The sequence below is a fragment of the Pseudonaja textilis genome, chromosome 1 (genome assembly GCF_049901715.1).
Source record: "Pseudonaja textilis isolate UNSWEBS1 chromosome 1, rPseTex1.2, whole genome shotgun sequence".
NCBI classification, from domain to species: domain Eukaryota; kingdom Metazoa; phylum Chordata; class Lepidosauria; order Squamata; family Elapidae; genus Pseudonaja; species Pseudonaja textilis.
This window is the reverse complement of record NC_141990.1, coordinates 192,026,887-192,229,386: the sequence shown is the minus strand read 5'-3', so window position 1 is coordinate 192,229,386 and position 202,500 is coordinate 192,026,887. Positions and strand designations below refer to the sequence as shown.

The following is a 202,500-nucleotide window of genomic DNA, read 5'->3' as shown; positions in this document are numbered from 1 at the left end:
GCCCAAAAGAGGTCGCCCACTGCGCATGTGCTCACCCCTCCGCCTTCCAGCTGATTGTCAGGTATCTGCCGTGCATGTGTGGGCGGGAGACACGTGGGCGGGAGACACACACAGATACACAGGGGGCAGGGCATGCAGTGGGGTCATGCGCTCATGTGCAGAGGTGTGAGGTATGTGGGGGGAGTTGCGTGTGTATGTGCAGAGGGGCAGGGCAGTCATGTGTGCATGCACAGAGGCACGTGCTACGCACACAGGTGTGTGCATGTGCAGGGGTGGGGGAGTCACGCATGCGTTGCATCATGGGTGCAGGTACATGTGCACATTTTCGGCACGCGATGTGGAAAAGGTTAGCCATCACTGTTATAGGGCCTCCCCAACCTTTCTGGCACCAGGGACCGATAACATACAGAGAGGTTTTTCCATGGAGCACAGGGGGCATGGTTTTGTGTGTTGCCTATAATCCACAGATGAGATTTTGCTTGTTTGGGTGGACCGGTTTCTGGCACAGCATGGCCTTGTGTTGGTCCATGGACAGGGGGTTGGGGACCCTTTTTATATTAATTCTGATTCATTATTTCAAACTTGCCTTTCTGACAATGGCAAGGGCTGAAACTCAGGCAGAAAGGGTGATTCAGAAGTTGTGATCAGGGGTGGGATTCTACAGGTTCGCACCTATACGCTAGAACTGGTTGTTAACATTCTAAGCAGTTCGGAGAACCGGTTGTTAGAAGAAATTACTGGCCTAATCCTGTAAGGAAGGCAGGAAGGAAACATTTTGGTGTTGCTTACAGAAACTGCCTCTCTGTTAACCCTTATTATATTCTTGGCAGGACGAGACTTCCTGTCTCAGGAACATCTCTGGAGTTTTTCCCCCCTCCTTTGCTGGTATTTTGCTTGTGTGGAGTGACCATTCAAAGTTACAATAGCACTGGAAAAAGTGACTTATGACCATTTTTCACACTTAACAACTGTTGCAGCATCCCCACAGTCACGAGGCCAGGAGAGGAGATGCATGCCTCGATGTGAGTGATATTGCGTTGGCCACACCCAGCCAATAACATGACCACCAAGCCATGTCCACCCAGTCACATGACCACCAAGCAACATCCACCACCTAAGCCACGCCCACAGAACCGGTTGGTAAAAATTTGAATGCCACCCCTGGTTGTGATCCTTTCAATCTGTGAATGATGGACCCCATACACACACATATACACACCCATCATGTTGCCCTCTTAGGGATTTCTCTTCAGACTTCAGCTACCACTCTTTCTATTTCTCTGGCCTGAGGTTTCCTGTTGTTATGATCTGAGTCCATAATTTCTATTCTAGATTGGCATCTTTCTGCTGTCTTTGGAATCCTTCTCAATTCTCCACCTGTGGGGAATGTGATAGTCCTCAACTTACAATAATTCATTTAGTGTCCATTTTTTTCACACTTAGGACCATTGCAGCATCCCCCATGGTCACATGATCGAAATTCAGATGCTTGGCAACTGACTCGTATTTAGATTAGATTAGATTAGATTAGATTAGATTAGATTCAACTTTATTGTCATTGCCACAGGCAACGAAATGCAGTTAGCATCTAACCAGAAGTGTAAAACAACAATGAAGTATAAATATATATAAGCAGATATACAAAAAAAATGTAACTATATATGGATATACAGAATATCCATGAATATACAGAATATATGTCTATGGAAGGAATATATATGACTGTACGGAGTGTTTATAAACATACTGAATATAAGTATAATGCACAGAAAGTTTATACAAGATGTGTTATATATTATCAGGGAAAGTATCAATGTTTGTAGGGGGATAGACAAGTTGAGGAGTTCAATAAGGAGACCGCTGTATGGTAGAAGCTGTTCCTTAGCCTGCTGGTCTTAGATGCAGGCACCTGAACTTCTTTCCAGATGGAAGAAGGGTAAACAGTTTATGGGCTGGATGGGAGAAGTCCTTAACGATTTAAAATGGTGGCAGTCCCCTGGGGTCATGCGATCAGCTTCTGCGGCCTTCGGACAAGCAACCTCAACAGGGGAATCCAGATTCACTTAACAACTGCAGTGATTCGCTTAACAACAGTGGCAAGAAGGGTTGCAAAATGAGGCAAAATTCACTTCACAAACGTTCCACTTAGCAACAGAAATGTTGGTCTCAATTGTGGTCGCAAGTCGAGGACTACCTGTATGTTTTTCTGTTCCCAGCAGAGCAGAGAGCAGGAGCGGATGAGGAGGGGTTGTAGTCTGAAGCTGGCAGAGAGCAGTGCGCCAAGGAAGCGGGGTGCCCTTATCTGACCTCCTCCTTAGCCTATAGCATGGACAATCAAACAGCAGAACAGGACCTAGGGCATCCATTTATCTTCTACAGACCGCTTACAGATTGCGAGATTTAAAGGAGATTGCTGACATGCATGGGAAGAATAACGGGTCTGGGATTGTATCACCATTGCATTGTATTACCACAACTGTCCACATTTTCATGAAATTTAATTGCTTGCCACTGGCCTCTCGCCAGTACAGATATTCAGAGATACAGGAGTTGATCCAACATAAATATGGCTCCAAGACATCATAACATTATAGCTGTGTTTACATATGCATAAAAAGAATCTAAAGAAACACAGCATCGATGCTAGCTTTTCCATTAAGGAACATTTCGCAATCTACTGTCCAAATATTTCATAAGTGCTACCGCTTCCAATGACAGATAAACAGTGGATTGTGAAAATTCATAGATTTATAAAAAGATTTCAGGTAAATGGATCCCACTTCAAAATCAGAAACCTAGGTATTTATTTTTAAAAAACCATTTTTCCGAATAAATATTATAGTAATTGCCTTACTTGCACACGTCAACAGCCTCCTGCAACTCTCTGTCAGCGAAACCCGAGCTCCATTTTCGCTGGCAGAGACACCCTTGGACCAGGCCCTGGTTGTTTCCAGGGTGGCCCCGCGGGCCAGATCTAAGCACCCCATGGGCCAGATCTGGCCTGCAGGCCCTGAGTGTGACACCCCGGTGATAGAGCATGGCTGATGGAAGATGAAAACAAACTGGGAGAATGCGCTCGTCACCTTCCTGAATTTGTCCTGTGCCAATTCTATTAACAGCAGCATCCAGGTGCCAGCCTCAGCATTCAGGGTAGAGACATTTATTTTGGCATCCTTTTCTGATGACTCAAGGATTGATGGAATGCATATTGATATAACTGTGAGGACAAGTATATGAATAATTTAAAGGGTACAAAAGCAAATTTCTTCTGACTTTTAAAAATGACAAATGGTATCGGGCACACTTTACTCAGATCTGGTATATCCTCTTTTATCAAATATTTGCATTTTTAATGAAATACACCGTTTTATTCCTTATTTCATAGTTCTTAATATCACATGGAATTTCTAATATTCATGTTGGTCGCTCCGATCCCCCAGGGTAACCCCCACTTTGCTGTCAAATTCAGTATAATTTGTAAATATTGTAAGTAATATTTACACCCCCATTTATATCGCACTTACCCATGAGCTCTAAGGGGGACACTATGCCCCTCCTATTTTCTCTAGAATTTTTCTTGTATAATAGCTTGCCTTCTTTTATAGTTTACTACTGCTTGTATGTACACTAAGAATATCACAGTACATCTTTCACAGCAGTGGACGTAACAGTGTATTACAGATCAGAGCCGTGGTAAGGTGAGGTGGCAAAATAAATCCCTGAGGAATTGTCACCTGTGACTTGTTGTCTCTCTAAAATTGGAGGAGTCAGTTCTAAAGTAGACAAGTGTATCCTGTGATAGAGATTCATCTCTTTATTAAGTGAGGCCAAGGATGTGAGATTTTCCAGACATCTCCAGTCTGAGATTTTGAATCTGCATAGACAATGCTTCTTTGACTGTGGTGAACCATCTAGCCTGCCACCTTCGAATCCAGACAGTGCCCCAATTGCACTTACCAGCGTATTATATCAAGCAGAAATTTAATCAGTGCTCCATCCCTGGGCTTGCCTTTCACATTCTCCTGCCTTGCAATCTTGTCCAGTTTTCACTGATGGTAACTGCAAATGGTTTCATTACTGGAGATGAAAAAATAACGGCAGAACTATAGAATCGAGTACAAACTCTCCTAGCTAGTTCTATAGAAGAAGAAGAAAAACACCAAGAGAAACAAGTGAGAATAATGAAGCAGTGCCAACCTCATTGGAAAACAATAGGAATGAATTTGCATGTTTTATGAAGACAAATATTAATTTTGATTGCCTCATTCTTCTCTGATCTAAATTAGGCTTCAGAATGCCAGGCAGTATATAGCTGTTTCCCCACCACCCCTCTTATATTGGTCTTTGATTGTCATAAAGGTTTGATTTGAAATAACCACCATGCTTGTCATAGTTCCTTTCTGTCCTCTATTGATGATGGGTCCACATCTGTGGCAAAGACGTGACATGATGTGGTTGCTGAATAAAGTTGCTGCGTTGAAGCAACCCTCAATGGAATTCGAGCTGCAATGGGATTTTCATCTCTTCTTGTGCATCCTCATGGGTCCCTCATATCTACCCTGACAGAGGTTGTGGGGCTGAGGAAGAAAAACACATTCTACCAGCAAATAACACTTTTAACAGGAGACTGATACACATGTGCACAATCTTCTGTCTGGATCACCTAATTTCATCAGGTAAATGAAATAATTACATATAAAATTGGTGTGATGGTATGTCCCGCATATAGTTCCTTCACTAAAATTGGCAAAATGGCTGTTTTAAAAGCTTAAAGGGTCAAATATTTTATTTCGGAGAGGGAGGCAGATTTTGTATTTTGCTTTGTTTTTGTATTTCCCTTACTACCTTTGTTTTTATAATTATTGCATATAGGATTAAAGGGAAAAAATACCAAAAAAACTAATACAGGTTTAAAAGAATATAAAAGTTAATACCTTTTTTTAAAAAAAAGCCCACCCAAATTCAGTAAAATATGGGCAGATAAATTTAAAATATCATGACTAAAATTTTCCAGCATGTCATTAAGAATTTGCAATAAGACACTGTATACCCTTTTTTTAAAAATAAAACATCAAAGGTATATGATGAAATTATTAAAGAAAAAAAGAAGAGACAATATTGATGATAAACTCTTATTACTGTTGACTTACCTGCCACTTTTTAACATATTTCACCAACATACCACGCAAATATATTATGCAAAGTTTTCTATTATCCATAGAGCACATTCTAATCTCCTCTAAGCATTCTTAGCGCATTCACCTCAAAGGTTGAGATGGTGTACACATCAAAATTAGATCATATAGAGAAATAGTAATCTAGTTCTAATGTTAAAATGACTATGGGGATTCTCAGCCATCAGTGAAGAAGGAATTCACATTAGTTGAATTTCTAATGTTACTTCCATGGCAGTTGGAAATATAGGATGCTGAATGTACTCCCTATGACAGTTCTCAGAAAAGTTGATGATTGTATAAGCATCTTCCATGTAATCTTTCAGCCTGACTGAAGAACAGAGGAAGAAATATATTAACACTTTTAAATATAATATGGAAGAAGCTCTACGTTAGATGATCCATAAACAGAAACAGAGATGTGCCAAGGGCAGAGTGCTTTCAGCCATGCCCCCTTACTTCTCCCCTGTCTTTTGGACAAAGCTGGCAGACTTTTAACTCTCTGAACAAGTACCAGAAAGCTGTATTGATTTATCTTATTTATCTTGTCCGCTGAACTCAAGGTGGAAAATATACTCACAGGATTCCAACCAGTCTCCTATCCATGCATTGATCAAACTGAAAGTGACTTAGCTTCATCAAAGTTGCTATTGTGCCTTCAAACAATTGCTAAACAACATAGTTTCTCAGTAAGGATGGCAGTTTCTTCTTACCTGTCTTGTTTTTAAATTATTGCTTCTGGCAGATGCAAGGAAAAATAAAGTTGCAGCTATTTTGCACCTTTTTCCCCAGGGTGTGAATGACCCCTAATGAATAAAGAGTTTATTGGTTGCCATTCTTCTCATTACAATTAATTACAGAGCAATTGTAGAGGGTAATATTTCAGCCAAATTTCTCCTTCCAGAAATTTTACAATTCACAGCAAAAGTATAGTAGTCTTCCATCTGTCCAATTCACATAAAGAAACAATAGATTGGCCTCCTTCCCTTGAAAACTATATTTATGGAATCTCAAAATAACTTTAACAAAAAGATCTTGATAAATAGTTGTTCTATCAGAGAAAAAGAAGAAATACTGGCAATAATGTTTAATAGTTTCTCTGAAAGCATAGTAGAGAATACAGAAAAATTTACAGGATATAAGAAAGCCAGTTCTTAAACGTATATAGGACAGTTCTTATGAATGATACTTCACATACCTTTACACAAATATATTCAATAATATGAACCAAGATGGCAAGCATAGGCAATACATAAAAATACATTTTTCCTTTTTTAAATGTATACTATTGTCATTTGTACTATGGACAATATAAAGAAAAATGCTTTATATAATAACACAAACGAGTCACTCCTTGAAGCAGTATTTCTAGATACCATCCTTCTCTTTCGTTCCAAAACCTAAATGGAGAAGGAATTCACATTATTTGTATTGACTCATTCTAGCTAAGTATAACATTGTTGAGGATATATGGATGACAACTCTTGACTCTAAGTAGGAAAGTTATCACTTGTAATAGGATCAATGGTCACCACTGGGCTACTGTCCGTACTGCACCCAGTGTGGTGGTATATAATGAAGTGATGGTGGTAATAATGCAGAAAGTACCTTGTTATTCATACCGCAGGCCTTAATTTACATTGTCTTTATGCACCATTCTGTAGTTTAGGAATAGTGTAATTAACAGGGCAGTAAGTAACTAAGTTCCAGAAGCTGGGGGCAACGGCATCAGTTATAGCTTTGGAACTGACCTAGAATGGTCCCATTCTGCTTAGAATAACCTAGGGTTAATTTCCCTTGAAGAAACAAACCAATATAGTTCCTTATTACCTGAATAGAAAACAACCTTTCCTTCCATCCTGTTGGAACCAGAGGTGGTACTCAGCAGGTTCTGACCAGTGATGGAATTCAAATTTTTTTACTACTGGTTCTGTAAGCGTGGCTTGGTGGGCGTGGCAGGGGAAGGATATTGTAAAATCTCCAGTCAGACATGATATTTGCCTGTTTTCCCAACTACTCAAAATTTCCACTACCGGTTCTCCAGAACTGGTCAGAACCAGAGGTGGTATTCAGCAGGTTCTGACCAGTTTGGAGAACTGGTAGCGGAAATTTTGAGTATTTCAGTATATTCAGGCAAACACCACCTCTGATTGTGATTTTACAGTATCCTTCCCCTGACACGCCCACCAAGCCACGCTCACAGAACCGGTAGTAAAAAAATTTTTTGAATCCCACCACTAGTTGGAACAGCAAGTTGAACATGAGATTCAAAGTCCTTGGAATTTCTTCTTGAATGTCAGTTATCTCCTCTAGAACCAATAAAGATTTCTGGGATATCTCCTTATAAGCCCTTGCCCATTAATGACAAAGTAAAATGGCTTTTTGGAAGCAAAATCTGGGCACCTTTAAAATAACAATTGAACGAATAAAATTTCACTCACACACTCATTCAACATTGCAGATAGGCTCTGCCTCAGGATGAAATTGTCTTGGAAAATGGTAATTGCCACATTTAAACTTTTAGATGGCATCATATTTGACACCAGGTTTTTTTCAAAAAGGAAGACTAAAACTGATATGGCTGTCACAGAAGAAACTGGTAATCTGGGGCCAAACTGTTAAGTCCTGGGCTAAAGGGAAAGTTGGCAAGGAATTCTGAACATTCTTTTAACAGTAAACTTGATATTGGGGAGTGCTGCATTACTTTAAATAGCTGCATATTCCGCAGGACTGTAAATACCTCAAGTTTAAAACTATAACACAAACAAAACTATTTTGAAAGCATTTTAATTTTGTTTTCAAATTTGGTTTAAATTTACTTCCTGAGATATTGAAAGAAGAAATAGATTCTCCTTTGAGAGTTAAAATTGCAAACAATTTGGCACTAGCAAATTGGATCAGCAATTCTGAGTTAAACTAGCCAGAATTTTCCAGAATAAGGCCAGAAATGATTCAGCAGTCTTGAGATTTGCTTCCTGACGAATTTGCTACTCTGCCCTTCTCAGAAATCAATCCATGGGTTTTCATTTATCTTCTAAAGTTCGACACCAAGACGTACTGAGATAGGAATTATTTGGATTTGCCTTAGATTTGGTTCCTTTTGATTAACTTTACAAGAAATACCATGTATTTTGAACCCCAATCCAGTTTCTCAGCAAGATTTTTTAGCACTAGTGGTTACAAGTGGAAGGAACTTCAAAATGTATTTCAGAATATGAGTTGGAGGGTGGCTTTTGATTTTGTTGAAAGATATGCAACCCACTGACTGCAGTTTTCAAATGCTCACCCACAAATACCAAAGCTAAGACAACGTATTAAGAAACAGCCAATGCTCCAAGTTCTTTCCTATGTAAACATTTCAGAGCAATATTTCTTTGCCACTAATTTTAAGTGCCTGCCTGCCTGCCCCAGAACATATACAAAAGGCTCTTGCTTCTTCAATGCAGGTGCATTCTTCAGCACAAACAAGCAAAACACCTGGTCTGTGGGTTCTACAAATTCTAAGCAGAGGCAATTTCTGGGAGCTAAATTCATTCCTGGATACAAAAGAAAGAACAGAGAGTTTCAGTAATAGAACTTGTTTCTTTTTTTTCCTCTTGTGGCAAAAGCGTAAGGTCTTTGCGTTGTCCTATTTTTATTGGGCTTACAAGAATAAGATTCTGCCTTCCAATATAATGGCAAATTAAGCTTTAGTTATTAGTAATTTATGTACTTGCACTAATGTATTTGCTGCCTTGTATCTGTGTTTACAAACTCTCCAACAAGAGAGCAACCCTCTCTCACCAGAGATGGGGGGGAGGTCCTTCCCAATCACAAAATACGGATTTCTAGTGGGTAGTGGTAGAGAAAACTTGCTCACTGATAGGTGCTACACTCTGCAAAGTTCTCGTGTCGGCACGGTAACTGTGACTCTTACTGTCAGACAAGTGAAAAGAAAACCGCAGTCAGCAGCTATTCAGCAGCAAATCATTAATTAATTACATTTTAATGAACCTTAAGCCGCAACTGCAGGAGCCTTCAAAAGTTTATCAAAAATGAAGAATTGCCTTGTGTAAATCTGAAGTTGACTGAAAAAAAACCAAAACCCCACACCTAAAGGTATGGACCAATCTAGTGTAATTTCTAGGCATCCCCTACAACCTGGAATTTCAGCAATGCTGTTATTTGTTTTTGCTGCAAAACCTATGAAGATGGGAGCTTTTAACATCTGTTTGATTTTTTTTTTTCCTTGGGAAAGCCAATATTTTTCCTCTGCTAATCTGCTAAGTATGTAGATGAAAAGCACGTGGAGGTGTGAGGAAAGACTCCAGATGTTAAATGGTCTCTAAGCAGTGTAATTATTTACACAATAAAAACCTCATCCGAGAAGTTAGTGTAGAGTTTTTCCCTATAAAAACATGTTTTCCCTCTGTGTGTGTATATATATATATGTGTGTGTGTGTGTGTGTGTGTGTGTACATGTGTATGTGAGAGAGAGAGACAGAAAGAGAGAGAGACAAAGACAGAGGGACAGGGAAAGACAGAGGAAAAAGACCCAAATAGATCCAACTCACAACTGGTTTGAATCCAGTGAATATAATCAGGCAATATATGGAGTATTTTTTTCCTTGAACCCTCCTAATGTAGAATTGGGAGTCTCTTTAGTTTCCCATATACTCAGCACATCTTGTGTTGAATTACACAAGCTCTACATGACAGCAGTTGTACAATCTGAACTGAAAAAAAGCTTTCCTGAATCCTCTGAAGATTCCTTTGTGTGTCTTTGCAGAGAGAGAGATCATAAGTTTAACCCTAAGGAATAAGGATCAGGATGTTTATTATCTTTTCTGTGCCATTCACAATATTTGGGTTTGCAAAACACTTAACAATACTGGGGGGTGGGGGGAATCTTTTGAATAGTTGCACTGAGGTGGATTTAAAATGTAGGCTGATTCAAAAGATAGCTTGGAAAATAAAAGATAAGGAAGTTAAGTAAATACAAAAAAAAACCCTTAACTCTGCATGTTTTTTTTAACTCAGAATTCTTTTATTTGAGGTATGCTTGTTCTTTTTCGTATTCCATGATAGTAGCATAGCCATATACAACAAATTTTACAATAGAGAAAACTTTTCATAAAAAATATCTGCCTTGAACCACAACTTTTATTTTAATTCTTCAATGATTACTACTGAAACTAGTTATTCTATATGAAAACTTAATTTCCCTGTGGTAGCAAGTATTTATGAAAAGGAATATTCAGTAGGGACAGTTAGTTACAATACTGAGCACTGATTTTTTTTTTTAATATTACAGTGCTAACACCCAAGAAAATGAGATGCATGGATTACAATTGAAACTGTAACAATGAGGACAAAAAAGCATTTTCAGATCTCCAGGTTAATTGTACAGCAGCTTCCTACACACATATGATCAACCATATAATGATCCCATCAAAATAATAAAAAAAATTCCAAGCAGAAATGTCTCATTTACATTAATAATGTTCACAAATTATATGAATTCAGTTTGCAAGTGATGGATAATTTAAGCTTTCATCATCTAAAGCTTGTCATTTTCTCCCCAAGAGAAATGGATCATTTCACTTTTTTTTTTTTAATGAGTGCAGTAATATCACATTTAGTTTCAAAAGATGCAAAATAATGCACAACAAAAACGATTTCCAATTTGATGAATAGAGAAACAAAAACAGTACAAGAAGAATTCAAAGAAACATATACTATAGAAGTCTTTCGTTGTGAGAGGTCAAAATCTGGTCAAACCCAACACATTGTTTCAATTTAAGCAAATAAAATCAATATGGCCAGAAAAGCAAAGTGCACCAAAATTTTAATTTAGTTGGGCTTTAACCGAAAGGGGAGGGGGACTGTCCCAGACAAGGAGTATTATTTGATGAGAAATATGGCATCCCACGCAGAAAACCAACAGAAATAATTCCCCCTACCTCTTAATCATTCCACCAGGCAATGGTATTTCTTCAAGGAACTGCAAAATAAAAGATCTGAGGCTACTTTATTAATGGAACTTAAAGAACAGATTGTCAGGCATACCAAAAAATAATAATAATAAAATGCATTTCTGCATTAACATCTGTGAATGTTGTGGATTGTCATAGTTCATTTTCTTTTTGTAAAAAAATCCACAATTTGCTGACAAGCAACTAAAAAAGTCCATGCATTGATTTGGGATATTTTATCCATTCAGTACTTTCTTACAAAAGGAAAAGCAAAACAAAAATGATAGAGAGAGAGAGAGAGAGAGAGAGACAGAGAGAGAAATGTATTCTTCTCCTACAGTATTGTAATGCAAAGTTAGTGGAGACAAAGGGGAGGGGGAAAATGATGCAAAAATAAATAATAAAATATAAAATACTTCATACAAAGTACTTCAAATGTGCCATCTGTGTACAATTACTTCCAAAAAACAAACATGTTTATAAAGCAGAATCAACAATAAAACTATTTGATTACAGAACACATGAGCACCTTCACTCTATGGATCCAGTCCTGTGCACATGGTTGCGCATGTCAGTAAATGGTAATGATCTTCAGACATGCCCAATTGTGTGCAGGATTGAAGCCCATATTTAAAAGTCCTTTGGGAAGTGCCTCTTTTTTTCATTTTTGGTTTATGTTTAAACCTTGCACAGACTCTTACAAAATGCATTGTGTTTCATTTTAGTACACAGGAAGTGAGAAACTTACAGTCTTAACAGCGTGTGACACATTTCTTTTTACATCGCCGAAGATAAAAAATAATCCTTAAGTACTATCATTTGTTTTGAGTTTTAAGAGCCAAGTTGGACCGCATGTCAATTAACAGTAATAGATTGTAGCCGGATTGCCAATGCAAATAATAATAATAATTCTTGAGTCTAACTATGTTTTCTTTCTCCCGAGTTAGGATACATCCTACTAAAGAGGGATATTCCTAGAGCAAGCCCCCAAATGGGACACTGATCAAGATTTGCACAGTGCATGATTTCCTTTAAGTTCCCTTAAGCAATCTTGTGTTACAAGAGTACAATTAAAAGTCCATCAGTATGCCAAGTCCCCATGTATTATCTGCCCTGCCACACTCTGCTAATGCATCTTATCGTCCTGGTGAGTTAATACTATTCAGTGTAGTGACAGTCTTTCTGAGGTAGACTGTTCAAGTTCAAGGACACGTCTTTCTTACAAAATGCATGACATTCAAAAAAAGACAACAAATAAATACTACATGTACAATATGTAGTAATGAGGTAGAAATGGTTTCAAAGAACAATGTCTGAACACACACACACACCCAAATGTGGTGGTGGGAATCTATGAAGACAAAACTACTTGGGACTGCATGTAAACCACAAGAACCATTTGGGGTGAGGAAAGATGTATGCAAGCAAAGTTTTGGTTGGGAAATAATATCTCCTCCTCTTTGTGTATCGTGAGACAATAAGGAATGACTACATTCCTAACCTTAGTGGAGAACAGAACCATTTTATAAATATTTAACATTCTATAGGACTGATTCATATACTCTCACAAAATTCAGCTGCAAGGCTGACCCACACTGCCGACATTTTATGTATCATTGAGACAGGGAGGTGAAATTTTTCTGCTTTCAGTCTAATTGTCTTTGACAATGGCGGTGCCTGGTGCTACACTTCTTGTGTTGCCTTTAAAAATAGGGGGAAGAATAGAAGCTTGTTCATTAAAGATGCAGTATCCCTGGTTCACAAAAAAAACGTATCTGGCAAGTTCAAAATCGAATGTCAACCAAAGATCTTTGCAAAGGGGAAGGGTCAGTTCGTGGACTGACTAGTCCCCAGGGCAGCAGCTTCTTTGGGTCTAGGAATATTACTAGCTCTCCATGTTTACCAATGTGCTTCGAGTATAAATCTGCAAATGATTTAAGGAAAAGAAAGCTCTCATCTTTTCCTTGAAAGAGAGAACGAAAATGGCTTCATATTATGTGTGCGTGTCCACATAAAGATTATACAAACACATGCATCACAAGATGAAAGGGTGTTGTTGATCTTTATGGCCATCTATCCCCAATTATATCCTTGGAATTTTGGGTGAAATGAATGGGAGATGCACAAGAGACTCTTAGTCTCAGAGGTGCTTTTTCAAAGGGCAACTGGACTTCGTTTTTCCTGGAAGACGTTTCGCTTCTCATCCAAGAAGCTTCCTCAGTTCTGGCAGGATGGTGACAGGAGAGGAATGGAGGGATCCTTCCATCCCCCTCACTATCCTGCCAGAACTGAGGAAGCTTCTTGGATGAGAAGCGAAACGCCTTCAAGGAAAAACAAAGACAGTCCAGTTGCCTTTTGAAAAATGAACCTTTGAGATAACCATGATCTGGTTGACTGAGAATCTCCATAGATAAGGGACTCTTAGGCAATCATATCAATGGAACTTGTGCGCATGATCTGCCTAAGGAAGAAAGCTTAAACCTTTAAGAGGTTAGGTAGACAGGGATAGTTCCACCGAAACAAAATAGCCTTGCACAGATCCGTTTCTGCAAAATTTGCTCAATTCTTGCATGTATTTCTGAGGTTTCACTTTCTAAATGATGATTTATATTTTTAAATTAGAATGAAACATATTATGGAACTTATAACTGTTCCTCTACTCAAAGTTGCACACATTTTCAGGCAGTAGAAACCTTTATTTGCAGCTTTTGACATGTAAACACATTACCATCTACCAACATCTGTTGGAATTAATTGGGGTTTTTACACTAGATTATCTCCTTTTGAAAATTGCCTAGCAAAGTATTATGCTAACCCATATAAAATGACCTTGTACTATTTTGCAGAGCATAGCCCCTGGACAGATGAGCTAGCTTTCCCAGATGGTGCTTTGCCTATGTGTTTTACTGGGAGGTTTTATTTCCTCCTTGATGGGTTTGAAATGCACAAGGAAAACCATTTTGCCCATCTATCTACATTTGAATAGAATACAAATTGACTAATACAGAAATATTTTGTAAAAAAAAAAAAAAAAGTAAATAGCCCCAAACTGCCTTCACATTCCATTGATTAGCTCAGTCAGCAAACTTTTCACTACTATCCTTAATGGCCTAAATATTTTGGAGAGAAGCATGCTAGAAGTGAGGATTTCTTTATAAATATATAGAAAAAGTTATCGTGCCATTATTTCAGTTGGCAGTGATATAATTTGGTTGACAGAAACTAATCCCCTGCTTTTTCTTCTGTTATTACAATTGTTCTTGTCACCAGAGAAGAAAACTGGGAGAAGTGGGGAGGAGAGAGACAGAGAGACAATGAAGTCTCACCTAATGAAAAATTTTCTCAAGTAGAAAAGGAAGCATCTGATATACATTTATCTTCAATTATTCCTAGAATTTTCCAACAAATGATGAAGCCAAGTTGTATGCCTTGAATGATTACGTTTTGCAGCGAAAGGAGAATTGAGCTGATGGAATTTTAGCTATCATAAAGATGAGGCACAACAATTAATGGTCTCCCTTTTATTAAAGATGTAGGAGATCTGCCTCGTGTGGAACCTGGCCATGCAACCTCATTGTCTTATGCTCTGCTCAGGCAGAATCCTAAGTCCCAATCAAATGAAAACACGGCAGAACCGTTTTACATCTTCAGAATGCTAGTATATTTTGGCCATATCAAACTCCCTATCAAAAGCTAGTCTTCTCATGTATGGAACACCCAAATAAAAGAAAGGAAATTCTTAGAAGGTGTTTTGATTGCAATGAAATGTGAATGGTTTCAATTCCATACAGGTCTAAATGTAGCAGCAGAAGAAGCAAATGGCCTTATTTGCCTAAAAAGTGCAAAAAAAATGGCTAAAAAAAAGGATAGTATTTGTAACTATGGGTTGAAGTAATGGGTTCTGAATAAACCAGACAAAGTCTGACTGTTCTATTTAACAGGGAATCTCCATTGGCAGAGAGCCGAGAGTGAGATATAGCTTGCCTCGATTTTTTATAAGGGCAGTACAGTAAACCAAACTATTATTTTCATGTCAGGTAAAACATTACACCTCACTAGTTGTAGCTAATTACCATTTGGGAGAAAATGGCCTGATATTTTCAGCAGTGAATCCACAATATAAGATTCAAAGGATTTGGAAGAGGATGAACTCTTTGAAGTTTCTTAACCTCACAGTTAAGTCTTTTATTTATGAAGCTCATTGGAAGAATAATTTGCTTTTTCCTCACATACACAGTGTAAAATGTGAGAAACTGAGCACCTCCCGATCCCAAAGCCAACTTAAACTGAAGTGCTACTGGGATTATTCTGTTGCTATATACCTGAACTGAATCTATTTGGTGTCACCTTAAAATTAGATCACGTTAGTGTTAAAGGATGTATATGACAGAGGTGATGCAATTGTAAATTTAGTTTTTCAAAGCATGTTTGAATATTTCAAATGGATGGCAACACAACAGCGTAATGTGATATCTAAAAGTCAGAAGATTGGTCAGCAATATGTATCAGAAAGCCATCTGCAAGATCAATATGAATCTGGGGAAGGAGATTGTGGTTCTTCCCAAATGGAAAAGATACAGCGGAAGAAATAGATGGGAGAGGAAAAAAACAGAAAAAGAAAGACCTTTGCTAATTGAAAATGCAAAGCATTTATTAAGACTTATTTTACTATATCCTTAGTGAAAGGCACTGTTTTAACTTTTTAATGAACTCCTCTGCCTTTTAGAAGCAACCCATAAGTTTAGAATGAACAAAAGGACTTCTAGAATGTGCATTTTGGTTTATTTGCTCAGTTTTTAGCAATGAAAATTAACATTTTAGCTGAAGAAACACCAAGTGTAATAATTGGGCAGTAGCTTTAAAGACAAAATAAGTAGGTGACTAATTGGTCTTTTTCTCATTAGAGCTCTTCAGTGCATTTATTTCATGGATTTGAAGGTACATTATTTAAAAGTAACATTAAATGCCAATAACTTCTAATTGTTCTGCTGCCGTTTCTTTAAAGTAAACAAAAGATTACATGGGGGAAAAAACAGAGAGAGGGAAAGAGAAAGGGAGGGAGAGGGGAGAGAGAGAGGGAGAGAGGTCGCTCTCTGCTTGCGTGGCTGCGAAGGTTTGAATTGCTCTACTGTTCGGCGACATTACAGCATCAGTCAGCTGTCATGAAAAGAATTGCTCATAAAAGCATTAAAGAATAAAAAAAGGGAGACAATGTGGAGCAGGGGCACAAATAGAATAAAATGCCACACATCCTATCTACCTTCTCTTTCCTGAAGGAAAACAGTCACCATTTGCCCTGGTTGGGTAAAGGGAGAAGAGGCAGAAGGATTCCCTTCCCAATCCTCTTTTCTTTTTGAAAGAAAGAAAAACTGCAATTCCACACACACACTTACTTGGGAGAAAACCTCTCACCATACACAAAACTAGTTCTTTCCAAAGAAGCCTGTTTAGGATTATGTGTTAATAGGACCTTCAACAGCTCTGCACGGTAGTGATAATCTGGCCTGTCCTGTTTCTTATGTGCCTCTCTAAGAGAAATAAAACAAAATCTGAGGTAGAAATAAAATGTGTGGCCATTTTCCAGCCGGGCAAATTTCTAATGACCATGGAATGATCACATTAAAAACAAAACAAACAAATGCATCAAGAAAACAGAAAGAGGCAACAACAGCACACATAAAACAAAGGGATAACTTTTCATTTGGTGGTGAAAATGCAAAGCAAAGAGGAAGAGAGATGCCATTTGAGGGTTCAATTTTGTCTTGTTTCTGTTTTGTTTTGTTTGGTCGCTCTCTGCTGCATTGCTGTAAACAGCTCTGCAGCCCCTAAGCTCTCTGTGACCTACAAGGGTTCTGTGCTAGTGATGCACTTGGACAATCAAGATGCCTATAACCCTAACTAAGATATAAAAGTTGTATCTTGTGGTGTAAGGTAATTTGCCTCTCAGAATCCTAACCAGTTTTCGTCTCTGACTGTCCTAGATGATTCAAAAGGTGTGTGTGTGGGGGGGGGGGTCTTTTATTGTCTGTGCGCTCTCTACTGACTTGTCACAAAATTGTCAAGGACTAAGGACTTCCACACATGACTGCCATGAAAATCACCTTGCTCCAATTTGATCCCCAATATTGGTTAAAAAGAAAGAAAGAAATGTTTCTTAAACACTGGGATACTCCTGTTGTATTTTCAAAATTTTAAAGATTATCGTTTTAGCATGCTTCAGCTTGCTCCTTAATACATTCAAAATATTTCTCCTTGTTTTTTTTTTCCCGACCGTTGAGGTAAACATACATATTTAAGATAAAGTAACATTGAAGCCTAGCCTATTAAATCTCAGCAGTACATAGTGCTTTCAACACATTCCTTTGAGGTACTGTACAAATCACAATCACTTTCCTGAGTTTTTTTTCGTTTTTTTTTCTTTTTTTGCAGACAGAACAATAAACAAAACAAACCGTGGAAATTAAAGTCCAGATTACCATTACCCTGTTTTACCTGTTCTTAGTTTAATACCGCAGAACAGACAGGATTGAGGAATACTGTTGCTTTTAGACTAGCTAGAATAGCGGGGAAGCAAAACTAAACCAATGTCACACCTGGTTCTCTGTCACAACACAACTGTTCATGTCTTTAGTCCCATAACATTTTGAAGTTAAAGCTCTTTATATTAGCACATGCCACCAATGTAATTGTGAGGCAAACAAAAAGAAAGGAAAAAAAAGGAAAAAACATAAAGCACCACTTTAGGCACTTGAAAGCAACTAAATCTCAAAAACAGCAGAATGATTCAACACACAGGGTTCATGTCCTTCTAAAAAAAAAAAAAAAAAAAAATCAACCCCTCCATGATGAGAGCGTGTTGTCTAGTCTGAACGGAATGGAAGGGAACATCAACATCGTATCATCATCATCTGTGGCTTTGCAGATCGACAGCTCTCCTCGGATGCACTATTTCTTCAAGCCTAAACCTGGCTATTTTAGATGCAACGGGATCCTTTCCCCACCCCCCAACCCCTGTACCCTTCCACAATTTCAACACGACTGAAAAAGGGGTTGCGTGCCCTAGGTAACAGGTTTGTGTGTACATATGTGTGTGCGCGCACCAACATTCATTACATTTTTTTTGTTTTTTTTTGTTTTGTTTCACTATTATTATTATTATTATTATTTTAAAAAAGAGAGAGACGGCTTGTCACTGACTGCAACCAAACATTTTGTTCCATTCGACGTATGTATCGAGCTCCTTTGGAGAGATGCTAGGCTGTATTTTGCAAAAAGCCTTGTCGAAGTCTTGGTACGTAACAGGCCTCAGCTGACTGGGCATAAGGGCCGAAAGGTCTGTGGCTGGCATGGCATGGAGAGGGCCCACAACAGCTTCCTGACACAAATGACCCACGTCGAGTCCAGAATAGCCTTCTGTACGCTGGACTAGCAGTGCAACCTCCTTATCGCTGAGGCAGTAATTGTGCTGTGAAAGCAGCTGTACTATTATCTGGTGCCTGGCTGTGCTGTCAGGAAGTGGGATTAAAAGTCGTTTCATGAAGTACCTTCGAAGAGATTCGTCTATTTCTTCCGGTTTACTGGTGGCGCAGATGACTACTATTTGGTCCTCAGCGGAAGTGAGCACGGTGTCCAGCTGCATAAGGAACTCGGTTCTCATCCGACAAACTGGACTGTGCTCTTCACTCACTTGGGATGAAAGGAGCATATCAATGTCACTAACAAAAATCACCGAGGGCTGTCGGCACCTTGCCACCAGGAAGGAAGCGTGCACAATTTTTTCTCCTTCTCCCAACCACTTCGTGGCAAGAACAGAACCTGTGAGTTTGAAAAATGTGGCACCTAGTTGGGTAGCTATACATCTCCCCAGTAATGTTTTGCCTGTGCCCCGAGGTCCAAATAAGAGGATGCTCCGAGGTAGAGCAGTCAGCCCGTTAAATGCATCTGACCTCAATACTGGCCATAAAACCTCCTCTTTAATGACAGCCTTCACCAAATCTAGTCCAGCAATGTCATTCCAGTCCACTGGTGGTCCTTGGCTGATAATCTCATTGGTCACAAGGTCCATGAGGTGTGCATCAGTGTTCTTAAGTTGCTCGTCCACAGAGTGATTGGATGAGGTAGCTGCACGAAGTCCCGGGCCTTGCATTGGATGGGGAAGAAGCTGCCTATGTTCTTCGCCGTGTTCGTTCATGACAGGAGAGCTATACTTCCCAAAGGGCTCGCTTGCTCTGGAGCCAAGGGAATTTTTAGCAGAACTATAGGAAGGGGGCGTCAAAGCCCGACCGGACTGGTTAAATTTCCTTTGCTGCTCGGAAGCCATGATTTGTTTGGTTGACTTAAAGGCCAAGGAGGAGGATTCAACGCTTCGGTCAAAGCCATTCCCTCTGCTGGCATTGGAAATGCTGTTGTCGGGCATCCTGTACATGGGGCTTTGTGTAGATCTCTGTTGGCCATAGTTGTAATTTCCATAGCTGGAGTCCATTTCTCCTTGCCCTGCCATATAGAAAGCTTTCCTCTTGAGAGAAGTTGCTGAGCTATTGGTCAGGGCTGACGGCGCGATGGGCGTTAAGCCATGACTCTGGTAGGTGTAACCAGGTACTGTGGTAGGGGGCAGAGGAGTTGGGGCAGGGATACCTGAAGGCAGATAGGCTGAAGGAGGCGGTGCTCCACCAGGGCTGTAGCCAGCCCCAACAGCACTTTGAGGGGGATAACTTGCTGGCGGGTAGCTATAACTGGAAAGGTTAGATGTCCCATTGTAGCCTGGCACTAGGGCTGGTGGCGGCGGTGGTGGAGGGGGTGGCTGTAAAAGCCCAGAGCTATGCAAAGGAGAGGGATGAGGTGAAGGAAGTGCAGGTGCTGGCTGGCCACTGTAACTTGTATGCAGGTACGATCCGTTATATCCTGTGGCATATTCCTGAGATGGGAGCCCTGAATGCAGACTAGGGACTGTATGACTTCCGCATGTACTACTTGAATAACTAGGTTCTGTCAGGTTGCTAGCCACCCCAGGGGAGCTCCCTATACTGGCAGAGACATCTGCCGGAGGGAGAGCAGTACTTACTCCAGCTTTGCTGGCGGTAATAACATCTGGGACACAGTTCATAGAATAAACACTCTCAGAGTTCAAAGAAGGCTGCCATGGCTCACTTTCACTTTTGCGACCATTCACCAGCCCTGATGGAGGCTCCACATAGTTACCCAGGATGGGACGTTCGGCTGGCCCTTCCAAAATGCCGGAATACTTTTCTGCATATTTCTTTAGCAGATTTGAGGCTGTGAGAGCAGAGATGTCATCGTTTGCCCAGGCATATTGATAGGTGCGCTGAAGATGGCCACGGTAAGCTTCTACCTTGTGGGCAGGAGAGCGGGTGGTCGAAGTGATGTCAAAGTGCTGCTCTGGCCACTGGGCATGTTCTGGCGTCCACTGCATCTTCAAGCCTGAGGGTTTAGGAGGGAGGAAAAGGCAAAATTAGCAATTAGATGGGGAAAAAAAAGACAAGTGCAACTATATCTGTGTATCAACTCTCGATTTCTTCATTTATATCCAGAATTGCCAGGTTGAAATCAACAGATTACATGCAAATCATCTGTAAAAGAAGAAAAAAAAGCGTTTCCAGTGATTCATTTTCTAGAAGAAGAAGAAAGAAGAAAGAAGGAGAAGATGAAGGAGGAGGAGGAGGAAGGATACACCCACCCTTCTAATGTGTTGTGCTAACTTGGAAGGGGGAGAGAGAGAGAGAGTCAAAGAAATGATTTCATCCAGCTGGATTTGTTTTAAAGGATTACTCATGGACCTTATTCCAATCTCAAGCACCTGCTATTAGATAATCTGTTCTTCAATATCTAAAGCGTACCATCTTCCCTTATTGCACTTTTAAATTTTAATGGAGGAGGGGGAAAAAAAAAAACCAACCTTCCATAAGCTACAGCTGACAAATCACATCTAGGATACCTTTCTTATTTGGTACTGAATACCTAGTTAGCACAGTATAATGCTCTCTGTGCAGAACAATATGACACAGACATAGCAGGTCACTCCATAATCCAACTCTCATCTAAAGTGGTCCACGACAGTTTCAAATCTGCTTCGTGGAGTGCAGCAAAGCAATCTCCCAGGCAGCGCTCCATTGCTTTCATCACACAAAGCCTACAACTCGGTATGAATTACAACGGGCTGCTCTCTGCGTCAGAATCCTGTTGTTGAGGCTCTGAAAGGAAGCAGGCTGGGTGGGGTGGGGTGGGGGTGGAAAGAGCAAAGCACACAACACTTGTCTATCTTCTTTCTCCTCCCATTCTTTTCCAATTCCCCCCCCCCCCCAGCAATAGGGAATGCGGGGGGTGGGGGGGCAGGAGGAAAGAGATGTAAGTGTAAGCCAGTTACTAAAAGTTTGGAGGGGGCGGCGGCAATGGGACAAAGTTTGGTCCTGTTCCAGACAAGGGAGGCAGGGAAAAAAATCCTTTCAAATCCTTTATATCCCGTATGGGCGTATATATTCTTTTAAAAGCAGGCTTCAGAATTTCATTTTTTAATGTGTGTCATTTCACTGAAAAAAGTGGCAATAAAGTTTATCTTATCATCTTATCTTACCATCTATAAACTTGTTCAGCCTAATAGGCAGCACTAAAACAGCCTTCCTTCTTTCTTTCTTTCTTTCTTTCTTTCTTTCTTTCTTTCTTTCTTTCTTTCTTTCTTTCTTTCTTTCTTTCTTTCCTTTCTTTCTTTCTCTCACTCCTTCCTTCCTTCCCCTATCTCATATTATTTAGAGCAGATGCTCAGATTAAAAAAAGGTTTGCTATACATCGAACATGGATGGTAGAGTTTCTCTGATAACTTACTACTATCTTGCATTTAACAGCCTGTACTCTTCTTTCTATTTTGGGCCTCTTCTTCTTTTTCTTCCTTTAGCTCTTCTTTGCTTGACTCCAGCATCTTGGCATGACTATCTTAGCCCTGCTGAGTTAGACCGAACACAACATACAGTTTGGCAACAGAGTGGCATGTTTATTCCCTGCTGAATCCCTATTCCTTGTTTGCACATCCGCTGTACCAGACACAGGAAGTTAATTAGCAGCATGATGCTGTGCTAATTGTGTTAATTTACAAGGTTTTAGTCAAAAAGAATCATGCCAGGGCTGGCACTGCTGTCAGGCTTCCGGCTTAATGATTAAGAAATACTGAAAACAAGGTGGGAAGAATTGCAGTAATTACACTAATAATTAATAGAGCAACGGGATTAATTTGTAAATATATTTTATTGCAATAGCGCTGATATGAATTTGGATTATTTAAACTGGAGGCTGTTGACAAGCTTCAGGTATGCTTTCTCACTTAGTCCCAAGGATTTAATAACATAACTTAAGCCCAATACTAAAAGTTTCATATGAGATTATGAAGTTTGAATCCTCAGCTTAGTTAAAAAAAGATGGGACTCAAGCAATCTGTTCATCGGGTTCGTGAAAGCTATATTTTCACAATTTCAATTAAATGTAATTTATAGAAGCACCTAATTTCATTAAGAAATTATCAGCAGTTTCTTCACAATATTTCACATTATGTTGGAAACAGCAAGAAAAAAAATCACAAGCAGGGTATTTATTAAATAGTGGGAAAAATTAAAGAGACTCTAATGCATTAACCTCATAGTTCTTTTTAACAAAAAATCTTTCCTTTATGCTTACATCTTTGGAGTTTTAAGTTTTCAGAAATTATAAAACACAAAAAGCAGGAAATTCAAGCTTCTAGAATAGATTAAAGCTTCTCTTCTTTGATAAAAATAAGCATCATATACAAAATTTGGAAAGGGATTTATTTAACTGCAACCTTGCTGGCAAACCACTGGCATATATATTTTCCCTGAGAAAGTATTTTTAATTTTCATACGGGTGCTACTATTTTATAAAAGGAATCTGTTCTGACCTAGGCTTCACAAAATCCCAAAACAGACTCCTTGTCTGACAAAACCCCTTTTTATTTGGCTAATAATTTCTATCATTCGTATCCAAAGTCCCGGTAAACAGACTTTCAAGGGTGATTTGCAGAGACAGACTTTAGCAGCTTGGAGAGTTGCCAGGCACAACACTTGTACAAGGAAATACTTGGCAAGGTGTTTTGGGGAGTCACTAACTTAGATAAGCAGATATTCACACTAATTAAACGAACTAATTGTCTCCTGCAAACACCACTCCACTTTTGCTCCTATTTATTCCCAATGGGAGGAGCCATTCACCTGTGCCTTTACTCCCAGAGTCAACCCTTGTTCCTTAATTCAACTCTTGTTCCACCCTTCTCCTGATAGCTCTGTACATGCATACATCGGAAACAGTCTCTAGCTGTTCTTCTGCCCCACTGATCTCCAACTCCAAAGGCAGCTGATAACTGATGGATGGCCCTGGCCCCATCTCTGCCTCCAACGCCGAGCACTCATCAGAGCCTTCCCCAGACTGACTGGCCCATATTCCTCCCCAACCTCCTCACTGTTTGAGTCTGCTGCCAGCTCTGCTGGCCACAGGCAGGCCACAACATAATCTAAGTGATCAAAGTTTGGTACTTTTTCCATTTATTTCAGAAACAAAGTGATGTGCCAGTTTGAAAAGGTAGTTATTCCCGACTTGCCCCCAACAATCTGGGTTCTCATTTTACAGACCTCGTAAGGATGGAAGGCTGAGTCAACCTTGAACTGGTTAGACTCAAACTGCCAAACTGCTGGCAGCCAGCAGAATTAGCCTGGAATACTGCCTTCAAACCACCATGACACCACAGTAGTTGTGGTGACACATGGTTTGATACCTTCCTATAGAACTTCCTGACAGAAAATAGATTTCATGGTTGTATCAGCAGAGTGTGCCCAAACCATGGAACTGCTTGAAAGCTGGCATGAAATTTTGACTGTCTGCTTTCTATGAAACACAATGATACCTATCCACCCCACAAAGTTCCACTCTCGTTTCATCAGTTTATATATGTTGCTCTGAAAGACATCCAGGAGCTTTGGGGCAAACCTGAGATGAACAATATTTTAATGAACAATGGTTTCTGTGGGAGCTAACTGGGCTGAGCCTGAGGGAAGGGTCATAAGCATCTTAAATCAGGAATCCCTTCACACCTGCAAGAGTTCTAAGTCCAGCCCACCTGGAATTCCTTTCTATTCTTAACTCCCATGCATTTCCCTTAATGGTCACTTGGCCAGATTCTTGTACACAACTTAAGCTTGCAATAAATCTTTATACTCATTTGAACTGCCTGAATCTCCTGATTTCCTGAGCGCTTGACCTTAATTTAAAGAATTCAAGGTGGACTGGACTTGGATTTCTTGTGGGCACGAAGGGACTCCTGACTTATGATACGTTTAACCCCTCTCCCTCGGGTTCAATCTGGTCATCTCCTACCATATTGTGCCTTTTAAACTTTCCTTGAATCCCATTTTTACCCAACATTTTTTGGTGGTTGAGTCTTGAACACAGACTTAAGCTAAAGCAAAAGTGATGCAGAATACTATTATGCTGGGGCCTCTTATATTTTCTAGATTATTTTAATCCCATGCAATTGTAATGATTTTGACAGAACAACAACTTTTGGGAAAGTTCTTTGCTATCTTCTCCATCTTTCTCCCCCCCCCCCTCCTGACAATCAGCTGTAGATACGATCAGCTGTGCCGGGATTCCCCTTGCTAAGGCCCAGGAAGGCAAAAAATGGAGGGAGGAGCTCAGCCTCCCCCTCCATTTTTTGCCTTCCAGAGCCCCAGAGGAGCCTTAGGGGAGCAAAAATGCCCCCCCCGAGAGGCTCCTCTGAGGCTAGGAAGCTTCCAAAATGGAGCTTGGAGGGTGCTGCGCGCCCCTCCCATGCTCTGTTCCTTTTCTTCCTGAGCCTTAGAGGAGCCTTAGGGGAGCAAAAATGCCCCCCGAGAGGCTCCTTTGAGGCTAGAAAGGTCCCCAAAAATGGGTGGGAGCTGCAAAAAAAGCCACGTCCACCCAGTCACATGGCCACACCCACCAAGCCACGCCCACAGAACCGGTAGTAAAAGTTTTTGAATCCCACCACTGATTTGAACGCAGAGGAAAATTATGGATAAAGGCTTAAAAATATAAATGTATATTATCAATTATTTAGCACTTTGCCATTTTTAAACTGTTCCACATTCAACACCTTGAAGTAATGTATAACACAGTTACTCCTATATACTGTATTTTAAGTAAAATCTGAATTCACAGCTCAGTCCCTAGATAACAAGTGTGGGTTAATGTAGTGTCTGTAAGGAGTGCCCCTGTGTTTGTGGACATTCATTCTGGTGCTTATCTGCCACCTGTTCCCCACTTGATCTTTTCTTTTTTACATTAAAGCCTTATTTAAAAATAGTTTATTTCGAAGAATGCCTCTTAGGATGCACCTTATAAATCTGATGGGTTGCTGAAGTTGTGCTAGGTGACTGCCTACTCAAGACCACGTTAAGAAGTTGGCCAACACTCCGACATCCCAATGTTTTGTCAGTAGCCAAATTCCCCCTAATGCCTGTTCTGTGCAAGGCCCATAGCAGCCATTTGTAGTTGCACTTGTAATATACTTTAAAATTTTCAAGGGTGCGCACCAGGGCAAAAAACTTGGGGAATTTATGAAATGTCTTCTAACAGAAAAACTATGAGCATACACAAGCTGGGTGTTTGTAAGTGTGTGCAGACGTATGCTGTATCCATGTCTATAGCTATCTTGTATTCTTGCACAACTGACAAGACCCAGCTTGTTGTGCTGTTTGCGCACAATATAAATGGTAACTATTGACTTCAGTCTACAGTCTCTCTGATCACTCTGTTTCCTGTTATATAGGGCAGAAGATACTCTCCCTTCTTCTGTCTTAGGCTGTGTGAACGACATGCTAAACTCCTCGTCTTCTACCGCTGTATTCCCTGCATAAAGAGTAGGGTAATTCAATAGGCTTTTTTGAATATTTTAATAGGGTAAGAATTAGAAGCACTTACTGGCACACACTCCAAAGCAGTCTGTGGCAACAATTTTAGTCATGTTAATGGAGCTTGATTGTATTTGATATTCTTTTACACACAGGAAAATACAAACTGAATGAAGATTAGAGGGTATACATGAGTGAGGGAAAAGTGGCATGCAAATATTAATGTAATGGCTAACTTGGTGTAAAACAGTCTATCTTTCTCTCTCTCTCTCTCATATACACATACACATACATAAATACACAATTTAAAATATGTATCTATTTTTTTAAAAATTGAGCCTTGAAAAACAAGTCGGGTTTTCATTGTATTCATCCTCTGGCATAAATGTTCACATGCATCAAAACTATTTATTTGGCATAATTACTAGATAGCCCATTGGTTTCAGATTGCTATCCGAGCTGTTGGATTTACTCTCTGCACAATAATTGAAAGTTTATTTATTGACGCACGCTAAGTACCAGTGCATTTAACAAAGGTTGTAAAAGGCAGCATTTCAGAAGTTATAATATGAATTTAAGGGGAAGGGCCTGTTTTCCTAAAGTGTAAACTTTTCCTCTATTAGTTGTATCACTTAGCGGCATTTGAAAGTTAATGTTTAATTACAAAATCATTATCTGTTTAAAGTGGTTTTATTCCGGCATCCACAGCTGCACCAAGACTGGCAGATCAAAGATTAAAAAGAAGGAATATTGTGGGATAAAGCTGTTAGGGTCTGAAAAAAGTTGGCAAGCTGCATAATTATTATAAAATAAGTGGTAATAGTAACTGTACTCTGCTCTCAAGCAATTTGTATTGAAATAGAGATCAGTGAGGCTAAATTTATATCAGTATATTAATATTTGACCTCTGACATGGGTAATTTTATTAGTATATCTCTATTTGTAATAAAAGATAAAAACAAAAAAAAATGATACTAAAGACATAAATACTAAAGACAGGAAATATCCTCTCTAAGAATGAAGATATGAAAGAGTTGTAAATGGTTCTAGAAAAATCTTTCTTGTACAAATGAGGGTCCATTTTTATATTTTTCTGTGGTGCAAATTAAAATAATCAGAACTGTTTCAAATCAAAGCAGTTCTGCTTTGATTTCTTTCCTTCCAGGTGTTTTCACCATTTCATTATCTATAATTTAAAAGGAAAAAAAAATGTCATTTCAGAATATTTTATGGAATTTGCACAAAGTACCATATGTAGAGATATGCCAGCAACTTCATAAATGTGCCCTGTTCCCTGCTTTAAATTACCTCTAAACTTGTCAAGACTAAAGAAGATACATTTTAGAATTAATTTAGAATTTAGAAGTGCTCCATTCGGCAAATGCAGATGGACAGTATCTAACACGAAATAATGCAAACTGTTCAAAATTTAATGAATGTCTAAAGAGAAAAGTAATCCAGAACCCAGTCCTCTTATTGAGAGAGAGAGAGAGAGAGAGAGAGAGAGAGAGAGAGAGAGAACCAGATACTTTTTGTTTTCTTGTGTTTTAAATGATTTAGTAGAAATTATCGTTGAGTTCCTTCTATAACCACCTTTGCTATTACTTGGTGCTTTTATTCCAACTTGTGTGATCAAAGGGATTAACTGCTTTTCAGATTAACCATTAAGCCAAATATATTAAGATTGGCCATTCCAGTAGCAAAAGAAAACAAAACAAAAAGACTTGCTTTTCCTGTAGAAAGAAGAAAATGGAGGAAGCATCCAAAAGCCCAGAAAAGAGTTGAAAAATCTTGAACCCTTTCATGCTGAAGGCGTACTGCTTTCTTCCCCTTCTTCTCACGAACATTAGTTCAGTATGAATCAAGGCAAAAAGAAACAATTGTCTCTCCATCTGTGTTAATTTTATGTCCTTGCCATTGTACCATCAAAGAATTCAGCATAACGTTCTGTTCATTTTAGGCTGTAAATAAGTGCTGTGCTAAATAGGGCTGGTCTACCGAATTAAAGGGCAAAGAGCTAAAGCTGTAAGTGAGACATGCATCCGATTATCCATTAAAAGCAGACTGATGGCAGCTTTGCCTGTGCATATTCCTTGCCAAAGCCACTGGCCTTGTCCCTTGCTCCCCACCATATGTACAAGTGCTCATTTCCAGTAATGCCCTTAAACAAAAATCAGTAATTGGAAATTTCACAACTAGTCACTTATCTGTTGTATGCAAAACCAACATCTTTTGTAGGTGTTTTCTCCTTCCTTTTGGACATGTAAAAATTAACTTTTTTTTCTTTTTCTTTTTGCAAAAGTTACCTCCGTACTTTATTTACTTGTTTTTTTCCCCCCATTTTTAAAATAGAAAAGAAGCAGAGAAATAGAAGCAGTCACTCAGCAAGGACATACTGGCCCAAAGACACTTGATGCAATAGGGATCTTCACTCCCACAAATGACCACTTTACTGTGTATCTTCCTTCCATAAAATCTACCAAGCCACTAGATATAGAGAGGTAAAAGACAGCAGAGCAAACCATTAGATTTAAGTAATATAAAAGACAGGGGAAAAATCAACTGCATATATAATTGGAATTAGTTAATTTGCATTCATTTTAATTTGTATTAAATCCACATGAAATATGGGAATGGGGACTTTTTTATTTGTCCCTCCCTGCTACCATACATTAAAAGGAAAAAGAAATGTGATAAGTAAAAAAAACATAAGGTCTATTTGCGGCTGAAACAACCAACTCTGAATCCTGAGCCTTTCAGAATATCTTAAGTCAACCTCAGCCTCAACCTCAAATTCATATTTACTAAAAACAGAGTAGTATACATTGATTATTGCAACAGCATAGCCTTTGTTCTATTAGGCAGTTCTATTCTCCCCGTTTTTCAAGTGCTAGGAGCCATCCAGGACTAAACATTTAGAACATGGACTATAATAATTAGTTTGAAGTGATTGAATACAGACACCTGATACCACATCAGAGGTGAAACATCCATCAACTCGGATGAGATCCCAGTGCTCAAAGATGTCAAGTGCTCTCAAGTGTTTGGCTTCATTGAACTGAAGATACTCAATATCTTTAAGAATCAGATCCTTAATAGAGACCATTTTGATTTGTAGTTCTGCAATTTTAAAAAGACAGACTTACACAAGCCATCTCTGCACAAATATATTCATGTAGGAATACACATATATTTTATATAGCTATATAGATGTATATGAGAAACCGAAAATACACGTTCCTGTAATTTGCAAGCTTCATTTTAAGGATAAGGATGGATTAGATTTTATTATTTCAGAAGGCTAGAGTTAACACTCAAACTGCCTGTTAGAATAGCACAGCAGATAACAAAGGACTTTTGAGCATTACTGGGACCCATAAATGCCTCTTTTGGCACCTGTCAGACTGCCTTCTACTCCTGATTTTTAAAATAATTCAAGTGCTCTTAAGTGTATGGCTTCTTTGAGCTGAAGATGCTCAAGGGCCAATCTAGCATTATTTTTATGTACATGAATACATCTCAAATAATTCTAATGTAAGAACTGTTTTAACTGGATGCAGAATAGTACTTTATTTAGCACTCTTCCTACAAATTCAGGAAAAGGTAGTTGGAAAGACAGAAAGCATTCCCAGGCAATAAGGATAAGGATGGGCTTAAGAGAAGTAAGAGTGAGCATTCTAATAAGGTGGAGCTTCATGGATGGCCATGAGTATTACAATGGCTTGTAAGTACATGAACAAATGGTACCTTAAAGGCCATTTTCTTCTTTCAAATATCCTTGTGGTCATTGGCCTGAAAGAAACAAGAAGTCGCCTATGCTTTTAGGTTGGCCTTTGGCCAGCACCTATATGTGATCAATAATAACAGCTTAAAATGAACGTGAAATGTCAGCATATAGGGAGAAAAATATATTATATTTAAATGGTTAATAACAACAAGACCAATCATGATGGCGAAGATGATGATGCAACTATTCTGTTAATGCAATTGTTCTGGTCATAGAAAAAATGAAAGGAGGATGCAAAAGTAGACAAAGTGGTTGTTTAAAAGCCCAAACTACTGCTCAAGCTACTGGATCGTCCTTGACAGATTTGTCTTTCCATTTTCTTACAGGTCCTTGATTACAGAAGAATTTGCATCATGGATATTGAGGAAATTAAAGCCTTACGTTCTCCATTATTAAATAGTTTAACTTCTATAACAATACAATGAACCTTTGGCAACTTATTAGAAGATCATGTCTAAACCTATAGATTCCTAACTTTAATATGGTTACACTATGCAATTATTCTTTTTAAATCACACCTCGTGACTCTCAATTACAGTCCCAGCAAATTACTCTTACTTCCATTCCCTCACCAGCAATATTCTCCTCATTTGGATGCTTTAGCTTCTAACATTTATGAAAGCATTTTGGCCTTAACTTATTTAGCAAGAACTGCTGAACTCTCATACTAGCAAAAATTGATATTGAAGTGAATGTTTAACATATCAACTAGGGAACAAGGCAACTAATTAGAAAACACATAAATTGTGCTACTGTTTTTGTTTATTATAAGGACAAAATCATTTAATAAAATCAACTTTTTTGATTGAAATTGATTACAAAAGGACAACTCAATTAGAATTCTCCATAGTGGTACCTCAAGTTCTCAACATCATGTTCCCATCCAGATGTTTTCACCTCTGATTTATACAGTGGTTTGTTATCAGTGTTTACTGCATATAACATTGGGACTATTTCTTACTCCATTTACTAATAGGTTTAATTTCTTGTAAAAAAAATCAAATAATATAATCCAGCCATATTTAAGCACTATTGTTCCTGCTGATTTGGGGGGGAATATTAAAAATATACTTAGCAATGTCACACTGAAGTCAACAGGACTCAGAAGAGCTTAATTTTGATCAAACATATTCAAAACTCAGATCAACATTAAGGAGCAAAGGATTTTAAAGATTAATATCAATTGAAGCCAGAATTTTTCACTATTACTGTGGCAAAATTATCATATGCGTAAAGATGGAATGATTCGACACTACCTACCATGGAGGAATGGTTGATAAAATTGATAGAGCTCACTGAGATGACAAACTGGTTTAAAGAAAGGACAACGTTTACATTTACTTAAGGACTTTGTGCATAAAAATAATTTATGTTTTTGATGATTAGACAGGATAGACTGTAGAAAGAAGAGAATCATGATGTAAATTAGGAGAGGTTAAAATATACTTAAACTTAAAACTGTCGTGATGGAGTATTAGAACCTACTTCTTCATATCTTTCTCTTTTTTCTTTTGTGTTTTCTCTGTTCTAATTAATTTGTATTAGTTCTTATTATTGCTTTTAATATTATGTATATGAAAAAATCAACAGTTAGTGGAAATAGTTTTTTTTTTAAAAAAAATCCTCTTCTCCATAATTTAAATGAGGCCAAAGACAATTAAAATATGTAACATATGCATTACAGACAAACTATTTTTTCAATATTCATTAAATAAAGCCCACAGTATATAAGAAACAATATGAAAAATGATTTATGGTATTCCATAGATAGTTCTGTTACATGCCTGTGTTTTCAGCCAAAATGGAAATTAGATTGAAATTCAATCATTTCCAGAAACTATTTCATTAATCTTGAGTTTTACTACTAATTCTTATTAATGACATTTGACTTCTGCCATGGTAAAGGTCAGTGTTTACTAGTCAATTATGTAAATAGGGATGAAATTTGGTAATGTGCCAGAGACACTTATAGTGCAATTTTGTATATGTCTGCTCAGATATAAGTCCTCAATGAATTCCAAAGCTTTCCCACTGATATGTGACTATGTCACTTATTTAGTTGCTTCTGCAGAATTATGTTTACAGAAAAAAATGCTTGAGCATTTTCACTTGTCTAGGAGAAAAAAATAATATTCAAGCAAAAGAAGTATGTTATATTGGTCCATAAGGAAAATATATATATCTCAATCTAATTTCTAGTTTTATTTAACAAACTCTGAATACTGAACAGAACCACAGAGTAGTTATAGAATGGCGATCATTCTGTGGTTTTTCATTAACTTAAAAAAGAACTTTGCATAACTCTGTGTTTACAGATTTGTAGAAAATCCTTCAGCTTTCCAAAAGTATTTGTCCTACCCATACAAAGATTAAAGTGGTAGTCTCTGCCCTTCGTTCTGCTTTTTGTCTATTTGTTGATAAGGATCAACAATCTGTTCAGCTTCTAGTAATGTCAGTTTTAGTACCTGCTAGGGACCAATGCACATGTGAAAGCCCTTCATGAAGTTTCTATATGGTGATCTCATTACTATCCCCTAGTCATCTATTTCTTAGGAGGCCAAGTTACTCTCTTTTATTACCATTCCACCAAAGCCTTCTATTTAATGAGAGAGAAAAAAAACCCCGAAGTTTCTTGGGCTTTTACTGGCAAGCAGATCTGCTGGTAGCAGATTGCTGAATAAGGCAGTGGGTTTTTTTTTTTTCATTTTCTTAAGTCCTAGGAACTATTAACACTAGGTTAATCAGCAACATTTTCATTTTTTCTACACTGTGCTGCTTCAAGAATGCCCCCCCCTCCTTTTTTTTCCAAAAAATTTAAAACACTGCAACAAGCAGATGAATACCAACTGCCTACTTTTAATCCTGAAGATTCAACATGCGGGAACACACACACAAAATGTACATTTGATAAGTTCAGGAGGGTTAATTCTAGAGGCTTCTCTATACTGGTGTGTTCTCTTGAAGTACATGAAGGTAAAGAACAATCTGGAAAGTTTAAAATAAATGGTAGTCAATCACTGAGTAACTGAGTTAGTATCACTGCGCAGATTTAGAGGCTAATATGCCACACACATCTGTAATAAAACGTATATGTTTTCCTTTCACTTTTCCACTTCTAGTGTTTCTACCTAGCCCATCAGGATATGCAGCTACTTCAGTTGGATTATTATCAAAAGGAGAATTACATACAGTTTATAATCTAATACTTTTGGGGAGAAAATCTTTTTCCTACAAATTGGAAAAGGTTTTGCAGAATGTTTGGGTTATTTACACATTTTGATATAATTTGGTAATTCATATATTAATTTTTAATGCAATTGTACAAAGCTGTTGCATTTCAGGCTTGGAGAGAAATATTCTATAGCCATGTCTGGGTGACATGGTGCATTAATTCAATGTCTTTCACTCCTAGGACCTGCGTATAATTTAGTTCAGCCTGAAGAAAATAACTTTGATCCAAGAGAGCTGTGGGGGAAAGAAAACTACATATGAAATGAGGTTTTCTGGGTTTAGGGTGGTTTCTTATATACAAGGTGATGTATGAAGATAAACTGCTTTGGCATGCTACTGATGTAGTATAGGATTAAGAGCATAATGGTTTTAGTAGACTAAATACACATATACATAGTTTATTCCCTTTCCCATCATCCTACATATTGTACAAAACACACCTCTTCGTAGGTCACACACACACACACACTTCGTGAATAGAAATATATTTTTGAAGTATTGTATAAAAATGCATGAATTATGAAATATAATTGTCAGAGTAATAAGTACAGTTAATCACACAGCACTCCCAAAGACAATGTTGCCTAAATTAATCTGATACAGCACTAATTTTTGTTAAATTAAAAGGGCAAGGGGAATCTTGATTTAGTTGTTTACAGATCCAGCCTTCTTTTCTTCCTACAATATATTGTCTCCTCTTTTGACAAGAGATGAGTAAACAAATTGACACACTAGAACTTCGGGGTAAAATTAGCATTCCCTTTGCTGAAATCTTTCAACTATGCAGTCCATCAACATGTTTCCTTGCCTATTCTTCCAATGAAAGATTTTGAAATAAAATAGTTTGAGGAAGGAATTTGAAACTGCTATCACAGTTCATGTACATTTTTTTTCGACCCATAAAATACACAAGACAAACAATTATAAGCCAGTAAACTGTTAAAAGAAACGGAAAAGGCCTGGAGGAAGATAGCCATTGTTGAAACTTTCTGAAATTTCTAAGGGTATATGCAAATGAATGCATTCCATACATTCAGACATCACATATCATTGCCTTCATAATTTATTATTTACCATGAAACCCAAATTCATCCATTATATTGGCATATTAAAATATGTATATACTTGAGCACAAATATTTAAACTAGTACTACTTCCCTATCATCACTATTTCCATATTGCCCCAGTTCACAGAAACAACATGCATTTTACAATGAAACTGGAGGTTTAATTCAAGGAAGGAACAGCGTGGGTGATGTGGTATTAACATGTAAGATTTTTTTAAGGGGTACAGAGCTAAGATACGGAGCACCCAAGCAGTCTACCTGCTCTATCATTCCCAAAACTTTGTATTTATTTTTCCTTTCACCCGTTCTGCTTTCAAATCAACTAATTAAGATAATATCCACAATTATATATGCTTACCATAAAGTTGGACTTCTGCCAAAGCAAACAGTAAAATGATTCAATTTAAACAGCACCCTTCAGTGAGTTCGGGAATCTCTTGAATTTAGTAGATAAAAAAAAAAAATAGCAGCTGAATATTAATTTACCATGCAATAAATTGCCAAGTATTCTTTGGTGATATTGTACTCCATACTCCATATTTTCATGGTTGAGATTTCCCTCTCACTAAATGTAAACAGTATTTTAACTAGCCAATCCCAATTGTTTTGAGCCCTCATCAAAAAGGATGTTATGATGTTTGCTTGTTTTAAGCTACATGGCCTTTCATACAGCCTGGAATACATTTGATGAACCAATAACTGGTCTTTCATGTGCCTTCCTGACCTGTATCACAGCAAATTCTAGAACATTAAATTCTCATTGTTTTTTCCCACGTCATTATAGTTGTGCTTTTAAAGTTGTAGCAACGTTTCAGCAGAATCTCATCTGCCATCATCAGGCTTCTGTGGCAGATGAGATTCTGCCGAAATGTTGCTACAACTTTAAAAGCACAACTATACTGACATGGGAAAATACCCAAACAAAGCTGAATACCATACATGTAAGTACCGGCGAAAACTTAAGAGTATGTATGTATGTATATATGTATGTATGTATGTATGTATAATCCAGAGATCTCAGACAGCCTTAAAACAAGACCTTCTATTACTTCACACATATTCTTTAAATCTTGCCAGTGCAACAACTAAACGGCAACAGTGACAGCTAAACACTTAAGGACTTAACCACATTTCCCACCCTTATTTTCCGTAATAATGTTCAAGGCATGATTTAATAGAGAGACAGTCATTAAATATAGTTAACACATTTTTACGCCCAAGCTAAACTTAGAAATGAATGAATATTTCCTTAAGCATCCTAACACAATCAGCTCGGGTAGTTTAAAACAATTTTGCAAGGGGCCTGATTTTAAAAGTTGAATGGTTCTATTTACCTTGACAAATCAGAAAAACTTAATAGCTAGGATAAAAAAAAAAGTCTGAGATGCAAAGTGTGCTAATTAACAAATGTATACATTTTAAATGCCACTTTGCAAAGAAAGCTCCTTTCAATTATTGCTATCTCTTAAAATAAAAAGCAGACAGTACATCAACATACATGTGTGTATATCTAGTAATGTATAATCATATCATGTCTCAGAAAGCTTTAGCAGGTTTAAAGCCCAAAGAATTATGCCTCTGTCCCTTTTGTTTTCTATGTCAATCGGGCAGCTTCTTTCTATTCATTACTGAACTGTGGAAAGGAAACACAGAGGTAGTGTTTTCCTTTTAAACCATGTAATGTCTTATACCCAGATTAAAAAAAAAAGGGACCGGTTGCTTTTTTTTTTTTTTTGCCTGGTAGACAAGCTGTCGTAATTGAAACGAAGTCTAATCAGTCTCATTACTGTTTTCAGCAATTTGCACCACCAAAGATGCTTATTAGGTAACAGTGTTTAATAAACCGCTCTTTAGAAAACTACCAATAATGAGCTCTTAACAGCCAATCTTTAGCAGGAATGTAATGTGAAAAGTGTTCCTAGCACTGAATAGATTTTCACATTTAGTAGTGTCATAATTAAGCTGGAGGAATTGGTGACTGCAGTGTTAGATTTATTGCAATCTAATCTACAGTCCTTCAGCCTCCAAGACTACATTTGAGAATGAGATCCTTATATTTAACCAAAATTACAGTTAATATTTCCACAGCAGATTTTAAAAAGCATCTCAACCTTTCCTAATGCTCACTCAAAACATGATTTAGGAAAGAGGTTGAAATTATAGATGAGTTTCAAAAGGCAGGTTGTATATGTTAGGCATGGAATTTAAAAAGTTATTATTTTAACATTTAGTCAACTCTGTTTAGCCTGAATTCCAAAGAAAATATGTATAATATAAAAATAATTTATCATAGACTGTTACATATGTTTTTGCAAACTTTTGTGAGCAATTCCTTACATGTTATTAATTTTAATAGAAATTAATTCTAATAATAAGCACCATCCTATAGCCACCTTGGTAATACTTAAGTAACATGACTAGGTATATTAACTCATAAAAACCCAATAATTAGTGACATAGATTTTTAAATATCAAAAGCACCACAAAGATTCAGCAAGTACTGCATAGAAATAGTTATAAATCAACTTTTTTTTTAAAAAAAAGGATCAACATGTAAACTGATAATTTTTAAAAAGTGAAAGCATTCAAGACAACAACCCATGCTTTCATTCTCACACTGTGAGAACATATATTTGTTCTAACATACCAGGTCCTCCTAAACTATAACCCAGAAACAGATTGATGACCGAATGTATTCTCAATCTGAAAAGCAATTTTTAAAAGATATTAATATTATTTAGTTTATCTTAAAATTATTTCAAACTGACAAAAATACTTAAAAAATAGATAAAGCTAAACTCAAGTTTTTATTAATGATATATGCCATCTCCCACAAACAACTTACATGTGAACTGTAGAAACTGATCTTTCAGCAAGGGGAAGACATCCATAACTGTTATCAAAAACAATGAGAACAAAGCAAAGAGTGTGCTGTTCCTTTGTTATCTCAAGCAATATAAATTATTGCAAGATAGATTTTTATTAGCCATAGTGGGAAGTTGACAGGATAGTTAAAATATAGTTAATGACCTTTGGGGCAGTTTTGGTATGGGCCACAAAGGCAACCAAATTCTAAAACATCCCATTCTATCAATTTAAATAAAGTGTTCTTAAAGGTGTTGTCTGGGAATAACACAACAGAGTTAAACAAATAAATATTTTTCAAAGTCTCAGCTTTAATTTTTAATACAGTAAATATCAATAGATATAATTTGCATAACCAAAACTGTTGGGGTCCTCAGTCTCTTTTAAGAATGGAAAGGGGTCCCGAGACTAAAATGTTTGAGGACCAATGATTTAAAGGAAAGAAGAGAACTTGAGAAGAGATAGTTTCCTATTCTACCCATCCTCTAAGCAGGTGTTAGGTTCCTCTATGAGATGGCTCCATAGTGGTCCAATGAGGCCACTAGGAATTTGTTTGTTTGTTTGTTTGTTTGTTTGTTTACATTGGCCAAGTTTTGCTACATGTTGCAATCAGCTGTAATTAATAATTGTATGTCCTAAGCAGCGAATAAAACTTAATATTGATAATTTATGTAACCACTGCAGGATATACATTAAATATTGGGAGGAGAAATGGATGACAGCGCTTCAGACCATGGCGTAGCCTTAATTATAAACATATTCCAGAAAATAGGGTGAATTGAACATGTATACATATGTCAATTAGCCTTTGTCCTGATATTGCTGGAAGAATTAAATAATGTGCTACTGGTCAGGATATCTAAAGTATTATCAATGAAATAATTACAATAGTAAAGTAAGCCTGCATCTTTGATAGTTGTATGTGTAACTATAAACATGTGGCACACTTAATACCTATTATTAAGAAATATTAACAAATAAAATGAATATCAGATTTTCAATAAATTTTAACAAACAAATAACCATAAAAGGCCATCCTTTAGGAAATTACAAGGCAATGTTTATCACAGTGGGTGAAATATTTTTTAAAAAAATTATACATTAGCTTATTTTTTTTTATTAATTGACATTAAAACCACTGAAGGAATTGAAGTTGGCTATAGGATTGCCTTAAACACCATCACATAATCTAGTTGATGGAACTTGCCTCTATATCTGTATTACAAGATCTTTCCCCCTTTCTTTCTATTTTATCACCTTGACTGCCCTCTATTACAAACTTGCAGCAAAGCAAAGAAATGAGATGAGAGAGAAAGAGAGAGAAGGGAGGGAGGGAAGGAGGGAGGGAGAGGGAGAGAGAGAGAGAAGGGAGGGAGGGAAGGAGAGGAAGAGGGAGGGAGGGAGGGAGAGAGAGAGAGAGAAGAAATGGCTACAAAATTGAGAAAAAACACTGAAGAATAGTTGTGTACTTTACATACATAATATAAAAATCACACAAGGATTACAAGATCTGATTTATAAAAATATTCATATACATCACGTGTGCATTCTGAGTCTGATTGTATTATACTTTATAGTGCTGTATGAAAATTGTAGAAGTTAACTGGGAAGAGATTTGGAGAAGTAGCAAGATATGGGAAAATGAAGACCAAGGTAGGCTTATATTTAATGTAGTACACCACTTTATCTCAAAAGCGGTAATTCCCAGTTACATAATTAATATTCAAAAATGCTAATCAGCTTCAGAAATATATTGAAGACTATCATTACTACAAGTGTGATTAAATGTTTAATGCTTAATTGGCAAATTGGCCATATTGTTCAGATATCAGATTTTATGACATTACTGATATTTAATGTTATTACATTTTTATTATGCTGTTTTGCATCATTCGCTTTTATCTCCCTGAGAATGTCCCCAATAACATAGCATGCATCAAAGTGTCATCACACTACATACCGGCTTCACACTAATTTCAAATCTGCCTCATTTTGCAATTATATAATTCATGTCACCTACATATTGTCCTCATAATGCATGCAATGTCATTTATATTCTTGATGATGGTCATATATGAGAAGAACCATCCTCAGAACATAACAGAAGATTTCAGCTAATAAATATTACAAGTCACAAGAGTGAATACACTCTTGTCCATAGAAATTTATGGGAAGGAAAAATATCCAGCACATCTCAACTTGACAAACTGAATCAATGATCAACTTTGGCAAATCTAGATGGCTGCTCTTAGATAACTCTGAAACAAGGGTGAGAAATCCATGATCCGCAGAATACTATTGAACTGTAATTCTAAATAGCTCAATAGGATTGGGCTACTGGACCAATGGTACTTTAATTAGTATTAACAAAATGTTTGTTAGGGTGTTGTTGTTTTTTTGTTCCATCCCAATTTCACTGAATATATATGAATTTATTTTATAATATTTTATTTCAATTAAAGAGATCGCTGCCAGTTATCTGCTTTGGTTATATTCAGATGATTCATTATAGCATAAATTGGAAATAATTTGGATAATTGATTTAAAAAAAAATAAAGCACGTAAGATATCTCTATTTGTTGCCAGTCTAACATTTTTATGATGTACGTCCTAGGAATTTATCATAAACAAAGACTTTGCTGTTTAACAAACATTTATACATGTTTAAGGTTACTATTTGTACAGATAAAAACATCCCTACAAAAATGACTGAAATAGGTAGCATCTCTTGACTGGACTGAAGAGAGATGTGTGTGATATTACAAATAGTTGGAGGGCATGGGCTGATATTTAAAGATATAAGGTTGCAGCTAGGTAGCTTTGATGAGCTACTTTATGTTGATGATAACTAGTTATGACATTTCTTTAAAAAGGTCTGAACTGCTGAGAAGCGCCCTAAACGCATGGTTAAAAACTGCTACTTTGCACGACTGCCTTAAGAAAGACACTTTTAAGAGTCTTTTAAGTATCTTTTAATTTAATGTTTTTCAGTCATGCTAGAATGCTTAAAAATATTTAAACAAGTAGCGTGCATGTTTTAGATCAACCACAAAGCATCCTGTTAAAAAACCCTAAGGTATAACTTGTTATTTTGGCCGTGATATAATAACTAACAAGGTTGCACTGCCTTACAAACTAAGCATTCTAGCTGAACAGAATTGACTTACAAATTACAACTATAAATTTCATTACAAGTTGGCCTTTATTTGGTACTCTATTCAACAGATCAGGAGAGGAACATATGCTGTCCAAAACTCTCACATGAAATAGGGAGATAAACATGTATAAGCTCTTTCAAAAGATGCCTTCCCAAATGGTAGAAAGCCGGGTTGTCTTGAAGGGTCAATTTTGTGTTTGTCCATAATCAGAGGGCCTGTGGAGGCCCTTGAGTGTTCAAAAGGACCCAGTGCTTCAAGGCTTTGAGTAAGCTTGGTCAGGTGCTCCATTCAATCCTCCCTTCCTAGCAGCGTTGCACAGCCCTTGCGCATTGATATACAATCTGCAAATGCCAAACTCCTGTTGAAACCAACGTGAGTCTTTTCCATGGAGCTTTGGTTGTCCTGCTTCATCCCCACCCAAATCAAAACATTTATTGCCCTCACAGCATTTCAGACTAGGGCAGTTGACGCTGTTTATTTTGAAACAGAACTCCATTAAAATCTGTGGAATGGCTCTTTTCAAGTGAGTATTTTTGTCAGGGACTACTTCTTAAGCTGTTTGGGCTAAAACAATTGGACTGAGTCAGGTAACCTCCTTTGTGCCCAGAAATGCATGCTTTCTTTATAAACGTATGTTCTTCTTTATAAAAAGACCCTGTGTCAATTTTAAAACTTCTCACAACAAATCTGCCTAGATACTTATCTGTAACAAAGGGAATGGAAATGAAATAAAGAATAATTTTCTGTGTTGACTCCATGCATTTAAGATTTAATGGCAGCCTACGCCTTCTCAGTGATTCTCCTGGAGAAGAGATAATGTACGCGAAGAGGCACAAAGCTGTAGGTTTAGTCATGTCAAAACTTGATATGTGCCAAAATAGAGATCTGAGGTGTCAGCAACTGCAAAATAAGTGACAAGTGTTAAACTACTCAACAGAAGTAAATTTTGTAATTATTTACCTTTCTGTAGCTGTATCAGTGTGTGCTAATTTGTTGCATACACCCATAGTTAAAAGCATGCCAGACACTAAAATCAAATTTCTTTGCTCTCTGTAATTCAGGCACATGCTAATAGTGTCTTGTCATTCACTGAGAGAGTATGTTTGGCTGGGTGGTTGTATGTGGGGGATGAATAATAAAACTGAAGTGCCACAAAGTGCTATGCAAGTAAACAAAGCCCTGGCAGTGAGGGCACCAGCTTAATATGTTGGGAGCTCCAATGCCTAGCTGCTGCAAATGGACAACATTAATTCGAATCCTGGCACCGCTGGCCATGCTGAGATTTCTCTCTTCTCAATAGGGGTTTGCTCTTTAAAGTATTGCTCCCTGAAGGGAGTGCAAAACCAGAGAAAAGATTTCCAACAGCCCAGCACAGATGAATGGCTGTGTCAATGGTGAATATTGGTTAAGCTTTGAAATAGGGAATCCTGCAGTGGTCTCTCAGCTTCATTCCCCCACCGTGGACTTCAAATGTTGCAGCAGCCTTTAGGGGACAGGCCATAAATGAAAAAACATCAATAAACGGGTTTCATTAAAAAAAAGAAGAAGAAATAATAATACGGGCATTTTTCTGACTCTGTACTTGGGAGTATTTCCCTGGATAATTTGATAAGGGATGTTCATCTTAAGGGATGCCTAGGCATTCCTACATTTTACATGAGACTCAGTGGTTCTTACCTAGTCTCTGTACTAATTAGTAATGAAACAATTTAATGTGCACCCCTCCTCTCTGGGGTGGTAACCACACAATCATTTTAGGCACATGGCTGTTTTTGCTACAATATCTCCTGTGACTTATTCATTTATTTTATTAGCTTGTCTGATATATATTATATAAAATAAAACAAGCAGGCAAGCAATGGCAATTTTCTTTTACAGTAGGTTGTTTAATCCAATGGCAAGATGATGTGAATAAAATGTGCTTCCTTTTTGGCATATTTCATGGTTAGACTTCTTCCAGTTTTCAATCAATCATTTGGTGGCATGATATAATTTCCTAATCATACTAATATTCATGCTTTTATCACTGTTTAACCTAAAAGTGGACACAATTCACTAAAACAGAAGTCTAATTATTTAAATATGATGCAGTGCAGCATTCTGAGAGGCAGTCTATTTTATGAGCTTTTCTCTGTTTTGAAACATTGATTTTACAAAAGTAAAAATAAATATACCATCATTCTCATACACCTCCAAGTAAATAGAACTCGCTCTTTCCATTTTCAATAATGATAACATTTTGCCTGCTTTCAAATCGAATTGGGAATTCTTCCAATTTGCATTCAGGTAATTAGGTAGATACTCAGAACAGGCATTTTAAAGATAAATGAAATAGAATCTGCTGAATCTCTAATGTGATGGACAACTAAGAGCTGATTAACTGGTTAGAAGGAGGAGGAGAGCTCACTTTCAAAGCTCATATAGTTAACTATATTTCAATATATTTTATTCCACTCGGTAATACTAAAATATGTAGAAGCTGTCTACATTCTGTTGATGGGGAAAAAAATTCTCTTTCCCAGTTTCTACCACTTATTAATGTATACTGTGGGAACTTACACTGCACCCATTCCTAATAGAATCTATGCATGCTAGAGACTATGCTAACCTTCTGCAGCAAAACAATGACTCTTTATTCTTTATATACTATATATATTCTGATACAATTTATCATCACGTTTGCATCTGCAAATCAGAGTTAAATCTGTAGATTGAGTTTTTCTTCCCCCTCGGTGTGAAATACTAAGACTTTTCAACTTCTCTATAAAGCAAGGTTTTTTAATGAGCTAACGAACAAATAATAGCAATAGCACTTAGACTTACATACTGTTTCACAATGCTTTGCGGCCCTCTCTAAGTGGTTTACAGAGTCAGCACATTGCTCCCAACCACCTGGGCCCTCATTTGACTGACCTTGGAAGAATGGAAAGCTGAGACAACCTTGAGCCTGGTGAGAATCAAACTACTGGCTGTGAGCAGAGTTAGCCTGCAATACTGCATTCTAACAACTGAGCCACCATAGCTCTCTATTCAATAATTTTACAGGAAAATTTTAAGAATTGTTGTGCATCTCGTTGTAAAAGATATAAATGGGTAACATTCCTTTGGCTAGAAATACTTTATTTTGGGGAAACACCAAGGATTATTGGCCATTATAAAATAACACAATGATACAACAAATGGAAACTGGTTAAAAATCTGTGCACCTCTTTTGGGTAGCGGTAATGGTGGGTTTTAGAAAGTGTACTTAAAATAGACCCTTTTCATATACATATGCAAAGCATTCTGAACGGTAGGTTCAGCTCATCCATGCACACATCAAAATATAGGTGTTCTCTTCAGTCAGAGTTAGGGTTGGAAATTGTAGGCAAAAGCAAAGTCAATGGCATCTTAGGAAAGGTTAAAAAAAAATTCTGGGAAAATCAGGCATGAATGGGCTGGCTGGGTATACCATCCCTGCATTCAAGCATGTACTGGTAGGTCTTGGAATCCTAGACAATCACTTTAAAATGAGCTACCAATTTGATGCAGCCATCAAAAAAGCCAATGCAGTCTTAGGCTGCATTAATCGGGAGATAGCATGAAGATTATGTGAAGTGTTAATATTACTTTATTGTGCCTTGGTAAGATTACACAAGGAACATTGCATCCAGTTTTGCTCGCCACAATAAAATGAAGATGTTGAGACACTAGAAAGAATGCAGAAAAGAGCAACAAGGTGATTAGGGGATTGGAGCAGGGGTGGGATGCAAATATTTTTACTACTGGTTCTGTGGGCATGGCTAGGTGAGAGTGGCTAGGTGGCCATGTGACTGGGTGGACATGACTTCTTTTTTGTGCAGCACCCACCCTGAGCTCCATTTGTTGGCTCCTAGGCAAAGCAGTTAGGATAGCGAGGGGGATCCCAGCACAGCTGATCGTCAGAACAGGTGACTGTTGGGAGGAAAAAACGAAAAAAGAAATACCAGTGTTGGGAGGAAAAAACAAAAAAGAAATACTGGTTCAGTTGAACCAGTAGATTTTTTTTACTACCGGTTTGGCCAAACTGTAGCATTTTTTACTATTGGTTCACCCAAACTGGGCTGAACCGGTAGAATAACACCACTGGATTGGACGCTAAAACATATGAAGAACAGTTGGAGGAATTGGATATGTGTAGTTTAATGAAAAGAAGGAGTAACATGGTAGCAGTGTTCCAATATCTTAGCAGTTGCTACAAAGAAGAGGAGGTCAATCTATTCTCCAAATTAGCTGAAGGTAGGAGAAGAAGCAATGGATGGAAACTAATCAAGAAGAGAACCAACTATTGTTGAGGTAATTCCCCGTTAGGAGAATGAGCGCATACAGGGAGACGTAGTGGGAGTAGTGAAGAATAATACACAAACAGTACACAGATATACTGTACAGTAAATGTAGGTTTTTACTTCCAATAAACGTTTAAGCATAGTCCAAGATAAGCAGTCCAAGTCATTCACAGATAAGGCAGTCACTGTTCAGTTCAGGGGTAATCCAAATATCAAAGTCCAGTATCAAAAAACAGTTCAGTAACAGACTTACATCAATGATCAGTAACAGTCATTAGAAGGAACGGCAATACTCTCCAAGAGAAGGAAACAGAGACTCACTCACACTCTCTTCTAAGATTAACACAACCCAGGTTTCTGGCTCCATCTTATGGCCATTTGCGGAACCACACCCAATTACAGTTTAGCATTCTCTTAAAGGCATAGTATTAAAATGTCTATCCTAGTTTATATATTTCCAACCCAAATAACTGTTAGGTGACTTACATTCCTAACAACTATAAACTAAGGAGAAATTTCCTAACAAAACAATTAATCAGTAGAACGACTTGCCTCCAGTAGTTGTAGGTGCTCCATCACTGGAAGTTTTTAAGAAGAGATTGGACAACCATTTGTCTGAAATGTTATGGAGTTTCCTGCCTGAGCAGGGAGCTGGACTACATGACTTCCAAGCTTGCTTCCAACTCTGTTATTCTGGAGAAGATTGGTGGATGGGACGGCACACTGGCCATGTGGATGATGACCGAAAAGGGTAAAGAGGCACTGATCTTGTTCTCTTTGTCTAGAAAAGCCCTGCTGGGAAGTGGCTGAAACTGAGAACCAAGATGCTCTAGCTTTCCCCCTGGCTGAACCTGCCTAGAAAAGTGAAACAAGGAAGCTACAGTAGAGATTTCGTACATAGTGCAGATTAGTGTTTCTCAACCTGACACTGCTGCAGAACCAAACACATTTTCTCTTTTAAGCACACTTCTACTGTAACCAAATTTATTTGTAGGGGAGAAAAATCTATTTAAATGGCCATTTGGGATTTCTGGGCTGCCAAATATGGGTCTGTAGTTTTCATGGGATCTAAAAGTTGTCCACGTTGATTTAAATAGTTTAATGCCACCTTCCCAAATTTCCTTTTGCCACTCTAGTTAGAAATTACTATATGAGGTTTATTGTATAATATATCTACAGACGATTTAGTTGGGAAGAGCCGAGTTTGGAGAGGGTTATAACTTCATTTTATTGGCAAATGTTGTCTCAATGTGATTTTATACCAAAAATCCAAGGAGAATAAGGGACAGAATATTACAGAACAGCATATCTGAAGTAATATCTTGATACAATTTATGTAATTTTGAGATTAATTTGAACATCTGCATGGTTTTTTTCCTCAGAAACTACCCTGGAAAGTAAGCATGATAGATTAAATGCTTACCAAAAAGTGAAGTTTGTTTTTACTGTATTTGCAAAAATACGTGATTATCATCTTCATTATAGCAGGTATTTCATATCAGTAAGAGGTGCTTCATACAGACTCACAGCCCAGTTCTATCCTGTGAAAAGATTAAACTTAACTTAAAAGGATTTTGCTGTACTAACTTTAATCTTTCAGTACTTTGTTGCCTAATGTTGGGCCATACTAAATTCTGACAGAAAAAAAATCCCTTAATACTAAAATGTTGTATTCTTAATTCATATGTATGTCCAACTGGGAAGAATAGCCCTCTTCTTCTAGCTGATTCCAAGGGGTGTCAAACTCAATTTCATTGAGGAGCGTGTCAGAATTGTGCTTAAACTCAATCTTAAACTCAAGCTCCATTTTTGCTGGTAGAGGCACTGCAGGCCGGTTCTCCGCTATTTCCAGGGCTGGCCCATAGGCCAGATCTAAGCACCCCTATAGGCCACATCCAGCACGCGGGCCTTGAGTTTGATAACCCTGATCTAATAGAACCAGGTTCAAACAGCTTAGCCTGGCATTAGTGACTGAACTTCATAACTTCTCCCATTAAAAAGATAGCCATTACAAGTTTATAAAATAGAATGCAAACCACTGTGGTTGCAGATAGTTTCCTAATCTAGGTTTAGTTATCTGAAGGATAAGTAAAAGAGGCAATTTATAGCATCAATCTTAAGAGAGGGCACAGAGAAACACTGAGGGACATCAAAAAATGTGTTCCAAAAACACATGTAGTTCAGGACCATATTTTTTGACTGCCTTTCATCAACTAACCTGGTCCTTTCCAAATATGTTGCAATTACAGTTTCATGCTTGTCAATTCAGCCCATCAGGAGATGCCAGACTGAAGGGAGGGGAGGATTCAAGGCCAGACCAAGAATGATTCTTGGAAGATCTCTCCTTCTCTTCCCCTCACGGTGGATAGAAATAACAATGAAAGGCATCCTGCATTTATTTGAATGCAGAAGGATCCCCCTGACTCTTAAAACACATGTTTTAAAACTAGATTAGGAAGATTCCGGCTGCAGCCACAATATTTTGGAGTTTGTTTTCCACATCTCTGGAAACCGTCCAGGTTAGGAAAGAGTGGCACGAAATGTTCTCCTCTCCTTGCTTAGAGCACAGTTTGGGACAATTCAAATGAGTTGCTTACATGTGTTTCCTACTTCCTCTTCAAATAGCTTGACAGCCTCTGCTTAAGTGTCAAAAAACCTCAGTCATTAGCTGTAGCGGTGCACAGATGGAACAGTATTTGCTCTGCCATTGGCATTCAATTAGGATGATGCCAGCTCTAAACATTAAGCCAGTTAAACTATGCTTTAGGCAAAGCAAAGCCCATAATTAGAGCTTGTAAATTATCACTTGGAATCCTAATTTATCTGGGTGTAGTATAAGGTACATATTAGGCATCTGTATGCGAATCTGTGCGTCCATACATGCACTTAAAATACACACATTCATATAGACAAGGAGCAGCAGTCGAGACATATTTCATGATAAGTGGCACAAAGGAATCCGAAATGGATATGCAAATTCAAACCCGGGCTTCTTGATTAGGGTTCAGGCTTAGAATTCAAAGACTTAAAAAAAAAACCCCAACAGGCTAGAAATTCTGTACAAACAAGCTGCTTTTATAGTAGTAAAGTGAATATTGTACAGCAAATGAGTGTTGTGGGGGGCAGTTAAGCGCTGTAGCTTATTTCTCAAGCAGAAACATTGGAGATATTTAAAAAGCAGCAAATATTATCAGCAATAATGTTTATGTGGAAGACCAAATTCTATTTTGGGGGCCAAATAGCCCTGTCTAGCATACATTCCACAGAACTCAGGATCTAAGTTACTATAAATGAGTTACTGCAACAGTGTTTGATTAAAGAAAGGGACACAAAAAGGCCAAACAAACAGATTCAGTCCTGAGAAGGTAGAGATCAATCTCTTACACATGCAGCAGTCAGTCTATTCTCGACAGGGCTATATTCCCTCTTGAAGAGTGAATTTGCAATCTAGGGATGCTGACTGATCTATTACTCGATCAGAACCTGGAGCGACTTCAGTGGCTGACAGCATATCTCATAAAAATTGTATTTATATATCTTTGTTAAATATTTGACATATTTAAATAGCCACCCATCTAACTAAAGATTCTGGGTGGATAAAAGCAACAATCATAATTTATAGTATTAAAAATGGCATTAAAAGGAAAAAGCAAAAGTAGTCAAGGCTCCTGAAAATAATAATAATAAACCCTCACAAGAGCAATAATAGATCGTTCTGCATCCACATCAGAGCTCCATTTGCACTCTGGCCCCAGTATCTAGAGCCGGGATGGCGAACCTATGGCTTGTGTGCCACAGGTGGCACGCAGAGCCATTTGTGGTAGCACGCAAGCTACAGGCAAAATTACCTCACTGCGCATGTGCGCACCTCACACCTGATTTTTGGGCGGTTTGAGGCTTTTTCGACCTCCCAAAGGCTTGAGGAAGGCTTCTTCAGGCTTCTAACAAGCTTTGTAGGCCGAAATCTAGCCCCATTTCATCACTTCCTGTTTTTCTGAAAAAAATGAAAGTGACGAAACGGGGCTAGATTTTGGCCTACAAAGCTTGTAGAAGCCTGAGGAAGCCTTCCACAAGTCTTTGGGAGGCCAAAAAAGGCCTCAAACCGGCCGAAAATCAGTTGTGAGGCACAGTGCAGGTAAGGGGGAAGCGGGGGGGTGGGGTGGGATTGCATGTGTAGGGGGTGAGGGGAGGCACGCATTACCTTCTGGGTGCTGACACACGAGCACAAGCGTACAAGCACATGCACAATTTTTGGCACAGGAGCCCAAAAAGGTTAGCTACCACTGATCTAGAGAGATGGACAGGTGTTTACAGCTGGAGGCTAGCAGGACTGGGGCTGTCTGTACCTCAGAGGGGAGGCTGTTCTACAAAACAGGCATCCTGATAAGAAGACCTGCTTCTAAGGGACCCATTGAATGACACTGCTCCATTGATGAGACTCAGTGGTGGAATGAGCAATCATCAGGGAGAGACAGTCCCATAAGTAATGTGATCATATGCTGTGTAAAACATTAGAGGTGTTGAGGTACTACCTGCACTTTTCATGCTGCTTCATTCTGGAATAGTTGAAGCTTCAAAATACTCTTCAAGGGTAGCCCCACGTACAGCGTATTGCAACAATGCGGGTGAAAAGTGGTTTAAGGCAGGAGTGCCTGTGAGCCAATGATCTAGGTATGTGTGCAACTGACACGCTGTGTGAAGGTTTTCCTAGCCTCAGCTGCCACTTGATCTTTGAAGAGACTACCTGAGTGCGCACCAACTCTGCCTGGAGGAGTGTTACCCTATTCACAGTTAATGATGGAAAATAACTAGGTATGGAGAAGGGGCATTGGTACTTACCTGACACGCCCTTTCTTTGTGAGCTGTGAAGAGCATCCATTGTTTGGGATGATGCTTCTGTTGCTTGTTTGATAGGCTGGGCTTTAATCGAAAGGACACTCCTCCTCCTCCATGGGAGTCCTCCCTAGCGTCCCCAGTTTTGGCGAAGTCAAAGTGATGAAATATTTCTTCTCCTTCACACTTTCTAATACTTGGCCGGAATAGCATCCCACCAGACGAATAAGAGTGGGGATGGATGCTCTTCACAGCCTACAGAGAAAGGGCGTGTCAGGTAAGTACCAACACCCCATCTCCAGATGAGCTGTTCAGAGCATCCATTGTTTGGGACAAACTTGGCGTGTCCTACGGGAGGGGCTTCCGTCTGGTTTGGATTCCCCTTTTTCTTGGTCCCTATGGACCCTTTGTAACACGCTCCTGTCAAAGGCAGCCTCCGTAGAGGTGAAGACTTCATTCTAATAGTTTCTAAATAAAAGGCGATGGTGAGGCCCATGTTGTCGCCTTGTAAATTTTCTCTATTGGCGCTTGTGGCCCATGTTGTCAACATTGCAGTGCTCCAGGTCGAATGAGCAGTGATGCCCCTGGGTACAGGAAGAGATTGTGTCTCATAGGACTTGGGAATTGTACTCTCAGCCACTTACTGGTCATTGAGGAAGAGGTCTTGCATCCAATGGTGGGTGGTTGAAAAGAAACAAAGAGAAATATATGCAGAAAGCTCACCTTACATCTAGATTGTGGCATTGTCGTGCCAGATTTTATGTTGGTTTCAGACAAATGTACAGGAGTATCAGTTCCTATGGTCTGTGGAAACCCAAATTTATCTATGGGTGAAAGATGGATCTAGACTAAGGACCACTTTGTCTGTGTGAAAAATACAGAGCTCCTGTCTAACTGACAAGGCTACTAGATCCAAGATGTAACTGGCCGATGTAATGGCAACCAAGAGAACCACCTTGTACGTTAGGAATGGAGACGCATGGTCTTCATGGGCTCAAAGGGAGTTTTCTTGAGTGCGGTAAGGACCTTGTTGAGGTCTCATGTGTGATATCAATGCACTACAGGAGGCTGTAAGATTGTAGCCCAGTGCAAGAAACTTGCATATGCGTGGGTGATGAGAGATGGACTGCAAGTCTCTCCTAGTGATGACCGATGCTAAGGCCTCCCCCTTGCCTGTTTATATGAACAAGATAATAATGAAATGTCATATAAATAACACTGCCGTCTAACAGGTGTTCCCCTGAGATGGACAGCCAGAGCCATCAGAACCTTCGTAAGATCCTTGGGCAGATGACAACCCAAAGGACAGTGCAATGTATTCAAAACATTGAGTATTATAACAAAAACTAAGAGGTTTGCTATGTGAAGATCTAATTGGAATGTGGGGATGGGCCTCCATTAAGTCAATGGAGGGTAGAAAATCACCTCTGCTGAAGCTCAGAAGTATGGAGTTCAGAATACTCATCTTAAGCCTCCTATGAACTATGGACCGATTAAGTCATTTTAAAACTAAAATTGCCCCTGCTCATCCGGTGCCACAGGTTGGTTGCCTGGATCTCCAATAAATGAACAATAGCTGTCTCCATCAGTGCTCCCTTTAACAGGATCCCCAGAGATGGCAAGTAATGCAAAGGTTCCGGGGAGAGGATGGAAATTCTATAGCCAGGCCCAACCTTCAGATACCTCTAACCCAGGAAACAGAGGTAGAGGCATCCCATCTGTCCATGAAAGGCTTGAGCCTTCCACCAATAGGGGCACAATCGTGAGGCCTATGTTGTGCCTTGGAGACCTCTATTTCATGTTCCTCAAGAGATTCTTTTGGTCTGCCCTTCCCTTCAGTATCTATCTCCAGATCGGAAACTATCTAACTGTTGGTGATTCATGCGTCCAGATAGTCCCTAGAGTCTGGAGAGAAAAAGTCCCTGGTAGAGGGAACGAAGGAACCCTCCAAAAAGGTAGAAAGGACTATTTTGGGGTCTATGAAAAGAGAGGAACTTATTTTCTGCTTCTAGTCTCTATCAGAGATAGGTCAGGGGCACCATCAACCTAATTATCTCCATATACTGGGGAGGAAGCAAGCTTCCATTAGTTGTGTGATATCTGCTTGCCAATGTCTGAGCCATAGCAGTAGGCAAGGAGTAACCTGGCTCGAGCCAGATGCCCTGGCTCGAGCAGATAATTTAATAGAGTTTTGCAGCGTCCTTGTGTGCCCTGATATTGGAGTTCGAGATAATCTCCCTCAGATGGTGGAGCTACCTGAGAGACGATCTAGTAAAAAAAGGGGATGCGGCCGACTCCGCTCTTATGGCCCCCACATCAGATCGACATGCCCTACATGGAGACAACTCAACCCTGTATATCCTTTAACTTGAGAGCCTCTTCTGCTTCCGTTGGAATTGCAGAGGAGGATAATTGCCATTACTGTTTTATCTACTATCGTGGTGATGAGAAATTTAGCAGAATCAGAAAACCAAAGTAAAAATTTTCTATCATATCCTGTAAGAGGGGTATACGCCACTGAAGAGACCCCCTGTTTCTGGACGAGGTCCAAGAACCTCTATGGGACAGTTATGATTTCCTCTTACATTATTGGTTGGGACAAGATTAAATCGTCTGACCCCCCCTTACAGTAACAATTGTTGGGCCGAGGGGAATGGAATATCAAGGCAGGCGGTAGGGGTTGGGTTTTTTTTTGAAACAACAAAGACTTGAAAAAAGTCTGAGGGCAAAACAGACCTGAAGGTCAGTGGTCTGGCTTAATGCCTTCAATGTCTGACATGCCCCCCTTTTTTAGGGGATCCGCCTCTGACAGATTTTGGTCACTGTCGTGAGTAGACCCTTCCTCAACCTGTTCCATCTGGTCTCTAGTTCTCCCTCATCCTGTGCATCATGTGAATGTGTAACTGGATTATATAATACTCCCCTGAAGGAGGTACCTGCTGGTAATGAAGGTCCGTTCTGCCTAGTAACTAAATCGAGTGAGAATCGAGGTCAGATTGTGGAGGCTGCCTAGCCATCAACTTCTACTGTACCCCGGCTGTGATGCCTCTTCAAGTTGCCATGTCCCTCCAGGCCTTCAATTTGTCAGGGATATCCTCTGGGAGGAGGAATTCTGACATGGTCCCACAACTGTCTGTCAGGCAAGTAGTGCTGCTGAAGGCCTGGGTTGAACCGGTCCCTCTGAGGCTCTCCTGGATGGCGTTGAGAGATCCAGGGATGGAGGCAAGATGAAATATGGAACACTTCACAAATTTGCGTGTCAATCCTGTGCAGGGGCCATGCTAATCTTCTCTGTATCATTCCAATTTTAGTATATGTGCTGCTGAAGCGAGCACTCTGGAACTGGGACCAGCCTGGCTGGGGAAGAGGACTGAGACTTCTGTTCAACCTCCCTCATGCATTTTTTTTGTTTGTTTTTTAAGATATGCTCATCTAACGCATTTTGGCATCTCTTGGCATCCTTTGTTGTCTTAGAGGTCTCTCTAGGACATTTTGACCTACTTTGAGTTGGTTTATTGTCCTCTGGGGGTATTTTTGGTTGCCCTTGAAGATTTTGACCTAAAGCCCACGAGGTGAGATATCTATATCTATATATCTATATGTGCATGAGATATTAATGGACTGTTCAGAGGACTGATGTAAACAGAGGCAGGGAATCCTCTTGATATTTGCTCCCCCCCCCTTTTTGGGTAATTTCAATTTGTTATTATGTTATTATTCATAATAATATTGATATCATTAATATTATGTTATTATTGATAATATTTTTGTTATATCTGTGCATAGCTACTAACATAAATTGTTGTGCTGTTACCAAACTCATAATTAGATGACTGAATATGGAATCAAATTGTGAAGCCAAATAGAGAACATCTTTCAGGACCTGTATTGCAATTGGGTGATCCTGCAGTCACTGGCCCTCAACAGCTTCCTGCCCAGGCAGACATGGGCCTTGGCGCTCGCTGTTACTGTGCTGCTAGAATTCTGTGAGGGCTGCCAACTTAAAAAGGAAGCCCGATAGTCAACCTCAGAAAGAGGTCCGTAATCGGCGTAAATGTCCCCTGGACCCTCAAGGAGATCCTTGTGAGGGGAAGTGGCCTCTCAACAGATAATGCCATGGAATTCTCATAAACAAAATTATGCCGGCATTGTTTTAGTCGTCAAGATGTAGCATCAACCATCACCTCTTATTGTGAGCTGATGCAAATCTAACTAGAATTTGAGAATTTGAGCAGGAGAACTCTGAGTCCTCTGGCTCCACCCAATCAATAGCCCTTGCTTCTTCTCTATACCTTGTGGGAGTATATCTGAAACTACAGAAACTCCTGTGGAGAGATACCTGAGGATAAGGATGCTCTGTCCCGCTTAGTGACCGGAGTTATAGGGAATTCCAATCAGAAGGACAGCTCTGTTGTTGGCCAAAGCAGTGTGCTGCACCCCTGCAGAGATACATTGGCGTATTGCTAATTCCATCCACAGTCTCATCTTTGCGGGGATCTTTTCCGGTAAGTCATCATCTTGACAGAATCTGGCCGCTGTTGGAGCAATGTGGCCACAGAGGCACTTCGAGTCACTTGTACTGAACTAGATGGGCTACCTGATCTTGTGCAGCTGCACTGCGTCTGGATTACACAGACAGATCCAGGGGTGGTTGCTGAGGGGGATTGGAGCCGAAGTAGGCCTGGAGGAGATGAGGTTTGAGAATTTTCTTCATCCTCCCACATGAACTTTTTCATGTGTTTTTCTAGTACCTTATGGCGCTTGTTAGTGTCTTTTTCTGCTGCTTGGGAGGTACACTTAGAATGCTTCAATTTGTTTTGAGAATTTGACATGGTTCTTGAGCTACTGCCACTTGCCATTGCGACCGCTTATTAAATTTTACTGTTAATGAGGCTGAAATGTTGGGCAGTTGGCATGCCCAGGGGCCTGAACCAGCAATGGTCAATGCTCCCCAGTTTTGTATAATCTTATATAAGAATACTGAATTCTTATTCTTGTTCCTATTATTATTCTTGTTATTATTATTTTGTTATTAATATTATTATTTCCAAATTAGCCAAATTTGGAACACCTCATAGACCTAGAAAGGAGGAATTGTTGAAATAAGCTGTAGGCCTGTGACAGCTTTCTGCACAGGCAGACACAGGCGGACACAGGCCTTGGTGCTCGCTGTGGTGCTGCTGTTTAATTCTGTGAGGGCATAAGCCAACTGTTTCCTTCTTAATGAATAAGGGTCCAAAATAGAATAATTATATCTGAATATCTATATCTATAACCTCTATCTGTCTGTCTGTCTGTCTGTCTGTCTGTCTATCTATCTATCTATCTATCTATCTATCTACACACACACATATGTATTAGGGTGATTTCCCTCGGGTTCCAGGAAGGAGACCCCTGCTTGGGGAAAGAAAAGCCTCTCACAGGTCCAGAAATAAAATGCAGATCACTACCGCATGGTTAGTGAGTCTGCAATGGCACCTGCCGTTATCTCTTTAGGCGCGTAATGAGTTAAATTGGCTCAGTAGCACTTCAACAACTTGTGGGGAGTCAATATTGCAGTTTCCCCTTGAATAAAAAGGCGCGGTGGGGCAGATGGGCGCTGATGTCCCCACCCCAGATGGTGTTCCCGGGGGAGAGAAAAAAGCCTTGGACCCTTTTAAAATGGAGCCTCTCCTGACGGGCGCGGGCAGCGGTGATCGTAGCAGCCCAGCTTGAAAAGATTGTAATGTGAGTTGTTAGCCATGCGGCTGAGGCGTTATCACCTCCGATTGTCCTGGGGGCGAGAGATCATTATCTGAAGGTATGGTGAGCTCCCTTGGCTCGAGTTATATACTGTAAGGAGCTGCTTGACTCATTGAAACTAAACGCCTTAAAGGAGTTGTTTAGAGTTTAAAAGCAAACCTTTTTGTTGTCTCTTTTTGAAGCCTTTGCTGTTCTGGCCAAGGGAAAGGAAATTAAGCTGCCTATATCCACGAAGGTTGAGCAAAAACTGGGGACGCTAGGGAGGAGTCCCGTGGAGGAGGAGGAGCGTCCTCTCAATTAAAGCCCAGCCTATCAAACGAGCAACAGAAGCACCATCCCAAACAATGGATGCTCTGAACAGTTCATCTGGAGAATGCTATAAGCCACACAGCCTCTCAGTCTTGTCTGGGTTGAGCTGAAAGGCAGTTCCTCCCCATACAGACCTGCACAGCCTCCAGGCAGTGGGAATTCCTCAGTGACATTCCTTGGATGGCCTGGGGCAGAGATATACAACTGTGTGTCATCAGCATACAGATGGCACTTATCTCTGGGTCAAAGGAAGACTTGGTCCAACAGTTTCATGTAGATATTAAATAACAAGGGAGAAAGAGTTGAGCCCAGGACATCCTGCAAAGAGGCAAGGACTGGAACTCTTTCCTCTATTAACAGCAACTGGAGTCAACCTTGGAGGAAGGAACAGAACCACTGAAGAAATGTACCTCCTTACTTCCCCCTCAACCCAGAAGGATGCTGTTATCAGTGGCATCAAAACCTTGTTCAGAGATAATGGAGAGCCCAAGCTGCATATGCCCATTCCCATATTCAGCCCACTAGAGATAATCCAAAAAGATAATCAATGCCACTTGGATATAGGTAGTTCTTGACATACAACAGTTCATTTAGGACAGTGGTGGCTAACCTTTTTGGGCTCCTATGCCGAAAAATGGGCCCGTTTCATCACTTCCGGTATTTGATGAAACGGGCCTGTTTTTCGGCCTCCAAAGGCTGCAGAGGCTTTCCTTGAGAAAAGGAAAGGGAGGCCGAAAAAGGCCTTAAAAGGGCCAAAAATCAGCTGGGAGGTGCGTGCATGCGCAGTGCAAGTAAGTTTGGCCAGGTCTCACGTGCCCACACAAATGACTCTGCGTACCACCTGTGGAACGCAGGCCATAGGTTCGCCATCACAGACTTAGGACCTTTTGAACTTACAACAGACATTAGAAAAGGGACTTATAACAGTTTTTCATGCTTACGAGCATCCTCATGGTTATGTGACCAAAATTGAGATGCACTGGGCCATTGACTCATATTTATGACAATTGTAGTATCTTGGGGTCATGTGGTCAACTTTTGTGACCTTTTGACAAGCAACGTCAATGGGGAAGCCAGATTCACTTAATAAACATGTCACTAACTTAACAAACTGCAGTGGAAAGAAAGGTCATAAAATAGGGCAAAATTCATTTTGATTATTTGATCGTTTTACATCTGTTTTTTTCAGGTTAAGAATCTTCCAATTTGTTTCCAGATTTCATTTAGATTGTTATTTTTATTTAAGATAGTTCTAAATGGTTTGGGATTGTCTTTTCATTTAAAGACTGAAATCCGAAAGATTGTGTAATCTGTCTAAGCCTTGATATCCTCTTAAATGAAACGAGAAAGCCAAATTTCCATTTAGTCCTCAGTTTTGGAACAGTCTTACCAAAGAAGTTTGTCTGATTCCAATCTTGTAGTTTTCAACACTGCAGAAAACCTTTCTTGTCCATCCAAACCCTTTTAAAAACCTTGAATTTTTAATGTCAATTTCTTATTTGGGGTGTTCACTTATACAGAGAGTCCCCGCTTACTGACCTCTTATGGAGCAAAATTTAAGACTGGTCTTCAAAGTTCTGGCCATCACAGTGTTCCCATGGTCATGTGATTGCAATCGGGGGGGCTCAGTGACCGGCTCAAAATTATGACAACGGTCATGTGACCACCATTTGGAAGTTTCACTGATGACTTCTGACAAGTGAAATAAATGGGGGAAGCCAGTAGGAGGTCACAAATGGTCACTGTGTGACACCATGCTTAACAATAGCAGAAGATTCGTTTAACATTGGCAACTGGAAGTGCTGGAACTGCCATCACTAAATGGCCTAGTCATCTACCTTTCTGACTGGCTATAATGCTTAATAATGGAAATTCGTTACCTGAGGACTACCTGTATTGTCACATTTTATATTACTTTGAACTTACTTGCTTTGTGTTCTATTTTGTATGTACTTATGTATCTCTTCCTCTCTCCCTGTCTCTCTCTCTCTCTCTGTATGTACACACACACACACACACACACACACACACACACACACGGGTTTATGTATGTTTGCTTATTAATGTGGAGCAGCATGCAAATGTCACAATCGGGCAAAGAAAACACTGCTTAATTTGTTTTCACCCATATTTAAACACATCATTAGTATATGTATTAATGTCACTATTCTGCAAAAAATATTTTTCATGCTTGAAAATCATTCAGTAAACCATTCAAACTGCTGACTGACCAAAACAATAAGAGCCCTTCTTTATGACATCTAGCCAGTCGATGTAGGAGTACAATGAGACTGATTTTATTCAAAAAATTCAGTTTGAACAAGATCCTGTTCCCTAAAGCAATCCCCAATACTCCTTAAGAAGCTATAGGGGGAAAAAAAATCAGATTACACTTAATCAAGTTGTGTTGATATTATGAGACTGTAACTTCTAAAAATAACTTGGTAAGTCAATTCAAGTAAACTTCAAATCAAGATCTCACCTTTGATATAGTCCAGTACTTGTGTGTTATGTAATTCAGCTTTCAAGTGATCAAACTGACATCGTTATATAAAAAAAGGGCTTACACACAAAAAAACTTATGTACTTTCCATGGATTTCTGCCTCACAAGTTTATCCCATTCTATTATGTCTGGCATTTGTTAGAGCTATTACATTATGCTGCATTTTAGAATGCCTCAGGCTGGATAAAATGATAATAAATCATATGAATAAATATGCTCGCCAGCTACATTAATAAGAGTCGCAATGGGAAGGTAGATTTTGATATTATTCTTCCACTCCTAATGCAACATTCAAGAAGCATACGTACAGTACCTAGTTAGATATCCTTGCAAATTTGAAAGGACAAAAGAAAAAAGCACATTATAATTTCTAGAATATTTCCGCCTCTTGAGTTGTTTTTAAAAACAGCCACGTCCTGCCACAATGAAACATTTATTGTAACAAAATTGAGAGTTAGTTTGGAGTGATAGCTAATAATTTGCCTGAGGCTGGCCAGCAAGCATGCTCATGGATGTATAGGAATTGGAACCAATATCCAATATTCTTTTCTACTACCATCAAACTAAGTCCTTGCTAACATGTAACTACTGAAAACCAGACATAATGACCAATATAACACCTAAACAATGCCTCAGGGAAAGCCCTTATTAAATAGCAATTGTGACACATAATCAGTAGGGTTCCAGGTAAAGCAGTATTCACAAAAACCTCAATTATTTAAAATAATATATACTTTGCACACATGCGCATAACATTCCAGCTAAGTAACTTTTAAAAATTATCACAGATATCCATGCCTGTGGAGCAACAAGAGGATCCTTATGCATGGACATAAGAAACTGAGTTTCTATGTTATTACTTCAAACACTGATAGCAGCTATATACATAATCACAAATATACATTGAACACATTTCATCCATATTGATTGTCCCTGCAGAATTGTTTCTATAACATTATGATTTACTGATCTGTATAGACAGTTCATGTTTCAGTTCAGAATTCTTTTCTGCTGAAATATCATTGGTAATAAAATCTAAAAAAACATGGGGCCGAATTGAATCCCACAGCTTTGATGGAGATGAAATCTTGAAGAACCTTCCAGTACTGAAAAATTTAAGATGTTAAATTAGTTAAAGGAAACTGTAGTTGCAGAAAAGTCTTTAAGCCACGCCAAGAGTAAAAGAAAAATCCACATATTGAGAAGAAAGGACCTTTTCTGATCATTAATATTCAGGTGTCTAGAATTTTTTTAAGTTTCTCACCTGAGTTTCTCTCACCTGCATATCTTGCAGTTGAGTCTCTCTTTTTTGAAAACAAACAAACAAAACATATTGCTGCCTAAAACTGGGTTACTGTTACCATGGAGCACCTGACAATGCAGGTAATAGAATTTGCAATCTTTTGTTTGTGACCCTCATTTTGATCTAGATCCACATAGGAGACACTGAAAGTTTTCTACTGTCTATCCCAAATCTAGAAACTGAGAGAAGTTCTAACAGCTGGTAAGGAAGAAGGATAAACAAGATTGCTATAGTCACTTTCCCAGATCAGATTTGATTTTAGAAGGGTGGTTACTAATAATGCTTGGAATTCAATTATAACACAGAAAGAGAGTCTTAGGAAATGGCTACCTTATTTCTTCTGTATTTTTATCTTACGCTGAACTCCACCACTGTCTTTGAGATGCCACTGCTGAAAACTACTTCCAATGCTATACGGGCATTCCTTGACTTATGACCACAATTGAGCCCAACATTTCTGTTGCTAAGTGACAGTTCTTAAGTGAGTTTTGCCCCATTATATCACCCTTCTTGCCACAGTTCTTAAGTCAATCACTGCAGTTGTTAAGCTAATTAACATTAAGTGAATCTGGCTTCTCCCTTGAGTTTGCTGGTCAGAAGGTCACAAAAAGGTGATTACATGACCCTGGGTGACTGCGACTGTCATAAATGTGAACCAGTTGCCAAGCAAACGAATTTTGATCACATGACCACAGAGATGACACTACAACGGTCTTAAGTGTGAAAAACAGTAATACATCACTTTTTTTCACCCCTGTCGTAACTTTGAATGATAACTAAACAAACTGTTGTAAGTCGAGGACTACCTGTAGCACAAAGCTTCTAAGATGCCACGTTTTTTTCAAAATCAAAGATAAGCTGTTAATGTTATTACGTTGCAGGTGATCCAAATTTGGGGTGTGAACCTGGCATCAGAAGGAAGAAATAACGGAGATGGCGCAGAAGGTACAAGGGAAATGAATGGCAGAGCACGCATAACTAGACTGGAGAGAGCTGAGATAGCAATCCATGTAGACTTCGACTATCAGGACTGGCACAGCCACCTCCTTCTGCTTTTCAGCAGAAGTCCTCAGGCCAAAGAAATAAGACATGCTTCACCTCCCTAAATCCATCTCAGAAACACAACCTCATGATGCAGTAGGTAATTTCTGAAACCGCTTCATACTCTTGAGTTTGCTGAGAGGTGCTTATTTTTTGTTTTTCCCTCCAGGCTGAGTGGCAAGGTAGCAGCTGAAGCTAACGGGGGATTATGTTATTATGCAGAAAACCATATTCATAAAAAGTGAGTTTGGGGGAATGGCTTGGGGAAAGCGAAGTTTGAATGAGAAATAAAGGGTGTGTGTGTGTGTGTGTGTTGAGAAATGTGACTTTCACTACTATCTGCAGGTGCTGAAATGGTGCCAAGATGACCTGGGATCAGGCTTACTTTGCATTTCTAGGTGGCCAGGGGGTGCCACATTTGATTTCAGAGAGTTGACTTCTAGGCAGAAATTGACATCTGGGAACTCCTGATGGGTTTTCAGCTCAGATGGTATCCTGGATTCTGGTCCCAATTATTATATTAACTGCAATAAATGGGCTGTGCAAGAATATATTGACTGGACGGGATACAAGATATTCTTGAATGTGGGCGTTGTAGACTTAAGCCACATGATGAGGGGTTTTGTTCATGCTGTGTAAGTGCTCCTCATGTGCAACCAAGCTGACACTATATTCTCATCCTCAAGGAAATGAAAGTCTAGCTTAAAGCACCAACAGCCTCTCTCTACAGGCCAAGAAGAAAGCTAGGGCAACCTACTTCCAAAAATCTTTCTAAGACAACTGCAAGGACTAAGTCCACTCAGTCACCAGTTAATCAAGAGTGATTTAAAAGCTAATAACAACATAGGTCCTTAATAACCATGGATATGGCTTATGTTTTTACATACAAAAAGGAATTGTGATGATGGGATTATAGAAAAAAATAGTTTCATCAGTGCAAAGCATGGCAACACCATACTGTAAGCAACTGATAAATTGCAGGGACATTCCTATTCTATGTGTATGATAAACACTGGCTGAAGGCTAAGCTCAATCAGTTTTCCAACAGTCATGTTCTGAAACTATGTTTAAATACTAGGTCATTCATAAAGGTATGGTATCCTTTTGTCAACATAGGTTGGAATAAGGGCTTCCTTATTTTGTTTGTTTATTACAATTACAGAAGCTAGTTTCTTTATTACAATTAATAACTTGCATACAGATGAAACTCGAAAAATTAGAATATCGTGCAAAAGTTCATTTATTTCAGTAATGCAACTTAAAAGGTGAACCTAATATATGAGATAGACTCATTACATGCAAAGCAAGATAGTTCAAGCCATGATTTGTCATAATTGTGATGATTATGGCTTACAACTCATGAAAACCCCAAATCCACAATCTCAGAAAATCAGAATATTGTGAAAAGGTTCAATATTCTAGGCTCAAAGTGTCCCACTCTAATTAGCTAATGAAGCCATAACACCTGCAAAGGGTTCCTGAGCCTTTAAATGGTCTCTCAGTCTGGTTCAGTAGGAATCACAATCATGGGAAAGACTGCTGACCTGACGGTTGTGCACAAAACCATCATTGACACCCTCCATAAGGAGGGAACTGCAAAAGAATTTGGATGTTCCCAAGGTGCTGTATCAAAGCACATTAATAGAAAGTTATGTGGAAGGGGAAAGTGTGGAAGAAAAAGGTGCACAAGCAGCAGGGATGATCGTGGCCTGGAGAGGATTGTCAGGAAAAGGCCATTCAAAAGTGTTGGAGACTTTCACAAGGAGTGGACTGAGGCTGGAGTCAGTGCATCAAGAACCACCACACTGGACATGGGCTTCAAATGTCATATTCTTCTTGTCAAGCCACTCCTGAACAACAAACAACGTCAGAAGCGTCTTACCTGGGCTAAAGAAAAAGAGAACTGGCCTGTTGCTCAGTGGTCCAAAGTCCTTTTCTGATGAGAGTAACTTTTGCATCTCATTTGGAAACCAAGGACCCAGAGTCTGGTGGAAGAATGGAGAGGCACACACTGCAAGATGCTTGAAGTCCAGTGTGAAGTTTCCACAATCTGTGTTGATTTGGAGAGCCATATCATCTGCTGGTGTTGGTCCACTGTGCTTCATTAAGTCCAGGGTCAACACAGCCGTCTACCAGGAGATTTTGGAGCACTTCATGCTTCCTTCCACAGACGAGTTTTATGGGGATGCTGACTTCATTTTCCAGCAGGACTTGGCACCTGCCCACACTGCCAAAAGCACCAAAGCCTGGTTCAATGACCGTGGGGTTACTGTGCTTGATTGGCCAGCAAACTCACCTGACCTGAATCCCATAGAGAAACTATGGGGCATTGCCAAGAGAAAGATGAGAGACATGAGACCGAACAATGCAGAAGAGCTGAAGGCCGCTATTGAAGCATCCTGGTCTTCCATAACACCTCAGCAGTGCCACAGGCTGATAGCTTCCATGCCACGCTGCACTGAGGCAGTAATTTCTGCAAAAGGGGCCCAAACCAAGTACTGAGTACATATGCATGCTTATACTTTTCAGAGGTCCGATACTGTTCTATGTACAATCCTTGTTTTATTGATTGCATGTAATATTCTAATTTTTTGAGATTGTGGATTTGGGGTTTTCATGAGCTGTAAGCCATAATAATCACAATTATGACAAATCTCGGCTTGAACTATCTTGCTTTGCATGTAATGTGTCTATCTCATATATTAGCTTCACCTTTTAAGTTGCATTGCTAAAATAAGTGAACTTTTGCACGATATTCTAATTTTTTGAGTTTCACCTGTATATCCACAAAACCTCACAAACATACTATATTCTTTGATTAAAAAGCAATCTATAAACACTAGCAAAATATTTCACCAGCAAAATAGTCTACAAAAAAACAACAAAAAGGAAAAACTTAAGGAGTGCCAGCAATACCACAGATATAAATAAATAAAGATACAAACTCAAGCCAGCCACATAACTAGTAAAAAGGTAAAACTCTGCATGAAACTTAAAAGGCACCAAAACAAACGAAATGTTTTAAAGGCTTCATTGAAAGGTCACTGAATATAACTGAATATAACATGAGGAAGAAATTCCACAAATTTGGGAAGCTCCTATTTAGCACACAGCTCTATCCAGCTGTATTGTCATTTCTATTAAAGACAGTTCTGGCTATTGAAGCCCTAATAAATAATAATGCTCTGCTTTTCAAATGGAAAATAACATTTGCTAGAATGAGCGATCCTTCAGCTGTGCCAGGAAAAAGTGACAGACTATACTTCTTGCTCCACCTCCAAACTTCCACTAGATATTTATTCAGAGAACCACGTTTTCCTCTGATGAATTTGGGGAAAGATGCTGAACACTGAATATTGTAAAGGACATTTTTGACCAGAGGTAATATTCTGAAAAAAAATGTGAAGTAGCATTTGAAAAGACGCTTGCACACATGCATACCTGAAAGAAGGCAGTATCAGTATTGCAATTTACTAATGTGAGTGAGGGATGGAGTGTATTAATGTTCTGGTGATACTTTAGCCCAAATCTCTGAATTGCTTCTCCCAGACTTTATTGTAGATGTTAGTATGGGGTACAAATTTTGACACGGAGTACTAACAAAGTAGAACCTATGGTGAAACTAAAATGGGAGTTACTCCTGAGCAATTTCCTTTATTATTGTTCACATAGAGAAATCTTGCCAAATTAAAGCAACTATTCACCTTACTATAAATATATTCTGGGAATCACTGAGGAGGAGCCATTTTACCTCTCTTCCTTCTAACCAATCATTCCATACTTTGCTCTCTGAAATGCAACCCCTCCCTCCTGGGAATCCAGACTACATTCCATGAGAAATATCTACCTTCCTTCCAAGATTTTGCTGGCAAATTTCTTGGCCAAGAAGGGTGGGCGGCATTGCAAAAAGTTGTTAGCAGTCCTTAATTTCTCAAAGAACTTGTTACAATTCCCAGGTTTTCCTAAGTTAAAAAAATATCCAAGATGAATGACAAGCCCTAATTTTGGCCTTATCCATCTTAGCTTCCAACAAAATTGCTGTATCTAAGATGAAATTAATATAAGTTATATTTATCTAGAAAATGTAGTGCAAATTGGTCAAAGTGACTTTTCTAGGTGCATTAATTGATTCCGTAAATCAATATGTAAAAGATTCTTTACATGAAAAAAATCAACTGGTGGCACTCCTCTGACATAATAGTGATAGATATGAGTCTTGCACCATTAGTGTCACTACTGCTATGTCATAAAGTTGTGGATTTTTATACCTAGGATGGATAAACACTCATCATGAACCTTCTACCAGCAGAACACTAGATTTTGATTGCTCCATTTCACTTGGTGCAATCCCTGGAAAACCAGACATGTAGTCTCTTGAAGAGTTAATGGGCTTTGTATAATATAATAGAACAACTCCTTTAAGTTACAGGGAAAAAAAATCACATGATGTAAGAAACCACAAACTACTTCTGTTAAGAACTTTTTGCTTTTAGCTAAAAGAATGTCTTGTGGCCTCTTTTGAACCGGCAATATAAACATCAACTAGATGACTTCAAACTAGTCCTTCTCTCTCAACCCAACTCACCTCACAGGATTGTTGTGGTGAGGAAAAATAGATGGGGGAAGAATATTAATTATGTTTGCTTCCTTGAGCTATTTATAAAAATAATAAAGGTGGGATAAGAAATGAACAAACAAAAATAATAAGAGCAGAGTAGACAATAGGCTTAGAGTGAATGATTCTTCTCAAGAATGTGAAATATAGAGTAGCTGTATACAAATCCACCCTAACCAAACGTTTTAGCAATAAACAGGAAACAATCTAATATTGGTAATATATAGAATTCCCATCTGATTGACTGATGGCTAAATTCATACTTAAGTGTTTCATAAGTGAAAGACATTTCTAAATTTTGAATCCCAATGTTGAAAATAATCATCATTTTGCTTCTATGCAGAGAAAGCAGCTCTTCTCTGTATGAACTTTAAAACTGTGATAATGATCCAAATGGTTGCCTCTGTCCTTTAAGGACACTGGCAATTATTGTCATCATTCTTCGTGCTGGCAGCTCAAGTTGCTTAAAACTTTGATAATGATTACTTGACTGCATTTAAATGAAGGTCATTTATCCTTCCATTTCCTACTCATATAGTGTCTTTCCATTCAATGTGCCTCAAGGCCCCTTTCAAAATACACTAATCAGTATACAAAATTATATTGAAGCAAATAACCTTGTCACAAATGCCATTATGCAGGAAAAACTAAATAAAAAATAATAGCTTTCATCTCTGTATTTAAAATATATATATCTCCATTTAACGTCAAGCATTTCAAGAATGAAGGAATGAAGCTAATGAATGGACATTTCACAGTCTATTTTAGGAGAAAAATATTACCAGATCAGAATGTTTGTTTGGCCAAAAAAATATTGGAGGCATTTGAGAAAGTACATCTGGTGGTGATATAATGCCAAAAATATAGCAATTGCAAGTGGCTTCTAACATCATATCAAACTGAACAGCCAACTAGACTGATCAAGGAATCTCAAATAAAAATTCAGTTGAATATTTTAAAATTAGATTGTGACAGTGATGGAATCAGAATGAGAGTACAGCTTACTGCAAACGGTCATTATTTCATTCAGTTGGCTTATCCAAAAAAATATGGCGTTTCTTACCACAATTAAGAGCAGGTCACATATTTGACCAAATTCAATGCTGGCTCGGACAAATGCATTTACTTCTACTTCCACATTATGAAGATTTCATAAAAGATATATCCGGGCCCTCTGGTTCTGGGGATTTCCCAACTTTTGTCTTGGATGGGGTTGCATTTCTTCACTGAAGAGTGGTTTAAAATTTGGAAGCCATCTTGTGCTTCCCATTTAGATTGGAGGGTGGAAGATGGTGGCACTCTGGAGTCTTCGGAGGCCAATGATTAATTGTTTTAACAAATAGTTTTTATTATAGCAAATTCCGGCATGAACTCACAGAATGCTCCAAAAACAACGGCCTTAGAACCTATATTTAATAAGACATTATGTTCCGGTTTGCTTTTAAGCATTATAGAATGTATGTGTCAGTATCTATGTCTGTTTAAATATTTATTCATATTCCCAAATGCAACAGGCAAAGATTTGGGGCTTTTAAAATATAAGGGAATATATATTGTTCATTGGAAACACAATGGTTACGTTTGTATTTAATGCATCCTTTTGTAAGAACAGATTAAAGGTGAATAAATACTTTAAGAAAAAGAAACCTGACAAGTTAGCTGAGAACTTCAGTCACATAATTATTGTCTATCCAGATCTAGCCACATCAAATTATCTGTAATTGTTAGGGGGATTCTTCATCATTATGGCCAAGTGCTACATTAAATATCATCAGTAACTTTTACCTATGTAATATAAAATAGTCCACAAATTAATTTCAGCTATTTGCTAAAATGGAAACTAAAAGTCTAAAGAAAAATGACATGAAGCCATGCAAAGCAAATATCTGGAAAGAGCAGAGAAGACTGAAAAGCTGAGTAAATAAAGGAGAAAAACAGATTATGTAATTAGATAAATAAAAAATTGTCTAACAATCGCTGGAACCTGAGAATGAGTTGGGAAGGTTTATTTGAAAATTACAGGTAGTACTCAACTTAGAACAGTTTGTTTAGTGACTGAAGTTACAACAGGACTGAGAAAAGTGAGTTGTGATTGTTTTTCACACTTACGACTATTGTAGCATCCCCATGGTCATGTGATCAAAATTCAGATCCTTGGCAAGTGACTCATATTTATAACGGTTGCATTATCCCAAGTTCATGTAATCTCACCTTTGGTGACCTTCTGACAAGCAAAGTCAATGAGGAAGCCAGGCTCACTTCACAACCATTTTACTAACTTAACAACTGCAGTGATTCATTTAACAGCTGTGGCAACAAAGGCCGTCAATAGGGCAAAAATCACTTAACAAATATCTTGCTTTTGTTTTGGGCTCAATTCTGATCATAAGTCGAGACTACCTCTATTTTCCAATTAAAAAAAAATATTTAAAGGAATTTTATAGCTTCCTATGCAACTCTGTCATTTTCCTAAAACAAAACTACAACATATATATTGACTCCATCTTGCTTTAGTCACATGACTAAAGGTGTTATAAATATACTTTTTTCATAAAACATATCCATTCCAGAAAATGGGTATTCTCGCTTTATATTTTAAAATAAGTTTTAGCAATCAATTAAAGACTATGCACTTTACAAACTGATGCTGAACTTAGAAGTGGCTCCATTTAGAGCTGACAGTGTGGCCATTCAAATCACCAAACACAAACCCTGTATTCCATTTCCCTTTGAAGCCATGAAATATGAGCAATTGTATTTTCTTTGCAATTTCAGAACAGATGCACTGAATTCTGGCAAGGGGAAAAGTTGACATGGGGCTCAGATTCCCCCCCACCCCCCACCCCTCACTGAGAGGAAAAGTGCTGTGAAGTCATTTGGAATATGAGCCACAGAAAATAGTATTTCCAGGAAGAGAGTGACCACTAACATTAACTGGTTCAAACTGTTTCAGTAATATGTCAAGTATCTGGCCTGCTCCCCTGTCAAGATTTAGTCACCATTAACTCAGAATTAATTAGTTCCACTTTAACATGGAAGTTGAGTTTTTAGCTGGCAAAAAGTCAAATACCAGGCTACCAGTAATCCAAAGATTAGAGAAATTATCCTCCTCTGAAAAATTGCCTCAGTAGCACTAGGCCAGAGGAAGAGTGATGCACACCCCCTGCTACTTTTCTGTCCTTGGTGAATAAGGCTACAGGGCAACAAGAAAAATGTATTTGTGCATGCCTGTTTGTGCATACGCTGGGGAGAAGCTGAGAAGCATAAATAAGAATAAATATGGTACTAAATAAATGAAAGTTTATCTCTAAACGTGTACCTCTGAAACCAAATCATAATATGTACCTCTAAACTACAAACTTTTGCCAACTGTAGACATGATTCCTGTGTTGATTTTCCTGTCTATTTTTGAGGAAAAATGAGAAGTTCATTTCATAATTTACTTTTGCTAAAAAAGAAAAAAAAAAGATAAAAACGTACAGGAGTGAAAGCCCACTGGCACATTTTTTTTTCTTTTAATAGCATGCATTACATATAAATCTATACCTAAAATCCATACCGTAGTTAAGTTGCAAATTGGTTTGAAGCGGCTTTGCATAAGTGACATAATTAATGAGAACAGAAATGTAAATATCTGCATATGTACAGGGCAGGTGGGATTTGCTCCCTAAGTAAGAGAAGAGTGATGGTAAGAGTTAGAAAAAGGCAGAAAAAAGCCTTCTCCTGCTCATTCTTTAAGAATTAAAAGTGAAAACCAAAAAAAGACAGGAGGCTGTGCATCTGGTATGTTGCGTTCTGATATGAAAACATGCCAATACATTCTTCCAGCAGGTACAATCTTGTAGCAATGCTTGAAGAAAATAAAGCTAAGTGGCCCTACTTCAGCTCATAAGAGAGAATAAACATGTACAATCAAATATAATCCAATACCAGAGAGTATCCAGAAATGATCAAGAAAATAGGGTGTTAAAAGGAAGACACAAAGGAAAGAGGACAAGAGTGACCAACAGAAGGTTTTCTGCATTTCTCATAGTCAGAAACAGTTTCAGGCCCACATAGAAATTGCTGGCTTTGAGCCTTTGTGGAAAGAAGTGACATTATGGACACAAAACAGGATGATGGGTCACTGAAAAACAGAGGTGATATAGTTGGAAGAACTGGTGACTAACTAATGCAAGAAACTAAAGCTAATGCATGATGATAATTTTTATTGATTTCTGAAGCATTCTTATGAAGGCTCAAGGATGTGACAAAACAACAATAGCATATATACTTATATACCACTTATATACCACATATACTTATATACCACAGTGCTTTATTGCCCTAAGTGGTTTATAGAGTCAGCATATTGCCCCCAGCAATCTGGGTTCTTATTTTACCAACCCTGGAAGGATGGATTACTAGCCTTGAGCCAGTCAGGATTGAACTGCTGGCAGTCGGCAGAATTAGCCTGCAATACTGCCTTCTAACCACTGCACCACCAGGGCTCTTAAAATCATGTCTAAAGCTTAGCAGGTCCACTGACAATTATCCTAGCTAGCTAGGACATGCAGAAACAAATTATATAGCAACAATATACAATTGTTTAACTTTAAAGATTTAGGAGGGAAGCCGTAGTAATTAAGAGTTCAAGTAACCTTCTTTCCTTTTTCCAGTCCACAGAAGATGACTGCAAATGGAAGGAGTAGATTGACTGCACAAATAGTGTTGATGAGTATCATTTGGTCTTATAGTTTGAATTATCTCCATAATGAACATGAACTATTGGCATGCGGTGTATCTTACAAGAATTGTAAAAATGCATTCAACCAAAGTTTAGCATGTTTGTGTGTGTGTGTGTGTACACACAAAAAAGAAAATCAGGAAATGTATTGCTCAAAATGAGTTGAAGCTAGAAATGAATGCCAACAACAAAAACAAAAGAGAATAAGAATGTTTAAAATGTAATGAAAAGAATAAGTGTGTGATCTCCTTAAGGACAACAGCAATTAATAAAGAAAAGGAAATGCTATTCAATCCTCTTTTTTGGTTCACCCCACAAAAATTGTATCGGTTCCACCAAGAAATTACGAAAGATCAGAATGAAGGACTAGAACTGAAACAAGACTGACATATGTTGAGTAAAGGAAAAAGAGAAAATACAGTTTATATTTCCCTTTGGAAATAGGTCATTAGTGAAAAGCAATTCTGAGCTATAGCTTCAGGGTTCCTGTTGGACGTACATTGTCTGGACCTTTTTCAATTAGGTTTCAAGCTAGGGTTACATTACGGAGACAGCACTGCTGGCACTTGTTGATGATCTGCGATGGAGACCCTTGTGCTCCTGGATCTCTCAGAAACTTCCTATACCCGTGATGGCGAACCTATGGCACGTGTGCCAGAAGTGGCATGCAGAGCCATTTCTGCTGGTACGCGAAAGGTCGCCCGGAACAGACCCACAGTGTATGTGCCCCCCCGCCAGCCAGCTGATTGTTGGGTATCTGCCGTGCATTCGCGGGGGGAGACATGCGCATGGGAGATGCGTGCGCATGTGCAGGGGGCGGGATGTATGCAGGGTGGGTCACACGCACACGCACAGAGGCTTGTGGCATGGGGTCACGTGCACATAGGTGCAGGCGTGCTTGTGCATGCGCACACACACACTTTCGGCATGCAATGAGAAAAAAGGTTAGCCATCACTGTTCTACGCTAATGGTAGCCTTTTGGACCAGTTGTGTGGTTTGGGGAGAGGGGCAAAATGGCAGATCTCTTTTCTTTGTGGCTAGTTTCAATCACTGTTAATAGGGGGATGAGATCAAGTCCATGGTCCAACACCTGTGAGGAATTATAGAGCTCAATGCCCTTTTGTTTAAACATCCATATGATACTGCTAGGTGGAACCCCGCTAGTTCAGGATCAGGAATCATCAGTATACTGATGATAACCAACCCGTTTATATATACTGGAGACAATATGTGATCTTCTTCTCACACTACTTGACTTCCATCATACTATCTCTGAGAAAAAGTGTCTCTTGGCAGAAAAGAAGTTGACTTGTTCTCTCCTTGTTTACATTGTGGTCTAGAATAACCTTGGGAGACAGGAGGAAGAGACGAAAGATAAGTGTTTTTAGATTGTAAGATTGGTATCAGCCCTTCAAGGTAATCCCGGCAAGAAGCACAAATTGTGAGTACTAACGCTACCTTTATTGTAAGGTTATAGTAACAGAATTTTGCAAGTCTCAAACCGCTTTCCCCCTCTCTAACTTTTATTTCGTTCTGAAAAGCTTCCCGCACCTTCTGTGGGATGAAATATTTTTGCACTACGGTTGTCAAGCCTGTGTTTTTTTTTCTCCTGTCTTCCAAGGTTATTCTCACAGACCATTTCACCTTGCTTAAAGGACATTTGGAGATTCCTGTTGGCATGCTTGTCTCACAAATAAAGAATATTTCTTGCCATACAAATAAATGTAGATGAAACCTGTCCTTTTTAACTACTTCATCTGTGTATGTCTGCATTTGTATTTGTTCACATATGCACTAATTAATTGCCCTTTCAGTTCAGGAAGATGTGAGGAATTCCATGGGTACTGAAACAAGCAGGAGGTCAAAACCCTTGCTTTGTCCAACAGCCTTAATGGTCAAGGATGTTGTACAGCAGTATTCTGATGATGAATGTATTCCCAAACAGCAACCAGTAATAGTTAAAGGAACATCTACAATGAGAGGCAATAATTCTGCTGAAGGCAAACAAGTCTACACTGTGATAACCTAACTTAGATAAAATATGGGAGACCTGTGATTTGCTTTCTCAGTATTTTTCTTTTGTTAGAGCATCCATAAAAGAAAGGTTACTCATTTCACCTTCTCAGCCCACAGCATCTTCCTGATCTAAACCATACACACATGAAAAAATGCATCCAAGTTCTGGTTGGGAACTATCTTGGAAGATCTGATGGTTACTCCAAGAGACTGAGAGAGAAAGAAAACTATCAGACTTTTGCTGCTATTTTTATTAACTGTGCAAAAAGGCACTGTAAAGGAAATCTACAATTCCAGAAACATGCAATTTGAAGAGAATGTATACAATATAAAATATTAGCTAATGAAAATAGTAGTTGGTCTACAATAGGATTTCTCAATACCTTCATTTTGGAGATACAGAGTCCAGGGAAGGTGTGAAGATTTTTATTTTTTTATATGTTTATTAAAAATCAAGTTTCATTTTTTTCATTTTTTCAAAAATAAAATTTTATTTGGGTTTTTTGGGGGGAGTGGATTTTTAGGGGAGGTATGTACATTAAGGTCACACTAAAAGAATGTGTGATGGCAAATGGTTTGGGAACATTTTGTCTACATTTTAAAAAATTCAATGAGCTCCAAAATGTGGCCAAGTAATTTCCTCTGATCCTATTGCAAAGTCATTTGCTAGTTTCCAATGTTCTTCTTTAGGACATGCTCAACAATGTTCCCTAGACATTAAGGGAAGAACTATAGTTGATAGCAAAGTACTTGCTTTAAATGCATGCATTTCAGATTTAACTCTTCGCCACTCCAGGTAGGACTAGAAAAAACCTGGTCTGAAACTTTGGCAAACAGTTGCAGGTGAATGTGGAGAATATTGAACTAATTGAATAAAGATATAGAACTCTTTTCTTGACAAATCTCAGGAAGTTATCAAAATTGTAAACGTTTAGTGTTACAATCAATCAGTCAATCAATCAAATCCAGTACATTCTTCATACTGTTGCTTTGTGCCTCTATTACAGGATATTATATCAGACAACACAGCTGGCATAGAAGAAAAAGGCGTTCTGCAGATGCTCACAGAGAAGGCGTTGATTCTAGTAAAGTCCTTCCTGCTGGATACACGTTAAAGGAAATGCAACCTGAAGGATCATAAAGAGGACCAAATATTTTATGTTCACATCTGGTTTATTTTGGTAGCTGAGGCAACTTCTTTCAGATTAAATTTTACTCAGTCTGAAGATTTAGCAATTATTTGATATAGCTAAACATATTTCATTATATCAAAGTTTTTTAATTACACACACACACACACACACACACCCCTTTGGATATTTTAACAAAGCAAATGTCAATCAGCTTTGTGAAAACACAATATATGGAAGAGATAACGAAGGGTATTGCCTGTAATTGGTAGCACTCATTCTTCTACCATAAAGCATTGTTAAGCTTTTACAATATAGATATAGCAGAAAAATGAAGGCAGGTTTGAAAGTAGAAAGAGCAAAAGCAATCCTGCAGAGTTATTATTTTAAATTGCAAGGCCAAAGGCTCGAAGGGTAAAGGTTTTTGTGATCTGAACTCCTAATTTCAAATTGGGAAGGTGCAGCAACAGGTAAAAAATAAAATAAAAAGAGTATTTTGTGCTATGTGGAATTCTGAATAGAGGCTATAAGAAACTTTTTTTTTTTTTTTTAACAACGGTTCCTCCAAAGCGAAAACACTGTTCAAGCTCATCCTATAGAAAATGGCAATCTGGAAAGTATAAGAAAATGACTAGATAAACTATTTATCAGGATTTTCTTCACATTGGCACTTGAAGAAAAATCCACCACGTAGAGGTGGCATACTTGACTGAAGACCTGGAAGATAGGGAAGCAGAATTGGGATCTCGCACTTTTCTTTTCAACATGAAAACAATTCTTCTGCCAAAAGAAGTGACATTGAATTCAGGCATGTCTAACTTAGCAAGGAGATCCTAATCTAAATTTCTAAATGTAACTTACTAGCTTCAGTTATTTGATATTTATGATATCATATTGGTATGTTAGAATAGTAAACTTTTTAATAGAGAATGTTCTAGAGATTTTAAAATGTGTTGCACCTTTTTAATGGTGTAAATTATTTTGTGGGACTTTTGCCTTGAGAAGGCTGCATAAGTAGGTATTCAGCAGGTTCTGACCAAGTCTGGAGAACTGCTAGTGGAAATTTTGAGTAGTTTGGAATACCACCTCTGACTGGCCCCACCCTCATCTATTTTCTGCTTCCCGAGTCCCAGATGATCGGCTAGGTCTTCTTTTGTTGCCCTGCACAGGAGAACAGAGCTGGAAAGCAGGTTTGTGGGGTGGGGAGGGAATGGAGATTGTGCAGTGTCCTTCCCCTGCCACGTCCACAAAACTGGTAGTAATAAATTTTGAATCTTACCACTAATACACCACACACACACACACACACATCCATTTTCTAGTCCAAGATGGTGTTTAGGAACTGCTAATCACTGATAAAATATCTTCTTTGGATGCAGAAAAACCAAAATTCAATCCCTTTATTACAGGATTCTACTTTAATAGAAGAAAGAATGAAGTAATGGAGCAAAAGAGTTTTATTAGGAGATAAAGGATTAATGACAAACAGAATCTCACCTAATAGAAGGTGTATTCATGCATTTTTACAAAATATGAAGTATTGATGATTGTCTCAGTGTTACTTATTGAAAATTTTAAGCGATACCTTCATCCAGAATTGAATCTAATATTCAAAGCATACATTCAACACTCAAACGTGAAGTGCATAATATCAGAGAACTGAGGAGAAGAACCAGTGTTCAAGACAGCTAAATTGTAAATGATATTAAATGTGTGAACAGAAAATGTGAAGCTGTTAATAAAAAGAATGGACTGGTAACCGACTGATGGACAAGAAAGAATAGAGAGCTAGTCATATCTTCACCAACAGAATTGCTCAAAACGATAGATTTGAACACAGAGAGATCGAACTGTTATCATAATATCCTTTTTGTATAGATAACAGCCCAATGATCAGTAGGCATGGACTGGTTCATATGATGGGCTCATATCATATTCCTCTAGATCAGAGTGTTCAACCTGTAGCCCACAAGTTACATGCAACTCTGGAAAGCTGGTAATGCAGCCCCACAAGATAATAAAAAATAAATAAAAATAGTTATTGATGGCCCAATGGAGAATTTCTCTTCATTCAATACAGCCCAGGCAAGCCAAATTGTTGGACATGTATGTTTTAAATCAGCAGACCCCAACCTTTTGGACCGGTTCCCTGGAGAGGGGGGTTTCCATGGATGGAGGGGATGATTTCACATTTTGCCTTCTATCACATCATCCTGGTTCCTCGCAGGCCATGGATTGATGTCGGTCCATGACCTGGGGATTGGGGACCCCTGCTTTAGAGCCTCTGATCCGAAATAATTTATAATATAAGGCAACCACATAATTTAATGGCTGAAAACAGCATAATTTAAAGGTTGAAAATTGAAAATTGATTATCTACATCAAATGTGAACTGCTACTCTCTTCAGATCCTGAGAATATGCTTGGAGGGAATGGTGGCATAGTAACATGGATGGATCAATGATATGACACTGTTGAAGGTAACCTGTGTGGTGTGTTCCTATTGCATTCTAATTATTGATCTGCTTACATTTTTGTATACTTCATATAAATGATCTTTCAGGAAGACTGAGAACTGGCTCATCTGAATGGGAAGCATCCTAAATAAATTTCCATTCCTCGTAATAAGGGACAACTATTAAAATGTTAAAAGCATCTATTGACATCAATTAATACAAAGAGTTTGAGATTTAATTCAGATATGTAACATCAACTTCTTGTTTGTCTAGGTCATGCAAACCTATGCAACCTATACACTTCAGTCTTTTCCAAATCAGAAGTAAAACTTTCTGAGAACAGAACTATGGAAAGAGTGTCTTTGCACAAGTATGTTTTACTCAATGCCACTTCAAGAACGCTCCACACCACAGGGAATGTGTAAAACAGGTCTTTAAAAATGCAGTTGTTGCCAAGGAAATGCTTCTAATTACTAGCAAAGATACACATAGTTAGATTTTTGTTAGCTTTGTTTAGAATGTGGAAGATGGGCAAACAAATCAAGATGGAGTAACAGGGGAGCTAAAAATATTGGCTTGCAAACAGACTCATTTCACTTTGGCCAAAAATAGCACCCACTTTTTTCAACAGCAAAGGAATCTGTGCTCCATAAAGAAACAGCACTGATAGTACTAGAGTACTTTTCCTCTAGGCATGCTGCAGTGCTCCCCTTTCCCCAGAGGTCCTAAAAATATGAACTGTGGCTCCTGTATAGCAGTCCAGAAAATAATTGATCATTTGCCAGTGTCCTGTTGGTGAGTTACGTACTCCTGGGACCCACTTTCAATTTCACACCATTTTGACTTTCTGGACAGTGTGGGTTAATTTCTGAGAGAAAAGACGTTATATACTCCAGCTGCTGCAACAATTGTAGTTTTATGTACCTTGTGTACATGGCGTTTGTCTATGAAAATTACAGGAACAAAAGCCACTAGAAATGAGTTTGGGTTTTACTATAACAGGAAAAGACGAACAGCCCTGGGTTACTTTATGAAGGGAAGTCATCCTTTCATCCACCAGATGGAAATCACAACATTTTTCTGAACAGATCATTTTTGTTTTTAAAAAAATGGAAATGGGAGAAGAATGAGGGACCAAAACATTTTAAAACAGGTCCTCCATGTGAAGACCTCCAGATGTGTTCAGAAAAGGCTTGGCTTCAGAGTCTTACTTAACAGATTTACAGAGCCTACTAGAGAAGGATAGTGAGTCTTCTAATTTTAGAGCGCATTTGAAATTCAAGGATAGGCAGTGCATTTATATTAACCCTTGTGGACCAACAATAATGCAGGAGAACCAAGACTTTCAGCTCTAGAAATGTCCTTAAGAAGATGTTTTGTATCTGTGTATCAATGTGACCTCAAACAATTAAATATAAATCTTTATTCCTAACTGGAAAAGTGGTTTTTCTTTTCTTTCTTTTTTTTTTTGCTATGGGTGTTTCCTAACTTTATGGAAGGTGATATTTACGATTTCAAAAAGGCTCAGACAGGGATGTGAGGCAGAGAGAGAATATATATCCTCATCTGATAATTTGGGGAAACCCAGAGGCACTCTCACAATTTGAAGGGAGGCAGGCAAGAATGAAAGGACTCTTCAGACAATCTATATGCACACAATATGAGGCTTTCATTAACAAGGATATAGATTCAATAGAGAACAAGCTGAATAATCACAAAGACAGAGAAAAAAACCTGATCCAAGCATTAATAATACCATTAGTATTCATTGGAATAACATTGATTTTAATGAATTTATTTCACAGCATTGTTGCTGCCCTATGTACTTTTTAAACTTTTTCATTATAGGTTTAACAGTCATTAAAATACAGGCTTTAACTTTTCTTTTTGAAGAAAAAAAGCAAAGGGAAAACACTATGAGGAAAAAGATTAAGTATTTTATAATTATTTCAATTACAATGAAATCTCTTCTAGTAAAATTAACATAGCAAAGAAGCTTAACAAACAAGAAGCATATAGCTTTTAAAACTGAGTACTCTAAAATGCATTTTTTCATCCTTTTTCAGCAAATGTTAAACATTATTTACATCAAAACTCTTATTTCACCTATGATAGCATTTTAAAAATAACAATTAGAAACATCAATTAACAATAACCGAAAAATAGAATCATCTGCTACAAAACTGCCAGTACTACAATAAAATAAGCTACAGTAACATACAGAATAGGCAAGCGATCTATACAAATAAATGCAATGTTATTGTGCTTGCATACTTTTTTTTTTCAAAATTCAAATCATCTGTGAATAATGCTGGTATTTTTCCTTAAAATAAGAATAACTTTACTTGAAACTAGGATGGGAATCATTCTAGCTTTCCACATGCTTAAGAAATCTCAAAAGTGTCCAGGACCTGTCATTAGGGGGAACCAGATACTTAATATCATGTGGTGCCTAAAGGACGGTAACAAAGAAAGAATCAGGGGTGTCAGCCAACCTCTTTTGCAATTAAAAAGAACAAAAGGAAGATAGAAAATGGCAATATTCTTTTCATTCAACAGAGCTGAAATAAAGTATTTCAGGATAAACACAGCATATTGATACCTTTTAAGAAAGTGGAAAGGTTAGGGTTTAAACAGCACCAACTTTCAACAGCATCAACATCCCCTTATGCTTCTAGATTTAGTGGTTTTATGGATGGCTGAAACAATACTGGAAAAGTTGAGATCCTTCCTTCCTTCCTTCCTTCCTTCCTTCCTTCCCTCCCTCTTCCTTCTCCCGGTCATGAAATAATTGGCTGGAAGCTTCCTTAACCTATTGCTTGTGCTAAATTGTATTTTCCGGTTTTGTATAAACTGGTTGTGAGGACACTTCTTAAAATGGGGGACACTTCTTAAAAGCTAATTTAGTTTTAACACTGGAATATTCATTAAATGTGCAATAAAGTCAATTGCATCTCTCCAGGACAGAGGTACTCAAGCACCTGTCTTGAATACCTCTGGTATTCAATCCCTGGAAAGACTAAAGCTGCGTGGTCCTCTGAACCTGGGAAGCATCACTTCTGTCTCTTCTTCTAGAAATTCAGATATTGGCCCCTTTTATTTTGTCCTTTGCTAAGGAAGAGGGAACATTCACAACGAGCCATTCTTGGCAGATGATTCCCTTAGGGGATGTCTGCAGCAATTCTGTCTTAATGGGCAAACTTTGGCATTTAACCAACTTGGAGACACCACAGTAAGGCTACACTGTTCTAGACATAAAGGTAATTCCTTCTTTCATTTCACCAATTGTTTTTGCGTCATGTCAGGCATGAAAGTGATGTAAGAGTACCCAGCGTTTTACACTTTAAAAAAAGAAAAAAGAGGACTTGGAATTATATTATCACAAAGTTGCCTTTTGAAAACCTATGCATCCTCCTTGGCTTATATTTTTACTTTCTATGAAAAGTGGCAAAAGAGATTTCTCTGCATTTCAGAGTAAAATATATCCCAGTTGTTCTCACAGCAGGTGGCAGCAACAAGCCAACCAATGACTGATCTAAAGGATAGACAGAATCAGTTCTGATGGGAGAGGAGATGCCACCAGGAAATCCTAATCTATAGGCCCGATGGAGAAGTTAGAACCATTTTGGAAGACAGGCCTTTTCTAAGAAGATTACACCAAAGTATCCACACCAACATCAGGAGTCAACTCTTCTATTGGAGGAAGTCTATCTTTTATTTCCAAGTTTCTTATTCTCATTAACTTATTAGCACCTTCAGTTTCAGGTTTATGTTCAGAAATACTAAACTTTTTGAAAACAAAACACTTGATGCCTCTTCAGAAATAGTATACTCAACTCTTACTTGGTTAAATGCCACTTTTCTTTTCTGACCTTGCATTCAGATAAACGAAGAATGCGCTCTTTTCCAGCTCTGGGAGTAAGGAAACAGCCTTTAAACCTTATATTAAGTGACAGTTTGGTGTTATGTTCAAGAGCAGAAATGAGTATCTTTCTTCTTCTCCTTTCAACACGCAGTGGACATAAATTTGTCTACAAATTAGCCTGTATTATACATATATTCCAAACCAAGTTGCTGAATTCTATATATATAATTGATCACCAACAAGTACTGGAGCAAGCAATATAGCAATCTGAATCTTTAGCAGCAAGTTAGTTTTAGTGTTAAGTCTGATTTAACCATATGTTTGATATAGCAAGGGGTACTCAAAATAATACAGTATAGAGCTATGACAGGTTTAACTACCAAAGTGCCTGTATCATATACACATAACCATGTATGTTTTAAAGTCTGGAGAATTTTTGACCCTAAATCCGTTTTAAATATATAAACTACAAGTGCTGGGGCCAGGTATAAACATGTGATTCCTTTGCAGAGAAGATCTCCACCACTTATGCTTAGTTGGGAAAGAAAATCTAGAGAAGGGCCTAAGAATATGGCTATGGAGGATACACAGGTTTGCATAAGGTCAGATAACATTGTTTTGTAAGAACAAAACTGATCTCAGTTTTACAGCTGTCCCATAAAGTCTAGGACACAAGAAAGATCACTCCAGAGGTAAATTCAGTAAACTAATCCGTCTGTTTAGGCTTCACTGAGCTGCTGCAAAGTCATAGAAGCTTGTGCATCGAAGAAATTAACTTAGACAGTTGCTACCTTGCTAGCAAACGTTCAGAACTGCCTGCCAAGTAAACTGAGGCCCCACCAAATCAAGTCAACAGCTTCCAGCTGCATCTCAGTAATTCTGAGGAAGTCCTTATCGTCAAGCTATTTCCTGGATGAGTCTCCAAAGCCTGTTGTTTCAGCAGAGCTGTTTCCCTCTGTCCCAGCCTAGTTTAAGGGTAGTAAAAACTGAATGTTCTGAATGTTTCTCTCTTCCTCCACTTTTTTTTTTGTCCTTTCGTGTTGGGTCTTTTTTTCCCCCCTCCATTGTTATTAAAGTTTTCTTCCTGCCTAAAGAGCAGCATTTAAATGCTTTTCATAAAGGCAGACTCTAAACTTTAAATGAATGTATTGTACGGACAGCATGATGACACCAGGACAGGTGGGGCTCGCGGATGTTAGGGGAATAGAAAAATGAGATCGAACTACTGGAGAGAGGATGTCAGAGGATGCAACAGGAAAGAGAAATGGTGCAGACATGATTGCCACCGTTCTTGTTGATCTCCACTCCACTTGTATGCTCTCTAAATACAATTTTTCAATGTGCAGTTTGTCAACAAACATGCTTGGAATGCTGTAGTGGTACCTGCTAGTCTTTAAATGAAGGGGGTATGCCATGCTAATAATACCTGAGTAACCATTATGAGATACTGGGAAGGGACACCTTGCTAAAGGTTGAATATATTATCTCAGTAGAATACAACAGCAGAGTTTACAGTGTTTCCTAAACACACTGTAATTGGCTTTTCAAAGATCCTGGGAAAGTCCAGATAGAAAAGGTCAGCAGCAATGTATATTTGTACAATACTGAGGATGCATTATCTTCTCAGCTGGCATGGCATGGCATATAATTTTACACAACACGCTGTACCAGCATGCGGTAACTAAGAAAGACAGTGATCACAGCTCTCTGAAATCTCCAGATCTATCACTTGCCATCTCTGTAAATGGCCTCTGGATTCACATCAGTACACATTTATGCGAGTTAGTTAAACTTCCCAGCAATATACAGCAAATAATAAAGATACCTCAGACTGAAGATAAATAACAGTGCTGCATACACTTCAAAAATGATTGGAAGTACTGCTTCTGGCTCCAAACAAGTGCTTCCCATAAGAAGAAGAAGAAGTGCTTCTGGCTTAATATCACCTCCCTGCTATTCTTTAAAGCAGCTTTTCTGTTTCCAGATGTCAACACAAGTCAGAAAAGTCACTGATTTAAGAGGCTGATTAAAACAGATTCCTTAAAGCAGTTGCAACTTTTTTTTTTTTTTACTTGCATGCAACCTTAGGGGGGAAAAATAAGAGCCGCTTTAAGAAATTATATAGATTGTTTGTTATTTTTTTTTGAAACCCAATAGAATTTTGGCTCAGGATTCTGTGAACCTGTCCGTCTATAAATGCTACAACACTCCAATGATGGAACAGAATGGGATTAAGTTTGACCAGGGTGGCAGAATATCTTAATGGGCACTCTGCTCTGGGTTGTGGAAAAGAGGATGGAGAAAATTAAGTATGGAGCAGATGGCAGCCCTCCAAGTCACTGCCCAACTCTCTATCCCTCTATCTAGGGAAGCACAATACACATTTTCCAGATTTTTTTTTCTCTTCAGCCCACAACCAGATTCAGCTCATTTTCCAACTCACTCTTTCTTTCATTGGCTTTTTCCACCATACTAAACAAATTCAATTTTATTCTATTCAGGTTTTAGAGAGTTATCCTGCTGATTAATGGAAGTCCAAGTCCTTTTATATAATGACATCCAGCGTTCCATTGGTCTAGAACAGGAGTGTCAAACTCACGATATCACGGTGGGGTCATGTGACATATCAGGACTTTTCCCCCCTCCGCTAAACTGGAAGTGGGCGTGGCCAGCGCATGACCCATCCAGCCCATGGGCCGGGAGTTTGGCAGCCCAGTCTAGAAAGAGTAACAATAACACCAGTAAAAGAGAAGGCAGGGCTATAGGTTATTAACTGTGCATCCCCAGAAGAATGGTTTGTGGAAAATCACCATTGAGAAAGACTTGAATTCAAAGGTAAGCTCACTGGCAGAAGAATGTACACCTCCTTTAGCAGGTGGTCCAAGTTTCAAAAGATGGCATTTTAGGTTAAAAGCAACAGAAAGCAAATGACAAGAAGGACCTTGAGAGTCCAAGATTTCAAAGAGATCTAGTTACTGTGTTGAATGGCCAAACTGTGGTCTGGCATGAGATAAGGTGAGTTTTCTAAGCAAGTTGAACAGCAAGATAATAAGAGGAAAACAGAAAAGAGGTGGCACAAGCTATCAAACTTAGGTTTCAAAATTAGAACCAGATCAAATCAAACACCATTTTGAAATGGGATCTGATTCAAAATGGAACGAGACCTGATTTTATTAATCTTCAGACGATTATACCAAATCATTACATGTAAGTTCTTTTAGATCACAGTCATGTATAATATTCTTCCAAGGGATTTTTAAAAGACACAATTGTTGGGAGCCTCTGAAGATGATGGCCAATTTATCCCTGGATATAGCTACATATATGTACCACTTCTAGGAAGTGTGGGTTGGCATGTGGAATGAATGCTAGTGCTTTAGGCAAGACAAAATCCCAATTTTGTACAACTGCCTTACACAAAAAATGATACTTATTTCAAAGCCATATTTTTATTTTGTAGCAGACAAAGTATACTATCATTTCCTGAATGAATGCATTTCTGCTAAGATATGTAAAGTTAAAATAACTGGGATTTGATCATATCTCTTATGTCTCTACTGAAGAATTTCTAAAGCGCATCTTTTTCAGCAATACAATAGCAATAGGACTTAGACTCACAGTATATCACATTTTGTAAATATTTAAGTGTATCTTTTCATGTAAAAATACTGAAGAAATGACACTTGGCTACAATGTAGTGAGTATACAGCTTGTATAACAGTGTAAATGTACTGTCCCCTCAAAATAACGCAACACACAGCCATTAATGTCTAAACCACTGGCAACCAAAGTGAGTACACCCCTAAATGACAATGTCCAAATTGAGCCCAAAGTGTCAATATTTTGTGTGGCCACCATTATTTTCCAGCACTGCCTTAATTCTCGTGGGCATAAAGTTCACCAGAGCTTCACAGGTTGCCACCTTCTGTTTCAGGATGCCACATAGATGCTCAACAGGGTTTAGGTATGGAGACATGCTTGGCCAGTCCATCACTTTACCCTCAGCTTCTTTAGCAAGGCAGTGGTGTTTGGGGTCGTTATCATGTTGGAATACTACCCTGCGGCCTAGTCTCCAAAGAGAAGGGATCATGCTCTGCTTCAGTATGTCACAGTACATGTTGGCATTCATGGTTCCCTCAGTGAACTGTAGCTCCCCAGTGCTGGCAGCCCCAGACCATGACATTCCCACTTCCATGGCTGAGTGTAGGCAAGACACACTTGTCTTTGTACTCCACACCTGGTTGCCGCCACACACATTTGACACCATCTGAACCAAAGAAGTTTGATCTTATCGGACCACAGGACATGGTTCCAGTCACATGACACCAGGGAGGGAAAATGGCTCCTTGGGCCCCATTTGGACATTATCACGTAGGAGTGTACTCACTTTTGTTGCCAGCCGTTTAGATATTAATGGCTGTGTGTTGTGTTATTTTGAGGGGACAGCACATTTACTATCTACTTTACATTATAGCCAAGCGTAATTTCTTCAGTATTGTCACATGAAAAGATATACTTAAATATTTAGAAAATGTGAGTGGGGTGTACTCACTTCTGTGATATACTGCATATACTGCTTCACAGCCCTCTCTAAGTGATCTACACAGTCAGCATATTGCCCCCAACAATCTGGGTCTTCATTTTACGCGAAAGAATGGAAGGCTGAGTCAAGCTTGAGCTGGTGAGAATCGAATGCTGATACAATACCAGTATTACTGACAATGTGCTAGCAGCAGCTGTCCAAGTGCACCTCGAAATGGCAAGGATTAAACCTGCAAGCTGCTCCATGCATTGCATGTGTTTATTTTCATTCACTCCTGGGCTCTAATAAATACTGCCAATTTTCTATATATTTCTGAAAAGTGCACATGCACACACACACACACACACACACACACACAGAGCTTGTCTTAATTTGAGAGAAAGACTCTCAAATTAATGGAATCCCAGACTGAAGTTGGACTTTGTAGCTAGCTGGCCGTTTCAATCTATTGGAGCTCTTTGCCCACAAGAGCAACAGTTCATGGTTTGCCTCATCCATTTGGCCTCGTAGAGCCAGCTCATCTGCAGCATTCCCGCTTCTCCGGTTCCTACACACGTAGCCTAGAGGAAATGTTGCTGATCATCAGCAAAACAGCGAAACTGCCTGTACATAAAATGTTAAGCTAGAGTAATTTCTCATAGCTGTAGTAAGGGCAAACTGACAGGATCTTTTCAAAAACAGTCTGTGCAAGGATGCTGGTGGAGAGAATGCACCTTTTTTTTAAAAAAAAGGATCTCCAGATAGGTGAAAGCTGTTACGCTTGAATGGATGTATGTGTATAAGACTAAATACAGTAGTCTCTCTTCCTAAATAAACATGTTAATCAGCAATTACATAAACAGAAAGGCCATGAAACAAAAGCCAGGCATTCTAAAATAGAACAGTGGTATGTTAATGTGGTATCCATTCATAATGCAGAATTGTTCCATCATCACTAATTATTATATTGACTGGCCAAACGCAGCTTGGTTTGATAGGGGTCAGGCAGAGGCTATCCAGTGGGAATCAGCAGCATTGCCTGGAATTCTAGACATGGTCCATTTGCTTTTTGTCTCAGTGTTCAAATATAGAGAAATATAAGCTCTACAGGTAGTCCTCGGTTTACAACGGTCCATTTGGTGAAAAATTTTTGAAGCACTGAAAAAAGCGACATGACTGTTTTTCACACTTATGACCGAAGCAGCATCCCCATGGTTGCATGATCGAAATTCAAGATGCTTGGCAACTAGTTCATATTTATAGCCAATCACAGTGCCCCAGGATCAGGTGATTACCTTTTGCAACCTTCTGGCAAGCAAAATCAACGGGGAAGCCAGATTCACGTAACAGATACTAACTGCAGTGATACACTTAGCAACTGTGGCAAGAAAGGTCATAACATGAGGCAAAATTCACAACAAAGGTCTTGCTTAGCAACGGAAATTTTGAGTTCAATTGTGGTCATAAGTCAAGGATTATTTCCCCATGGGAAAAGAAGGGAAAAACCACATCAGATTCCAGAGAAGTGGACTCAGCAAGATTTGAGTCATGCTCCTTATAATTGGATTTGTTTTTTTTTTTAAGTATTTTGTGAAAAATATGCTAAAATTTGCCACAGCAAATAATCTTAACAGTGGAGAATTTCCTTGCAACATTCATTCAGATGATTTGAAAGGCTGGGAAGAAAGGGAAAGGCTGTAAGAAATCATCATGCCTCTTTTTTAAATGTACTCTAGGATGTTAAGAATGTATTTATTCAGTATCTAGTTTTTTGTGTGTGCTACAGATCAATTAGCTAATAGTCACCCAATTCCTCAGGAGATGAGATCAGACGGAATGTGATAAGAATTCATTTAGAAAATGTTCAACTTTCCCAAAATAAGAACTTCTGAAGATTTGCTAAAAGAATCCATGAAAGGTTCCTGAAAGAACCTCTGAAGATTTGCTGCAATTTGAGGCAAAACTTGTTAATAGCCAAATCTAATGGCACCCCTCTCCATTTTGACAATTTTATTTTAATGTTCAACTTTCTTTTGGTCGTTCACTTTTAGCATCTGATACAGAGGCCACATGTCTTTCATGGCACACAGAAATGGATTGGGGGGGAGGGGGCTAAACTTTTGGGGACCATCCAAAACTGGAACGGGACATGAACCCACTTAAATGAAAATCTTTCCAAATAACCTGGTCAAGATCTGAGATTTGGATAACCATGCTAGGATTATTTCTAAAGAAATGGAATGTGGTTTCAAATAGTTGAAAACAACAGCTGTGATGCTTTGAGGGGAGGCAGTTTATTTGGGGGGGGGGGGCCTCTTTTCTCTCCCTTTGTAAAATTACATCCTGCTGCCTCTGTCTATGTTCCCTATTAAGATTGTGCATTAAGATAATATACAGTTCCTTTATTTTCAGTCCAATGCCCCAAATATCCTAATACGCTCAAAGGAAATGGCAACAACAACAATAATAAACATCTGGATGTCTTTATTATTTGTTTCTCTGATCAGCTGAAAGGCATCAAACCCCACAGCTTGGTGTCAGAAACAGACTGGACGAGGATTGCATGAAAAAACAACCAGTCGTTCACCTTTCTTTCCCTTTCTCTTTGTTTTTTGTCTTCCTGGATACTGTTGTGAGAAAAGCAATTTGATGCATCAGGATGCTTGCTCCCTCCCCTCCTTCCTACATCCAGAAACTTGGTCCATTGTACAGTTCGCAACTCTTTGTTGTCTTTGGCTGGGCAGACAACCGTGGGTGCAAAATAGGGTTTTTGTGTAACGCTCAGCACTCTTTCCTCCACTTTGCACTCAGTTAATTAGCCTCTTTCCCTCATTTTGTCTTTGGGGGAAAAGACTTTCTATTGAAACTAACGGGGGGGGAAAAATGGGTCAAAAATGTGCTTATATTGTTGTGAACATCTGATCTTTCAGCTTTTTGCAAATAAAGATAGTTTATTATGTTTGTCTTTAGCTGTTTCTATTGGAGCCCTTTTTAAAAAACAAACAAACAAAGGAGAAATTTGGAACAATATGCTCTGTTGGCACCATTGTGTATTTTTGCCAATTCACCATGAACTGTTATCTCTTTCTATCTACCTAAGGTTATATATTTATGTCAGAGGTGTCACAAGGGAGTTTTAAAAAAAAGGCAAGGTAGAAAGTCCAATATGCAAGTGAAGTCCTACCCCCTTTTTACCTGTGTACAACAAACTTTTAAAAAGTATGGGATTTTGATCACAGGGTTGTAGCCATCTTGACTTTTTTAAACCCCTTACTGTGGCTACCCCATGTCTTCCATTTGTCATTATAATTCTCACTAGTTAGGGTTAATGCTACAGTTCAGACGGGATATATAATCTCTTCTTTTCTTAATCAAAATCAAAATAAAGCAATGAAAAACTGCAATGTTAGTTCCCGAATTAATATAGCTCATTGGCTTTTGATTTTCTTGAAGCAGCTCTGGATAGTTTGGGTCACATATTCATTTTTAAAAAAAAATACCTAGCCTGTCAGAGCATGTCCTTATATTGATTTAAGGATTAAAGAGATCAATTTTATTTGGTGAAAATATATTTTCTCATTCCAAATCTAAGACCAGAACACTATCCTCTTGATGTAATGACTTAAAGAAATGTACAATGTTCAAAGGACACATAAGAAATAATTATTTTTTATTTTGGGATTGAGCCATGATATTTTGCATCATCAGGCAAGTGGCCACTTTTACTATTCTTCCAAGCACTGGGTTGTTTTGGCACTTGAGGCAGAAAATGCAGAAGAATGTCCTCTCTTCAGAAATAAAACGTAATAATGAACTATTAAATAATTAACTATGTATTATGACAATATACTGTTACACCATTATAACTTAATAAGAAAATTGAATATTTACTAACTTAAAAAATAAAATATCTGAAAAATATTAAATTTCAATGCTTTATAAATTTGCATGTTATTGTAGTAAATTTAAAGCTTAATAAATTGGCTATTTTAATTCATTCTTCAAAAACATTTTTGAAAGTAAACTTTCTAGGAAAAATATGCTTGTTTTTCTATCTCATCTGACCTTCAATAAAACTTTTCACAGGTTACGATTCTAAGAGAAAGGTTATTAAAATCACTCACGATACCTGAAGGCAACAGGTATAAGACTTCACCAACTTTTTCTTGCATAATGCTGTAATTGCTACAGTTCTAGAATTCAGACTCATCATGTACCAAATCTTTTAACATTAACAGATTGTGGAGCCTCTTGACCTCAACTGGAATACTTAGATCCAAAAGATGTCAGTCAGACCGTATTAAAACTGCAGGCGAGACAGAGTGTTTAACATAAGGCTAGTCAGGATGACTTTAGCATCCACTGCATCACCCATTGAGTGCAATTAATTGGGGAAGTGAAAAACAATCACCGGTGCCATTCCAATCCCTACCACCAAGAAAATCATGGCATTAAACAGCCTTTCTGCTATTTTTTTCCGACCGAATATGGCTGTTGAGATTGTAAATAACCTACATGAATGGACCCTGCAGACACATTTTATCGTAAATTCATGCAGACAAATTTATATCGCAGTGCCATCACCAGAGTCCAATTGCAAATTAAGTTTTGATTGGCACTTAATTTCTAGACTTCAGATCCATTACTTGCCTACAATCTCATGCAGAAAGAGAAAGAGGATACCCTTTCATCCAGGGTAATGTGTAAGCCTACCCAAGGGTCACACTTCTCTTGGAATTTATTTTAGTGTGCTGATGCAGTTGTTATGTTTCAGAAATGTAGTGTGGAGTTGCTCAGAGTATAACACATGCTCCCTATCTCCAGGAGTGCCATTACACAGAGAGAAAGTCTTGAGGGATCGTGATACTATGCTACTAAGCATAATAACTGTAATAATTACTACAGTTGAATACAGACTGTAACCTCTATCAAGCAATGGAAACTTAGCTCTTCTTGGTAGGGTCCATATTCACAGATTGCATCAAACCAAAGTATGTTTTCTGGCATACTTATGGAACTAAGCTATTGTGGCATTACTTTAATAAACTATTAGGAACACAGGAAAACCCTGTCATTTCTGTTTTCCTAAGAACAAATCCACAAAATCCTTCCTTCCTTCATAAAGTTGTAACTTATCAATTATAATCTTCCCACCTATACAGGTTGACCTTGACTTATGATGACCACAACTGAGCCGAAAATTTATGTTGCTAAGTGAAACATTTGTTAAGTGAATTTATGGACTTTCTTGCCACAGCTGTTAAGTGAATCACTGCACTTGTTAAATTAGTAACACCTTTGTTAAGTGAATCTGGTTTCCACATTGACTCAGCTTGTCAGAAGATTGCAAACGGTAATCACATGACCCTGGGACACTGCAACCGTAATAAATACATGCCAGTTGCCAAGCATCTGAATTTTGTTCATGTGACCATGGGGATACTACAGTGGTCATAAATCTGAAAAATGGTCATAAGTCACATTTTTCAATGCTGTTGTAGCTTTGAACTGTCGCTAAATGAATTGTAAACCGAGGACTACCTGTACCTCTCCAACACATGGCAGGGCTTATGTTGGGAGGCAAAATGACTAATTTTCAGGTGCAAAGAAGGTTGAAGATACTCAATACTACGGACATATCTAAGTCTTCCAGGCAACAATGGAAAGAACCGCCATCGAGGAATCTCCTACAGCAGAAGCCAAACCAATGTCTTATTCCATCAAGAAGCATTCACGGGCAAGTTATTACACATGCTAGTGCAAGCATGACGGTAGGCTTGTGCACCAGATGTGCTGTATTGTAGCTCGCATTATTCCTAACAAGCATACCTGTTGAACCCGCTGACTGAAACTGATAAGGAATTGGGAGTTAACTATCTGGAGTAGGAAGGAAGATCTTCTAAGGAAGATTGCCACGATCACCAACTTAAGTTGACGGATGATTTATTCACTGGGAATGTGTGCTCCGAATTTGTGTCCAAATTTAGAACAACAGATAAAAACAATCAAACCAAGCCAATAGTCTGGTAGGAACTGCTCATGAGGTTTCCCTTGTTGGCTTTAGCAAATTGCAACTTGCATGCATTAGAACACCCACCCATCCACCCAATGTTAATCACCCGCATTGGGCTTTCATGCATCCCAGCAGCAGTGGAAAACACAACACAACACAACCAAAAATAATTCATGTATGAAAAAAAAAATAATTAATAGCGGAAGACATATTTCAGAAAAAGATGAATTTTGTAAATTTGCTCATAAATGACAGTCAGCCACTTCCTAATAAAAGTATGATATCCGTGCCCCCTATGTTAATCCCTATTGGATTAACATAGCTTCGATGATTTTTATATCATAAAATACATATTGCTATCTAAAAGCAACACTATCCTCCTGGCAATATTTTCTTCCCAAGTACTTAATGTTTATACAATATTGTTCTGAGTAGGTTATGGGATTAGTAAAATGACTATTATAAATAATAATATCTTCCAAGGAGAAGCTAATATGCTAATGACAACTTAAGATGCCCACTGTGGCTCAAACTCTAATTGTTCCATCAGCTCTAAACCTAACCCAAACTCTTTGCCCTGCTTCTCAGGCCAAAGAGGTATTCCCCAAATTCTTAAGAGGGAAATATCAGCTCTTCTCCTCCCACTCATGCAAGTATACATTTACACAATTTGTTACGCTTCTCTGTGATATTTATATTAGACCAAATTGGTCAATTCCGCATATATCTTAGGTGCCTCTTTGCAGGATTTCCTCCCCACCTAATATTATTCTCTTTTCTGAAGTGACTTCCTGCTGTCTTTTCCCCTCCTGTAATATCCATGCCATATTTACCCAAAAGACCTTTTCACACTACATGAAACTGAGCAAATATATATATATAAAAAAATGATATCATGAGAAAATGCACAGAAGCTCTGCATAATAACCACAATCCTAAGAATAGTGACAGTGATTGCAATGGGAGAGATATAAGTATGTACCTCTTTCGTTGCCCCATAACCCGCTCTGTAAGAGATAGATTTCTTCCAGAGTTGCTGAAAGGATAAGAGCACTGGTCAAGTTTACAGAAAATTGATTTCCAGCTTGCAAATAACAATGACAAGTTCATTCAAAAATTGCAGAGCTCATACTGGCTTTGGCTGAAGCTATACAAATGCATATGGATTTTCATATCTTTTTGCTGTAGTACAGATGTTTAATATTTGTGCTGGCCCAAATACATGGCAAAGAGTTTAAGGATGATCATTTTTACCACCTTTGGTTTCTTATTTCCAATTATATTGCTTTTATCCATGGAACTGGCACTAAGTTTTTTTTAATAAAGATTTAATAGCAAACCCTATTGCTCCTTTGGTGAACGGTCTCCAGAAAGCCCATAAGTTAACTTGTTTTTAATGGTTCAAGAAAAAAAAAACACACAACCATCTTTGCTATTAATTTTTCCATTGTAATCATTTGATGTTAGAAGTTAAACAGCGCTTCATTCTGGTAATTTATATCCAATATGTATCAATGATAATCTAAGCATTCACGACACAGATGGAAAGCAAATATATTAAATAAATACTGAAAAATAATCTGGGTAATGTCAGCATGTGATAGTAACCTAAAAAAAAATCACTGCAGAAAACAATGTAATTATTAAAATGAAGCCAAATCTACTGACAAGCTGTGTAATTTGCATTCAGATAACTTCTTTCAAAAACTCTTTATTTTTATTTATTGTGACTAGCTCTTTTTCTGCCGAAGGCATCTTTTCCATGGAAATTATTAATCTACTATTTCAATTAAGTATTATAGTGATACAGGCAGTCCTCACTTACTGACCACTCATTCAGCAACCATTCAAAGATACACCTTCACTGAACAATGACATTTACATCCTATTGTCAAAAATTGCAGTTGCCACAGCATCCTTCACACCTGACAATTGTAGCCAGAATTATGCCAGTGCCATAATATGGTGTCACACTTTATGACATCATTTAGCAATGAAGCTGCCAGTCTCCACTGTAATCAGTAAGTGAGGACCTATCTATATTTCTATAGATAGGATGGAACTCCTCTCTATGTTTTGTGATATATATACTGAGTACTTACAGTTTCAGTATAACACTTACTACTATACCATTGTAAATAAAAAGGGAGAAAATAGGGAGTGGTAAGACCATCAGTAAATATTGAAATAAGAATGGCCATTCTTTTACTAGAATCTTAACCTAAAGAGCTTTTTACAAGGAAGAAATGCAAAGCTGTGTGGAAATTCAGTATGAACAGAACCATCCCGGTCTACCCAGTGCGAAGAGGCAAGATCAGGCCAGAATGGCTTCGGCCCAATCTACCCAGTGCAAAGAGGAAACATGACAGCAGTTTGGGAAGTGACGTCATGCTGGCCATATCCACTCAGTCGGCCATGCCTGCCTGGCCCCTGAAGGTCAATCACAGCCCTGATGTGGCCCTCAGTGAAATTGAGTTTGACACCCTTGTTCTAGGCCAACATTTCTCGACCTTAGCAACTGGAAGGCACACGGACTTCAAGAACTCTGGGAGTTAAACGTTGCCAAAGTTGAGAAACATTGTTCTATCTAGGCAATCGAATCAGGATCACAAAAGTCAAGTGAAAGCTCTCATTTTGGTCTCTGTAGGGGATACTTTGCATTCTGAAGTGCAAGCAGGAGTCTATACCTAGAACGCTTCTTCTGGCAGTCCCATTTCACTGGTGTTTGCATCCTACTGTTGACCAGATTAGCTCATTGCAAATGGCTCCATCCTTTGGAGTGGGCTAATCAGGTTTGTCCCGCCTTTGATGATGCCCGAATCTCAGAAAGTCCAAGTGCCCCTTTCAACTCAGACCTGTAGGTAGGACATGTTATCAGTTTGCGTTGCACCTGAATAGCTAAGTTATGATTGTATACTTGCACTCTGCAAGCAAAGGCAAAGGAATCCCACAGGTATAAACATTGAGAGAAGGCAATTTTTTTCCACCCATTTGTTAATCAGTTTCTTGCAGCCTGTTTCTACTCCCCATTTGTTTCTGGATCAGGGAGTGGTATAGTAGAATAGTCTAGAGGTGGAGCTCTCACCTCACAATCATGAAGCTGTGAGTTTAATCCTAGGTAGAGGCAGATATTTCTCTCTCTGGGCACAATAAGAATATATCTGCTGAATAAACCCTCGTATTGGCAACAGGAAGGGCATCCGGCCATTAAAATATTCTGCCAGCTCCATTCAGTTGCCCAGACTCTACCCCGCAAGGGATTATGGAAAAGGAGGAGGAGAGGGGAGAGAAAGAGGAGAAAGAGGAAGAAGAGGAAGAAAATTTGTTTCTGACTCAGCACCCATTCTGAATAGTTAAAGAGACTTAGAATAAAATGGATTACTCCTCTGATAAACAAAACAATATTTCATTTAGTAGTTCATTATATATAAAATTATGTAAACCAGCAAGAATTTATGGATCTAGTGTCATCCAGGCACTGCTACTTATTCCATGTATGGAGTGTAGCACAGGGTCAATTTTTCACAAAGCTATTGGAATCAATGGCAAGAAAGGACCTATTAGAATGTAAACGCTACTGAATCAGATATCTAGAACAAGATATAAACTACATTGTCTTGGTTGTGCACAGCCCAGGCAGCAGAACAGCATGAATTTATGCCAGAAAAGGCCAGCTGTCAAAAAATTGGCTAAATGTCCTTCTGTTTCAGACATTAGCTTATAAAGAAATTAAGGATTCAGTTAAACTAATTCACTTTTAGACGAGCTTGCCATCATAAGGCTGACAGTATTCCAGTAGCTCAATAGTCAGACACAGAGGCTGTCAATGATCCTGCAAGCAATTAACTTTCTTCCAGCTCCTCAAAACTGCATTATGTAGAAAGGGAGATGGAGTCTTACCCAGGCTTTTCAGGAAAATGCCAAAACACAATGATGCCACGTGTCATACAGCTTTTATCCGATTGCCAAAAATGATAATGGGACAAATGGATGAGTGGCTGGGTGGGTAACTTGAACAGGTCAGGGCACAATCAGCCCAATAATTTTGCATTTTGTACCAACAGCAACAAAATACTCCATAGAGAGTCACTAGGCTCAATTATACAAGACCTAATGAGGACTGATATGTAGAATGAGCTAATGTTTCATTTACTGGGTAAATAAAATGGGTAGTAAGAATAATGGATAGCTACTGCTTAAATTAGGCAAAAGCCTGTTAATATCTAAATTCACATTTATTTTTTTAAAAATGGACATTTAGCACTACGGAGACTGGTATTTATTTTTTAATGAGCAAGATGACTTTGTGTCTGTTACAAGTTAAACCACTCTGATATGGAAGAGGTTGCGTTGATTTTCCCTAGTCTAAGTCCCACTACCTGTACAGGAGTCAATGGAACCATTTAATATTTTATCTACAGATTACAGGTAGCTCTCGACTTATGATCATAACTGAGCAAAGGATGTATATTTCTAAGCAAGGTAGTTAAGTGAGTGGCAACTTTTTCTGTCACGGTTGTTAAGTAAATCAATGTAGCTATTTAGTGAATCTTGCGGTCGTAAAATGAATCCAGCCATTGCTATTCACTTTGCTTGCTGGAAGCTGGCTGGGAAGGTCACAAATGGTGATCCTATGACCCTGCTGGGACCCTGCAACTGACACAGTGTCAATGTATATAATGTCTGCCAAGCAAGCAGATTTTGATCATGTGAACGCACTGGTGATAAGTGTGAGGAACCGTCATATAAGTCACTTTTTTCAGTGCCACTGTAACTTCAAATGGTTGCCCAATGAATGGTTTTAAGACGGGAACTACTGGTAGCTAAACTTCTTTAAAAATATATTAAGCTGAAAAACATTTTAGGTGATATAGTAAGTAAAGAAGCAACATTGACTGCACCTGTAGATTGCCACTGGAAGGACTAGAATGGAGGTATAGCACATCTAGCGTGGCCTCATGTCTCCTGGTGGCTGTTAATACCTCCAAGCATGGTATCCTTCTGGACTGGCTGCAAGGTTTAAGTTGCATGGTGTTGCAAATGCTTTTCTTCCTTCCCCAGGATCAGTTCTCATTGATGGGAGAGATTTAGCCCAGAGTTCTATTCTTGCTCTGCTCTTATTTAACATTTACATGAAACTGCTGAGTGAGCTCATATTTCAATATCAGATCAGGTATCGTGAATACTCTCGTGATGCTTAGTTATGAATCTCCATCTTAGGCTGAGCCAGTGATGTTATCAATATTCTTTTCCGATATCCAGAGGAGAGGGCTGTTGGTTTTGGGATCCCTTGGCTATGGAGACTCTTCACCTTTAACCCCAGACAAAGGTACATTCCCTCAGACAAAACTGATGCACAATCTGAGGATCCTTTAGGGCAGGGGTGTCAAACTCGGTTTCATTGAGGGCTGCATCAGGGTTGTGTTTGACCTTGGGGGGCTGGGGTGGGCGTAGCCAGCTTGATGTCACTCATGTTGGGGGCGCCTGTGGAGGCCTGAGCACTCTGCCAGTGAAAATGGCCTCCCAAGCTTCATTAGGCTACGACGACCTCCTGCAACCTTCTGCCAGCCCTCCCAAACTTCATTTTCACTGGTAGAGGCACTATGGGATGGTCCTTCGCTGTTTCCAGGGTGGCTCCTCAGGTCAGATCTAAGCACCCCACCAGCTGGATCCGTCCCCCGCGCCTTGAGTTTTCACACCCCTGCTCTAGGACCCTTAGCATTTGCCACAAACCATACTGTGTCAACGATACCATTTCAGGATGTGAAAGCCCTAACTCATGCTTACTTTTCCTTAGTGATCTCATGTGAACTTTACAACACATTCCCCAATCCCCAGTCCCCAGGCCGCAGCCTGATACTGGGCCGCAGCCTGTTCAGAACTGGGCCATGCAAGTGGTGGGTGAGTACATGTAACTCCAATTGCACGAATGGCTGGCACTCACGCTCATGAGTAAAGCTCCATTTGTGCAAGCAGCAGGTTGCCACTGACACAAATACAGCTTCATACATGGGCACGAGTGTCTGCCGCTTGGGCAAATGGAGCTGCATAGGGAAGCACTCGCTTGCCATTCACGTGCAACAATTTCCTCTCCCCACCCGCTGCACTGGTCCACAAAGCCGGAAAGATTGGTGACTGTTGCATCAGAGGATCAGTCTTGAAAACCATCCAAAGCCGTATTAGGTTCAGAATGCAGTGTTGCAAACAGTTATGGGTGCACATTGGTACAGCCATGTAACAGTACTACTTTGTGAAGTATACTGAATCCTTATTAAGCTTCCAGATGCAATTCAAAGTGCTAGTTATCACCTATCACCAAAGCCCTGCATAGCACACAGCTGGGTTCTTTGCTAGACGGCCTGTCTCCAGGTATCTGCTTATTTCATTGGAACTAGCAGAATGGACACATTTTGGGATCCCTTCCATGAAATAATGACACCTAATGGGACCCAGGAACCTTGCCTCCTCTGCTACAGATTCTGCTGTATAAAATTGCATTCAACCCGAAGTTTAGATGGCCCTGAACCTGCCAGGTTCTTCCTCGAGGCATTGGACCAAAGCATGGGATGAACCTAGCCAGACTGAAAGTTCTTGAATGTAATATGCAAGGAGTAGCCTTAGTCATTTCTTTCTCTCTCCTCCCTCCCCGCCCCCCCCCCCAGTTCTGGTGTTTATGGGATGTTGCTTTAGCTGCTTTGTTTTTATGATTCTAACTAACCGTAAGCCACCCAGAGTCACTTTTAAGGGTTGGAAGGCCCTAACTATAAACCAGTCCAATAAACAATAGAGGAAAAAAACTCTGCATCTTAGACCAATTCCTGATAGTAATAAATGCCATTTATTACTATCAATTGGATTTCAGTGGGTGCAGTCCTGAAAAGTCTGGGTGCTCAGGTTCAGTAGAATTCATTTCTGTTCATTGACTTTATACACCCATGCACCTGGGCATACTTAAGAAAAGATCTCTTTAATAAAATAAGCTGAAAATCTATTATGGACAGAGAAACTCAGAAGCATGAACAGAAACTGTTATGTCAATAAAACAAATACCAGATCACTACATTTCCGTGGGTAGCCTCAAGTTCTTTTATTTACGGATGCATATTTTGGTGTGAGGGTAGGGAGACGAGTAGTTGATGATAGTCCAGATGATATTTACATTGCACAAAGCTAATATTGTTTGCACAAAATAAGAATTATCTGCCCAGATTACCACCACCTTGTGCATTTTTACGCTCTTTGGGGACTGCACGTATGTTTTTATAAAGAGCATTCACGGAACTATATTAGAGGTGCCTGACGTCTATTAATGTTACATTCTTTGACATCCAGTCAATGAAAGATAAAAGATAGCATTAACTTTTCACAGGGGAGCAAAATGAACATGTTAAAAGAAATGAGCAGATGATGTGCAGCGCAAGGTGACCCAGTCGACTTTAACAGAGTACCAAAATATAATCAAATAAAACCTATGATCTTTAGACTGGAAAAATGGTGAGCCAGGAAGGCAAACACAATTTTTAAATCTGCAAAGACCCACTGAAATAAATCATGCATACACAGTACATGCTGCTGAGTCTGCTTACAACCACTTGATCCTTGCAAGGGCATCACTATGGAAAGGGTAAGCTTGAGTCAGGGTGAGCTCAGCTTTCCTCAGAACTTCCCAGGCTACACAAAACACAGGAGTGTCAATGCAAACAACAGGATGCCTGCAAAGTCAAGTTACATCTCTCCATCCTCCTCCAACTGGTGCAGTCCTGATAGGCCAAATAGCTAAACTAATGAACTACCGCCATGGAGTGAGAAACGGTCCTCCTTGGGTTCAGTTCGACTGAACGTTCTTGAGTTCGTTTGGCCCTTAGCTTGGTTTTACACAGATGCGGCGTTTTTTCTGCCACAACAGCAAGAAGCATTGCATTGTTTAAAATGCAACAAAATTATAAAGACAAAATGTGATCTGGAGAATGAAGGCATCAGTAAACATGGCAGGACTGAGAATCAACTGAGTGTCCCAGGAAGAAGGTAAAGGGGAAGCGACAAGTTGTACATGACAAGCAATATCTGCCATAGGGTAGCCCACGGGTGTCAAGTACCCCCAGAAAGGAAATCTTGATGCTAGCACAGGTAGTCCTCAACTTAAGACCACAATGCAAGCCAAAACTTATGTTTTTAAATGAGAAATTTGTTAAGCGAGTTTTGCCCCATTTTATTACTTTCCTTGCCACATTTGTTAAGGGAATCACTGCAGTTCTTAAATAAGTAACACTATTGTTAAGCGAATCTGGTTTCTCCATTGACTTTGCTTGTCAGATGACTCTGGGAGATCACATGACTCTGAGACACTGCAACCATCATAAATGTTGTCAAGCATCCGGATGTAAATCACATGACCACCGGGATGCTGCAACAGTCATAAGTGTGAAAAATGGTCATAAGTCACTTTTTTTCAGTGCCGTTGTAACTTACAAATGCTCCTTAAATGAACTGTTGTAAGTCGAGGACTACCTGCACTGAAATATATGAAAGCCTACTTTGCTGTTTTGTGTGTTCCTTAGTTCAGGCAACAAATTGGCTTGGGTAAGAACTGCAAATCAACTGTTGAAATCAAAGAGTTGGAAGAGATCTCAAGCAACAATGAATCTTCCCCCACCCACCCCAAGCAGGAAATTCACTACTTACTGCAGGGGGAGGCCTCCAAACCTGGCAACTTTAAGACTTGTGGACTTCCCAATTCCCAGAATTCCTCAGCCAGCCAGGCCCTTGACTTACTGCATCCCCATTAGGTAGCCATCTAGCTTCAGTTTTGAAGCTCAAGGGACAAAGATCCCTTGACCTTCAGAGGCAATGGGCTGCTCTGTCAAAGCATCAGGACTGCTAGTCCCGTGGCTGCTGATCCAGGGGTTGCAAGCAGGAATGCACAGGACTGGAAGTGGAGATCCATATATTTTGAAACTAGCTGCTTGTGAGGCCTGGACTTTCATCGTGTCCTCTATGGCTTTACTGTAAACTACTAACTGCTTGTGGTAGAAAATCCCGGAACTCCAGTCACCCCTTTTCAGTAATTCCTAGTATTGTCAAAGACTTGGAGTGGCATAATGAGATGGAGAGAATGGCATCCAGGAAAAGAGGGATATACGCCTCTTTCTTTTTACCCTCTTTCCAAGTGTTGCTGCTTTAGCTTTTAAACAAAGAAAGCAACAGGCAAAGTTCATTTGGAATTACAGAACTCTGCATATGGGTCAAAAACCATTGCCACATGGAAGCCAGCTTCTCAAAAAAGTACTCAAAGCTAGTATTTAAAATGGCTGCATGCAAAGAGAGCCGTATCTGTTATGAAGGGATTATCATTTCCATCAATTAGGTTTAAAGCAATATCACTTGGTCTAAGGATTATCTTTTCCAAAATCACAACATAGTTCATCTTCTTCTGAATCAGCCAAACAGTTCCAGTATACTTGTCACTGTGTGACTCTCTCAGTTCTCCAATATCACTGCGTCTAGTTGCTAATATGTACTCATTTTTCACCTATCTGATTTCCACGCTGTTCTGTTTTGAGACTAATTTGCTTGGGAAGCAGCGATGCACAAACTAACAGCATGACAGTAGCCATAATAAAACGAATGAGGATGTATATTCCTACCTACACTACTAGACAAATGAAGTAACTCTATCTGTGCCATGCATTATTGTCCATTGTTTTAAAAGTGTATCGGTTTACCTATCCATATTGAATGCTACACTTGCACCCAAATTCTACCCTATCACTCTTCATCAGTTATAAGCACAGATTATACATTTCTATGACTTCAGTATCCTTGGGGATGCTGACTGGGAATTCAGAGCATTGGAACCCAAATTCAAGTGGGCAACACCAGGTTAGGCAGACCAAGATAGATAACCCTGGTCATAAAAGAGAACGGTCTCTTTTTCTTAGCGCAGATTCCACCAAGAAACTTCTCCAGGATCTTTGGAGGGAGGGGTCATGCCAGAAGTTACAGCATATGTTCACTGTACGAAATATTCAGAATCTGACAACTCCAGTTAAGATGATAAAGAAGCAGTTGATGCCTGAAAACTCCTTCTGAGATCCAGAAATCTACTGCCAATCGCAGAGGAAATAGTATAAACTGATAAAGACACGCTCTAATTCAGCTTTCCAAATTCCTCATCACTTCTGTGTAACACTTTGGCAGGAATAAGTAAGCAGAAAGTCATCAAGATTCTAATCAATCCACTGCTCTGGAAAGCGGAAATAAAACACCACATGACAACTTGAAGGTAAAGCAGCTAGTTAAAGTGAAGGTTTGTGTGTGTAAAAGAATGTGAAGCTACAGAGTGACTAAAGAACTCGGCTAAGCAGAATGAAATACAGCGTTGAAATTGCATGCCAAAGATATCTCAAGACTGTGTTAAAGCTTCAAATACTTCTTAACCTCTTCAGCCAAACTCAGGCTACCAAGAATATAAGTTAATAGACTGAAAATGTTATATTTGAAGGGAAAATCTGCATCTTTATAACAATGGACTAGTAATAAAATCCCATACCAATTATCCGATTCTTTTGCTTAAAGTAGACATAGTCTTTCATGCCTTAATTTTATGTTTTTTCTTTGCCCGCACTAAAAGCACCAACATAATTATGCCTTCCAAGGTTGAATAAGGTCCCTGAAAAGCTACTCAAGTTATTATTTGACTCTCTTTTTATTTCTAGAATTTAGGTTATATAGTTTCAGTGTTTTTTTTTTCTTTTTCTTTTTTAGTAAAATAAATGCATGGCTAGTTTTAGCATTTCTTATAATTGTGTAAAAAAAACAAGTTTGCTAATAAATGAAACATGGAAAACAAGGTTAAATGCATTAATCTCTAATTTGCATGTGCATGCAATGCAAAAATTTCTCATTTTGTTTAGTTTCAGTACATTAGAAAAACTTAGTTTATAATTCCAAAATAAGCCATAAAAACAAGGCATATTTTTTGTGATGAATATTATTTAAAGTATTTCTAAGTCACCTTTAAAAGAAAACTTTTTTAAGGTAGATTACATATGATAAAAGAATTAAGACATTATTAAAATCAGTATTAAAATAATCAGAGTAGAAGTGTTACACCATCTTTTAACTACTAAATTCCAGTTTTAACCAGATCCCCGGACAGAAGAATTCAGCAAAAACCTTAGGTAGCCAAATGGATCTTTTAGAGGATTTCTGAAAAGGATGACAATAACGTTGAAAATTGTTTGCTTTTTCTGTAACACACTGGCTTTTTTTTTAAACCAATGTTTTTAAAGACTTTAAGCTTACACTCTAAGCTTTCCAGTTTCAAATATATGCTAAACGATCCTTTAGTAGTTGTTTCAAGGCAGTTAATGATTTGGGAGATCTTCTAAAAATCAGTTAATTATATCCATCACATAATACACTATGAAAAAAAAAATACAATCTATGGTTCATTCTTATTTTAACTTACAAAACTTGGCAACTACTTTTAATTTCCATTTTACAGTCCTGGAAATGTAATTCCAAAACATAATGTCCCAGTCAACATGGAGAAATCCAAATTAAGAACTCATTCCAATCTCTTTACTGTCATACAACTTTTTACCTAAAGTCTGTTATCTTTGTGTTTCATGCATTTTCACTTAGACAGATATATTGGGGTCCTCCAAGGCAGTCTCTTCCTTGCCTTTCAAACCCCTCTTTATATAGCAATAGCACTTAGACTTATATACCGCTTCACAGTGCTTTGCAGTCCTCTCTAAGCAGTTTACAGAGTCAGCATATTGCCCCCAACAACCCAGGACCTCGTTTTACTGACCTCGGAAGGATGGAGGCTGAGTCAACAGTGAGAATCGAACTGCCCAACTGCTGGTAATCAGCAGTCAGCAGAAGTAGCCTGCAGTACTGCATTTTAACCACTGTGCCACCACAGCTCTTATAAATGAAGCGGGCCTTGGAAAACTTGGCGCCAAACACTTAAAGAACATCTTACAGTTATTAATGTCCCTTGAGACGATGTCGAAGATGCTGCAAATGATTGAAACTGGTAGAAAGCATGTGCTGCTGCCCAATGTGCTCTACACAGGACATGATGATGAAGATGAAGATGATGAATAGACCATAATCTGGATGAAGCACCACTGGCAAAAGCGAGTACTAGTAGTCCTCAACTTAAGACTGCAATTGACCCTGAAATTATAGTCATAAATCATTACAGTTTTAAATCAAAACACCATGTGACCACATCTGATTTTTCAACATTTTGGCAGCAAATCAATTTTCCCCAATGGGCGTTTTTAGCTGGAAACCAAAAGTAAATACAGAAGCCAGCAAAAAATCAGTCATATGACCACAAGATATACAATCAACCATAAAGGTGAGCTAGTTCCCAAGTGCCCAAAGTGCAATCACATGACTGCAGGGGGAGATTGCAGCTGTCATAACTCTGAAAACAGGCTACAAATAGCTAGAGACAGCATTGTAATTTTGAATGGTCATTAAGCAACTGGTCATAAGTCGAAGAGTAGAGTCTCTACTTCCTGTCAGTGGAACTCAGAAATCTGCCTTCCCTCTAATAATTACGATCCAACTAAATGTGCTACAGATCATGATTTTGGGTACCATAGACTACTGATTTCAATTAGTACACCATTTAAAAAGTTACGTACATATTGCTTCTACAGATAAAAATGACAGAATATTAATGCCTTTTGGAAAAATTACAATGGAAATGTGTTATAACTGTAAATTGTTAAGTCCCCAATTTCAATTGCTAGGCTACATCTGCCTTTTAAAGTGATTGAGACAGATGTCAGCTGGCATTGCCAGATGTCTATTTTCTTTATGTCTCCAAGCAATCTAATATTACACTCTCTGATTAGACAATGATAGGATAGAAACATTTGTATGAATTTATGCCAGCTATGGAAGAAGACAGAAGGAACTACTATAAGGGTACAAAACTCAAAATTAGATTGAAGGACCACATTCAATCCTGAATTCTAGTGGACTGAAGCAAAAATTTCCCCAGCAAGCCCTACTTAGCTGCTGTACAAATGATTTCCTTAAGTTATTATTTGGTGGCTTCAAATATTAACGTTTTTTCTAAGCATATGAAGATCAGCAGGAATCCCTTCAACCAAAGGATTATCGTGTATGCAACAGTATCTCAGGTTGCTAGATATAACTTAAGTATCTGAAAATCTCTGCCGAGTATTCGGACGCCTAGAGAATTACATTTCCCTGTTGCAATGTATTTAATATGGAAATGTAGTGTTCTAACAGCCAGACACGTTTGAGGCAAATGAATTTTCAAACATTAATCAGGGTGAATAAAAACACCCAGCAGGCCAATAATCAAACAGCATTTCCAGGTCTTGACCAAAACCTTAAGCATGCAGCATTTAGTCACAGGATTGTATCCAGACTAAGTCAAGCACATCAATTGAAGCTCAGTAAGACTAAATTTAGTCACATTGATTTTAAAAGGTCTATTCTAAATACAACGATGAATCTGCCCTGCTGGTCTGTCACCATTTTATTGGCATCGACCCTGAGTCTCCAGATTGAACCCCACATACCCAATATATTAAGAAAGAATCCTGTCTGCATCTTAAAATCTATATCATCCAGGTCATGGTTGTCCCAAAGGTGATTTGTCAGAACTGGGAAAGCTTCTTGGATGAGAAGCGAAACATCTTCAAGGAAAAACAAAGGAAGTTCAGCTGCCATCCGAAAAAAAAAAAAAACACTTTGGGGATGGCTGCATTTTAGTAATTTCTAGTGGTAAACCCCAGCTGTCCTTTCAGGCAAAATATCTGAAGAAGGAACCGGTGACAATGTGTTTCTACTGAGGAAGTATGTTCTAGTGTCCCTGCACCATCTGGCACTCTCTTTAGCCAGGGTTTTTTGACTACAGTGATGATTTTACCAAAGTGGATGGAGATTGTTGCTGACCAACTCTCCCATTCAGTGTAGGATGGTGAGAAGCACAGCAAGTGGAAAAAAATTGGGGGCTGCCTAACCCCCCTTTAGATACTGACCTAGGGAATTTTATCCACCAACTGCCTTTTCTCACTTTTTAAAGTACATTCTAGAAGATAGCTAATGCCTATTTCGGGGAAATTCTAAATTATCCTGAATTTCTGGCACTGAAAATATTAATGAGAAAAATAAATGTCCAATCCTTTACTGTAGGTTGCTCTTGACTCATGACCATTCATTTAATGACCGTTCAAAGTTATGACTGAAAAACATCAGCGTAGGCTGGTCCTCGCATTTGCAACTGTGGCAGCATCCCTGTGGTCATGTGATCAATATTCAGTTGCTTGGCAACCAGCATATATTTATGGCAGCTGCAATGTCCAGGTGATCATGTGATCACCATTCGCAACCTTCCCAGGGGACTTCTGACAAGCGAACCGAAAGGGGAAAGCTGAATTCACTTAATGATCACAACAAAATGGTCGTCAAATTGGGAATGGCTCATTTAACAGCCACATTGCTTAGCAATGGAAGCTCTTGTCCAAATTATGGTCACAAGTTGAGGACTATTTGTAATGTATGATCTACCAAAGTGCCCAATTATTCAATAAACATACTAGCCCTTATACAGGTAGGCAACCTGTTAAGACCTATCTGGGTCTGCTGTCATAAGCAAACAAAAACGACAAAATATATAGATGAAATACCTTCATTTTCCTAGCCACGTGAATTAGATGTAAACTTGCATTAAAACAGCTGCATAAAAAGGTCAAATTGGACTTTTTTACGCTTTTCTTGGTAATATAGTTCCATGGCCAATACAATGATTTAAGACTATTATATTCTGAAAACTTTCTTTCTTCAGATACTGTATATGTAGGTTAGAGACTGAGAACAACAAGCTTGAATCTGAAATGCTTTTAATATAATCATTCAAACTTTCATTGATGTGTCAACAAAATTTCTTGAAATGACTACAGGTAATTCTCAGCTTACAACAGTTTGCGTAGTGACCCTTCAAAGTTACAATGGCACTGAAAACAGCAACTTATTACCATGTTTCACATTCACAACCGTTGCCAAATCCCCATGATCATGCAATCAAAACTGAGATACTTGGTGGTTGCAGTGTCCCAGGCTTATGTGATTCTCTTTTTGTGACATTCTGGCAAGCAAAGTCAATTGGGAAGCCAGATTCACCTAACAACCCTGTTACTAATTTAACAACTGCAGTGATTCACTTAACAACTGTGGCAAGAAAAGTCACATGGGGCAAAACTCACTTAACAAATTTCTCCCTTCTCAATAGAAATTTTGGGCTCAATTGTGATCATAAGTCGAGGACTACCTATAGTCCTAGTTCAGAAAATCAGCAGATCATAGTGAAAGACCACATATATTACACACTAATGATAACCCATTTTATATTCATGTTTTTACATATAAGCCACTCTGAATTCAGTGCTCTTGTAAGGAAAGATAAATACAACAAAAACCTCCATGCCGCAAAAGCCTAAAACTCTTAATGCATCCAATTTTTGCACTTGGTGATTGTTCAGATGGTATTACATCTTAATGGATTCCTTTTTAAAGAACTAGATTGTGATTAATTGCAGTGCATGATTATGTACATGAAAAGGATTGGTTTGAACCTTTGCCCTAACCATACACCAGCGTAAAAGGAAGTTATAAAAAGGTGATGATTTAATAGTTTTACTGAAATAAAACAGTGACATCTTAGTAGATGACAAACAATTCTATTTTTGGGTTAAATGAACAGCACTTTACTGCCTAGCATAAATGCAAGTCATGTGCCACAAATCAAACAAGTTTCTAAAGAGGAGAAAAGAACTTAATTCTTGACAATATTTTTCATTTTCAATTCAGTTGAAAAGACTAACCTAGAACCAATCTAGACCATTACATGCAAATCCACCCCTTGTTCCCTTCTCATTTGATAGTCCACTAGACTATCTCAGAAAATTATTGGCAGTTTTAGTTTGGGACCAGGGGTAAATTTAACCAGGGTTTAAAATGCATAGCCAAGGCTGCAAATGTATTACCATAAGGGCAATGAAATGAGATTAAAATCATGCTTGAGGAAATTCATAAAGTCACCAGTAGCTTTGCATAACTCCAGCTCTTCTGGTTTTGTTAGAATAAAATAACAGTAAAGCAAAACATGCAGCATTTTCAACAGGGTTACTGGTCAAGCTCTCCTTTAAACAAAGAGAATATATTTGTGTAGCTTCAGCAATACAAATAATGACATGCTCTCCCAAGGAATATCAGCTCCAGAGAGGAAGGGAGAGGATAGTTGCTGGAAGGGATATAGGAATAATCAGGGACATGGATCCCAGGGAGAATGAGAGCCAATTGTGCTGGTGAAATCTGAAAGCTCAAAAGATGCAACTGTCAGATAAATGAGGCTAAATGTTCAATGTATGATTTAGCTACATCACGTGTGGCATCATTTGCTAATTTAAAATAGGTTGCTAAAGAGTGTTCACAACAGGTTTTATGGAAGGGAAACGAGGAAGGGTTATGCTGTTGACATGAAGAAAGTGGGCGGTAACTAGAAGTGAACTTTTCCAGAACTGAACCAATGAATTGTACTGGTTTGACTGACTGACTGATTTGAACTCCATTTTTCATAAAATATTTTAATAGATAAACACAGCACTTCCTCCTCCTATTTTTCCCCATAGAAGCTACACTAAGAAAAAGGCCAGGTTGAGAAAGTCACCCAGTGAGCTTCCATAGATGAAAGTGAACCCAAACATGAGGGTCCTTATTCCTAATATATAAACCATCTTATCTACTACACCACATTGGCTCTCGAGTAAAAAAAAAAATATCCTATGCTTTATTGCAGGAAACAAATATGTTGCACTTTAAGTGGCCTTTAATTGATGAATTTCAGGACTCTACTAAAAAACAAACTAAACTAAGTAAGTCTGAACTACCTGTCCTGATCTGGCATTCATGCACAAAACCCTTACATTTGCCCATAAATTGTAACGGTGTTTTGTACAACATTCTTATTGTACGAAACACAGTATCAGTATCACATGTAACCGTATCTATGTACTGCATGTCACACATAGCGGGGAAGTGGGCAGGTTGGTTTTTTTTTTAATATAGTGGGATAAAAAGAGTTTCCCGGTTCTGACTTGGAAAATAAGACAAGAGAACTGCATCAGCAAAAGAGTGCAATATTGATACTATAAAAGCCTACAAATGGTTAGTGGCTCTAATCCAAAGTTTACATGTATTTGAACTGGTTTTGAAAAATTAGTGTTAAAATGTATAGAAGGGATAAAGAATCTACGGCTCCTGTTGACCTACAGCTCTTGCTGTAGGCCTCCCTGACTGACCTTGTTGAGACCCAGAGCATTATAAATCTCTCTCATCTCTCCCATACAGAAAACCTGAAGGCATTCAAGAAACAGATGTATTTACGGAGTTCATTATTTTGTTTTTAAAAAGATGTCCGTATTTGTTCAAAATATTTTAGTCATGGATGAATGAAATAGAAAATGCAGGACATGTTAAACCTACTGCATTTATTGAGACCACTGGTACTGCTTTGCAAAGGACACATGTTCCAAGCCTCTTATGAGATGCATCTGAATTACGAAACGTTATTGAGCCAAAAACTCAGGTGATCTTTATTGGGGAATTTTTTTTTCCCTTCCCTGAACCTTTCCTTCTTCGAGGATCCAATGGTCAGAATTTGCATGAATCTGATGAGCAGATATTACCGTATTTTTCATGCTATAAGATGCACCTAGGTTTAGAGGAGGAAAACAAGAAAAAAAATATTCTGAAGACTGAGAAGACCACAGATAGGTGTCCTCTCATTTGCCAACTCGGCCTATTGACTCCTGCACTGCGGAAAAGAGACAGAAGAGGCAGGCAATGACAAAGACAGAAAAAGCAGGGTTCAGTACTGTAAAAGGACCCCGTCGCCGCAGCCTGACTGCTATTCCCCCAAGGACTGGCTCCGTGACGCAATATTCGCTCCATAAGATGCACAGATATTTCCACCCACTTTTTGGGGGGGGAGGTGTCTTATGGAGCAAAAAATATGGTATATTAGGGAAACATATTTGTTGGAAAGCTTTCCAATGTGGAATTGGAAAGCTGATTATTGCATCTTTTAGTTCTTTCTAGAAAATCACTTAGATATTTACCACAAATAAGACTACAGTACAACACAAAAGCAGTCAGGGTTGCATGCTGAAAAGGGAAAACATCATTAGATTCTGTTCCACACTTAAATTTCAGAGCTAGACAAAACTGTATTGCTCCCCATGGGCCCAACCTGGAGCGAACAGAAATGAGTACAGATGTAACTTTCTAGCCGTATTCTTACTCGTTTTAACACCTGAAGGTCAATGTAAGTTGAAAGGTGCTTCAATCAATGTTTACCCCATTTATCTAATACATACTGCAAAAGCAAATATATCCTTTTAAAATGGGATGGAATTTATTGAAATCATCTGGACAGTCAGTTTGACCAAATGAAATATTCTTTAAGCTGCTTACTTCATTCTTCAATATCATGATACCGATGAGCTTTTGATTATATACACCCCAAATAATTTACCTTCCAAAAGTATAGCTCATTTTTGTGAAAAACAAACACAAGAGGAAGGACATGGCATTTGGAAGAGCTGCCTTCAAAAGCAGTGAAAATAAGTTGAATCTCACTCTTTTGCTGGCAGTAATAAAAAACCAAATAATCAACCCAACGTCATCAAAATAATTTACCTGACATCATGGATGGTAAAGTCAGCTATGACCATCGCACAAATTATTATTTTGATCCAGTTGTTAAGAGAGAATTACAGCAAAACCTGCACTTTCCACAGCTATTAAAGCACTGACCCTAGAAGAGCATTCTTTTGTGCTGAACTTTTTTTATATCAGGGAGACTATTAATCAGGTGCCAGTTCTACCGATGTGCTTTATAGAGTTGACCCCTACCAGTGCCTTAATTACCAGGTATTAAATGCTAATTAGGATTCTCTGCATTAAAGTTTAATTTCTAAAAATAATAATAACATAAAATCTAAAAAAGTATTGCATTCCTTTGTTGTTGCTACCACATGGATGCAAGGGGATGGAGCAATTTGCTATTGACAAGCAGGAAAGGAGCAGGTCATTTCACAAGGATAGTGTGGACAAAGGTGAACTGGGCAACTGATGAAAATCGGTGGTCAAGACGAAATAGCAATCTCTGAGAGAAAGAGTAATAAAGTTCCTGGAATGAAGCAATGCAGCTTTTAAAGTGAACTGTCATAAGTAGGAAATGGATTTCAGAGTAATTAAAACCAGAACTGAACTAACCATTAGTCTAAATATACTATGGTGCAGGATCCCAAAGAAGGTAGGAGAGGTTTCATATAATAGTACAAAGGCAGCAAGTGATCTTCCTAATAAGAGCAAACTAACAGACAGAATTAGCAGCAAAGAAGACCACATCCATGCATTCATGAGACTGTATACTTCCTGCATCCATACGCTGCAGCTTAGCATATGCCTGCAAATTAATACATTAAACACTACATTGGGAAGAACATTCCTAGCATTACTGAATTCTGCAACCAGGGGAACAAAACATGAAAGGGCCTGTAAAGTCATATATCAAATAGCCTTGCCAAACTTCTTTTTTTTTTTTTACTTTGGATGATATGGCCAGAGAAGCAAGGGGCTGGAAATAATTATGACCTGCCCCCAGTAGGTCATAACATACGGAGAATCCACATTTGTACAAAAGCAGCCCACCAAGATAGGGAACAGACCTCAACCTGCAGGAAGGGTAGAGAATCCTTGCCTCAATCCCCTCTTAGTAATGGTTAAATGGGGCAAGAGAAAGACAAGATTTATTTTATTTATTAAAAAAAGGCTCTAAATAAATATATTTACATAGTAAAATCTTTTCAATCCAAGAAAAAGAAATAAAATCCCAGCTCTTTTTATTCCTCATTAAAACAACACTTTCCAGGACTATATATTTATTATATATTTTTTCTTATCTGACAAAAAAAAAAAAAGGATCAGTAAGAATCCTACTCAGATTAAGGCAATCCATTTCAAAATGGGATGAGCAGTCGCCGAAAAGATTATAACCAGAGCTAACAGAACTATGAATCAGCAGCGGAAGAAACGGAATGCAGCAGCTAACATTACCCAGCCCCCAACACTCTCACACATCCTGCACAAATTATGTTAATTATATTAACTAAAATATGCAAATTAGCTGTGGCCCTTTACATTTCCCAAGGTGACTCTCCATGCTGAATACACTGCATATTTGATGCACTAAAGGATGCTGGCTGGATAGGCAACTATTTTTTATCTGCTGGAATGTACATAATTTTAACATTATTCCAAATACTTTGTTTTCTCAAATAAACTGCGTTCAAATAAAGTTGTTCGTTTTAAAAAAGAAAAGAAACCTGAGGTAAGATTTAGCTAATTTCTCACATTTGGCATAAGGAATAAATACAGGAGAGATACTCGGTGTATGTATATGTGTGTATTAATGTGCATACATGCACGTGTGGATGTGTGCACATGAGTGAAAAAAAGAATTTTTACATCTTACTTCAATTCTTTTTCAATTATCTGAAGAGATACATTTTCACATTGTCTGAATTAAACCAAAGAAATCAGCTATGATTAAAAAAATGCCACCAATTATAGCTATCGCTTGTGCAAAACTATCTTCTGAAAAGCACACTGCTGATTAATTAAGTCTGCAGTTCTGTACAGTCATAGGATCAATGAAACAAATAGCTATGAATTATATTCAGAATGTTAGCAAACATACACAATATTCTTAGTAATAGATAAATATTTGGAGATAGATTTTTAAAAGCCAAATTGAATTCATGCCTCACTATTCCAGAAACAAATATCTTATTAGTTAAATATACAATCTTAATACTGGAAAATATTTTATGTCATAAATGGGCAGTTTTCCTCATTTTACATACTAAATGGTGACATATTTGTGAACGTATGACATATACATACTGCCAGGGAAATGCAATAAAATATATAAAGCAGCCCAAATGATTACAATAGCATAAAATGGCCTATAGCTTGATCCTTTAAAAACAGCAACAAATGAACACAGAAACAGCAACGGATTAACAAAGGGAGAACTATCTGTAGAACATTTCCCTTCATGAAAACATTAGATGAGAGGGAAGGCCTGGAACTGCCATAAGATGGGAACTGGAGGACACAATATCAAATGCTGGAGGGTTTTTTTTCCCCAGGTGAAATAAAAATATATTAAAAATAATACATACTTCCTAAAATTTCAAGGTCTAACAAAGTACTTTTGCAAAATGAAAATTTAAGAGTTATATTTTATAAATTCAAAAATTTCCCACCGAAATTCCCCTTCTACAGTGTGATCAGAATAAAGATCTGTTCTATGCTGAATAACAGCGTTCTAACATCTTCATCATGTCATAGATAATTCTAAGTTGTGCACGTTCAAGTACAATGTATCTCTCTCTTCCTGAGCTAATATGCCAATAGATGATGCTGAAAGCAAGGCCAAACATTTGTAGATTGTTTAACTGTGAAAATACTCACAGAGGTGAGTAAGCCTCAAAGGCTATGCTAGTGTAAAAAAGTGTGTGTGTGTGTGTGTGTGTGTGTGTGTGTGTGTGTGTGTGTGTAGTGGGGGAGGAGGTAATACTGCAGCATGCAAGGATCTGTTCCCAGTTCTCCTTGCTTCAGGAAACAATGAAAGCAATCAAAATATATAGATGGCATTCCAACTCTGTTCAAATGCCAAAAGGTAAAAACACAAAACTCAGAGAAGTATGTGAATTTGAGTTGCATGTCACAGCACAGGGTACTATGTTTGATGGCAGGACAATATTCTTATGGTCAACCCTCATCCTTTTGATCAGCTATAAAAGCTTGAGACAAGGCAGGAGCCAGACAGCTCCCATATGCTTTTTTTTAACAGGCTTATGTCAAGCTTGATGTGCAATGTCAATTTTATTTTTCTTAAATAATGTGTTGTACTTGACAATACTAGAACCCCTATCCTATAACAGCCACATGGAATCGAAGGGCATTATAGTTGACCCATTAGTATCGGGGTTTAGATTTCATAACCCTGGTTGTTTTTCATACAAGTTCATTAGAATTATTACACTGAATTTTTTTAGACCAAGTTCAAAATATTCCATCCATATAGCGCCCCCCCCCCTTTTCTCTTCCATATCACACCCACAATAAAATAAGTTTTATATTTTTCTCTCCAAAGGATGTAACATTTCATTCTTATCTGTCTTCAGAGCAGGAAGGGAGTTGCCAAATTTCCTCAAAGAAAAGTCAATTACCATGACTAGCGTACATTAGTCGTTTTTAGAATTCTGATTGAGTTTAATACTGTTTCATGTTGCATCAAAGTACAAAATCAATACCATTTGTCCGACATACAGGAAAAATTCAATCTATAAACTGCTCTTATTGAGTAATTAAACACCTATTATTGTCACGAGAAGGGAAAAATGAATTTGGTAAAATAAATTCTCACAAGAAAACATTGCAGTGATTAATACCTCCCCACGTATTAAATAAAAATGACTGCCTTTTGTACAGGTCTGCTAGCAGAAGAACCGAAATGAGAGAAGGAGTTGCCAATACCACAATAACAGGCTAACCTTGAATTGAACTCCTTTCCTCAAGAAATTAAATGCTATAGCAGGACGTTAAATCCCTCCACTTAGAGCTCATTTGTGTTCCTTGTAACCTGCAGTTCCTGAAGGGGGGAAAACTCATTATCTTCAAAAGAAGAATCCTTGTATAATTTCTTTACAAATGTGCATATTGTTTCTCCCAAAAAAGTATTTCACTTTAGAAGGATAAGAGTATTAACAGCATAAGCAAGCAGGACGCATAAAAGGGAGAAAGAAAGACTTGCACATTATCTTACAGATGCCTTTTCTGCTTTCTGGACATTCAAATCCAGTTTGTACAGCATTTAGAAGGACATGGGATGTGAATAGGGGTTAAAGAAAATGTACCTTTATGGCAAAAATTTAATTTGGTCAGATTGATATGAAATACTGAGATCCCTTTGTTGGTATAGGCCCATATTCCAGACACATACAGCCCCTCCCTCAATATTTATCCCAATGCCTGCCTTTCTATCTCTATTTTTGTCTTTCCTTGCACTGATACGCTAGGAACAACTACAGTGCAAAAGATGAATGTAAGGATGCAACACTTGTAAAGGGTAACCCTATTTCACAAGTGTGATGGGACACAAAAAAAAGAGGGAGGGAGGGTGAAAGGCCGCTGAAGCAATAACTGCTCACTGAATTACCATTAAATGGTAAGATTTATAATCCAATGTACAGTAAGTGCATATCTAATGGCATTTGTCCTCTAAAGGAATATAAAGTAGATTTTCAAGCATGCCGATACACACACACACACACACACAGAGGCTAATAGTCATTCCTTGCTTCATTTTATTTCAAAACTTTGAGGAAAAAAAAGGTCACTACAACTATCAAAAATGTATGTATGTATGTATGTATGTATGTATGTGTGTGTGTGTATGTATGTGTGTGTATATATATATAGACTGCTGTAAATAAGCTTATCTCCCATTGGAATTAAAAAAAAAACAATGGATTTCATAGGCAGGATTTAAAACCTAAATTAAGAGAATGATAAATATAGTCTACATGCTTGGGCTTGTGTTTTGCTTTCACATGTTTAGCGCTGATCCATTCTTCATGCAAAGTGAAAAGGCAGCTTTATGTTGTCAAGTTAAAATTTCTCGTTCAGAGGAATCATTAATAAAATGAGATATGATAGCATCCAGTATTTGTATATCACTATTCAAGCTCTGATCCACCCCAACCTCAAAATTGTGCTGTTTTGACAAAACAGTGTTAATCTTTATGATCAGAACTTTACATTTTTAATAATGTTTGCATTCATGAAATAATAGTGAAGTGGTATTCACCCTCACACATTTGGGGCTGCTTTCTGGTAACAAACAGCCTTTGCTACCATTCATATTACTGAGATAATATAAAGAGTCAATTTTGGAGACAACTGGCTGAGCATTTAATGCTGTGCAGCCCCTACTGATTTTAACATGGTATAGTTTTAAATGCACAAACTTACTGAAATGAACTACAACAGGATGACAGCAGAATCTCCTAAATTGTAGTTTTGGCAATCCCATTTGGGGTTTTTCAGATTCATGCTTCCTCCCTTCATCAGGTATCCCTAAATAAAAATGTGCTCCTAAAATTAAATGAAGAAAAAAATGTGGTTGTTATTGTTGTCATTTAAGGTGGGTCTTAGGGTTCCATAAACTCATTGTCAGAGTACAGGTAGTCCTCGACTTAGGACCACAATTGAGCCCAAAATTTATGTTTGCTAAGCAAGGTATTTGTTAACGGTGTTTCATCCCATTTTACGATCCAATTATGTTTTAGAACGCTTCAAAAATATTGCCTGCTTTGTACTCGGCTGAACAAAGTTCAGTAAAAAGTGAAACACTGGCCATAGAAAAATAAGTGCTTGTGTTAACCAAGACTTTTGGGGCTGACAGCATATAGAAATGCCTAAACAAACAGGAGTATCTCTCCATTCTGAAGAAGAAGATGTGATCCCCCATTCACCACATTTACTGCTATGATGATTAGTTCAATTCTTATACAAATGTATTCTTAAGCTGTGGGTTCAACATGGAAAAGCCAGGATTTGAAGAATTTAGAAGAGAATTTAAAGACACATTTTCATTCTCTCTCTCTCTCTCCCTCCCTCCCTCCCTCCCTGACATAGAGAATATTACAGCAGGAAGGCCAGTTCTTTGCTATCTGATTAGTTTGTTTCAGAGGGGTGATAAAATTAATGGATTGGCTCAATTCGTGGACGATGCCTTATTGTGGGAAGCAGGCAAGTAGATTAAAGCAGGAAGAGGGTCTTAAAGGAAAAAGCAGCTTCACTGCAACAGGAGCTAATCGTCAGGTGATAGATACATTTAGCAAAACAAGAGGTATTTCTGGCATTACGTACCATCACAATGCTGAGGTTTTTCACCCTGCTGATTTCTCCAGGCAAGCTGATTTGCGAACAAAGTGGTCAGTTCAGCAGTCCCTCAGAATCTCGGTAGGTTCACTGCCAGCTGCTTTGCCAAGCAGAGAAGCACCATTTTCCAATCTGATTACACGGCTTCTTATTCCAGCAACCTTAAACCTTCATGGCAGTCATCATTCCTCCACCCCCCCACCCCCCATTTCTATAACAAAGCAAAAGAGCTGATAAGCTTACAGAATTTTATAATCAATGGTTGGCAGTCAGCCAACCAGCCAGCTTCATTCACAACATAAAACTCTTATAATGCAACAGTACAGAAAAGGAAAGGGGGAAAAAAAGACATTTCAATGCCTCATGCTTCAGTGTGTTTACTCAAAAGTCAGTCCCTGTCAACAATACATTTATAATCAAAGCATCACATTTTCCAGACCCCCCAAAATGAAGGGAAAATGGGAGAGATTGTCTTGGGGAGAGGGGGAAAGATATTGCATAATTTTAATTTAAAGAAATCGGCTAGTATCTTCTGTTTTTAAATATGTACACTCATTTCCCCAGTTCTATTTAACAGCAACAGACAGGAAATATTTATTCACATACAGTACATTAAGATTAGGTTATAACCTTTAAAATAACCAGTGTAGCTTCAAGAGCTGGCCCACACTGCCGTAAATGAAATTAAATAATTTACACTGAATTTGAGGAGGGAATAGTTAGCTTAAAATAGATGCATTTCTAGAAAGTGGTTTAAAAAGAGATTTAAAATTATCCAGTTTTTATTCTGTTATCTAGCTACCTTTAAAAAAAAATGCCCACAGGAATTAAAATATTAGAAGATGTGTAATATGAAGCATTATTCCCTCACCCAATCCAAATGGAAAGACAATGAAGATGAGAAATTACTTACAAAGATTATAAAATGTCCTTAAAACAAATCATGAATCTGCATGATTTGTGATTAATGTTTTCTGCCAGTGATTGCAACTGATCTTTCATAGGTAAAGGAGCAAGACAAAAAGTAAACCAAGACAAAGTGAGGGCATTGCTGTAAGCAAAAATTAAACTGGCTTAAATGTTATCCCAAAAATCAACCAGAGTGAAATAGGAAAAGGGAGCAATACTTTTATTTAGCTTTTTTTAATGCATATTTAGTAGAATTGGGGGGGGGGGGGAAGGAATGCAGAATTTGGGAGAAGGGTTGATAGAGAATAATGAAATGTACAATTAAACTGGTGAAATGGGGCAGCGCTCTGGATCACCAGCATAATAATCCTCTGTATCTCAGAATCATCCCAGTTCTGCCTTGGGATGTGAATGTGCACAGAGTTATGGGGACATTCAGGAACTGGAGAATCTAAAATCAGGAGAGAAAGATGGATAATGACTGTCATATATTTTAAGCAGTAGACATGCTGCTGATTCAGAAATGGACACTGACAGACACCAATGTCTCAGGCCAGCTTGTTCCTAGTGGGAGTTGTTTAGGGCACTGGTGCTGGCAGGTACATGCAGAAGTTGGAAAATAGAATATATATATATATATATATATATATACATTTTATATTTCTCTGCATAGGTAACAACAAAGAAAATAACTTATACCACATATGTGTGAATGAACACAGAAGGGAACTGGGCATCTTTTAATTCTGATAGAGTTTGTGCTAAGTGTTCATTTGTAACGTGCGCTTACAGCCTTTCGCCTCAGACATTTAAGTCCGACATCCCAAGATACGTGCATATATTATGCACACATGTAATTTGCATATATGTAGTATCATGCATAAAATGATGGCCAATTTAAAATGCCATTCTCTAATTTATATGCAAATTTTACCCCTAATAAAATAAAAACATATTTTAAAAGCAGCTTATAATGCTAACACATTATTCCCATGAATGATTCTCAGTAAACTACATATGCTGACTCCAAGGCTCTTTTTTATTATTAAATGATTTATTGGTTGGAGAACAAACCCACTTAAACTACAGTGGTCCACATGAATCAGTAAATTTTCATCTTTCTAATTAAAATGTAAACAGTGTAATGAAGACATCAAGTTTTTAGGCAAATGTCCCTGGTGGTGCCACTTGGGGTATGGTAATTACTGGAGCAGATCTATGGATGCTCCTGAATCCTCTACAAGTCCAGATTAAAACCATTACTGCTAAACCTTTCTTTTGCACCAGGGAATTGTGTGCTCCAGACTATTCCCAGTTTGCTTACACAGGCAAATGTGCACTCCTCACTTTTAACTGGTAAAGTACAGGGATGGGAGTTTACCATACTAATGACATCTGTGATGCTAAAAGAAGATTGCCATTACTTTGTGAGTTCAACATGAAATTCATTTATAGATTTCAGTTGTTATATTTATAAAATATAGAATACATTCATCTTCATGTTCATTTTCATGTTTCTATTACAAAAGAAATCCAGTAAGAGGATTCTGTCCAAAACACATTAAAAGGAAGAGGTAATATTTAAAGAAACCTAGTCTTTTTAAAGGTTTTTTTAAAAATATAATTACATTCTTTGATATATATTTTCAGAACATGATCCTGTGCCTAATTACATAAACACATTACAATGACTGGGTTAATGCAAAGACAGCTAGCTTCTATCTAGACCTTTTTTATTATTATTAAATAGGTATTTTTTAAAGACAAAATATGAACTGCACAATCTGGCCTCTTTGGATGCCGTGGACTAAAAAACTCTTACAGTTTGCAGCCCTGCCAGCCTAGAGGATGGGTGTTGTAGTCTAATACACCTGGACAATGCCAGGTTAAGGAAAGCTTGATATAGGCACTCCTGTTTTAAACAGGCACCTATTTGGAATGCAACTGAAACTGCTTATATGTTTCTATTTCACGCTGTATTGGATATTTGTCAGAATTTATCTTAAGGCAAGGGTCCTCTCCTGTGTATATCCAAGGAATGCAAGCCTCATCTGCTCACAATTAGCAGACCTTGTCTAATGCAGCCGCTCTCTCTCCAGCCCCCACATACAGTACTGAACAAACAGAGCTTTGTAAAAAAGAAAAGATTAAAAATAACCCTCTATGCATACCTATGTTTGCTGTTAAGCACTTAAATAGATGTCATGCCTATTTTGTTTATTCTATTCATGAAGCCATCTTTTTCTTCCCCACGGTATTGAATCAACCTAAAACTGCAGCCACTAAAGCCAAATACTGCACAAGGGGTTTAGCACATAGATAGGCAATTCAGACCCTAATTAGTATATCTATTTTTTGCATTAGTGCTAAAAAAAGAATGTCCGTTTTACTAACCTGGTTATGAAAATAAGTGGCATAACAAATGCATGTGTGTGGGGGAGAGAGATTTTACAGCATTCTCCATTAATCTGAATAAAGAATTCACTAAACCACAAAGTGTAAAATTCTCACAATGAAGAAAAAAAACGTCTTAAATGTTTTATACAAGGATTTTTGCATGAAAAGTCTTTCTAGCAATGAAAGATTCAGTTAGGCAAATAGAATCCTGAATGGCAGCGTTTCATAGCATTGAGAGAAGTCTAAATACTTAATGATTTAAAACAAATTATGTTTCATTTAGCTAAATGTTAAATATGTTTTTTTTTAAATCCTGGTACTCTATTCTCCAGCAGTTGGCTTAAGATAATATGAGTATTTTGTATTTTCCATCTCCAAAGCCTAAATTAATCAGGTCTTTATTTTTTATTTTTGTTTTAATGCAGGCAATAAGTATTTGGAGTTCATTCAAGGTATTTCATTAGCAGCTTATTCATTGAACATAAACATTCCAGCCATCTCAAAGCTTTAACCTTTTGTGAAATGTGAATGAATACTTTAAACAAGGAGATTAATAAAAAAAAAAAGGATGTTCCAATTCCAGGCATGGCATGCTATGTATTTCGAAATTTGTCTATGCCAGATGCTGTCAGTCAGAACAAAAAACTGTCCAAGCAGACAATCTGTGTGTCTGAATGTTGATCATGTTGGAAAGTGGGAAAAAAAGGAAAAGAAAAAAGGAAAAGAGGGGGGGGGGATGTTTGTGTCAAGGATTCATGGTCCTTCATCTTTGCAGTAGAGCAAACACGTCTCTCAGTACAGCGACAGACAGCTGCTTCCACTTTCTAATGTGCCCTAACTTAGATCACTGAAAGAATTGTCAGCACTCAGAGAAACACACAAAGATAACACAGCCAGCTGCCAAGGTGGGGGGGGGGGAGAGAGAAAACCAGAACAGCTCAGAAGAAATGGGATTTGTTCCATTTGCATGATGCTGGCTCCCTTGGGCCCCTTTCTTTCAAATCCACAGCACAAAAGACAACACTTAACATATTTGCTTAAAGATGACAACCTCACGTTGATTTCATTTGGATGTAACACTGTCAGGATTACAGATATGAGAATATATTATACCTGAAACGGAGACTGACAAATGTATCCATCAGTAGAACTGTCGGATTCATCTGCTTATACAGCCATTTTGCCATCCCAAGGGGTCTATCTAAGTACAAACTTTGGAAGACTGAAGGTCTAATTTTATTACACCACATTTCAACCCACTAAACAATATTATTTCTAAAATAGATCATTTTTATTGGAAGTCTCCCTGATGAAACATCTAGTAGACACCAGAGAATTTATGGACCAGCAGGATACTTTCAACTCAACACACAGCCAATTTTAAGCAACTTACTTTCTGCGTTAACAAAATGTAAGATCAAAAATGATCAGAATCACCTTCTGAGGAAAAAAAAAGTTGAATTAAAAAGTAACTACTTATATTAATATTGAAAACTCTAATCCATTCAGAACATTGCATTGAATTATTACAATGACAGTCCATTCACAAGCACATCAAGCAACAGCATCTTTGCTCCTTAAATGAATAAGTACCACTTTATTCCTGCATTTATCTCGCTAGTACCTAAACACTTCAGTGCTTTGTGGTAGCAGCATGAGAAGTGATAGGAGTGATAACTAATTACCACACTCGCATATTTTGGGGGCTGCCAATAGTTAGATGGCTGCCTTTTCTGTTAAGGAATTCCTTCATTCATATCTTAGCCCTGTTCACAGAATTAAAACCAAAACAGACCATTCACAAAAGACATGGCTATGAAAATGCCGATGTCAACAGACATGTACATATTTCTGCAGTTTGGCTTTGTGTATCATTTTAAAGATATACACGGCACAGACAGTTTCTGATCAAATTAAACAATTAGGCCCAGGTTTCACTCCATTGTTAATGCATTGCTTTAAATAGGGTATATGCAGGCCCATTCTCCTGCCTCCCTCTCCTCCTTTCTCTTCCTCCTTTCCCTTCAACCCCTCCCACTACACAAAGTGACTAGGCATAATGAAATGCTGGCTGCAGGCCTTTGTCCAGAGGAACTCTAAACTGCTTGTTGCTATTTGCTAGCAGAGAAGAACAACTGCATCATAATTCACTAGATTGAGGACGTTTTGTAAAATGGAGTTAACTGCTGTACGTGGAATTTCAGGCTTGCAGTTGGTTACTAATCATTATCTTCAATTTGTTTGGTTTCGTGAAAGAAAGGGAGAGAACGCAGGAGTAAAATATATGACAAGGTGGGGGAAAGGGTGAGTGTGTGCTGGATTAGAAGAAAGCAGCCCTGGAAATAGCCTCATCGAGAGAAGACTGCAACATGCACAGGGACAGCCTTGTTCCTCCTCTCAGATTTCTAAAGAACACCCTGGTTGGAAATCTTCAGCCCTACAATCTGAGCCAACTGATATTTTTTTAAAAAGAGAGAATCCACTGTGCTTTATTTTGGAAAAGGGATGGCAAGGGCTCCAAACAGAAAATTATCTCACTTCACATTTGCCAACATTCAAGCCCAGCCCATTCTTTCTTCAAAGTGGAGCAATTGTCTGAGTAGAAAAAGAAAATAAAGCATTTAGAGACAAATGCATATAGACGGAAACTTGAACTGAGAATATGGGGAAGGCAAATATTGGAGCCTACAAACACCTGGAGTTTTAAAGGCAAGGTATAACTTAATCCAGAAGTGGCCACTTAATTATACAATTGATACATAAACCTCTTACTTCAACTAAAAAACGTTATTTTAAAAGAAAATGAAAAGGCAAAATGTCAGGAAGTATGACTGTATTTCAATATCACTGCAGTATACCAGAATGGGGTGGGGTAGAAGAGAAATACCATCTTCTCTAACACTTCTCCAGAAAACAATGGGGGGATTTCTATTTCAAGGATAAACACTTAAAAAATATCTAAATTCAAACCAAAGCACTATGCTACAAAAGGTGTGGTCATCAAACTATAATGTTTGAGAGCATCATTAAAGCATCCTTTGAACAGTTCCGTGATTAAATCACTTCAATTTTTTTTTACAATAAAGAAACACATTTAATAATGTTGTTCAAAAGACATCAACAGAACTAATGCCCTTATAAGCATACTTATTAGCATTTCATTCTAGAGAGTCGATTCATTTGATTCTGCTGCCACATTATCGTAGCTGCCATCAGAAGTATTCAAACATGCCTTCCTTCTAAGCAGTATTAAGGAGGCTGTGAAGACCCTCTCTTGGTTTAAAAGCGCCTGCCCTTCTTCACAGCAAAAAAGCCTAAACGGAAAAGCTGTAACAAGCCATCTATTCAACAGGGTGGCTTAGAACGATTAAGGATTTGGACTTTTAGACAAGGGTAGTAGACACTGTCAATCATCCAGTGGGCAGAAGCTTAATTTCCTCACTGGATTATATTTCTGGATTTAATAATTAAAATATTGCCAAGGTAGTATACAATCTCATTAACTATCTGGTAGACCAAAAGAAAGTCCTTTTACAAGTCACCCCAAGATTCCCAAAAGGGCATGATTTGTGAGAAACATTCAGTGATAGCCCCCTCCAGAGAACACTTTATCTGTTGGTATGGGCTTAAATCCTGACCATCCTAGCTATAGATAACCTTACCTCTTCTAAAGAATTACTAGCAACAAGCACCCTTCGTGGCAAGGAATTTCACAAATTAATTGAAAACAATGTTTTGTTTCTCTTGAATTTTGCTGAATCAAGAAAGATTATAAGAGACAAAAATGACATTTCCAAACAAGCATGCATACAACATATTCTTATGCCTGACACTCAATTTATATATTCTTCAAGTAGCATATAACAAGCCAAAAATGGGACTTCATTAACAACAAATCTCAAGTATTATTTAGTCTGAGACCTAAAGCTATGAGGAAAAATATCATGCCAAGGAAAACCATTTTTATTTGTAACATCAGAGTAATGAACCATTATTTTGTGGTAACTTTGCCTTGTTTGTTCCACAATATCATTGCAATATTTATATTTTGAATTAATAATTTCAGATAATAACTTAATTCTTTCCAAGTCAGAAAGTCATAAGAAAACAGCATGCAAGACAATTTCTTTATATGGAATTATGTATATATTGAGTCCAGAATCCAGATGGAAAAAAATAATTGCAGTTCTCCATTTAAAAAAAACCACTCTCCAATATTATAACTTTACTTTCTTCTAGGCTCTCACTGGTCATTCGTACTCAGGTAAACACACAGGGATTTTCACATACAGCAATTTCCACAGCAACAAAATCTTCTTGTGTCTTAAGACTAACAATGTTCTATGGACTGAAGAAGTAGTAAATCCACTTTTCAAGAAGAATGAAGCACACTATATCTGACCCCACCCTCCCAAAGCTAAATACAGAGAAACAGCAGAAAAGCTTATGTTTGTCATTTAACTCCTCCTGTCCCAAATCTTTTTTTTTTTTTTTGAGGGGGGCGGGTAAGGAGGCTTAAAGCTCAACTGTGAAAGTTTAACACATTTCCTTTTGTCCAAACCAAGCCAATTATTAGCCTGCTCTGTACTTTCTAAGCAGCCCACTGTGTAAAAAATAGTCTTCTCTGGAATACATTTTTCTCTGTGGCATTTCTGTTAGTCTTCCCCATTCAAAGTTTAGGCCAGTGAAAGAAACCAGGTAGTCCTTGCTTACCAACTGCTCATTCAGTGATTGTTCAAACTTACAACATTGCTAAAAAAGAAGAGATATGACTAGGGGTGGGATTCAAATTTTTTAACAACTGGTTCTGTGGGCATGGCTTAGGTGGTGGGCGTGGCTTGGTGGCCATGTTATTGGCTGGGCACGGCCAACTCAACATCACTCACATCGAGGCACGCATCTCCTCGCCTGGCCTCTCATGACTGTGGGGATGCTGCAACAGCCGTAAGTGTGAAAAACGATCATAAGTCACTTTTTTCAATGGTCACTCCACATAAGCAAAGTACCAGCAAAGGAGGGGAAAAAAACTCCAGAGAAGTTTCTGAGACAGGAAGTCTAGTCCTGCCAAGAATGTAATAAGGCTTAACGGAAAGGCAGTTTCTGTAAGCAACACCAGAATGTTTCCTTCCTGCCTTCCTTACAGGATTAGGCCAGTAATTTCTTCTAACAACCGGTTCTCTGAACTGCTTAGAATGTTAATAACCGCTTCTAGCAAATAGGTGCAAATTGGTAGAATACCACCCCTGGATATGAAAGTTGCAGCCATTGCAGCATCGATGTGGTCACATGATCATTACCCAGTGCTTGGCATCCATCACACATTTACAAGAGTTGCAGCATCCTGCAGTCATATGGTCGCTGTTTCACAGCCAATTTCTGACAAGCAAAATCAATGGGGAAGTCAGCAGGAAGTCACAAGCCATGATCTTTGGATATTATCTTAATGACCGCAGTCGGACCTGATGGTGTAAGCTGGGTGTGGTTATGTAATGTTTCATTTTACAACCACTAGTGACATAGTGGCTGATCCTAATTGCAATCGGTGAGAACCATGTGTAGTAGAAAGTATCTTATGTATAACAAGCTGCCTAGAGTTGCTTTGATAATGAATGGGTAGCATATAAATTTAATGCATAAATACTGTAAATATTGTTCCCCTCTCCAACCAAATGTAACAAACATCACTGCTGACAAAACTCATTTGCTATATCATTTAAACAGTGACCTCTGCCCAATGTTTCTTTTCTCTCCAATTTTTTATAAGCCCCACCGCACAATAAAGCTATTAAGTGTCTAAGCCACACCCTTCCTGAGAAGGAAAATATATATATATTTACATATTTACCTCCAGAAAACTAACATGTTTTGGGTCTATCTTTTCATTTTCCTTGTCCACCTTCTTCTAGACCTTCATTAATAGATCCACAATAGTTCATACAGTGGACGTGAAAATATACAGTTACTTGGAAATAAATAAACATGCCTTCTGAAAAAGTCTATCCCTGGATTATCAAATAGAAATAAAAATAATGCCTACTGAGAGAAAGCACACTTGGGATGCTATACTAAAAATGCACACCCATGAACCATCAAGATTAAATTACAGTATCATTAAAAAGAGAATGTATCTTCAACACTTAACTGAAGTTTGCACAGAGGCGCTGCATATTTCAGCATGGAATAATTTCATGTTATTAAACTGACAAAGAAGTAGCCTAGAAAGGACTTTACTAGATTATATTATTTATAAACTTGTTGCAATTATGAAGCTTTCAATTTCAATCATAAACTAGCTGCAGGAAAGTAATTTTCCCTAATTCTCCACTAACAAACCAATCCATCCATCTGTTCTCACTTTGGCAGCAGCTGTTTACATGGATAAGATAACAGGCCTTCTCGGTGGCAGCCCCCACACTTTCAAACTTGTTCTCCCCAGAAGATTGTAATCCTCCCTCTCTCATGGTTTTTAGCAGACAACCTAATACTGTTTTATTCCACCCAGTTCATTTGAATGTTGCTTGTGTCCACTGGGGTTGACTGTTTTTTGTACATTTAGTCTTTGTAACTTGTCTAGACAAAGCATTGGAATGGGGCAAAATATCAGACTGACCAAAGCATCGCTATCATGCAAGCCCTGCCCTTTTTTCTGTGTGCACTGTAACACAAAAGGAGTGAGAAATCGCAGCACTACACTGCTTTAGTCATAGAATAGAATACTTTATTGGCCAAGTGTGATTGGACACACAAGGAATTTGTCTTGGTGTAAATACTCTCAGTATACATAGAAGAAAAGATACATTCATCAGGAGTCGAGAATCATAAGGTACATTCTACATCCACAGACTTTTAACTAGGATAGGTGAGCAATGGCACATTTATGACATGTGTATCAAAGGTGACACACCAAGTTGTTTTGGTTGATAAGTCAGCATTCACCAACACCCGACAGCTATTCTTGAAAGCATACCCTGTTCTTGCACGATTTTCGAAGGCTGTGAAGACCATGGACTCTGGTGTGACTTCTGAAGTCTCCAAAAATCTTACAAGAACAGGGCATGCTTTCATGTAGTTTTCGGAGGCTGCAGGGAGCCACAAAAGAGCATTCTCCAAAGCCGCTTCGAGAATGAAGGCCTTTTGTGATCCAGAATAGTCCTGGGTACACCGCAGGGGCCTGTCACACCGTGAGGAATGGTGTGAGGCAGCCTTTTTGAGTGGCAGTGACGGCCCCAGGGCTGAAGTTGAGATAGGGACCTCTACTTTAGACCCAGCCTTGGTGCTACCGCCAAGTACCACTCTTCAGGTTGGTCTAGATGTGGAGGAGAGATAAAAATGTTTCTCTTTTACTGAAGGGTGTGACACACCAGGAGAGTCAAGTTAGGCATTTTCTGAATTTTTGACACACTATAACAAAATAGTTTACCATCACTGGAATAGGCTGTAAAACTGTAAAATTTAAAACTAAACCAAATTAACTAGTAACTGAAGATCAGTTCATACAAATATAACCTTGCCTCTCCTCCCCCCCCCACACAAAAAAAGGCAGAGTAAAGGATAAGAATTTAAGCCTGAAGTAGTCTTGTCTAAAAACAGTTTCTACGGTTTCCTAGGAAGAATTTACCACCTACAGGCCTCATTTGAAAACTGCTACCTCATCAGTATTTTTAGGAAGGACCAAATGAAAGCAAACAAACCAGTTTTCTAAGGTAACAATTACTAAATGGCCATTTTAATGGTCTCAACAAAACAACATCGTTAAAGCCTCTTGTATATAAACATTTCTGATATGAACTATGTTTTGTTGTTCTATTGATATAGCTGCTCTGACCTATGTCATACCACCCCTTAAATGAAATAACCACATGTATAAATTGCATTTTTTTAAAAAATCCAGAATTTAAAACTAAAGGGCGCAGGTGAAAAAAAATGTAAGACATTTACAAGAGCTAGATGAGCTGGGCAATTTTTTTCAGCCCCAGGGTCATATGCAATGCTCACTGATGAATTGGCAGCCAAACACTTGCGCAGACGAGAAGAGAAACAAAAGCCTTACCAACAAGCACAGGCCATCTAGGATTGTGAGAAAAGAAAAATTAAAGTCTCTCGTTTTCCCTCTGACTTACTTGTGCTGGTGCTGATTTTCTAAACAGTCCTATTTACTTCTAAAAGGTTTTGTTTTATTTATTTATTTTATTTACTAGCTCAATACCCGTGCTTCGCTATGAAATGATGTGGTCAGGCTTACTTCTTCAGAGGAAAATAAGGGGGGGGGAGGGAATTCTGCCTCTGTCTATCAGCATCCATTGGTATTCACCTGGCCAGCGTCCTGTCAGTGTGTGAGAGTTGAGGGCTGTTTGGAAACTGAAACAGTATTTGCTACATGAGCAAGGAGACAGCAAGGAGCCTGGGTGTGGCTTAGCTCAACAGTTCTGTACTAAAGCTGCTTGCTGCTGTGAAACTAAAAGTGAAAAACTCCTCTCCTCTGTTTGTGTTTTGCATTTGGAACAGATTTCTTTTCAGGTAGGTAGGGGGAGTAGAATTCCTTAGAATCAGAATGTGTTAATAATAATATATGAAATACTAACACTCTGATGGTCATTTCAAAAAATCCTTTCTTAGTGAGCACCTAGAAGCCAAGAGGAACATACAATGCCAAATTTCAAGTTTGTAGGCTTTACGATCCTGGAGATTTTGTGATGATGGATGAGTGGTATTTCGCTTTTATTTATATATATAGATTTATTCATTTAACTACGCTGTTTGCTGCCTATCCCGTCACAAAGCTACTCTAGTCCTACTCATGACTACAATATCCACTCAGCCTTAAATCTAGGATTGATTGATTGATTGACTGACTGATTAAATTTGTTTCCTGCCTATCTCACCACAAATCAACTCTATTCCTACTCATGACCACAATATCCATTCAGCTCTAAAGCTAGGATTTTCCAGCTAAGATTTTGAAAACATTCTGAGCATTGCAGGAAGAGATCAATTCACATAGCCAGCAGGGACGTCAATATTTATATGTTCAAAGGAGCAGGATGTCTTGGGTACCTGCCAAGGGCTCCAGATTTCCTGTGCCAGGCCTAGATGGGTCTTCATGTATTGCCCACATTTGGTGGCAGGAAAGTTTATCAAGGGAAGGTGTTCCATAACGAAGTGCTACAACTTTTTTAAAAAATACAGGTAGTCCTCCACTTACGACTGCTTGCTTAGCGACCATTCTAACTTACAACCAACCCAATAAAGGGGACTTGCAACCTGGATTTGAAGTTACAATGATCAGACCCCTGTGCTGTCATATGACTGAACTTTGTGAGCTTGGTAATACAGCTGCATTTATGGCTGTTTGCTGTGTCTCATAGTCACATGACTGCATTTTACCACGCTTTTTCTGAAAACCAGCACTTCATTTTCAGCAAAACCGTGTCCATAGTGAACCATTCGTTCACTTAATGACCCCAAAAAGGTCGCAAAATTGGGTTGGTCATGTGACTGACTCATTTACAACCATTATAACATACCCCCATAATGGGCAGGTTCCATTATGATTGTATGTCTTCCCTATCTGTATTTACCAATTTTACCTCATTTTTTGGCAGTGGAACGAGCACCATTCAAGAATCACTTTACCATACCTAGAGAAGGCAATCTTTTGATTACATGGCCTGAAGCCATTTGGATATTTAAAAATTAAAAGAAAAAACCAACTCTTTAAATAAAAGGACACCATGGCCTAGTTAAAGCAAACTGCAATCAGTTCTTCACACAGCAGTTCACCCAGGTGATGGAGTCAATTATTCTCTCTCACCTAGCCTACCTCCCAGAATTATTGTGGGAAAGAAATAGAAAGAAGAAACCTAACATATACTATCATGATCTTCTGAGAGGCAGGATATACATCTAAAAAATAAATACACGGGGTATTGAAATAGAAGTTTGTTCAGCTGATGGAGTACAAGTAAATGTGATCAAAATATCCAGCTCTAGTCAATATTCTTGTGACCCTGTGTTGGATAAATGCCTGGTTTTGAACTGTTTTCAAGACCCTGCCATTTATTAACCCCTTATATTAACATAAATCACTAGAGCAGGGGTGTCCAAGCTTGGCAACTTTAAGACTTGTGGACTTCAACTCCCAGAATTCCTCAGCCAGCAAAGTTGGCTGAGGAATTCTGGGAGTTGAAGTCCACAAGTCTTAAAGTTGCCAAGCTTGGACACCCCTGCACTAGAGCATCACCAACTACAAGTATGTGTCATATCTTAGTTATAAATGATAGTTGGTCATACCTCCTTCTCTTGCCAGTATTCTTTCAATTATTAGATAACATCTATTTTATTTATTGATTCATTCATTCAAATGATCTCTAGTCATTCTGTTAGTCATCCTGTTCATCATACACAGCCATTTGCTCATGTCTCTATACCATGGAAACACACAGCCATTCAAAGCTATTTTGCAGAAAGGAGCAGTAAAAAAAACATAGACGGAGGGCTTCCCCACATGTCTGTCCATTGACTCAGAGGTGCATTGGTCTCTCCAGTCTATCTTTGGAAGTGTTTCTTCTTCAGCTGAAGCACTGATTCATGACCCATAGCGTGTCTATCAATTGGGAAGCAAGGAAGGGAAATTAGTTGGTGGCATGAGCTGGCTCTTTGCCTGGAGCTGCAATTTGACACATTAATCAGATTTTATTTTAATGTTTGCACCTGGAATTTAACACAGTATCAGGAAATCTGTATGGCTTGGAAGATAAGGTGATTTTTTTCCCTCTATTGATTGTTAACCATTACAAAGAGAGATGCACATATCTTCTTGTAAAGACTCTTCTCTTAATAAGACTCTTATTATGGCATATTACCAAAGACAAAGGGCTAGTTGACAACAGGAAAGTTGACAAGCGGACCACAAACTGAAGCACGTTATTCTCCAAAGTATGTCTTTTTAGATGCTGATAAAATAAATAGAGCTGTGTTGTCCTGCTTTGCTGAAACCCTTTCTCTCTGCAAAACCGAACTATGACACAGGCTACATTTCTGTTTCGTTTAAGTCTGAAGTAAATTTATTTAATCACCAAACAAATCCTGACCTTATAGTGTTTATACTTCAGTCTTAGGTGTGACTATTACATTCAGTGGGGTCTACTCATAAATACAGATACACAGAATTACCTTTTTTTTTTTTAGTTTATCCTGCCCCATTTCAAAGACAATGTTGAAGGAGAGAGCTTGGAACACACATATCTGGTTACAGAGCTGTCAAAGTACAATAATGAATGTAATGCTACCCAATCTCGGTGAAGGCCAGTCACATTTAACAAATGCACAGAAGCTATGCCTACTGATCATAGATGAATTTTTTAGGCTTGGAGGCAACATACTGTTTAAAATGACTTGCTAGAAAAGCAAACAGCAGGAGAGCATTGTTGCTGTCAAACCCCAATTATGTGCATCCTAGGTTTGCTCTTTTACTAGACTAGATGAACATCAGTTATAAGGTTAGAACATATTTGTGGTGAATCACATGTCAGGACTACCTTAAGACAATGTTGTAAGATTAAAATGAAACGTTTACCTAATTCTTTGGGAAACATATTTAAACCAAGACTCAAAGAGGAAAAAAAAATGTATGAAAGCATTGTAGTAGGTACTGCATTTTAATGGCAATAGAGCTACATAGCATTCGTAACTAAGTGTTTTTTTAAATGCCCATATAAATAATGTGAATTGTGGAGGTCTACGTTTGATCTCCCTTCTGTATAAAATACATATTCTCAAAATTTTCAAATATATGGTTTGAGAAATATACAGAACATTGAAGAATAAGCTAAGTGTATATGCACATAAACACCTTTCCAAAAAATTAGTTCTGCAATTTGTACTATGCCAATGGTAGAGTTTAGTCTCTCAATCCAAAACCGTGTTAATACTGGAATAGGGTTTTGTTATCATTACAATGGCATTTTTCCACTTATTCTGAATTATTCAAAGTGCAGCCTTAGTACATTCTTTCAAATTAAGTGACTCACTAGAAATGCTTGCTATATAAAACACTGATTGACCACCTACAAAACACCATTCTAGCTTCTGAGCTCCGATATCCCTCCTTTCAAAGGCTTGCAACAAAACATTAACTAATGTGGCTGTGCACATTTCAAAGGTAATTTGAAAAAAATAAGTGTTTTGGGCCCTCTGCCAGTTCAGCACTTCTCTGCTACTCATTAAGGTTTTTCAGACTATTGCTTGGAACACACGGGTTCTGTGAGAACTTGATGGGGTGCCATTATAGATTTAAAGCAAAGAAAAAAAATGTTCATTCAGTCAATTTTCTTACACTAAAACTTTGCCTTTTGCTCAGAGGTTAAAAAACTAAATGAAACTAAACTAAGATTTTGTGGGCTGAAAATGTTTTAAAACTCCTTCAATTAAAAAAGCCATTTTTCCCAGTCTTCCGAATGAGGCTAAAAATGTTATGGCTACATTAAGATTCCCAAGAATTTCAATATATGAATTTCTTAAACCAGCCACAGAGTGTGTGTGTGTGTGTGTGTGTGTGTGTGTGTGTGTGTGTGTACATATACATATTCATACACACACATACACACACACACACACACACATAATTTGCAGACTACATAAGCAGTCAGAAAAATGATGGGCTTCTTTAACTAATAGCAGAGAATTGCTGAAAATCTTCTGTGGTAAGTCTGAAGTACTTTTTTCAAACTTTTCTAAACAGCCCTAGCAACAAACCTTTTTTGAATTTATCTTAAATACCCTAAACTTACATGCATTTACAGTGGGGATGGCTTAGGAAACTGCAGCCTTATGGGCACATGAGGCATCTCAATTTGATTTCATGGAATCAGGAAGTAAAAGAGAAAGTGGACTAGAAAAATTAGAAAGATGGTCTATGGACAATTCTCAACAGCATTTGGTTTAGTTATCACACACTGAGATCTTTGGTTCTGATCATAGAGCCACAATGCATGCAACAGAAAGCCTTTGAAAAACATGGCCCAGGAAAGAATGGGGAAATATTTCACCCAAACTTAAGATGGAGCTGCTCTTCCCCAAAATGTTGTCTTACAAATGACCCTAGAATTGCTCAGCCTCAGGGAGGGAGCGTACTGAAGTCTCAGATGTTTTTGTAAAGGACCATTATTGGATTTTCTTTAATAGAGCTACAACTGATTGAAATGAGTTCTTCACATTTGGGCCTTTTAATTTTCTAGTTTACAGGTAGTCCTTTGACATATCCAAATTGGGGCCAAAATTCCATCATAAGTCGATGTGGTCATAAAGCCAGTCATCATGTGACTAGATCTGATTTTACAATCATTTGTCCCATGGTCACTAAGAGAATCCGTTAAGTGACATAGTCGTTAAGAGAATCCAGCTTCCCTGATGGAATTGTGAAAGCAGGCTGGGAAGATCACAAATTGTGATCACATGACTGCAAGATGCTGTAATCAATAAACATGAGCTTGTTGCCAAGCACCCAAATTGCAATCACACGATTGTAGAGTAGAGCAACAGTCAAAACTTTGAGGATGGGTAAAATAACTTCCTTCAAAGCTGTTGTAACTTTGAACCGTTGTTAAAGAAATGGTCATAAGTCAAGGACGAACTTGTCTTGTATAAACATAACAAAGTACAAGGAGTACAGCAAAATTAAAGTAGCAATCAAGCGAAACAATTTTATGGTCATATGACATTTAATAGCATCAGAGTATATTCATGAACTGCAATAGAGCTTAGTAACGGAGTCAGCCAATGAATAGGCATGACAACAGACCAGCCAACGGGAGCTGAATTGGAAAGGAAAACTAGAAATAGACAGGGTGTGGCTCTAGTCTTTGCTCTGAGCTCTGAATTTGCAGCTTGTGTTTCGTTGGAAGAATCTACTATTGGTATTGTGCATTTTACTCATATTATTATGTATATAGAGAAGTGAATGAATCCTGCTGAATCAGTCATCTTGTGTGCTTTCTGGATTTGAATTTCTGCGGCAAAATCTAACAAATAGAACTTCTGAAAGCCAAAGAAATCCCATCTCTCAGTATACTACCGTAAATTCTAGGCACAATCACTGTTCCAAAGAAACACCTGGTCAAGTGGTCAAGCTACAATTTATACAAGTAGTCCTCGATTAATTATCATAATTGAGCCCAACATTTTTGTTGCTAACAAGACAGTTGTTAAGTGAGTTGTGTCTCATTTTACAACCTTACTGCCACATTGGTTAAGTGAATCATTGTAGTTGTTAAGTTAGCAGCATTAAGTGAATCTGGTTACCCCACTGCTTGTCAGAAGGTTGTCAAAAGGGGATCGCATGACCACAGGAGACTGCAACCCTGAGTCTGTTGCCAAGAGTCTAAATTTTGATCATGTGACCATGGGGATGCTGCAATGGTCATAAGTGTGAAAAACAGTCATAAGTCACTTTTTTGCAGTGCTGTTGTAATAACTTCGAACGGTCACTAAATCAACTATTGTAAGTGGAGGACTGCCTGTACAGCTATAGCATATTGAATGAATTCATACATGTGTATGAACAAAAATCACAAATAATTCACACCATTTATTAAATCTAGCAGAATGTGAAGGAAACAAAATAGAAAGCTGAAGAGTTGGATACTGTATGCTGTATTTTTCAGGACATCCCCTGAAAAGATTAACTGAAAATCTCCAGTAACATTTCCATTAACATAAACAGGAATGAATTATAAGGATAATTCCTAGCAATTAAAAAAAATCTTAATTTTTTTCCAGAAAAAAAATAGGCTATAGTATATTATAAACTCAGCTCCATTATATACCAGGACAGTATATAATGTACACAATATTCTAAGATTTGATAAGGCCTAGATTGATTCTGAAGGATACAGGTGACCTTTTCTTTAAAAGGAGTAATTTTTAGGCATTTTGGTCACATTGGTGTATAATAAACCTCCCCATATTAAATTTAAAAACAAGCAACTGGCCCATAGCTTTGTTTTTGTTGCTTGTGATTTTCAAGCCTCTTATTTCAAATATGCTACACTTTAGTGCAAATGTCAGTAAGATAATAAAACAAAAGAGATTGAAATGTCCATTTGTTATATAGCAGTAGTTTAAGAACTGCTTGAAAATCTAGGTGTGTTGCCTCTCTGTATGAGGAAAGATTTAATCCCACATGCAGCAAGTATACAGAAGCCCAGATCCAACCATACTGCTAAACATACTATATTCCTTCTTCTAATCTGTGCCTGAAGTTGAATGGTTTTATACTGGAGACTGCATATATCTGCCATAGCAAGCGGGGAGTTCAATATATAACTGGCCCACTCTCCAAGGACTCAGCAAATCAGCCTTAAAATCAATAGCCAGCACATGATAACTCTAAACCTCTGCATATACACTTACAATTGCATACAAATTATAATAATCAAGTCACAAAAGTTACTAAACCACATGAGCCAACTACAGCTATAGTCCCAAAGGCATATTCATATTATCGCTTCGTCTTATCTTCACAACATCACTTTAAAATAGGTTGGTTAGTTAGTTAGTGAGACAGACAGACAGACAGACACAAGGCCAGAATCACCCAATGAAATAAGTGAAACAACGTTCAGGCTGAAGTTTCATAGTCTTAGCCCAACTTGTTAATCATTCACATTCCTTCTGCATCACTAGTGTAGTATAAGAAGATTTTTTTAAAATATTTTTGCTTAAATCAACATTTCTACTATAAATACTCCCCAGATCTGTGGTACTGTAAACATGCGATGCCTAAGAAACTGTAGTCTAAGACATCCCGATGGGGGAATTCTGGTATAAATAGAAAAGGGGAAAAAAATCTTTTCAAGTTATTATTTATGATTCTCCCTTAAAGCCAAAGAAGTTCCACTTTCCATCAAGGAAGAAATGCTCCCAAATTCCTAATGCCCATTTTACCCTGTCAGATTTGGCAAAATGATTATTGTTTTAATAACAATCAAGAAATATTTGTACAACTGTAACACATTTTCTCTGTTTAAATGTTTGTAAAGATAATTAAAAAGTAAACCAGAAATTAGATTCAGTTCCCATATGGCTACCCTTATGTTAGCTTTTCCCTCCACAAATTGGACTACTTAACATAGCATGATTACATGCATGTACTCATATGTATTATCCCAAATTGGGCAATGATTTTATTTTTCCTCACAGGACACTGTACATTTGAAACCATTATAAGTAAAAACAATGTTTTCATTTAAAACAAAAAACAGGAAGGAAAGCTTAACCATTCCACCTCATCTGATGCTAACTATATGTTAACATGAGGTTATTATGTATGTTTAGTATATGGTTAAAAATAATTGTTATATTCCTTTCTCTAAGAGAAATCATTTTCCCCCAGTTGAATTTGTGCCGAGATGCACATTCAGCAAGACTTCGTGTCAGGTCCATTTGAAAAAAGGAAGTTTCAGAGAGCAAAGTAACATTATAAGAAGCAGCATACTCTGCTTTCTGAGATAAAGAGGAAAACACCTCTGCCTTAAATTTATCCAGGCTTAATTCCCCCCCCCCCCCATGGAGCCAGAGTCGTAAAGGAGGAAAAAGTCATCTGAAATATATCCTACTCAGCTAAGAAAGGCAACTCTAGCCCCACCTATTTGGAATCTGGGCTGTTTTGTTTTCTTCCCAGTTCAGCTGTGCGTGGCAGGGAACACTATGCACATTAAATCAGCAAAGAAAAACACCATCCAGCTTTTCCATCTGTGGCTGCAATTGTAAAAGTCCTGCTTTAAAATAAATCCCAATGAATGCCAGCAAATGTTACTAAGAAATAAAGATACACGGAGAGTGATACTGCAAAATGTGGGACGTACTCCAAGACACCAACTCCCAGACTAGTGGAAATAAGAACGCAGCTTAGCTCATCGCTTACAAAATACAGTATTATAGTTGGGACACAAGTATGCAATCACCAAGGTTTCTTATTTGTAAATTTAATAGACAAATTAAGGAATCACATTTTGAAGTGTTTAGAACTGCAGGGAAAATAATATGTAAATACTTGCACATGCATTTAATTTACCATATAATTTAGCATTAAATATTTGCAAACTACAAAGCATTTCCCTCAAAGAAGAAAATAATTCTACTGCTCCTGTTTGTCAAGTGTACAACATATCAGTGCAGGTTTTTTACTTCAATTGCATTTTTCTTTGTATGTATGGCAGCTATTATTTAAAATATTAAGATGCCAAATTTGCAAATAATTGGAAATGATCAGGCCCATGTTTATAAACTAGCAAAAACACAGAAGCCAAATAATTGCTCTAGTCTGAAAAGCACTTATATTGCTGATTCAGAGGTTCTTCATTATTTAACTACTTTTTAAAATTTATTCTATTTATATACTAGATACTCTTGACAAAGCGATCTCCCCTCATTTTATTTGTGGGAGGCAAGAGAGGTGCAGATAATAGGAAAAGTTGCAAAACTGCAAACACACACCTACTGGCCTCTCCCTGGATTTCAACTTGCACCCATCTAAGTTTATGGAACCTCTTATTGCATCTCATACATGCAGAACCAAAATGTCCTTAGAATGATGGCTCTATTCATTTTGCATACCCCTTAAAATAGGCAGAACTGGACAATGGGAACCTATGATGGTTTCAATTTATTGTAGGCTTATATTGCTGAGCATAACAAAGGGACACACAGAAATAGACAAGCCCAAAACTCACAGAAAAAAAAATTGAAAATACAAAATAACATTTTCAAAGATCACTGCACAGACATAGGCCTGGACCTGTCCAGACTAAAGTCCTTTAAACTTCTGTGCAAAGAATGATTTAACACAGTACATTTCTTCCTTCCACAATAAAAACATGTTGCAAGTATCAACACTGAAGCATTCACTCACTGACAGCAGCCTATACAACCCTTCTCCTATGAAGTTGGGACAGCAAAGATATGGGGAGGGGGTGGGAATTACTGTACTCTAATCTAGTGCTCCATGTGAGTCAATGGAGTATGGACTAAGACTATGGGGATTTCCACTGAAATCCTCATTCAGCAACTTTAGGGCACTCCCCATCTGGATTCTTTAGAACAGCAGCATTTTTAAAGAAATGATAGTTTTAATAGCTATGTTTTTATACCTAAAAGAGAAACAATATCACCTGAAGGGAAAAAATGTAGTATTTCAACAGGAGTGTATGCCATGAACAAATCAAATGCAAAGGTCTAGAAAGAGTTCTAGAAATAGAACTGCATCCCACTATGTCTGTCACTGATGGAAAGCCATGAGCTACCAAGCAGGTTTCTTAGAACTAGAGAAGGCCAGAGAAACATTTGGTGGTTGGTGGGGGGGGGGAATGAGAGCACTCATTCAATGTTGGAGGCAGCTGGCTGTTGTTCGTTTTACTAGAATCCATTCAAGAAAATTAGCTAAAGCCTTGCAAAACTTCCTTCCGCCATTGAAAATAGCCCAGCCTCTAGAAATGTTGCATTGCACAATACCTTTTAGTATAGTACGTCTAGTAATACAAACTGGCCTCTAAGCCAAACTTGACCAACAAAGTCAGACTATCCTTTAGGGAAACATGGCCAACAAAAACAGCACACAGAAAAAGCTCCAGCCCATCAAAACAGCTCCAGCTTAAAACAACATCACTGACAAGTACTTTCCTTTCTATGGCTTCCTTTTATACTTATGAGATAATGAGCCAGTTAAATCTAAGCCATATGACAGCAAAGGAATTCAGGAGAAGTGAAGAAAAAGTAACAACAGCGGCATCAACCACAAAAGAAGGGGGTAGTTTACTTAGCATCAAACCTTGCACATCTCAGAGCATGGCATATCATTATTAAGAATTCAAAGTAACAGGGTTAAACAAAAGACTCCATGATGCTTCTTGTTATTTCATTTTTTCATCCATTTCCCTATTAAACACACCACCTTTTATGACTAATTTCCTAATCCAGACTTTCTAGCTGGCTATTAACTGAACTATAGCATTGTGTCACTCGGTATCTTTTCTCCCTATAACAAGTGACGTTATGTCCCCATACAGTTGCTCCATTTTCTTCTGGCTCTGTTGCTGCATCTTTAAAATTGACTTGCTGGGGAAAGAAAGCAAGTTTCCAAGAAGTAGGAAACCTGTTTGAAAAATTAATCTATAAAGATTTTCCTGCTGGATTTCTGTACCATTCTAGCTGCTCAAGGAGAAGGGGAGGCCAAAGAATTAGGCGATCATTATAACCGTCATTCAAATAGATGCTTACTCAGAAGTTGCTGCTACTTGAATTCAGTAAGATTTTTTCAGGTCTAATCAGACACAGGATAGATAGCAACTTTTTTGAACTAAAGGTGCAATCCATTATTATTCCACCGAAAACAATAGGGCTTGCTGCTGAATAAACCCAGGACAAAGAAAAATACTGTATTTGTTTTGGACAGATATAATAATACCTGAAGCAGAGTAGTGGAATATAACAACCTTTCTTGCATGCACCCCCTCTCTGTTATTATGAGAAACTGATTTATTTCTTTCAGCTAATTGCTAAGTATCTCACTTCCATTAAGCCCAATGTCAAGGAAAGTTTGTTTCTAAAGCTCTTTATATAGAATGAGATTCACAAATGCCAACAAGAATACATTTAAACTAGGATCATTTCTTCTACCTTCTTAGAAACAATCATGTAAGTATCCGAGTGCTCAAACACATGAAAGAACCAGGTTGCCTCTTTTGATATCTCTCTCCTCCATGGAGCCTTTCTTGTCGGAAGGCAGAAATTTCTTTTGAAAATAAATGGCATCCCTTCCAATGTGTTCAGATTATTTCCTGAGTGCCTGAGTTATCCCTCAAAAAGGTTGCTTGATATTTAATTCACTTCAACTATCACAATATTTTAGAGAGCAAACCTTATTTCTGCAGCGCCAACTTTATGAGTTTCTCTGTAGCAAAAGGCAATTCCATTGGTGAGAACTGGGGTGGGGAAGAGAGAAATGAAATAATGGCCAGAAAATAGGAACAGCACTACACTTTCTTCACATCAATAAGCATACGTGTGATTGCATGGTAGAGTACACGAAAGGACTCACAGGTGTCAGTATTGGTAGAAAAAAATAAGGTCTACAGCAGTGTGTTTCTAGACCATTTTTTCCAAAAATGCAATTACTAAACTCAACAGCCTGTGCCCTCAAGTAAGCAAATTTTCAGATAACCGCAGCCTTGTACCTATATTTCCAGCTGGCCTTTAAAGATTCGTTCAAATTGTTCCAGAACAATTTCAAATAACAAAAGCAACTGCAGAAATGTGAAATTCTGATTTGAATCATTACTGAATCATTTTTATATTAAGGTTTCTTTAAAGCAAAGCAAAAAGATGCATGGACAACCCGCATAGGCTCATGCTTGTCATGGGCCTATATGAGTTGCAAGCTTGCACAAGGTTAGGTGTTTTAAAGATAATTAAATTTAGATTTAACCATATTGAGAAATGTAGGCTTCATCTTTAAAGTCTAAATTAAATACTTTTCAAAAATGTTCATCGTACACAAAAATACAGGAACAGGAAAAATGTTGCTTAATACTGTGTAATATTTAATAGAAGAATAACCTTAATCTAGCATCTTTGAAAACAGTTTCAGCAAACATGCTATTTCGAACATTTAACATAAACTGATTGAAGTATAAAAGAAACTAAATTATATTGTTCAAACAAGCCATTGCTCAATCTGCAGTTTGGACCGCAGGTAGACAAACACAGATAGACTTCAGATAAATCACTGAAGGAAGCCACGTCGTGTGTGTTTATGCACACAAACTCACTGAAGTAATAGACCGTCCAAAGACCACACAAGAGATAGTCTATGACTAATAAGTCATTTCTCTGCTGAGGGAAATGTATTGTGTCTTTTTGTAAGAACACTTTTACAATACTGGATTCACATTATATGAATCTCTCTACCATGGCACCTGAATGTGCTGCATTAGCCTCAGTAAAGCTATGCATACGACCTGATTATTTAACAAAAAGAATGATAAACAGCAGTGACCAATTATTTGGGAAGCCCTGTATTAAAACTGCTTTCAACAAAAAAATATAAAACACTATTATTATTCCTACATTTCAAAGTTTCCATTTTAAACACAATTTATCCTCAAAAGAAAACATGAAACATATGGTTGGAACTATCAATGATATTGCTGGAGCAAACTATAACCCGAAATACCTTGTTCTCAAATGCCTTGCAAAAGCAAGTTGTTATGAGGAGGCAGAGAAATTTGGCTCATATTATAGCAAGAACAATTGTTATGCTAGTGTTGTTTTTCTAGTTGTGCTGTTGTATTTTCTACAAATATCTATTAATATTTTATTGGAGAAACCAAACTCAGTTGCTTTGGGGAAAGGTTTTTTACTCTCCTTGATTAAATCAACAGGTATTTAGACTTTTACCATTGTACTCTAGAATCGTTCACTTCTTCTGCTAGACTGATAGCTCCAAGTTTTTAATTTAGCCTAGGTTTTTAATTTAATTTAAGTTTTGTGGTCATGAAAGATTATGATATTCCCAGCATGGAATAATATACCTATTACGCATCTGCCTCGTATTATAGAGTCAAGTTTTATCCTTTCTTTTCGTCCCTCTCTTTATTTGTGATAAACAAATTAGGTGTTTGTTTATATTTAGCAATAATATTAAAGCACATAATTCAGTTCTTATGCAGAAATTGTAATCTGAGTATTTGTCATCAGGTACACATATTTACATACATCCACACATCTTTTAATGTATAGTCTAATGATATATGGAAATCTATAAACTAGAATGGAGCTTACATGTGTAAACTGTCTCTTATCTTTAGGGCTTTTATTCTTTTTAATAATGATGCTAATCCAATATTTTAGGAGTAAACTCATTTTAACTAAAATAAACTAATTTCTGATTAGACAGATAGAACATTGCACTCTTAATTAAATGCAGGGATCGCCCTGTCTGCTTAGATCTAAAAAATCCAAGAAACTATATTCCATGTAAGATTTATTGTAAGAGAAACACAGAATCGCACTTCACCACCAAAAAAACATAAAACTTAACAATAGTAATTGTACAAAGTGTTTTAGAGCTCAAAAAAAGGAAAGAAAATATAGCATTAAAAAAGGAAAAACATCTCATCTATTCAACAAGAAATTAAGTCACACTGAATCCAGGCTTGCTTACTTTCAGGGAAGATACCACTATCATGGCTAAAATATTTGATTATCAGAGCATAATTATTAATTGGTAAGGGGAAAACATTTGATAGACCTCTTTAGCCTTTTAAAAAGGCAATTGGTCTTACTACATGCAAATTACTGTTTTGCTTTCTTTCAGAATAAAGGAAATATTAACTGAAGAGTAATCAACAGATTCAAAGTTACTCTGGCATCACTAACTTCCACTGATTTGTGCAGCTTCTGGTTCACAAAAGAAGAAGGGGGAAAAGAAAGAGAAAGCTGGCTACTCCAAATTAAATGTTATTATTTGTTTCTATTGCATTGCTTATTAATGATTGGGGATAGCTAGCAAAAATACGCTGGTGCCCCATGAAATGGTTCATTGTGCTTGTTGACAGCAAAAATGCTCCATTACTTCACAAAATGCCCAGATAATACATTTTCTCCCATTAAAATCATTATGAAATTCCAGTTAATTAAAAAAAGCATGTCAATACATCAATCGCTATTTTGAAGATACTAAAAACGCAAAGAAAATGTTGTCTTTTGTTTGTTTTCAGGTCTTGTTATTTTGTAATAAGGATGCATTTTAATTGCATTATTAATTGAAGGCAAAGCAACATATTTATCTGATGTAGTAACACTAGATTAGACAAGTGGATTAAAAACAACTTGCTAGAGAGTTTCCTATGTACAGCTATCATGCTGATTTTGTATCATTAAAATGGCTCCTAAACAAGCAGATTAGCTGATTAATTGATGATTAAGACTGCAGGAAGATCAGTCATTACATGGAGAAACTCCTTGCATGCACACACAGAGCTAATTGACAGCTACACATGAATTGGAACAACCAGCCTCCGAAAGCATTATTGTAAAAGTAGATACAAATGCTTGCCGCAGCCTCCCTATTCCCCCCCCCACCCCTCAATCCCACATACCCCTCCCCAACATGTTTTAGACACTAGTGTTAAACTGCTTCTTTAAGTTCAAGTTGGGCTGTCTAGAATCTGCATGGTTACACATGTGTGCTTGTGGATGGGTGGAAGAAGATACTTCCAAGCAGTAGGACTACATATAACAGTCAGCATATATAAAGATAACCTTGCTGCTTCTCCATGAAGTTCATAGTATACCCTGTCATAAATTGAGCTTTCATACCAAATGTCTTCTCTTTGAAAGAACTTGGAGAAAAGTTCCTTGGTTGTATTGATCTGATGACTGAGAGTTCACAGCTACCGTTTTTATGTCCTGCTAGGTCTGCCTGAACAGTCCTGAAGCCATTGCTTATTATCCAGAGGTAAACACCAATTTGTCTGCTGTAAAACTGACACAAATCCCACTCTTATTCCAATAGAGATCTATTGTCATATAATCGCTTTGGTGGAGGGTGGAGAAGGGGGAGGATTGATGTCCATCCACATAAGATTACACAACAGTCATTTTTTTGTCACGAAAGATCATACAATAAATTTTCCTACCGCACTGCCTATGAACCAGACATGATTCACTAATAGATATCAATATTGAAACTTCCTATTAGGATTTGTACAACTCAACAATGGAGTTTACAACAGTCCTTATTTCGCAGTTACCAAAACAAAAGGGTAAAGGAAAGTCTCTCAAATAAATTTATTTCAAGGAACTTTTCAAAAGATTTTTTTTTGTCTTGCAAAGAAAACTGACAACTTTTCTGGAAGTTGTGAAAATAGTTGTGAAAATAATGTTATGTCCAGAGTTATAGCAATAACGAAGGGATTCCTGATCTGAATAACCTATAATGAAGTTTCCTACCTATAATAATAATTCCCTTGTGCATTTGTCAATGAGATATTATACAAAGGTGTCTTTAACAGGCTGCCTGATTTGGTACAAAGCAGTGACAACATTTTCTGGCAAGCTCAACTGACTAGAGAAGATTAATCAGAAGTCAGAAATATTCTATCTAAACCTTGCCATCCCCACCTGGAAAGCTACTTAAAGATGATTACTGATTACAGATTACTTAAAAAAAAAAAGAAAAAAAAACAATCCATGCCATTAACAAATTGAAATAACAGATGCAATAAATTTTTACTCTAAAAATATAATGGGGGGATAGTAAATGCATCTTTATCTTAAGAAGCTCAAAATCACAACTGTAAGAAGAGGATGTGCTAGTTGTTTTTTAAGGGGGGGGGGGGGAATATCCGATTTACTACAGCTTTTCCTACACTTGGATACATTTTTTTTAAGCCAAGAAAGGGGGAACATTTTAAGGCAGCTTTCCCAACTTTTCCCCCCCACAATATATTGTGACAAGTGGCTGTTTGATAGATGTTCTCCTTGATAAATGACGTGTTCAAAAGAGACACAGTAGCTTTCATTTCCTGACCAGAACACACTTTTAATTTGCACCAGCAGAATTGCTGGAGTGTGACTGGCTCCCGATTCTGGATGTTTTGCCTCTGACAGGCCCCCACTCCTCCATGAAACAAAAATAAGCATGAGGCACATCTGCAGACAATGATCACCGCCATACATTTGGTTGAGTTGTTATAAACGAGATGCAGAAGAGATTACATTTGTTAGCTCTCCTGGACTCTCTTCTCCCCACCCCAGGATGGGTGCAATTTCTCAACCACTCTGCAAGTTAAGCTATTCAACTAGGAAACTGAGAAGCAGGGATGTGGATGGGGTGAAAAGCATGCACATTGGGAGGGGGGGAGTACACGTGCCGTACAATATATACAAAACTGGGGAGTCCAGGCATGATTACTACCTATTACTCTGTTAGAATCATCTTCCTCATCCTCCTTCTCCAGGAACTGCATTTAAACAGTGGCAACGATTCACCCCATCCAATTTCAGCTCTCAGTATACTATCCAATTCCCGATTTAAAATTTATAAATGTAATACCCTCATCACAAGCAGCAGGTCCAATCTGCTGTGAATATATATTACAGCTTTAACATCACAGAGGGAAATCTCCCATCTGGCAATCACATTCTCTCCAACAGCTCTAGGAAAGGGGGGGGGTGTATGAGAGAGAGAGAGAGAGTGAGAGAGAGAGAAAGCTGTGTCTTTCTGCTCTCCCCTGTCTCACTCCCCTCTCATTTAAAATGAGCCAGGGTTGATTATTTGCATCTAAAATAAACCCTGCTGTATTGATCATCTCAAAGTCAACAAGTTCCAAATGATAGATAGATAGATAGATAGATAGATAGATAGATAGATAGATAGATAGATAGATAGATACTTTCCATGGTGATAGCAATTCTGTTTACTCTATTGAAAATATACAGAAACCTTCAGCATCCGCTTATGGACACAGCCGACTAGGCAACTACTTCTGATCAGGTTTGTGCCGTTCTGAAAAATCAATGGCCAACTCTGTCCATGCTCCAGCCAATAGCCCGACCGATGCCCATGCGTTTCTAACCTAATCCTTATTTGTTTCTATTTTAAAAGCAGATACATTCTTGGGCTTTCCCCCTTGGCACAAATTCTCAAACTTATAAACAAAATACTCATCTGCTGATATGGTTTCCTGGGCTTCTACCAATGGCCTTGTGTACATTGCACTGGACAGGTCTATTCCAATTCTCCCTGTTTCATCAGGCATACCTACCATGACCCTTAAAAATAATAGAATATCTCCTCTTAGAATAATTGTTCAAGTCTCCTGTAACATCTGATGGTTGTTCCATTTGCACAGCACAGCAAATGACAAGCCGCCAGATGGAAAACAGGATGGAAAATATACAGGCCGTTATTAAACTGGAAGACTGAAAGGGGGGGGGATGTTTGCAGGAAACAGAGGCATTTATTAGAAGACCCCTAGAAAGGATTTTATTATCCTCATCTAAAACCCAGTGGAAAAAAAATGGAAAAGGGGGAAGACCTCAACTGAAAAAAATAATAACTGCACTTGAAAAATAAACAGGAAACCATAGCGGTATAGGAAGGCTTAGCTCTGTGCGTGGTCTCTCCTCCCTCCTCCTTTTACAGTGAGCAAGTTGACTAATTTACATCCTATTTGAGTGTACATGGTGCCCTGCTAGTAACATGTAACTTTAGCTTTATGACAGAACCAAAGTAACAGTCTGTTAAAAGCAGAAAATTAGAAATAAAATAAGGCAGTGCACACCCACATATCCACACATGTCTTATTTATACATCTAAAGCTTTATCGTTAACCTTGTTACAGGGATCTTCAGCGACATGCAGAGTCCTCACAAATGTTCATCATGCTCTTTTAAAAACAAAAGGAACACTGTCCATAGTACAACAACAACAACAACAACAACAACAACAAAAGTAAATGAGATTCCCAAACAGACCTACCATAAACACTGGTGCTACTGATCATTTCTTGCTGGCAGCACAAAAAAGCTGAATTGGAATTTTTTCTTTTCTTTTGCTCCTCTCCTTCTTCTCACAAGCAGGAATTCCAAAGCTTGCTTTTCATGAATGCCACTTTTCCCCTCCGCTATCAAATGTCACTTGCCTTGAAACCTCGGCCTTTTCGTCAGGTATTCATTTAACCTACATGCATATAATTAAGAGGGAAAGCAACATCAACAAAAAGGGAATCTCAGATCAGAGGAGAAGAAAGAAAAGGGGGGGGGGAGAGACAGAAAGAGAGAGAGAGAGAGAGAGAGAGAAAGAGAGAAAGAGAGAGAGAGCACATGACCAGCAATACAAGTCCATGTCAATTTCACTCACTCCCATTGAAACTAACAAGAGCTCCAGGGAAGATAGTAATAGGATCAGTGGCTTGTATATACCAGTAAATTATACATCTTCCTCTCAGTTCCAAGCCAACAATACGCCCACCGTGCCATGCACCCCCCCGCCTCCAATGAAGAGGTGCTTAAAATTTTCCTGCATCAGCTTCTCAGATACATTCACACACACCCCTCACCCTTAACTTTCCCTATCCTTATTTGCACGGATTTGCTTAAAAGTTAGTTGCTCCAATGGCACTTAAGCCGCCACACGCAACCGCTTCGCCTAGAACTTGAAAAATAAATTGAGTCGTTTCACACACACCCCGCGCCCCTCCACCTTTGAGTGAAAGTGGCTTAATTAGGAGGGGGGAGCGCAATCGATCTCTCGATCCCGAATTCTTATCCTTTCTCTCCGCACTATTGTTAGCAACGATCAGGGGGAAACCGACGTTGCGATGGTATCGCTTTACTCTCCACATCGCGCTTTAAAACAAGGGAGAAGAGAAGTCGGGGGGGGGGGGATTGGGGGGGGGCAGACGAGAGAATAAACCCAGATTTGGCGATTTGCGATGTATCTGTAAAAGCACACGGTTTTTTTTATATATTATTATTATTATTATTATAAAGCTCGGGGAATTTAGAGCATCCGCGCGCCCGCTCGGGATACGTTGAAAATTGTATTAAAAATTTAAAGCGAACGGGCGGAGGAAAAGAAGGAGGGAGAGAAAGGGAAAACGAGTCAGAGAAGGGCTTACCTGGAGGGTCGGGCACAATCGATTCTTACGGCGCGCTGATGAATTGGGGCTCGGGTTAAAGCGAAGACGCCTCCGATTTGAAATCATTCCAAGTTTTTGAAGGGAAGACTGACCGCAGCCTCTGCCATGTTGGAATTTCAAACCCAAAACAGCTGCTTTGCAAAGAGCCACCATGCCAGCAGCTGAACGCCTGCGCAGAGCGCCGCCGAGCCAAATTCAAATCACTTTCACACTAAAGAGCCAAAGATCAGTTTGCAAAAAAAAAAAAAAAGGAGGAGGAGGAAGAGGGGGGTTGGAGAAAGGAATATATATATATATATATATATATATATATATATATATATATATATATATATATATATATATATATATATATATATATATGTATATTCCTTCCTATATTTTATATATCTATATATATAATATATATGTTTTCTTAAGTTTTATATATAAATATATATATATATATATAAAAAGAGAGAGATAGAGAGGGACGCACCAGATTCAGGAGCAAAAGAGGCTCTCAATGGCCGCGCTGCCGCTGTTGCCGCCGCGCCGCCACCGCCGCCGTGCAAGGCCCCTGGCTGCACAGGTCAGGTTACATGGTAGGGGCTGTCGCTTGCAAGGAAACATGCAAACACCGCCTGGAGGTGGCCGGGAGGTCATGGTAGAGCAGCCAGGAAGCTCGCTCTCCCCTTCTGCGCTTCCAAGAGGGCAACCGGCAACTGAGGGAGTCGGGATTCCCCGCTCCCAGCTTCGCCACCGGCTCCTGCAGAGACTTGGCGGAGCTCTGCCGCCGGGGTAGCTCCATATCCCCAGTCCCATCCCTCCCCCCACAACACACAACCCACCTCCCGCGCCTGAGTAGCACAAGCGGCGGCGAGCCAGCGAGCGCCTCTGGCTTCCCTCCCCCTTCAACCCCTCTGCGAGAAGCGGGAGCGGCGGCGGCGGCGGCGCCTTCGCTCCAGCCCCTACCGCGTCTCGGAAGCACGGACGGCTCTGCGCATCCCCGCTCTTCTCCTGGACTCACTTCGAGAGACTTTGGGAGGCCGGGAGCAGCCGTAGAACCGGGACGGCAAGAAGCGGGGGCAAAAAGAGCGCGAGCGCGAACTTGAGAGAGAAAAGAGAGAGAGGGGCTCGCGGGCAACCTGAGCCTGGGACCTGCCCGCCGGTGGGCGCGGGAGGAAAGTCACACGGTCTCCACTCCTTTTCCACGGGGAGGATGGGGGTGTGGGGGGAGCTGGGGGGAATGTCTTTCGATCCAGGTAAGGGAACGTGCGGAGAAGGGGATGGCAAACCTGGACGCGGGCTAGCGAGCAATAGGGAGGACGAGGCGAAATGTGAATAAAATGCATGCGAGCCGCTTGCTTTTCTCGGCTACGTTTCATTTGCGCGCGCCATGGATATATATATACATTTTTTTTTTCTTGTCGTTTTCTGGGCACGGATTGACTTTTTAACGGCGCCATCCTAAACGCAAGCCTACCCCCTCTTTTATATGTAAAAAGAAAAAAGAAAGAAAGCCTGTTCCCCCTCTAAACATTTTTTTTTTTAAAGTTGACCTCTTCCCTTAGAACCAAGCCTTAAGAATTCGCCACGGCTTTATTTTGGGCGAGATGCCTACATCTCCCCCTCGTCAAACTCGGAGGGCCTCTCTTTTAAACGACCCTTTTTAGAACTTGCTACAGATTTCCTTGCGGTGGGGGGGGGGGAGCCCTGGTGGCAACTAAAGATTAGCATTAATTAGGGCTTGCGCTTTCGAGGGATTTCATCTGATCCACCAATTATCCTAATTTACAGGTGTATATAGTTAATTGTTACTCTCTCTATTTTATTTCCCTTCCAATCTCACTGTTTGCATTGCCCATCCCAAGCCGCATATGTATAACTTGACCTGCAACTCAGGATAACATTTCAGGCATGTGAGGAATTCAGATACACAAAAGATTATTCCACAATATAAATCGTTTAGTCTTCCAGGTATCTGTAAGATAGACCTCCCTGATGAATGTCCATAGATCATCTCCAGCACATGAAACCACTTGGAAGAACTCAGTATGTGAGAAGGTGAAGCCCAAACACATTTACCAAATAGCAGGTCCCATTCTGTGCTTTAAGTGCCTCTTAGTAAATATCTGTGAGTTTATGGTGTGAGTCTGCCCTCCTCAATAGGGTTGTTTAGAAGTAAATCATTTTAGTAGAACAAGCATTTCCAGAAACAACCAAAGTTTTGGGCTGTACCTCAATGTTACCTACTGGTTGAAGGTGCACATCACAAAAGCCGCTGATTCTTCTAACAATGTCTTGCTGAATAAAACCACACTAGGTATAGACAATACGCTCATCCTTCAGCTATGGTTTGCAAACACAAAACTAAACAAATATTTAGGTATAATGTGTGAACCTGACAATTATGCCCTTAGTATGGATCACTATTCCTGTCTATAAAATGGGGTCTATCTTTGAGTCAAATAATATTCTCTTATCTTGTATAAATAAGTATTAACCTACAGATTGAGCGATGGGATGAATATTTGTTAACATTAGAATGGCAATCTTCACATTGTTCACTTCCATAGAATTGGAAACATTCCCAGCAGCTTTAAGCATTAAGAGTTTGGGAACAACTAACTATTCTGCCACAAGTTTGTTAGAGTAATATGATTTGATGCGACATCCTTTGCAATGCAGGCAATGATTCATAGCCTCACGAATAGCTGCCACTGTAATCTACTGTATTTTGAGGTGTAAAGATACATTAATGTCTTTGACAGATTTAAAAATCTGAGCAATTAATGCAGTAGATTAATAATTGCTTTTCAAATGTTTCAAATGCTAATTCCCATAAGCATAGCTGGCAAGAAAGGTTCTAGGGAATTGTAGTTGTTATTTCTGAAGGCATTGGATTGCTTACTTCATTGTTTCTCCGAGCTAGGCAATTTCAGATGTGTGTTGCTGAGATCAGGTATCTGAAATCTACACTTCTTGGAGTTACCAAGCTTCAAGGGCAGTGGTCTCAACTACTTGTGATTTTAAAATAAGCTTGCTGGCAAATTCTATCAATGTTTATTAAACAGAAGAAGCCTTTCTCTGAAATTTTCAGTGAAATTTTCTCCCAAATGTATAACCTGGGACTTGTCGCAGGCACACTTACTGGATAACCTCATTGATAGTGAAAGTAATAGTGAAAGGGTCTGGACTGACTTCTGTGTCAATAAACTTGATCCTTTCCAGAAGCTTCATTTTCATTGCAACTTCTCAATATAAATATCCAATTCATCTTGGTTTTTTGCATAAAAGTATAAAATATTATTGAAAGGTTCTGTTTGAATGACACTGAACCACAACTAGTCAATCATGTTTTAATTTAAGTGTATTCTGTTTGGCTTAAAGAACAAACAGATCTGGGCTACAAATATATATAAGGCCAATAGATGGCAGTAAATCATTTTTAGAGTTTTTTTTTTGAATCTCTGGAGCCTTCTAGTGGGTATGCAGAGCTTCACAGCCTGGATCAGCTCTATCCTCTTCCCTCCATCTAAAAATGACTACTTTCCAGCACTTGGACATTAAAGTAAGCTTAGATGATACAATATCAATGGAAAATGTTTTAAAATCTTCTTGCCAGTTATCTGCATATTGAGATGTAAAGTAGTGAAACTCCAGTGAACTTTATCAAAAGTTGCACACCCAAAATGGAGTAATTTTACTTGCTCAACCTAATGCCCCAGCAACTCCCAGCATGCAGATCTCAACATACATGCCCAGAGTTACTTTAGTTCTTATGCCCAAAGTGGTTTACCAGATTTGTTGCACAGAGCATTGATTTCCCTAGATAAAAAATGTAATATCTTGAGTTGAAAAAAAAAAGTGGAGGAGAATTAGTACAGTGACTCTATAAAAAGAGATTTTCATTATGGAGTAGGTGTGTTTAAATTGCACACACAATCCACACAGTATTCAGTTCTATCTGCATAATCATCTTTAAAACATTGTTTTTTTTAATTAAACTTGAAAAGACTATGCTGCCTGAAAATACATTTCTGGAAAATGTCTTTTATCAGCTATAATCAGGTTTTCAAGTTTTGGTACTGATAAATGATTTTAAATACTTCTGGTGCCTTTTAGAGAGCTCTGTTGTGCCTCTAAAGCAGTCATTCTCAACCTGGCACCTTCTTGAAATCTTGGGAATACATTTCCCATGCTTTCTGGGGATTCTGGAAGATGACGATCCAGCACTTCTAGAAAGCACTAGAACAGGAAGCCTGGTCTAGAAGGATAATGATCCTAGCCCAGGAATTCTGAAGACCTTGCTACTTACCTCAGAATACTCCATGCATGCTGACTCCGTAGGAACTCAAGTGTTATAACTTCTGAAGTACAGATCACATTCTAGGAGAGACATCAGGTGGGAAGATGGAATTTAGCGGCTGGAATGAATGTTTCATTGCCTGGAGTCTACAGAATTCATATATCAGCTCTTCTTCCTTTGGACCCTAACTTTGGAAGTGGTCATCATCAAGGAGGATGGCTTCACGGTTACATATCCCATGATGTTTGCTCATATTCATAGTCATTGGGACAGATGACCGGAGAGAGTCCCATTCAATTCTGTCATTTCCTTTATGAAATGCCTTCAGTGAGGTTTTGCCTGATGTCAACTTGGAAATGAGTTGGAATCCCGCAAAGATCTTTTCATTCATTCAGTTATTTCAGGGTGGAATTCTGAGTATAGAATCTTGCAACATTGTGAATTTTGTTTTCTTAATCCTGTGGGAGTTACATGGTATTAATTTAGTGCGTGCCAAATTGGGAAATTTTCAATAGACAAAACTCCTCCAGATGCTGCTTCTAACAATTACCCATGCCAAATGAATCTGTAAGGTACTTCACTGAGGTAAATCAAAGCCACTTTACATAATTATGCCTGTAAGTTCTGGATGCTTTTTGGAATACTTTTACATATGCTGGACCTCTTGACTGGGGAATTTTGGGGACTGTAGCCTAAAGTCATCAAGAAATCAGCAGCTAGAGAAGGCTGAGAAGAGCAAGCACAACCTCTTAACTATCTGAGCACTTTTCTCCATAAATTCGGCTGGGCAGTTATCCAGTGCTCTGCCACTGAATATGGTGCACCAATATACTATACTAGCTGGATACCCATGCTTCGTGATGACACTAAGTGATTGGGCTATGCAGAAGAAATCTGGTTCACAATCTGTTGGCTCAGTGGTGGTCGGTGATTGAAATACATAAGGGAATATCGCTCCCGCTGCCTTGAGTCCCGAAGCAGTTCCATAGGTGGAATGCGTAGACATTTTGGTGAGGTACTGACGTTTAGTACTGTAAGGAGCCCCAGACTGCTCCTGAGCTCTCCAGCACCCTCTGATGTTGTGCTGTGGAAAAGATGGCTATTACACCAATATACCTTAGTGTGATGCAAAGACCAAGGGTCCTCTCAAGGAGACCGTGCCTGCTGTTGACTTTTACAGCTACAGGATAATGGAGCATGGTGGCAAAGAATGCTACCTACTGCTGTTCTGCAACCTTGTGAAACAACTAGCAGTTGGAACAGAGTTCTTTTCAGGTGGGGAGGGGGAGTAGAACTCCTTAGCATCAGAGTGTACTAATTACTGTATGAAGAAATAGTAACAATCTGATGGTCATTTTGAAAAATCCTTTCTTAGTGAGCACCTAGAAGCCAAAAGAAACATATGTGCCAAATTTCAAGTTTCTAGGCTTTGCAGTTCTGGAGATTTTGTGATGAGTGAGTGGTACTAGGCTTATATATATGTATAGATTTGCAATTATAATGCTGTTTTTTTTTAATACGGATGCCATTTTAGTTTATTATAGATTATTAAGTTTATTATAGCTCTTATATGGTGGCACATTGGTTAGAATGCAATATTGAAGGATGATTCTGCTGACTGTAGTTCAATCCTGATGGGGCTCAAGGTTGACTCAAGCTTTCATCCTTCCAAGGTTCTATCCTTCCAATCCCCCAGATTATTGGGGGCAATATGTTGACTCTGTAAACTGCTTAGAAAGGGTTGTAAAGCACTATGAAGCGGTATATAAGTCTAAGTGCTATTGCTATTGCTATAGATCAGGGGTATCAAATTTGCGTCATCGTGGCATCGCGTGACGTGTCACGACTTTTTCCCCATTCACTAAACTGGGAGTGGGCATGGCCAGCTTGTGAAGCATCTGGCCTGTGGGCTGTAAGTTTGACAGCCCTGCTATAGAGTAATGTCTGGGTTGATGGCGCCTATAGTAAAGGCATAAAATGTATCCATTTCTTTCCTCTCCATCCGCCATAGGATCCACTTTCCTGGTGTGAAGGGTACTTTCGTTCTGTCAGATGATACACCTGAAGGACAGATATGAAGAAGCTCTAAAGGTTACTAATCTCTGTGTGCTTTACTGTGCAGGAAGAGCAGAAGGACATGTCTACAGACTATTAGCTATTTCCATACCATGTTGACCTATATTGAACCTGAAACATACCTAAGATCGTTCTGACGCTGTATGATATAATTCAAAGCTGTTCACTTTTGCACTGACATGCTGTTTATCAGAATGAAATTCTGCCAATGTAGCAATAATGTTTTTCATTAATTGAAGGCATGTGGCCACCATAAAATGAACACTGTTATATCTAAAAGTTAATGCAGGGCAGTGGCTACACTTTGAAGTAATCCACAACACTTCTTACTTCAACTCACCCAATATGTGCCAAATTTAAGTTGCAATACCTCAGTGTCTTTACTTGAGTAACTTGGGGAAATCAGTATTGGCTATCTTAAAAGTGCCATACAGTATAACTTTAACAGTCTAATGGAATGCATATTTGCTTAGAAGTAAGTCAAGTAAATTTATGTCTAGGGGCTCTGTTGTATGCTACCCAGAACCACTCTTAATTAGATGAGCAGCTATATAAATTTTATAAATAAATAAGGCCTGTTCGTATTATGTAATGTGGCCCAGATTGCATTATGATCAATTTTCCCCTTTAATTTTATATGTAAGGTATAAACACGTCCCTTCCTGATTTATAGTAAAATATAACAAAGGACGGTAAAGCAAGAACTACACAGAGGAAAAGTAATTGTTCAACACAATTCCTTTCTGCGCTAATTCCCTAAATGGGAGGTATCACTTAGCAATCTTGCACATTGCCAATACAATATGTTCTGCAATAAATTTCATAAAATTACAATTTATTTTAAAGCTCGTCATTTATAATTCTATTTTCATAAGATGATTTGATGCATGAGTCTTTTCATTTCAAAGGCCTGCTAATCGTCTTCACAAAAGAATTTATTCAGGTCCTTGACCTTCACCTGATATAACTGCATCATATTATCAGAATTAAAGATGTTTTAAGTGATGATCAATTTTATCAAGGGGAGGGGAAGGGAGTCAAAGACACAAACCATGAACTCCAAATTTAGTGATGATTTCAGCCTCGTTGCAACAAACGTTGATAGGATATAATAGAAATGTGCAAAGTTTGAAGGGAATGTTTTGCTTTGAAGGAGATTCAGTCAAATTGCACGTTCAAATTGATTTCAGATGTTTGATCACATAAAGTGCTTTCAAATCATTTCAGACTTATTCAAAGTCTGAAATGATGGACTTCCTGGTGCTCTCTGACTTGGCAGAGTCTGAGAACATTGTAGCTTTCATTTAGTATACAGGCTAAATTGAACAAGATTGACCAGCATGATGAACTCCATGGCACTGACATATATAGCTGGCCAAATACTTTTATCACCTCTGGAAATCTTGCCTATTGCAACAGGTATTTGTGTGACATTCTCCTGCAAGAATTTGGTTAGGAAGGTTCAGATAGGAGAGAGAATAAAATATCTGATTCACTCTTTCTTTACCTCCAAATTCATCATACCATTTGTTTAATCCATAGCATAGTTCCTATTAGTCTGGTATCTTGCCTGTCTCAGGTCTTCAACAATCTCCCTCTCTCCCTCCCGCCCTCTCCCTCCCTCTCTTACACACACACACACACACACACACACACACTTCTTAATATCACTTGTCTGCTCTGTCTGGTATTGAGCATGTCTTCTTCATGCATGAGTCCAAGGTCTAATGAAATAATCGGCTTTTCTTTATATAGTATTATGCATGCCGTAACAACCCATGTGCTATTACTACTCTAAAAAAATTGCTCAGGCAGAATAGAAAACCCATTTCTTTAAAAAGGTGGTTTATCTATAAGCTGTGCTGACAAATTAAGAGATAAAAGTTGTCAGAAGGTGATATTACTATCTATTCACAACACGTTGTTATTATTATACATCCAAAACTGTGAAATCAGTAGAATACAATACAATACAATACAATACAATACAATACAATACTTAATTTGGCCATGTGTGATTAGACACCCAAAGAATTTGGCTCCAGTGCATAAGCTCTCAATGTACATGCAAAACAACAGAGTAATAATCACAATCATAATAATGAAATCATAGGTGCTAGGTATGATTAATATGAAATCATAGCTGCCAGTTCTTTAGATGGTATTGGCCTTCATATGCATCAGGTTCTTCCCAAGAACCTAGGATATTGTGATGTATTGGCTGTCAACTCATGAAGCTTCCCTAACCTGCTCCTGAGTTGCCATAGGCAGTGGGATGGGAAATTACACCTCGCAGCTGCACCAAGGAATTTACTCCTCAGTCATAACAAGACACAGTCTGGCCGAGCAAGTCAAGGCCATCTCCACGGAGACCAGCAATGGCTGGAGGAAGTGACTTCTACAATCCGTGAAATTACCTTGTTGGGGAATGTGACTGGTGACACACTTTGGAGGGAGGGGGAAACCAGATCATAGGAAAGGCGCAAAGTGGGTGAAGTCAGAGCTGGTAGTTTCTGCTTTGGTTCAGAACAACTTCTTCATGGGGTTTTTCTTGGACAAGACAAATATTGCTGTGCTTTCTGTTTTGCATCCCTGTTATCTCCGCCTTCAAGAAAAGTGCAAGAGGAATAGAGTCAGATAAAGTGTGTTGCAGTGAAACTCTTGAAGCCATGTCTTCTATAGGGTAATGTTCTTTATAGCAGGGTTCCCCAATCCACCAGACCACGGACTGGTACCAGTCCATGGCCTGTTAGGAACTTGGCCACCCAAGCAAGTGAAGCTTCATCTGCACATGCACAGAATCTAGGTTGTGCGGGAAACCATCCATGCCCCCACTGCCCATGGTCCATGGAACATTTGTGTTCAACAAAACCGGACCCCGGTACCAGAAAAGTTCAGGGATCCCACTGCTTTATAGGCTCTACAATCTCTGCTCTTTTGTAATTAGACACAAAAAATATGGTACCATTTGTACATTGCCAGAAAGAACAGTAATTGAAAACCAGAGGTTAGTTAATTCTGTGGGGCAGACTTACAGGAAATGAATATTTTAACTGGGGACATTTTTGGTATTGTTTTACAATATCTTTTCCCCAGAGGTCAGAGGAGAAAAAGAACGTGACAAAAAAGCTTTTATTTATTAAAAGTTTAATAAGTAGCTTAATAAATGTGTATTTATATCTTAAGTCATTCGAGGAAGATGGGTGGTTAAGAAATATGAAATATAAATCAATACGATTTAGCTTGAAATGGAGCAAAGGTATATAACTAATGGTTACTATATAAAGAATGCCACCCCTTATTGCATGTTATTGATGAGTTTGCGTTGGTTCGGATTTTGAAATGATGCAGTATTTAAATACCGTAATTCCAAAAGTCATAATTCATCACAAATGCTAAGTTTTGGTGGGTGGCGTCTGATGTAACTTTGCATTATAAGGCGTATTGTTGTTGTCTTCCCCTATCTCTGCTTTCTGAAGATCTGCTTCTAAAGGCAAAGGTTTCTTCACAATACAAAGGAATATGGATAAAGTCCTATCATAATGATAAGGATGGCGCCTATTAATTTCACTGGGTTTAAGCAGATTTAACTCTTCTCTGGATCCTGGACAAAGAGTGCCTTAAACAAAAGTAAAGATAATCTCATCAGAAATTATAGAGCGGTTCTAAATAAAATATTCTAGCAAAAATACATCAACTGGTTAGTATTTTGTGCATAAAGGGGGTTTTCGGAGCAAACTTTTTAATTCCATTGAATTTGCATCTTACTGTGGGGTCTGTTGATGTTTGGGATTAATGTGCAAGTTATTAATCTCTCCAGCCCTGGATTTAAAATTAAACAAAGCAATAATTAGTATGTTCCCATCATTTTTCTATCCAGAGGGAAATATAGGACATAAAACTCAAGAATCCATTAAAATTATTCTTTCTTTCTTTCTTTCTTTCTTTCTTTCTTTCTTTCTTTCTTTCTTTCTTTCTTTCTTTCTTTCTTTCCCTTTTCCCTTCCCCTTTTTTTCCTTATTATGAGAAAGAGATATATCAATGCAGAAATTCCAAAATGAGTGATAGCTGGGTAGAATATATAGTGCTCACCTGTTCCAGTTTTCTTTTTTCTTTTTACAAATCCAGTTTGTTTCTGTTATTAACTATTAGTTCTTTTCCAGGACACTATAAATCTTGAAATAGTCTAAATTCCATCCCCATCAATGTTACGTGTTAGGAGATGTGAGAAAATAAAAATACTTTCTGAGCATTTTATATCTTATCCTCACATGTACAGTCAATAAACAACAACAACAATAATTTAAAGGAGAAAGCGGCACCATATACAAATCTCAGTTTGAAAACATTCTGGAATTGCAGTGGTGCCATCAGTCTTTGATTTTGAGGGAAGAATCCAGATCTGTATTCCATAGGTGGAGGGCCTTTGAGAAGAAGTAATATGTATTGTCACCATAAAGGTCCTGTCCTTAAATCAAGAGTCTAACATTGAATAGGATTGCTCCTCCTTTTTTGTGACTCAATTTAGTTTGTAGTTGAACTCAAGTACAAGTCAGTTATTTTATGTTCATATTTCTACAGATAGGCTTTTTTATTTATAGACATAATGTGCTTTACGAAGCTTCCTTGCCAATAAAAAACAATAGGGTTGGCATGACGGGTCCTTAGTACTCTTTGAGCTTGATTATTTTCTTGCAGACATTTCATTACCCAAACTAGGAAACATCAACAATGCTACTAAGGAGTAGGGTTTGCTCTCGGTTTATATTTTAGTGACTTGCCTAGTGGTTGTTTGCTTGCAGACATACAAGGAAACAACCACTAGGCTCAGAAAACACCAAGAAGCTTCTTTGGAAAGAAATTGATGATCAACCTCTAGAGTTGCTTGTGCAACAAGGATTTCATCCCATTTTTAAATTTTTTTGATCAGATTTGACATTTGCCCATTTGTATATCCTTTTCTGTTTATAAAATATTAGCTGGATACCCGTGCTTCACTATGAAACTATATGATTGGGCTTAGTTTTTGTGGAGGAAAATAAGGGGGGAAATTCTGCCTCTGCCTACCAGCATCCATCGATGTTCATCTGGCTAGGGTCCTGTTTGGAAACTGAAACAGTATTTGCTGTGTGAACAAGAAGGAGACAGCAAGGAGCTTGGGCGTGGCTTAGCTCAACTCTGCACTAAAGCTGCTTGGTGCTGTGAAACTAAAAGTGAAAAAGAAACTCTTCTCCTCTGCTTGTGTTTTGCATTTGGAACATATTTCTTCTTAGGTGGAAAGGGGAAGTAGAACTCCTTAGCATCAGAACGTGTTAATAATAATATACAAAATACTAATGTTCTCATGGTCATTTTGAAAAATCCTTTCTAAGTGAGCACCTAGAAGCCAAGAGGAACATGCGTGCCAAATTTCAAGTTTGTAGGCTTTACAGTTCTGGAGATTTTGCGATGAAGTGTGAGTAGTACAGTATTTCACTTTTATATACATAGATTTTGGGGTACAACAATCCCAGTAAGTTACAAAAGTTAGGAAAAAGGATTCATGAGATCTCCCCTTTTTTTTCATCCTACCACTAAGTTACTCACTGATGTAAAATTCAATACCTGAGGGTACTCAAAACCACATTAGAATGTTGTAACACTGATCAATTCATTATTTATATACCTCACTGCACTGATAGCTAAAAATCTTAAGAAGAAACCTAGGGAATTGAAATGAAGGGCAAGACAATAAATAAGATAGGTGGACAAGATCAGGGAGATAAGTTAGAGATTACTATTGGGGAAAGATTCAGACAATAAGCCATTTGCTCATATGGTTCTCAGCAGTTGGACCTGACTACCAAATGCAGAACTAAAAAACAAAATATATTGTTCTTGAGTGCTCTTGCAACTGAATGGTTGATAAATGTATATGAAATTGGTTCCTATCTTACAAGCTTTGAGGCTATGGAAGCCCAGGCTAGAAGTTGGTAGAATAAATGCCCCCTACCTTGCTGTTCTTACCCCTAAAGGAAAAAAATTCACTGCAGCAGGGACTGATACTCATATATTGCAGTCCTCATTATGATTCAAATATAGGACTAGTTTCTGGATTCTAACCTCACCTCTTCTTCCTCCTCCCCACTCCAAAAAGGGAGGTTGAATTCTGATAAGGAAACCTTGAAGGCACAGTTAAGGAGTTTAGAAGCGCACTGAAAGCCCAGGACTTGGTATCTAAAGCTGCTGCCCAGGTAGATGATTGCTGGCAGTTTTAATAATTCAAGCTGAGAAAGTAGACTTGTCAATCCCCTGTGCCTGATTTCCAGGTAAACTGGCAAGATTAGGTATTCATCTGTTATCAAAACTGGCTATATTTTCTTACTTAAAGTGTAGCACTGCACACCATCTCCAATGAGCAAAATATATCTATTTCGGATTGTCTCACTTAAATAAAGAACGCTGCATAATAATGCCTTATATCTCTGGCTACTACACTATATACGACTACTCAAATACATATTTACAAAGAGGAAGGAAGAAGAGGTAGAGAATGTAGGAGAATATAGATTCATTGTTACTGGTGGTATGTGGATGTATATGTACACACACACACACACACACACACACACACACACACACACACATATATATATACACACACGCGCCTTTAAAGCTGGGCTTTTTTGGTAATAAATGCCACTGATACAAAGTTGCTAATGATAATTATAGAAGTGATGCTGATTTAGTCATTTCAAGAAAGCCATAGAGGCATAATTAGTGTCTGAATGGCCTCAATATTGCATTATTAGGAGGCGAGGGTGAAACTTGAAATGGGAACATCAAGGCTGATAGAAGAGAAAACATGAAATACATACATAATTCATTCTGAGATATTATGATAAAGGTTTATAACCAGAAACAATAATTTGCAGAAAGCATTTCATGTATTGAGCTGACGGCTACAGTCAATTGGTCAACCTGTTTAAGATCAAACAGCATTCTCCACTATTCTCAGTGGTATCTTTGTAATAAAGTAACAGCAAACAGACAATGTTTGCTTCTGGTCAGTTTTAAAGAATGCTCAGTTTATCAGTCAAGACTTTAATCGCAAGCTTCATAGAGTACAAAAAGAACATTGATCCTACTGTGTTGTCCTCTAGGCCACAAGGCATTTTTACATTCACTTGTCACAAGGAAAAGAAAGAATATAATACTCTGAGTACAACTAATATCACAATTATTCTTCATGTCTTTCCCCATCTCTCTACAATATCCCCCCTCCCTCCCTCCCCCCTCCCTCCCTCCCTCCCTCCCTCCCTCCTTCCTTCTTCCTTCCTTCCTTCCTTCCTTCCTTCCTTCCTTCCTTCCTTCCTTCCTTCCTTCCTTCTTTCCTTCCTTCCTTCCTCCCTCCCTCCCTCCTTCCTTCCTTCCTTCTTTCCTTCCTTCCTTCCTTCCTTCCTTCCTTCCTTCCTTCTTTCCTTCCTTCCTTCCTTCCAAAAAAAGAAAGAGAGAAAGAAAGAAAGAGAAAAGAGAAGGAAAGAAAAAGAAAGAAAGAAAGAAAGAAAGAAAAAGAGGGTAGGGAGGGAGGGAGTTATCTAAGCCATTCCCATTGTTAATACAGTCCCAAATACTATATATTTCTTCTGCAGCCATTGTGGTATAGCTTCTAGAAGCCTTGAGCCTGGCACATTTTCAATAGTATCTAGAGGTCAACCAACCACGTATGACCTGCCTCAGTGTGCTTGGAAATCAGCCAAGATATTTTTCCTCCCTTCCTCAGAAACGTTAGAAAGTAGCACAGCTGACTTCTGATCCAAACCTTTATAAGCCATAAGTTCTTAAAAATGAGAATCTTGACTTATGCTATATAAATGATGCCATCCATTATTTACCTTGGCAATAAATAGTCTCATCTTACTGCATTGTATATCCAAATGAGGACTATGAATTACTCGTTTCTGGATGAAATTTTCCCTTAAGTGAAGCACCAAGTTAGATATGAAGCATTTTATCTTGAAAACCAGTTTGGTGTGGAGGCTAAAATACTGGACTAAAAACCAGAAACCATTCATTCCAATCTTTCCTTGGACATAGACACTGGTTGGATAAGTTATGGCCAGTCACTCCATCTTTTTTTAAACAATTTATTTATATATTTTCATATTACATACATAGGCGCTTAGTGAACAGCGTATTGTCTGGATCATATTATTTATATATAGTAATATTTTTCCCACTCCTAATTTCTACCCCTACTATTCAACCATTTGTGAAATAAGTCTCACGTTCAAAAATACTCTGTCTTCTTTTTATTATATTTTTAGTGTCCATTTCTGCACAGTCTAATTTTTTTTTAAATTACATCTTCTTCTGTAGGTGTTTCCTCATTTTTCCAGTTCTGTGCAAATACAATTCTTGCTGCTGTCAAAACAATCATTCACTCCATCTTAACCCCACCATCTCACATGGTGCTTGTGTGGAAAAATAGAGGTGAGAGCCCATGTCCCATCTAGAAGGATGACTGGACACCTTGGAAAAATTAAAATTGAAAGGTGGTGGACTTCCTTGCGAGCACATTAAAACTGCTAAGCTTTCTAAGCCACTCATAAAATAGAGTTAAAATTATTATTATTTCTGATTTCCTCCCAGAGTACATTTGTTTTCCGAGCATTTCCTACAGCCAAATTAAAAAGCACCTTCAGAGAGCTAAATTGAAATGGCCAGAAACATCTATATTTTGAGATGAGAGATATCTGCATCTGCATGTAATTGGCTTGGACTTCTCCTCCCAAAAGTAAATATTTTATTCTTTGTTTGTTTATCCAGTTTACAAGGTTGCCCATGGATGATGAATTATTAGCTCATGTAATGTTGTAGAATAGCGATATGTCTCAGTCTGCCCTTAGAACTCGAATATAACTATAACCAGGAAATAATCAGAGTGCAATGTTTGATTCAGATTTATGAAAAGAATGTCTACCCAATTATACATTTCAGAAAGTACAGATCAAAAGATGTTGTGGTTACAAGCATTGGAATAAGTACAGGAGTTGTCATAATTATTATTGTCTGAAACAAAAATCTCAGGGGAACTTTCTTCATCAGCATTCTTTAACTTCACGGAAGGTTCACAAGAGATTTTAGGGTCCATATACTGTCGGTGTGCCCTCCAAGAAAGAGATGGAAACTGGCAGGGAAGGAGTTCAGGAGGAATAGTTTGGGCTAGTATGAGGGCCCTTCAATCTTGCTATCTATTGCTTGAAGCATGTTGCTCATCCTGCCCCAAATAACTCTTGTTTCCCCTTCCCATTTCTATCTCCAAGGTCTTTTATTCATGCATGCAGATCCATTTTTGATAGCATCATCACTATCTGGCACCATGTAGGCCAATATTTAGGTCTTTATGTTTCTTATATCAATCGAACAACTTCACTTTATGTGTTAGAACTTAGCTACATACGGAGAAACAGTGACAAAATGTCTCTCAAGCCCAGACAATTATCATTTATTTAAAAAAAAAAATTGGTGGCAATGGATATTCTTCAAAATAAGATGAGAGCTCAAAGGTATTGCGTGATTATTTTCTAACTCTTCTGAGAAGCTATGATCTGCCTTACTCTCAGAAGCAGCCTAAAAGAAATATGTCAAATTTGAGGATAACAGCCATTCCCTCATGCAAATTTTATACTCAGTATCAAGCAGATGTGATCTCTAGTAATGAAATCTATGTGTATAAGGCTTAATTTGATTGTACCTATCTCAGGAGGATCTTGAGATGAGGGAAAAATATCAAACTTGGAGCACAGTCTGCATTTTGCAAGCCATCCTTATAAACTTATATATGCTTGGCAACTGTCTCCTATTTTAAACTGCAACATTGCCTGGTGCCTACATGGGCATAATGCCACTGTAACAGATGGGCATTAGTATAATTCTGCCAGAGTACTGGGACATATTTTTAGGGGTCCAGAAACCCATTAATACCTGCAAGGAATACAGCATTTATGATTAAAGAGCTCTGATGTTCCCTTCTAAAACATATCAAATAGTGTTGGCCTTAGGATGCAAGAATTCTTTGAATTCAGAGATAGAACTTGGAAAACGTTGGTTGTTATTATTGTCAGTGTTTACTTCTCAGCTCTCAGGCTGAATCTCACTAGTCTCATTCATGTCTCTACAACCGGAGGTTTCACGATCACATCCGGGCCTCCAAAGCCTGGCTGCAGCACCTAGAGCTTTTACACATGTTGCTGTCAAAGAGATTAATTGTTTTAATGTGACAGAAGGTGACAATCATTAATAATCAGCAGAGTAATTAGACTGAACGTATGTACTTTTCAATTAACTCTTTCCTGATTTTGTCATCACTCCGTCCAAAAGCAAAGAATGAGTCCAGCCTCTGGTCTAATTAAGGGCCATTTCCAAGATACCACAAAGTTGAATACATTTCAGGTTATATTTCATGCCCACTTACTTAGGAACTTATCCAATCTCAATGAATTTATCCTTGAGCACACCGTTATGCATCATGCAAGCAATGTAGCATCCTCACAGGATTCCATCAAACTTTTGGTTACACATGAGACATATAGAATCATATCAGTATAGGTCAGGGGTCTCCAAATTTGACAACTTTAAGACCTGTGGACTTCAACTGGCTGGCTGAGGAATTCTTGGAACTGAAGTCCACAAGTCATAAAGCTGCCAGGTTTGGAGATCCCTCATTTAGGTCCATATGTTGGATGTTCAAGTCTTTTACTTGAACAAACGAATTTCTCCCGTTTGTGGAAGAGGCTGTGATCTAGAAGAAGCTTCTGTTGAAAAGGCTTCCCCAAGCAACTGTGTCTTCCAGATCTGCTAAACTTCAACTTCACTAAGTATCTGAGGGCATCATATGTTATACAGAATAGAGGAGGTCATCTTATGGATTTTTTTCTAAGATCACCCTATCTAAAATAGATTTTTAGGAATGTAAAGAACAGTAGAAGGAAGAAATTGGCAAAAATTACTTCACTGTTGCCAACAGGGGAGCTAAATTTCTATAGATGGAATGCAATTTAAGACCCAAATCCTATGTAAGTTTATTGCTTTCTGTCCCAAATTGAGATTAGGCAAATGTTTGCTATTTGTCTACTCTGTGGTTTACTTGGCCAAATTTACAGAACTTGCTGTTTGCAAAGTCATTACTGCTATTTCCCATTTCTATTGTAATTCCCATCTCTAGAATTTGCATGAATGGCTCTTCAGTCATAGATGCTGTATTCCCCTTAGGCTGAGGCATTTTAAGGGCTGAGGTTTCTGTCAAAATGATGCAAGCAGCAATGCACTCTTGCAATGACAACTTTGCCCCTTTTGTTCATGCATGCGACATGACAATACAGATACAAAAGAGGTGGAGCCTGTGCCACAAAGGCGTGCTGATGCTTTCATCCTGCGCCCGCTCTCAACAACCCCAGCAGAGGTGTTTTGTTGGCAGCTATCCAGATCAGCAACATAAGATGTGACTGCAAACTAATGGGCTATCCCAAAGGGAATTCCTTCCATCTTAGCATTGTGAAAAATTCATAGTCTTCAAATGGCAGGATTTTATGGTGGCTTTCCAGACTCATTGATTATTATTGTTGGGGGGGGGGGCGCAGAGAGTCAGGGGTTCCATCTTGAAACAAGTAGCAGCAGCACTCCTTACTCTAAATAGATCAGAAGGAAAATGAGTTATCCTAATACCTAATTGCATTTTGAGAATGGACAAAGAAAGAAATGAGTCAGATAAAAGGAGACAAGTCAGTCACGATGAAAGCTAAGTTTAATGTTACGTGACAGTGTGTATTTTTCTCCACATGTTTTCATGTGGATGGTTAGATTTTAAGTACAAAAAATATATTTACCTTCCCTCTATACAATGCCAAGAGAGATGCAACATTCAGCACCCAGGGTTGTCTGTACTCATTTCTGGGTTTCTGGCATGGGATTGAGGCACTGTCATAATATAAGAAACCCTTTTGCAATTCCTTGTTGTTCTGCAGTTGTCATAAGAAGACCCCATCATTTTTCCTTTCAATAGACAAAAAAGCCATAGTTGATACGGGTAGACATCTAATGCATTTGTCTGTTTATGGAGAAAGACTTGATTCATGATTCACCATCCTGTATGATGATTGGAGACGTTTCCATCGTATGGCAAAGTGAAGTGGATACTTCTGATAATGGATACTAACAGTCAAGGAATGGAGACAAAACGTTGGGAAAAAAGATGGGTACGCTCCTTGACCTGCCTTCACCCTTTAAAAAATTGTTCTAGTGCCAGAATCCTCCTAAGATTCAAGTAATTTAGCCTTGTCCCAACTGAATGAGGTTCTTGGATGAGAAGTGAAACAACTTTAAGAAAAAACAAAGCCCAGTTGCCTTTTTCAACTGCTTTTGAACAAGCACCTCTGGGACCTCCATGACCTGGATGACTGAGAATCACCACAGACATTTAATTTGGCTCTGCTGATTAGAAAGGGTGAGAGGTTTATCTGGGATTTCTTGGCTTCCAGCTCAAAATTCTCCCATCTGACAATGGCAATGACAAACAATCGAAGGACTTGTACACTGAACTATCCAGAAAGTTGGCTAGCCCTTCCATGACATATGCATACTGTTCGCCTTTATTTCCAATCTACATTTACTTATTAATATGTAACATGCTCACTGAGTGTTGCTTGGCTACCTCAACTGACCAGTATGGATTGTTTTATCCCATTTTGAGAGAGGCCATGTCACATTTGGGCACACAGAGGGCACACTTGGGAAAACAAATCCGTGGCCTTCAATAGATGACTCATGACGTACCCCATAAACAAGGGGGACATGTGTGCCAAGTAGTTCCTTTCACTGTTGTTCATCTCTGTGTGCCACATTGAATCTTGACTCTTTTCTTCCAGGTTTATTAAGCATGATGACTTTTTGCTGGTTTCCATGATCTGAGGCTGAGTTTTAATGCAGTGGCTGCTGATATCATAAAGACATGGAAAAATTTCTTGTTCTTCCATAATAGAGGTGGTCATTCCATGACTTGCAAATTGTTATGTTCTGTGCATGAGAATACTATGGACTCCCACACACAGAGAGATCTTCAGAAAAACTACTTCAGCAGTTCCTCCTTGCAAGGAAAAAGAAAGAACTATCATTTCCACCCGACACTTGATCCTTAAATCAAGGAAGGGGCATTTTGACGTCTAAAGTAGGTTTGACAAATTAGCCTTAGCTTGCTATTATTATTATTTGGGGGGGGGGTCACATAGCACTTAATGAAGATCCTGTATAGCAGGGGTGTCAAACTCAAGGCCCGCAGGCTGAAACAAACTCAAGGCCTGAATCCCGAAGCCCACGGGATACTTAAATCTGGCCCATGGGGCCAGCCTGGAAACAGTGAAGGATCAGCCCACAGTGCTTCTTCCAGTGAAAATGGAGCTTGGGAGGGCCACGCTTGGTCCTCCTGAGCTCCGTTTTCAACCGTGATGGCCTCCTACAGACCTCTGCCAGTGAAAACATAGCTCAAGGGGGCTGCATGCAGCCCCCCAAGCTCCATTTTCACTGGCAGAGGGCTGCAGGAGGCAGTCATAGCAGAAAATGGAATTTGAGATGGCCACGTCCCTTGGCCACGCCCCCAAGATAAAACACAACCCTGATGCAGCCCTCAATGAAATCAAGTTTCACATACAAGATTCTGGGTGGGGTGAGGGAAGAATAATTTGAAGATGGCTTATAAGCTACCCAGAATTCCTCTCGATACTGAAATGGACAACATATAAATTTAATAAATAAACTCATGGTCTCATTTGACTCTCAGATAGTAATTCTATCCAATAAGTTTTTAATTGACTATTGATTCTAAAATTGAACAAACATTGTGAATTTCTGGGGATTGAGAGATGGGATCTTATGAATGTGTGTTTATGCCTGTTTGGGAACAAAAAAAAAAAAAGAGAGGGAAAAGATTTTCTAAGCCATGGGATATTTCTATATAAGATGCATAATCGTGAATGTGCAATTTTGTAAACTACCTCTATTGTTTTAGAGGTTGATCTAGCCCTTCCGTAACTCCCTTGCAGCTTTATTGACATACTTTTTTTTTCTATCTCGTGTAAGAGTTTTAAATCCAGTGATAAGTCATTTAAGCTTTCTTTAGAGAGAATTCACAATGCTGCTTCCAGGCACCTGGCAGTGATTGGAGCCATATATATGTATATATAGCTTTCAGCTAGTACACTGCAGCTACTCATAAATGCATTTGCCTTGGAGGCATGAAATCAGAGTAGTTATTTGTATTACACAGAAATGACCATGGCTACAGAAGAATTTACATAATAAATACACCTGCCTTCCATACACCATATGCAACTCTTTAAATGTGTATGGGCTATGGAGGGCAGAAGGCACAAACATGCAGAAATAGATGTGGATTTCTAGCCAACCTGAACAATTTATTCAAATTATTCTGCTCCCCACCCCACCCCTTCAAGCTACTCTGCTATCCATTCCTTGCAATGTATTTGGAAATAATCCACAGCCTGTAACACTTGAATGGTGTCTAAATTTATGAACGAGAAATTGCTAACAAATAAAAACAATATTAAAATAAAATAAAATAAAATCCACACACCCAAACCCATGTGCTCATTCCAGACTTCAAATTGTTCTCCAATTTCAAAGAGACTGAAATCTGGCAATTGCTTGTCCCTTTGGTGCATATGCTAAACAGTTTTTTTTTGGGGGGGGGGGGGAGTTTGTTTTGTTTTTTTAAAGCTACAAAACAAAATCATAAAGTACCACAACAGCACAAGATAGTTTTTAAATGATCCTGACATCCCATATGCTTTTACTTTCTCCTTTGATATAACCACTCACCCTTTTAACAGCAAAAGTCCCCTCAGGATATCATAATGTGAAAGCAAATGGAAAACAGAAAGGTGTTTAAAATGTGCCCAGTTTATCTGGACATTAAGAGATTATGTGTCAGTCAATTCTGGTAACTGAGCCTTCTTTCTGATATTTATATGAAGGCCACTGCATTAAAGGTTCTCCTGCTTAATTCTAGACTTCCCTTCTGGGTCAAGGATACTCTGCCTTGGTGGTCTATGATAATTCACCACCGCCAACTCGCTGCTGTCAACTTATCATGGCTAACTTGCCATGAGACAACTTGCCATGGCCAACTCACTGGGCGGACAAGAGTTACACTAATATTGAAAAAACAGTGGAATAGAATCATTAAAGAAAGGATGCCAAAAGGGGAACAAAATAAAACGTAAATGACATTTTAAAATTATTTTAAATAATTAAATTGAATCGTCGAATTGTCCCGCAGTGAGTTGTCCTGTGGTGAGCTGTCCCATTCTAATGCCTCTCCCCTTCCGAAACCTGAACAATGTTGGTACAGTTAAGTGGTGGGATTCAATTTTTTTTACTACCAGTTCTGTGGGCATGGCTTGGTGGGCATGGCAGGGGAAGGATACTGTAAAATCTCTAGTCAGAAGTGGTATTTGTTGGTTTCGCAAACTACTCAAAATTTTCACCATCTGTTCTCCAGAACTGGTCAGAACCTGCTGAAGACCACCTCTGGTACAGTTCCTCCATGTGGACTCTGCCCAGAGTGATTTTGAACACAGTATGGATTGAATGTGTACTGAGCAGCAGTATCTATGGAGCTTCTCAATCATTCTGGTCATAGTTGTCCCAACGGTGCTTTTTCAAGAGGCAACTGGTCTTTCTGGTTTTTCTTTGAAGATGTTTTACTTCTCCTTCAAGAAGCTTCTTCAGTTCCTTTAGAAAGTGGTTGAGGCCACATAGAAATTTATCTGTGTCGTCAGGATCACCTGAGTGGTGCAAATGGACGTGGACCGTGGAACCTTTTGGGAACTGTTGAAAGGACTGTGTTGTAGATGCAGATAGATGATGTTGTATCCCTCCCCTCTGCTGTAAAATTTTGACATAGATGGCCTCTTTGACTCCCTATTTCAAACCAGCAATCCTCTCTGTCCAAACTTTGCTGTCTTCAAAAGAGTTGCCTTTATCTTTTAAATGCAGATGGGATCTTGAATCTTGTTCTGATGGGTTTGTTCTCTTATGTTGTGCCATACATTTATGAAACAGTTGTTTTGTATTCCCAATGTACAGATCTGTACATGGCTCACTGCATATACCACGTTGTTCAGTTTGTGTCTGGGGGTTTTATCATGGGCTGGACAAGCTTCTACCTTAGTGTATTTGAAGTGTGCACGTATGTTGTGTTGGCTGAAGATCCTCCTGCGCTTTGCCGATATTTCTGCAACGTATTTTGTACTAAGGCCAACCCATAACCCATCCAGCCCATAACTTCATAGGGCTCAGCAAAACACCCTGAGTAGAGTTAAATACTAATTATTCTTAAAGAAGGGCTGAGATGAATGTCATGCTCAGTGTCCAACTTTTCTTTATCCTTAGACTCATGCATTAGCTTTAGGAGAAGGAAACCATTTAAAGCACTCCCTGCATGATAGGTGGTGGCAGCAGAAGATATTAGCAGCAACCCATATATATTAAGGCTAATTTCTTGGCACAGTCATTCCCATGATTATAAGATATCCAATCCAAGCTTGTTCCTGAGTGATCTTTTTCAACCTAGCCACCAAAAATATTTGCTAAACGAACTGAGTGACAGTACCGTACAAAGAGGAAAAGAGAAAAGAATAACAATAATAGAATTGGGAAATTAATTGTTCTGTTAGGATCCTCACATCTATTTTTTTAAATCTAATTATCCCTTTCTATTGTCTCCACAATGCTCATCCCTCTTATTTGAGAAACCTTTCCTTTTATTTCCAACAATCTCACCTCAATGACATGAAGCAGTGGTCACAGTTCCAGAACAAGAGACATTTTTCTTTGCAATAGAATCTTAGGAACCAAAGGAATTGTGTTTCGCTGGAAGATTTTTTTAAGAGGTTGTATTTCTGGAACGGAATCTTCCAGTTGATAGAATAAAAAAAATTAAACTTCATTGCTTATATTGACCAGGGAGCTTTCACGTTGTCAGTTAGATCTCTTTATGTCAATTTAAAGGCCTCTTGTGCTGAAAGAAAGCTTCTCCATATTTCTGATTTATCACAAGCTTCTTTCAAATAACATACTTGAACCGACAGCCTCAATCTCAGGAGCAAGTTTCTGTTAATTAACATTCCCTAGAAGGTACATTGAAACTCAGTCTGCCTGATGGGAATTGAATTAAGTCCACAAGATGGGTAAAAAAGGAACACTGGCTTCACACATTGCACTAAGCCAGAGTTGTTCAGTGCTGTTTTAACTTTAACAACAATCACGAAACAAACTGGTGTGAGTCAAGGACTACCTATACTAGATTTTTTAGTGGACAACATCTTCTTTCTTCTGAGCTCAATACTTTTGGTAATGTTCAATGTAATATAGTCTCCTGTTCTAAATAATAGAGACCTTAGATGTATTTTCATCTTGCCCCAATCCAAGCTTTTAAAATTATTATTACTTCTGTTCCTCTCCAGAATACAAGCCAAAACATGTACACACAAGTTTTCCAGGTATTCCATACAGCCAATTAAAAAAAAGAACACCTTCAGAGAACTAAAATAAATAGCCCAAAACATCTATTTTAGAGATCAGGAATATCTGTGTATGCATGGAATTATCCAAATAGCATGCATTGTATTGTATTGTATTGTATTGTATTGTATTGTATTGTATTGTATTGTATTGTATTGTATTGTTTATTTATTTATCCAATTTATATGGTCAATAGAGTCAATGAGTGACCCTAAATGGAGAACAGAATTAAAATAAAAGCAATATTTTATTAGATCATATAATGTTATAAAATACTGATATGTCTCAGACTGCCCTAAAAGACTTGGATATAATTATAACCAGGAAATAATCAGGCTGCAAGGCTTATTCTATCATTCTTGTCTTATCTGGGATGTCTTAAGTCAACAAGAGAAAGCAACGTTCCTTTGGGAAGATGTGGTGCCATTATACCTTTGTGTCTGAGAGTGACTGACTACAAAAGTGCAAATCCTATGTAATGCACACATTATTGTGAAAGTATGGCAAGGGTTTCTGATTTTTAATTTAATTTTCTGTGTCGTCTTGCCGTAGGAAGAGAGAGGAAAAAGCTGGGCCTTGAGAATACAAGCAATGTAAGGATGTAAGGAATTAAGCCAAACCAGAAAGACAGAATGATCACATAAAAAGACTGTACTATCTTACATCAATCTATGGAAACATCTCATAAATCAGTCAAAACCTCCCCACTGCTGACTATTTAGTTTTCGATTAGGCAATTGGGGCTCTGACAATTGTAGAGTGTAGATGATGCAAAAAAAGGATGTTAAAATTTTATGGGATCACTTGTTGGAGCAAAAATATGTATATTTTTGAATAGCACCAAACTTTATGATCATTTAATGTAAGATACTGATTTATTTCAAAGTTGATATGATGAAACATTAAACTTAGCCTGTGAAATAATATCTTCTGGACAAATTTTCAATCATTAAACTGCCAGTTTGTTAGTTAATGCATGAGGATGGCACCAAAGTAAAATTACCATTCAACAATGCCAAATTACTAAATTGAACTGACTCTAGTGGCCTCCGTACTCTACTGGTGTAGCAAGATTTTTTTTTAACTACCTGCCTAGTACAGAGTAGTTTTTACATATGCAGATCAGACAACATGCTTTAGAACAGGGTGTCAAACTCAAGGCCCGAGGGCTGGATCTGGCTCACAAGGTGCTTAAATCCAGCCCATGGGGCCGGACTGGAAATATCAAGGGACCAGTCCACGGTGCGTCTGGCAGTTAAAACGGGCCACATGCAGTCCCCCGCATCACCCTCCATGGCCTCCTGCAGCACTCTGCCTGTCAAAACTGGGCCGAAAAACAAGCCAAAGGAGGTATAAAAACTGGCTGAAAAACCGGCAGAGTGCTGCTGGGGGCCGTGGAGGGTGAAAACGAGGTGCAGGGGGAGGCCGCATGTGGACACCCCCCCATGCACTGTTTTGGCCATCAGGGTGCTACAGGAGGCATCCATCCAGCCCCCCCATCACCCCCCACCCCTGCTGGCCTGCAGAGGAGAACTACAATGCTGATCCGGCCCTCAAAGAAATCCAGTTTGACACCCTTGCTTTAGAATACTCCAACATGAATTTAAAATTCACTGTCACAAGTTTTAAACTGAAAATATCTGTCCTGAATTTGACTTGGTTCATAAATTACACTGTTAGTGTGTCATGGCTTATAAAACTTGATTTATGGATTATGAATGATATGAGAAGCCAGCTGCCTATGTCAAGGAATTGAATTAGCCCATTCTGTACTTATTTAACAAACTATTGAGGAGCTAAATTTGCCTCAGATATGCTCTATAAGAACTGCATTTCCCAGAATTCAATTCTAGAATTCAACTTCCTGCATATCTAAATGGTACCACTTTGGATAAAGCTGATATGAAAGAATTAGTTGCTGTGGTTTTAGTAAAGCCTCAGACCTGTTCTTTGCCAACAGAGAAGACCTACAGAGAATAAGATAATATGAGCAGAGTTCTCTGCAAGTGGGCCTCTCCTATGGAGGCATGGAGGGTGATGGCCTATTTCTCAAATTTGTGTGTATTTTTTCCTCTCATTTCAAAACTGGGGGAAAGGAATCTGCCCTTTATATCAAGCATCAGGGGAACACAATGACTTAAGATGCTGGCTCAGTTTTCTCTTGGTTTCAAATAAAGAACCAAACAATGCATTAAGATGTTGGATGATGAGTGAGGAAAAGAAAAGAAAATCTCCTTGCTGTGAAGATACAGCTAGTTTGTTAGGGTCTGTCAAGGCCAGAAAGGAATTTCTTACAGTTTTATATTGTCAGTAGCATGCAGAGTAACAAGACTAGCCATACTATATGAATATGTTGCTTGCTATGACGAGTCATTTTAAACACTGGAGTGCCAAGTTGTCTATTCAACTCAAGACCAGGTTTCCTTTCTTATTTCTTCAGCATAGAGTACGGCACACTTGCACTACTTCTGAATATCTTTTCCACATTCTTAATTTAAACTCTTTTTCCCTTAAGATTTCCTAAGAAGGAGAAGAACACTGAAAGCCACCCTTCTTACAAGGCACACCATAACATTATGCTCAGCTTTTATTCTCCCACTGTCAACATTTTAAGAATGCCTCACTCACTTATGTTTAGTATTCTGTGAATTAAGTTCTCAGAAACCTGCTGGCATTGTGTAATATCTGAGTTAATGTACAAGTATATACCTAGCTAGGTGGCAGCATCTAGCCAAACTTGGGTGATCTCCAAAAAGAAAGAGGGTCAGACCTGGTTTGCACTTGGATGTGGAATCATCAAGAAGTCCAAGAATCACGGAACAAAAAAGCTATTTAAAAAACCCAGTGAGAAGACAATGGAAAACTATAGAGGCATTTTTAGAATACATCATTTTCATCAAAATGACAAAGATAGCCTTGTGCCATTCCAATAAACCCATATCTCTTTTTCAAAAAAAATTTTTATTGGTTTTTAAAAACAAACATAAACAAACAAAACATAAAAACATCAAGCTGTCTTCCATAAATGTACATACAGTGTGCCGGTTGGTTTACAAATTGTTTTGTGCTTCCATTTTGTAGTCTTCAATTACAATTACATTACATATAATCTCATATTGTCAATCAAAAATTAAATACCTTAGTATCATTATTAATCAATCATTTGACTATACTTTTATTCATTCATGTTTTACAAGATAACCATAATTTACTTAATTTATTTTATAACAGTTCATATTATCATCCCAAATCTATCCTAAAGTCATTTTGTAGTTATAATAAGAAAAGAATATATCTTTATATATTTAGTATTTTCTAGAAATCTACATATTTCATTATTGTACTTTGTTATCTAACCATTGATAGAAAAGATCCCAAATTTTATAAAATTGTTTATCCTCTTGTTCTCTAATTTCAAATGTTAATCTACTCATTTCAGCACATTCCAATATTTTCTTAATGATTTCCTCCTGTGATGGTATTTTCTCATTTTTCCAGTTTTTAGCAAATACAATTCTAGCCGCTGTTAATACATTTACAATCAGGTATTTCAAGTCTTTACTATATTTCTGGTAAAATTCCCAATAAAAATATCTCTGGTTTCAAGTCTATATGTTTTTTCGTCATTTTTTCCAACCACATGTGGATTTTAGTCCAGTATTTTTTTGCATCCGCACAAGTCCACCACATATGGTAAAATGAGCCAGGTGCCTGATGATATTTCCAACATTTTTCGGATTTATTCTTGAACATTCTTGCTATTCTTGTCAGGGGAAAATGCCACCTGTAAAACATCTTGTACAAATTTTCTTTATATGCTGTTGACATTGTCATTTTATAATTTTGAGACCACAATTTCTGCCATTTCTCTAAATCAATCCCATATCCAAAATTTTTCCCTCAAGCAATCCTAGTTTCTTTAACTTGTTCTTCTAGTTTAATTTCTAATAAATATCCATACAATTTTTTAATCGCCTTTTCATCAGTACCTGTCAAAATCTTATCTAAGTCAGTCAATTTATCATAGAAACCTTCTGTTTTGGAATCTTTATCTTTGAATGTATTTGTGCATATGAAAACCAATTCATCTTTATACCTCGTTCCTCTAGTTTTTGCATAGATTTAAGTTCATCCTTTTCATTCAGTATTTCACCCTATCTAACTGTTTGTTCCTTTTTGTATATTATAGGATACGAGAATGCTTCAATAGTCGATAACCAGACTGGAATTTTCAAATAACATTGTCTTTTAACCTTCTCCCAGTTTAACCAGAGACTCCCGTATATAATGTCTTCTAAAATACTCCTGTGTTTTAGTTCCTTTGTACCATAAAAAAGCATGCCTCCCCAACAACAGATTATGTCCTTCTAATGTCAACAATCTAGCATTTCTTAGTGTTATCCATTCCTTAACCCACATCAGATTTGTAGCTTGGTAGTACAATTCCCAATTAGGCAAACCAAATCCTCCTCTAATTCTAGCATCTTGCAAAAGTTTTAACTTTATTCTCCCTTTCTTACCTTGCCATATATATTTCAACACAATTTTATTTAAATCTTCAAAATAATCTTTTCCAAGCCTAATTGGAATTGTTTGAAACAAATATAAAATTCTGGGTAGTATATTCATCTTGATTGTTGAGATTCTCCCTATTAGTGAGAGTTGTAAGCTTTCCCATTTCGCCAAATCTAGCGCTAAAACCTATAGCTCTTTTGTAGGCAAACTTCCTTTGGAAAACCGCTCTTATATTGTTGATTAAAAAAAATATATCACATACCTGAATATTTTCAAGAAGTGACCACAAATCCCACCCACTTAGCAGTTCAAAAGCATGCAAATGTGAGTAAATTAATAGGCACCACTTTGGTGGGAAGGTAATAGCATTCCATGTGCCTTTGGAATATAATCTAGATTAATGGCACCACTTTGGTGGGAAGGTAATAGCATTCCATGTGCCTTTGGAATATAATCTAGATTAATAGGCACCACTTTGGTGGGAAGGTAATAGTATTCCATGTGCTTTTGGCATATAAGCATGTTGGCCACATGACCATGAAAAAATGTCTTGGGGACACTGCTGACTCCCTTGGCCAAAAAACAAAGATGAGTACCACCTCCTAGGGTCAGACACAGCTGGACAGGGTTACCTCTACCACAAATCAAAATCATTGAGCATATTTGGAAATTTATAATTTAAGTACTCCAACAAATATTCTGAAGTATAATGAACAGACCCTACACCTGTGGGAATATATTAGGAGAAAGAAGAGGAGGAGGAGGAGGAGGAGGAGGAGGAGGAGGAGAAGGAGGAGGAGGAGGAGGAGGAAGAAGAAGAAGAAGAAGAAGAGTAGTAGTAGTAGTAGTAGTAGTAGTAGTAGTAGTGTTGGGTTTTAGAGATGCCCAATACTCTGAAGGGCTACTTTTCACTTTGATGGTCCCAATGATCCCATATACTTTATTTAGCCAGGTGAGAGAAAAAAGACAGGCCCTTTGTCTGAACTCTCTCTGACTATTTCTCTTAGTTAATCAAAAGCTAGCCGTTCATTTTTTTCCCCCAGAGGGGAATCTGCTGAGCTAAACTTGTGCAATGAGTTTAACCCACTTCAGCAGTTCTTGTTAGATGACTCCCAGGGTTGGAAGGGGCCTTTGGAGGATGCCAAGCATCGTCTCAATCCCCAAACAATGCCACTGTTTACTGGCATTATTCCATCCATGTTTATCAGAGATGTTACAAATTTGTGACCTTTTTAAAAGAAAAATGGACAGTAAGGCATTTCTTTCACAGCAACTATATTCATACCTGCCATCTACCGCAGTCAGTCGAACTAAATAAAACACCAAAAACTCCAGGCTAGAAATGAGCTATTTGTGGATTTCATGACTATGCTCCCTTTGAGATCGGATATTGGAATGTGAGATATCTTTGCTACTAGCAGGTTTCCAACTGGTGTTGATGATGGCCGAAAAGAACCTGTATCTTTTTTCCCCCCTTTTTTTTTTGTAGTGATGGGATTAGGATGAGAGGTTCCAGGCACTAAAACAGTTTGCTATTTTGATTTTCCAGAAAACCATAGTGCAAATGCACAGAATAATTCTCTTTTGAGGGTTAGACACTTTATCCCATGTCTTTATATTTGCCTGTATGGCCCAGAATTATCCATTCTTATTTATATCTCTCTGCAGCTAAAAGTGCATAATCTGCAGCTTTTCAAAGACTTTGGTGTAGATTCTCAAAGACCCTCCTAACCCAAGTTGCCACTAAATGGATTTTTTTCTAATAGGGCAGAAGAGGAAACTGGTTAAATAGAATGGGAGCAATCATTTGAACTGTGATCATTTATTATTTGTATTTCATTTCATTAAATGAACATGCCCCCCCCTCTTCTCCCCCCTCATTGGCTTGCTCACTTTTTAGAGTTTGGCCTTCAACATACCAATCAACAGATAGGCGTGTCCCTTGGACAAAAAAAACCCTTTGTGTTTAACTATTAAAAGTTTTAAAAAGAAATTAATATATGTATACATTTCAGTATGGATAAAAAAAAAACTGCTCAAAACCTGCTGAATGTTTACTCATTCCCTGAAAACAGCAGTGGTTCACCCATCCTAATTGGGGGTAAAAGTAAAACCTTAGAGTCCCAAAGGTGCTTTTTCAAGGGGCAACTGGACTTTCTGATTTTTCTTTGAAGACATTTGGCTCCTCATCCAAGAAGCTTCTTGAAAATAAAACACCTTTGGGACAACCATGACCTGGATGACTGAGAATCTCCCTATACATAATTTTTTCCAACGAACAGTGGTTGCTTCAGGAAATTAAGTATAACGTGCATTCCTTTTGAAAAAGAGAGAAAAGGCTGTTCATTTTTTTTATCTGTATTATATATAGCCATATCCAGTTCACGTTCATCCAGAAGTCACACCAATCTGTATCAACAATATTGAGCTAGATGGACCAAGGGCCTCACTTGAGATAAGGCCATGTCTTACATTCCTATTTGGTGCTCCAGAGAAATACTGTGTCACTTGTGAAAGCAGCCCAGGTCTGAAGTCTTAGACAACTTCATCTGGAATGATATCAGAATTATGTTCCTGAGAAATTGAGAGGACTGTCAAATAAGGACAATTTTGGCTGAGGTTCAACAGCCATGAAATTGACCCTTTATTTGAGATGCTGACCCTTTATTTGAGATGCTGATTTAGTGAGTGTCTTTAAAAGATCAACCTTTAGATCTGTTTTTTCAAAAGTAAGTCCCAAGGAATTCAATAACACTTACTCCCTGGTAAAGCATGCAGTTATAGATAGAGAAATCAGCTTTCAAAACATCTTAAGCCATGCTTACTTAGAAAGAAGCCTTATTTGAGCCCGGAGAGATTTAGTATCAGAGAAATAGCCATGGCTTGTCCTAAGTGCATTTTTTCTTGGAAATAAGTCCCACTGTATTCAGTGAGGCACATGGCCAGCTGTATTTATGCAGCCTTGCAGCTTCCAAAACCACTCTGTTATTCCAATTTGCAATAGGGGAGACTTCACCCCTTGTTCCACACTGCTTTTGCTGCTTTTTTAAAAAGAAATATTTTGCAGCCGGCTGGAGGGAGGCATTCCTCATGCTGCAAATGTCCCCAGGAAGCATGTGAGCTGAGTAACAATACAGGCACAATGCATTGTGTCACCTAGCAATATATCATGGTGTAAAACAAGATTAATGACATCAGCCATGTATAGGGAACAGGATTTGCACTAATATGAGAAATGTAATCATTGGAAGGCATGGGAAGGAAAAGGCTAGAGCAAAATCCAGGGTCATAAGCCAGTGAGAGGAAAAGAGACAACTTCAAAAGTGCATGTGAATTCTCTGCCAAGATATTCATCACTTTGCAAACTAGCAAAAACAATAGAAAACCTGCGGGGTACTTTTGTAGACTTCAGGGATAAGGGACTTTCAGGGATCCATCCAAGCATTGCAGCATTTATTTTCTTTCTTTCTCTTTAAACCCCCAATTGGTTAAGTGGTATCTATAGCTGAGTTCATGCTGTTTACCAAGGCTTCTGCACTGACAAATGGCAGGCTGCTACAATGGGACAACAAGTCATGCAGACTATGCTGATGCCACAAGTTGGCCCAGAGTAACCAAATGTCAACTGAGCACACACCAGTTTGGGGTGTATTTGGCTAATTTCCAACCCAAAAAATTCCCAGAGCAATACATTGATTTTCTCAATGAGTGCTGTACTCATTTAATGACCACCACATGAATTTAATGATTGTGATGTTTGGTTAATAGCTGTTGCAAAAAAAAGTGGTAAAATTGGGTCCTCTTACATGGATGACTCACTTACTACTCTCCTGATTTATGATGGAAATTCCAGGCTCATTATGGCCCATAAATTGAAGACTACCTATATATAAACTGGATATTGACTCCAATAATGTGAGTCCTAACTAAGGACTTAAGAATCATGGAGGTATCATTAAAATATATGTGTGCCAATCTTTTGCAAAATTAGCATGCTTAAATCTAGTTAAATGTGAAACTTCTATATATCTGGTAAATTCATTTGGAAATTATAATTGATATATTTTTTCCTCCATAATCTTTCAACCACAATTAGTGAATCATAATATTTTGTTCTTGTATCCCTTTAAATATGTGTGTGTGTGTGTGTGTGTGTGTGTGTGTGTGTGTGTGTGTATTTTCCACGTCATTATAGTTATGCTTTGAAAGTTGTAGCAATGTTTTGGCAGAATCTCATCTGCCATCATCAGGCTTCTGTATTGTGTTCGTCTGTGAGTCAGGCTTTCACAGCCATTTCTGTTTTAAATTTAGTGCTAGCCTACTGCTGTGCCAGAATGGTTTTTTCTTCATCCTGATTGGTTGGAAGTCTTGGACTGTGTTTATTGGTCTTAGAGTTTGCTGTGTTCTGCTTGATTAGTGTTTCTAATATCTTCTGTCTGTTTTGTAGCATTTTTTTGTCTTGATTGGCTGGCAACATTGTGTTTCCTCTATTGGAGGCTTTTAGTGCGGCTTGGCTTTGGGTAAACGGATGGCTATCATTTATTAGGAAGCTAGGTTTCATCTGGGTGCCTGGTTGGGGTGTGTTTGAGCTGGAGGTATCGGGGGCGTCTGTTTGTGCCCAGGTGTTTTCTTGGTTTGTGGTGTGGAGATTTTTTTGTTTGTGAGTGCAGGCTTCCAGATAATTGACAGTCTGGTGGAGTCATCTCTTCTATTCATGCTTTCAGGTCGTTTTTCAATCTCTATGGCTTCTCTAATAATTCTGTAGCTGGGTTTTTTTATAGTGGCTAGGGTTTTGATTCCATTCAAGTTGATGCTATGACCTGTGGCTTTCATGTGTTGGACTAGCGAGGAAGTGTGTTCCAGCTTTTTAACTGCATTTTTGTGTTCATCAAGGCGGGTACTTATTCTTCTATTGGTCTGTCCGATGTATGTGGCAAGGCATGATGCACAGGGGACTTCATATATGCCTTGGTTTTCCAGGTCAATTTTATCTTTGGGGTTGCTTAGAATGACTGTTATTTTTCTGTCTGTTTTGAAGGCTGTCTTGATGTGGTGCCTGTATAGTATCTTACTGATTTTGTCTGTAGTACCTCTTATGTAGGGCAGGACAGCTGTTCCATAGGTCTGTTCATCTTCTAGGTCTCCATTATGTCTGAGTGTGTTTGTGTGGATCAGGCCTGTGATTTGGCTTTTGTGGAAGCCGTTGACTGTCAGTACTTTGGTCAGGGTGCATAGTTCAGTCTTTATGTGTGTCTTGTCTGCAAGGCGTTTGGTTCTGGCAATTAGTGTTTTGGCCACAGAGTTTATCTGTGCTAGGTTGTGGTGGGATTGGGCATTGAGGTTGGTGTGTGTTTTCTTCTGGTATATGGTGTGTCCTAGTGTGCCATCTGTTTTTTTTGTAGATTAGTACATCTAGGAATGGTAATCACAGACAAACACAATACAGAAGCCTGATGATGGCAGATGAGATTCTGCCGAAATGTTGCTACAGCTTTAAAAGCACAACTATAATGACGTGGGAAAATACCCGAACAAAGCTGAATGCCGTACATATAAATACCCGTGAAAACTTAAGAAAACATATAGATAGATAGATAGATAGATAGATATAGATATAGATATAGATATAGATATAGATATAGATATAGATATAGATATAGATATAGATATAGATATAGATATAGATATAGAGAGATATAGAGAGATAGATAGATATAAAACTGTTTCCAAGTTCTGCAATATCAATGGAACACAGTTTTGCAATTCTGTCACACACTGCTGATACAATTTTACCATAGTCATTAATGAGATAATCTACAGCTTCATCCTTAATTAGTCAGATGGTGATGATAATGATGACAATGTTTGAATTACTTTGCCTAATATTGTTACATGTTTGTTTCTCATAACAATTCTTTAAAGAGAGATAAGAAATAAGCAGTCGTACATACAACATTGCACATAATCTCTCAAATTTCTAATCCTCAAATTAACTTACATGAAATAAACAAATGTTGCAAACCTGGAATTAATGATCTTCAGTACCAAATTCTATTGATGATATTGATTCTTATTTATGATGATAAAAATTAGCTTCTCATTTTTTCCCTTGCTTCTTATTTCGTTTAGCTTTGTTATCACAACCGTATAATCCCTTATTTTCATATAGACATACAATATTTCTGTTGTTTACATTATTAGGTGAATTATACATCTCAGTTGTATTTGGGCACCAGCCATTGCAAAACATCCACAGATGTTATTTGGAAAAACAAATTGAATGTGTATTCTTCATGCAGCTGTAATACGGAAATTGTTGACTGCAAAATACTCAACCCTGATAGATAGGATCACTGCCTGACACAAAATTAGTGTGCTTAAGGGCTCAACATATAACTGTGTTTTTGAGCTCTGCCATACTATAACCGATTCAGTTTGAGAAGCAAGTGCTAACCAATGGCACTTTCAAATGCATTTTATATGCCATTAATACATCTCTCCAATCTGGAGCTCCAGGAAAAATCATTGGAGGATGATAGGGAATAACTTTTGCAAATCAGAGGCTTTGCAGAACATCTGGAGAAAGAACAGGTCTGTGGGAGTGGATGCCTGTGTTTCCACCAATTTCTCCACCATGAGAACAAGCTGGGGGCACAGAGTTCATAGCAAGAAAAACCTACCGGCACATGCATATCAATCATGCTTGAAGCACAAGTGGCTGGGGAAGACCTCACTTTTTCTCCAAGAGCTTAAAGAACAGACCATTGGAAAGCTTGATGCACACCAGCAAAGACTCACTGTCATCGCTGGGCACAACCTCTACCTAAACAAACCAATCCAAAGTTCTTACCTGAGGCACAAACAACTAGGCTCAAATTATCATATTTTGGGTACATTATGCAAAGATCCATCTCCTTTGGGAAGCTGTAATGCTGGAAAAGGTGGAAGGAAAGAGAAAAATAGGATGGCCAGTAGCAATAGCACTTAGACTTATATACCGCTTTGCAGTGCTTTACAGCTCTCTCTAAGAGGTCAAATCAACCTATTGCCCCCAACAATCTGGACCCTCATTTTACTGACCTTGGAAGGATTGGAAGGCTGAGTTAACCTTGAGCCTGGTGGGATTTGAACTGCCAAATTGCAGGCAGTCAGCAGTCCCTCAGTACTGCACTCTAACCACTGTTCCACTGCAGCTCATAAGTAGTGGCTCAGTAGCAAGATGCCCAAATAATAGTAGTGATGGGTACACCACTGAGAGACATGAAGAATCAGGTTGGGGACAGATCATCCTGAAAAGAGTCTATATGATTTTTAAGAATCTATACCAACCTGATGGCATATAATCAGTCAATCAATCAATCCATTCAATTAATCTGAAGAAAATATCTGATCAGCCTACAGTGAAGGAATTGATCTGTCCCATGAAACTCAGTTCCATCTGCCCACAGTTGTTCAATTTAATGCTCATTGTTAACATGCACGCGCGCACGTGCGCACACACACACACACCACTCTTTTCAGTCTAATCAGAGTCAAAGGGATTTAAAATTGCAATACTAGCCACGGACAAGTTGTCTTCAATGTCCATTCAGGGACTGAATGTTTTAAGGCTCTGAGATCAGGGAGGGCCGATGGCTTGGCACACTAAGTGTATTACAGCAGCAATTTAAACAGTTTTATATTTATATTCAGCAATAGCTACATCAAGATTCAACTCTCTCCATCCCTAACAAAGGAACTGAGGAGAAATAAAAAACACATTCACTTAGATGGCAGTACTTAAACGTTACAAAATTGGGAATAATGGTATTGAGTGAAATATACACTTTTGTCCCTGCTGGATCTGGTCTTGGAAGTTTAACTACAGTAGAGATAAGTTGCCATATAAAAACAGTCTGTAAGTTAGATAATGGCCACATAACTAATAATATAATGAAGCAAATTTGGTTATCAGAAGTGGTTGATGTTCAAGATTGAACTGTTGCTTTCTTTGGGCTATGGATATATTCCATCCCTTGTACACAAGCTTGTTGATTCTTTTTGTGCTGAATCTAAATGTGATTCCTAAATGGGAGGCATGTCAAGTGGAGTTTCATTTAATAGAAAGTCTCAGGGGAAGGAAACTCCTTTAATTCTAAACCAGTCAATGCTTATTATTTGCTCACTTTCATTTAATAAACAAGGGCCCAATTACTAGGAAAGGTAATCGCTTGCAAGTCCCATTGAAATTAATGGGATGTCAATAAATCATAACTAGCTTGAATACTGATTTCACACTGAGTTCCACATAAGAAGGATTTCAGGAGCTCCGGAGAAGCAAGCAAACACCACTTCAGTGCTTACTCCAGCTGAAAGTTCTTTATTGGACAAAGTCAAGGTGGATGGATGGAGGAATCCATAGGAGATTAAATAATGAAATTCATTATTATTATGTTTTAAATTTTTTCCTTTCCAAATACTACATTATTTGTGTGCATTTAAGGACAGCTTATGTTTGTTTCAGTGTGTTCTTCTGACTATGTATGCATATGCCTGCCTACCTACCTATCATCTATCTATCTATCTATCTATCTATCCATCTATCATCTTTTTAAATATTAGCCTTTTCCCCCTTTTCATTCATTTGTGTCCAATTCTCAGAGGTTGACTGGACAAGTTCCTGCAGTTTCTTGACAAGGTTTTCCAGAAATAGTTTTCCACTGCCTCCTTCCTAGGACTGAAAGAAAATCAGTGACCGCAAAGCCAACTGGCTTTGTATCTAAGATAGAACTAGAACTCACGGTCTCCTGGTTTCTAATCTGTTGCCTTAACCACTACACCAAACTGGCTCTTAACTATCTCAATAGTTAAAGCATGTATTTATTTATTAATTAAATTTATCTGCTGCCCCTCTTGCCACAAGGAGATATCATGTACGCTAACACCTTTAAATACAGAATACAATTCTGAATTTCTGTTTTAATATGTGTTACACTTACAGAAACATCACCAATGTTGCATTTATAGTGTGATTTCTAAACACTGTTTTCTCTTCTTTCCATAAATATAACAGAAGAGAATATTTACTTTCATCCTGTGGGGCCTAAAGTAATGTCTAGAACTGAGAAGAGACTTGTAGCTCTCCAAATGTTGTTAGATTCCAATTCCCATCAGCCTCAGTTATATGACCAAAATAAGAATGATACGTTTGGGAACTAGATATGTTAATGTTCAAAGGAACCCATATATATATATGAACCACTGAATTCAGCTTAAAGGGATAATGCCATTGTACAGGCTATTCATTAAGGGGGTTGTGATATCTAGATGGGGGTCAGACATATCCTATTGTTCTAGACATATATTGTATGGGGAAAAATAAAGTTCATGACTTACTTCCTGACCAGAGATCCATGATAACAAAGAATAGAGTGCTATCTATCATGGGCCATTCAGGGACTTCTCCCAGGATCTGACTGAACCCAGAATGTTCTATTATATGGGCATTGGGTCCAATTCAGCAGGCTCTTACCTATTGAATTAAGTTAGTAGGTCTACCAATGGTCAGTAGGTTTACCAGTAGTTAAGGATAGTCTGCTCAAAGTAAAAATCATCTATGGAATACCCAAAGGCGTTTTTTCAAGAGACAAAGTGTTGGTATCTGAGCAACTGTTTTCTTTCATAGAAAGGAAGGGACCTTGGAGATCATCTAGTCCAACCCCCTGCTCAAGCAGGAGCAAATATTAGCCTCTACCTGGGATCGAACTCACAGACTCCTGATTGTGAGGGAAGAGCTCCACCTCTAGGCCACTTCACCTTTTCTCCTTCTACTGGGCGGAGGGGTTTCCTCCAATTGGTAATTTGTGTGGTCACCTTGTCTGTTTTTCTGATAATTTCACATAAAATGGATGAAATTTGTTATTTTATTCAATCTGGCTGAAATAGAGATGCATTGGAGTTTAATATCCTGTCCTCCTTCTCTCCCCCCCCTTCTCTCCTTTTTTATTATCAAAACAAATTGATTTGCTTGTTGCTCGAGGCTGTCTGATAATTTCTTCATTGTTTCGGTCTCTGCATGCCACTGAATCTACTTACCCATGGGCATAAGGCATGAAGTAATCCAGGCTACAGAGGACTTCTTCAATTAAGCAACTGAGATTTGGAAACTGAGTGACACTACTCTGAAACTATGTCAGTAACAGTTTCACAAAACAGAGATTTAAAAGGCAAAAAAAGAATCCCAGGAGTCATACAGCGTGGTGTTAGCATGATTACCAATTGCCTCATTGTTCCACTTCTGAAACTTATGTGCCATTGCTACGATACAAAGAAGGAATCAATGGCATGCTAATGTATTATAATTCATGCAGGTGTGATGTGCTAATAACTTCCATTCTATCAAGCTAGGCAACAGGTCTGTTTCTGCTTCATAGCCAGGTTGTCCTCTCTGGCCAGCTTGTGAACAGCTGCTATTCTGTCTATGCTACAGATATTAATAAGGTGTACGGTGCTTGCTTTTCAAACTTGAATGGTTTGGGATCTGAATACTTAAAGGACATCCCACTCTCACACCATGAGGTCCTTTCCAGGAGTCTTCCTCATGTCCTTTCTGTCAGGATTCTGGCAGTTACTCCAATTAAATCATGAGCCTCGAGCTACACTCCCAAAACTAAAAAGGATTTATTTGAAGTTAACATTCTACGTTGGGCATTAACCTGGGTGTAGCCAACTCTGAGATACATAATTTACTGTCACCCTTGATCCTGTTTCCCCACCCCCACCCCTCTGGGTGTATCATCCAACGAAAAACGTCCATAGCCAAGAGTCATCAATCATGCTCTCCAATTAGATTTTTGCTTGGCAGAAAACTTCAGCATCTAATCAGTCTTTGAAGAAAATATGAAAGGAATGTACTTTCGATTCCATACTGCTGCCTGCTCTTTGAAACTCCCCCCACCTTCTTTCTGTTGTCAACTATAAAGTGTGTATACAAAATGTTTTATGAGTTGACACTTGCATGAACTAAGGTGCCCTGGGTTGGCTGCAGAGAAAGGGCCTTCTTAAGAGTGTCTGTGGAGATTCTCAGTCATCCAGGTCATAACTGTCTCACAGGGGTTTTTTTCTTCAAAAGGCAAGTGGGCTGTTTTTTCTTTGAGGGAGGAGAAGAAAACTTTTTGCTTCTCACCCAAGAAGCTTCATCATCAGAACCGATGAAGCTTCTTGGTTGAGAAGTGAAATGTTTTCTTCTCCTTCCTCAAAGAAAAAACAGCCCAGATTTCCTTTTGAAGAAAAAAAGCACCCTTGAGGCCTTCTTAGGAGTGATATCATCCTTCTCTGAATCCCAATCAAACTCATCTATTGCCAAAGCAATTACTCTTTTTCCCATGTATTAAATATCTCCAATTTTAGCTGCTTCTTACTATTGTTTATTTTTATAAATTGAACTTCATCCTGATTTTATGACAATGTCAAATGCGTGAAAGAACTGAAAGAGCTGAAAGATGCTCTATAAATTCCTGAAATGAAACGAATTGCTTTTTCTTCTCATTTTATTGAACATCACAGTTATGTTCGAATGTTGAATGTTCATTCATTTTTTTAAAAAAAAATCAATTTTATTAACACATCTTTATTTTAAGGGCAGTAGAAAATAGCCAGATTTAACAAAGGAGCCCAAAGAAAGTTGAAACCAATAATTGGAGAACCACATCTCCTTCTGCTATGCTGGGATTACAGCTACTATTATTCCCAATCATGTTGACAAAGAAATGATGGGAGTTGTAACTGGAGGGCTGCAGATTGGAGAAAATAGCACCGCTTGAGGTAGATTAACAGTGAAACTAGACATTCTAGAAACTCAGTGTAAATAAATAGGGGCTCAAATTAAAAATATAAATTAATTCCACGTGCACTCAGGTAAAAAGGCCTTATGATTGTAGATCTGCTTTATTAGAGCCTGCACTCATGAAGAAAGCTCTTCTCATGTTCAAACGAAGATGTTTCTGAGTTTCTGACATTATTTGTTGATCGGGGACTGAAGATGAGGCAGTATGTAAATACCAAGTCACATCATCAGACATTCCTGGGGGAGGGTGAGAGAGAGGGAGGGAGAACATATTTATATAAATATGTATATATCATATACTTCTCCATCAAAACAAGAACATCAAGTTATATCCCCAAGTGATATAATTATTTTTAGATCTCACCACTGAAATTATGTCTCTTAGGGAAAGAGACGATAATTACCAGAGAAATCTGAAAAATAACTTTTAAGTGCTGTTCCCTCCCTTCCTCTGTCCGTTTCCTAGCGGACTGCCAAAGTTCACAGGGCCACAATGTAAATCTGAATGTCCCTAATTCCTTAAAACATTCCAGTGAGTTTGCTGCTCTTAAATAACAGTTTGCTGCCAACCAAGGTTGAAAAATGGATATTCAGAATTTTACTAGGCAGTATGGAAACTCCAAAAGGAGTTTCACACTGAGACATAGAAGAAAGGGGTGGATAGAATAAACAGAAAGGGTTCTTTCAGAAATGATGATGATGATGACGACAACAACAAACGGGTGTTTTGTGAATTTGTTCTGATAATTTTGGTTGGGCTAGGACTCTTGTTTTGTTTTGTGAGGCAATTTTGACATCGTGAAAAGAATGTCAGGTTGCAAGTTCTGTTTTCCCTTCAAGATACATTTGGGAGAAAATCGATAATATCTCCAATGGCAGCTGGGGGAAAAAATAGATGCTTGTTAATTGCAAGCTTTGTTTTACCAGAATGATTTAAGCTCGCTGTAAGCCTCAGCACTGGGGTTAAGGAAGCTGCTAGAATAGAATCAACTAGTGCTTCATTATTTCAGCTAAACTGGTTTCATGGCCACTGTTCCTTCTTTTTGTCCTGTCACATTTAAGAGTCCTGCCACAGGAGACTGGCTTGAAAGCCTTGAAACTCTTACTTTGAAGGGACCTGGCTGACTTAAAAAGGATTGCTCTGGTGAAAATATCATGAGGACTGCAGCCTTTGTGGTGGTGTAAGCCCTGTAATCAGACTTGTCAATGCTATGGCAGTCAGCCTATGCTGAGGGAGTTTGTGTGAGCTCTGTCCTTCTTCTGGTCCTTTGTTGATAGCTTAATAGTATCCTTGCTGAGACATTTCCCAATTTGCCGGCAGATTTACATAACAGTGGAAAGCTTCAGTTCTGTGCATAGAAGAACAGGAAATACAGTCCCCTTGAGTAAAAAGTAGTAAGTTGTATTCAAGCATTTATTGACTTTTTATTTTTGTAGCGTAATAATTGATTGTAATCTTGGCATCAAATGCTATGTTCTTGGGGGGGCGGGGGGGACCAGAGGGGCAATCCCTGCATTTTGCAAGTTGCTAGTGATTAATGTTTCTTTGTTTCTGAATGAAGAATGTGTTGATAGAGTCAGTTTACAGGCATTTATTTTAGTTACAGAAATAAAAAATGAGGAATCTGACTGAACATCAGATGAAGGGAGGAAGGAAAGTCTCAGACATCCAAACAACATCTGAGGAAGGCAGCCTTTGTCAACAATAGATACTTCAATATTGTTGGTTTGTACTTCCCATTATTCCCGACTATTTACCTTCCTGGCCAGGATGATGGAACCTGTCAAGATCTTGCTTTGCCAATTGGCATGAGGGTAATATGCAACCCTAGGAGGCGGCTGGTGACTTGAGGTGCTCCCTTCATCTTTTAAAAAAATTAAAGGTATCTTTAAAAAAATATTTTAACTCTGTTGCATGTATGCTTTTATTCCATTTTTAATGTTTTTATTGTAAACCTCTCAGAGTCATTTAGTGAGAGGGACAGTGTAGAAATATGATAAATAGATTTGTGATTCTAAGGCTGAGAAGGTTTGACCTAAATACTTTGACTGATTTTTAAAGAAAAAAAAGCTCAATTAAGTTTTTTTTTCATGTCAACTTTTCTATTTTACTATAAAATGATAAATACATTTAAAAATACATTTAAAAATTCAATCTAGAAATCTCTCAGATGGGTGGAGGGGGGAGGAGTTTCCATGGTCTCTCCTGTGGCAAGATCACTGCTTCATAGCTAGCTAGTCCCATTCTTTTTAAAAAAGTCTTCCTTCCATCATAAGAGATCATCCACTCCCACTGACAGAAAGCAAAGCAGCTGATTCCCAAGCAGCCATGTACTGTATATTGTACGTAGCATTTCTGTTCCTCTATCAAAAATAAAATAAAACTTTCATAAAGAATTTTTTGAAAATCTGCAGAATCAAATCAGTCAGCATTAGAATATAAAATCTTGCTTAACTGTCTCATATGACTGGGTCACACAATTAACTATTTACAATGCATGATTTGTAAGACAAAATCTTATTTAAAACTGGCGAATAGAATAGAATAGAATAGAATAGAATAGAATAGAATAGAATAGAATAGAATAGAATAGAATAGAATACCTTTATTGTCATTGCATTCTACAAATACAGTGAAATTTGAAAGCAATTCCAGCACAGTGTCCCAAACACCACATCACAATCACACTACAGAGTATTTTAAAATAATTATATATATATTATATATATGGTATTCAGCTTTGTTCAGGTATTTTCCCACATCATTATAGTTGTGCTTTTAAAGTTGTAGCAACGTTTCAGCAGAATCTCATCTGCCATCATCAGTATTGAGTTCTGTATTGTGTTCGTCTGTGAGTCAGACCACTGTAAAAGTCTGACTCACAGACGAACACAATATAGAAGCCTGATGATGGCAGATGAGATTCTGCTGAAACGTTGCTACCACTTTAAAAGCACAACTATAATGACGTGGGAAAATACCCGAACAAAGCTGAATACCACACATGTAAGTACCTGTGAAAACTTAAGAAAACAAATATATATATTTGTTATATTAAATATTATATATATAATATTAGGCACACTTGGTGATGTGTCTAAAGACTTAGGCAAGCACTTAAAAACAATTGGCGCTGAGAAGATCACCATTGGTCAACTGCAGAAGGCCACCTTATTGGGATCTCTTTGCATAATCCGCTGATACATCAGGCAGTCTTAAACACTCGGGAATTGTTTGACTAGTGATTTGTGATACAAAACCCAGCATGGTTATCTCGTTTGCTGTGTACATAGTCATTTTTGTGAATAATAATAATAATAATAATAATAATAATAATAATAATAATAATAGTAGTAGTAGTAGTAGTAGTAGTAGTAGTAGTAATAGTAATAATACCTAGTCTAAAACCTATCTAAAACATATAGTAAGTTAGACAGTTTAAAAATGCCACTATCTACATAGGACTAAATCACATTATAATGGTCATCTTGAAGCGTGGGAAAGAGAATTGTGGATTGCAAAATGTTACCAAGATAGAACATCTGTACATTCATCTTTTATCAAGAAAATGGCTAGCTACCTCTCTTTAGCATCAGCCAATGATTAGCAAAATGATTGAGAAAGTTCTGTTCTAATAAATTTGAGATAAATCCTGTGCTTAAGTAAATTTACCTGGTTGGCAAGATTTCTCTAATTCCCATTTTTTCCTTCGAATAAAGCTTGTTAAAGAAGACTATAATTTTTGTTTTTTTAGCTGAGCTGAAAGTGGCTGCTAAGGTTTATGACCTTAGTTCAGCTTTCCTTTGCTTAACATACCTGCAAAGTTGTAAAGTTACTTTTTTGTCACCATTAATGGCAAATGCTCACTAAAGCAGGCAGTCATTAAACAAGGACTATCTCATTCCAATTCCATACAAGACATACAATAAAATTCCACTAATCATATTTATGTCATTTTTCTATATTGACTAGAAAGAAAATGGAAGAAAGTAGCAACATTACTATGTTTGTATTTTTCCCCTCACTGTTAACTCTGTTGTATTTATGCTTTTATTCCACTTTTTATGTTTTTATTGTAAACCACCCAGAGTCATTTGGTGTGAAAGGCAGTGTAGAAGTATGATAAATAAATAAATCCATATGTGAATAACATTTGTGATTCCAAGGTTGGGAAGGTCTGATCAAAGTATTTTGACTGATTTATAAAGAAAAAAGGCTCAATTAAGTTTTTTTCCCATGTCATCTATTTTTGGATGAACTGTGGTGGCACAATGGTTAGAATGCAGTACTGCAGGCTACTTCTGCTGACTACCGGCTGCCCAGAGGTTTGGCAGTTCAAATCTCATCAGTCTCAAGGTTGTCTCAGCCTTCCATCCTTCCAAGGTGGGTAAAATGAAGACCCAGATTGTTGGGGGCAATATGCTGACTCTGTAAACAGCTTAGAGAGGGCTGTAAAGCACTGTGAAGCGGTATATAAGTCTAAGTGCTATTGCTATTTTACTAAAACTGAAATGATGTGACATCATTGTTATTAAGCCTGTTATCAATGATGTGACATCATTGTTATCAATTATCACATTTGTGCCTTATTTGTGTCATCATTTTGGGCCCACTTTCCATTACCTGATGTTTTCAGTTGTGTTGGACTTATTCACATATAGTTTCCAGCTTCATGTCCTTTAGCCATGAGCCCCGGAGATATGGGAATTGAAGTCTAGTACAACTAGATGGCTCTTTGTTCATTTTGCTGCTGTGTCTGGGATATCTCAACTGGGAATCAGGAGACCAAATGAAATAAAAGAGACAGAAAAAGAAAGAAGAAAATGATCTCCTTGAGCACAGCAGCCAGCTCCATTTTAGCATTATATAGCACAGCAGGATAAGATGGGATAGAAAAAGGAGGTGTCATCTATAAAATCTAAATATATTTGGATGATTATTTTTTCATACTGCCTTGTCAGGGATTTCAGAGGATGTGGATGCACTCCACTAGTCGGTTTATTATCAACATTTGTATATTGCTGTTTACTCTTTAAGATTTCAGGATGGTTGGTAACGTATGCCAAATTCATAAGTATATCAAAGTCAGAAGGATAAAAAAATGCAATAATTAAAATAGAGCAAAACATCCTAATCTACTCCACCATCTATCTGTCTCTGAGAAATGACAACATGTTAAGTTGAAAGTCTGAAAGACTATAAATTTGGTTCATGTTGGGTCTCCAGAGGAAGCATATCCTTAGTCATAATGAATCTTGACCACAATTTATAATTTTCCAGCATCATGGAATTGCATATTTTTCAACATGATCTTGCAGATAGGAAGTGAGCCACCATATAATTAAGCCTGGAGTTTTCCAAGACCACAGGTAAACAAATTAATAGGCAGTTGATTAGTCAGTATCAGAGAAAAACACTTTGGTCTATGTTGAATCTGCATAACTATGCAGGTGGATGAACCTGAAGAATGATTCCTCTCAACACATCCAAAGTTCTCTTTGTTACATTCCAGGACATATCTCCAAAGCATGTGAAGGCAAAGACGAGAAGCAAAGGTTGGGAATTAATCAAGGAGAGAAGCCATCTAGAACTAAGGAGAAATTTCTTGAGTTAGAACAATTTATCAATGGAACGACGTATCTCCAGAAGTTATGGGTGCTCCAACACCTCAGATTTGTAAGAAGAGATTGGACAACCATTTGTCTGAAATGGTATTGGATTTCCTGCAAGAGCAGAGTTGGACTAGAAGACCTCCAAAGTCCCTTCCAACTCTATTATTCTGTTACATCTATAGCACAGATGATAGTACAACTGAGCCCTAAGATATATGAAGCAGTAATGTCACAACTGCCCCGAGTTTATGCAAAGTTGAGGATAATCACCACAACAATAGGATTAAGAAGTAAAATGTGAAATTAATAAATAATAAATCTGGAGTCTGAAATATTTAGGGGCACCATATTGTCTGCTGGCTGATGACAAACCAAGGCAATGTCCAGATTGAATGAATAATATATTCTATTCCACCCAGATTTTTTTCATTTGATTCCAGACTTTTTTTGCTTTTAGATTATTGTCAGAGACATTTCCTGTAATGACTGTTCTACTATTATGTTTATTTCATATGGTCTTATATTTTTATCCAGTCTTGTGATGGGTTGGGCACCTTAATGGTGGGTAATTGGCATTGCTTACTGTAGCTTCCTCCCCGTGACCGTGTTAGATATATGAAGCATAATAAATTATTTGTGATCTTGAGAAAGAAGAGAAGCGGAGCACCAAAACAGTTGCTTTCTTTCCTTGAATCACTGTCAGCGGACAATACTGAACAGTTCACTGCTTTTCATTCCGTCTACTAGGAAGGTGCCAAGAAGCTGGCAAGAGCCTGAGAATGTAGGCCAAGCATGCAAGGCTTAGTTTTAGAGACAGCTCAAGTAAAATGCTTGTGCATTCAGCACACATTTATTAATATTTCATTCTTTTCATTAACAGCCAAACTTTGACAGCACAATGCAAGAATTGTAATAGGCAAACCTAAATCATGCATTTGGGATCCCATTCCCTAATCTTGTCTTTGCATGGTCCTAGACAGTAAATATGTTCTTGAAGGAATTCAGACAGAAAATTGCTCTGTGTTTAGAGCATTACATATGGAATGAAACACAGACCTAATCAGACTTCAATATCATAGTTGGACTGCACTGATTGCATAGCTATACAGTGGCTTCTCCAGAACTTGGACTCTTTAAAAAAAAATCTTTTTTCCTTGTTATAATAAATTTATGATTTTACAGAAAATGAAGCCTCTTGGGCAACTCATCACCAGGTTGCCACGGATGATATGTTCATTCGCATCAATCTGTGAATAACCAACCTGGCCAATAGAGAGGAGACAAGCATTATAATACAGAAGGGATATACTACCCAATGATTACCATAGCCAGGTTGACCAATTATGTCTAATCCCTTGCCGGACTAGGGCAAAATATTTATTGCATTAAAGAACTTAGGATGGAGTTCTTAGATACACTGACAAAAAGAGATTAGCAAAATCCGATCATTTTGAATGTCTTATATAGTGTGCATTTCAAACCGAAGTCAGTGGATAATCATTGCCATCTTATTTAGCTTGCCATCTTTCCTTATTTAAACCAGGGGCTGCATCCTAGTTAAATAAATTCTGCAACTGTGTGTGTGTGTGTATATATATATATATATATATATATATATATATATATATATATATATATATATATATATATATGTGTGTGTGTGTGTGTGTGTGTGTGTGTGTGTGTGTATGTATGTATATGTATATGAATATGAATATGAATATGTATGTATATGTATATGTATACACACTGTGCAGGTAGAGTAGTGAAAATCAATAAAGAGCGATATCAAAGGAACAAATGGAAGTGCTTCTACATGTAAGTGCATTATGTAAAGTGTGGAGTTCTCTTCTGCATTATATGGTGATGGTTGCTGACTCTGACAACTTTAGAAGTAGATTAGACAAATTCATGATGATAAGAATATAAATAGCTGCTGGCTATACATTTGAATGGCATGAGTAGAGGATGCTGTTATGCTTATGTTGTCCTTGTAATCTTCCCATAGGCATCTTGTTCACTGTGAAAGCAGAGAACAGGACTAAACAGATGTGAGGTCTGATCCAGCATGGTCTTAATTTCCTTCAATCTTTTAATGAACCCCCAACACACTGACACACATCATATATACATTTGGAGAATAAGAATCCAATTCCCATTGATGAAAATTAATAATGAGACATACAGGATTACTACAGTTACAATCTCTAGTTAAAATGTCAAAAAGGAACCAGAAGTAATAAGATTCTGTTATTACAGCCACTCACAATAAAAACATCCTTAGCTTTCCTAGTGGATTCTTAGTTTGATCCACCTGGTGGGGCTGACATCCATCCTTTCTGCTTGTTTTGGACAAACTACATATTGTCGCTCTGGTAACACATCTGGCATATTTCTGTCAAGGTCATCTATGTATGTTTGCATCTGTACATACAGAGAGAGATGTTCATTGATGTAAAATTCAGGATATATCACTCTGTATTGACTATTGTTTGAACATCGTACAGCCATGGTGGCCCAATGGTTAGAATGCAGTACTGCAGGCTAATTCTGCCCGCTGCCGACTGCCAGCAGTTCAGTGATTCAATTCTCACCGGCTCAAGGTTGACTTAGCCTTCCATCCTTCCAAGAGCAATAAAAGGAGGACCCAGATTATTGGGGACAATATGCTGACTCTGTAAACTGCTTAGAGAGGACTGTAAAGCACTATGAAGTGATATATAAGTCTAAGCACTATTGCCATTGCTATAAACATTTCTGTAAGCAGGATGCCTCCAATTCTTTCTTTTTCTCAGTGGCAGAGAATAGGGTTCTTTTAGTGCAAAGATGTGAGCAATTACAAATTAAACATAAATGTTATTAGTAAGCCCATACCGCCTATGTGGGTGTGTCTATAGCCAGGTACTCAGATAGCTTCATCTCAAGACTTATCCAGTGTGATGTGTTATTCATTTCTAATATGTTTGTGATTTAGAAATATCTATCCAAGCTATTAAAGAGATTCAGTGTCTGTGGTTGGCATTCAAAGTAATGGGGTAATATAACTGATTGGCACTGCTGTAATTACACCTAGATAAGTATTCATTTATTGGCAAAATAGTTTCTTACACAGACCTGACAGATTTGTTCCAAAATTACAGCCTTAGGACTCTATTATCTTGCTGTGCTTTTCATTAAATTGTGTAAATCCATGCAAAATCCAGCTAAGCAATTGTCTCAATCACATCTTGTGACACTGAATCCCGCAAATCAATGGTAAATTTTAAAGCTCCCTCATTTTTACTCTTTTGATCCATTTTAATCCTTAGGGATTCTGTTCCATTCAACTTAACCCAGTCCATATTTATTGTTTCCAGTTCAATTCTTCCAGGAGTTTTTTCCTTGAGTTCCATTTGTCCAGACCAGCCTTTCTATGCATAACAAAGGATAACCAGCCTTTCTATTTCAACAAATACTTGAAAGAGCTATGCTCATACTATCTGGCAACACAGAATGTAATGAAATATCTATGATTTATTTTTATTTATATAAAATGCAAGAATGCAGCACTGTATTAATTTTTAGGTAATACTTTACCACCTCAGGACAGCTACAAAAATGGCACATTATTCATTTTTGATTAATCAATCTGACATCCTTATCCTTAGAAAATAAAATTAAATGAGCTCCTCAGCTTTAGAGCCATAAAGACAGCCTCACCACTACACTTAGCCGGTTTAGATTCTTTTGGGTAAAAAAAACCATTTATTATATCCTTTAAATATTTCTTTTATTTACAATAAAAGCCTACGGTCCTGAAGATGATGCTGAAGATTCACAGTGACAAGACAGTTCTAATGCGAACTAGAACTTTTAGAAGATCGAAGGTTTGTTCACCCTGATTCATGATATCGCTCAGAATTATTAGAAGACATTTTCATGATTTAGTCCTCATCAACATTTCCCCAGAACAACTTCCTACCCCTCTGCTAAGTTTCCTCTCAGTTTTTAATTAATTTCAACTAAACTTTCAGCTTTCCCATGCCTTCGTTCAAAGTCCCGCTCCTTTCCACTTTCCAAATGCTCACAGCTATGGAGAACACAAGTCCAAACTCTTATTTCCTACAAACTGATTGATCATTCAATAAGCTATCTGCAAACCCAGACTTCCCTAATCTGGTGCCCTCTGGACGCATTGGTACTACAGTTCCCATAACCCATAATTGCCAGAATCCCTAGATAGAACCAGGTTGAGGAAGACTGGGCTAATTTCCAGCTTCTGTTCATACCTGATGATTTTGGATATTCAGCCCTTCTCACCTTAAACTGCAGATAAATTAGGAGAATTGATTAGGAAACCCAGGGATTAATATTAAGCTAAGACTTTTTTTAAAAAAATGGCCAATATCATGTATATTATCACAAAATATACAACATATCTACACTGAGGATAGATGGGGTTATCCAGACACAGTTAACTATCCATTGAACCTTTCGTTGGAATCCCTTACTCTTTGAATCTATTTTGGATAACCCATTTCCACTTGAGGTAACCCATGCTGATGTAATTTATATTGTAGGAGAAAATATAATGGTCTATGGGAAGGACCCTTGGAAATGGGGTCAAGAGATGATGCCTAGGGAATGGTCAAGTAAGAGACAATATAGCCTGCCATTGGACAATAGATGGGGCAAGAGGATTAGAAGAAACCCTCATTAGTTTCTTGAAGCTGTATGGGAGAATTGTACTTTCAGAGTTGCAACATTCTGTTAATGTATCTTTATAATAAAGCAGTATTAACTCCTCAGGTCTTGTTTCTTGTCTGGTCTACCTCAGAAGGCTGATAATAGTACAGCTCAAGCCCACTTGAGTATTTAAAACACCTCAAGTGAATAGAAAACATTACAGGAGCACTCAGTATTGTTTGGGATGTCATTCTCACAAGAACATAATAACAGAAATTATTAATTCAATGCTAATAATATATCAATATGTCCTTGTGCTGTTCATTCTTCAGAGTTCATACAGTAGTTATTCAGCTTTATTGGCTCAATAAGGCAAAAGCTGTACAAAAAAAGTGCTGGGGAAAAAAATATTCTAGGCAACTGAAATATGAATATGGAGTGGAGAGATCCTGAAAAAACTAACAAAACAATCCTCTACTGGTCTACTTAAATGTAAGCCTCTTCAGTCCTGAGGGAGTGAATTTCAAGACTGTGTGTATAGGAATATAATCAGTAGCAGTAGAATTCCAATGTTGATCTTTTCTTCTCCTATTTAAGCATAACTCTCTTTGAAGCCTCTTCTTAAAGCAGAGTTAAAGACTTAACCAAATATTCAGAAAATTAAACCAGGACAGAAATGGGAAGAAGAATATGCTTTCTCTCCACACTTTATTATGCTGATCAGTAACAATTATAAAAGTAAGATAGATGAAATTGCAATTCAGCACTGAGGATCCTAAAATCAGGGCAACATAGGAGGTAAATTGTGATAATCTCAAAATGTTATTCCAAAACTTTTGGATGTGGAAGAAAATTTGCCATAAAAAAAAATAAAGATTTCCAATTGGGAAGAGGTATTAGTTTCTACAACTGCATGAGTCCATGAGTATGTATCCCGTGATGTTATCATGTAGATAATGCAAATTGTCAATTTCTGAGGACAGTATGGTGAATTGAAGATGGCTTTGCAAATAGAGTTGACAACTGCAGCAAAGACCAAGAAACTGCTCAGTAGACTTTGGAACCTCTCCAGATAAGGAGAGGATGGGAGATCTCCCACATCTGCTCCAGACAAGGGGACTGCCAAACAGTGGTTTCCTCAGGGTTTGAGTACTAACAAATGACAAGATTAGCCATATTTCTCCCACCCATAATTGAGACTTTTAAAGGACACTAAGTTTTCTAGTCGCTTTTAGAATCGATCATTAACTACTTGTAAGCTAATAGAGACCTTCAGGACAACAAGTTTGAAAATACCAGGTGAGTTTGACTTCAGTCCTGAATGAAAAAGAATTTTAATCATAAGCTTAAAAGACAATTTTTATATTCATAGAAGCGATCCAAATTATAAACTGCCACTGTAGCTTTTACTGGATGCTTTTGTACACAACAATCTAAAACAGTCATGTATCTGGGATGTTCCAGGGAAATTGACAATTGTTTTTTTTTATCCCATCCAGAAAAACCTCAATTTCTGAAAAAAAACTCTCTCTCTCTCTCTCTCTCTCTCTCTCTCTCTCTCTCTCTCTCTCTCTCTCTCACACACACACACACACACACACAGCAAAAATGATCACTCCCACTTCATTTCACACATAGTCTGTGAATGGTAGCAAAAAAAGGGGATTGGAATATTTCAGCTCAGCAAAAATTACTCACCATTGCCTAATTTCCTAGAACCTCCGAGGAAGGGTCTGCTGTTGTAATAATTTAATGGGATTGATATAACCAGTAGTTGGAGTTTTACACACCTGCGAAATACTTTTTAAAAAAGTATTCCTCAGTCCTGAATAGAATAGAAAGTGCCATGTGATTAAGCCCTAAAATTACCCTGAAAAGTCACAAGAAACCTTTGGTACTCTTCATTCTAGGCAGAGTTACCCACCCAGCTTCGCAAGATAATCTAAACACAAGTCTTTTCAAAGCAGTCCCCTAAGTTAACGTACTGTATCTCCGAGGGGTACCTTTTTGCCTGCTTGACTCCATTTGACATTAATAGAAGTTTCACAGCTAAATCCCAGTACTCTACTCTGATAAATTTATCCAAATGGAAAATTGCACTCCACACGCCTTCATACAGGAAGGGGGGAGGGGACATGTTTTGCTGTGTAGGAGCACATGCGCCACTAATCAGCATTTAACATGGAGATCCTATTTCATGCTTTAAATCTCCAAAGTCAAGCAGAAAAAAAGTCAGTTCAATCTGAACTGTAGAGCTGGTTGCGCTATTCATTGTAAAGAAATTAGCCCTGTCCTTTTCATAAGCCATTCAGAAAATGATCTTTGATTTCTGGGAATGTAATTATTATTCATAAGATCCATCAAATGGTCTGAAAATGATTTCTAGGTTATGGGTTGTTCAAGGGCTTCTTTTCCACAATTTTCTACAGTGTTGCATACTATGAATCCCAAAGTGTAATTCCTATTATCTCTCCCTTTAAAACTTGGAGGCTCTTAAAAAATGTAAAGTACAAAAAGAGCGTACCACAATTTGCTATGAGATTCCAGTTTCCGTGCATAACTGAGAACGATTCTCTAATGCGTGGTTTAGAGAAAGATGCTGTTGAGCCTCCCATCTGGAATGTTATAATTATTCATCCCAAATCCAAATCTCGGTTTCAAGGCTACCTAAAACCTTATCGATGTGCAATGTATATAGCATGTCAATATACTGACCGAATCAGCCTAGACCAAGGGTAGGGAAACTTGGCTCTTCTATCACTTATGGACTTTAACTCCCAGAATTCCTGAGTGAGCCATAAAAGTTTCCCCATCCCTGGACTACTGGTTTTTCAGTTGTGGGGGAAATTAGTTTTTGACTTGAATGGGACTGTTTAATATACAAATGTAGGACATATTCTTTATAATATTATTCTTTATATGTCCTACATTTGTATATTAAACAGTCCCATTCAAGTCAAAAACTAATTTCCCCCACAACTGAAAAACCAGTAGGCCAAGGATGGGGAACCTTTTATGACTCACTCAGGAATTCTGGGAGTTGAAGTCCATAAGTGATAGAAGAGCCAAGTTTCCCTACCCCTGGCCTAGACAGACACTAATAAGCAAACACCATCAAGTAATCATCTATAGGTTGATCATAACCTTGTTCTACTATTCAAACCAAAGTATCATACCCAATCAGATGCAGGGATAAAGTATGCTGGACCTATCTGCTCTAGGTGAAGAAGCACATTCAGAAGAGATGGTCTGCTCACATAGCTTTAACTGTTGTCAAAAGCCTCAGAGAGAATCTGACAATGAAATTGCCCTGAATAGATATTTATTAGATAAGGCACTGGACACTTAGATAATGGAACAGATTCAAGCAATTATGTCTGGGAAGAATTGTTCAAATAGCTCACAGTGGAGCTCAGATGGTACCTAGAATCATGATGGCGAACCTATGTCATGTGCGCTGGAAGTGGCACGCAGAGTCATCTCTCCAGGCACACCAGCCATTGCCCGATGCTGTTCTGGGTTCTGGTGCATGCATGTGCACTAGAAACCAGAAGACCAGGTGGCTGGCGTGCATGCATGTGCCTGGAGCTGCTCTTCCAGGTTCCAGCGCATGCATGTGCCCCAGCCAGCTGGTCTTTATACGTGCTTGCATATCAGCCAGATGGTCTTCGTACGTGCATGTGCATTAGAAACCGGAAGTCCAGGTAGCCGGCGCGCATGCGCACACCAAGAGCTGTTCTTATGGGTTCTGGTACGCATGTGGTCTTCACGCATGCATGTGTACTGGCCAGCTGGTCTTCGTGCATGTGGGAGCACTGGAAACCAGAAGTGCAGCTCCCCGCGTGTGTGTTACAAACTGGAAGCCCAGGTGGCTGGCACGCAAGAAGAGATTGGACTGCCATTTGTCAGAAATGGTGTAGGGTCTCCTGCTTGGGTGAGGGATTGGACTAGATGACCTACAAGGTCCCTTCCAACTGTTAATCTGTTAAATCTGTATTATTTGCCCAACACTAGAGAGCTTCATTGAAGTTGTCCCAGATTCCATGGATCCAGTCAGGGAGGAAACCTACCAGTATCAATCACTCTTCTCCCTTAATCATCATAGCATCTGATGTGTAACCATATCAATAGTACATCTGCTCAAATTCAGACCTATCTCAATCTTGCTCAGGCTACCAGTCCCCGTATTTCATCACCTGTAACTGCTTCATATTCTTGAGGCATAACAGGCTACAACCCAGGATACTGAGTGCTTAGAAGCAATGATTCAAGTGCCCAGAAAATCCTGTTAGTCCATATCTCAACAAGGCCAATAAGTGAGGTTCAGAAAAACATTCCCCAGAGCTGTGTCAAATCCAATTGGATCAATTAACCTCTGGGGAAACACCAACTTAATCTTTGCTGCCACAGAACAATGGTCAACCAGTAATGATCTGTCCATAGCAAAGTCGCTAATTCTGGGAACCTTGTATTCCAGTCACTAAGTTCCCATATATCAAATCAGATTAAGGATATAGCCTACCTCATCAATAGATTGCAAAACAATATGTGTAACACAGAAGTTGTCAAAGTGGTAGGAAGTTGGTTTCTGTTTTCAGCAATTATTTCTCTGAAGGCTCTAAAGCTAAACTGGCCCTGCCCACACCTGGTTTAGCAAAGGGGGAAAATGGTCACGATACGTCACGTGACGATGCCGTGATGCCGTGAGTTTGGCACCCTGCTCTAAAGACTGCAAAAACAAAAAGCAACACACACACACACACACACACACACACACACAAAAGTGACTCAGATGTCACATGCAGATCTGGGACCACAGGTTGCCCATCCTGTTGTGATGCTTGAGAAGTGGGAATGCAGCAGAGATTATTCTGTACACTATCAAATGAATTGCAGTATTAGTCTGAGGCAGAGACTGAGGAATGTGAAAGCGCAGGCACAGGTTTTAAGAAACATAAAAGTATACATGCACCCTAAATCCAGTGGCTCATATTGGATGAGAAGTTTAAAAAAAAATGCTATAGGTTTAAACATTATGCCAACTATCTAAAGGGTAACCTGAAGCCTGACTGAACTTTGCATTTTGCAAAGCACTGCTTTTTTTAAAAAAAGATGTGAATTCAGATATGCATTTGATTTCCACAAAGACAGGAAGAGAGGGAGGGAGGGAGAGAGAGGGAGGGAGTGGCAGGGAGAGGGAGATAGATAGATAGATAGATAGATAGAGAGAGAGAAGGAGGGAGGGGGGAGAGACAGACGGAGAGAGGGAGGGAGAGAGACAGAGAGAGAGAGAGAGAGAGAGAGACCCACCATCAGCAGAGAATGAAGCTTCAACTGACTGAAGTAAACGAATGTAGGCCCACCTAGGGTGGAGTTATAGCTGCAGCTTCTCCAGTTGATTCATATTAGCTTCTCCAAGCTAAAAATACCTTTTATAACTGAAGCCTCCCCTTTGAGCTTCCATCCCTCAGGACAGCCTCACTGAACTGCCTGGAGGGGCTTTTGTGAACAGAGAATTCAGTAAATGTGATCACAACATACTTCACAGCATGAGGTGAGTCCCAGAGGAATCGCCACCATGAAATTCCTAAACACCAAGGAAAGGTAAAGCTGTCTGTCTAATCTATGGAAATGCAACTCTCAGGCATCCTCAAATAGAAATTTGAAAAAACAAACTCAGCTTCAAAGGACAGCCTTCCTCTCCCTCCCTCTCTTTCTCCACAAAGAAGGGAGAGGGAACACTTTGACGAGATTATCCCCCCCTAAATTTCATACATAGTAATTACCAACTATCCTACGCATCCAGATTACTTAGCATAAATTGTCAAAGTAAATTGGCTATTCTTTCAACATTGATAAATTATTCTTCTATTGTGGACGCTGGCTTGATCATTCAAATACAGTAATTTTCATTTATTTAGTGTCTTCGGTAATTTTGGAGTAACTACTGTGCTATTTTTTTAAAGAAACCTATTAGGTCCTTATTATTGTATGGCAAACTGGTCCATCCAGGTTTAAAGCAAGATAATCAATGAGTGGGAGATGGAGGTCATATAGATAGTTATTCTGAAGACAAATTAACAAGGCTGTGAAGCAAAATTAAATCTATAATAAGTTTATCTGTAGGCAAATTTTTGTCACTTGCTTCAAATTTCACAATGGGTGAGATTGAATCTTGGAGGTCAGGAATAACCATTTCCGATGTTATTGAAGAAAGCCTTTTATCCTACCTTGGTATTCTATTGTCCTACACTAATGGTTTTATTCCATATGTATTCTCACAAGAGACAGAACATTGAGTGAATTACCATAAAAAGCCAGCTTTCCATGAAAAAA

The 202,500-nt window shown here is 38.3% G+C and overlaps 1 protein-coding gene and 1 non-coding gene across 4 annotated transcripts; both read right to left on the bottom strand.

Annotated features, from left to right (window-relative positions):
* Window positions 1-17,398: 17,398 nt before the first annotated feature.
* FIGN (fidgetin, microtubule severing factor) lies at window positions 17,399-145,805 on the bottom strand. 3 transcript variants are annotated; one of them, XM_087920058.1, is made up of 4 exons: window positions 145,583-145,805; window positions 144,442-144,642; window positions 90,499-90,552; window positions 17,399-20,566 (listed from the first exon to the last, which is right to left on the bottom strand). In XM_087920058.1, exons 2-4 carry the CDS (start codon window positions 144,464-144,466, stop codon window positions 18,318-18,320), a joined length of 2,328 nt encoding a protein of 775 aa, XP_087776184.1. In that variant the 5' UTR covers window positions 144,467-144,642; window positions 145,583-145,805; the 3' UTR covers window positions 17,399-18,317. The 3 variants fall into 3 exon arrangements, with proteins under 3 accessions (XP_087776184.1, XP_087776185.1, XP_087776186.1); XM_087920059.1 differs by lacking the exon at window positions 90,499-90,552; XM_087920060.1 differs by lacking the exons at window positions 90,499-90,552; window positions 144,442-144,642; window positions 145,583-145,805 and adding an exon at window positions 27,622-27,682.
* On the bottom strand, window positions 52,502-52,608 carry LOC113434204 (U6 spliceosomal RNA). Its single transcript, XR_003373775.1, has one exon. It is a non-coding gene; the product is annotated as a U6 spliceosomal RNA (small nuclear RNA).
* Window positions 145,806-202,500: the final 56,695 nt, after the last annotated feature.

Coding starts and splice junctions, on each gene's coding strand:
- FIGN (XM_087920058.1), bottom strand. CDS start 144,466: ATGATCAGTAGCACCAGTGTTTATG. Junction 90,553..144,441: donor CAGTAGCACCAGTGTTTATG/GTAGGTCTGTTT, acceptor TTATCCTTTCAG/CAACTCTGGAAGAAATCTAT. Junction 20,567..90,498: donor GTTATGGGGCAACGAAAGAG/GTACATACTTAT, acceptor CTAAACCCTCAG/GCTTGAAGATGCAGTGGACG.